Source organism: Centroberyx gerrardi, chromosome 3 (assembly GCF_048128805.1).
Source record: "Centroberyx gerrardi isolate f3 chromosome 3, fCenGer3.hap1.cur.20231027, whole genome shotgun sequence".
In the NCBI taxonomy this organism is placed as follows: domain Eukaryota; kingdom Metazoa; phylum Chordata; class Actinopteri; order Beryciformes; family Berycidae; genus Centroberyx; species Centroberyx gerrardi.
The window spans coordinates 13,596,328-13,853,221 of record NC_135999.1 but is presented as its reverse complement, the minus strand read 5'-3'; the positions used below and the strand labels follow the sequence as shown (position 1 = coordinate 13,853,221).

At 43.2% G+C, this 256,894-nt stretch overlaps 7 protein-coding genes across 11 annotated transcripts; 4 read left to right on the top strand and 3 right to left on the bottom strand.

Moving 5' to 3' along the window:
• Positions 1–9,817: 9,817 nt before the first annotated feature.
• Positions 9,818–18,684, bottom strand: LOC139922075 (ATP-binding cassette sub-family E member 1). The gene is made up of 18 exons (XM_071912528.2): positions 18,591–18,684; positions 17,800–17,968; positions 17,629–17,714; positions 17,080–17,177; positions 16,841–16,958; positions 15,854–15,991; positions 14,639–14,708; positions 14,123–14,219; positions 12,949–13,038; positions 12,704–12,825; positions 12,223–12,444; positions 12,047–12,106; positions 11,874–11,932; positions 11,684–11,794; positions 11,136–11,278; positions 10,923–11,045; positions 10,506–10,617; positions 9,818–10,354 (listed from the first exon to the last, which is right to left on the bottom strand). The coding sequence occupies exons 2-18, from the start codon at positions 17,900–17,902 to the stop codon at positions 10,307–10,309; spliced, it is 1,800 nt and encodes a 599-aa protein (XP_071768629.2). The 5' UTR covers positions 17,903–17,968; positions 18,591–18,684; the 3' UTR covers positions 9,818–10,306.
• Positions 18,685–44,895: 26,211 nt separating this feature from the next.
• Positions 44,896–79,670, bottom strand: hhip (hedgehog interacting protein). The gene is made up of 14 exons (XM_078281822.1): positions 78,927–79,670; positions 74,115–74,307; positions 68,887–69,035; positions 68,365–68,366; positions 67,566–67,767; positions 60,962–61,113; positions 59,133–59,306; positions 58,746–58,889; positions 58,324–58,442; positions 56,813–56,936; positions 55,167–55,312; positions 53,664–53,745; positions 46,019–46,167; positions 44,896–45,569 (listed from the first exon to the last, which is right to left on the bottom strand). The coding sequence occupies exons 1-14, from the start codon at positions 79,194–79,196 to the stop codon at positions 45,373–45,375; spliced, it is 2,103 nt and encodes a 700-aa protein (XP_078137948.1). The 5' UTR covers positions 79,197–79,670; the 3' UTR covers positions 44,896–45,372.
• A 31,894-nt stretch (positions 79,671–111,564) lies between these two features.
• On the top strand, positions 111,565–130,178 carry LOC139921824 (uncharacterized). Its single transcript, XM_071912196.2, has 10 exons — positions 111,565–111,706; positions 112,481–112,744; positions 112,934–113,023; positions 113,849–113,899; positions 114,088–114,167; positions 114,297–114,393; positions 114,540–114,626; positions 117,785–118,033; positions 119,070–119,166; positions 129,628–130,178. Exons 1-9 carry the CDS (start codon positions 111,673–111,675, stop codon positions 119,120–119,122), a joined length of 1,005 nt encoding a protein of 334 aa, XP_071768297.2. The 5' UTR covers positions 111,565–111,672; the 3' UTR covers positions 119,123–119,166; positions 129,628–130,178.
• A 6,329-nt stretch (positions 130,179–136,507) lies between these two features.
• Positions 136,508–167,727, top strand: frem3 (Fras1 related extracellular matrix 3). 2 transcript variants are annotated; one of them, XM_071911715.2, is made up of 24 exons: positions 136,508–141,536; positions 141,958–142,047; positions 154,026–154,172; positions 155,595–155,825; positions 155,958–156,083; positions 156,370–156,621; positions 159,799–159,948; positions 160,043–160,252; positions 160,479–160,676; positions 160,822–160,986; positions 161,211–161,393; positions 161,973–162,103; positions 162,585–162,743; positions 163,012–163,315; positions 163,420–163,551; positions 163,691–164,022; positions 164,121–164,313; positions 164,443–164,547; positions 164,896–165,023; positions 165,118–165,252; positions 165,522–165,648; positions 165,772–165,959; positions 166,043–166,189; positions 166,304–167,727. In XM_071911715.2, the coding sequence occupies exons 1-24, from the start codon at positions 136,508–136,510 to the stop codon at positions 166,874–166,876; spliced, it is 9,435 nt and encodes a 3,144-aa protein (XP_071767816.2). In that variant the 3' UTR covers positions 166,877–167,727. The 2 variants fall into 2 exon arrangements, with proteins under 2 accessions (XP_071767816.2, XP_078147177.1); XM_078291051.1 differs by having other exon boundaries at positions 164,443–164,568.
• Positions 167,728–168,066: 339 nt separating this feature from the next.
• smarca5 (SNF2 related chromatin remodeling ATPase 5) lies at positions 168,067–177,208 on the bottom strand. The gene is made up of 24 exons (XM_071911728.2): positions 176,938–177,208; positions 176,159–176,275; positions 175,868–176,034; positions 175,520–175,620; positions 175,305–175,405; positions 175,016–175,195; positions 174,083–174,238; positions 173,855–173,986; positions 173,622–173,690; positions 173,394–173,503; positions 173,005–173,231; positions 172,471–172,592; positions 172,170–172,322; positions 171,741–171,873; positions 171,232–171,380; positions 170,575–170,697; positions 170,372–170,479; positions 170,120–170,233; positions 169,878–170,000; positions 169,625–169,757; positions 169,385–169,503; positions 168,979–169,191; positions 168,752–168,862; positions 168,067–168,596 (listed from the first exon to the last, which is right to left on the bottom strand). Exons 1-24 carry the CDS (start codon positions 177,007–177,009, stop codon positions 168,531–168,533), a joined length of 3,099 nt encoding a protein of 1,032 aa, XP_071767829.1. The 5' UTR covers positions 177,010–177,208; the 3' UTR covers positions 168,067–168,530.
• Positions 177,209–178,427: 1,219 nt separating this feature from the next.
• On the top strand, positions 178,428–187,694 carry usp38 (ubiquitin specific peptidase 38). Its single transcript, XM_071912129.2, has 11 exons — positions 178,428–178,557; positions 179,114–179,804; positions 180,737–180,872; positions 181,642–181,771; positions 182,011–182,112; positions 182,493–182,651; positions 182,875–183,068; positions 183,226–183,319; positions 183,524–183,630; positions 184,105–185,452; positions 186,266–187,694. Exons 2-11 carry the CDS (start codon positions 179,123–179,125, stop codon positions 186,428–186,430), a joined length of 3,117 nt encoding a protein of 1,038 aa, XP_071768230.1. The 5' UTR covers positions 178,428–178,557; positions 179,114–179,122; the 3' UTR covers positions 186,431–187,694.
• Positions 187,695–190,908: 3,214 nt separating this feature from the next.
• On the top strand, positions 190,909–248,206 carry gab1 (GRB2-associated binding protein 1). Of its 4 annotated transcripts, XM_078282476.1 has the most exons (14): positions 190,909–190,954; positions 191,277–191,291; positions 191,417–191,566; positions 230,123–230,251; positions 230,515–230,680; positions 233,559–233,787; positions 234,985–235,670; positions 238,262–238,356; positions 238,534–238,837; positions 241,276–241,368; positions 242,700–242,793; positions 243,563–243,686; positions 246,011–246,139; positions 246,277–248,206. In XM_078282476.1, the coding sequence occupies exons 1-14, from the start codon at positions 190,952–190,954 to the stop codon at positions 246,433–246,435; spliced, it is 2,376 nt and encodes a 791-aa protein (XP_078138602.1). In that variant the 5' UTR covers positions 190,909–190,951; the 3' UTR covers positions 246,436–248,206. The 4 variants fall into 4 exon arrangements, with proteins under 4 accessions (XP_078138602.1, XP_078138608.1, XP_078138615.1 ...); XM_078282482.1 differs by lacking the exon at positions 241,276–241,368; XM_078282489.1 differs by lacking the exons at positions 190,909–190,954; positions 191,277–191,291 and adding an exon at positions 191,305–191,320.
• The last annotated feature ends 8,688 nt before the right edge of the window (positions 248,207–256,894 follow it).

Below are 256,894 nucleotides of genomic sequence, written 5' to 3'. Positions count from 1 at the left end.
TGTAAACATGTAAAATATCATGCAGCTATATACATAAAAAATATACCACAGAAAATCCTGTAGGCGGTTAACAAACACCATAAAGTAGCCTATAAACCCATTATAAACTCATTATTGAGCACGCTATAAATAAGGAAATATTACACGAATATTATAGTGATTTCTCATTAGGGTTTGCCAAGTAAGGAAGAACTGCAATTATTTAACATTGACAAAAACGCATGGAGAAAACCGTACAAATCTACTACAAGCCTCGTTTGATGTGAAACAGAACACATAAAAAATATTTTCAGTTGTTTAAGAGTTCATTAGTCAAGTTCAGCGCTGCGACGGCCAAGTTTGATAGAAGGGGTCGGCGGGGGACTAGATTATCCTGAAGACAGGCGGAGGAAAACCGTTCAGAGTGGAGGAGGCTCCTGGCGCAGGTGACGTCACGGCGCTGGCGACAGAATGTCTGAGTGAGGCGGGAGCGAGCTGCACGTGAATGTGAAATCTGGGAAAACAGTGCGATCAGAGGAGGGAGGGAAGGAGGGAGGGAGGCAGGGAGGGCGGCGATGATGATGATGATGATGATGATGATGATGATAATGAGTAGAAATAGAGGGAAGGGTCCCCAAACTTTTTACATTTGAACCCCTCCCCCACTTAAAAAAAAAAAAAAGGGAGAGAGAGATAGCTGCACATTAGAACATGCACATTTATATCCCTATAATATTCCCATAGGGACTTGCAGTGTTTGAATAGTGAGTTTATAGTGACCTTATCATACTTCATGGCACTTTTTTATCTCCTATGGTATCACTATAATAATAGTGTAGTAGTCCTGTAATATTCCAATAGAGACCTATAGTTTTACTGTGACATTTGTACAGCATCCCTCTATTACTACAGTTCTTTTTCAAAAGGAACATTTTGTCCAAAGGAACCCCATCTGAGAGGCTTTTTGCTGTTAGATATGCCTTCATACAGAACAGCATAGTAGTTGGGGAGTTAACAGTGAGGACAGTGAACTAAACAGTCATCCTTATACATTCTGTCATTGTGCAAACTTCTAGGGAGTGAAATAATACTGAAATTAAACTGTTACTCATTCTTTCAGGGACCCCGGAAATCCCCTCCTGGAAGCCTGACGGTCCCCAGACCCCGCTTTGGGAACCACTGGAACAGAGGGTGAGACAAGATCTTACAGATGCTCACATTAGACCAAAACCAAAGTAATCAAAACCAAACAAAGTAATCAAATTTTTGGCAAATTTGATTACTTGGCTGGTTCAGAGGGAGAGTGTCAGCCATCTTCTCTGTGCTGGTCTCACTGCACTTCCAGAGTGGATTCTGGCCTGAATTAGTCAGCAAAGGAAGCAGACACAATGCAAATATTTGCAATATTCATACGGAGAGGCCCGCTTCCTCGTTGTAGTAACATATGAGATTCAATGATTTAAAATAGCTCTGACACCTGATACTTTGTTAGCCGTATCCCACTTTGATTATTGACATTGAAAATTCAATATTGCTATATTGGTATAAGAGACAGAAATAGTGTGTTCAAACAGAGGTTGTTGTCATTCTCTGTGCTCAGACTGCCCATGCTTTGTAGTGGTAAGAGCTGAATGTGGATGCAGTTTAGATGACAATTCCCATTGTTAAGCCATCACACAGCGGGATAGCAGCCACTGATGGAGAAGAGAGGAGGCCAGCAGAGAGGTCAGCTCCTTCCCATCTCTCTGCTTTCCAGCACAGTCCCTTGTGCGGTTCATGTCACTTCATGAGTGACTGAAAGAGGATCCAATCCCAGGTCAGCCGGGGCTGAGAGACTTGGGGCAAGCAACCCATGAAGCTCAAGCTAGCAGAGCCATGGCTAGGCATGGGGAGCTATCATCATGTCTATGTGATTTCCAACTCCATTATATAAAATGCATCCAAGCACATTGCAAGACTGTAGCCAAGGTCAGCCTATCTTCAACATATCCAAACTGAAATGAGACAAAATGCCTCATTGGACCTAACATTTTTGACTCCTAATCCAATCCATATTGGGATAAACTCAACATATAGGCCAGTGTCAGCATCAGCCATGATTGGATTATAATAAGTATAACATATACAGTATATCACTAAGCTTTATAGCAATTGGTTTGTGTACCTTTCTACCCAACTGTTAGCCGCTCATCTCCCACCATTTGCCTTCTAATCATAAGCACAAAGCACAAAATGATCTCTTTTAGTGCACCATTCATGCACATTGCAATCACAGCAGCATGAGCTCATATCTCAACCCATTTATTTCTGATTCTGTAGCCTCAACATTTCTACCATGTGCTACTATCCAATGCAGAAGCCATACAGGAGAGATCAGGAGGGGCAGACTGCTTAATCAAAAAGAAGAGATCAGGCTCTTGAAATAGTCAGATATTTTTCTACTTCTACATACAAATGAACTCATCAACACTCAAAGCAGACCCAAAACAGGACAAGAAAGAGGCCAATAGGTTGACTAGCATGTGTGGGCAGGACATTAATGTTTGATTCACTTAGTAGTAGGTCCTATTAGGTCAGGGTTCACAAAGAGCGGGAGCCATTTACAAACCCTGGAGCCCTGCCTGTCTCTAGCCAGACTAAGGAAGAGTAGACCTCAAGGGTTAGGATTCATTACAGCATAGCTCCATAGACTTCCATGAATTAGCACGGGGTTGAAATGCTTAACGATGACTGACACACATGTGTTTAGATGACGCTCCCTCACACATGCAATTCATTTGGCCCCCGAGTGCCATCAGAGGTCTCTTGGCAGGCCCATCGAGTTTTTGCAGTAACGCGAGGCATGGTGGCAGCGCATCAGGCCGGCTCGCATTTCAAACGGGCGCCTCGCTTGACGCGGCTTTTCGCAAGTCCTTCTAGAAATAATGTCTGGGGTGGTAATATTTGAATGCCGTCTCCAAGGGCTCTCGGTTTACCCCTTCCGCCCTCTCTGCACACTGCATAGAGACAGGGAATGCACCAATAGGATAACACAGAGGGTGACACTACCTTAAGTACACAGCTACTCGCTGATTGCTTTGTCTATCAGTGGTTATTTTGAGGTCAAGATATGTCCCTTTACATGGGGTGGGGAGCGGTTCATTGAGTAGTTATCACAAACACATTCATGTAGATACAGACGCAGACTAATGATTAAGTCACACTTAGAGACACCTTGTCTGACACTCTCTCACTGTCTATCACTCTCACACACACACTCGCTTGATCATTCTCACAGCTCTTCACACACCCTTGAGAGATTTGATCACTGGCCCTCTCAGCAGACAATGAGCTATTTCTAATCTAAACCCACTGTGTAAAATGAGACTCCCTTGTGGACTGTGTCTAAACCCCCTGCCTTCCACACCCCCGATTCTCTTCACCCCCAGCAAAGAGATCCCCTGGGCTCGGTGTGGAGGGTGGTCTGCCCTGCTCCCCTCCCCAGGTTCTGTGTGGAGTAGCAGGGTTCGAGTCTTGGGAGGGATCTAACAGCAGCTGCCACAGTCACTTGTTAGATGGGACTGTCGACTGTAGATAGCACAGCTGTCAGTCAAAGCTGTTGCGGCGCATTTTGTACAAGGGGGTGGTGACACGTTGAACTTCAACCAACTGCTGAGGCTTGTTCATGGCTGGACACATGACAGTGCACCTGTATCTTGGCCAGCTGTCCCCCACTTTACAGGTGCATTCTCAGAAGCTCTGTGGTTTATCCAGTAAAGAAGTGCCTTTTCATCCTACTGCTGCATCTTGCAGTTAATGGTATTTGAATGGCATTCTCGCACCATGATCATTATTTGAAGAAGTATAAGGAAGAAGTATGAGGACCCTATCATAAACTTGATTTGAAATTGAAAATATTATATAGGATAATCTTCTTGAGTGTGGATTGGAGACTCTAAATTGTCTATTGATATGAATGTGAGTGATTGTCTAGTCTGCATTAGCCCTGTGATGGACTGGCAACCTGTCCAGGATGTTTCGCTGATTTCTGCCCAATGTATGCTGGGATTGGCTCCAGCCCTTCATCACCCTGAGAGGGAATAAGCGGGTAAAGAAAATTAATGAATGAGAATCTTCTTGAAATCCCTATTCACCTCTTAGGTGAATGGATTTTGTGCTTGACAAGTTGTGCTATTAAAGGTCCATCTGAGCTGAGCTGCTGAGTAGTGTAAAGGCATGTTGTCACCTGCTGAACTAGTTATTTCATTTTTACTTTGAGCAGTGTTGCCTTCATCAGACTGTAGACAATAGAGAGAGATAGTGGTTCTCACTCACAAACACTGTCCGTAGACTAAATTACCTCTAACATCTTTTATTCACGACACATAGACATAGAACCGAAACGTCTGTGTTCTTTTTTCCTCCCCTGCGCTCTCTTGAATAAAAGATGTTAGAGGTAATTTAGTCTACGGACAGTGTTTTTGAGTGCGAACCACTGCTGTAAGTCTCGAATGATCCTACTTGTTACATGCACCAAACAAAGTTAATTAAATATAAACAGTAGACCTGGTTGAGCGTGATGGTATTGCTTCTCTCTTAGTAGAGAGAGATAGGAAAGACTGGGAGAGAGAGGGGGGTGACATGTGACTAAGATCCCAGGCCAGACCCAAACCCAGGACATCACAGTCACATGGCACATACCCCAAGCAATTGAGCCACCAACATGCCCCGTTATTGCATTTTTCTCATATGGAGTTGAAAAGGAAAAGCAGATGAAGTCACCTTAAACATATCGATGGCAGAAAACCTGAAGCAAATTACATAACTAGATTACGCAGTCCTGCACATATCAAAATCAGAATCACAGAACCTGGATAGCATCTCACATATTCTGTGCACCCAGTTCAAGTCATACATAACGTTGTTAACTGTGCAGTACTAAGTTTTACAGGTGATACAGTGATCAGTATCAGTATCAGAATCACTTGACTTCAATAAAGAATCAACTGACTACAATACGTACAAACGTACAAGAAATTGGTCTTAGTGGCATTGGTGCAGATACATATCAACAAATGACATTGTAACACAGTACATACTGACAAGGTGTGACAGTAGTTGAGTGTCCAGTCAAGCATGAGCCCAGTTGTACTGAAAAGAGTGAATAGCATGATATCGGTTTGAGTGTTATAGAACATAATAATTCCCGAGGCTGTAAAGTGGCAAAGTGCGCAAAGCATAGTGATAGCATGATTGTAGAGAGAACAGTAACAGCATTTATAGTCAGCACTGTTGAGTGGTGAGGAAGAGTCTGGAGATTGTGGGGGTGTACTGGGGTGAGTCTCAGGAGGGCTGGTTAAGGAGGGTGATCGCTCTTGGAAAGCAGCTTTGTAGATGATGGGTTATCTTAGGCTCAATGCACTGGTACTGTCTCCCAGACGTTGCCTGGGTGGGCAGGGTTGATAACCGTCTTTCCTGCCCTTTTCTTCACCCTGTTTTCAAGCAATTCCTTGAAGGAGGGCAGCTGGCAGCCAATTATCACCTCAGTTGTGCTGACATTACACTGGAGATGGCACTTGGAACAAGAGGAGGTGGAGCAGAACCAGACGCTGACTGGACTGGAGGATGCTTTTGATTGTTGATCTGTAGAATTGGAGCAGGACTGGGTGAGATGTTGAGCTTGTTCCGGTCCCATTTTACGGGACATCTCTTGGTCATGGTGGCCCCTGGGAACTTGAAATATTGAGTTCACAATGGAGTGACTGAGCATATTATGCTCCAGGTTGTTGACAGCACACCATGGTGGGAAGACATTACATGTTCCAGAGCAATGCAAAATGCTAAGTGCATGGATGATTATTAGTCCAAGCAATAATGGTTCAGGTGTCTGGAAGTTTGTGAAAGACATAGTGAGGAAGAAAGTGACAGCGCCTGTGTATCAGGATATTTCATATTGGGCAGCAGAATATCCAAGGTATGGGTGGTAGGGGTGATGGGAGAGATACATACCACTCAGACCCAAATCTGTGAAAGAAGCTGCTTTGATGTGAGGTAAGCATTGTTTATAATGAACCTGTGGCATTTGTCAGAGGTGTGTCTGACAAACATGCAGTGTCCTGTAGAAATGAAGTTTCCTGAATACAAATGATGGTCTGGTGTACTGGGCAACTCCGGGTTTATGTCCAGGGAATACCAGACTTATCCAGTTCCAAATATTGAACAGACTTTATTGGACACCTTCTAAGCTCTCTAGAGCTCGGCTCAAGGATGATTCCATATGTTGGAGATGTCCCGCTCAAGGCACAATGGTCATGCTCTTTGGGGCTGCTCCAAGGTACTACACTTTTGGTCTAACATTCATGCGAGTGTTGGGAATATTATAGGGACCTTCCACCCCTGACTGTTTATTCTGGGCGACCTTTCTCTACTGCAAGATATTCCCTTGTTTAAAGTGGAATAAGTCCAGACTGCACAGACGACTACTACTCCAACAATGGAAATCAGTCCACGCTCTGTCTTTGACTGACTGGTATCTTCTGCTCAGCAAAATCACAGTTTATGAGAAACTGTCCTTCTGTCTCAATCAGATTTTCTTTGTGGAAATTGGAAGGGTACTTTAGGCATGTGGAAGGCCCCTGAAGATGATATATATATATTTTTTTACATTTTTGTCCTTATGTACTTGTTTTTAAACTTTTTATTGTTCTCTGGGGAGGCATTTGCTTCCAATTGTGATGTCATTGCAAAGACCTCAGATGTCAGTGTTATACTTTGTACCAGAAAATGTTTCATAAAATACACATCATTAAAAAAAAGAAGTGAGGTTCCTAAATGGAAAGCATGTTGCAGTTGATAACACCTTTGCGCAGTGGAAAGTTGTGGTAGATTACCCTTGGAGTGAGCAGAACAAACACAGGCCTTCGGGGCTCCAGAGCTCAAAGAGTGAGGATCTGACGGATGACAACCTTCCACACAAACCCACGCACACTCACACTAGACTCCTTGTCTCTGATCTATTCAAAGACACCATTCATAGCTAGATGAGGTCTGATCATAAATATGCTCCCCTAAATCACGCAAGTAAGCTTTCTGCAGTGTTACAGTGTCTTGCAACAGATCAAACCTGCATCCTGCTAGCTAGATCATCAAGCAGATGTTGCTCCAGTACACCCTGGGTGAGGTCATACCTCAGGAGAGAAGGGGGTTTGTACATCTGGAGCTGGCTGGAGCATTGTAAGTGATAGCCATCATGACATCACCTCTTCCTGGTCTGCCTCCAAAGACAGATCTGTAGGGCAAAAATAGACCGCTCCTCAAACAAAGCTGATGACTGATTTAGTTTGCTGCAAAAATAATTACACTGGTGAGCAGATCACAAGGACATTTAAGGTCAAATGTCATGGAGTAAGGAGAGTCGTTGTGGTACTGTGGCGGGCATTTATAGAAAGGAGATTAGTGAAATGTTTTAGGATACATATAAATATATAACAATAGGACATAGTGCTCAATGGGCAGTGAGCTTGCCTATGCTCTTCCCCAATATCATGACGCTATATAAAATGAATGTTGCCACAGCGTTACAAATAACTCCTGTACATGGAAATAATAATAATAATAATAAACTTTATTTGTATAGCACCTTTCATATAAGAAATGCAGCTCAAAGTGCTTTACAACAGAGAAATTACATGCACCAAGTGCTTCACATAAAACTTGATAATGATAGAAAATCACTTGCTGAATGATAGGAAATCACTTGCTGAAAGTGTAGTAAGGATTTCAAAATGTTTTCTGGGCCTAGGCTCACTGGTAATGTTCCAACTACAGCAGGTAGCATCCACAAATGAACTGTAGGATACGAGTGGCCAACCTGGGAATTCCTTCCTCATTTGCTCTCTGGGAAAGCTTGAAACTGGACCCGGACACTGTGATGATGTCACCAATCTTGAATTGATCCCTGCGGTCGCAGCTGCCCTGTGACCAGGACATGTGTGCATGTGTGTGTGAGTGTGTGTCATGGGGAGAAGGGGCAAGTTTGATAGGGATTTGGACAAGATCAGGCATTTACATTACAAGCTCACTTAACTGCCCAACCTAATTAGATAATCCTCTTTCAACTCCCATTCAGCTCGTTCCTGAGTAAACTTACTCGGGCTTGCTCGTGTGTAAGCATGGTGTCATATGTTGCTCTCAGCTAGCTAAGTGCACCACCCGTCTCCTCTTGCCCCCTCCTCCGCCCTCGTTTTAAAGACTTGGCCCTTGGGGGAGACCCATCGATCATGACCATTTACCACAGTCCTCCCTCTCAGGAAATCCCAGCAACAGTCCTGCTCAACCCCTGTTAGCTGCCCACTGATAAACTCTCCTTTGTCTCATTCTTTATGAGCCCACATGAGAGGGCTGAGGGTTAGTTTTGTTTTTGTTTTTTTACCTCTGGCTATAGTAGTAGTTTGTCATGGCTGTAGGACACCAGATCGCATCATTTTCACTACACAACAAAATTAGTATTGTTATGACATGCATCATAGTTTGTCCTAGGGGGTATCCAAAGAAAGCTTGTCTAGATAACACCATTCACACATGCGATTCAATTCCCAATACAAATAAAAGTAGATAATAAAAGACAATAAAAGATGCATCAGCATTGTGATTAGGGCTCCAAGCTACATTTAACCTCAAGTGAAATTGCACCTCATTAGGATAACAAATTGATTTCCCTACACCACCTATGTAGAACCCCATTTACATTTGGCATTAAAATTCCAAGGATTATGATAAAAAATGCACCTAGATTGTGTTAATATGGGGCACTAAGCCACATTTAAACAGTAAATACTCCAAAGCAAGATTGAAGACAGATTTTCCTGAATGTAAATAGTCTGGAAAAGTCAGGTTGTTATCCACATGTTATTCACACCTGATTAAATGTGGCTTGGAAGCCTAACTTGGATTTTTTGGGAAAATGAGACATGACAGCTGTTTCTGTAAAGTTATACAGCAGTCACACATAATCATTGTCTCTTCATGAACAAAAATGTGTCTATTTTATGTTTTGATACATAACAGCATAATTCTCAACCGGGGTTTCCACACCTTGTCACTGATGAAATTCCAAAACTTTTCCATTACTTCTTCATGACCCCTTTTCAAATTTCCATGACCAAATTTACACTAAGTTTAAGCAATAGGTTGTTTTTCACTTTAGAATCAATGATTATATAACATTTTTTTAAACTCTGTCAATAAAAAACAGTCAGCAACCAAAAATATTTTCCTTCAACAGGGAGGTCTAGACCGTTTCGGAGCCAGCCAAAGCGTTTTGAGACATTTGATAGTATTGTCAAATGTCCAAAACTTTTCTCCCTTCTATCATCTCTCCAGGCCAACATAAACATGGCTGATTAAGTTGTTGTTAGCATAGTTTTTTGATAATACTCATTTCTTGCCGTTTTCATTTACAAAATAAAGTGTCATGTGAACAGATAGAACTGTCCTCCAGTACAGAAGAGCAGTGAAGCTAGTGGTGCATACTGAGCCCATCTAGTGGTAAACTGTGGATGGTAAAAGACCCAGGCTACAAGCTCTTCAGTTCCATGATTGATGCACATTGAGAAGTTTTAGTGGCAGTCTGCTTGCATCATCATTATTTTGAAAATGCTGTGACATCATCTTGTCAAATATGCAATTTCTCAAATATCTCAGCTAAGTGAAATAGGACACTAAAACATTAATTCTAATGAGCATAATGAGACAATTTTGGTATGATGCATTTCTGTTTCTCAGTTATAGAGTGGCGAGCTCCCTCTTGTGGACAAAAGGGTCCATTCAATTCACATGTTGAAGAAAAAATAATACCATGCACAGGAAATAAGTTGATTTATTCATTAGATATTCTCTTTAAAATGACAGGTATTGGTTTTTGTGAATATGATGATAAAACACTCCTTTGAGTCCCAAAGGCGTGTATGTGCGTGTATACATATATATGGGTGCTGGTCAGCCCAGCAAACAGCAAGAGCAAGGGCTTTTAAAGCCAGTGTTCCCCAGCCCGTTCCTCCGTGACACCCCAGATTCATGATGTTGCTCTGTTTCAGCACTAGATCACCTGATTACAAGAGTTAGAATAATTCAACAGGATGGATTGGATTTGTGCCAGAGCCGCACTTCTTCCTATGTCCATTCAGTAAAGGACCTTGAGGAGCAGAGTGAGAAACCATGGACCCTAGGAAAGCGTGCTGCCGGGTCTCTCCTGTGTTTCTCCTCCACAGTAGATGAGGCGTTGAAGGACAGTGGAGGAGTTCTCTCTCTCTCTCTCTCTCTCTCACTCTCTTATGGAAGGAATGGGTTCTTAGTCATCCAGGAAGAAGTAGTTGCCACTCTTCTTCTGCTCCATATCCTGAGAGGATGATGATACAGAGATGTGGTGAGGTAAGAGAGAGAGGGGAAGGTGTCCAGTGCTGATTTGCAGTTTGAAGTAAACGCTCAAATGCAAAATCTGCCAAATGAAAAGACAGCTAAAACTTGAGTTTATAGACAGCATCCCATACCTTTATGGAGTTCATCTTGTTGATTCTTGGTCGGAGGTTTTTGGGGTCTCGCCTGAATGTGATCTCCAGCTGCGATAAGAACTTGTTCATCCCTGCAAGTAAGGTCTGCGGCCTGAAAAAGGGCAGGAGATTGAAGCCGTATGTTAAGCATCCTGCTTTACTCCGACTCATTTCTCATTTTCCTCTCATTTCTTAGGTTAATGTGATATCTGAGCAAGTATTTCAATAGCTTAAAGCGATATTTCACTTTAGAATGAAGATTTGCAGTTTTTGGCAAAAATATTTGTGCTTCTAGTGCACAGAAATTTCAATTAAAATTCCACATTGTACTGTATATGCGAAATGGCTCTATGGTGTGCTCTCACATGTTAGTGTTGATACAATCCACAACACATCAGCTACAGCACAGCGTCTTACATGTTAGCAGCGGTGCTCTTGGAGGGAATACCGTCGAACACGATGACACGGTCTGCCAGGTAGGTGGCCATGATGAAGTCGTGTTCCACTACAAAGGCCGTCTTCTTGGCGTGGAGGATGAATCTATGAAACAGCCGTAACGTACATCACACTTCTGTCATCATCAGGATCTGCTCAGAAGCGTTGCACTGTCTATGCGACAATGTGTTTTACCGTTTGATGATCCTGGCCGCCACGAGACGCTGCTCTGAATCCAGGTAGGCAGAGGGCTCGTCTATCAGGTAGACGTCAGCTGGTTTCCCCAGACACATGGTCAGGGCCACCCGCTGCAGTTCACCTCCTGAAAGGTTTTGGACCTAGAGCCACCACACACACACACACACACACACACACACACACACACACACACACACACACACACACACACACACACACACACAGTCTTACTTAACTCACTTTTGGGGTATTTACATAGACTTACATTCATTTCCTGGAGACTTAACCTAACCCTAACCTTAACCACTGACCCAAAAATCAGCTTTTTACCAATTGGGGACACGGCTTTTGTCCCCAATTACACAAGCCGTCCCCAGTCAACTGGTCTTAAGTCTGGTGTGTGTCCCTGAAAGTGACTTAAGTCATACCCACACACACACACACACACACACATAAACACCAACACAGAGTCAGGCTGAGATGAGCAATGAGCCACTGGTGGTTAGAATGAATTAAAAATCTTTCTCTTCCTGTGTGATACTCACGTCTTGATCAATGATGCTGTCGATCTTCATGGGCTTCATGACATCTGTGACAAACTGAGGGTGTGTGTAGGCATCACGGATCTTGTCGTGAAGCAGGGCCCGCACACTGCCCTACAGACAGATTAGCGGACTTTGTTAACTGTTAGGTCACACTGAGGAAAGTAGACCTTACGTTCAGGCTGAAACCTACTTTGAATTTAGGGCTGATTTTCTGTGGTTTGTAGCTGACGTTGAGGATAGGCACTTCACCTGAGGGAGAGAATGAAAATGAATAAAATTGAATTTATTTTCTTAAAAAAAAAAACAGTCAAACTGCCAAAGGCAACACCATGCACAAAGGGTTGAATTAATTAATCTCCTTACCTCCTTCATCTGGTTTCAGACGCCCAGCCAGCATTCTGATGAATGTCGTTTTACCTGTCCCTAAACAAGTAGAAAAATCCAATTAGTGTTTAGACATAAGATTATTTAAACTGCAACACACACGCACACACGCACACACACACACACACACACACATACACAGATACATCCATTACCGTTCTCTCCCAGCATGACCATGATTTCGGAGTCTGTGAACTCTCCCTCCAGAATCTCCAGGGAAAAGTCGCCAAAGGCCTTCTTCATGTTTGGGTACTGGTAGCGGCACAACTTCTTGACCTCCTCCTCATTGGCCGTCTCAGCTACCTTAAACACCAGCGAGGTCTCTCTAAAACGCAAATTCTCTGTGGGCACGTAGCCGTCCAGGAAGATGTTGATGCCTGAGGTGAAGAGACGGAAAAGAAGCAAGGGGTTCTTTTAGTGCTGTTAAAAGGGAAACAAGGGGCACCCCAGTGGCTCAACTGGTAGAGTGCCTATTATTACTGGTAGAGTGCCTATTTTATGTTTTGCATTGTATGTAAGGTCCTGTCCAAAGTGTAGCTTCCAAGTTATTTGTGTCAGTAGCCATATCACTTGTGTGGAGAAACACACACAAACTTCAAGAACACAAAGAGGCCAGTAGTGGGATAGTGTAGCTACCTTCCCTGACGCTGAATGGCATGGTGACCACTCCGTACGTACTGGGAACCCCATAGAAACAGCAGATGAAGTCAGACAGGTAGTCCAGGACACTCAGGTCGTGCTCCACCACGATGATATATCTGTGGGGGACAGAAGATCCATCCTTTCAGGCAGGTAGAACCCGGTTGAATACTTTTAAAAATCCATCCATCTCCTTCCTTGCAGTAAACATCCTAATATGGAGAGTTATTTGTGTCACTGACCTGTCTGGGCTGATGAGGGAGCGGATGGTGATGGAAGCTTTTAAACGCTGCTTGACATCCAGGTAACTGGACGGCTCGTCAAACATGTAGCTGAGGAATAAACAGGAAATGTGCAGTGAAATAGTACTGATCACCTCGTAACTGTACAAATCAATGATGAGACCAAGCTTTTTCAGTTGCCTGGTTAATTCAATCCATCAGTAGAAATTGATATGGTGTAATAAACACAATGGGTCTCATGCAAGAACTGTGCGTATGCACAGATTTGATCTTAAAATGTTCGTATGTACATCAATATATTGGAATTCATCAATATTCTATTTATTATATATAATTTCAATTTGTTCATAGGTAAGATCAAAATTTAAGAATTGCTGGGGACCGCTCTTATTTCAGTACGCACAAATCTTGCTGTGCTTTGTGCCAGGGTTCAGAAGGCAAATGGTTTTTTAAAAGCTTAGTATATACATTATGAAAACACTTAAGAATCTGCAATGTGGACGGCACACTGAAGCCAAAGACATTTGCAGAAGGAAATAAAGATTCTATTGATAAATTTCTTTTTGTTTCCTTCATCCATTACTTCATCAATAATTCTCGTCTCCTAAAAACATCAGGAAAATAATAAATTGATTTGAAAAGGGCATGTGAACTGCAGAACAAATAGGCTAGCCTAGATTCTGCACTAAGGATCTATAATTTGGATTGCTTCTTACCATCATTCTCAGCTCTTCATAATTGATCGAGCAGTATGTTGGGGCTCTCCGAGTTCAGTCAAGGGTGGTGCTGGGCAATAAAACAATATCGATAATTATCCTGGTTAAATTTTCCTCTATAACCTTCAATAATGACCATAGCAGAGTTTCTCTCAGGAACTGAAGGATAATTCTGATTTTCAACCTGGGCCTTATTTTCCCAATCAATCACAACAATTAATTGTGTTCAAAATTTGATCACTTACTTCACTGTAGGTGAAGCTTGAGGCACACACTGCGCAAGTTTCCTGAATCTGACTTTGGATTTTCTTACTTGTCTTTTACTGCATTTTGTAACAACAAATTTAAGAGAAAAATAAGAAAAAATTCATGCATGAGGCCCATTGAGCCAATCTATTAGTACAAGCCTTGATTAGATCTTGTTGGAGCGTCAACAGCAGACCGGTAATGAACCTTACATGTCGGCCTTCTGGATGCAGACAACAGCACAGGCAAAGCGCTGCAGCTCCCCTCCTGAGAGGTCCTCTACATTTCTGTCCCTGAGATGAGTCAGATCTAAGAGAGAGAGGGGATTATAATGAGAAACAGAGACGAAGAGAGAGAGAGAGAGGAATTCCAACCTCTACTACAATAAACAGCTGCTGACCGAGTGGTTCTCTGTAAATCATTCAAAAATAACAGATTCCATGAGCAATGAAATGCGAAAGGCTGTTCTGATCAATTTAAGATGCTATCCTAGATGAGTGAAACAGACTGGCTATTTAGGGCACCCGCAAACTATCAACTATGCCACTATTATACTCTTTCACCCATCACTGACTGGCCCAGTGAGCTCATGTGGCACAGGACGTCAGCAAACAGTGGGACAATAATGACATTATAGTCCCATTGCATTTTGGACACTAATTAACTGCTGATCCCATCACATGCTGCTATAACACACTTGCATACAAAAGCATTGAGTCTCAACGTACCAAGCTGCTCACAGACCACATCCTCACTTTTGGTGTCATCTTTCCTGCTCAGGATGGAACCCACGTTTCCCTGGTGACAGAGTGAACAGCTATCAGCCGCTGGACATTCTAACCATCGTATTTACAAACCGCTATCCGTTCACACAGAAATGCAATTTTGTCTCTCCAGAATCTTACCATCTGTGATCACTGCAAACAAAAAATCACTTGTGTGTTTTTTTGTTTTTTTCTTCTCTTCAAAATTGCAAGACAATTTTCAGTATTTTCTGTCAACATTTGTGGACCATGTTTTGATGCCAATTTTTGAGACAAAGTCTGTATTTGAAATGATGTGCTTATTGACAAGAAATGTAATTACTGTATAATGAGATAAAATATCCATGACTTGTAAATGTGGTGACTGATTTCAGAATGAGGGGGGTTTATATGGTTAGAGTGTGGTAATAGGACCACATTGCAAGTAGTTGCAATATTTGGAGAGAACTTTTGATTTTGAGGGGAAAAAATTAACAGAAATTAATAATGTGACTAGAAAAGATAGCAGGAAAAAAGTAATCTTGTAGCAACTGATGATGTATTATCTGTACTGCCTAGACTGTGAGGTGGACGTGTTCGCTTCTCGGGAAAACACACATTGTCCCCTGTGGTTCTCCCTCAGGACACAGGACGAATCGCCATTGGGTGTCGATGCATTCGCTCACCGGCCCTGGCCTCAAATGTAATGACTAGACTAGTAATAACTTGTCAAAATGTAACAAAATATTCCTCTAAATGGGTTGAAAATGTAATTAACGCCTGGTCATGTAATAAATTCCTGAATAATAAAATAACATTTTTACCATTAACCACTCTTTATTACTTCACAAAGGTGTGTAACATAATTTTAAGTGATGATGTAATAATAAAAAAATGTAATCATTTAGTGCATTCTTCTTATTCTATTGGATTATCACATTAGTCATTATTACATCATTATTACATCAGTTAAAAGTTGTACAACCCTTATGAATCACTGAATAATGTAATAAGTTATGTAAAGTTATTACATTATCCAGCAATTATTACATTATCAGTTGCTACTATCCCCTTGCAAAGTCCATGTCCAAAAACCATTAAATCCTGAAAAAAGTAGCGCGATAAATCACATCCCTGAATTCTGAAAAAGTTTATGCCCAACACTATCACAGTGTGTAGGAGCGGTGGAACTGAACTGACCGTGACAGTTTTGGGGATCTGGTCCACGTACTGAGGCTTCACAATAGCCTTGAGGTCGTCCTCTAGGATCTTGGTGAAGTAGTTCTGCAGCTCTGAACCACGGAAATACGCGAGGATCTCCTGCCAGTCCGGGGGAGCCTGGTAAGACACAGAGCACATTAGCTGATTAGATAGATTTTAATAATATTAATCAGTCATATAGACCCAGATGTGTGTCAGACTCACAGCTCATCACATGCCACTCTACCTGGCCCAAAAAAAAACTTTACTCATCTAAGTTGATCTTTCCTACTCTCCTGACGCAGCATGTAAATGTCATTCATCCAAACACATTTGAATCAAGGAAAAATTATCTGTGAAATAAAATGCTAAACTAGACACTATTTCTCATTGTTTCTCAATTAAGTGTTTCTTCAATTCCTTTACATAAAAATAGCTAAACTTTTGTCTCAGTCACTTTTTTCATAATTTCTTGTCTGGTGTGCAAACAGTGTTGATTATGGTGGAATGTCAATCCTTACATTTCACTGACAACAAATTTCAGTGAAGAATCAAGATTTTAATCAGTTGCAACTGAGTAAATATGGTAAACAAGAGGCAGTTGAGCTGCCCAATGTCCTGCCATGTAAATTTATGCAGCAAGGTGCTCCAAAATACTCTATAGAGGGAATCTGTGGTGTAAAGTAGGAAGTTTTTATCATGTATTGTTCTTGAATTAATGTGTTCACAAGTGTCACGCCAACACCCACAAGAAGAAATGGAAGTCTCTGCCAGGAACTAATTCCCAAAAACATGTTGTGCGGATTGGTTTTACAAATGTATATCACAGCCTGTAGACTATACTACCTGGATGCAAATTAACGTAGATCCGCCCACTAATATAACAATTCAATTTAGCTTTTTTATATCCTGCGTTAAATGTTCTAGTGTCAAAGAACAGCAGGAATGACAGAAAGGCAAATTTATGAACACTCCATCTTCACTCACAGCATACTCTCCCAGGTTGGGTTTCTGTTTTCCAGCCAGAATCTTCAGTGCTGTAGATTTCCCAATTCCGTTGATTCCCACCAGTCCCAGCACCTGTCCGGGCCTGGGGATTGGCAATCTGGAATTCCACAGGACAAAAGATACATTTAGTAAACAAAGCTAGTTAAACAGTAGAAGATTAGATTGTAAGGTAAACAAGCACGATTCACTGATTCGACATATCTTGAGCTTGAACCCACCTATGCAACTTGAAGGAGTTGGCACAATATCTGTGAGTGGTCTGATCCTCAAGGCTGCTTGGCAGGTTGATGATGGAAATGGCCCCGAATGGACATTTCTGTGAATGAAAACATCTGCTCAAGTTATTCAACTGCACATCAGAACCCAAGTTCTTTTTTTGCAGGTTTTTTTTTTTTTTTTTTAAATTGAGTTCCAAAAAGATACAAACATCAGGCAGTATGAAATGACGACAGAAAATCCACTACATCATACGAACGTGGTTCACAGAATAAGAAGCATAATTACACTGGCAAGTAAAAAAAACTAAAATAAATAAATAAATAAAAATATGATGACTTTGATACAAGATACAGAAATATGAAAACAAATTATAACAAAATAAATAAATAAAATAATAACATAGAAAGTCATAAGTGCAGGAGAGGTTATGCAGGGAAAAATTCAATAAAGTGTTTGAAAAAAGTTAGTAAAGTTAGTATAATCCTTGCTAAAGGATTATAACACCAAGTTCTTCAATTGACTGAAATGAGACTTTTTAGATCACTTACCTTAACACAAATTCCACATCCAATACAGAGAGACTCAGAAATCCAAGCAATTTTGCTCTGAGGTGTGACATCTATGCACAGTTTACCTGGAGGAGGTTTAAGATTAATAAACTGAAATGACCAAAAACACTGATAACTGAGCTCCATCTCCAGAGGCTTGAGGTCTCCTACCCATTCGCACCACCGGGCAGCTCTTCTTGCACTCCTGGCGGCATCTCTTTGGCTTGCACTTGTTATGGTCGACTACAGCAATTCTGGTGTTTGTCTCTGACATCCTGCCTGCCTGTTAGGCTGTCGGCAGAGCAGAGCAGAGCAGAGCCTCTCCGCCTCAGCTGCTGCACTGCAGACACACAGGAAAGGGATGGAGATGCTGCTCGGTCTTATGTATGCTACAACTACAACACTTCTCATAGGGTCAGAGTCTTGCCTGTTCAGCGTGAGATTCTACTGCTTGACAGGCATGAAAACAAATGTCACGAATATTAAAGTGATGAATAACGTTATCACAAAGAATTTCGTTGTAAGAATAACCTAAGGACATGACAGTGTGGTGGTGGCTGACTTATGAAAGTTACAGACATCACGCAGTTAAGCCAGCCAACAAGATGGCAAATCAACTGTTTGGTAAGCTGTAATGTTAACGTTACATCAGCTGTAATGTTTCAGTGCAATTTCTCCATCATCATGTATGTTAGCTATACAGGCTGAGTGATGGTTAGAAAACTACTGCTGACCACTGACACAGCAACGGTTGTTAACTACTTTCTAACGCGATAAGGCAGTTTATCGGGTTACCATTGACTAGCATGGTGTTAGCCAAGCACAACAGACAGAAATCACGAGTATTGGCTGCTGACGTACCAGCTAACTAGTATGTTAGTAACCCATGATGCTAACTAAGCAGGAGTCTACCTGTCAAACAATTCTGTAAAATGAATCATTCATCTGTTAATCAAACTCACCTGGTATCCCCAATTTAATGTCTGTGACCCTTTGCTACGATATATAAGGGGCAATTCTGACGTTTAATTTGATAATAGGCACGCAACGTGTTGTCTATGGGGAGCGAACGCCAGGAGGAGTCGCGCGCCCGTGCGTAAACCCTTGGTCACGCCCACAACCGTGAGTCACTGAAGTTGTATAAAACAGAGCGGGGGTATCTGAGGTAAAGACGAAGCGGGCCATCTGATTCTGAACTAGGAGTGTTGAAATACTTTGTCATAGAAGATAAAGCCTGGAAACTTGTGACACAATTCATGTGGCTTGAAAATGGCGTAATGTGCACAGGACTGAAGTTACATAGATGACATTATGTCCTTACGAAAAAATAACTATAATTATCCTATAACTCATTTCAGAAGGATAGTACTATGCCAATACCACACAAAACTGTAAGGCTGAATGGGCGCTATATACAAATATCAAAGTGATACCATAATGCATAAGAAATAGTATAAAGTATGATAAGGTCACTATAAACTCACTGTTCAGTACCACCAACACACTGTATTTGACACAGTAAATGAATATTATATATAAATATTATACTGATTTATTGTTAGGGAAACTAGTGCAAGATTGTCAAAATAACAGATGGGTGGTAAAACATTTCATGGTAATAAACAGTAACAGTACTGGGGTTACAGACAGTTTTGTAGAGTTGGTGAGGAGGAGAGTGTGCAGAGGTGAGTCTCAGGAGGGCTGGTTGAGCTGGGTGACAGCTCTTGGGAAGAAGTTGAGGTGAGGCCTAGTAGTCTACTTCATTTCCTGCTTTAAATTGTTCTTCCAATCCATTTCAACAAGTGTTCAACACATGGTCTAATGCAGTGACAAGATATATTTTAGGTTTCCTCTGAGTTGTTCATGTGCCAAATTTACTACTAGTAGCCCTACTACTAGTTCTACTACTTCTACTGCTGCTATTACTACTATTACCACCACCACTACTACTACTAGTACTACTACTACTACTACTACTACTACTACTACTACTAATCACAAATTACTAATTACAGAATTTCAGATAAGTGTAGGAGAGTAGTATTGTGATATTTTAACCTGATTTGCGAATTTCTTTAAAATTGATTTCTTTTGTATTCATGCAGCACAGAGAACAAGCTACTCAACAACCACAGGGTATTATGAACCCTGTGCACCCTACGTAGGTCCACATCTATTATTAAAATTGACAACACAACAGAAATTGTTTTAATGCCCTTATTTTTTAGCATATGTCAGTGTTTACTACTTTAATACTTTGGTACTCATACAGCCTTTTATAATGTTTATAGTTGTTGGTTGGTAGTTTGGGTTGTTGGTGGATGTATTGCAGCACAGGAAGCCAAAGGTCAGGCATAGTTTGAATAGTTGAATGTTAGACCTTCATTTAGAGTTTGTATGCACATCTCCTGTTTGTCCATAAGATGTCAGTGTTGTACTGCACAAAAATATGGTACCATGTCCCAAAACGTTATGTCAATGGAGCTTTTGAGTGTCTCTTGGCAGCACCTGACCTCCCAGCTAAACACTGGTACATTTGGACGGAAAATCAGACTCTCACTCAGGCTTCAAGAAACATTCCATGTCAAATTATTTAAACTTTCCCATCAAAATAGACCAAATTTTTTGAGAACCTTTTTTAAACTGAAACTGTGTGCCAGTAATTCATGGAACTAACATGCAGGCCAGTGTTGATTTCTATGGTGCCAAAATAGACAGAGTAAAGCCTAAAGTAAAACAATATCTAAACCAATGGTTCATAACATCTCAGCATTGGAATGAGCTGCCAGCAGTGGTGGCAGTGCGGTCAGGTTGAGGTGAGGTTTTGGGGTTGTCGGTTCCTCCTCAAGTTTAGGCTTAAGTGGAAATTGAGGTTCGGTTTGGCCTGGCTTGTGTGGGTTTAGAAATGGACTGTGGAAATGGGGAAGCTTCTTGGGCAACACACTGTTCCTCTGCAATCTCAGATGACAGACGGGCCGGCAATTAACAGCATATTCAAAATAGGTCTGTGTCATAAATAACGACACTAAACGACCATTCAAATAATCTTGGTTCTGTATTGTTAGAGCAATTAAGATGGACATGGAACCAAGTATTTGAACATGCTGTTTGAATATCTATGGTAATAAAACAGTCTCCACCAATTGAAGTCTTCACTGTTTTCATTTGTCGGTTCAGCACTGAAAATTTAGTGTGTGTCTGTATGGGTGGGGCTAGGGAGAGTGAATGGTAAGGTATTACACAGCATGACTACAGTCAGTCTCTGTGTCTGCGTCTCTGTTCCCCGACTGCTGCCCCCGTGAGATCACCGGCCACTGACAGGGAATTGGCTCCGGCCCGCTCTCACTGAGTGATTCCCCCGCGGGACAACCTGCCAAGCGGCGAGCTTGCCAACGACCCTCTCATACATTCCTCAACATAGTGGCCACTGCCAACTCGGCGAGTGTGGGTGTGTGCCACCCAGTGCTTCCTCAGCTGCCCCAGACACCTGAACTGGCACAGGAGTGGAGGAGAGAGAGAGAGAGAGAGAGAGGGGAAAAAGGGATAGATGGAAGGGGGCATGGTGGGAGGGAGAGTACTGTTAAATAGCCAGCAAGCAGCCATTGCAGCTGTCGAGGCCTTCTCCACAACGCTCCCACTGTTCCAGCTTCCAATACAGCACTAATTAAAACTGCGCCCATCCCTCTTCTTGCCAGACCTTTCCTTACACACACATACATGTACACACACATGCATGCAGACGCACACTCACACATACATGTGTGCACATACACACACACGCACACATACACACCTCCCCTGCACCATCCCAGCCCTCCAACCCCCGCCCACAACCCCGAAAAGCTGCCCTCTGCTCTGCAGCACGTTTGAATGAAGTTATTGACCACCCTTTTTGTGAACAAAATTTACTGCTTTTGCCCTTTTCCCCCGCTGATTTAATCCTCGTGTAATTGATTCTTTCTCGCTGGGCTCACTCTTTGCTCCTCCTTCACTTCTTTCTCCCTGAGCTATTGAAAGCTAAGCAGCAGCTTGGGAAATGAGGCACAGGGGGCAGTGGTGGATCCTGCCTGCCAGCAAGGCACGGTGTACCAAATGAGCAAAATAAGTAGGTGAACCTACACAAAACATGCATTTTAATAATAATCTCCTCGGTCAGGATGGAGCAAGAAAAAAGACAAACCAGCCCACCAACAGATACAAAAATATCAAGCGTTCATTAAACAGTCCTGATGTGTCTTGTTGCCAACCACCCAGGTTTCATGCTCTGGACCTTGATACCACATAATTGCACAATGCAAACGCTTCTTTCTATAATTTGGAGGAAATATGTGTTGTTTAAGAACAGAAATATATTCCTTTTCTCATCCGTTGGGCCCTAATTGCTGTACAAAAGAATAATGAAGTGTGTTGGCTTCCAAGAGAAACCTCTCGTCCCAACCACTTCCCTTCACCTTCTCCAGAGTGGGCATTCCTATATAGATTAGCTGGAAATCTTTCCTGCTCTATGGAGGATAATCCCCTGGACGAGGCTGCTTGGCGTACATATTAAGAATGATTTAGGCACGCTGAATTCCGGTCAGGTCAAGTCTGCGCTTTCATGGTATGATTTGGCTGTTGCGATTGTTTTACCTTGCAGAGGGAATGGGAGCAGACAGAAGAAAGGAGAGGAAAGGAGGGCAACTTATACTGTGCAAACAGAGTTCAAAGTCATCATGTGGATTTGAAAGATGAATTAGGGTCGTTGGTACAGTGCAGCTCAGGCCCTTAGAGAGATGTGTGTGTGTGTGTGTGTGTGTGTGTGTTTGGCCTGAACCAGGGGGTCTGGGAGTGAAGTTATTAAGAAGTTTGAGGTCTTATGGGTATTTCCACATCAGGTTTTCCTTTAGCCTCACACACTACCCACCACATAGCAGAACATTCATCAGGGTTGTATTAATATGAATGAGAATTACAACAAAGAGGGGAGGGGGAGCGGTGCAGCGGGAGAGTGTGTGCACATGGTCTTTTTCTCCCAGGGTCACTTAGAGAGTGGCTCACATGTATTTACCCCACATAATGTGATTTAAATGTGACTGAGAGGACAGTGCTTGGACAAGGAAGCCGCCTTTAAGACAAGATGAAACTTTAATGATCCCCGTGGTGAAATTGGGTAAATTGGGTTAGCTAAGCTGCTGTGATGTGATTCTATTTTCACTCTCATTTCTAAACGGAAACAAATGAGGCTAGTTCGTTTCTTTTTCACATTGTCCTTTTCGGCACAGATCCACGAATATGGGGAATGTAGAACAAGGATGTGGCAGCAGAACCAAGCTCAGCTCAATTTAGTTCAGCTCAATAGTGTTAACAGGGTATGAAAGACTTAAATCTATGAAGATTGCTGTAGGCAGCGGGCCGTCACACACGCTCTACTGCAGATCTGCCAGGCAGAGGCAAGCGGCTGAAATGAGGAGAAAATGTCTCTCTAACAAGATTTATAATTTTACGGCATGGGTTCAAGCTTTGGCTCATTCCCCTGAGCAGGATTGGTCAGCATTTATAATTTTAATTCATTCATGGAAACACTGCACTGTGTTCTTCACAGTGACTGTGTGTCAGAGGAGATGTGGGTCCAATAGGGGAATAATACCAGAATTAGCCGTGGAAAAGCCCAGGGAGGAAAGACTGGCTTATTTCAAGCTAAAGTGAAAAGGACAGTATGGGCAAGACAGGGGTTTTAGTGGTTTTACAGTTCAGTGGCGGTGTTTGAAAGCATGCTCTTTCAGCAACGTGGGTGGCACGGTTGTTACTAGCATCTCTGCTGTTGTATTGTCATTGGCTCTATGCACTTGTCAGCATCATTGCTCACTTTCTCAGAATAAATGTTGATTTTGTTTTATATAATGGAAGCCGAGGAGCGATGCTTTGATTCATGAAATAGCCGTGGCCTCGGTGTGAGAGCTTGTGTCATCGCAGATGTCCAAATTCCACTGACGTGTTTATTGTTTTTCTTTTATTTTGAGGAGGCCATTCTGCGTGGCCCTAGCACCACCGTTCCCGTAGCTACCCCTCCATGTGAAAACTTGTGTCATGTAAACAGACGACGAGAAAATAACAAGCACAAGAAAAGAGAAAATTTCCACCCCGGCGTCATCCTCCTTTTTCTCCCTCACCCCCTTCAGTCTACCCACCACTTGTTGTCCTTTATTTGTAGCCTAAGTGCTTTGGCATTAAATCTTATTATTTTTTGGTAAATAAACCAGTTTCTGGTAGGAATTACACACAACTTGGTGTGAGGTCCTTTTCAGAAAAGGGGCCTGGATCCTTTTATCTAAAATGTTTTCTATTTGTGCTTTTGTAAGACACTTTTGACTGCTTTGAAAGAGAGAAACCAGGTTTTTCTTGCGTTTCTGGGGGTGAGGTTGGGGATTTTTTCTCAGCATTGTGGTGAGATTTATTCGAAGAGGCTGCATTTTTTCCTGATTTCCCTCTTTGTTCTCTGTAAGTAGTTCCAGGTCCCGCCTCACACACTCATCTGTGTGCAAGTGTGTGTGTGTGTGTGTGTGTGTGTGTGTGTGTGTGTATGCGCGCATGAGCCTTCGCAAATTTGCACATGGATGCGTGTGTGTGCCGAGCACATGTGTGAATGTGTGTTTGCGTGTGCGCGAGGCCAAGGCGGGGACTTGATGTGACACCTGCTGTTGGGATGAATAGGGTCAGTGGCAGGGCCCTTCAGCAGGCAGCAGCTGCTTGTTCTCACTGCAAACCCAACTCTCTCAGTGCTTTCAGAGTCGCAGAGCAGAGCCTCCGGGACGAGAGCGGAGGCCCTGACAGGACACATAGTGCCCCCTGCCACCATCTGCTGCCATTACAGTTATTATCTTAAAAGTATTGCAATTCCCCTCCCAGGGTTGTGATCTTAATCGCTCGGAAGGAAACGTGAAATTGACCTGAGAGAAACATCTAAAAGGAACGTCAATTTCCATCATTGCGCTCTGAATGCAGGAAGAGGTTTCCAGACAGCTGCTGACAGACAGAGATTCTTGGTATTTGGCTGGCCTGACCTGTCTATGCTCTCTTGCTGTGTGGTAGTCTGCCCCGTGTGTGACTTCCCAGGTCTGAAAACATTCCCTTTGGCATAACAGAGGAAGAGGGCAGAAGACAGAGTAAATGGTGAGGGTACAAAAACACACCGGTCTGCATTTTAGCAATGTTTCAAAAACTGATAAACCGACCGCATTCAAACTTGCCCAATCATCCTTTTTGATAGATTTATAGTAGGACTCAAGGGGGGTAAATTCAGAAAAATAGCAACATAATGGAATTTTATTGACACATCATATTATTGACAAACAGACTGTTGTAATTCAGAGTCTAGTAAAAAGCATTTCACAGCCTTTTGTTTCATCAACATTCTTGACACAGGGAAATATCTTCCCCTATCCATCCACCAGAGGTCAGCCTTTTATTAACAAATGTTGATGCAGCCTTAATCACTCACAAAACCGCACTTTCCATGAAGAAAACCAAAGCTATTGTAAATCCTTGGGAATATTGAATAAATTACTTGTGATAGATTAGCAATGTCTCAGTATTTTTTGCAGATTTTTCTCAGGGAAACTAGGCCCCACATACAATAACAAGGGTAGTGTGTCGGACACTGCTGGTACAAGGAAAATTCCCTGTCATCACAGGACATTTGGGCTGAAGCACAAAGTACAGAGTGTGGTCCTGTTGCAGTGTATTTGTTAAATTAAGGGTTTCTTCAACTGACATCAAACAGTCAACCACTAATGGTGCTGGTATTCTAGGCTATGCCTTTGTTGACTAACTGACTGGGGAGAGAAATGATAGCCTTAAACACAAGATGGCCACAAGCTTTCCAGTTGTGTGGCAAATTCTTAACATTACTCCACTTGCAACATGTTCCGCTAGTGAGTGAAAACTCTCTCATCTCTGTTTACCAATTATTTTTTTTACCTGAAAATACCTCATAAATTATCCTTTAAAGCAGCATTAGTCGTGTGTTTTCCTGAGTTCATTGGCACATTGACGGAAATGGCAGGTTGCATGTCCTAAATTGTTTCAGCCTGGTATGCTGTGACAGGACGCTTTAAGACGAAGGTTGTATGGGCTTGGCTCTTTTAGAGAGTTTGTACTTGAAGTACATGACAGCCTTGGACTGTGGGGCTCTCCTGGGCCAGCAGGTGCGTCCGTCGCCAGAGTAGTCCTCCAAACACTGACAGGTGTAGGAACCATCTGTGTTGACACACTGAGCATGACGGCTGCACTGGTGGGACCCTGTTAAACACTCGTCCTTATCTGGGGAAGCAGAGAGAAGGAGAATTGAAATATTTGTACATGACAAATGCTTGTCAGATACTGTATCTCTTTATTTTGGAGCAAGTAAGTAAATTATACTTATTGGATTGGTTACTGGATGAGTGTAAGCCAAGGTTGCTTCATTTAACTAAGTCATGTCAGATCGGTAAGGAAAGAGCAAAGGCTGTTGAGAAATGACTGTCTGTTTCAAACCTGCATGAGAGATAATGTTGCAATGCTCATCAAATGGATGAAAACAAAAACAGCTAGTGGGCGAGCCCACATCTGAGTGGGTGAGCTAAGAGTCTTCGTCAAATAAACATGGTTTCTACATTCTCTGCTGCCAAAGCACATCTTCACATGATCCGTCTCTCTGCCAATTAAGGCAGATGAGGGGAACATGTGGGGTTGTGCTGTGATCCACTTAGTCATTTACGGGGCTGACATAGAGCAGAGCTGGATGTGGCTTTATGTAAAAAATCTCTCACACACCTGCACATTCACACACACACACACACACACACACACACACACACACAAACGCACATTCTCGCACATACCACCACCACAGCATTTTATGAGAAACATGTGACCATCTGCTGGTAGCACAGGGGGTGCAAGGATCTACTGGATATTAATGTCATGAGGCTGCACACACACAAACGTGAACATTTTCCAATCGAAAATACTGAAGAGTACATTTTCTTACCTCGGCATTGCACTGAGCCCCGGAGCGACCCCATCACAAAGCCATCTTGACACACACACACAAAGCTGCCGAAGGTGTTCTTGCAGGTCCGTTGTGGCGGACACACGTCAGCATCCCACCGGCACTCGTCTACATCTGCAGCAGAACACAAACAAATCTCAAATATCAACTCCACATCTTGGCAAAAACACACATTTCATCACACGAACACACTAAATGCTGGGTTACATGTCAAGGGTGGAAGTTGTACTCCCGTTACTGCAATTGATTAGCTTTTTGTGTACTTTTTTTTTAAAGTCAGTAATTTTCCTTTTACTTAAGTACATTTTTGCTGAAGTATTGTGCTTAGCTACATTTTAAATCACATTCATTACAGAGTACAAATTTTGTAGGCTCTCCATAAGCATCAGATACTGGACCATCGTAAATTGGCCAATTGTGGAGCCATTCGCAGTGAACTGCCAGTCAGTAAAGAAGAGAAGATTAATCTGGCCTTACTTTGTGCACTTCATCCCTTTTTTCTCACTCCTTCAGGTTGTGTGCTCAAATATGGATTTCTGCTTGCAAGCTGCAGTATTGCTTAAAAAGATGAAGTTCCCCTCTTGGGTATAACAGATAACCCAACATGTTGGGTCATTCACGCAATCCAACTGTGTTTAGTATACTGACCCAACACATTTTAGTGTGTACACACACCACCTGGACATGCAATCCAACCAAATGTATACCTTCCATACACCCCCACCCCACCCTCTCTGACAAAGCACCTGAACACACACACACACACACACACACACACACACACACACACACACACATATCTACATAACCTCAGGAAGACAAATTGCTGAAAAGTTTGTTTTCTGTGCTCAAAACAATCATTACCTTCAAAAAGACATGAAAGAGACAAATGAGTGCCTTGACCTTGCAACCGCCTCTTTGTACTGGAGCTTTGAAATGTACACTGCTGTTCAAAAACAAGGAACAGCCCAAACACACAAATGTGTCACTTCAAGCCTGGAGCTAAGCCCCTCAAGGCATCTTTTAACAAACATCCTTCCAAACTACATATCCTAAAAACTACACGGAAGTACACACGGAATATAGAGTATACACGGAAGTCAGCTGTGACTGTATCTTTACCTATAGAAGACTACAGAGAGACACCTGCATCTTTTAAGTTTTTTAACTATTGCCTTTATGTTAGGAACCTATGGTTAGCCAACACTGTACTGCTGCATGTTTTTGTAATGTTATGCTCCTCAAACACCACATTCAATTACAGTGGTACAGTGTTATGGTACAAGTTAATAGTGTGCTATGATTTTCCTCTGTCTTAGAGCCCCAATCTTTCCCACCACAGGTCTCCCACAGGGTGAGAAGCCTTGAGAAACACTGGGGAGGGCTAGTGTCATTACAGAACAGGAGGTGTCTGCTGCCAGCGCTTTACAAGAGCCGAGTTATCGAGGGGACTTCAGTCATAAAGAATAAGTAGCTGGACACTGAGGACAGAGGAGTGACTGCAGTCCAGGGTATGTTTTCCTTTACACTGAGGTAATTAAAGGCTTTACCATTGGGTGGACAGACCCGGTGGAGAGGTGCCATTGGTAAGTTAGCTGCAGGTAGTTAACATAATGTCCATGGGAACCTGCGTGTTCCACCTGCTCTCCAAATGAAGCCAAATAGAAAAGATCTGGCAGTGCATGATGATGGCAACCGTACACTATTTGAGAAAATGGCAAAGGAATGGTGAGTTCCCTTTTACATCCCTACTCTTCTGGCAAACACCTGTTTCCCATAGTTAGGAGAAAAACTAGGAAAAAGAGAATAACAGAATTGATAGAATAGAAGCGCCAGGAAAGACGCTAAATCAGATGGAACTAAATGGTGTGTTGCTATGGAGATTCACCACAGTGATGAGCTGGGGGTGTTTCTGATAAAGCCCACCTTCACAGGTCTTGTTGTCAGCGGCCAGGTGGAGGCCGGGGGGACACAGACAGCGCACCGCTCCCCCTCTCTCCATCTGGCAACCAAACTGGCAGCGCAGGGAGAAACACTCGGCCTCTCCTGGAAGACAGACGGGGAAACACTGGCTGAGGATCGGTCAGAGAAATGGGCCATTGGATCACCGCTGAGCGAGAAGAACACACACACATGCCACCACACACACAGCGCACTAGCACAGTCTTGTTCTCTGATACCCTGGGACCAGTGATGTAGAGGTAAATAAAAAGATGGGTAAACTATGACTTCCAGTAGGTGATCATTGTAAGGCAAACAAACACCAATATAAACAAAAATCAAGTATGCTTTCAGAAAATCATTGATTTATGTTTTTACTCTTGAAATACCCTATCTTCAGCAAGCTTACATCCATTTGATATCAGTTAGTATGATATATACTACAAAATTATGTCATTAACATTTATATCAGCCTAAAAAGGTGGGTAAGCTTTATTCTGCAATAAAAAGGTAGATAAACTGAGTACTAAATCCTTGATTGCGACTGCATATGCTTTGACCTTCCATTCAATAGTAGGAGGAAAGTTGATCTAACATCAGAAATAATCAGCTGTGGATATATTTTATATTAGCACAGATATACTGTATGTTCGCTATATCAGTCAATTTAAGGAATTTCTTCATTTGGGTTCACAGATCCTGTATTGTAGTTTTAAATGTGTCTTTTTAAAGAGACAATTACTCACTGCTGCAGGTGTATCCATCTGCACTGAGTGTATATCCGGGTTCACAGTAACAGCGATAGCTACCATGAGTATTCATACAGCGCTGGGAACATGGTCGCTCCAGGAAACCGCACTCATTCACATCTGGAGTCAATATGAAACATTATTCAAGTAGTAGATAGGAATCGTTGCAGCACATGAAGCAGAAGTACGCAGCAGGTATAACGGTTATGGAACAGGAAAGTAAGATTGGCGATGCCGTGGTCATGCAGCATACCTTCGTCACATCGCGGTCCTTCATACCCTCTGGAACACAAACATTTGTCTGGTCCCACACATTTGCCATGTACGCATGACTCCCTACACACCGCTGTGGAGGACGAGAGGCGACACATCACATAAACCGTTACAAACATACAACCACGGTGCATAAGGTAAACTACACTGACCTTTGACCTCTCTACAGTGGCATAATGTTAACATGTTAATATGTTAATACATAAGAAAAATGCAAAGAGCCGAGAATAAAACAATAGAATAGAATAGAATAGAATAGAATAGAATAGAATAGAACTCTATTGTCCACCCAAGGCAAATTTGGAAAATTGTCTTTAGTCTCACCAATTAAAACACAGCATCACATCCATGTACATCAATAAAACAAATCACATCACATCAATAAAACAAAAACATCAGTGTATGACAATCAATAGAACTTGCATACTTGAGTCACATAGAAGGGGTAGATTAGTGCTGTTTGTTAATTAAATTAATTAAGTTACCAGAGATGCATGAATCAGAACTTCCTCCCGGTTCCAGAAAAACCCAATCCCAAATTTGAGACACAAATTTTCTTGCTTTGCTGTATACTGAAAGATGCTGAACTGATAACCTGTGAACCTGTGAAAGAGTGACTTACGCTGACAGACGCCGTTAACATTCCTCCACCCCAGACAACAGGATGTGGACCGGCCGTAGCTGCAGAACCCCGGCCCTGAGCGACCCCCGGCTCGCTCCAGCACAACACCCTCCGCTGACCTGTGGAGGCTGGGACAAAAGGTTATCAGATCATTAAGCATCATCGAGCCTCCAGGGCCTCAGTTTCTATACAGGACTCACACTTTGTGACGGTTCAGTATTAGAAAATCACAGGATTTGATATGATCTGTTAATGTAAATGAGCCATAGCCAATACTGTTACAGGTCTCCTCTAAAGGGTCTCTGTGGTCAGTGATGCAGTGGTACATAAAAATGTGGGTAAATTATGACCTTTAGGTGATCCTCATAAGGCAAATAACTACCAATATAAACAAAAATCAATTATATTTTCAGAAAAGCATTCATTTATACCTTTCCCTCCTTAAAAGCCATACTTTTAGTCTAGTCTAGTCTGTTTTATATAGCCCTTTATCACAGTCAAGTCTCAAAGGGCTTTACATACCATCATATGTCATATACCATACTACATCATACATATACATACACATCCTACATTAGGTCATATACTGCACATATACTAACAGCAGTTTGATACCACTGAGTATGATGTATGCTATTAATTTATGCCATAAAGATTCTTGTAAGCCTTGACTTGTCAGCCTAAATTTCTGTCAGGTGGGTTTACCCTCCACTACATCCTTGATTACAAACAATATAACCAAATCCATAAAACAGTTTCATTATTATCGGACCTCTGGAGCCCATTTGGTGCAGCTGTATAACTACTTATGAAACACCTTCCTCATTCCCATGCGCTCACAAGAAATGATCCTGACGCACACACACACTGTAGTTTAAATGGCAATGATTACTCCCTCATTAAAATCTCGTGTAATAAACAAAAGTGCAGTAAATTGGACTACCATCGAACCAGCTTTCATTCATAGCTGGTGTTAAATCTTTTAACACCCACTAGTACGCCAGAGGTGATAATTATGAATCACCGCAATAAGAGACTATTATATGATCAGACACAGGCCAAATCGGCCCGGTTCACACAGAGGCATACAGGAAGAGGCCAACATCAGTCTATGTGTGAAGGGAGGCAGATCCATTCCTTCCTTGTTCAAGATGCTGACTAAATTGCACAGGCTTGTTTGCTGTTATTTTGTTTACAGAGGCAATCGATATCATAAATCAAGTGGGCCTGCTCTGCCCTTAGGAAAAAACAACTCCAGTGATCCTATGTAATTTTAAAAGGATACTCTATAAATATCATAGCAGAACGATAAATCCCTATAGGAATAGGCTATTACAGGAAAATTATAGCAACATAACTCACAGACACACTTGTAGTACATCTATGAAGAAAATAGGCCCAGTGATTAGGATTGGAGTAAAACTGCAAACGCAGTGCAACTAACACCATGTCTAAAATTTAGGCTGCATGCCATGAATTTGAATTTTCCCGACAACAAAAGTCAGATTCACGTCTACAATTTTTTTTTTTTTTTTACAGACTTTCTTACCATCTTTCATGGCCTCTTACCTGTGCTGGTGATGCGCCAGGGAGAGCGTAATGAAATGAACCGTGACCACAAAGACCCGTCGGCTCATTTCCATCATTTTCCTTCCACCACGGTTTTTTTTATTATAGCCCTTTAACTACATATTACCTCTATCCGCTTTATATTCTCTGTCAAAAGAGACACTCGTTTCGTGATGTGTGTGTTTAAGAGGCAATTGGTGAGGTGTCTCCCGTGCCAGAGACCATTCAAGTGTGTGGGGTCACATGACGTTGTAATTGTAGGGTGCGGGGAATAAAGGTGTGACAGGTCACCTGGGTGCAACAGAGAGAGAGAGAGAGAGAGAGAGAGAGAGAGAGAGAGAGAGAGAGTTGTTCAGTGTTTACACAGTTCTCACTGCAATGTCTACATTTTTCTATTTTTCTGTTTGTATTTTTAAGTTATTTTTACCTATTTTTATTTATATACTTGATTGCAATGTTGCAATGCTACACAGCTCTGTTTACACATTTGCTTATTCTGTATGTCTTTACTTATTGTACTTACTACTTACTACTTTTTTGTTTTTATTTCACACTTGCTTTGGCAATGTAAATGCATGCTTCCCATGCCAATAAAGCCCCTTTGAATTGAAATTGAATTGAATTGAGAGAGAGAGAGAGAGAGAGAGAGAGAGAGAGAGAGAGAGAGAGAGAGACATAAAGAGAGAGAGACATAAAGAGATAAAGAGACAGAGACAGAAAGACAGAAAGAGAGACAGAGAGACAGAAAGACATAGGCAGATAGAAAGACATAGAGAAAGAGACACAGAGAGGCCATTATTAGGGCTAAGTGTTTTATAAAGGCTGCGACTGCGATCTCAGGCTCGGAAATAACTACTGGCAGCCTCAGAGGTAGTTGCCTTTGAAGCTTTAACTATTACCAGCACTGATCAGAGTGCAATCAGTTGTATTAAGCTCAAAGGCGGAGTCCACGTCTAGTCGCCTGGTGGTCCACTCAGTAGGAAGACTTACACTCACACACACACACATGCACACACATCCTGCCTACAATCTGCCGCTGGATCTGCCTGTTGAGCATCAGCAGTTAAAAAAGCTTTTTCGTGTCAATGTCAAGTGTTAATTTCCCTACAGCTTCACATCTGCACCCGCCGAAGGCCCAAAATCAAACTGATTACCTATTCCCACCAAGGCCAACATTATTGTGCTTGTATAGCCAGTTTAGAGCAACCAAACTTCCCTGCTCTCAATCAACACCTCAATTTGTCTGACCCCAAAATGAGTAGACTTACTACAAATGGCACATATTTGGCAGGCTTTTCCAATCCCCTTGTGCTAATTAAGAGATTACTGTGGGTAGGCAGCCCCAGGGTGCCACCAGTGCAGAGGAGAGGAGAGCATAGATGCACTCCAACTGTAAACCACACAAGATTCAGATTCAACCAATCACAGTTATGGAATGATTTGATTGTGTGAGGTGTTAGAGGGCAGGGAAAGAGGTGCGGTTGAAGATGATTGGGAATTATTGGGATGGTATGTTAAAGAGTTCTGTCTCAGTTATGTGTCGGCTCTCTCTCTCTCTCTCTCTCTCTCTCTCTCACACACACACACACACACACACACACAGTACCCCGGCCCCCCTTGGATAGTTCTTGTCAAATTTGCCACCACACATCAGTAAGTGAGGTGCAAGGAGACCATAAAATGGTTCTGCATGATCTGCTTGAATTAGGGCCAAGCCTCAGTCCCTATCCACCATTTATGATACAATTAAATATAACGCAGCCTGCCAAAAAAGAAGGGAGTGAGGGAAAGAGAGAAAAAGAAAGTGGTCATCATCAGGGAGGGAAGAGAATGATAAACAATGTTGGTGCTAGCGCAGTGTGTGGCAAGTGCAGTCGATCAGAGGTACGTGGAGTCCGCCGCGCTCTCTTCCATCAAGCCGGCATGGACTTGGTGGGGGTGAATCATTTTAAGTCCGTGTCTGCTCTGAATCAGCCAACTCTCCTCCTCCTCTCTGACCACATGAGAGGTGTAATGCATTGGTGGTCTTCGATCCCTCATCTTGAAACGGGATGCCCCAGAGCCACAGAGGTACATCAGTTATGATCAAAGGAGATCAGATGACATTTAAAGCCCCCTCCCGACCCCCACCCACTCAAGAAAACATAAAATATATCGGTCATAAGTTACAAGGTAGGAGGGAATTCCCCTGATATAAAAATGCGGCTCCTAGAACAGTGATGGTGGTCAATCACACAGGCAATATGGGCAGCCGACTCGAGTGCTAACTGGCCTACGACACCGTAAAACACTCACTCACCCGCCCACCGACAAAAAAATCTGTCTGCTCTTATTAGTCTGTACTTTTGATATAATAACATTTGGCAGTAATAAATTACGATTCAGATGCACTTTTAGGATTGTCTTTTCATGATCTTGCCTACAGTGGCAAAAATGCCAAGACCACCACTGAACTGGAAAAAATCTTAAACATTTAGATTAAAACTACTGTAATAATAGCTGATCCTCATTTTGGAGTGAAAAACGACCACTAATGGCTCTGGACTTTATTGTCAAAACACTATAGTTGCCTCCATAGTTGCCATTGACCGGCTCACAAGAGCAGCTTGTTTTCTGCTCTTCTGTTTTTTGTTCAAACAATAGGCCAAAATGTTTCCACCTATTTTAAATGTTGGAGTCATTGGAATTTTCCCCCCTCAGTATGGGGTTACCTGCCAAAAAAACAGTGGCAGTACAAGTTTGTGGAAATGGTTCAGACATTCAGCTGTGAATATGGAATCGGGTCGACTGAAGTCTGGAAGCCAAAATCCAAAAAGGTGCCAATACAAATGAGTCAAATGAAAAACTTCAAAACTAGTTTGTAAAGACACCCATTTCTAAAGGCAATAGGCAAGTTTTTCACCCCATTATACACTGTTTGACCCTTGATATACAACTGGAAAATATGTTGGGAATATCTGCCTACATCTCACCATTGTGAGAATGAATCAGGAAACTTTAACAAGGATGATTGTTTTCTAAGAGTATAACAGAAGCCAGACAGACAACAGATTTCAAATGAGTGACAATAAAAAACAACCACATTTTTTTCTCTTGCTTTTCTGAAGAGGATAAACATGTTGGAGTGACTTTTCCATAGGCCTTCTTCCACCATCTGCCATTGTGAGAAACCTATTTTGTGCTATAGAGCAATCCATTAGATTTCCTGCAAAATCCGACCTGGTGGCTCACAATATAAAATGCAGCGTAGAGTCTGGTAGAGGCTGTGGTAGTCTTCTCAGCGATGGTCTCGTTTGTTTACAGTCATGATTTATTGATGTTAAAATGCTGCACGTAGCACCTTTAAGTATAAGCCTGCAGGTATTTTATTCAAACCTCCCACAGTCAGAGCACGCATAAGTGTCAATACATGCAACAGACATGAGGATTACGACAACAAACAATTCTGGCTCTCTATTGAGCAACAAATCAAGGAAATTACACTGGAATGTGCAGCATTGGATTTACGTCTGGCAATGATTACATGTACATGCTAGGGCGGTTATGACAATGACAACCATCAAATGAGTCGGTTTTGGAGATTACAATGGCTTAGGAAAAGTCATAGATTCGTTAGGCATCAAACTGATTTAAAGCTTAATCTACATATGCGGCACATACAGGAGTCAACACACAACTGTGAGTGGATGTCAGTGAATCACAGTGGATCTGATCTGCCTCCAGATGACTTGACGAACAGAGCAGTGAGAGAGGCGGGTCACTTTCTGCCTCCTACAGGGAGATGATGCCTGAAAAAACAGCCTCCATCCCTCCACCTCTCTCAGTTTTGAGGAAGCAACTATCCTCAATTCAATCCATCCATGGCAGGGATTAAATGAAATTGATCTCATCCAGCACTTGTCAACCTGCTTGTTGAGACCCCCAGGGATTTTGGGGGTCCATGATTATTCAAGTATTGTAGAAAAAATGAGAATCAACAGATATATAATTATATTTAAGATCTTTGGGATATACTTTTTTTCTCACATTATAACTCTATAACTAACTATGACTCTTTGCGGCTTTGAGGCTTTCTTCAAAGACAAATCCAAGAAGAACTGACTAAAATTGAAAACAAAAACCGACGTTGCGTGTCACACCTGCGGTCAGTGACACAAAGAGGCATTCTTTTGTTTTTGAGGAGGGGCACAAGTCAAAAAGATTGAGGATTCCGAGCCACTTATTATGTACCTTGTAGCACTTTCCAAAAATAAAAGCGTCCTTACTTTGCAACTCATTTTACTTCAGATTTTTGATATAGCATGTGTGATTGTGGTTTTGAGGGCATCCGTCAGATGTATCAGTGGCCATAAGGACGGCCTCAGTGCCACCGTGCTCCTATAGATTTCTAGGTAATGCTTTTAGCAGGTGACCCCTGGATGACGGACAGCCGGGGGTCAGAGTTCAGAGGGGCTCCGCGATGGGAGTCGCCCAGGTGTGAGGGGTTAAAGGGTGGAGGTCAGGGATGAGGTCACCAGACAGGACACCTGCGAGACCCTGATGAGGGCAGCAGGGACGGTCGTGGCGGCAGGACAGTGTAACAGATTCGAGGGGAACGAGGGGGAGGAAGTCTCACTCCATCCATCACCATGTGGCTGATCACTGTTTGTGCTCTGGCCCTACTTTCATGCACAAGAACACATGTGTACATTGACGCATACTCACATGCATGGACTCACTGAGTCACGTTTGCATGCATGGAAGCAGGCGCAGCCACACACACACACACACACACACATACACACACACACACACACACACATCCTCCTTCACATGCCTGCAGAGGGCACACAGAAATCTGGAATGTGCCACAACCTCACAAAGGGGAGCTTCTCTTTCTCTTCAGCTTCCTTCCTTCTGTTCTTCCTACCTTCCTCCCTTCCTTCCTCCCTTCCTTCCTTCCTTCCTTCCTTCCTTCCTTCCTTCCTTCCTACCTTCCTTCCTTCCAAATCTGTTTGTGTAGCGACCTGTTCCTGCCACCACTCTACCATGCCTGTTAGTCTATAGCTAAACTGGAAGTACACAGTGTACAGAGAGGCAGCAGGGTAAACACACTACTGCCATTAGACACAGAGCTTTGGAGAGATTAGGATGCACACAGTACACCACCACCACAGGCAGTCTCTGTACCAAAATGAGGATTAGGGCTTTGGCAATGACAAGGCAGCGCCACAGAAGAACACTTAACCATGCAAGACACTACAGCATTGCCTAGGAGAAGCCTTTACCATATGTGTCCCTATGTGACACCGATGAGAAGGGATCATCGGCAATATTTCATATCCAGTTCAATATTTCATTGGGGAGAAGGACGTTTTTTTTTTTCTTTCTGTAATCCTCCTTTCCTGGAATACTACTGATGTGTTTTATTTATGATTCATTTAGCAGAGTGTGCTATGATGCTGGAGTTGGGGTTGTGGGGGTGCATTTGTGCGATTGTGTGTGGGCTTCACTGTTGCAATTTGTTGTGATAGCCGAGCCATAAACATACATAACTGCTTCCATTTTTTTTTTTTACCAACCCTTGCCTTGTGTTTTTTTTATTGTTGTTCTTTAAATGTCGTTTCAGCAGACGCCCTCTCAGGAGGTTAATTTAATGTAAGCTTCAAGCCTGAGTAGATTGTGAGTCTTGGTTATTTGATATTTTATGTTGAGACAATTGACCAAGAGAGACGACTGACCAAGAGTAAATCTGCAGAATGACTCTAGCACCATACTGCAGATTCACTCATGGTAAAGACATGGTTACTGCGAAATCTGTTGCATCTGCATGCAGAGTGTACACGTGTCTCCATGTTTGCATTGCATGTCTGCTTGTGTGTTCATGCAAGTGTGCATGTAAATGTGCTGTTTTGTGTGTGTGTGTATGTCTGTGTGTGAGTGTGTGTGTGTGTGTGTGTGTGTGTGTGTGTGTGTGTGTGAGAGTGTGCTACCACTTGTTCAGCCTCTTGCTAGTGGTGTGATAAGCTGTTTGGCCCACACACTGAAGCAGGACGGGCCGTGCCTGTACAGATAACAAGGCGGCAGGCATCTGGCAGAGTTCACTGGCCTGGACACACAGACAAACGGACAGAGGGCTGATGCAAGCTATGGCCCCACTTCAGTCAAAGAAAACCACATCTTTGCAAGCAAGCACAGAAAACCAACTGTACTTTACTTTCTTTTTTCTTTCTCTGTTCCCATCGCTCTCGCCGGGCGGGAAAGTTCTGGAGGGAAGTCGGTGTTTGAAGAGCAAATATGTATGAGGACATGGGAAGAAGGTCCGTGGACATATAGAAAAACATCTCATGTCCCGCTTCTTTTTGGGAATGGGAGAGATACAGAAAGGGAGTAAATAGGGGAAGTTTGTTCTGCTGGGGTGGTCAGGCGCCTGGTTACAGCGATGGACACCTCTATTCAACTTGCTGACCTTTTTTGGCTTTGCTTGGTCTCACTGGTTGACACACAGAAACACACACACACACACATTGAGTATTTGACCCCAGAGGCTCTAGTGTTAGCGGTAAGGCTGAGGTGGATGTTCCTCTGTTGACTCTGGGTGATGTAAGCTTGAGATGAGCCCTGCAGATTAAGAGTGGAGGCAAACAAAGGGCCCTGCCAAGACGAGCCACAGTGTATACAGATTAATATAACAATACAGCCACACGAGCGCTGCCGTAAACCATTTGCATAACTCTTTTTAATGTGTTTCGGAAAATTTCCTTGCTTTGCTTTGAGTGAGATACCCCCACGTGGAAACTTGTACCTAGGTGGTCCATTCCAGCCGACATCAGTTGTTTACCTAGCCCGGCTGAGGATCACAGAGAGGGGAAGCAGACAAAGAGGGATGTGTTGTCTTTGACAGCCACACACATGCATATAGACCAGACACACATACATACACACACACACACACACACTGGCAAACACGCTGATACACGCACACGCAAACGCTCACACTTGTTCATGGATGGCTGTGTACGCAGGTAGGCTATGTACGAACATACATAGACTGATAGGAGCACATTCACACTCATGTACATACTGTAGTTTCAGGTAGACACAATTTGGGCACAATATACAGCCATGCAGAGATTCAGTCACTCACACACTCACTCACACACACAGTCACACACAAACACACACACCTGACCGTTTCTCTCAATTGTCTCCGTCACAATTTACTGCTTCTGCAGCAAAAGAGGAAACACATCCCACTCCTCCTCTCCCTCCCCCAGCTCATGCTCCCCCACCCCCCGCCAGTCTTACCTGTCTCCCAACACTCAGTCCTCCCCTCAGCCCTCTGTGGGGGTTTTGCATGTGTTAACATGACAGATTGAGCCCCAGTGGGAACCTTAATTGCATCATTTCATGGATGCGAGTCAGTGCTATGGTCCGGAGACGGTAAACAAGCTCCGAATCCAGGAGCAGGGAGAGAGGAGGAAGAAAGGGAGGGAGAGAATCGGAGAGGTGGGGATGGAGTGATGGAATGAAAAATGGAGGGAGAGACGGACGGAGATGAACACAAATGCAGATTAAGGATGAATAGTATAGCTGAAGAAAAGAAGCAAAGGAAACAGAGGGATGGGAAAATGGTGTAAATCATTGAGACGCTGAGATGAATGAGTAAGACAATGAACGGAAGAGTGAGTAAGACAATGAACGTGTGAAGCAAGCGGCTACAAACTAGAGACTGGACACAATTTGTTTGCTTTGATGACAAAACTAAACAGAAAATCTCTCTCTCAGGTAATGATAGAAGCTGACAGAAAGCAACAGCCTCACATAAATCCACCCGAACCTCCTCCAAGGTGGTCGGTGAGCGCGGTTTGTTTTGATATGTGATAAGCTGCGGGTTAGTGAGGCAGAAGGAAAAGGCAGCAGCAGCGGGCCGGTCGGAAAGTGTGTCTTCATTAGTCAGTGGTCAGAGCCAGGGAATATGAGAATTCAGCTGCCTCAGTCATGCATTATAGCAGCAGTAGTACTTACTGAGTCAGCCCAGAGTAAACACATGAGGTCATAGAATGCACTACGCAATTAGGGGTGTGACAAAACCAGATATACAGCGAAGGGATTGACATGCATGCAGAAACATACATACACACACACACGCACATGAACACACATGCACACACATTGAAACAACCGCCGTAAATGTTTACACAGGCCAAATCCAGCGTTCTCACATAAATCAATATGGTGGAAACTGGAGGGGCCATGTTTTAGTCAAAATCACTGGAGACCAACACAGACCAATGCGGACAAAATGTGGATGTTGGTACACTGGATTAATCAATTGTGCTCTGCAGCTATGATCCCTCTATGACAAGACATCATGACTTCATAAGTTAACACATGACATCAGAACTGACCCAAATGTGCAACGCACGTTTTACAGTGATTTCCACAGTTTTGTGGTATTGTGAAGTGGTAATGTACAGTTAGGTCACATTGGAAACAATTATTCACAGTGAAGGAACCACCAAGTGTTGCTTGGAGAAGTCAGACCAGGCTTGAAGGGACGTCACAACATAGTGAACATGGGGAGACATTCCCAAAAAAGTGTCATGGCTGGACAGAGGACCGGGGAGATCAACTGTTAGTTAACAGTTAGAATAATGGATTATAGGTTTGATAAAGGAGGTCAACCTGGACAAAAGGAAAAGGAGAAAAGACATGTAACATTTTGGAAGTTTGGAAAAAAAAACATTTAATGAATAACTAGAAACATGGTTGCATCAATTTAAAAATGCCACACAATGTCAATGAGCTTTCTCGGCCTCTCCAGGGTTCACCTCTCAGTTTAGTGCAAGCGCCTTTATGCAAGGAAATGAAACTGAAATGAAAATTATTCATATTATACTGTATTTATTAAAACCTTCAAAAGACCATTATGCTGTTAGGCCATTCTGACAGATATTTCATTTTCTCTTCCCCTAAAACTTCACAGAGTCTCCAGGCTTTCCTATTTTCCATGTACGACTGGGCAGAATTATATATGGTTTTTCCACTGCACAAGTATACCATGCTGTTTTGTGCACAGTTTGGTTTGTACAGATACACTTGAAGTATGCTGGCAAGGCACCTAAACCTATTTGGTACTGGCTCACTTTCAAAGGATGCTGGTAAGGTTACATTCCTCTCCTACACAAATAGGGCCACACCTGCACAGAACTGCCATGAAAAACAAAGGGTGCTGATGCTGGACTCATTATAGGCCCAGCAGGGACACAGCAAGGTACACACTGGGTATAGTGCAAATGGAAAACTGTAAGAGACAGGCATCACATAGTGGTCTTGCAAAAGGGTTGAAATCGATGGAACTGACCAATCATGAAGAGACTTTATAAAAAGCTGTTTAGCTCTCTGATGAAGTTAGTTAGCACACATTATAAGACATTCACACAATATTTGAAGCAAAAATACCCATACACCTAATGTTATTGAAAATTCTCTATCATTAAAAGTCTGCCCAGTAATTTGAGTTGAGATTCCCCCTCTCTCAGTCTAACTGAAGCATAATGAAATGAAAATAAAATCTAAATTCTATCTTGTAAGCCCCCATTATATTCGGGAGGTTTGGGCCTTATGTTTTGGCAGTTGACCTATGCTTAGAAGAGAGAGTCTGGCACAGCAGTTTCACCTGTTATCATTCTGAACCTCCTCCAAACCCAAACCCCCTTCGTCAGATTTCCCCCTTTCGTGTGTCAGTAAGTTATTTTACTGTCTGCTTTCTGTGACAGTAGACTATGCAATGACAGTTCCTAGACAGAGCAGCTCCTAGACATGCTAATAAAGCACTACAGGATAGAAGCAAGAGCAAATCCACTATGATGAATTGTTCGCTTGAGTGTGGGGGAAAACAAAAGAATGACATGTGTCTCTTTTCAGTCACAAAGGCTATTGTTTTTGCTGCTCTCTGTGTCTCCTCCCAATAAGTATTCTAGACTCCTTCGCTCATGTATACAATATTATAGCATGCACTTCCAGCCATCTCGGTCCTACAAATATTTGGTATACAGGCTCCTCATGTTTATTCAAAGTACTGGGTTACACTGTTTGGGAAAGATAGCCAGACAAGGGCCCTTTGGGAAGGAAAAAGAAAACTATTCCAAATGAAAAGTAATGATTCATGCCACAGATAGTGTATAAACTCAAATATACGGTGGACCTTGCAGCACTATTGGACAGTTCCACTTTATGCAATTTTGATTGGCTCTAAACAGTGCACAGACAACTTAGTATTGCATTACTCTAAATATGGTGGTGTGCGTTTCTGTGTCCGTGTGTGTGTGTGTGTGTGTGTGTGTGTGTGTGTGTGAGACCAGAGTGAGGTGGGTGGTCTCCATTCACTATCATTATACAACACAAAGCTTGATTGATATTTTCAGAAGGAAATTAATATTGCCATCAGCGATAGCTATTGCGTGTGTGCCTGTATGCACAAGTGTGTTTGTGTACTGCCATAGAATGAAGAGAATTTCCACTTCAAATTAAGAATTTAGGCCTGAACTTCAAGTGATGCCAGCATGATGAAAAACTTCCTAAACAGAAAAACTACAAATTGGACTGTACGTGTCTATAGGTGCTAACAGAAAGTGCCCATCACTCCACTCTCTTCCCCCTGTCGACTTTGCAAGCAAGCTTTTCCATTCAAGCGAGAGTTAAGGGAAAACCTTGGGCCTGTAGCCACATTGGCCCTAGTTTAGCCTAAACATTTTCTCAACATCCTCCTCTGTACTCCTTACCTGGGTGGAGGAAAAACCATCAGTGGAAATGTTGCAGCTGACTTACCAGAAATGAGACAATTCCCAGCATGGGGCCATGACCAAAGGACAGGATTACTGGTGGAAATGCATAATGTTGTTGCCTTTACATTTTAATTACCATCCCATGAGAGAAATTCTCTCTACAGTATAAACAAATTGTAGTTATTGTCCAAAACACCAAATATCCAAGCAGAGGAGACACCAGTATTTCAGACATGCTATAAACTTTAATAGACATATTGATATTTCTGAAAAGAAACAAAGATATCCCTAGTTTTATTTACAATACAGGAATAAAAAATCGTCACATACAGTACAATGGTAAAAACAACATAGAGAACTTAAATAATTATTTTATTTGTGTAACTACTTAAATAATGAAAATGGTTATTCTATTCACACCACGCCGTCTCAGCAGCTACAATGCAACTTTCACATTAAGTGCTAAAAAATTATAATTTCCACTTTACAGCATGAATTCCATTTTGACTCATTAAACCAGGTAGAGTTGATTTGTTTCAACAAACACGAGCGAGGCGGGAGATGAACAACAAATACACCTACTGTCGTTACGGACACTGAACTTCATTTAACCATGAAAGGAGTAAGAACTCACTCAGAACTAAGAGTCTGTAGGGGGGAAAAGCAAAAGATGCAAATGTTTGCCTTATCAAAGCTGTTAAACTGTCAAGACTCATTCTGTGGAATTCGAAATGGCAAAAGATCAAATGTAGAGTTCCTGATCAATAACTAGGTGAATTAAGGTGAATGTGGGCGTGTGTGTGTGTGTGTGTGTTGTGTCCGTATGAACTTCATTCAGGCATCTGAAAAGAAACAACACATTAACGTGGCTCCAGACAATCCCAGTCTGTGTTTAATTGTTTTGCGACTAAGCGAAGACATTTCATCTCTTCCCCTGTAGTCAAACACATCAGAGTGTAACATTCAATCTTGACGACCTTTCTGAATTCTTCTTCAAACTTATCTGCATTAGACAGATCGTCTTGTGGGTTAATCTTGAATCTGCTCTCCGTAGATAAGATCTGGCTCTGACTGTGAACTGCTTCCACAGTGACTTGGTGGCCTGACTGGATCTTTGATCATTTCACAACAGAGACACAGTTCTGACAGTGGTAATGAAACCACATGTCAGGGAGGGGAATTAGATGGACTCAGCCAACTGCTCCGAACTACGCTATGCAGGCATAGACATGCATTACTTTTAACGCTGAAAAAAAAAAAAAAAAAATTCTAAAAAATACATGTGTCCTCACGTGTCTTTCTTAACAGTGGAAAAAACTGCATATGTATAAGAAAAAGAACATGAAATGACATGAATTTACAAGCTTAGTGTAAAAACTGCTTTCTATAAACACCATTCTCTCCCATATATTATTACGCTTAAAAAAATAAACCCTCCTCTATGATAACAATAGTAATGCTATAGTATTTTGTGATGCTAAGTAGTACTTAGGTAAGCTCTATCGGAAATATACATCACCACGCTCTCTCTCTTCCCTTTATAGCAACTGAAGTTGGAGTTCGGGTTCAGGTTCAGTGTGTGAGACAATGAAAGGAGTTTGTTAACCTGTGCTAGTGTGTGTGCGTGTGAATATGAAATTGTTGTCATTGCATCCCAATAAATGTTAAAATTCATTTCAGTTGTTAAAAATGAATGAAAAAAATGAATACAGTGCATGGGAGCTGATAACTCCATTCGGATTGTATGAAACTGGCTTTGACAAAAGAAGCACAATGTACTCACTCAGTCGTTTCTATTTCTGAGTAGATAACAGTCTCGTGTTGCAGATCTGCTCTGTACACTGATAGCAAGTGAGTAAATCTATACCAATGTATACATATACCGTTATAGCTTTTTACGACAATGTGCCCACAAACTAAATACAACCTCAACCTCATAACTGTGAGACAACATGGTTCATCTCGCTTGTATTCGTGCCTTTAGAATAGTATAGCACAAAGGAACCAGCGCGCTCTATATGCCGCACGATTCTCATAAACTTCTCTGCTTTATTTTCAGTATTACCGTATAACCGCCGCCGAGAAGCAGAGTGTCCCTTCAAAGTCTGCGTACATAGACATTTGTTTTGCTTTGTTTTGAATGAAAAAAAAAAAAAGACCGTAAGCACAAATTGGGTCTTCAACTCAAACATCGCCACTCCTTACAATTATTAATCCTTAGAGAACTACTGGACAAGCTCTCTCCCCTGAAACTCCTTTTTGTTGAGGGGGGGGGGATGGGGGGGGGAGTCTTCTGTAAGGCAACACACACCCCCAGAAAAACGTCCAACGTCTTGAGTTAAGATGGCCGTTCCTGTGGAGACTCTGCGGTGTCTCCTCTGTGGCTCAGCAGGAGTGTAAGTCAGCCGCGTGCGGGCGTTTCTGAGTGAGAAATCGTAGTGTAACTTCCATAACTAGGCCATGCTTGTCAATCATCTCGCTGCTGTCTGCAGGTCTCTTGAAATGTGAACACGGCTTGGATGCCAGGCCTGGTGCTCAAGAGCAAGTAGCTTATAGGCGAAAGAGGAAGAGTTCAGTAATGGCGACGTGGATGAAAGAACAGTCCGATGGGGGATCCTGTGTGTGAATCTGTGTGTGTGTGTGTGTGTGTGTGTGTGCATGCCTGCGCGGGTGTGAGGGAGACTGAGAGGCCCAGTGACGGACGCCTCGTTAGAGTCTGCTGGTGGTGGTAGGTAGATTTGTGTCGACTTGTTGGGGGTGACGTCGGGGAGCAGACCCCCCCTCTGCGCGCCCCTATACGATGTAGCTGGTCAGGTCCAGCAGGTACGAGGTCATGTCGATTATGTGGTCCAGTATGCCGTCTTTCTCCTGGTCGTTGGGCATGCCCCGCTCACCCTTCTCGCACTGGGCTCCGGAGTAGCCGCTCTTGCACAGGCACTTGTTGGGCTCGTCACACGCGCCTCCGTTGCGGCAGCCTGGCTCACATTTGGCTGAGGTCACAGAGAGAGGAGAGAGAGAGAGAGAGAGAGAGAGGAGGGTTAGTTGAAGGTAAATTAAGAAAATACGGGTAGAAACACTGTGGCGGGGGTTCTGTCGAGATTCAGATTGTGGAATCGAAATGGCAAAAGATCTAGTGAGTTCCTAATCAATTATTAGTTGAATTGTGTGTGTGTGTGTGTGTGTGTGTGTGTGTGTGTGTGTGTGTGAGTGCAGGATGCAGACACGTTTGAATGTATGTGAGTGTGGGCATGTGTACTGTTCATTCACTTCATTTAGGCAACTGAAAAGAAACAACACTGTCTTCTATGTTTTAACTTGTAAAGCATTTTGTGGCACTCGTCTTGAAAGGTGCTCTACAAATAAAGTTGTTTTTTTTTAATGAGCGTCCAGTCAGCACCAGTCTGCATGTGGCAGAGAGGCACATCTTCGCTGCACTCACCCACTGTGCAGAAGGGTCCCTCCCAGCCGGGGCTGCAGCAGCACTTGCCAGTAGGAGTGCAGTGTCCGTTCTTACAGTGCCGGGAACAAGTTGTCATCAGCAGCTCCGGAGGCTCCACCTGACGCTGGCACTCCTTAGGGACCTGGGGCCTGCAACAGTTGTCAGAGGGAGGGGAAATCAGTATGCGGAGGATAAAAGCATCTCAGTTGGGGGGGCATCTTAAAACATCACAGAAAGTAGGGCTGGGCAATAACTCACAATTATCTGACTTAATGATAAAAGGCAAATACCATTTCAAATCGAAAACAAACTAGGGAACATTTTTATTTTTATCATGCGATGAACATCAGTTTGATTATTTAACATGTGATTTTGCATATGTTCCATATCAATATCGAAATAATTTATTATGATTTTCATGACATTAGTTTTGTCCATATCGCCCAGCCCCAATTGAAAGGATGCTCAAAAACATTAGAATAGGAGGGGCACTAATTGACGAAATTCAAAAGGACTGGCTAAAGGGGAAAATCATCATAAACATATTACAAAACACATCATGGTATAAAACCCTGAAAGTTTTTAAACATGTCCCTTAGATGATCCTAAAGAAAGCTTGTCCAAAAAATCCAAGAAAAAATATTATTACAAGAATGTAAAATCGTAAAACAGACAAAATCATCATAAAATTCAAATGTTTCAGTTTCTCCATATTAAAGACTGGAATAACAAGAGATGAAGTGAGGAAATATAATGCTTTGGCTCTGAGTGAAGATCCATTAAGGAAAAAGGTTGTGCTTAAACACTCCTACTGGATTGTATAGAATATAACTAGGGAGGTAAATGGGTGGTGTTGATTTGTGAAAGGCAAGCAAACTGAGGTGGAAAGATGCGTAGTTGTAGATGTAGTTTTGGATGACTGATTGTGAAAACAAAAAGATTTGGAAGGCTAATCCACTTTCACCCACTCCAGGGAAAGCACATTTGTAGAATATAAGAATCTCTCCTCCTCAGAAAGTAATGTAATACTGCGAGTTGTGGAAATGCTGTAGTTATCATCAAGGAAACGTGAACCTAAACAATACTGCCTTTCCATCGTAACTATGTTTAACCCTTTTTTGCCATTGCACCATTGTACCTGTAGCCACTATATGTCCAATGTAAGGTTATTCATGAATGGCATAACAAGCAGGCCAACACATGCGTAAACATCCAACATTGTGTACAATCACACACATCGTCCACTGTTGGACTGATGCTGTTCTGCCTGTTCCAAACCCAGGATGAACTGAAGTGTGTTACTGCAACTTCAGAAAACTCAGCAGATTGTTTCTATGATCTCAGATGATTTGCAGGGCGCCATATCAACTATTCTTGAGGTTCATCCCAGGCCAGACACCATAAATAGGATGGTTATCTAATCTGATGCATATTGGGGTATAGGCTTTCATAAGTTATAAATGTATCTCTAATCTGTACCATATTTTTTTTTTTACAACTATGGAATGTACATTCTTTTAAAGCCACTTAAAAAAAAAAAATCCAGGCGCATAATTAGATAATCATTTGATAATGGTTCTACAGTTATGAATGAGAAAGCTATAGGCATAGCAAATTGAGAGGAATATCAGCATTTTAATATCCAGGGTTTTGTTGATTTTTTTCATTCATCTGGTCCATTTTTTTAAGCAAACATCTAAGATGGAACTGTACAGCCACATCTGCCAAGTTTAGTGCTTTTATTGATTTGACTCATTTTTTCCTCAATTTCCTCCAAGAACAAAACAAGACACAAGGTTAACACAGTGTCCCACACATATACACCTGATCTGGATAACACACACACACACACACACACACACACTGAGACATCCCCACGCCACATGCGCACAGCAAAGAGACATATTGTGATCATTTCATATCAAGACAAACATCCAGACACGCACATCACCAAATGGGCTGAAACAGAATTATTTCATATCACGCTCTAAAAATCTGGAAATAATATAGCTTGTGCGTAATGAAGTTCAAATGTGAAGCGCCTATTGCCCACTTGAAAGCAGTGTGTGTGTGTGTGTGTGTGTGTGTGTGTGTGTGTGTGTGTGTGTGCATGCGTGTGTGAAAGAGAGAGAGAGAGAAATATGGATGCATAAACATCCCTGTTGTATGTAATGAGGCAAGACAATTTCCTGGACACAGAAGGAATGCACACACACACACACACACACACACACACACACACACACACACACACAGGCATGGTAACTGGACTCCGGTGGACTGGTGGTGGTATGAGAACTGAGAGGCACAAGTATGAGCAGTGAGGTCAGTGTGTGTGTGTGTGTGTGTGTGTGTGTGTGTGTGTACGTAGGGATTACGAGACCATAGCAGAACAGGCCCCATCAATCACTGCTGCAGAGAGCTAATGATCAATCTGCAGTAGAAAGCGGAACTGGATGGAGTTAGAGACTACAACTTGGGTGATCATTTCCTCTGCATACAGTCATGTTAAATAAGATTAGGGGCTTTGTCAGTACATGGATAAATAACAGTGGCTGAGATTTTGTGTGATGATAAGCATGCTTGCTTATTTGAGTATGTGTGTGTGTGTACTTCATAGTTTGGAAAGTGTTATTCTGACAGCCACATTGACTGATGGCAGTGTGTAGCGGCAAGACGGGGACTGGAAGGGTGTGTCTGTGTGCGTGTGTGTGTGTGCGCGCGTGCGTGTGAGTGCACGCGTGCGTGTGTGTGCTTTCAGGGAGGGGGCGATTCCCATGCTCCCATCAGCACCCAACTCCAGACTCTGTCTTCCCTTTCCCATCCGCGCTGGCTTTTGTTGTGGCAGGCTGCATGTAGTTAAAAAAAAGAGCGAAGGAGGGAAGGGAACAGAGCGAGAGGGAGAGAGAGAAAGAGCGAGAGTCCCCGGAGGATTGGGGGGTCTGTAGCTAACACTGTTAATAGCAGGCAGGGGTCAGCAGCGCTACTAAACAGGCTGTACGACTGCCAGGGTGGCTGTGAAAACAACACCTGCTGGTAGCGCCACTTGACAAAGGCAGCTGGGTCAACAGCCACTGTGGGAATTTATCAACTTTGGGAGGGGTGCGTGTGTGTGAGCGAGAGAGTGGGAGAGAGAGGGAGACAGGGTGAGAGGTAGATAGATGGAGAGAGAGATGATGATGACGATGAAAATATGGCCAGATGCTTGCGTAAAACACAGACTGTCTTAATTAAAACTAACAGGGAGGGGAGAGGAGGCTGGCCTTATTATTTTAGCAATGACAGTGTATGGATACAGAGGTGAGACTGAGAACTAGGAAGATTAGAGCAGGTTAAGACTGGTGTTACCAGCTAAAAACGGCCCTCTCTTCTGTCCTGGCATCAGGAGAAGCGAAACACTGACTTATCTTAAGACTGACATCCATTCAGGTCTGCTCCATCAGATGCTACATGCTTTAACTGCCTCAAATTCGTCCCTGATCTGTTTGATTGCAGTGTTTGTTAGTGTGCATGTGTATGTGTGTGTGTGTGTGTGTGTGTGTGTGTGTGTGTGTGTGTTTAGCTTGTTGGCTCGCAGGGCCTGTTTGATTGACACGAGGTATATGTGAGAAAACTGCTGTGGAGTGGTGTACATTGTGCACCCTAACAATGGCTTAATCAAACGGCCCAGTGTGGTCTCTTTTGCTGTTTTGTCATCCGACTCCATTGTTTGGGGGCCTCTTTTGTAGCTTCATTCCTTGTTTTAATTGTGTAAGAAATTTACTGTGTATTGTAGGAGCCAGGGCTATTCAGTGGGACTGGCAAGCAGCTTTGTCAAGGGGAGGACCACAGTAGAGAAGTAGGAAGATTTAGGAGGGATAGGAGAATAAAGAAAGGCTTTTTTTTTTTTTTTGCAGCATGCTGGGAGCTAGCGTCCCGCACGCTCACACAGGCTCACAGATGTGCACGTTCGCGTGTACCCACCACCCACACAGACTATATCTGTACGCACAAAACACACAAGCACGCAGAGAAGCGCACACACAGATAAATACATTCACCAACGAACACACGCAGCCTCCTTGCCCAGACCATCCAGTGATTTGTGACTTCCATAGCTAATGAAGTTCATAAAAGAGGTCCCAGGACCCTATTCGAAGTTCACTTTGCCTTTTCAAGGTCCCTGCTCACTGTAATTCAATCAGCCCCGTCTGCAGCTGACAAAACCCAAACGTGTGAAAACAGCTTCATGATACTACTTTCCCACTTGTCTGCAGATAGGGGCTGTAACAAATAGAAAGGCAAATTACGTTTAACAACAGGAATCAGCAGGAGATCTGACTTTTCATGTTACAATTAAGCTCTCGCCAAGGACCAACTGTGAGAGCACAGCGGATTCTGTCCCATTGCAGATGCAAGGCAATGTGTGCCTCTTTCATTATGATATCATAAACAACATGGCAGTGACATGTAACCTTACTATGTGGCCCCCATACCATATATACACAGAGAGCCTGAGAGCAATCCCTGTCCTGTATCATATTATCTTTGTTTGTTAGTGTGTTTCTTCTCTCAAAAGAGAGAGGGGTCTTTCTGGCTTTATTTGTTCCTGAGATAAATAAAAAGCTCTCTCTCTCTAAATAACTATGTTATTACATACAGGCTACAGTGGGACTGGCTGAAAAGTAGTCAGCCTGGCACTCAATTAGCTGGTTATATGTGCAAGTAAACCACAATCACACTGAAGTTTCAATTGAATTGGGGCGGCTGCATTGCTCTAGTAAGTTTAAGGTTCATACAGGAGGTTAGACCTCTTTAGAGCAGATTATCCCTCTGGATGCATTATGCAGATAGTGATGCAGACTCCAGACTGTGTGGTAGAGCAATTGAGATAAGAATTCTTCAATATGACATTTTGTCTCAGACATTACATGAATTACATCAGAGATGATATGATGATTGGAAACATTTCTGTCTCTTTCACTGCTGCCCCACAAACAATCTCTCTCTCTCTCTCTGTCTCCCTCTATCTCTCTCTCTCTCTCTCTCTCTCACACGCAGACACACACGCAATTCGGTGCATTTCAAAATGCATGGTGGCCTATTTATTATTGGAGGGGTACTCCAACTGACAAACAAATACCTAGAAATGAAGTCATCTGGCCAGGACATGTTTACACAAACACTGCTGAGGGATTTTATGGCTGATGTTTCCCTGTAAGCCTCCGCCGCTCGCTCTCCCCGACAGTTTCCTCTTTCCCCCCCTCTATGTTCCCAAACACACAATTGATCAAAACACAATGCTAGATGCTATATCGGACCTCAAAACCACCACAGTCTAAAACAAAAACCCCTTTCTGAGAAGGCTTTAGGGTCCAGATGTCCCCACAGTATGGAAGAGGAAGAGGGGAGGACCACCCGACTTGATAACGCGCTGAGGTCAGACACGTTAGCTACCCCCTTTACTCCCCCTGTCGCCCCCTCTCCACCCTCCCTGTAACAAGATCCTAATAACGAAGCCAGAGTGTGTTAAGAGTCAGGACTCCAACACCACAGGGTCCGCGCAGACTAAACAAGGCCAATCGATGGTGGAAAGAATTGTTCTTTGGGAGAAACGCGTCCAGCGGCCATGCCAGAGAACATAAATACGGAGCGAGCCACCAGGGCCCCTTTGAAACATCTGTGGTGTAATTAATTGTGCTAAGACTTGGGTGGCACTGTCATCACCTAGGAGTAATTAGCTGGGGATATGTTTCTATTGTGATTCTGAGGCATACAAACACGCTCTCTCTCTTTGCTTCTCTTACTTGATCTGTCTCTCTCTCTCTCTCTCTCTTGATTGGATCTGACAGCCTATAGAAACATAATTCGTTTGGGACTTTTCTTGTGCTCTAAGTAAGGCAAGTTTCACGCCTATATCGTTTGGTGCAGACTTTACAAACTTTTTGCTAAGTTCAGATCATTTAGGCAGGTGTGAACACACCATGCGGACTCAGGGTGCGGACCAAAAGATTGCGGCCTCGGTCTTCTTCCATTTGGACCGTGGTGTGGATCATTTGATCCACAGATTGATGCTGCAGTCTATGAAATATCAAATATCGCCATGGGATGTCTGGGGAAAATGCAAGTAGCGTGGGTATAGCATTATAATTTGAAAACGCCCTCTGAGTGCCATTGTAGTTCGATTTTTTGTACTCCCGCCAAAATATCTGTCCAATAAGTCCACTTGATATTAAGCAATGTGAAAGAATCCGTACCAATACAATGTAACAGCCTAGTGAACTCTGGTTCGGACTTAAAAGGACTGTTATAATATGAAAATTCCCTATGTTCCATGTGTATTTTGACAGGACCAGAGTAGATGGGACTAACTCTACAGGATCTCACTTTCTCAACACCTTCAAGTGTGTTGACAAGAGGATGGGCAGAAACACGGGAGGTTCACTTAGAAACAGACCTTTAATAAGCAACTGGTGGCTCCGCTTGTGTTCAATATGATTTCTTTACTGCCTGGATAATATATTAGGGACAAACGTTTACACATCCATCCTGTATTGTGAGGGGTGACTTCATGCAATATGCGCATATTTTCTCATGTGCAGTGACAAATGTTTTTCACATGTACTTGGCTTGGCACAAAAATTCATCATTTACAAGATGATTTTTAATACAGTGATGCATATGGTAAGGATTATGACACAAACACACACACACACGCGCGACCACACACACACACACACACACACACACACACATACATGCACACAGACACATTCCAATTGTTGAGTAGCAACTCATTTAGCATGAGGGAGCACAGCAATAGACCTGATTCCACCACTCAAACTGAAACTGAGGTGTAGTTTTGTTGAACTGCGTCCACATTAAGACTGAGAAAATATGCTGGACTTGTGCATGTGTTTCTACATGTGCTTAAAATAAACGTAAACTGGAGGTCTCTATGCTTGACAACAGGTGCCTTTGCGTTTTCTTTACTCTCAGCAGTATAAACTCTGCTGTCAAATGTTCCGAAAATAACCAGCAGGCCATAGTTATGTTACCAGGGTGAAAGTGGCCAGCTAGTCAGTGCTGCTGTTAGGAATACCTTACACTAACATTTTGAAATGCTATGCTTACTCTCCGGTTACTGCTCAGAGTTTGTGTTGGCCAAGAGAGATGGTCATGTGACGACTTGCTGAAGGGGGTAAAGGTTCTGGTCACAGCGATGTGTTAAATGTGTGTGAGGGGGGGAGACGTGTAAGTAGTGAGGGACTGAAAGGAGGAAAATGAGAATGTACAGTAAAGATGTCGCTGTGGTTCTGCTGTAAAATCGGATTTACCACACTTCCATGGTTGCGTGCAAGTCGATACGCTGCGCGCAAGATCTGAAGGAGCATCTCGTGTGATATATCTGTGATCTCCTCAGTCTGAACGTGGAATAAAGTCAGCATGTAATTGGTAATGGCTGACTAGTTTGGTGGCGTCTCATTAGATTGCACACATAACATTAAAGGGGTCGCTTACTTGCTGAACATTACCCAATTACAATTTGAAATCACCATAACCTACAAAAATATAAGGCAGGAAAAATAAAGCTTTCTCAAAACTCCCTTCCAACTGTGAAACAATGCACCCCAAGGAAAAAAGAACAGTAATGTCTTGATTGTACCTTTTGGGGTCCACCAACTTGTAGAGTTTCCCGCTGTGTGACTGTGCCATGCTTTTACTGCTTGCCAGTATGTAGACCTCACCTGAGAAAGAGCAACAGAGTTACTACATAGACATAGCTTTTAATACGCTGTATATGTCCCAATGATTAACCTTTATGCTCAAGTACACTTGTGGAGCCCTCGATGATGAATGAGTGTAATCAGTAGACTACACTCTCTAGTCCATGCATGCATCAACATCAAACTGAGGAGAGGAGAGGAGAGGAGGGGAGGGGAGGGGAGAGGAGAGGAGAGGAGAGGAGAAGAGGGGAGAGGAGAGGAGAGGAGAGGAGAGGAGAGGAGAGGAGAGGAGAGGAGAGGAGAGGAGAGGAGAGGAGAGGAGAGGAGAGGAGAGGAGAGGGATTCTAGCTAAAGGCTTCTGCAGTGCTGCACTTGCCATGGGACCTTAAGAAAGAGTTTAATGGGACAATTGGATACTCATGACTGGGAACCAGGCGGATAATTTAATGAGGAACAAGCCCGCAAGAAAGTTCCATAAGGGGACAAATTGTAAACATGTGTCTGTGGGGCCCATACTTTGGGACACGTGCCCACCCCTCCACAATTCTTGCACCACTTGCAAATCATGATCAAATGCAGAAATCTTCAAATACCTCTTCAAATAACAACTCCAAGACCTGGCAAGAACAGTGATTAACCATTTCTGACGGCTGCGTGAGCGACGCACATCGTGTATCATTTTAAATAGAAAAACGAAAGCTGACGGCGGATAATTTGTTGGCAGGGAACCTTTCAGTCCAACTGGTCAATATGTTCTGTATCATAATTCAGCTCACCTCGGCTCACCCCCACCTTATCTGAATGGTGCAGTCCCCCAGGTAAACAATAACACATCTCACTACTCTATGCAAAACACCGCCTTGTAGGTGGTCGAACACACGGCCCATAAATGGATCCTTTGAGGATCAGTGCTATCTTATGGAAATGACAGTTAATCCAGAGGGAAGCACACACTGTTTAATATCCTGTTGGGAATGTGCCATAGAGGTAGAGTCAAAGTATTAGTTTCCCTGTAGTTTTGAGTGTCTTGTTTTCCGATGGGAGACACCCTGTGTTGGTGTAAAACAGTACAATGATCTTGTTAAAGTGGAAAATTCCGCACGAGGGTGTTTTATGTAAATACATGAACAATTGTTACATATACAACACCCAATGACTCTAAACAATGTTTTTTCCAAAGTTTTGAGATCTGTCATTTTGAGTCAACAGGACTGTCAAGATGGCTCCATGTTGTGACACCCAACTCTGACTTCAGGAGATTTGTTGACACTTAAGCTGTCACTCATATGGATGTAGAGAGGGAGAACCAAAGAAAGGGAAAGGAAAGGAAAGACAGAGAGAGGGAGTGTGTAATGTACATAAACATAAAAGTGCATAAAAATGTTACCCCCTGTCTGTCTCAGTGGTTGTTCAGTTTGGTGTCTAACTGTTGCTCTACTAACCCAGTTCATCCTCTCCAAAGCCCAAGATGTGTCCCACGAGCGTAGAGCCGCAGGAGCTGGAGGAGCCCAGACACAGAGCTTTCTCCTGCCACTTTTCACCACTTGCTGATGTTGACAATGAAGACTTCTGCAGGATCCGCAGGTTGCTGAGACAAAACAAAGCACACAAGCCATTTATCAATTATTGCAACCAATGCTTTATCGGTATAGCTAATGTCAGCTGTTGGATGATACCATACAGTATGTACACTACGAGTCAAAAGTTTAGACACACCTGATTGAATGTACTGCGTTTTTCATTATCTTAAAGCCATTTTGATCTAAAGGCTTATGCTTAAATGCTTGAAATTTGTTTTTTAGACAAATATAAATAGTGAAGTTGATGCCTGTGTATGAATTTCTTTCCAAAGCCTTTGCCTTTCCATCAAGGCAAAGGGCGGCAAGCTAAAATCTAAATCTAAAATATAAGATAGTTTTGATTTGTTTAACACTTTTTTGGTTACTGCATTATTCCATTTGCGTTATTTCATAGTGTTAATGTCTTTGCTATTATTCTAAAATGTGAAAAATAGGAAAAATAAAGAAAAATGTGTGTGTCTAAACTTTTGACTGGTAGTGTACATGATATGCGTTTCTTATTCATAAATCATTGAAAATGTGAGAAATACAATGTAATTCATTGGCAGCAGTATTAGCCAAGTTCCAGTGGAGATCTGCAAACGAGGACACAACTTTTACTTATGATAACATGGTTCTTTGATCCATCTTCCGTTTCCACCCCACGGTCCACATGGCGTCATTTAAGACCCGGCCTTTTAGTTTCAAAACAAACGTCATGCCAGAGGCTTCACTCAGCCACAACAATATGCCGCAAAACTGTAATGAGGCACAGGATCCACGACCGCACAATTTTTCAAACACAATGCCAACTCCTGATAGTGCGTTTCCCCCCGACTATTTACTTCCTTTGTTTACACTAGCGTCAGTGTTTGACATCAGCAAAGTAGGATGAATTACAAACCAAAGAAAAGTGTGAACAGCACAGGGCAGGATGTCTAATCTCCATTTACACTGAATGAGCCGAGCCGTAGTGGTGACAGTAACGTAATACTGATGTTTTCCCCCACGTGGATGGAACGTCGGGTTTACTTTGGCACACGCCGACGCATGGGAGGGGTGATTAGGTCAATTTGAGATGAAAAAGAAGAGTCATGTTCATCTCAGTGAGGCTGAAGATGTTTCTGATAGCTCATAAATCAACTGCACTGGGGCGTCCTGGTGGCTCGGTGGTCTAAGGCGCGTACCATGTAACTGAATCGAATATGTACCATTCAAATACGGCCCAGGACCTTTTGTTGCATGTCATCCCCCTCTCTCGCTTCAAGTCTTTCCTGTCTCTTTCAGCTGTCTAATAAAGGCAAAAAATGCCCAAAAATCAACTGTACTTGATAGGATAGGATGAAAAACAAATCCACTACAATGTGTTTATAATATAGGAGGGCTCAGCTTTCCAGACATCAAGGCAAGAATGCAGGGAGTTTACCAAGATTTCACAAGGTGTAGCTGCTTCATTTTTCAATTACATTGTTTACCAGCACTTTCTCACCAACGGAGTGCGTCAGTCAACCCTTTTTATTATTACTTACCCATTTTTGTCTCCAAACACGTAACTGCCATAGAGTCTTCTAGACTGGCAGCCTCTGTAGATGAAGCCCCCTACAGGTGGAGCCCCTCCGCTGGACTGCAGGTCATAGATGGAAGGCTCGTTTTCTACAGAGGGACGAGGAGGCAAAGGTCTAATTTAAGTCCTTCATACACAGTGCACATAGTCAACCACAGTCTACCTGCCTCTATCGACAATAGACACAGGGTTGTTTCATCAGAGACATAAAACTATCTCCACTTCACTGAGGTTTAGCATATACATAAATGCTGAACATGAAACTCTTACTTTAATCTGCATCCTGCAATGGTTGTAATCGAATGATTTGCTTAAAACCATAACATAATTTATGCCTACAATAATGAGGGCTGTGTTGTTTGTGTTGGAATTAAAAAGAATATCCATGTTTACTGCAATCTGTCAATAGTCCATTAGAATATAGTGGTATATGGTTCCTATTAGTGAGACATTGATTTAATAAAAAAAAACAAAAATAAAAGTAATCTCTATTTGAATGGGACAACAAAATAGTTTAAGGCTGCTTCCATGGCTGCCAACTTCAACTGTTATATGTCTTTATTAAAACTGAAACGGAGTATATTAATCTTTTATTCACAAGCAGGATGTTGAGGCACTATGGCATATTTTTTGGATTACAGTTGTCTTGGCAAAGGCAAGTATGAATGGAGGTTCTTTGTCCCTAAAAATTTATGATCCAGGACTTGGTGGGGTCCGTTTCCCAACTGTGATCATTTTGGAGTTTGGGTAACTGGTTAAATCAGACATGAAAGGTGGCTGGGTAATGGTGTGAGGGATCGGGGTTGAGGGGTTATCTTGGGTGGCCAAAACAACGCTCAATGTGTGGCAGATATAAGCAGCCCAATGTAATTTGAAACAAATAGCAATAATTTGTTCTTTACGAAGAGAAGTAGGCTAAGCGTTGTCAAGACGCTGCTGGTATTGATTATTTTCTCGATGTGCTCCATAAAGAGAAGAACTGGGCCCCTCTCAGCTGTGTTTTCAACAGTGCGAACCCGTCATCTAGACAGTCATTGTTGTTGACAGCTATAAATCATATTCATGGACACAATCTCACATTCCCCTGGCAAAACTACACACTACGAGGGAGGAATCTTTCTAGATCACATCATTTTTGCATTCAAGCTTTGCTTGCTCCGCACTCAACCTGGTGTGTTTCTGAACATATTGGAGACAAGCCAAAATACCATGTTCTTACAAAATGAAAGACATTCGTGAAAACAGATGTCATTTTTCAGCAAATAAATATGAAAGGTGATCCAACAGGATAATGGATTTTCATGAGATTCCATAGCACTTTCTCAAGCTGTGAGGCCATCAAACAAAACTCAAGCAGGGGCCAGACTCAGTTATTTTCATCATGAGCAACATTAGTGCAAGAAATAATAAATTCCAGACACAAAAAGGTCAATTTTATCAACATTTTTGGAAAATGTCAGGGAAATTGGAACTCACCATAATCTTTCCCCTTAACAATCTCCAGTATTCTCCCCGCTGATGTGTTTTTGCCACTGGCATCTGTACACAGGATCAGGAGAGTCCCATTGTCCATTTGATGGCGATCCACTGCACACCTACAGTACGGATGGCCAGGATGAACACAGGGGAAACAAAAGTAACGTCATGACAACTGTGAGGTGGAAATAAGAAGAGGAGTGATGAGGGTCTCATTGCAAAATGCTGAGTTTACATGCATCTTCCAAAACAGCAGTACTGCTATCGAAACTACTTGCATTTTATGTAAAAATGTATACATTTTTGTCAGTCTATTAGACAATTTTCACACACTGCAATTCTCTTGTCAGGAATAAAAACCCTGCACAAAGTTTCTCAGTGTGATGGTGCTGTAGGAGTGTCCCATCAAGTGTTTCACTCACCTGCCTGGGTCATGCAGTCCATGGGCAAAGATTTCAGGTGGTTGGTTGGTGCTGTTGAAGTAGGGGTTGTTTCTGGGTATCGAGTACGGAGACGTACAGCAGTCCGTGTCCACATCTACCCTTAGCACGGATCCTGTGAAATCACTGCATTCAAAACGCACAAACAAAATATACTTTTACAGTGGTAGGAGCGAGGATGATAAGACAGAAACAAGACAGAGTAGGGGAGAAACAGGAGAGAAAGCTTTGGCAGGATTCAATCCTGGATCAGCAAGGCGCACATGCGGTCCCAGAGGTGGGGAACTTAAAACCACTTCACTGTCTCTGGGCACGCACAGGTTATTTCTGGAACACATGACCCCGTGACCCTTTGACCTGTGATCTCACCTGAGCCCATCCATCTCCTCCATGTCATCGAGGGTGATCATGCCGTCTCCCAGGACGATGTGCAGCAGGCCGTCAGGGCCGAACAGCAGCTGGCCTCCGAGGTGCTTCCTGTGCAGCTCCGCCACTTCCATCAGCACCCGCACCGTCCTGGTGTCCACCTGGTTCGGGTTTTTCCTAAAGGTGGGACACACAATGCGTCGTCATTGGTTTTCTGTCGGTGTGATGCACAAGTGATGGCTGCTACATGAAAAGATAAACAATACCTCTCAGCATTATCTGCTACTTTTCCTGATAGGCTTTCATAAATTCTGATCTGAATATCCACAAATATACACTGCAGTGTGGTCTGTGTAAGTGGATTTGGATGCCACTGGAACAATGGAACAATGGAACAGAGACTGTTTTATGAATTGTGCCGAAAGCTACTGAGGAAATGGCGTCTAATGTTTTGAAATACAATTGACTTGATAAACATGGAGGCATTCAGATTGTCGCTAATTCCTGGAAGACAATTATGTCGGCGGGTAAAATGATACCATTGCATGAATAAGAAACGCTGACACGACAAAGCCAAATCCAATGTTAAACGAGTTTAAATAGTTTGTTGTCTGGAGACATTTAGTTTAAATCTGACGCATCATAAAAGCTCCCATCATGGCTAAGACACTGGGTGGATCTCTCAAGCTGTAACCCAGGCTTCAAAATGTTGCACAACTCCTAGTAGAAAGTGAGGATTTGGCTTCATAGTATCAGCAACAAATATTTAATGATGTGTTATTTTGGGCAGGGTAAACTCCTGATGTTTTTAAAAGCAGCTTGCCAAAGAAAAAATTACTCTCTTAAACTACCATCAAATACTTAAACTGGTTGCCATCCCTATATTGGACCCTCAAATTAAAGGCTACACACTGCAGTCACCATGACAACATACATACAACGGCGATTATGAAAATTAAAATGTAACACTTTAACATGTTCGTGAGGAAAGATTGTTTTCTTAATCACAGGTCATTGTGAAAGGGGTGTGAAGTGTAAACAGCACAAGGCAGAACATCACACTCATCATAAGAGATGTGCTGTAAATAAACTGCTATTACATTTTCTTTGAATGCAAAGCTTTCCTTGTCAGCAAAAACATTGCACAAGGAACACTGGGTAGCAGTGGCTACATTCTAAACCCACAAGACAACAAAAATCCTTGTTTGTTATACTGTATTTGTGGGGGGAAAAAAGACACTCTGTTCCTCATGTGTGCCCTTCAAACTTTACTATTTACACTGTGGAGTACAAAAATGTGTCAAATCAATGTTGTTAGAATGAAAATGGTCAGTGATATTCTAATGAATCCCTCCTGGACTTTGTGATCACAACATTTTTCACAAAATCAAATATGCCCCACAAATACTGCAAATGCTCACAATTTTGCCCTATTGCTACACTTATGCCTCCCATGTCCATTCAGAAAATGACAAGGCTCACAATTTTCACAAATTGTTGCAATTAATCAGTGATAAATAAATTATTAAAAAGCAGATGATGGGAACTCTTATATGGCTTGCAATTTTCACTAATTTTCACACTTCTTAACACAGAAAACATTGTAAACTGTCTTGCAATTTCTTACGAAAGATGCCACAAAATCTAACCTCTTTGGTCACAATAAGTGAGGGTTCCTATGCGGGAAACAAATGGAATGTCCAGTCTATGATAGTCAGTATATCTAGTCAATATAATATTGTCGACCATTTGGCAGCTGCTGTTTTGGTGTTTCTTTCAGGCAGGCATCAGTTCATATTTTCGGTAGGTTTGGCACAGACTTCTCCTATTACCTCGAAATGGTGTATTCAACCACACGGAGAATGTGGTCGTGTGGTCCGATGGCCCAGCGTTCTTGGTTGGTGGTGTAGGAGACGTAGAGCTTGCCATTCTTCTTGTAATTGGGGTGGAATGCCAGGCTTAGCAGGCCCCTTTCATCTCCGCCCTGCAGTCAGATGAGAAACACAAAAGATCCAGGAGTTAATTATGTCCCTACTCAGCTTCTGCTTGGCTGTGTGGGGCTGGAATCAAAGCCAATCCATAACCCCCTCCCCCCAGTCATCTTCATCATCATCACCACGGCCACTACATGCACCCCCTACAGGCCGATCACCCCCCACCGCCTTTTATTCTCCAAACTCTCTAATCCGCTATTTTATTTATCCATTGCATTTTCTTTCACACCCCTGCTTTTCTCTCTCTCTCTCTCTCTCTCTTTCTTTCTTTTTCCAGCCTTGCCTGTTTCACTCCGCACCTCCACCAACCTCCTTGACTATACCATTACTAACCATTATAAAGCGTTTGACTCTGGGCAGAGCTGCACCCCCTCCACAACCCCCACCCTCCCCGCCCTTTGCCCAGTCTGTCTTCTCTCCTGCCTGGTTATGTGCGCTTGTCCTCAGGGTCGGGGGCCCCTGTGACGCCCAGGCCCTCCCGGTGGCCTCCATTGTGCGGTGATTTGTGTGTGTAATCTTTGGGGGATATCCGTGAATGCTACGCTGAGTGGCTGAAAGAATTTATTAGCTCACTCACAGTTCATAGAGAGCACAAAAGTGCAGAGTGCTTCAGTCCTTGCTTTTTCCTCCCCGTCCACTTCGCTCTTTCCTGGTTTACACAAAATCCATGCAAAATTCAAGGCTGGGTAGAAAGGGGGGGGGAGGGGGGGAGGAGAGAAGGAGAGTAAAAGAGGAAAAAAGAAAGAAAACCTAAACAAGGAAGGAGCTGCCAACTCCCACTGTCTTGGCAACATGTTTAGAAAACATCTAAATTGCTTGTGTAATATGTAAACCTTTGTCTCACCCCGGAGGCAGCTACATCAGTTGTCACTACCCTGGTGGTCCTCCCATCATAGTTAGCTGTAATAATCAGCTATAGCATTTCATTCCCTAGGCAAGGCAAGCCAGGTCGGCCCTTTTTTATGCCGTACTCTCCCTCACTATTGCTTCTTGACAAAAGAATGAACAGAATGCCAGGCTTAGGTGTTAAGAATGTTTTTAAAGTGGCCCCTAGATTTTTTGTGTGTGCATGTGTGTGTGTGTGTGTGTGTGTGTGTGTGTGTGTGTGTGTGTGTGTGTGATCGTATCGATACAAAACAGCTTGTTTCTTTTTTAACTTTCAATAAAGAAAAATAAAGAACAGGAAAGCCCCAAAAAGTGTATATCGTGCAGAGATGCTACCTTGCTCAGGGCAAACAAACAAGCATCTTGTCTGCAATTAACACGGCTGTGTCACTCTTCAGGTATTCCCTCTCAAAATATAACAAAAGGAATTCAGGAAAAAGGAGGTCTTGGTTTGGACTACAGTGGCAAGCGCTGGATAGGTGTAGTCTGTGTCAGAGGCCAAGGAACACACATCATAAATTGGTTCAAGTGTGCTGGATCTCCCAGTTCTGTTTGGACTGTGTTGGGCCCAGCCCAGTCAAACATAGCAGTGACACAGGCCACATGCGAATGCAAAAGAGATGACTCCATGCAAAGGAATGTACTTGAAGTACCAATGAACAACAATAGAGACCCACATAATAAGCCACTGGGGTTCTATCAATCTGAATGTAAAGTGAAAAGTTGTGAAAGTTGACAAATAAATCTCCACCCCAAAAGGCAAAGTTCCTCTCTGCAGAAATTTATGAGTACTACTAAATGTCAGATCACTGAAGTCAAATAAAAAGGAGTTATGTGGGAGGGGATGCAGCACACACTACAGCTGGATGTTAGTCGGAGCAGAGGTGATTGCTGTTTGCCAAAGAATGTCAAAAAAACCAACAGTTTCATTTTGGTAGGAGTCACTCTCAACCTCACTTTGAAACGCTTGATCCATATGTTGGATTTGGGGATGCAGTGAACCAGATCCCCAAAATAAACACACTGTAGGGAGCGGGTCAAAGACCAGAATTCCAAAGAGGCCTAGATCCGGAGCCAAAAGGGGGACCACCAAGATACACAGTGGTTAAATGGGCTGAAATATTAGCTCCCCTGCTAATGACTAGCTCCTTCAGCAGCAGGCGAACAGCAGGGCCATAAGAAACAAACACTCCATTAGAAAGCCCTTCCTCCGCAGAGCCAATCCAAGGAGATACCTTGATTAAAAGAACACAAAGTGCCAACCTGTGGCTCCTGTGCATTGATCACCGTAAAACTGCTGCCAAAGCTGCAGTAGGGAGGATATTGTTGGCACGGCTCACAAACTGACATACAAACAAGCTCATTGGGAAAGCTCTTGGTACAAAACGCAGGTTCCACATAATGTCAGCAGCAAAGTTGAGTTGCAGCGGTTTTAAGTTCTACTGTGTGAGGTTGCAGGCTGAGGTTAGATTCAGGAGCTTTGTTCTGCATCAGCTATCCATCTTCTCATCTACCATCAAGTGAGCACTTTTAAAAGCATGAACTTAATGTATATGCCATTTAATCAATTCAAGGTCTTTGCATTTACATACACGTGGATGAATATAGATCTGAGGCGAAGCGATGGTGAGCTGTGAGAGCGTCTTCTTCTTTGCAAGGCTTTAGATCTTACCTTGTAGCCCCTTGATGCTCATGTTGAAAGTGTCTTGAGTCAAAGCGCAATAGATGACGATGTCGTTATAATGCCAACCCCAACCTCTGTCAAACTACACAAATCACTCTGCGTCAACTTAAAACAAATTCCCTCTGTTTTTTTTTTTCCTCACACATCTTTGTCTTTTTTATGACTACCATCATTCTTCCACAGCCGGGCAGGGGGCTCTGATTGAATCTCTCAAGAGGTATTATCTCTTCATACTTCTCAAACACCTGCCTCCACATTCCTCTTTTCCCTCCAATTCTGCTCTCGAGGGCTCCGGTTTTGGCAATGTCAAGGTTTTGGCGCCACTCCACAGAGAGCTGGGAAAGCGAGGTGCTGGGATGAGGAGTGGTTGTTATCTCACATCTCACTGGTGCATTACATGGAATGCTGACCCTGTCCGAGTGGCGGACGCAGCGACACACAATGCTACCATTTCCAATTCCACAGGAGCAGCTGTCTTTCAGGCCAGTGACGCATGTGTCGGCTCGTGCATTGTTACCCTGAACCTTTTGATCCTTATTGGCTCGCGGGCAATCCTCCGCTAAAAGACATTCCACACGAGTTGATTGGAGCAAAACAATGTCTACGCCGTTACCTCAGAGGCTACCTGAAATGCTGACACTCACACATGCACACACACACACTGCCTGTGCTCTCCAGTACAATGACAGCTAAATCTCTGGTGCAACCCCTCCACCTGTTGACACACATTAATCCTATGACAAGTTCACAGCGATCCTATGAGACATTAATCCTATGACCAACCTGGAAAAAGACAAAAACACAGACTGAGATACTCATCTTTCAAACTAAATTCTATATTTGAGACATACAATTCATAGCACAATGATTTTTTGCGTATAACACTGGTACTACATTCATAAACATTTCAGCTTTCGTTTTCCACCATGTCAGGCATCCCAGTGTTGGTTATTAGAGGATAATAGTGAGATTAACATAACTTAGGCTCTGCTCCTAGCGTGAGTACATAGTAAAGATGAGTAGGGGCTAATTTGTCACTGGCAGGACACTTATTTTAGACAGTATGAGACCAGCGCTGAGCCTCTGATGGCGGCTGAGAAGGCCCAACAGCTGTCAGGAGAGCCGGGACAGAAAGAATAACATGCTGTGACCTATTTGTTTCACAGTGAAATATTTTATTGCAGGCCCCCTCGCCCCCGTTACGCAGGCTAATACACTTCAGTGGAGTGTTAACCTTGTGTTGCTGTTCGCAGATGTCTTCATTTATAAAACCCTACTGTCACCCTCACAGATGCTACTCCTGGGTGTCTTTTAGATTTTCACTACGCAAGATGTTGTCATTAATTGAGTAGAAGCTGCACTTTTTTGGCATCTACAATTACCACCAGACACAACAGATATATAGGGGTGATTTATATCAGAGAGTATCTATGTTGCATCTGGAAATGGTCGCCTTGAGAGCAAATCCAAACAACTTAACTGACTGGGCACTTCTTCTAGCACTGCGCTGGCTTTATAGTCCAGTGTGGCCATGAGATGTCAGTACTGCAGTAAACCTTACCAAGCTGCTCCAAAAAGAGTCAAGATCTGCTACAAGCACCGCATCTGAACCACATCCTGACGCAGCCCCCTGTCCAATCAAGAGGCCGGTCAGTCCACAATTAGCCAATCATCTGAGAGGTGTGCGAATGTGAACCAGTTGATGAGGAGACCACTGTGATGATGACATGGGGAGTGTGTGTGTGTGTGTGTGTGTGTGTGTGTGTGTGTGTGTGGAGGGGTGTGTGGGTGAGGCGGGGGGGGGGGGGGGGACTGGAGAGTGGAGATTGAGTTTCAGGAGAAGGAGAACACCCACAGTGCAGCTGGGAGCCTGCGCCACCACAGCACAGCATTGTTTCTGAGCAGGTCAGCTTAATTGGCACCGGGGGGATCCATGGAAGGGGGGGGGGGGGGGTAGAAGAGCGGGAGGAAACACAGAACATTACAATCAAAGCATGTGCATGGGGCCGATGATAAACCCGTTATCTCCCCCGTCCCTGGAGGGCCCGGGTTCCTCTCTCTGTATAAAGGCAGCTCCATCCTGTTGATGCAGCCAGTAAACACCTAAGCCCTCCCCTGGTCCTGTCCACCCCGTGTGGCTGGGGGCCCGTTCTGGCAGCCAGCACAGCAGAATAGGACTCCTGGGGCCTGCCGGGGTTTTGAGCCACTTCTAATTGTCATAATGATCATTTTATCCACGACCAGTTCAGGTTTAATGATGATAAGAGAGCAGAGCGGAGCAGGGAGAGCGTCCCGCAGGGGGCAGTTGCATATTCAATCTCTGTGCTCCGTTTGACTCCCTGTAAGCAGCGGGTCTTGTCAGCGGAGGAGTAGGAGGCATGCGTGATAGATAAACTTCCTGTCTGGGAGTGCGCCCCCCCCAAACATCCCAGCTACCCCATCTCTTCATGCGATCTCCATTATCTAAACAATTTACAAACAATTTTCAAATTCAAAATGCCCCGCTGCAGTAAGGATTACAGGTAAACAATAAATATCCAGAGCAAATATGACGTAACCATGAAGATTACAATGTCAGATCCTCGCAGGTGAAATATCCAGAGAGAATCCTAGACATTACATGGCCTATTACAAACAATTTCCAAGTCTTGCAAAGTTTCCAAACCCATAAAGATAATATTTCAAGTACTGGCACCACACCCCAAAACAAATGCCTATGTGGCACACAACTGGGTGAAAAAATGTCTACGCTACGCTACAATCTAAAACTCAGCATCAGCCTCAAAAGACATTCATAAAAAAAAGCAACTTCCTATTCAACTTTATTTCTTTGTTATTGTCTTGTATGGTTGTATTTTCCTCAGACAGGGTGCCAAGCCAAACAGCAGTAGAACATATGTTTCAGGCGGAGTTTGCGTGCCCCGGACACCCCAGTCTCTATCATGTCCCCATGTCTGGAAGGCAGACTTCCATGATAGTGGGAGGTCAGGCAGACAAAATAAATGCCACATAGGTGCTAATTCCCCTCAGAAGTAGAGACATGTCAGTGGCTTTGTGCCTAGCAGAAACCTCAAGGCATGGAGAGTATTTTCTTCTGCTCTGTCTACATATGTAACTAACCCCTCATTACTTCACATTGAGGGAGAGAGAAAGCAAAGTTGGTAGCCAGAGACATCGCATAAAAATGTTTTCTTTTGCGCAGTAGGGAGAGAGTGTGGACAGGGTTGGTTGAAGGAATGAGCTAAACCTGACAGACAGTTGGTGAAGTGCTGCTGTGTGTGGTGAGAGCTGTGTCGCATTACCATGTGTCATTCTAGTCACCATGTGGGATATTAGAGTCAGTCACCATGTGGGGCATAAGAACCTATATAGGGACAATGTGGGAGACATTAAGAAAGCCATTAACCCATCTTGTGAGAATTAGCAGAAAATTAGTAATGAGGACAATGTGTACGTACAGTTAATTAGCAGATAATAGCATAATAGTTAGCCGCGATCACAATTGATGAATGGCTGCTTGTTTGGTGTAATTATATAATTGAATGTTAATAGTGAGCAGGCACCACTTTTAGGGGATTTGCCTTGGCATGGGCGATGTTCCACACAGACACCAAAAATAGGCCGGTCGTTTACTTAGGTGTGAACAGCTCTGTTGTAAAGACTGCTGTTAAGGCAATTCTCTACCACATGATTACCTTACTCTCTAGAAATGTAGTGGTACAAAGGCTTCATACTCAAACAGAAAAGTGTCTTTCCTTCTCTCTTCCCTGTTTATATCGGTATCCAAATCACCTCTGCCAAACCTTGCAGGAACGCAGGAACCCATTATTAACCATGAAGGGGGTAACAGTGTGAAGGCGGTCTCAATCCTACCTTCAGGCCGCTCTGCACCAGCTTGTGGATGTCCAGGAAGGGCTCTTTGAGCAGCTCCAGCTCATGGGTGAGTATCCTGACAATTCCCTCCCTCTCCAGGACAAAGAGGCGCTGGGATCCGTCCCCACAATGCACCACGGCCACCGGCTGCCTGAGGCCACTCAACACCTCCTGGGCACAGTAGCAGTTGTGCTTGTGTTTCCTAAGTTACCAGAGAAGATACAAAAAGTCAGAGATCTTTGGTGGTGGTGAATAATCCAGTTATGAGCTAGAGGGGCATGGGAGAAGTCGAAGTGGTGCTGTAGTATGTGGAAGGGAACATAACCTGTGATAAAAATAAAGATAGATTACACAAAAATCACCCATTCAGCGGGGTGGTATAAATATAAATATATGATGCTACTTTAATTAGGATGTGCAGGAACAGCAAAAGCTATTATTCAACCAAACTAACACATGAGGGCAGAACTGGTCTTCTACATTTGTTTAAAGACATTCACAATCACAAGCAGGAAGTTTTCCATTGATAGCCGTCTGCAGAAAAACTGCCCAATTAAATCCCACTGTCACTTTACTTTCCTGTCTGGGGCTATGAAGTAATCGAGATGTGTCTCAGTTGACTAGCAGGTGTGCTCTTTCGCTCTCGTGCCTTGGTTTTGAAGTGGAAGTTCTGATGAAGACGTAATGTTAGCCAATAACAGTGACTCAAACTTGGCATTGTGTCGTAGTCTCTAACACAAGTGAGTCCTGCCACATTGTCATTAACCTGACTAGACCTCTCAGAAGATGACTCCTTAACTCCTCACTCTTTGATTTTTGGAGGTTATCTGACTGAATGTTGGTAACCGCCATTGAGGAGAACATGCTGTATGCTGCCCGGCTACTGAGCTTCCATCTTGCCTCAGGGGAAACAGAGATGAAAGGCATCCCCTCACAGACAAAAGGGCAAAGCCCTCTGTGATGTACAGACCTTTGCTGTGAGGGAGGCAGCCCAAATGACGCAGGATAAGCATTTTCATTATGTGGCCAAAGCTGAGCAAATGCGCTCTGAACAAACTTTGGGATCAGAGGAGAGATGGCGTAGCATTCTGTCTGAAAGTATGGGCCACAACGGACCAGTGAACTCACACCATATGACTGGGGCTACACCTGCTGCTACAAAAACAAAATCACAGTAGAACCTTATGAATCTGAACCCAAAAGTGTTGAATGCTGAAAAGGTCAGGTGACTGAAACACATTTTCAAAACCAAAAATAATAATATGCACGTATTCCAAAGTGTAACGTCAAATGGAATAAAACATTTGAAAAGTCAGGCTACAAACCTGCTGATATCTTCTATTTTCTCATCTCCCAAGTAGTTGGAATCTTGCCCTCGTGGTTGCTTTCGTTGAAAATCTGGAAAGCATGGACTGCCATCTCTCCTCCCATAGTATTGGCAGAACTCATCCACATCGGCTTGGAACAGTTCTAGCAAACACAACAGAGACAGACATAGACAGAGGGTCTCATACAGAGATACTGCATACCTAAGTGACTTCATACACTGGCTTCAAATGGTAATGCCATACAGCCCTCTAAACCAAGAAAATCCCATGAACATTGTCTTTAAGTTGTGTTTATGGTACTTTAGTTCTGTGCATGTATGGGTTGTGTGTGTGTGTGTGTGTGTGTGTGTGTGTGTGTGTGTGTGTGTGTGTGAGTGTGTGTGTGTGAGAGAGAGAGGGAGAGGGGGAGAGAGAGAGAGAGCGTGTGGATGTGCTCATGTGTTGGGGAGGGTTGGAGTTATGCTTGATGAGCCAAACCAAATCCTGGCTAGACTGCGCAGAAATGAACAAGTGAAGAGAAACTGGGCCAAACCAAATGGATCTCAGATTAGACAGGGCTCCGCAGTACACCATGCCTCCTCCAGAGAGCAAAAACACTTGCATTCTCACTTTTAGTTTACACACTATTGTTATTTTGATTTATGAACTGATGTTTGTCCACCGGCCCAACCGGATTCCTATTTTTCTATGGAGACACTCTGTGTCTGTTTGTCCTTGAAGTCTGTTTTAGAAATTTAGTAGTCACTGATGAGGTTGCATTTGTTCAAACTGGAGCACCCCTTCAAGAAATCATTGGTGAAGATTGTTAATATCACTCAATAGTGTCACTCCTCTCACTGACCAGTGTACACCAGCTGCCAGCGTTTGAAGTATTTACCTACCGATCAGTCAACAAGAAATCGAAAACCTCCTTTCTAGAGCAACACCTTGCAGGTTGCAAGAGAGTTCTAGTTTGCTTGGGTCATATGTGGGGTGGCAGGGTGTCCTATGGTTTAGCAAGTCCGTCCTGCAAGTGGAGGATCCCTGCTTAAGTGTCTTTGAGCAAGACACCGAATCCCTACCAGCTCTGTCTCTACCAGACCTAAGTGGAATGGAAAAGTGAATAGAAAACTGATGACACCACATGGATAACGTAAAGCTGTGTTGAAGACCAATATCATCCTATCATGCTACGCACATTCCAAGGAGACGTCGCCCTACATACATGTTTTGTATTTTGGGGATTGTAGTAGACTATGTGTAACAGGATAAAATTTGAATGAGAAATAGAATAAACTTCATTGTAGTTGTATCCACTGGTTGTGGATACGTCACAGTTCTTACCATCCTCTGGCAAAACCAGCAGACATCTAGGTCAATTCACTATACCCAAAGGATGGTGGATGAAAGCCTTCTTTGTGGAAAATTGTGTGTTAATTCTAGAAATTTGGAGCTATAAAAAGTTCAGCATTATTTTAATTCATGGCCATCCAAAAATGCACTTTGAAAACGGTCTCAAACAAAAAAGCCCTTCACCACTTGCTCTGCCCTTCCAACAGCTCTGAAAATGCCGTCGTTTCATGTGGGATGCTTGAAGAACTCCTGGATGTTTTGTATTATTGAGCCACACATGTGCGCAGCATGTGAAATGCGAGACACTATACGACAACAATCAACCTGTTCAATAGATGGCATGTGATTCCAAGCACACAACCACATTTTCAGGGTGAGGAATATTCTTTTCTCGCACGGCCAAATAAAGACGCGATGTTCCCCAAATGCAGACCGACTGTATCCCGGTTCTTTTGGTTTGGGAATTCCAAGCGAAAATGCCATCACACCATTCCTTCAACCCTTATTTCTCTTGGACCTGCTGGTTTACCTAAAATGGTCCAGTGCCAGAGCATAAAGTGATCTGCGTAAACATGGCAATCAGACACAGCTACCCCTCCCGCCTGCACAGTCACAACATTATTCCAAGGTTCTAGGAACGGTTCCTCTCCTCTCTTATTGTGCTTGTAGGCAAACCGCAGAGGGCAAAAAGCAACGTGTGCAGTGGATCTTAGAGGCCCTTTGCGACCTAAAAACAACCTTGCCAATATTGTTTCCCTTAGTCAAACCCTCAGAGGGCGGAGGAGAGCAAATACACCAGTGATAAAAACACAAACAGGACTCTCCCTGTCCCTCCTTTCATCTCCCCCCTCCCGCCACACACCGACCGCAAGGGCTGACCGCACCAAATACTGGAGGTGATAGGATATCCCCTCAAACATCTAAACACAACATGAAGATCAAACACACACACACACACAGACACAGATACACACACACACACACACACACACACACACACACAGCTCTCCCAGGCTATACCACCCACCTACTTGTGCCTGCAGTTATCTTAACCATGCTGGTCAGGGACCTTGGGTGCAGGGGGAAAAGAGTAAGTGAGGAAGGGAAGAAGATATGAGGAAAGAGGAGTATGGGGGAGGTGGGAGGCCTCTAAGCTGAAGTGAGAGTCAGGCCAGTAAATGTCTTTATGGAGAAATGGGGGCTAAGTACATGGCCTAATCAGGGGCCAGAGGGAAGTTTCATGGGAGCCGGAGGACAGTTAAGGATGCTGTAAAGGCTACTGTTTCACTTTAATACCTTTGGTCAGCACTTTGAATGGGCCTGTGTTCAAGAAGAATCATATTGTCCCTTAATGTTTGTGGTTGTAATCAGTGTAACTGCCTCACATGCTAAGATCCAGATCAACAATTAGCAAAATTCTCAATATTATGAGGGTAATTCAGACTTGATTGTCAATGAAATAAAAAAAAAACTGTAAACACAAGGCACCAAAAGAATGCAAAAGACGATATTATCCTAAAGGAGGAAACTAACTCTGTAACCAGAATTATCGTATTTAGAGGGATATCCAATTTGGACAGTTTATTGTCAAGAACATCCATAATAACATATAGCAAAGAGAGCAGCAAAGTGCAGCTTCAACAATTATGCCCCGGCTTTATTGTACTTTGCCCCCCAAAAAGAAAAAGAGGTAAAAAGAGACTAGTGAAGAAAGTGAAAGAGAAAGAAAGAGAGAATGCAAAAGAGAGAAAGACAGAGGAGAGAGACAGAAAAGGAGAGAGAGACAGAAAAGGAGAGAGAGAGAGAGAGAGAGAGAGAGAGAGAGAGAGAGAGAGAACTTTGTCCATATTCCCGGCTCCCCAGCGCTAAAGTTATACTTCCATCTGGTTATCTTCCAAGGCAACCTGGGTGGCCCACCCAAAGTACTTGACATCTTGATGCACTTCAGCAGTTTTACATACACACAACCTTTGTAGAAAAATAAATGTGTCATTCGTCACCACATATGCTGATCTGTGGAGGGTTGAGGGGGGGAGAGAGAGGGAGAGAGGGAGAGAGGGGGAGGAGGACGATGGCAAAAAGAGGGAGGGGGGGGGGATTCTTCTCTGGATTCTTCTCTTGAGCTTTTTGGTTTAACTCTCTGAGCCCATATGTCTGTCAGCTCATGAGGAAGTAATGTAACTCCAGACAGCCCTTCTTCTTCTCTCTTTCTTCCCTCCATACAGTCCGTCTCCCCAGCTTCCATCCTAGTTCAAGTGTTGTACATGATATGGCAGCAGTCAACCACACTGCACAACCATTAGACGCAGACTCGCGGGGGACAGGACGGACTCGGGTGGAATGTACGCGTTTGATATTCGACTTGATATGCAGCATACCATGTGGGTGGGTTGCAGACAAGTGCGTTTGAAACTGTTCTCTGTTTGCGAATCTCAGCAGATCTAATCAGTTTGCGGCGACAGAGATTGGAAGAAGACTTGGCTGGAGGAGAAAAGACAGTCGAAAGCGTTTGATCACGTTTGGAATGCACTCTGAAGGCACAGGTACCTGCGATCTAACAGCCCTTCAAAGGAAATACTTCTGAAGACCAAATGCTTCCAGGGGGCAGATGGACTCCTATCACTTAACAGTACCAGATCCACCAGGAAAGCTGTTGCATCAATGAGTTTCTTCTCCTATTCTGTGGGTGCTGCCTTCTCATAGAAGACCTCTCATAGCTGGGGGGGGGGGGGGGGGGGGGGTGACTGCAGCCAGTAAAGCAACGCTTTGATTATGTTTACATTCATCTGAATTTACCCCAAAGAAAACAAACTGGTGGCAAAGCTTGAGAAGCATTTTTTTTAAATGACACTTTGCGCCTGAGCAAGGCAAGGCAAGGTGTTAGGGCAGTCATGTCTAGACCACAGCTAGGGTGCTTACACTTCCCCAAATATAGTGCTGACCCCAGTGGTTGAGTCCGGTGGGCAGTATGAAGGAACAGGTCGTAAAATCATTCAGTTTGCTCCAGTTTTCTGGCACACTAGTCAAGCCAGCCCAGCTTTCTTTGGTGTATGTGCGAATTTTGCTTAATAGCAAGAGGGGTTTTCACACCTTTGCCACATGTGCCAGCGATTCTAATATTTTCAAATCCATGTGTGAGGAAATGCCTCAAATCCCTGCAATGTTACACTCAATGTCTTCGGAAAAGAAATCATATTGATTCATATCAACTTGCGAGACAAGAGCAAACAGAACAGAGAAAACAAGAGAACAAAACTTTCTACACCTGGTGCCATAAACACAGCGAGGTTTAACGCTATGTGTGAGGGGAGGGTGTCGTAAATAACACAACTGCTGCTCCGCTATTTTGCTAGACCTACAGTGCGCAGACTAATTAGCAAACTGATGTGGTGTCTGCGAGGGCCGCGTGTGGCGAGACGTTTCCCCAACGCGTTAAAGTGCGACAGCGAAGGAGCGAGTGAGCGAGGAAGGCTTGGCGAGGCATGCTCAGCAACGAATGGAGGTGAGGTCAGATGAGGTAAGAGCTGGATAAATAAATATTCACAGACCAGACTCCTGACGCACCACTTCTTGCATAAGTCCAAAAAGCTGCCTGTTCTACATGTGCAGGCCGATTCTCAATGAGAGATGAGGCCTGCTGTGAATTTCAATTCATCACAATCAGACATGTCAGTTTAAGTTCAGATGGCTGAGTGATGAAAATGAGCAAGAATAATATAGGCTTAAAATCTCAATCACCTTGTATTTCCTCTGTGTGGGTTTGTTGGCAAGCACATGTGTGCATGGGTGTGTGTTTGTGTGTGTGTGTGTGTGTATCACCAGGGAACCACACGTGGGCTACAAAACTGCTACAAGTCACCACCATAATCACTACTATCTGTGTAATTACCTGGTATGTGCCCCCTGCATGTGTAGTAGAACTCGCGGCAGAAGTCCTGGCAGAGCCGCGGCAGGTCCGGCTCCCTGTGTGGCGTCTTATCCATGTCCAAGGAGTGGAACAACACCTGGGCGTTGGGCGAGCAGCGAGCACACTTGATCTCCTCCAGGAGACGTCCGCATTCCGTGTTATTGGTGGAGAAAATCTGGAGACCACACGCAACAAGGACCGATGCCTGATTAGAATAGCGGTCTGTTAACTTTTACGTTTTACTACACATTACACAGGCAAGTCATCATGTAGTTTAGGATTAGCTGGAAGTTTTGGTAATATTAGCGTCATAAATATTACTTTTACACGCTGGAGAGGAGGGAACGTTTAGATCTTAGTGTATATTCTAAAACCTCCATTATTATAAATTTATGACAAATTAAGACAATATGTTTGAGAAACTATGCAGAGTGAGTCAATGTGTCCAAATGAGCCCAATGAGTCCAGATTACCTTTTAAAGGCAAATGTTAGTCTCACAAAGTTTTTTTCTCACTCTCTTTTCTCTAATACGTTAAAAACCCACCTAGATTGTTGTGGCTGTTGGATATGTAGATGCTCAGACTATGAGATGTGTAATTCAAAGTTACCTTCACTGACTTGAAATGCTATCAAATAACAATAATAATAATTTCCATAATCTATCACTATAAACTGAGTGGTTTCAATTTTATAGAAACATGTTGCTTGTTCCTCTCAGGTAATAACATAAACATAATATAAAAAGTGTCTGAGCCCTTTCCAACCCTCACCAGACCATCCCATTTGAGAGCCCATATTACCCAACACCGCCCCAGGAATCACACAGAAAAACAGTGACCTCTACCCAAATGTGCTCAAGATAAAAAAAAAAAAACACATTGAAACTGCAACGGTATGTTAACAACACCCTGCACCTATATGACACATGCACAGTGAGATCTGCTGTTTTACAGGCAATAACGTGTGAAGCAGCATTGCACGTCGTAACGCCAGATCTAACTGCCCATGACATTATTTCACATGCCATACTACACCAATGTCAGTATACTGAAAATGCCAGGATATTATGCTTTTCGTTTTACAGATTTGATTTAGCAGACATTGGAAGAATATTAACCCACAAATGGCACTTTGACAAACTTCCCAAGGTGCTGTGCGAGTGTTTGATTAACCGGCCACCAGCATCAACAACATGCTGTTAGACACGCATCTGTGTTTGGGCTTGAACGTCAAAATTATCATGCAGTCTGTTGATACTCTTCACAATCCACATGTTACATCAGACAGTTCGGTAAGTGTTGATAGTTTTTGTTAGGATCGGTCATGTACTGAACAGTTTGCAGACAGTTTCTTCTTTTCCTTGCATCATCTCTAGGAGGAAGAATGAGGAGGAGACAGTATCGTCACAGACAGACAGATTTAGGAGTATGACACATGCAGGCTGCGAGTCTGCAACATCTCACCCACAACAGACTGCACAACCGCACCGCCATTCACACTGCCCATGTGCCCCAAAGAGCGGTTATGATGCTATTGCTTCCTTCTTGAATCTTCCTTTTGGGTTTTTACAGCCTCATGTGGCCGAACATCAGTTCACCTTTCATACTATTTGAATTATAGGGAAGCTAACCTCAAATTAGGTGATGCAATGGAAAATAGGCTATGGGTAATGTAAACCAGAGGTACTAAAGCTGAAAAACACATTATACCCTTTCTATCCTATTCTATGCTATATCTCTTAATACCAATTTGTTAAATGTTAACGTTGGGAGACCCTGCCTGTTTGGAGAAAAGATTCACAGCTTGCTTACCCAAGTTCACAAACAGTTAAATTGAAATTACAGTTCCCGTGTCTGACAGATTTAGGGGAATTAAATGGATGAAGTCAACTAAGAGCTTCAAAACCTTATTTAGGGTCATTAAACAAAAGCACACAAGAGGTTAATCCTAACGAAATTAGCAAGATTATTTACATAACAAATTAGCTGTAATAAAACACATTGTAATCTGTCCTAGGTCAAGAGTGGTGCTGCTCGGGCAGCCAGACAAGCGGGCTGGTAGTGCTTTGCTCTGTGTGAGGTCCATGTGTAAACACCAATTTAGAGATAGACAGGCACATCATTCCCACTCTGGTATCAACAAATTAGCAGTCTGTCGAAGTCAATTAGACCAGCAGACCCAAGCCCAACATATGGACGCCTTACACTTCTCATCGCTGAACTGACTGCGGCAGAGGAAAAACAGATTCAGTTTCTCTGTCATATACTGAGCCTTGCTTTGCCCAACAGGTGGCAGAAAGTATGAAACTTTGAGGGTGAATCTGTAATGTCTATCCGAGTTATTCTGTCATCACAGTAGGCAGTATAAGGATGCAGTAGGGCATTAAAGAGGATGCATTAAAGCGGCAGGAGTTTCCATAGCTCAGTTTGGAGCTGAATCCCCTTTTTGTTCCCTATTTTCTTATCTAATTGTCGACATTTTCCTCAAAAAACAAGTGTGTTCCAGGTTGGCTGCAGCCCTGCCTCTCTGTTTTGAGTGGTGTGTGCCTCTGTCTTCTTGCCCCCTAAACCAATGCCATGTAGTGTTGTGGGCATGCCTGCCCTCCTGCTCTAAATTGCCCATTGATTCCGTGTGCCATGGGCTGGCACAAGGTCCATGGAGAGTAGCATTTGTGTGCTCTCAGCCATGCCCTGTGCCCATATGTTGCTGGGATGGGCTCCAATGTTGCCATCATCCAAACCAGAACAAGTGGACCTTTGTTTGTTGTGTTTTGCTGAATCTCAGCGAGTCGTTCCTCAAAAGCAGAGAGAAAATGGCACTGCGGCTCAACTGTTGCACCTTTGCTGAGGACACGCTGAATAATGGGAAGCAGGTCAGGAAACGTGCCAGAAATCAGAAACCTGGGCATGCCAATAAATTAGTCACTTTAGTGTATTTCCAGGCTGTTTCAGAAGATTAAAGTTTCCAGAGTTGCCAAGTGAATGTATAGCTTCACGTGGGAGAGCAGCTGTTACAGGATTGCTTATTTCTACGATAGCATCTGCATACTGGCTTTTGTCAGTGAAATTGCCGGAACAAACATATCAATACACAATGCCACACTTTGAAAAAAAAAAAAAATCACTTGTCATTCAATTGTAAACAATCTGTGAGGCTCTGCAAACCTCATATGGTCAGAGAGAGAGAGAGAGAGAGAGAGAGAGAGAACCAACACTAAGCTTTAACAAAACACTTGTCCTCTGGGAATAGGTGTAAGTTGGCTGGCAGGGGGATATAGGCTAGTGAAGGACACACACCCTCTCAAAGGCATTAACACTTGGACAGGGCCGATGACTGGGGGAGAGTGATGTTCTCCAGCTTCTCCCATTAGTGAAACTAACAAACACAATGGTGTTGTTGTTATTCTTTTGCTATAAGCAAAAAGGGCTCCGTGTGTGGGCAGTGTAGTGGGGAGGAGAAGTCGAGTTCGTCCCATTCAGTTTTCCCCTCTTATTTGCATGACTTGAGCAAATTAAATGATGCAATATGGCTTTTTGTCGCGGCACAAAGTGAGATACCACCCAGCCACTGAATGATTCGAGGAGTGGTTTACATGAGAATAGCCCGGTGAGGATCCAACGCATTCTGCTGCGAGTCGGCGCATAATGCAAGTTGAATGTCTCTAGCCTTTCCCTTCGCACGAACTGCGCAGTTAAGTTGCAAACCTACATAACATTCTGCACTTATTTTTATTATCGCAGTGGATGTATGCGGCTATAACGGGCGACGGTGCAGCGTAAAAACACGTGCATGGCAGATTTCGCCAAACTCCCCCCCCCCCCCCTGTGAATAAATCGACTCGGGCAAACCGATTGTAAAACTGACAGAGCAGACAAACGGCAGAGAAAGCAATTAACTAAAGAAACTGTACGAGGGGCGAGAAGAAACGGTATCAGGTCCATGCTGCTGTTAGAGAAAAGATCCACGTTTCATAAAAGATACAACTGTGTATCTTCCTGGTCAAAACGTACAGTCCCAGCGACAGAAGGTACAACGGTATACCTTTTTTCCTGACAGTGTGGCTGACTGTAGCGGGAGGTAGTAACGTAAAACGGAGACCGATTACCATGGTAACGCTGAAGCGCATTGGACACGCTGAATTAGAGTTGCACCAGATTGTATAAAGCAAAACACCTGGCAAGAAAATCCTACAAATGATTGCAAAACAGCATTTGAGCACCTCGAAAGCGTTTGTTTGTTGGCAATTAATTTCATTTTAGACCAGATGAGCTAATAAACAGACAGACCAACCCTTACAAAAAAAAGAAAGATACAAATATCACAGCAAAACAAGTGGCCATGGGAATATTATAGGAATATTATAGTGATACCATAGGAGATTAAAAATAGCATGAGGTAAAAAATTCACTATTAAGTACCACATACACATTTTAAGGCACGATAGGGAATATTATAGGGATATTATAAGAATAACATAGGATATATTGGGGAGAAAAAAAAAACATTAAGTGCGATAAGGTCACTATAAACTTACCATTGAGTATCACAGACACATTATAAGTCCCTATAGGAGTAATGTAGGAATATTATAGAGATTTTTGGTCCCGAGTCTCTCATTAGGTAAGTAGCCTGGGGCAATTTCCCCTAACCATCCCCAAATTCAGCTGTCGACAATAAGAGGCAGAATAACAATACAGAAAGGGTTATAAATGCGTCTCCCGAGGCGTTTGGCCGTAAAAACAGTCTCCTGTTTCTCACAATGAAAGAAACGCAACGTGGTGGACTTAACCTACCCGGGCATCCCTCCGGTGGAGGATCTGATAGGCGGCTCTCCTGGTGGGACAGCAGGACACACGGGGGTACAACCTGTGACAAACTTCTCCACTGCTGCTGCCGTCCAGTAACACTTTTCTCTCCCGTTTCTTCAGCCGTTTGGGCATGCTTCCGTCGTAACATCTCCTTCTCCTGGGGCTGATCTCTCCCCTTTCGCCGAATTTTGCGTCTCCACATTCCCACACGTTGACTGCGATAGCCAAAACGAGCACAAATTGCAAATGCTTCATAGTACAAAAAAAAAAAAAAGAAAGAAAAGAAAAAAAAGAAAATGAAGAAAAAAGTAAAAAAAAGTACAACTATCAGACCCAAGACCTGTCCCCCTTTTTCAAAACAGTGGGGTAAACCTGCAATGCAAAATGTCTTTCTTTATTGGGCTGTATTTCTCCACGTTGCAGCCAATTTTAATAAGAAAATTGCAAATAGGCTGTATTTTATATGGACTATGTAGCCTAATTAAAGCAGGCCTACTAATTTGAATCCTCTGCTGTGAAGAAAGCTCTTAAAATAAATTAGTGTAAGCTGTGGTTATATGGTACAACTCAGAAATGGAAAAAAACAATAACAATTTATCCTGATGAACACAAAAAAAAGTCAAAACCCAAACACCGTGAATTGCAAAGAGCTGTGACGTTCCTTTAGATATAAATTCCGTTTCAGCAGCGGTTTGTGCATGGGGTCAAAAACATATAAGAATAAAGTTCTCTCTCACTAAGTCCTCAGACCGCTCACATGTTTTCCCGTGCTCTTTCCTCCTTCTTTTTAACCAGCGCGCGAGAAGAGGAGCGAGCACGGTGACGTATGACTCCGCGGGGGCGCGCATGTGGCCGGTCGCGTCCACGTCGAGGTAAACGGTTACCTGGCAGAACAAGAGGACGAGGTGTCCTCGCTTGTGCTGGGCTCGTTACTCCTGAAAAAGTAAAGAATTACTCATTGTTTGATTCTTTTACGTATATAATGTATGGATAATTCAACTTCAATCTTACATTTAGAGGAGATGTAAACAAAATAACGACTTGTTTTTTGAATGGTAACTACAAAATTGTGACTGAAATTGACAATTGGCCAAGGACAAAATGTGTATGAGACAGTAGCCTTCTCTGAATTCACAGCCCAATACATGAAATAGTAATCAGAAATAGTTTCTATACGTTTTATTGTAGACAAATATTTGATATGATTGATGAGCTATAGAAATCTATTTTTTCCTTTTTTATTTCTTTGTGACAGCTGACACTGTCCTCCAGATGGGTCATGGGTCCAAGCCAAGGCATTGGGAATATTGTTAAATCTTAATATGTTTCCATCGAAGAATGATCTGTAAGTTTTTCTCAATTCTTAGGAAGTTGACTTGGAGGAGGCAAGAGAGATTTCTGCAAAGACACTGACAATATGAAACTTGTGGATACTCTGTTATATCACATATTGAGTCATGTAACTTTGTTTCCATAACTGATCTAAAATGTTTGTTCTGGTAGCTGTAGAGTGGCAGAACATTTGTATGGCAGTGGAAAATTTGCTACATGCATGAATTAATCAAAAACGTCAAAGCCGCTCACACCATGACCCGATGCCCAGCACTTTGCTGCCCTACACTTACGCACAAGGTATTCTAATTTGGCTGAGGTCTCCTGATAAGACCAAATGTGGGACAAATCCTCTTTCATTCCCCTCTTCAGAAAAGTCACACGATAGCAATCCGAAAGGGAATGTCCAACCGTGGCAATTAGGGGAGAAACAACAGCCCCCCTTTTGGATACACAGAGAATCTGAAATCAGTTACATTAGCTGCACCTGTTCTTACTTGGGGGTCTCCGGCACTCACCAGAGCCCCAGCTCGGCTTATCTACAGGAATCTGGAGCGGGTGGAATCCAGGAGGGGTTGGTTTGATTGTGAGCAATTATGGAAATGACTGTGTGTGCTATGAAGCCGCGGCAGACCCTGCCAGATCTGACCCCCCACCCTCCACATTCTTTACATTACCCCACTGGAGACATTTCAGGACCAAGTATAGCCAAAGTGCTACTGCAGTATTCAACGCAAAGGAGAGACCAAACAGGACCATATGCAGAGAGGAGGAATCCTCCACCACCAGCACCACCACCACCACCACCGGAGCTCGGAGCAGCAAAAGGAATATAACTGCGCCGTCGAACAGCGTGAAAACATGTGGGATGCAGCTGTGGAGCCGGAGAAGAGTACATCTGCTGGGAGAGATAGACCATTAGAGAGAATCACAGTTCGACAGACCGCAGTTCTGAGCCGACACAGATCCCAAAGAGGCACAGGCTCAGCTACATGCACGCCGGAGCACGCACACAAACTAATAAACAAACAAACAGGCATCTAAAATCCCCTCTCTTGCTATACTTCCACTCCGCATTCGACCGATTAAAACTAATTTAGTCTCTGTGTATTTTGTTTAATTAGTCCTCCTTTGGATGGATTCTCAGTTCTTGTTGTTGCTCCTATTGTCAACTTTCTCACCTTACGTAGACGTTAATTATTTCCCATTTCTTTTAGATTTAAAAGTGAGGCTGGTATCGCAGGTGTGGAGGTGAATTCTGTAGCTGCTCTTGGCTACTTAGGATCTTGCTCGTAACTCATAAAATTGAACTACTTTTTTTAATTGAATTTATTGTTGGTAATGCTTTAAATCAAAATGTTAACAAGCAGAGGACATTCCCTCAAAAGATACCACCTGCTTGGGCCTTTTATTCCTGCAAGGTCAGTGGGGGACTTCTCCTGCACTCAGCGTCTGACCCTCTGAAGGGATTGGATATCCCAGAGGGTTATGGTTAGGTTTGCGTGTGACCACACAAGGATCAACAACATGAGTCTGGAGCTCCCTGAGCTCTCGCTGCCGTCTCTCTGCTGTTTCGCAGATTTGAGGAAAAGCTGAAAGTTTGTTCTGTTCTTTCTGTCTATTTATTGTTTGCTTTATAACTTAGGATCCTAATCAGGAGCATGCACAACAGGACCGATGACAGCACTCCCATTTGTGCTTCCAATTTTTCCATTCCAGGCAGGCGCAAACCACTACCTCACACCTCACAGTTCATAAGTCCACCTAAAGCTGTGTCTGACTGCTGTTAGTGGTGGCCAACACTTAGCTGTGGGTCCAGCAGGGTTGAGATGCAAGTAAGTCAGTATTTGACTCAGAATTTGCCTAAAGTGTGATCTTTATAAGCACAGTGGAAAACACATACAAAACATGCACAGAATGTGTCATTTTCCAAATAGCTGTAAATATCAGTGTCAGCATGTTTTAATCTCTCATGATGCTGCTGCTTGTCTTAAATGAGTTTTAAATCAGAATTGCATTGGTGCCACACCTACGTTACATAACCTGTTTTAAGTAGAATTGGTTTAATTGGGACACTGGTTTGTTGTTTTCAAACGATCAAAGTTTTAAGTGGCAGTTTTAGCATCACATTTGTGGCTGGAACAGAATCAACCTTCAGTTGCATAATGCTGGACACAGAAGAGAATCACTAAGGTTATGCTATCTGAAATTAGCAATGGGGTATTTTCTGTACCGTAATATTGGAATACATATGAATGCATGCGACATGTATGCATGCAACATAAAATTGATACAACCCTCCCAATACTACCATGCTGAAATTGGAATTACAGTATACCATTTCCCTTGAGTCACTGCTCCACCTCTAACATGAAATCATTAACGTCAGCCCACTGCTCACAGCCATTCAACCATGTGAGGACTTTTCTTTTATGTCATCCATCCCTCACCTTGCAGCACACAGCAGCGTTGTGTTACTCTCACACCTTCCTTAATGGCCCGGCTTTGGCAATGGTGAGCCCCGAGGCATACAGAGCTCGGAAAGTGTTCACAATGTCATTAATAGTCCTGACAACAGCTTAATGAGCCTCTGCCATCTGTTTATGGAAGCTTCGGGGAAAGAGAGGCAGAAACAAGAAAATCAGATCCAGTAGCAATTTCCAGCTGTGTGTGCGCGCCTGATTTCCACTTGAACGGATCTAAACACATGAGGACATTTTAAGTGTAGTGACTTACGCAGCGTCATCTACAGTGAGTCAGTGGCTGAGCCTGGGCTGTCTGCCCGGTATCAACAGCCTCTAAATCACTGGCTTCACCATCGGACCACACTACCTCGCCTTCAGCTTCCTTGCCCCTCCTTCCTCTGTACCACCCTGGAGTGTCCTTAGGCCCTGTTTGGCTAAAGTATACACACTGCATGAGTAACTGAAGCCACCCAGGGCTCCCTTGCCTGGTGGCACGAGACACATACCGGGTTGCGCAAGTTGAGAAGACGAAGTGGTCCTGCAACTGTTTATGCGACACTCAATGCCTAATGCCTCTACACACACATACACAAACACATGCACATACACACACACAACACAACAACATAGCTCCAGGGAATGAAATGCAGCAGCATTGGCTTGCAGTGTTCCTTACAGGAAATGTAGGAAACTAATCAGAGGAGATGCCGCTCTCCGGATGTTTCTGGACAGCGACTCTTTAGACTACTTTCCGAGCCAGAGACCATAGAAGTGGCTCTTCTACTTCTCAAGGGCCTCAAATCTCTCACTTCACTTTGAATATGTCTTTTTTTCCCCTTATAATACAGAAAGAAGACAAGGATTGGAAATGGAAATGACCATAGCTATAGGCCCTGTTATTACTTGGTTAATTGCCTCGGTAGTCTGCTTTAAAAGGACTATCTGCTTCAGTTTCTTTGTCGAATCCCATTACAAAGAGTGACACATCCCCTAAGGCTAGTAAGAGGTTAATCTGCAGATGGATGGCTTTTTGCGGGCAGTTGTTTGTAAATGTTTCCAGTGGGGGTTAAACAGAGCCCAAAGTAGTACCACGTTAGGCACCATACATATGTGTGCAAATTGCAGATTCATTACAGTTTAGAAACACTGCACTGCAAATGAATTTGGTGGGATGGTGGTGGTGGTGGTGGGGGGGTGGTAAGTGTAGTCTGGTGTGGGCAGCATTGATGGTGGTCCCTGACTGTCGATGCTCTCCCTTCTTTCCCTCCCTTACTCCCTCATTCCCAGTTCCCCACCGTCCTCGGCCCATCTGTTCCTGCTTGGCCTCTCAGGCTCTCCATCAGGTAGGCCCAAGCTACTGAGCGCTCCTCTCATCTCATGGCATCTGAGTGAGCCAGGCAGAGGAGAAGTCTGTGCGTGTGTGTGTGTGTGTGTGCGCTCGCGTGTGTGTGATTTTATGTACTGTGCAAATGTATGATAAATGCGAACTCCACAGTGTCATATGTGGGTTAATTGGTTTTACCACTTTGTTTTTAAATTGTCCTGATCATCATGACTTTGGCAAGAGATGATACGAGTGATAATAAAAAGCGCTGAGCATAAAGAAGCACTGACAGCGTCCGCTGCACTCTCTGTGTACAATTCTTTCAAATAAAGAGACGTAAGCAGAAGAGGTGATATCAAATGGGATGCCATTTCAATCCAAATTCTGTTTCAGATTTGCTCACGAAAGAGATTCTGTTGACGCAGTTTCAAATCTAAGCAGTGTCACTCCCTCTCTAAGCAATTTGTGCCTTTATTAAGAACTGCGCCAGCAAGTTTATGCTCCAGATTCTTGTTGGCTTGGCAAATATGGAAGGCATCAATTCTCAGTTAATACTCTCTAAATGTGAACATTTCATCCGAGGGGACCTGCCTGAAGTGTTGCTTTACCGCCACGTATATTGAACTTTTATCATTCAAACAAAAAGGCCAGTAGACACACCAGCCAGATTAATCAATTCCACGCTTATTTAGATTAGACAAATGGAAAGTATTTTATTTCCCATTATTTGAGAAAGTTGCTCTCAAGGTGGTCCTCAGCATGAGTTTGGAGGGGCGATTGGTTTGATAGTGCAGCACAGTACAACTTCTCTCAAAAATGGACATTATTTGGCATTCCCAGGGCTTGTGGTCGATTGTGAAATCCCGGTTTACACAGACTCTTTGCACTGGGATCGTTTTACAACGGAAAAGGGAAGAGGGGAATGGAACGGGCGCTCCGGAGAAGGCAGTTAGGTGTGGTGGGGAGTCCGTTAGAAACATTTTCCTTTCATCCCCCCATACAAAGGTCACTGTTTGGGAACCCACTGTGTTTTATTGTCCCAGGGAATTGTTTTGAGGTCTCATTTCAGAGTAATATTTCCTTGTCTGGCCCTTGTTCTTTTATATCAAAAAGCCAAAGTGAAAACTTCCCTTTTGTCTGGGATCTGATTACCAAGAATGAGTCATTTTTATAATGTGCCAGCCTCTCATGTCAGGATGTTTTTGTTCTAATCCCTTTCAGTTAGTCCAAGGTAGGTCCGCTAGAAAACACTGCCCAGTTGTTACAGTATACATTTTCATATTGCCTCCCTAAATGTAATTTAAACTGTGGTCTCCTTTGTGTTTTTGGTTCATACTAACCATGGAAGGTATTTGGTGGTAGCTTTGATGCAACAGCTTGAAAACTGTAACGTGCCAGATTCACTACTGCTTTTGTTAGCCTCACTTGTGCTAAACTCAGTGTGACATCAACATGTTTCATTATTTATGTCCAGGTGCATTTCCACCTTGCCCCTACTCTTATTCTTCATGTATCACCTAACTCTTTAATGCTATAAAGTCTTCCAATTGGTCATGCACATCTGTGTGTTAGTCAGATGTGTTGTTTCTCTCCTCCTGGCCTTAAGGTTTTCATTAGCAGCAGGGTGAGCGTCGTGTCAGACTGTGGTCTCCATGTTAGCCCCGGCGACTGCAGGCTCGAGTCCGCTGTGATTGAGCAGAGGCGTCCCGGGCCTCTCTCAACAGGGTTCATCTCAGAAGAGTGGGGTCACTGCCCTGTCTGCCACTGTATGTCTCCCCCTCCCATTCCTCAAACCCTCTGTCACGGAGACAAGTGGACAGACAGGCTGTCTCGCAGAGCTGAAATCCACAGATGTCCTCCATACATGTGTGCAGACCCATCCACACACACAACCATGAACACAAAACACGCAAACAGTTGCAGGCCCATTACCACTAAACACTAATAAACATCCACACTCCTTCATTATCTTCATACTCCCCTCATAGCCATTTAAAGCAGACAACAAATTAAGTGAAGTCAATGACCATAAACAGAGGCTACATGTTTCTACTTTCTTGTGGGAAAGATCATTTTGTAAATAATTTAGGAAACAAAGGATAAATCAGGACGTACGAAACCCAAGTTTATCTTTAGCTAATTGCAAAGATACAGAACAGACTTTTTTGGTTGCGGTCCCCACTGTGCTACATTCCAGATGCTGATAGCACTGTTGGACCACCAAAGACTTTAAGTATACTTACTTGACTTGATGTACAAAGACTCTGATAAAAAGTTTCCCTCTGCAGCTCATTCATCTTCTCCTCGACAGACTGTCAACATTTTGTCTGCAAGACACTGTCTTTTCTCCCATTTGACCAGATGTTCAGTTCATAACCATAGCCTGAAAGACAGAAACCAAATTTTGAGAAAGGTTCTCTATTAAATTAGGGGCCATCTGCTCTGAAATCTATCACTGATACAAATAGGATGTTGTGAACTGAAATATTGTTGAAAGCATATTCACCTGCCTGAGCAGGTGTGTGACATCGATCCTCATAAATGTATGTGGTAATATGTTGTAAAATGTTTCTGTTCTGTCCTTGGCAGAGGAGTATAAAGGAGGAAGTGTGATCGCTTGCCAACATTAGGCCACGATTCTGTGTTAGAAACAAGGAATCAATATTCCTTTGACATAAGGGCTTTGATTATTGAAGTTGTTATGATTTTACAAGCCAAGACATAGAGGCCATATGGTGTGTTTTTTATTAAGAGACTAAATGAACTGAGCCTTTATATTCTTGTGGTGTACTCGGCCCACCAAAAGAGCTCTGTGAATTTCGATATCCGAGAGAAAGCTGACCTTACTTGACAATGCTTGTGAGATTCACCCGCAAACAAATGAGAGGAGAGCTTTATCGTAAATCATTTGTGCACCATAGTGCAACATTGACATGCATTTCAACACTTGTCCTTCCTTGGGAAAGTGGATTTTTTTCCTTCCAGTCTTTCACAACCTGTGGCTTGCACGCTGTTTCGAGGAGAAGTGGACTGCCAAATATCACTGCGTACATACTCCAAATATTTGTATGGTCAATTGGACAGTGCTGTTGCGGTTGGATCACATCAATAACATTCAAACACTCTTGAACTCGCTTCAGGTTTAGCACTGTGCTGTTGAAGTGTTATGCATTTATTTTGTTATTCAGTGCATAAATCCCACCAGTTATTCAGAAGAGAGAGTTTTTTCTGTAGTCCTGTTCTAATTGAACAGCGTGGAGATTCGCCATCATTTACACACTTCACACTTAAAGGGGCAATAAATAAAATTTTTACTGCACAAAATGGTGGGGTTGATAGGGTTGTTGATCAATACCACTGGCCCTGTGATTACTTCACCAGGTGCTCTCAGGCTTTCAGAACTCACTTTCCAGCCTGTAGTCTGTATTGGAACTAAAACTCTCTGCTCATTGGAATTTGAAGACACTCCTTATCCCCCGCACCCCCACCCCCCACCCCCCACCCCCCCACACACACACACCCGATACCACCCCACCCGCGAGTGAGTCTGTATTTTGCATCATGATATATTACCTGACATTTCATATTTCTGCTCTATTAGCTAGCTTATTCATCTCTAATATGAAAATGTGACTTTATAGATTCTGTCATTGCAGGCCAACGTAATTCAAAGGGACTGGAGGAGTGGGGGCCGTGCTGGAGACTCATGTAGGTGGAGAGAAGTTCTATTGATGTTGTTGCAATTCCTGTTGGTTGCCAATAGAGGTCGATGAAGGTCATAGATTACTTAATGCTCGTTTAAAGATTGCAAAAGCCTGAAACCTAAAGTGGAGAACAACCAGTGGGAAACCAATGGGAAGATCTTAATACTATGCCTGCAGTCTCATTAGCAACCAGCAGATGAGTGGAAGCCATATTTTAGCAACAGTTAGCATACCCAACTTCACCAGTGGCCAAACAGAGAAGTGTCGTGTGTTGGTATCCACCTGCCTTCTTTGAATGCTGCAATGGGTACTTTTGTAGATTATCACAACATTATTACCCATTATAACATACAACCTCTGGGGTCTCTTTGATTGCAGAACATTCCATATTTTAAATTGTGTTAGAATCTGTGTTTGACACTGCTTGGTGTATAATGCAGTATCACCACTGGACTGTCCGAGTGGGGTTTACTGTGCTGATGCAGCCGTCTCTTTCTCTCTGTCTCTGCCTTGGTTTTCCTTTCCTGAGGTTGGCAGTCTTGTGTGCATACAGCTTGTTCTCTATGTAGAACGATGAAATATTTCCTATTTGCAATACCTATCATTTGTGAGGGCGGAAACACATTCAACCTGGTCTCTGGAGTTTGAAATGTACACTTTCTTGATCTGTGGGCTCAGTGTCGTAGTCAGCACACGTCAGTGCAATTTCAAATGCGCAAAATATCACTCAGCGTTTTGAAAACCAAATACTATATTGACACATTATTTACGCTTTTATACATAAAGGAGGCAGTGCAGTATACAGATTATGCCAATGATAATTGTTTAGCTGGTTGTTTGGACTGGCTGTGTGTCACAATGTGGAGTCCTGGCTAAATATTTACTGGGTGGGGGGGGCTTAGAAGGCATACTTGGCTGAGCTTGTGTGTCTGGTCCAGGAAAGGGGGGGTGGGGGGGTTAGATGGTGAAGTCATCGACAACGGCCGATGTCGTTGGAGAGCCAGTGACGTTCACTCCTGACCCTTTTACCATTTAGGGGGCCCTGGACTGATATGAGTGTTATTGACCCAGAGGCCATGCGTGGCATGTTTGGGGTCTGCAGAATATATCCCAAGCTTTAACCTATACAACAGAGCCAATTATAGCTGCGAAAGGCCAAACAATACAATCCATCAGTCAGGTTCTTGGGTAAACAGGAATGGGCGGCCCATGTCGGGGTGTAAACTCCCAATCCCAGAGAAGCTAAGGGTCAGTGGAGCTGTTTGATTGTCTAATTGGGGGTTGGACTGTGCGTGTGTGTGTGTATCTGAGAAAAAGAGAGAGAGAGAAAGAGAGATAGAAAGAGAGAGTGAGAGAGACTGTGCATGTGTTTGTGTGTGTATGTGTGTGTGTGTGCATCACTGCTCAAACACTGCGGGGCTGGAGGCCCGAGACGCCTAATGAATGTGTGTTTGTTCTTCAGACCCCACACACCTCTGTTTATTTGAACATGGGATAGTGTTCCTGAGCTGTTTTATCCTCCCTGTGTTTGCCACCTTAACACGTGCGCCGCAGGGACGCTCCGCGGACCGCCGCGCACCACGTTGAAGATGAGGAAAATATCAGTTAGCCTGACAAGACTGTTAGCTAAACAAACTTTATCTCGCAGTCTTAAACATCCAGTAATGAGGATACAGTGTTCCTCTCCGTTTCTGTTTCCTGCTCGTTGTGAATCGGGGTCGCGGGCTGAACAGCTATAGTCTGCATGGCGCCAAAGGCAGCGGCCCAACGGAAGATTGGCGGTCAGTTTAGTGTCAATGATGTGGTGATGCGGGTCAGGGATAGCAGCAGCAGTGGTCGTTGCACAGTGGCTAAGAGCCCAGCCAGACCACCGGGGAGGAGGCCTTCACCTCCTTCCTCAGCCATCAATCACTCACATTCACATAAGCAAAGATAGATACAAGCAAACACAACCGTACACTCATCCTTGCACCTCGACATGCCGCATATACAGCGCTGACCGTCAGCCAGAGTTCCCACGGGTTCAATGTTATTATATTTCGACATTTTCCGTAAAATTATTAGGATAATCCAAAGTCAAAGTAATGGTGGTATCGTACTTTACTGTATGCTGTATATTAACTTTGTACTCAGCTGATTACTCCGTGCTTACAAGCCTGCATCACTGGCTGAGGTTCCAGTATGATGATGCTGCATTAAGTGGACTGCAAGAAGTAGATGTCGGTGTAAAGCTGCTGTGTATTTTAAATATTCTTTCAGTTTTGTTTAGGTTGATTGTCTCAGCGGCTCATTCTCTATCCACATGCCCACAGAGTGAATCCTAAATGCTCAAAGCCAAACAAATCCCTAATAATGACTGACCTCCAGCTTAACACCCACTGATAAGGAGGTTTATGCCTCATACATCAGGTCAGGCCCTCTTTGATGTTCAGAGCCACATCTAGCCTGCTTCCATAAAGTGGCAAACCAAAAACACCAGGATAGAAATCATGGACACACTGGGGACATATTCTAGATACATAAAAGCAGTTTTAAATTCTCATTTTTAGTGAGTTTAGAATGCATTCTCTGTTCAACGTATGTAACCTATAAAAATGTTTATTTTGCCAGTGCCTTACTATTGAACTATTTATTTAAAGATCATCATAAACTGATCCGAGCAAATTTTTAACTACATCAGAGTAAAACCTCTTTGTAGCTGACTGCAATTTTGCTGTATTTTGCTCTAAAAATCTCTATAGTACCCTAAAGACTGTCAAGATCCTTGGGAAAAATTTCCACTGCTTAAAACCTGTCCAGAAATATGTCAGTATTAGTGGATCGTCTCCATGACCTTTAAGATCTCGCTGTGTCGTCTTTGTAGGCCTGCTGGTTTCGTCTGGTGTTATCTGTTTCATGCTGGCATCATAACTGACAGTTATTAATGTTTATAGTTATCCGCATGAAATTCACCCTGAAAGTGGTGATGAGGGGGCCCTGCCTGGAGGTGCTGAAGACATTGTGAAAGTTATATCGACACGCTGGTGAAAGTTCAGTCGAGCATGAAGATTTCTGTTTCAATATATAGTCTCTCTTAGTCAAACCATTCTCCAAACTTTCGTTTTCGCTGTACCAGTGCAGAAGAATCGTCTGGCAGAACCCATTTTAGAACAAAAAAAACAGTTGTTGTTTGATTATCAAGCAACCAATCATTATCGCTGTGGGCGGTGAGCCCATGATGCGGTGATAGCGGCCTTCCAAAATAGCGTGGGGGGAAATGTTGTGGAACTAGCACAACATTCGTACTAGTTTTCCATAATAAACTTGCTAGCGTTCTGCTGCTAGCTTCGCCGTAGCTTCGTTGTTGTAGGGGGGATTTTAAAAGAGGGAACACAGCGCAGAACGGAAGGGGAGGGAGCCTAAAATTGGAGGGAGGATTATCCAAGCGCTCAACATCCGCCAAGCTAGACAAATGAGAGTATTTACAATAAAATGAACCTGCATTTTTGAATTTAGATTACCATCGCAGTGGCCTAAAGATGTAAATTTTTGCTTTTTTTCATGCATTTTTGTTCTTAATTAGGTGCACACACATGAATATGCATGCATAACCACACTTGCATGTGCGTACGCACATACACACATACACACACACACACACAGAGGCTGCCCTGATATAGCTCCTCTTTGGTTCACACCAGTCCTTGCTATTCTTCTCTGGTGGTGTGATAGTATTCGCTGAGAGTGGTTCCTCCTGAGTCTTTCAGTTGTCTGAAACACTCTACTTCAGCGCAAGGCCTTATTGCCCACCCAAAGAGGTTATAGGGATTCTCGACTGCCCTCTCTCTCCCTAAGTGGGTGGTCCTCTGGGGTATGGCTGAGGCACAGGTGGAGCATTGTAGGGGTGCTCACAAAAATACCCCCCCACCCCCCACCCCCTCTCACCAGCAACCCCTCTCCCCACCCCTTTTTGCCACGCCTGCTCTACGGAAAGGTGGACTAAATTTTCCAGAACTCTCCATCAGACCGTTAAGGCACTAAACACTGAAGGTGGAATGTTGACATAAACAAACCTGTGTGATAGCCATGCTGGGAAAAGCTGAACACGTTAAACACTTTGAAAAAATTACAAATTCCATTGTCTGCCTCCTCAGCAAATGAGCGCCCCTTTGATTCCAAACTATTCAATGGCTTTGAAAGTGCCACCCTAACAAGGTGCTTGTAAAATGTAATTTCTAATAAAAGTTTTTTTTACCACAAAGGCCTTGCGCAACAAAATTGTGTTATGTCAAAGAAAAAAAAAAGACCCCCCCCCCCCCCCCCCCCACTACTCCCCCTCCCCTACAAAAAATATTCCCATGCACTGGTTTTGTAAATAATTATAGTTCTGCTGAATGTGTTGTATAAAGTTTACATGGTAGGTTCACTGCACCCTATCTGTTGTTTGGAACCCTGGAAACCACCAGTAAGATGTTGACATATGGCGGCTCTGGTGTACTGCACAAGGCATGGATTACTTGGGACCATAATAAACAGGAGCATAAAGAGGGATCTGTGCAATGGGGTGCCCAGAGAGGGGTGACCCTCTTCGGACCTCCTTGTCTGAATATCAGCGGGTCTGTCTCCAGCTCTCTCAGATGGGTCACCCCCCTTTTCGGGTAGGCAGAGATGCTGGATGTAGTCACACACACTCGCATCCTGTACAATCAGACAGTGTGAGCTGGTTGGTTAGAGGCTGCCGGCCACCTGCTCATATGTGTTAACAGAGTGATTTATTGTTAAAGGTCTGGACCTGAGTGATGAAGATACTTTAGTACAAAGAGCGTGTGTCTTGATAACAGTATGATGGCACAAGCCTAGAAATGACGGGATATCAGAAACGTATAGGCAAAATAATGAAAAAAATGAGATCTTTTTCCGAGTCATTCAGTTGACACATAAACTCATAATAGAGACATATTTGTGATAGAATACAGCAGGTGTTCCCCGTAGTGAAATTGCAATGCTACTCTGCACAAAGACTTGGCTGTGTGCTCCATCCACCTGCACTTAGGTAAAGAGATGCCAGAATTTCTGATTCAATGAACCATTTATACAAGGTCGAGTAACATAGTGGTCTGCATGCTTGCCACCTGTATTGCAACATAGAGCACGTTGCACAAAAACATTAGGAGCATGTTAACTTTTCCTTGTTCCCTTTAATTCAATTTCTTTTTACACTTGCATAGGGGAACGTTTTACTGAGGGAAAGCACTGTTAAGTTTGAAGACCGTGGCAGCATCGCCGAGCGCACTGTGACAGGTACTTCAGACAATGATGGGAATGTCGAAGAATTGGCCGACTTCATGCGAGATGAAATATCCATTATCAGAGTTCTTATCCTCTGACGTTTCACATAACCTCCTGCTCAGATCTTTGTGAGGGCCAGATGGTTGCATTGGCCACTGGGGATACCAAGAAGCCCAGAGAGACAGTTTTACAATGTGCAATTACAGGAGAGATAAACTAAACGCTCAACAAAGCAAGGCATTTCCAGATCTCCGGCTTCTAGACTTTGATAAGGGGCAGGCTGCATTCCTTGGCCAATTTACTGTAGGAATCTGTCCTCAAAATTGAAATACCAGTGCTAATGAACGCTTTTAGCTGGAATGGGAGATTTTTGTCTCTTCAGTCTGATGAGGACATATGCTCAGACCGCTGCAGATATACTGAATCGCATGTTTCACCGATCCAACTGTGAACCATCGATGTGCGCTTTTAAAAGCTTTGCAAAGCCTTGAAACTGTCTAATTTGTTTGGGCTTGGTCACACGCCTATTGATGCTAGAGGTGATAGAGTTTCTCAACCAGTGTGCAGTGTCCTACATATTGCCACATTCAGAGTTCAACCAGTTTTGTTCCACATTAACATTTCACACAGAGATCAGGCGCCTGCCCTCTGTGCTACACCCCAGGGAGCAAGAATCCCCCACTATTGACACTGATACAATCTCCAGGTAATGGCTGCCTCCCAGCCAGAGGGTGTCTGAGGATATAATGTGTGTGTGTGTGTGTGTGTGTGTGTGTGTGTGTGTGTGTGTGTGTGCGTGCGTGTGTGCGTGCGTGTACGTCTGACTGACTAGAGGAGGTACCCAACACCACTGGTGTGGTCACGGGGTCAGAGTTCACTCTGAAATGTGTGGCCCGGGGCCGAGAGGTGCTTTGGCCTCCGTTAACGGTGAGGCTAGAGTTTCACCCTCCACCCTCTCCCTCTCCTCTTTCTCCAGGCTGCTCTGCCACTTACATTTCTCACCATGACACGCGTGTAGTGACGACCCCACCTTTAGTCAGGTGACAAGAGGCTTGATGGGAAGAAGGAGGGTGGGGTGGAGGTTAAGAAAGAGTGGACAAATAAGCAGCAAGTATGTTAAAAGGCAAAATCAGACGGCAGGGGTTTAGCCGAATACTGGTTCATATATCTGATAGGTTGAATGGTTGATGTATTTAACTTGACATGGCGAAAGTCAGTACAAAAGGCTGTTGGAAAAGGTTGGAAATGACTTGGATATATGTGGGCAGAGGTGTGTTGAGGGTGCTATGGTGGAAGTGCATGGTGCACATAATGACTAGTGTCTACATTTAGAGAGAAGAGAACCCACGCTGCTTTTCTGCCTTACAAGTTAACGAGGAAGCGTCTCTGTGGTGTCCGCTCACACAGGCTTCCCTCCCTCTCTAAAATCCCAGTGACTGTTTTAGTAGTGATCTGTTCTAGTAATTTATGGGATTAATTGGTGCACCTCGCCAATACAGACAGACAGAGACACACACACACAGCCTCCACTGCTGTCTCGCTTTCTCTCTCTCTCACCCAGTCTCTTTCCCTCACACACACACACACACACACACACACACACACACACACGTACGTTCACACACACATTCTCGGTCCCTCCGACCCTGTTTCACTGTTCCCCAGACAGTATGTGATTCTCAGACAGGACAGTGCTTCCTCCTCTGGTAGTCAGGTCTTGTCTGAAGGATCAGTCTGGCTAGCTCATCCAGACAGGGAGAGAGAGAGGGAGAGAGGGAGGGAGAGAGAGAGAGAGAGAGAGAGAGAGAGAGAGAGAGAGGGAGAGAAAGAGAGAGAGAGAGAGAGAGAGAGAGAGAGAGAGAGGAGAGCTCTCTGCTTTATGATGCTCTTGAGCCCGGCCAGAAAAATGTTGTCTTTTTTCAGCTCCTTCCGAATTGATGTTACTAGCAAATGTTGTTGACATCTTTTTCAGATTCTGTCTGTGTTTTTTGTGCTTCAGCCTTTCCTCTGCTGTAGTCTGTCTATTTCAATCTTTCCCTCTCTGTCTCCCTGTGTTTATTTCTGCCTAGCTGTATTTTCCCTCTTTCCTTTCTGTTTTTTGAAGAGGTAGTCTTTTTCCCATTCATTTTATATCTTTTATGATCTCTTTTGCATTATTTCCTCTGCAATCTTCTCTCTCTTGTTGTTTTTTTGTGTCTTTGCTATTTTGTCTCCTTGCCTCTCTCTCTGTCTCTGTCTCTGTCTCTCTGCTGGTGTTTTTTTCTGAAAAATAACAAGGTCTGGGGCTGTGCGTGTGCATGTGTTTTGCGCTGGCTGCATAGGCTGGCTGGGCTGGCTGCGCTGGGCTGGCTTCTTGTGTGGTCCCCCGGCAAACTTTATGATTTATTCAGCTAAAGGCAGAGGAGCACGACCCCCAGTGACCACAGAGAGAGAGCTGCACGTGGGTTTAATGATTTCACCACAAAAATGTCTGCTATGGCTGGGCCTGCATGGGACTCAGAGCCCCCCCACTGGCTGAATGGGGAGGGGGGGGGGTTGAAAAGAGAGCTCGGCTGACCGGCCTGAGTCAATACAAACGCTTACCACTACACATCTACTTGGAGGGATTACGAGAGAAAGAGAGGACAGACAGAGAACTACATCCGATTGGCATGTTACAAATGTTTTATAGTCTCTCTTTCAACAAATGCTCAGTGATTTTTTTTCATGTGTATTGCTATTCTTCATCACACATTCTGCTATTTTTCTTTCTCCGCCCCAGCCTCCCCCCCCACCCCCACCTCCTCCCCTTTCTCTTGTAGCCAGTGGGAGATTTCAGAGGCATTATTGAAATGTGGACACTGAGGATGATGTAACCAAGCTTTCAAGAACAGGGAGAGGGGCAGAAATAATAGGGGGGACAACACAGGGGGGGGATTTGGCACATTTTTCTCTGCTAGTGTCCAGGTCTGCTGGCTCAAGTAAGTGACTGCTGAGGGCTTGGATCTGGATGCTGCGCTCGGTGCTGCTTCTCTCTCTGTCTGTTTGGCTACAACACCCCAGTACAAGATGATGTCATTCACAGGGATTTGTGAACATTCTTGATAAGGAGACAATATCGAGGGGCTGAAAGGAACGCCTTTTATAAGTCTAATTACGTTGCCCAAGTGTGAATAGGTCAGAGCGCTATACCAGTACTCAGCCGTGGTCATATTTATTTATATATTTCAAAATGAAAGTGTACATGTATATTTTAACCCACCTGCATAAATATCAGGGATGTGTGAATTTGCGAATGAGAACATTTTATGGAAGCCGATGGTGGTAAGTGCTCCCTATTATGGACAGAAGCTCCTGAAGGGTCATGTTGCTTCGTCGCAGCAGTGTGTGTCTGCGTGTGTCTGCGTTTGCGCACGTGTGTGTGTGTGCCTCCAGTGTGTCTCCGCATGTGTGTCAGAGGGTGAAGCCCTATCAACCCAGTCATCATTACAAGCACATTCCACAACCCCAGGAGGGATTACACAACGGTCAGTGCGTAGTGGGCGCGACACAGGCTTCTTCGTCAACCCCGGGGCTCGAGGCTCGCAGTGAGTAATGAGTCCACCCAGCAGAACCTCAGCACACGCCCAGGGCCCAAGGAAATGTATGTGCTCACCATGTCTGGTATGACAACCCCCCTCCTCGACTAGCCAGGAACACAAACTCATATCTGCTGCTGTCTCTTTGATCCCCCCCAATCCCTCCCAACAAAACATATTATGTTTTTTTTTTATATGGCGAGCTATGTAAGGTTTAGTGGCTTATTTCCAGTAGTATCCTATAGGTCCACATTAAACACACAAATGCACACACACACACACACACACACACACACACACACACACACACACTCTCTTTCTCTCTGCCTCTGTCTGCCTGTCTCTCTTCTCTCTTTCTCTCTTGCACACACACACACGCAGACACTCACGCTACCGAGTCCAGACATAAATCAATATGACTCAAAATGCAAAGAAAACATTGACCCAAAACATACAGAGATGATGAAGGCATTTATTTGCTCAGCGGGGTCTGCGATGATATGTGAATCGACCATTTTGTTTGTGGAGAAAATGGAGGTGAATTAATTGATGTGCAGACAGCATAATTTAATGTCTGGGGGCTCGTTGAGCCCATTATGGTTGACTGGGGATTTCTCATAGCAGTGCATGTATTAGCTGCAGAGCAGACCTCCATCACCCAGAGCCATCGCCACAATCCTGAGACAAAATGCAGCAGAGAGTAAGGTAGGGAGAAAGTAGAGCGTTAGGAAGAAAGCGCCCGAGTTCCATTATTCAACCCTCTTCAGTTAAAATTGGAAAATCCAGCAAAAAACATACACATGGTATGACAGACACAGATGAGCATCCAGGCAATGAGGCAGTTCCTGTTTTTTCCTCTCTTATTTTTTTTCTGTCTCACCTCTTGTCGCTCTCTTCTCTTTCTTACTCTCTTCTCCCTCTTTCTCTCTTCGCTCTGGTCCCTCTCCTTGGAAGGATTTGGTAATACCAAGATGGCTTCCAAGTGTGACATATCTCCACGCGCCTGCTCTCTGACCCACCCCTTCACCCCCCCCGCCCCACCCCTGTCCCTCTTTAAGGAGCGTTTGTTTTGGGCCTCGTCACCACTGTGCACTGTGTGGTTCCAGCCACGATGGTGGCGGACCGTCTCCTGCTAATTACCACACTCCAGATGAGTCACGGAGGGAGAAAGAGAGAGAGAGAGGCGTTCTCCGCTATTTTTGGCCCCTGCCATCGGCCCCATAAGAGACTTTCCCCCTCCACGCACACCCCTCTCTGTCCCTCTGATCTCTGGACCTCCTCAACAGATGAAACGAGCACTTTGAGGAGGGCCCCAGTCGCTGGACCCACTTCTCCCTGTTTGCTGGCCTGGTGCGAACAGCTGCCTGTTTTGGTTTGTGTCATACACACAAACATTCATACACACAGTGTTTGCGTTTGTAGGCCTAGCGCGTCTCTCGGCAGGCCCTTTGTGTCCTATGAGTTATGACAAACGTTATTATGCTCCCTTTCAGATTATTTTAGCACATACTGCCAGAGTAGATCTGCGTGTTTTCCTAGAGCACGGGTCATTTAGCCACCCAGTGTTTGAACAGCTGTAATGAGCACTCAACATTAATAACTTCACTATGGAGAGAGACAGAGATTGGCTGTAGATGGCGTCTTTATTAATGGAAAAAGAATTGAGAGATGGTAACATTAGCTCAGTCGTTGCAGTGACTGGATATTTTTTGCAACTTATGTGATGTTTAACACCATATTTCATTCCTGGTTTTACTTACAGAGACGATATCTTTGAGGAGGATATATGGAATACGGGTATGATGTCTACATTTAGGTATTGTTTGTCTTGTAGGAATTCATTTGTTTTAAATGAAAATATCCGTAGCCACCCAGAGTCATCTGACTGGTGGGAGTTCTCCGTTTCTTCATGTTTATTGGTTGAACAATACAAAAACAACCGTAGGGAGAGAATGCTTGCCATTACAAATTTTCAGTTGTCCCCACTGACGGAAATAAACACATTTATTTCATTTTCACAAAGACACATCTGCTATAGCGAATAGTAAAGACTGTAGTCAGCCTGCTCGTAGGCCACCACAGCTTGACCCAAATTAGACTTTATATGCCACTTCGTAATGACTAGCTACGGCCTCAATTTTACCCTTGACATGATTTAAATACGGACCCAATTGCTCTGGTATCAGTGGTGTAGGTAGCAAAGCAGCAGGCCGCTGGCTGGACATGTGCTCTCAGCCAGAGCAATCTATCATTACCAGTGTAATAAGGGGAACTGACTTTTTTTCTGTCTTACAATTGAGAACAAAATGAATGCTTCCACACAAAGCGATAATCACAAGGGCTTGCCAAGGAGGGTTTGCCAGAAATCCACTACTGCTTTCTTTTTCTGTGTGTAGCCTGCAGGGTTAGGAGGGCTCATCGTTGGCTGATTGCTGTCTAATTTAGCGCTGACATCTGCAACTGCTGACTCTCCCAAGGTCAGATGGCTACTGCTATATTTGTAGATTTCTGTGATCATGTCAGGATTTAGTACGCTTGTTTTGTTTTCAGTTTTTGGCTCAGTTTTTGCCAAGCACTATTGTGAGAATGGTGTTGCTGTATCTCAAATAGGCAGTGTACTGTTATGAGCAGACTGACTGTATCTTTGATTGCATTGTGTATGTTTTTTCTGTTCACACTGACATAAAGGCTGTGGTGCAGGCAACATTTCAGAGATGCCATACAAACATATGTGCAGCTACTGTACACACCGTCTTGCCTGTTTGCCATTTCCCCAGAGATCCAGGAAATTTAAAGCTGAGCATCTTAATGGTATCTAAACAAGCTGAAGGCCAGGCTGCAACATACGATGATTGCAGTCTGCTATGCACTCCGGTTGGCTCCATGTCACCCATACACTCTTGTCTCTCTGTCTCTCTGTCTCTCTGTCTCTCTCTCTCTCTCTGTATCTCTCTCTCTCTCTCTCTCTCTCTCTCTCTCTCTCTCTACTTGCTGTCCCCTCCACTTTCCTCGTCTTTCACTGCCGCAACACAAGAGAACAAGCCTCCATAGTAAGTTGACCTGTTCAGATGTCCGAGGGCCACATAGCTTTCACCACCTCTACTCCGGGTTCCTGCTATCTGTTATTAAATCAGCTGCTCCTTATGTCTGAATGTGTTTCAGCATGGGCCATGTTGATAGCCTGTGGCCATTTTGAACCATTACTGCATCTCTCAGCCACCACTTGGCTCCCGCTGTCAAAGCCGAGTCCCCCTTTTTCTCTCACCTTGGTGTTTCGCTGCCAGAAAAAAAAAGAAGCCCGAATGTTTCTGACCCGCCATCTGAGAGAAAGAGTTGAGATATTGTGTTACATTATACTGCATTCAATATTGTTCCATTTATGACATTGTGAGACAGTGGTTATTCCAGTAGGTTTTCACTCAAAACTGGGTTTAGGTCAGCCGCTGTGTTGGAAATCACTCACTGTTGTGTGGTCTCTCTCCCATTTTCCATTGTGTGGTCAAGAGAATAGAGTGAGCCTAGTACTGCGCTCCATCCTGCCCAGTCAACAGAACAGGGGAGCCTCTCACAGCAACCAACAGTCATTTGAAGATGAGGTTTGTGGCTAGTTTCCACCCACAACGCCAAGCTGTCTCTGATTAGACCTGGGATCTAATTTGAGAAGGGGGCTAAGAGCGGGTTCGGGGTGTGGGGGTCTGTGTGGCGCAGCCATCCTCTCCCAAAGGGCCCTCAACTCAAGGGCTTGTGTGCTTGACTTTCTCTCAAGAAATATATCCTGATGGTACAAGAAAAAAAGCCCAAGAACAAAGTGCAAAAATGGAGATGAAGGGGAGAAGCCCAACGCCCCCTGCCTGCTTTCCTTTTCCTACATAAACTACAGAGAATCTCCTGTCTAGAGTCTCCCAGCCTTGATGTTGAGGACTGTGTTCCCCTCTGTACCCCCCACTCCACACACACACACACACACACACACACACACACACACACACACATACAGACTCCTGGTCCCAGTAATCATGATGCTGGTCGACCCTCTGACCCAAGTGATGTATTTCTGTGCTGTGCGTCAGCTCCCTAAGTGTGTGTTCTGGCTCTGGTCTGGGTCATGCATTGCCGGGAATGTTGATGAAAAATGACAGGCCATTATTACATGCCATGGCTGTCCCCTCCTCCTTCCCCCGGCCTTACCATTGATAGGGGGATACTTTTGAAAAATACTTGAGTCCTCATCAACCATAACCCCCACCCCTACTAAAAAACGATACCCTAAGCAAGGTCTAGCTGAGGACTATGAGGGCCCATGTATTAAGAATACTGAAGAACCCAACACAATTTGGCCTTTGCTTCCTTTTTCACTCAACAAGCCTTTGTTGCAGCCCGCCTCCCTCATCCTACTCCATTAGGTTTTTATGGACTCGAGTTTCTCTGTGGAGGTCGTTGTAGTGCTAATGTTCTGGAGGTTTGGGGAACAAAGCGCGGAGCATGTAAAAGAAGCCCGGGTTCCTGAGGGAGGAGAGCAGGCAGCTGCAGGCAGGGGGTGTGAAGGTTTAGGTTACCTGCTCGCTGCCTGAGCACATAGACTCCTCTCCTCACAGCTCAGGACCACCTGGGTAGTCGGCACTCCTCCTCAAGGAACCGGATAGTGTGCGGATACATGCAAGAATCGCAGACGGGACACATGAAGAGTTCGCTCTCGGAAACTCGCATGTACCAATATCAGTTATATCAGTGTGTACAGGCACGAGACGCAGGAACGAACGCACGCATGCATGCACCCATACACACACACACACTGAAGTGAATAACTCATGTATCTCCTGCCTCCGCTGACCCGTATCTGCTGAGCACAACTCCTGGGGTCTAGGGTGGATGTCAAGAGGTGTGGTGGTTGTCAGTGACGGTTGACCCTGCACTGCTTCTCTGATATCTCCTGTCACACATCACTGCCCAGGAAGCACTTTCCTCTCTCTGCTAGTCTCAACACACTTCATCATGCTGTCTGCCTGCACCAAGGCTCCAACCACAGTCCGCTGACCAATGTGTGTGTGTGTGTGCTCATATGTGTGTGTTTTGTTGGGGTTTTGGGCAGTACTTGCGTGGGACATGGGTTATGCGTAGGCTTTGATTTTCACCATAAATCCGCAAACTTTCACTTATTGTTTGAAGTTGTGCACTTAATTGGTACAGTAGATGAAGGAAGGCTGGTTGTGATGTGTGCAGTGTGTAATTATTTATTAGGCGGAGACGCCCTTATCCTTCTCAGCTCAATGATAATGTTTAAAGTGCTTCTGCACTGAGTAATGTTTAACGTAATGAGTAGCTCTGGCCACAGCTTAATAGTTGGTTGTAATTAAGAACAGAATAGAAAAATGAACGGAGTAGAACTGTTGAAGTACCACAGAGGTGGCGTCTGTCCATATTGTAGCCCATATATAGCACATACATATAAATTACTTTATTTCAGACATCATAATTTCCAGCCTCAAAAAGGAGCAAGCAGATTTAAAAAAAAAAAAAAAAAAAAAAAAAATCATAGTAAGCCGAGAATAGTTCTTGGCTTCATATCTGGAAGCATTTAGATGTTGTTGTTTTTGTTCAGCAAACACTTCAAAGGGAAAAGAGTGCTGTGGTTGACCACGCTGGAATAAATATGGTTTCTGATCAGCTAGCTAATTATCTTCCACAGAGTAAACATGGGCCCTGGCAAATAGGCAAAAAAACATGGTGACACTGTTGTAAATGCCAGCTGTTAGAGGCAGATTTGGTCTCCAAGCTCTTCAGAATCCCCAGCCGTACTTTGGTGGTCTACAGTAGTGTATGGGCACATTATGGGGGATACACTCCAGCCTCCGCAGTGCTCCCACAACTACACTTAACATATTCCAGCAATATCATCACTCCTCTGTCCTCCTCTGCTTGTTGGCCGCCGCTTCACTATGATCACACTGAAGGTAACAGAAGCCTTTTTTGGTGCTTAACAAAGCATTTCCACTCCAACCTTATACAGTATCACGACAGCTGCTGTATGCATAGTGATCTGTCATGGGCCCGGGCAACATTTGTCACTCCTACAAGGTTTTGAATCTTATGTTCCAGATGATTTCACATCTTGTTAGCTGTTATAGAGCATAGATAAACTTTACATATGCTTCATAAAGTGCAAATGCACCGTAATATAAAGGAGGTGGTTAGAGTGTGTGAGTGTGTTGTTTTGTGGTGGATAACAGACTCATGGTGCTAATATTTGTCCTGTCTCTCTCTCTCTCTCTCTCTCTCTCTCTCTCTACTTCTCTGCCTCTGTCTGTCAGCCCTCCACTGCCCACCGTAGTTCAATCACACTCTTTCAGTCTCCTGCCAAACCTCAAATAGTGTTGCTCTTGACCACGGTCCAGTTTGGAACATGTGGACTGTGGCTTGACATCCACTTGCACGTAGGTCAGGATCATGGGTCAGGATCATGATGTGCCTGTCTCCGTAATGTAATGTAAACCATTTCAAGTGTATTACACAGGCTTTGCTTCCTGCTCTGTGTGTGGCATGCTGCGTACGTCAGATGATGAGGCATAAAGTGAATCTGGTGGCCTAGTTATAAATACAGAGACTGTGGATGGAAGTGGCCAAATTATCAAGAGCTGTTTTGACTTAACTGTCAGAATGTGGCGTGGAAAATCTTGTAGAAATTGATTATGACATGTAGCTGACAAGGACATGAAAATCATTTTTGGATAGATCATTGTTTCTTTGAACACGCATGCCCGGATTAAACATGTATTGCAACATGTTTTCCCTGTGGACTGATAAATTCAACAAAGCACAAAAGTTTTGGCAGGAAAAAGTTGGTGTTTGTCAATAGAGATGCAAGATGAATTCAGGCCTAATTGGATCCCATCCTCGCTTGCTTCCTTTTTATAACTGAAGCTGTAGAGGATAAGCCCGCTCATAACGGTGAAGCTTGGCATGCTTCGGTGCGTGTAGCAGTCCATACCACAAGCAGCCCAGGAAACTTAATCAATAAGAAACATTACCTGCAGTGTGTTCCTGTGTCTCAGCCATTAAACTGTCAAACAATCAAGTCCCAATAGAAGATTATGTGTGGTTGCAGACACAGGATACTTTAATCACGTCTTATTAGAAAATGACCTAGCTCCCTTCCATATCTCCTTCTGGCTTCAAACCATAACATCATTTTTCATTGTAGATGACACTTTTACGATAGTTTGGTGTTAAGAATGAAAATAAAGTAACATGAGAAGTAAAGTTAATCAAAACCTTGCACTTTTCTATTCAATGATAGACGTCTGTTTAAATCAAACTTACTTCATCACTCAACGAAGAGGTGATTTCAGAATGTAGTATTTTAACTGGTAGTTTTTCTTTAACCAAAACCATTCCTACTCAAAATGGGGCTACAATCAATAGTATCTTTGGTTTGGGGTCAGCAAAGCCTAAAAACTCATTGAAGTGGATCTGTGGCAAGACAAAGGCGAGGCAGAGAGAGAAAGTGGCAGAGAGCAGCGTGCCATGACCTGGAGGTCATTGGCAGTAGATAATCTGGGATGAGAACAACTGATAGCCTGTCAGTAATGATGGGGCCTAATGTTGGAGAGGAAAAAGGAGGGAGTCGTGGAAGAAAGAAAGAAACCCACTGAGAACTCCCCTATGTTTTTTGTCATCTGTGTGCCAAATTAGGGTGATGGGGGAGAGGAGAAAAAAAAAAAGAGAGGAGAGAGAGAGAGAGTGCAGATGGACCACACCGACTGACTGGTTGGACTAATGCGGACGTTTTCTCTCCGGGGTCAGATATTTACTCCTAATTAGCCGGAGGAATGCGACGCATGAGAGCGGAACAGATACGTTACCGTTTTGGCCGGAATTTCCTCTCCTTCCGTGGCATGCGCTGCTTTAACCTGATTAGGTATGGCACTTATCAGAGGAGATGAAAGCGCTTGGGGGATCGGTGACGCATTGCTGGACACCCCTGCTCTGCCCCCACTTCACCCCCACTTCCAGCACCACCCGCCCCACGGTCATTACTGCTCGCGCTGTGTGTCGCAGCACGAGGAAGGCTGGTTCTCTGATTTACAGTAAGAGCGACACTGTGCCCTCGTCGTGGCCCTCGTTGCCGGAGTGGATCAAAAGAGAGTGTCGGGAATAAACAAGCAAAGGGTTTTCTACCAGGGAGACTTTCTATAAAAATGTATTTTTATTGAAGGAACTTATTATGAGATAAACAAGTTTTACGAGGTGGAGAGAGGGGCATGCTGTTGTCAGGAAGTGACTGTTTCCAGTGTTTTTTTCTTGTGTGTGTGTATTTGTGTGTGTTTTGGTAGGCAAGTTTCAAACCTGGTGGCAGCAAGTCAGAGCAGATTTCTTGGCTGTACACTAATGGAGAAAACCCAAGAAACTGGTGGCAGTGGCGAGCCTAACTTCCTGTTAATGATGGATTAGATGGCTTTCGATGGCTTTAGCTGATAGATGTGGCCTCTTGGTATTGGCAGGCCTGGTGAGCTATAGCTTTAATCTACTACATTTCTGGGCCTCTTGGGAAAAGGGGCAACGCCTGCTTTGGCACTGGACAGGGATATTTTATGATTATCTTTCTTCCTGTTTTTTTTTTTTTACATTTGGCTCGCTTGTAAGACATTTGGTTTGAGTCATACAGAGGTTTTTCTCCATGGAACACTGAATGACAAATGTGCACACAATTCAAACATGGCCTAATGTGCAAACATGAATACATTTACTGTTCTTGTGTGGAAATACTTGCCTATATGCATGTGTATTTGAACATACATACAGACACAAAACTCTGTGTGTGTGCATGTGTGTGTGTGTGGAGGACAGAAATGATTTAGGCATATCATTCTTGTTAAGGAAGGAGCTGGAGGTCTTTGTATTGATGTGGCACTGAAACACAGGCTTTCAGGCAAAACATATTATTTTTTAAGAAATCCCCAATGCAAACAAAATCAATCACTCGCTGTCACACAAACCACCAGTGAAGTGGAACTCACTGATTACATGCCTTTCTTATCAGTGTCCATACGTTGCCTTGTTAAAATAAAAAAAAAAAGATCATGAATATTCCTTCCTGACCAAATAGCATTGCAATCTGTCTCCCTTCTCTGGCCACATATTTCAGAATGGAAATGATGTCAGATTCCACTATTACTGCCATATGCAGAGAGCTATCACTTCTGAATGCAAGACCTACCTCTGCTTGTAGCCAGCGGCACATCTGTGCACCTTCTGTGGTGGGCTCTGCCTGTGGTGGGCTTTGCATGTGTGTGTGTGTGTGTGTATGTGTATGTGTGTGTGTGTGTGTGTGTGTGTGTGCTTGTGCGTGTGTGTGCGCATCTGCTTGCTTATATCCATGAGCACACACACACACACAACCACACGTGCACACACACACACAGTCACAGGTGGGCCCCAATGTGATACCAACAACAAAACTCTTTCCTCTTTAATGAATGAACTCTCTGTCAGGGCATATTCCCATCCACTGCTCACATATACCGCACATACTGTACGTGATGTCCATGCAGACCTCAGCAGCCACTCCTAAGAGCGCCTCAGAGCTGATGGCTGGGCTAATGACCGAGATGGATAATGTGTAATGTGTGTTACAGTAAACGACAGTGAGGTCATTCCCCCTAATTCTCATTTTGTACCCCACACAGAGCCAGTTCCCAGATACTACTCTTTTCTACTCTCTCTCTCTCTCTCTCTCTCTCTCTCTCTCAGGGTCTGTATTTGCTCAGGGATTACTGGAACAGACCACATGGAGGTCTGGAAGTAGAAGGACATCCAGCCTCAGCCTCCAGGTCTCACGGTTCCACTGATTGACCTGATGGAGACCAAAGGCTCCAATCACTGAGTTAATGTGTGTGTGTGTGTGTGTGTGTGTGTGTGTGTGTGTGTGTGGGCTTGGGGTGTGTGTGTGTGCGAACGTTCTTGTGCATCACCACCTGACCACACACACTGTTTGGTTGACGCATCATCAATAGCACACTGCACCTGAACACATGCAACAGTTTCTAGTTAGACTATTGTAAATACCCCAAATATCTGGGGCCAAGTCTCTCTTTAAGCTCACACACCCAACCAGGCCCAAACCAATGGTCCGCCAAATCTGTGTGTCCATGTGAAGACAGATAGACAGTTGGTATTGTCGGCTGCCGAGCTGGCACAGTACAGATGGTGGAATGCTGAATGTCAGTGTGTCTGAATTTAAAATACAGCAGCTTGGTACATGCACACTGACAGACAGAGTGCCTGTAGCTTCCTCCTTGCATCCAAATGTCCTGGACACACTCTTGCCAGAGAAGTACCTCATCAGCAGACGAACTGGCAGAGAGGACCGCATCTGTATCCTCTGGCTGACACCACTGCTTACCTTCTGCCCGTATCCCACAGCACACTGCTGACTAACTGAAAGCCTAGCCTATCTCTGCCGCCTATCTCTGCCACACACTAACATTTCCCTCTCGACTGTTTGGTGTTTTACAGTATTGTACCGGCACTTTTCTTGGTATTTTCATGATTAGATGCCTGCAGGCACCACCTTTCCTCTTCCCATGGCTAATACGTATTTATATGGGAGTTTCTGATGTTTCACTTCCCCATCCAAACAAGGTAACGATGCCAATACTGTAAGCCGCTTTCATTTATCAAGCACACCAGCATCAGCTGAGTGATAAATCCACTCGCTAGTGTGTGGGTGGTATGGACCGTATTCTCTGGGTGGTCATATTTGGGAAATGTGAAGTCCAATAAAGGTGTGTGTATAATTTGGAGTGCATTTTCATCCAGCCTATACCAGATGTAAACATTTGTCCTGAGGTAATACAGTGGGTACTACACTGTCTAACTTTATTTACAGGCACTTCATATTGTCTTCATATTGTTCCACTTGGCATGTAAGTCTTAAATTTAACGAATTCCCTCGTGAACTATTTGCAAATCAGGCATGGTGCTTTCTGAGAATTTCCATTTGGCAAGCGCTTCAGGAGGAAGTGCTGCAAATAGCAATATAATCACCCACTCCATTGCTAACATAACTGAATTACATTTTAAAAGGATGGCCCTTTAGAAGTTTGGCTTGTGCCGTGAATTTGGCTTACTTATGGGTAGGGAACATAGGGGGGAACACAACACGCTCGCTGGGTTTTTGGCACATTTCCACAGGCTATCAACATCGGTACAGCATGACTGGTGTCACTGTATGTAACCAGCTTATAGATTAGAGAGACCCATTGAGATAAGTGAGTGATGGAGGGCGGTAGGGAAGAAAGGAAGGAGGGTATGAGTGCTCTGGCTTCTTGACCTCTCAGCATAAGAAGTCTTCTAAGTTCAAACCCCAGTGATTACAAGCTGAGCTGGTATTTAAAGTGGCCCTGCTCCCCCCCTTCTCCCTCCCCCATTCACTGCAGGCTCGTGCGCCCTATGTGTGTCAGTGTCTGTGTTTTTGCATATAAGAGTACATACCGCATGAACCTAGTGTGTGTGTGGGTGTGTGTGTGTGTGTGTGTGTGTCTGGGGGTTTAGTGAGGTAGGTGGGCAGGGGCAGGGGTTGCTTGGTGGGGTTCTGGAGCCAGTGGGCCTTTCCCATTGTTCAAGCCTGAGGAGCCAAAGGGGGCTGGAGGGCCAACGAGTATTGATGCTGAAGGTATTGGCTGCTTACGGTAGGGGGTTAGCACAGCAGGCCGCGTAGAGTGTGTGTGTGTGTGTGTGTGTGTGTGTGTGTGTGGACCTTTGCTCCAGGAGGGAACCCACAAGGGGCGGGAAAGGGAAAGTAATTACAGATGATATAGGACCAAAGGGAGGAAATTGATTAAAGAAAATGGGTGACCAGGAAGTAGGCAGGGGTCTTTGTTTCCCCTTCAATTAAATTGAAACGTCTCGGTGGTCTCTCCCATTGAGCTGCACCGGGAAACCGTGTCAACATCATATGGACTGTTGGGGAGAGGGGAGTGGGCTGAGAGCGTGGGGTTCTTTCTGGGAAGGTGGTTTAGGGAGGTGATGGTGATGGATGGATGGACTCGCAGCACTCTGTGTGGAGGTTGACAGCCGTGATAGCCTCCATACGCTACTGTATTCAGAGGATCTGTTGAAAGCACATTGGCCATCTGAAGCCTGCGGGCTTCTACACTTGGAGGAATTAATGAAAGTTAATAGTTTTAAGTGCATGCAATAGGATTTTGGCCAAAAAAAATAAGCATTAAACTAAGTATGAAAAAAGTATCACGTACGCAGATTTTTCTCTGCGTGTCAAAATATATCTGAGTCTTGTTAAATGTTGACCTCACTCTTGCATTGCTAATTGAGGCTGCATTTAAACATTTTTGTATGCAGCAATGCAGTGTGGTCTCTGCAAATATTTTTTTTTCAAAGCAATGTCCACACAAAAACAAAGAAGTTATAAGCTATAAAGTTTAAAGTTCCTCATGTGTGGATTTATATGCATGTGGGAAAAATATGTAAAAATCCACTTGCCAGCACACTGTATCCTTCAACAAAACATTGAAACAAGTCATGTCTCTCTCTCTCTCTCTCTCTCTCTCTCTCTCTCTCTCGCTCTCTCTCTCTCTCTCTCTCTCTCTCTCTCTCTCTAGCTCTCTCTCTCTCGTTTACTGTTGCTTCTCTGTTACTTGCTTGGCAAATGTGAGTATACAGTATGAATAGTTTTACAAGGCCAAGGGAGAAAGAACAGAGAGGGAGGGGGGAAGTGGAAGGGGGGGGTGGGTGAAGAAAGAGAAAACAGGTTGTCAGTGTGGTTGAACAGCAAAATAGCATTTTCTCCCTCGGGCTCAGCCTCCACAGATGTTTCATTCAGGCCCCATGGCAGGGCCACTCTAAAAAGTGCTCCAGCCCCGACACAATTCAGCCCCATTGTGCGCTGAAGGAGAGAAGCTCAGCCCACTGTTTACTGCTAGTCCACCCCCCATCCCCCTTGTCTAACCCCCTCCTCATGTTAGCAGGCGGAACAATTGGGGAGGGCCTTGCCCAGAGCTGGGGCGGTGTGGCAGGTCAACAGAATGGGCTGTGAATCCTGTGCCTCTGAATCCTCCGGGTGGGTGGTCCAGCTCTCTCTCTCTCTCTCTCTCTCTCTCTCTCTCTCTCTCTCTCTCTCTCTCTCTCTCCTCTCTCGCTCTCCCTCACACATACACACACACACATACACACACTCTCTCTCTCACTGTGTCTCCTCTTTCCTCTCCTCTCCTCTCTCCTCTCCTCTCCTCTCCTCTCTTCTCTCCCTCTCCTCTCCTCTCCTCTCCTCTTCCCCTCCTCCTCTCCTCTCCTCTCCTCTCTTCTCTCCCTCTCCTCTCCTCTCCTCTCTCCTCTCCTCTCCTCTCCTCTCTTCTCTCCCTCTCCTCTCCTCTCCTCTCTCCTCCTCTCCTCTTCCCCTCCTCCTCTCCTCTCCTCTCCTCTCCTCTCTTCTCTACCTCTCTCTCCTCTCCTCTCCTCTCCTCTCCTCTCTTCTCTTCTCTCCCTCTCCTCTCCTCTCCTCTCCTCTCCTCTCTTCTCTTCTCTCCCTCCACATCTCGGAGGGGAGTGATTAGCTCATCCACTGGGCCAAGCCTGGCGCTGGTGCCTGGGCTCTGATGTGGTGATAGGTGGCCCTGGGGAAGCTGGACAGGGTCTTTCTTCAGGATTAGCGGACTCCCAGTCTTCGTCACTGTGAGCAGCGGCCCGGCCAGGTCTGCCGGCCGGGCCAGTCTGCAGGAGGGCCGTTGGTGGCCCACGTGGAGCCTGCCAGTGACTGGGTGGCAGTTAACACTAATCCCTCTGCTGATTACCATTGGCATGGGGATATAAACAGTAATAAATGAACCTACCAGGCTCAGCGCACACACCCTTACAACAACGCCACCCACGCAAGCACGATAACGCAGGCACACTTGCGCGAACAACACAGGAGCGTGCACACACATGATCAGTGGTAACATCACAGACTGGTAATTTTGCTTTCTCGGTATCATCATATGCTCTTCTATCACACTGTAATGCTCATTAGAACAGATTCAAACACAAAAATAGCATCCAGTCTCTGCCTTCATCCCTCTTCAACAATGTTCTTTTTTCATTCCCATCAACCCTCAACAATGGCAGATTGCAATACAACTTAAATTTGTTACTTGTTTTGAGGATTTACAGTCTAACACCTAGAGGTATTTTTTTGTTAAACCCACTCTTTATTGCTATTGCTGCAATAAATCAGACACAAAGTCAGTTAAAGTTAGTCCTCCCTTACAGCTAGACGACACAACACTGCTTTGCCCTCCTTTATGCCTGTCTGGCGTCTTTCCCTTTAGTCACGGCGACATCTAGTGAGCAGAAAATAGTACTGACAAGTATGAAAAAATTGCACTGACTTCAAGATCTTTTTTGAAACTGCAACATTACCAGTTTCTTAGGGGGGGAAAAGACAAAGTTACAATTGTTATTAGAATCTTTTATCATTTATTGCTAAATAGAGAAAAAAATGAATAAATGAACCCCTTAGCCAATAAGGAAAATATTTTTTTTTTTTTCAACCATCAAAAAGGACCTACTATTGTGTATGTAAATGTAATATATGCTGAATCATACAGGGTAGGAGCAGACATCTGTGTCTTGCAGATAAGGTGATGCAATCGATCCATCAAGATGAAGAAGGTGGCAGAGAAATGATGTTGTTCACCAAATGAATCGGCATTTCATTTAAAGTGGAACAGGTGCATAGAACAGTTATTCCTTGTTTTTGTCAAAACGAAAAGACATCTGCCACTCTTTGACAAAATTCAGGACAAAACCTGAAAAAGAAAAGAGAGTCTGAAGCAACGGATCAACAGTATGTTTCCTCTCGCACGCGTATTTGAGCAACACTGTTCTCTGATGCATCCTGCTGTGGTCAGAGGCGTAGATCCTCTTTTGTGGTTCCTTTAGCGGCATGCAACACTCAGTAAGACACATTCAGTGAGAAGAACGGTGTATTAAACCATCAGCACCGGGGCACAGAGCTTTGATAACATATACAGCATACACAGCAATTCACTTTTCCCACCTACTGCTGCCATCACACAGTGACTTAAAATGCAATCGATTGGTCCTACTGTCTTTATCTTGGGTAAGGCTCTTTATGTGTTTATGTTTATTAATTAAATTTACCTGGTTTGACTTAAATTGTGAAAGAAACAAAAGGGTGGAGTTGTGTTGTCAAAATTAATGTGGTTTGAAATTAATGTGGTCTGCTCTCTGGGGTCCCATCAGGGAGTCAACAGGGGGAGTAGCATTTAGATTATGAGTTCATAAATTGTAAATGGTAATAATACGAATAGTTAGAATCTCAGTATTTATGAGAATAAATTGTTAATTAAAAAAAGGAACTGAGAGAGGTGAAATTGCATTACTAATGAATAATCCTACTACTATCCTGCTACTATTCCAGTAGATTTATTGTTTTCTTTTTCTTTTCTTTAATTTAATCCAATGTCTTGGTGCGTTCTCTGGGAAGCCAGAGCATAACATACAGCACATGAAACACTGTACAAGGGAGACGTCACTGGGCAAAGAGGACCACTCCTCAACACACTCTATTTAGCTACTTCCCGTTAAGGACTGCAATTAACACAGTTAAGTTACAGTTTGAGGATGCAGTGCATGCTTGATCTTGTGTGTATTAAGCCTCAGCAATGCACATAAATCCTGTAAAACAAAACAGCTACTCATTGTCAGTATAGTAAAGCATTTAGTTTGATGCTATTTGTTGCTGTTTGAATTTGTTTGATGATGAGGTTTGGTTTCATAGGACAAGAAAGCCAAGTCTTTCTGCTCAAAACTTTGGTAATCTTTGTACTCCCCTAATGGATACTTTTGAAAATTGTCCTCGCCTTTCTCGCAGGTCTTATTATGGCTTCTGCCATAGCACAAAGCACAACATCGAGTGACATCACCACAAAGCCCATGATGAACCCCACAAAGCCCATGATGAACCCCACAAAGCCCATGATGAACCCCGCAATGACCAACATGAACACCACAAAGCCCAGGATGAACACCACAAGCAGCATGAACACCACCAAAATGACAATGAATGCCACCATTATCCTAAACACAACCAGCAACAGCCCAACCGCACCCTCAACAGGACAGGGTACAACGGCAGGTGAGAATAATTATCTGAACTATATACAGTTTGATGCTTGTACCTGTAGGTGCTGGAGTCCCAAAAATGATCACATCAACCTTCTTTGCTTTCATAGTTGTTATAGTTGTTGTTGTTGTTGTTGTTGTTTTAATCAATTATATTTAATAACAAGATATTAAGATATTAATAAAAGCCTAATTCCTGAAGGTGTCACGGCCATCACCACGATCTTTCCAGCCAAATCTGAACCCCCTCGTCCTCCTTCAACCACACCATCTAGAAAGAAAATCACAAAAAGTGAGTTGTGGAATTTGTGAATTTAGATACATTTCTCTCTTTCAGAAAATCAGTATAATGTTCTCAGCAAGTGTGAATAAACTGTATTTGACGATGTTGGATTCCCTGCATTGGCTTGGAGCATTTTCACATTATTATTAACACATTATGATGAATATATAGTTGGGATGTACAGTATGTACAGTTTAGATTCTGTCCAACAACCTACATACCCTATCGATACCCTTGAACAGCTATGAATAGCAACAGAATTGATATTTGTTATCTTGACAAACTACATTCATAGCTTTGTGTTATAATGTGAGTAAGCCAATGACAGACTGATTAAATAACAGAAACTAGTTGTTCCCACCACCTGCCGTACATTTTTGCTATTTTGAAATGTTCGCAATACTGTTGAATGATAATGTTGAATGATAGGGAAGTGTCTCTCCGTCCCAAATCCTAAACACTATTTTTCTGTCATAAAGAAAAATCAAAGTAGCTGAGTTTGAATTTTCCAGTGGTGGATGTTTCTGATTACAATTTTATGCATTTTAATCAGTAATCAGTAACAGATTGTATTCTGAAAGCAGTTTTCCCAACCCTAATGGCTTATGACTATGTTGTGAATGCCAGTTGATTATCATCAGCAGGCTTATACTGGATGTGCAGGCTCCCTTTTTTTATTTGTTTATTTATTTTATCTTTACTTATTTTGCTCCCTGCTACCCATATTCCAAAGGCCTGTGTTTTTGTTTGGTGTTTGCATGCCCGTCTGCTTTACTGATTCTCATTTAAAAAATATAATGAATAAAATAAAAAAAGTTTTTATGTTTTCATCAGCTACAACCGCCACCACTGAAAAGAACACTTCTGAGATGAGTGACAGCACTGGTGAGCTACTTTTAAATGCAACCTAGCATATCTCAAATCATATCCAACCACAGTGCATGTAGTTTCAAGGTAGAGCTATACTTGGGGCCGTATAAAATAAATTAAAGTATTTGCTCAGGGCCACATTGCACTGTCACACTGTCGACAGATGTTTTCTTCACACACATGAATTGTTTTACTACCCTAAGGCATCATCATCATAATTGTGATAGTCCTTGCTGCCCTTGTGCTTGGAGTAGCCTGCTACATCTCACGCAAGAGAGCAAGGGTGAGTGTTCTGTAAACACCCCCCCCCCCACCATCACCACTACTACCACACGCACACACACACACATTATTGTGGAGGTGCTGATGTGTGTGTATGTGTGTGTGTGTTGTGAACCTTCTGCTCCTGCAGCGGTACTCTGTTGACTTCCACTCCAGGCCGGACGATGCCCAGATCCCTCTCAGCACCGTGGAGCCTGATGCACATGTTGATTCTGTGTCTCAGAACGGTCAGTCAGTCAAACACACCCAGCATCAACAAACAAGGCCACAGTTGATTATACTGTTCTATTATCGCAGAAATGTGATCATTTCTGCGTTTTCTTGCTAATTATCTACTGAATGACCTGGATTTGACACCACGCTCATTTTCCAGGTATGCAGACCTTTACCAGTGCGGAACCTGATACAAAGGAGCCGCAAGAACCAGCGGCAAAACCCGAGGGACAGGAGGAGCAGAGAGGTGAGGACCGAGCCTTGGGCTGCGACTGACTTTCAGCCTTCATTGTGTGTTGTATATCAACACAGCCCAGTAGGGGACAAGAGAGAAGACATCTGGGTTTTTTTGTGTTTTGTGGACAAAGTGTGTGTGTCACTTTGCTTCCTCTTTTGCAACATCAGTTCAATTGAATAAAAGGAAGTACGTGACAGCTCGCTACAGTGTGGAGACACTCTGAGCGCTCAGATTCCTGCATGTAGAATATTTCCTTGTTATTAACAGGAAAAGGAAACGCAAAAATGTGAAGAGTCTGACTCATACACTACTCTACCGCAAAATGACGCATGTGTGAAACAAATTACTCAAATGAGATAAGACTTTCTCAACTCAACTCAGCTCAACTTCAACTTTATTGTCCCCGAGGAGAAATTTGTCAAGTGACAACAGGAAACCTAGAGTATGTTTAGCCATCGCTAAAACCATCATCAGCCCCCAGTAGTTAAATGGGAAACTAATCTTCAGCTGGGTCATCATGAGCATTTAACAGTTTGGTGGCCTACTTCCTTCCACGGAACAAAGTAGATTTTGAAATGTCTCTGACGGAAAGTGTAAACACAACTAACAAACAATTCCATGTCATTTTTTTAAAATATGAAAAGCTGAAAGGTGGTATGCAATACTGAAGTCCACCACTTGATGGAAATGGAAGCCAAGTGAAGAAATTACTAGCCTTGTCAGCTGGCCATAACTACAGCTTACACCTAATGTCCTTTAGAGTGGTTGTCAGGCATGTTGTCATTTTGCTATACAGTATGAAGTATGGCAGAGAGTATGGTAGAGTTTTCAAACCCTGATTATCCTGTGAGGTAAAATCCAGATTTTAGGTAACAGAACTAAAACACTTGTGAATGTTGGATGTTTGCCGATACGTTCTAAACAAGCTGGAAATTTAGTCATTATGATCAAACAATTAGACAATTAAATGCAGGATTGCTTATTCCTCTCTAATCGCTTTGATATTTCGTTTGGTCTGAGAATGGATGAAATGTTGCTATTTTCTCTAGAGGTCTTCCCAGGCTGAGTTGCAGAGGTTGAGTCGTGTCTGAACCCGCCTCTCTGCCCTGGGCCACACTTTGTCTAAATAGACAGTGTTGATGGCCACTTTTAAAAAGTAGCTACTTTTCAAATGGTTCTTTTCCTCTCATGGGAAAGAAATAACGCAACATTGTCTTCAGAAAGTTTCACAGCCATCAGAGCAGATGGACAGCCCAGGTTGCTCACTGTGCACCTGGGCTCCTCGCTGCTGTTTTGATTCACTTCAATGGCAAGGAGACACATAAAATTTGGCTGCTGGTGACTGCTTGTCCAGTACTCTCAAACTCACTCGTTTTCTCTTAAATGTATCCATTACTGAAGTGAACACTGAACACTGAAGTGAAGTGAAATGAAACAAACCAGACACTTGGCTCATGATGGATTCTGGAATAGCCAAAACTTTTGCAGCAACAAGAAATTTTAGTCTGCTGCAACTAATAGAACTTTCTGCAAGGAAAGAGAAGACCAAAAATAACCACAATCCTGTTTCACACCTTAATCACAATCTCACCCCGTCTCCCACCCTGCAACCCACACCCACACATGTGCACACACACAGGCACACACACTCTAAATATTTAAGTTGGCTTAAATGTGACAGTGGTGCAATGAGCGGCTCTTACTTGAATGGTCTTTTAAGCAGATTTGGGTGGACCTATACATATTTTGAGAAGTTCTTTTTGCATAAAGAGGAAACAACTTGAATGTCACTTGTGTCCCATCAGTGATGAGCGATCATCTTTAAACCACAGAATGACATCAGTGTGACGAGTAATGATGCTGGAGACAACAAACATCAATGCACATACTAATGACTAAACTTAAAGCTACACTAGGCAACGAGTGATAGGTAACTTGAACTTCAATACCCAGGAATCATGTAACGTGACATCAGTAAATTGCACACAGCATGCTCTTGTTTACCAACCTGGCCGGTCTGTGATGCTTTATACCAAAGGGACAAGAGAGGCAAAAGATCTAATGATGGTGAGTCCAGGGTTATTTGCTGCTGTTTAGGAGACAGATTGTATCTCACTCTTAAGTTTCAATTTGTCACTTTCTGTGGGTGGAGTACATACCTGACACCAGAATTTAATTTTGACAAATCTTGGGCAAATCTACAGGGTCTCTATTAGGGAGGATGGCTCTTCTCTATTGCAGCTCTTCTGTATTGATTTAGGCTGATGAGACAGGTGTATTTTTGTATAAAAATCTTGCCTAGTGCAGCTTTAATTTTCATCTTTGCCAACTTCCCCATTTTGTCAGATCTGCTTGGGGCACTTGCCCCATACAGCTACAATGACAATTTCCCTATTAAATATCACATTTGGACCAAGAATTCTCAACCTCATAAATACTGAGAGTCAGTCAGGAAGGGTGCTATCTCTGATGAGTACCCCAGTCGTCCTCCAGAGAGGGTGTTTTTTCTGCAGGTTGGACTCCTGCCTGAGGTAGCAGAGGCAGAGGAGCCATCTTAGTCATGGCACAGTTAATGTCTAGAACAACGGTCACCTTCCTCTCCCTCTCATCTCCCCTTTCCCTCCACATAACCCTGGGTCAGATAATGATGGGGCCACCATACTTTCCCACAGCCTCCAACAGCTGCGTGGCTGTGGCTCATTAGGACCTGGTCAGTAATCAGCCGCCTCATTACCGACATGGTGGCCCCCCTCAGATGCCTTAGCCCAGGAGAAATCCCCCTGACTGTCAGAGAGGGCAGAACCACTTCAGGCCATGCGGGTGGAAATGCTGTTATTATGTGGCAGCTAAATACAAGGCGCGGTGATGCAGACAACAAATCCGCTGTTGTTGAAGAAGTTTAGATTCTGGGGAAATGTGTTAACAGTAGCCTATTACACAATTGATTTATTGCAACAGTTTCCACTAAACTTGTGTCAAGTGAATGTGTTGTGTTTTTCCTACAATTTCTAATACGATTCAGCCTGTGTGTGCGGTTTAAATTTGTTTACTTATTGTTTTTACTTACCTTACACAAGCTGTAACTGCATTCAGAATGGATTACCAGCATTAATGTTCTTGATAACCACTTAAACAGCGATGTGATTTGTTTCTGTTGTCATCCACAGCTGAGGCTGATAAATCTGTTGTTGATCCCAGCACTGACCCTGCAGCCCTGGCTCTGTCCCCAGACGGCTCTGCGGACAAAGCGAAGGAGGACGCTGTTGAGCCGACCCCCGCTGCCCCTGTGGAGCAGAGCCTGGAAGAGAAAACTGATGATGAAGGCGCCGTCTCCAACAAGACCTCAGTGGAATCGCTGAAAGAGCCAAACAAGAACAACAGCAACAACGCTGCCAAGACTGGGGCAGCAGCAAGAGGTTGGTATGATGATTTAAAGTTAGTCTATGGCCATTTAAACAATCATGATAATTTGAGAAGGCCACTGATGTAGTAAAATAACTTTTTCTCATTGCTTTATCTAATCATATTAACTAAACAATAGTGTCTTTCCCCCCTCACACTCTTCCTAAAAAGAGATATGACTTGTTGGAAGATGGTTATCACTATTTCTCTTGTTATCTTTGATGTGAACGATTTGAGAAAGCTACCCTGCATAGTCACACACTGTGCACAGTATACGCTCATCCACTGATTAAATGTTTTCATCCGCTCAGGGTTGAGAGGTGACAGCAGTAGCCTGTGCTGCTACTGCACAGTGTCGCGTGTTGTACACACTGCAGCCCTGCATGGGGTTGATGTTGACAGAATAGTGAGACAGTGACAGCTCCTTAGCTATGTCCTTATCCTAATTCCAACATACTGCCAGATCACATTTCAACACATTTTCCTCTAATTAGGTGACAAAAAAGCGAACTAACAACTAGACATTCATTCACTGTGTTATTTTTCAAACCAAACTCAATATAGGCTTTGTCTGTTTTGAGAAAATATAGCCTGGATCTTTATTGTCCATAGGAGACACACCCAAGAGGTATATACCTTTTCACAACATACTCAGAAAGTCCCTTTGTCTTGTAGTGGGAAGCATTTGGAGTCCTACAACTTCCATGTACATTGTAGTGGAAGCTGACATTGCATTCATTATTCACAATAAAAAGGCTTTATAATGATCAGTATTCATGTTTGAAAAATATAACTGTATAGGTTAATGTTGCAGATCGTTCCACAGGATTCCGGACTTTCGTTACTTTTGCAGATTTCATATCAAAATGGAGAGGGCAAACCACTCATCATCCTGTGTCATATTTGTACCTGAACATGTCAAACTAATGCATGTGCACAGAGTCGACTTCAAGAATTGTCAGCGGATGCAAGTGGTTCTTGACTTGACATCATGATTCATATCTACTCATCACCCGTTGTCAACCCTTGTCTTGTCCGCCTTTTGATCAGATTGGCAGCCGAGCCACGTCTTCTCTGAAGTTCCCCTCGACAGCCCGGTGTGAGGCATGAAGGCCTCTCCGACCCCCTGCTGTGCCTCAGAACCATGGTAAGCCCACAGCGGACGCCCTGCTGCAGCTGCTGCACCGCTTAACCAGCTCAGGTGTTAGTAAAGAGAGAGCCCCCAACCCCACCCCACCCCCACCCCCTCGCAGGTCAGCAGGCCACAAACGACCGCTGGGAGTGCCGTGTTACAGTTCCCCATCCTGAATTAACATAGTATAAATAGAGGAGTCATAACCAATAAATCTAAAGTTATTAAAATGTGCTTGTCCCTGGTTCCCAAAATTGTAAATCACTTTGATAAGTCTGACATCCAATGCTTTATAAATACACACTATGGAAGCTGTAAACTTATTCCGTGATGTTTCGGATGCCAGTGCATCCAAAATTGAGTGTTACTGCTGGCTGCATGGGACAGCATCACAGCATACAGTATATCATTCCTTTTAATTGCTTGAGGGTTGAATAATCACAGATTGAATATATGAAGTTACTCTCTATGATTTTGAACAAAGCACCTCCTGGATGCTCATCTTTTAGTATGTTTTAAGCGATTCTACTGGACTGGTGGAAACAAATAAAACTCCTAACCATCTATTATCCATTAAAATTAGTAATACTCTTTGCATCACCTCTTCTGGTTTCTTCCTGTTTCTGTAGCAGTGCTATGTGTGAACAGTGGCCTCCTTCCTTCACCCTTTGCTCCCTCCTGCTCTATCTTCCATTGGCAGAAGAGATTCCTCCGACATGAGTAGTAGCTTGGACCCTCTCAGTCTAATCATCATGTGCTTCAGGATGTATAGCCCACTTCTGCACCTGTGCTCTCTTTCTGCTCAGAAGCTCGCCGCGCTGCACCCGGGGCCGGGGCCCGAGGCCGGAGGAATTCACGCTGCTCTTAACAGCTGATGATAAGCCCGGATCTGAGGCCCCAGCCGCTCAGATGCGGAGTGTTAGCGGTCACAGTTCACCTCCCCTTTCACAAAAAAAAGCCACCTTCAGAGAGGCATCTCCATCTCATCATAGGCTGTCAGTTCTCACTCTCTAAGACTAACCCTTTTACTAACTTTTCACTAACTCTACTCTTTTTTTGCACTGGACAGTTTCATGTCTTCAGTCTTTTATGATTCTTTGGTAGTAGAACTATATAAAATACTGTAGACAGATTCAGTATATTGATGATAAATCAGCAGTTCTAATTCTATTAATCATATGGAAAGATTTAGTTGGCCACCCAAAACACTTTGCAAATCCTCTATTTACATGGTTAGAGAGCCTTTTGTTCAATCTCCACCTGGATGTGTGGACAGAGCGACCACCACACAGGATGAAACAGTGAGGAAAACAGTTTTGCAAGGTTCAGACTATGGAATAATATCTAATCATCTAATCATGAATCATTTAATTATGTGACAGAGATGTCATTACACATGCATAATGTAAAAAGTATGTGACCTAGTGAGGCAAAGAGCCTCAGTGCCTCATTAAGTCCCTAGCATTGCCGTTCTCTTCATACTGCTCTTCCATTATTGCCTCTTCACATCAACCCATCACACTCACAGTAGTGAGTATTTCAGTTTCTGATTGCGTCTCCGCCAAGCAGGAGGCCACACAAACCAGTTCAGATAATCTAAATGAATTTGATCACATTGAAGGTAATGCATCGCGCTTTAGTAGGTTAACCACTCCCCATCCACATTCACTTACACCTTCTCCCCCAGCCAAGGTGAACCCTAAACAGTTGCCCCTTATTCAGAGCTCCTACCTACCACATAACACCGCCCTTAGGCCATGGATCAGGCTGGAGCTCCAACCTGGGATTGGTCAACAACCCCCTGGTGTCGGAGGAATAGTCAGACTTTCCGCTTCCCTCTCCAGGATTCAAGGTTGAAGCTTTGTGATTATTTGGAGGATCCAGAGCGCTATAATATCTTTGAAGACAGAGCTAATGAGCATGGTTTCTAACAGTGTGGTAGGCAGAAAAACACTGGAGAAAGTCCTGAGAGCTTCGACATGGTTCATTGGCAGTACTCACAACAACAATCATAAAAGTAATCCTCAAACCAGCATTATTTGTTTATTGTTTATTAAGGACCTCTGTATTCTTGGTCCAGGCCATTCCACAAGTAAAATTAGCACCTTTGAAAGGCCAAATAACAGTCCACATTCACCATGGATGCATTTCATGAGATTTATTCAACAGCTCGATGGCTTGCAATAGAGAAAATATATGGTGACAAAATAATTTTGACTTACTTGTTTATCTTGTTAATTTGTTTACCTTTGGCACAGTAATTTGCGGTCTCTCATACATGTCACCCTGTAACATTATAGTCAGTCAACCTGGCTGGAGAATATGGTATATAATTTCTCAAACATGCTGTACTATAATACTACAGTGTTTATGGTTGCGCAAGCCCTGATGGTAAGCTATCACACATGCTCGCTGATTGTTTTGAGTTCCCTGTAGTGTAATTTTAAATGACATTTATTGTTACTGCGTTATTTACAAAAACACTGGAACTGAGTATGCCACAGATGTGTTTTCTAAATCAGGGGGGCAAACCGTTTTATGCAAAGGACTAAATTTGCAAAATATTTATTCACATTTAGCCTCTATGTAAAGGAAATTCTTCTATTTAAAGACAGGTGAATCATATCCTCAGCAGATGGTGAGAAACGAGTCTGTGGCCTGCATTACTGTCAGCCTGTCTTCCACAAAACACAATTAACACACATTGTAAAACAGTGAATAATGCAATTTTAAAAAGAGTGGAAAACAGAAAAAGTGAACCGTTCGCTCATTCCCACCTGGTTTAGGCAGTGATGAGCAAGCTGGAAACTGAAGTTGAAAGGCCCCTCGCCATTCTACGGCGGTGGATAATGGATATGAGCCGACAGGTCGTAAACCAGCATAATTAGACCTGGGACTTCACTGTGTTATTTTCCAGTCAGCGCTCGGCTTTCATGTTTGATGGCCGATGTTGGAGGAAACCATCCCTACCGCCTGGGATGAATATTTCATTCAGCAGGCGAGGGAAAGAGAATGAAAGACAGACAGAGAGATTTAAATGTGAGACATAAACAAGGCCAGTACCGAGCCAGAAGCAGCTTGTTTTATTTGCCAAGGCTCTCATTGGAAAGGGTTGGTAGTGTTGGTTCAGAGACAGGTCATGGAAAGCAGGAGGGTCGAGCATCTGAGGCTGAGCAGGGTATTTTGTCTCCCATGAGCCTTTGTGTGTGAGCTTAGGAGCATATCCAGCCCTCATACTGTAACTCCATGCATACCTCAAGCCTTTAAAAACGAAATAATCACCAGCCAACAAATAAACGAACACTGAATAAATGAATAAACGAAGACTGGAGTTGGTGGAGAGTGTAAAATAAATTCTACACTCGTATTACTCTTTAGCTATTTGGCACTTTTGCCCACTGCCCAGTAATAACAAAGGTCTTCTTTTCCTGGGACCCCGCTGCAGGTGTAAAACATAGATTTACGGCAGGATGACAATGGTGGATGCATGTGGTGAATGCAGGATCCTTATCTCAGTAATAACAGTGAGCGGAAGCTTCCTGCTCGTGAGGTTTGATGTGGTTCAGACTGGCAGGTCGGCCATTACACCTGGGCAGCTTTACAGGAGGGAGGGACTGTCGGAAAATGCAGACTGATGACACTCCCTTCACACATCTAGAGAGGAAACAGCTGGTGGAGGTCGGTCCCAGCCGGGTCTGCCCCCCGCCTGCCCGGCTTTTCCTACCAGAAACCATCCAGTTTTGGTCAGCAAATTGAAACCTGAAACTTGCAATTTGTAACGCCGTTTGGATATGGATAGCAATTAGACTCTGATCATTAAAGGGCTTTGTCTGCAGTATATACATTTTGTGAAGTGTTTTGAGCATGACAGTACACTGCAGTCAAAAGTTTGGACACACCTGATTGAATGTACTATGTTTTTCTTAAAGTCATTTTTATCTAAAGGTTTATGCTTAAATGCTTGAAATTTGTTTCTTAGACAAATATAAATAGGGAAGTTGATGCCTATGTATGAATTTCTTTCCAAAGCCTTTGCCTTTCCGTCAAGGTAAAGGGCGGCTACTTTAAAGAATCTAAAATATAAGATAGTTTTGATGTCTTTACTATTATTCTAAAACGTGAAATAGCAAAAATATAGACAAATGCAAGTGTCCAAACTTTTGACTGGTAGTGTATTGTATATGTACGTGTGATCACTTAGCAATGGTTATATTGTAGCCTGAAGTGAAGAAGGGTTATATGGTTTACCATTGAGCATGAACTTGGCCAATACAATACGGATAATGGAACAATGGTCCAATAAACTATTTCAAGCCCGTGTTCATGAAATATGATGACAGCTGCATTAACTGAAATCAGTGAAGCATCAAGTTGTCAGCACTCAGTGGAAACACACTGATAACTTTATCAGCGTTTTCCTCTGCAGTTACAGTTGCATGCTGTATAGTGAGCGCCTCTTATGCCTTCACAGGGAAACGGACTGATGATTGTTTTTTTTAATTGCACGGTAACAGTGTTTTCTTAACGATCTGATGATAGGCCAGGTAGGTTGTATCATTTAAGTGTTGACAGCACCTGAACCTCTGGGGTGTTTAGGTAGCATGGTGTCCCGGGCTCGGCAAAGTAAGCCAGTGTTGCAGTGTCACTCAGCATTAAGAGAAATGCCTGAGATTGGTTACAGGATGGATGCTGTTTTGACAAGCATGTTCCCGTCGAAATATAGACTAATGACCAACTATGGAGCTTCAAAATCATCTCACATGGTTGAGAATCAATGCCAAATGAGCCCCGTGTGAGATTTTATATTCATATAATTATTAGTCTCAACTATCTAGAAAAAAAACACTTTACCACTCAGGAAGTCTTTTCTTTCTCCTCAGTGTTTTGGGAGATACAGTGAGCAGAGAAACTCTTTGAAGTTCAGATTAAATATATTTGGTCCACAGACACACCCTCGCTCTGGCAAACACACACCAATAGGCATGCATGCAAGCACACACATGCACACACACACATACACACATTTGATCGCTGGCTGTTTATTTCACCATAAAACTCCTCACACCCTATTTTTTGCCCCATTATCACTGCTAACCTACAAAGCAGTGTAACATGATACGCCAGGTTGGATGACTGGTATGTGTGCAGAGTATATTCACCTCCGGTTGGGAGGCAGAAAAACTCTTTTCTACAACCATCATACAGCTATCTTTGTCTGGCTTTTTATTAGGGGCCTTTCCTTAATGACCAAACACACTTTATTTGGAATGTCTAAATATGAATGGCCACAAGGGTGAATTTACACACAGGTCACTCAAGGGTGTGAGTTAATTAATTCATCCACTCTGGCGGATCATCCTCTAAAACAATAAATAGAGGCCTGGTCTTTTAGCCTTAATTATGTTTTAGCTATTCCCCTTTTATATAAAGGCCATAGTGACATGATTTCAAATGTATTTACCAACAAGGAAATATTTTATGTTTTTAGCCAAAGTCCTTCTACACATCTATCTTTTTTCAAAATGAACAGTAAATCATTGGTGAGGAATTCCTCCTGGGGAACACAGCTGTCGGTGTTACGGACTACAAGGTAACAAACTCGCGATGGAAACTGCGGCACTTCCTGTGGCGGAGGTCAAAGCAAACAAAGAGTCCAATTTCGCTTGTTAAAACGCCAATAAATAAGTTAAAAAGCATTTATGAGTTTAGCCGGTAATATAAGTGACAGTTGCAATTAGAAAGAGAGTGAATCTGCCTGTGGTGTTTTGACTTCTCCAGGATGCCATTTTTTTTAACACCCTGTCATCGTGTTAAAAATTGTGCGCCAAACAAAATGGGACAAAGCAGACGACTCGATTGCTCTCCAAACAATTTAGGCGAGGTTGTTTTGAACATGAGCCCCTATTATGAGGTCATGGTGTGCTTTTGTAAAAGACGCTGAGACAGTGACAAACGAGGTCAACACGAAAGAGAGCGTTGATCATTCCACGTCTGCAGCGGATAGAGGGATGTATTGATGAATTGTGCTGTGTGAGGAAAGTCTTTCACACTAAATCACTCCAAATGTTTCACCTAACTTGTACTGAAACCATCCTTTATGTCTGAATATTACATGCTCACCTCAAGTGTCGGCTTCCTGTGTCAGGCATCCCATCCCAAAACCACGGGGTGTGTCCTCGTCCTGCTTGGGCTCCATGACCTGTGGAGGCTCCCGGGTTGAAGCCCTTTCCCAAGGCCATAGGTCAGACAATCCTAATTAAAGGGTACACACGGACTGCTAAGAGAATGATGTGGCCCCACTGTCAGAGTCAACTCTCTCACATTCTTTACCTGTCACTGAGCAAGTCTCTGCAGAAGCGGAGGTGTAGCGGCGGCTGTGATGAGCGGGTTACATTTCAACGGGAAAGACCAAAAGCACACGAAATGCAGACAGAATCTGAAAAAGACGTCAGCAACACATTCAATACATTCATAAACTCTCTCTCTCTCTCTCTCTCTCTCTCTCTCTCTCTCTCTCTCTCCCTCTCTCTCTTATGTTCAATCATGTGGTAGTGAATCAATTTGCCGTTCCAGTTGAATCCAAATTAGTTTTCTGTCTGAGGAACACACATCTGAAAGATTTAGAAGATAGAAAGTCAAGTGTTTAAAAGCAGGATAAAGGAAGTGGTCACTTAAAAAGACTTCTCACTTCTACTTTCCCTAATGCCCCGACCTTCTTTGTTCTTTGAGAGATGTCTAAGCACGCTACCCTCTGACCTTAACTATTTACGCTGTAGACATTTCACAACAAGAGTGTCACATGTTCTTCGTTCTTCCCTTGTACTTCCATGCTTTGGCAGGTGCCTACCAAGTGCCCCAGAAGACATTTATAGGGCTAAATTTAAGTAGTGCATGCTTGTACTTCTTTACAGCATGTTTTTACGTCTTAACGAAAGAATCTGGGGTAGCAAAATGAAAAATAAAAATCTGTAGGTAATATGTAAAAAGGAAATGGCATTAGCACCCAGCGAGCATATCACCAGACACTGCCGTCAATCCCTAAAAACAAAGTCTCTTTCAACGCTGGCTTTGTGGAGTCTTAGTTGTCACATCTTATGCTCCAGTTTTAGCTGTGGTCGGTCACATCCCCTGACATTTTGTGATCTGCAGACTGACACCACACTGTGTTGCCTGCCCTACACCTAGTTACTAATGCTTTGCTCTATTTTCGCACCTCACTCTGTAAAGTGGAAATAACTGGGTATGGTTTGACACAGTCATTTCTGTGTGACAGATAAGCAGTACTTCAGATTGTCTACATTTATTGGACAATGCACCGTTCATGTAGAACAAATGTCAACTTACTGTAGCTTAGAAAGTAGTTTGTCATGAATCAACTTGTGGACAGAGCTCTTAAGCTTTGTTTATGTAGCAGATTCCCTAGGGACAGGATTAACAAGATAAATGCTTCGGATAGTCCTCAAAGGTTGGATTAGAGATCTAATAAAGCCTCCCATCTCCTGTCGAGGGTTCTCCCCAAAATGTGTGTGTAAGTGTGATAGGCAACAGGAACATTCATTCACAAATTCATTTGTAGAAGTGAGGCAGGTTGTTAAGTTCGGATGTACATTAATGAGATGTGAGAAATGTAAGAACTTTGTCCTTGAAGTTGGACAGTGATATTTGAGAGTTTCTAAACCAGCTGCACCATTGTGAAATAGTCAAAAGTTACTTCTGTGAGCACAACTATCTTTGAAAAGATTTCATATCACAAAGAAGTAACTGTTTTCATTCCCATGTGCCAAGATCCCATGGGTCTCACTGCTGCAATAACCTGCGACTCCAGCAGCATACAAAGCCCCATGAAGTAGACACTTGTACTCGTCCTGGGATATTTTCCTCTCCTGTCCTATCCAGGCTGGCTGTTTCAAACATTCCTGTCCTGGCTTTGTGCGGTTGGCAGGACTAGTGTGATCAGTAGGCCCGGTGACAGACGGACATTCACCTGCTGGTATCGCCTCCGGCATCAGCTCCGCATTCTTCAGCCAGCGTCAAACTGTCAGAGCCACACCGTAGTTTTATTACATCTCTGTCTCTCATCATTCACACACAGTTTAAAGTGAACTGCTCCCCAGGTGGAACTACAGCTGATGTTGCATGGAAGTCACTAGAATGTTAAAACTTTAGGGTTCCTTTGATGTGCGACGTCTATCTTCTAAGATATTTGATGTTGAAATATACCTGTGGAAACAACCAAGCATTTTCAAGAAAGCTGCAGTTCAAGCCTGCTCAGTATATTCCACAGTTGTACCATTAGGCATATATCAGGGGTGAGTATAGGGAACATTTAGGTAACACTTTATTTGGATTGTCCAATGTTGATACTCAACTATTAGGCGATAAAAAGTTCAACAAAGGGTCACTTTTCTGCATCTCTACAGACTATCTAACCTTCACCCTGACCTTAGCCTAACCCTAACCCATATTTGTTATCCTAACCCTAACCCTAACCTGACCCTATTTCTAACATTAACCTCAATCCTAAAATTAACCCTAACCCAGACACTGAATATTTATAGATTACTTTTAATTCCATTTGAATACCACTGAAACTCAGTGAACTTTTTAGTGACACATTATAGTCACTTGCTACTAAGCATATCAACATTGTGTGACCCAAATATGTAACCCACATTTATGTATGACTTCTGGGAAAGTCTGAGAAATCTGGGAATTTTCTTAAATGTTCTATATTGAAATATGCCTGTAGATTCTTCAGATTTATTCAGATTATTTACAGCTGAGCCATAAATCTGCATCTTGCTTTGTTGTAGAAGCCTCCCACTGCATTCTAGTGAAGGCTACTTAACCTTGGAGTAGTCAATCCATCAGGTCTGATGCGGTTTACTGTTCCAGTTGTTTCTCCTTCTGTTTTTGTACACGCCCCATGCCATGTCAATAGCCCCAATAAAGACATTTATCACTCCACCAAATACATACAAGTCCAGTTGTCACTGACATATTTTGTTGTTTCATAAGTTTTAATTCCAGTTTTCAATAATTAGCTGTTGCCTGCAACAGTGATATAGCCTATTATTGTATCAATGACAATACAAATTGAATTTCTAATGCCAGATTTGTCTTTTTGATCTGCTTAAAGGGCAAATGGCAGTGTGGTGACATTTCACGTTGGCTTTAGACACAAGAAGAAGTAGAATAAAGAAAGAGCACATGGGATTTAAAGAGTAAAACATAAACCTTAAAACTGGTTTTCACTGCACAAACAATGCAGTTCAATCTTCCCAGTGGAGAAAAAGCCAGTCAACAAAAGCTCTATTTTTTTTTTTTACCCCAATGGCATTTGTAGCTTTTCTATTTGCAGGCAAGACTGAGAAGGATGAACATCCCTGCATGGGATTCAGTTCAGCATTTTCTTCCAAGCCACTAAATCCCCCATGGAATGCCCAGTCTTTCAGCAGCTGGGTTTCACTATAGTAGCTAACTGGTCTCCGCAGATCCCTATCTATCCCTATGGCTCAACTCAGCATGGCCATAGACTAAGATGTATGTGAGGCCTTACCTGCAACTTGAGCCTATTCTCAGTAGTCACATTACCGGTCCCAAACCAAACTCCTTTATATTGGTTGCAGTTGAGATTAACGCAGGTCAAATTTATGATTGCAACAGATAGGCATGGGGGTTGTGAGAAGAAAACACTTCTTTGAAACATACGGTTGGCTTTGAATGATTGTCACAGTGCAATTCATCTATCGGCCCTAAAACCTGTTGAATACATCAGCAGCTCTCAAATCCTGGTAGTAAGGAGAGCCTCAACAAAATTCTATATATATATATGTATATATTTGGACAGCTGCACTTTGAAGAAGTTACACTGTAGTCTCCATATAAGATATAAACAAAGCCTGCTTATACATATATATAGCAGCATATTATTAATGTATTACATATACATATATATATTCATCACCTAACCAATGACTCTGAGATGAACCCTCCCAACCCCGCTGTCACACCACCCTAAGTGGCATACACTGGTTTGGAGGAGCTTAATGGTTAAGCGTAAATCACATCAATAGATGTGGTGTAGGATTATGTCAGGTATCCTTTCCCTCAAACAGATGTTTCTGCATAGAGGTCAATGGTCATGGCAAAGGCCACATAAACTTGACCAAAGCAGAAGTTACCATTTGAGAGTTAAAAGTGAGAATGCAAATGATTGCGGGACACGTGACTGTGGGACAGGATGCATTGTTTGCATTGTTTCCCGCAAACCAGCAGTGAGGAATGCTTATGGATGAGAAGACAATACAATTAATTTAATGACCACCAGTTAGGGCTTTACAATAACTAAGGTCAGCGCAGTGCTTATGAGCAATTATAGTTCACAGGTCAGCATAGTGAAGTTCAATCATATAATTTGGATTTCAAATGAATCTGATTCTAATTTTCCATTCTGTGCATTATTTTCTCTTTCAGATTGAAGAAAGACCTCACAGCCTCATGCGGACGCAGTGGAAAAACACAGCTCTCTGTACTATTTTAGAAAGTTAGGTGGTTTTTACTTCCTTGTTTGAAAATAATTTGTTTCAGTGATGCAGCACCTTTTTAAACTGTTAAAACAGCTCAGCTTTTTACTTATGAAAGAATTTGTTAGTTGTTGAGTATTGAAAAATGTTGATTCAATCATGATTTACTAGATTTTTAGACCACATGTTAAGTTTTTTTCTGTAGTGTCTACAACATCATATAGGTAAGAATTTGTAAAAAAAAAAAAAAAAAAAAAAAAAAATAAGGAACTAGACAAGATAGATTTGTCAGACTTGCTTTGCGGTTCTTGTATCCATTTAGGACACCACTTTAGCTTTGAGGATACAGTGTTTCACTTTTTCTTAGTTGTTCACATTCTGTTTCAGGACAAACATCAGCTATCCAACATTAATGTATTTAAATGTTTGTTATGTTGAGAAATTACTGTGATGATGAATGGATTTAATTAAAAGTTTCTGCCTGCATGTTTTTGGAGTCACCTACCATGACGAAAAAGAGCTTCTCTTGCCCTTCTCTCTGTTTGATTTTGAAAGTATGTTCCTTGTCCTCAGTACCAAACAAAGCCCCAAAATCTAGCCAGAGACCATCCACTGTACAGTCCTAAAAGGCCTGTGGTAGCTGCCTATTTATGCGACAGATATACATGATACACTGTACATCTCGCTGAATAAAAACAGGCCTGACATTTCTCCTCTGGATCATTGGGCCACGCTGACATGAGTGAGAGTAAGGAAGACACTTTATGGGTAATGCTAGGAAGCCTGCATGACCCAGGGTTGGTGATAAAAGTGACACCAAGAACTACGACAGTCAGGAATGAAACATGGCGGGAGTAGTAGGACAGGAGGCAAGAGAAGAGAGGAGAAGGTTATCCACACTGCTTCTTTACAGGATATTTTATCTGCTAACTTTCACACATTAACCAAAATGCACTTCCAAATATCCTAACCTAAATGACACCATATAAACTGCAACAAAGCACCTATAGCCTGATTACAGTAACAAACAGAGGTTGTTTTGAAATATATACAGTATACAGTGAATGAACAATGTGATACTACTGTGGTGTCACTTTCTCCTATGACCTGAGAAATGATTATTAGCGTAATTAGCATTTGTTAAGCCCCAACATATCTCTCCTGCTGATTTGGCCAACTGTTCCCTGGCCCGCCCCCCACTCGTTTTACCATAAGTGCAAACATGAGCTCCAGGTGCAAACACATTTGGTTCAAAGTGACAGTGTTAAAAGACAGGAATCCCCTGACACTGTGCCACACACATTCCCGGGTCAATAGCCAGCTTTCTCCTTTTGGCAGTGCCGTTGTCCAGTAGTAAGCTCATTAGTGGTGCTAATTAAGCCTCAAACATAGATCTGGAAGATGGGTAAATGATGTTTTCTTTATGAAGCCATACACCAATCCCCCTCTGTTCAACATACAGTAACGATGCAATAATGAGTTTTGAGCTTATCACTGAAGGAATATATATATATATATATATATAGATCTCAAATCCATTTTAATTTCATGAGGCATATAATATTTTTATATTTTGTTGCCCAGTGTTTGGGTCTGATCCAGCTGCTATATCCAGCCTGTTTCCATGGGCTTCCGCTCTCCTTCAGGACAAGTGATAGCACCGGCCCATATCCATCCACCAGTAGGATGCTTTAATCCACCATTAAGCAGATGAAATGCTGCGCTGGGCTTGCGGTGCGGCAGTGACGGCAAGAGCGGTTCTAAAATTTGTGCCCGCGCCCCTCGGACCTGACCACAGTCATGGGCACCCTGCGCCAAATCACCAAGTGCAGCAGAACACAAACCTCTTCCTGCTCGCACCCTCGGAACTGGATCCAAATGTCTTAGGTCTCAGTATCCTCTATTTATACGCTGTGTATATTTACAACAGGCCGGATGATTGGGATACTAGCGCTAAGTGTGAGAGCACAGAGAATGTATGGGGGAACTTTTTTTTTCTGGGCTATTCTAAGGGGACAAGGAGTTTATCAGGGGTGAGTAGGGTAAAAGTATGGCCTCTCTGGTGTCAAGGCCTTCTGTTTTCAAAGAATCTGCTTGACAAAGTTACTTTACTGAGGTGCTGTACACGAACATCAGTCATTTCCGCATTTCGCTCATTTATTTTGTAATAAAATGTGTTTGATCCTTCAGTGCAAAGCTCCTGAAGCGGATGTGTTATGGTGTTTACTTGATAATGTAGCAAGATAATGGAGTTGAACTCATTCTCATGTAACTATGGAAGCACAGCCATTGTGGGTGTGTTCATTCATTTACACTGAGCTTTACACGTATATAGTGCTAGAATCCATACATATACTGAAAGTACTGTGTGTCAAGGCAATTAAATTATTATATTTCTGGTCATGTGGTGAATATTTACCACTAACTTGTCAGCAGTTCAGTTAATATTGCATTGACATGGTAATTTGTGTCTGTTAGCAGGGTGGCTTTGATGCGGGACACATGTAGGTGACCTCACACACACACACACACACACACACACACACACACACTTTCTCCTCCCCACTGACAGTGAGTGATGCACATCCGCAAGTGTCCTGCACAGCTGGACTGCGCCGTTCATCAGCAGCGTATGAATAATGCAGCAGGGTTGAGACGGTCACGAGTGATAAGCCTTATGGACATGCTCAGAATGCAAAGAATGATCACCAGAACTGCGTCAAAGCATTCATAAAAGCTGCTGGCGTTGCCATTGCATTCTTGTGCAAGGTTCTGGTACGTTGTCATGATTTAAGACCATTAAATCATATTCTCTGACCAATTTTTTAGATGGTTAAATTGTCTATTGAATCAAACAGACATAGATTAAAGTCTTACATTTCATATCATATTTTCAAATTGAGGTTATATTTACTGTCTGTACCATATGATGATAAATATTGATGACTGTTACAGCCTGGCTCATTTAGGGCGTCACAAGCAATAATTAACAATTTATTTATTAGTTTGTACAGAATGTGTCCAATCCAGGAAAGACAGTTCTGTCCTCATTATTTTTGTTGTTTCAACTAAAGGAAAAAAACAGTATAACCACAATACTGATATACTAAAAACATTTTTTCAAAACACATCATTTGGATAGGGCATTCTGTATTATTTAAGGAAAACATGTTTCTTTAAATTATAGTATTTGTGCCATAAAAGAGCTTAAAAAGAGTGTAAAATGATGGAGAGTAGCATCAAAGCAGCATAAAATGCTATTTTGAGGTTGAACTAGATCTGAATGTGGCTTCACCTTGACAGAAAGAACAACTGCACCAGGAGGAAAGTAAGCAAATCCTGCTCTCTCTCCCTGGGTGGCGGTTCGGGATGGAGGGATAGGATCCTCTTGGGCTTTGTTCTCCATCCATCATGAGGTCATTAAGGCCTGCTGTCATCATGAGCTGCTCCCTGGATGAGGAGCTGATCCTGGGCAGCAAGACCTGGCCTCTACCCAACTTCTCTCTCTGTTTACCTCAGGCGCTCATTAAAAGCGAGTCTCAATAGAAGGGGAAGCTTTCATTAAGTTGGACAGAGGCTCAGTGAATACTGTGCTGCAGCTTGAGAAAAGAAGCATTTAGTAGTTGTTTTCCTTTCCTTATCAGCCACTAACTTATAGCTGGAGATGTAGTTAAGGCAGACTGTTTCATCAATATCAGCATTTTCTCGTTGACTCCTTGTTTAGGAGATCCACGCACCAAAAGATTTTCTGTTCAGGTAAGTTGCCTTTTTTCAGTCCATAGGTCATCACATTCTGCTTCTTTACCATGTGAACAAAGTGAATGAAATCCAGGAGTTACAGTTTATAAAAAGCTTGGTATGTTTGTTTCTATAGTTACACCCTGCAGTGTGTGCCCCCCCCTTTCATTCCTGGCTGGCCGAGTGAGGAGGGCAAGATTTATTTAGGGGATGCAATGAAAAGTGCGATACAGAATGCTTGGACGCTTATGGCATCCTCGCTATTCAGCCCACGCTAAGGGGCGTTAGTCACAGGAAGGTTGCTAAGTGCCACACAGTGTTGTCCTAAAGGCATCATCATCTCCAATAAACACAGAACCATTTATTTTCATTTGCGTTATTGAGGGTGTCAGATTTAATCACCTCACCTCTCTGCTGTTTAATGGCACCCTTATAAATATCTCCCTGTAGTACAAAAGATTTTCACATTGTGCATACTCTGCGTTGGAGGGATTCATAGATCATAGGCACATTTCATCAGTACTTGATTCAATGAATTAACAGGAGTATTCTTGGAAAAAAACATGATATCCCACACAGTTTATGTAGCCTACTGTGCTTTGTCCTATAATACAGTATTGTCCCATAACTGGCAATAAAACCTAAACATTTCATCAAACATTCAGAGTACTGCAATACTGAGAAATGATGTGTGAAAATGTTTGAGCAATGCGTACGGATCGCTTCATCGAGCCTCATGCCCAACTCAAACGATGTTCCATAAAAGGCTACTAGGTATTTTTATCTTAACATGACCTTGTGCACCATACTGAGCGCACATTCTCACATTCTCACCGCATCCAAAATATGACTGCTCAATTTCTCCATGTTATGCTTTGTCACTATGACTGCAGTAGGAGCCTCCCATATGTATTTCCTTCATACATCTATCTATACAGTTAAGATAGATCTCTTTGCATCTTTTGGACTGTATTTTGAACATTCGCTTGGCAGAAAATATCACGTGTGTTGGCATCAATGCCTACATCATGTCTTGTCATCAGTTAAACTAGACTCTGTCACAATAAGGGAGGGGATTTCCACACTTGGAGACTGCATGATTTTAAATCTGATACTTAGCCTCACTGCTATCAACATATATGGACTTTCTATGAACAATTTATAGGACAGATTATCAAATAATATCATATATGTTCAGTAAATCATTTTTAAGCACACCCTTAACAAAATTATCTCCTTGTAACAATAACATGCATTATACAGCATGCTAAGAAATTGCATTGTAGTCTTGTAAATGTATCATTTTGTAATGTAATTGTATTGTTTGAGCAGTATTTGAGTAATATTTTGACCTGCTGTGGTTTTTTTCTGTGTGTGAGACCAGACAGTGTCCATACACCTGTCCTGCCAGCTGATGCCAGGTGCTGGTCACTCTGTGTGGGACCAAAGGACACTGCGGTGCCGGGACGTCCCAGTGACACGACCTCAGTGGCCCTCTGCCTCATGAACAGAGCCTGACCCTGTCAGAGAGGCTGTGTATGTGTTAGTATTTTCATTGTTTAATTTTTACTGTGCTGGCTACAGTAAATGTTTGAGTTTTTTTAAATTTACAAGTAGTTGAAGTTACAATAAAGAATTAATATCCATGCTGATTCTCGCAAAAACTATTTAATCTAGATTCTTTCAAATATACAACATACAAGCAAAGTAATCCAATCTAATACAATGACATTTCTGCATTAGCTCATATAATTGAGAGATGTAAGAGGCTGAGGTGTAAAGCCACTCCATAATGTCCCATTAGGATTCCTCCACTGGATTATGGCAGAGGGGAGTATTGGGATGTCAGACTTGACCTTGACCGGGGAATTCTGATGGGACTATGATAAGAGATGGCATGGTTCATTAACATGGGTCCCAGCTCTCCTTGAAGACTCCTCTGTTCATGTGAAGCACTGTGTGAAATTACCACACAGATCAGTGATGATGTATCAGAACACATAGCTGACTTCAAACTGACTTCTAAACCATTAGGCAGAAATTTATTTGTCTGGATTAATTAATATTCAAACTCATCTTCAGCAAAGTGATTGCTATCCATGATAATTACTGTTGCTTTATTTATACAACTTGCACAATGCATGTGTTCTTCATTTGATATGAAACTAATAATGTTATTCATGCTGCAAAAACTGTTTTATTTATTAACACGCTTTTGACAGAAATATGGGTCAAAGACAGTCTTGTTTATCCAGTCACCCAATAGAGGGCACCACTGTCAGTGGTTCATAAAAGTTGCCATATGCTCCAAAAATATTCCAATGAAAAATTCATGTTGACTTTGAATGAGAAACTCAAAGTTCAGTGCACAATCAATTATTAAGTGCACAGTGAATTTAAATAGTAAAACTTGTAATGTTCAAGGAACTGCTGAAATCATCAGTTATCAAATTTAAGCAGGCTTACTCATAAATAAAGTGTAGCCTCATGACATGGCATCCATTTGTGATGTGTGGACAATAAGCAACACTACTAAAACATGTAGTTACTAAATCTGTGATATAATACAGCAACCATGAAGCAATTTATAAATATTGAATATTCAGAAATCAAAAAAAGAATATTCCAGTCAAAGATAATAACACTGTCTTTGTTTGACAGGAAAGATACTTTTACAATAGATTAAATTAGATTACTGCATTGGATGCTTCCCCCACATTTCATGTATCTGGCCTTTTTTTTTGTGAGAGAAGGGTGAGGGCGGGTTGGGGGAGCACTTTCACAGGCTGTCCAATGGTCTTTCTTAAATTAGCCATGGGGGCAGGAGGCTCCCTCCCTGCGCTGACAGAAGGAGGAGTCTGCGGCTGTCACTGTCTACTGTTTCATTATTACCTGCACAGCCCCACAGCACTCACTACACTTGTGTCTGTGTGGCCACATAGCAACAGAGAGAGAACACAGAAGATAGAATCCAAGGCCCCAACTATCACAGATTTTTTTTTTTTCTCTCTGTATTTTTTTTTGGGGGGGGAGAGGAATCTGCCTATTGCTGCTGACTTCTAAAAGAAATTGCAAGGCAACTAGCAGTGGATATGGCTGGTTGTCTGCAAAGTTCCAGACTTTGTAAAACACGGGCACTTTTGAGATGCCTCCTTGTTATGTTTGCTCTAGGCTTCTGCTTTGCCTCAGTAGATGCAGAGCCGTTTGACCCAGCTAACCTCTATCACCACAGATCTGGACCTAATGAAGACAGTATCATCATTGCTAACAATGGGATCAGAGTACCATTTGGGAGGTCTGTGTATTTGGACCCTATAAATGACCTGGTAACAGAAGTGCAGCCTGGTGACCGCTGTCACATCACAGTTCTGGACAATGACCCACTAGCCCAGAAACCTGGGGTGCTGACCCCTAAAAAGTTCCCCTGTGCATTTGGACCAGATGAGGTGAAATACACTCATTTGGGATCTCGGAGTCCCAGCAAGGATCGCGTGAAGCTGCAGCTCCGTTATGACTCCCAGACGGACACGGTTATCATCCCTTTCATGCTGGAGGTGGAGGTGGTTTTCCAACAGCTCGAGATCCTCACCAGGAATATGCCCCTTGCAGTAGAAAAGCTCAATGGCAACAGCAACCCTATTGACAAAAAGGGTCTGGAATTTTCCTATGAGGAAGGTGTGACACAGTGTAAGATCACCACTCTGGTCGGCGCCGGAGGTCTCCCCAGGTATGGCACACTTTTGAATAACTCTACCAATGGCCAAATGGTTGACTGTGATGAATTTGTTAAACAAGGCATTCGCTACAAGCACACCGCTAAAACCAACTCACCAAACAGAGACTATATTCCAATGATGGTAGAACTGCAGGATAATGAAGGCAACACCATAATGCAAGAGCATTTCCAGATGATGGTTAGAATCAAAGAGGGTGCAGAGAATACGGCTCCGAAGCCCAGCTTTGTAGCTATGATGATGATGGAGATTGATCAGTTTGTGATGACAGCTATTACAAGTGATATGCTGGCTGCTGAAGATGTTGAATCTGATCCAGACGATTTAATTTTCAACATTACTTCGCCCCTGGGCCCTCAGCAGGGATATATCATCAGCACAGATGATCAGAACCTGCCCATCACCTCCTTCTATCAGAGAGACATCAAAGATCTTAAAATAGCCTACAAGCCCCCCTCAGAGGACTCAGATGTAGAGAGGATTTTCCAGCTAGAGTTTGAAATTGTAGACACCGATGGTGCTGTGTCTGATACTTTTGCTTTTATGATTGTGGTGAAGCCTATGAATACCTTGGCTCCTGTAGCAACCAAAAATACAGGGCAGCTATTGTTTGAAGGGCAGTCCCGAGCCCTCTCCAGCTCACAGAATTTAGAGATCAGTGACGAGGATAACCTGGACGATGTGAGAATTACTGTTGTGGATGGCTTAAAACATGGTGAATTGACTATACTTGGAACTCGTAGGAAATTCTTTACAGCTGCTGATCTAGATGCCGGTATTGTGGTGTACCAGCATGATGGCAGTGACACCTACAGTGACAACATTATTTTCAGAATGACTGATGGCAGTAATGATGTAGAGTTTTTGTTCCCCATTACTATTGCCCCCACCGACGATGAGCCCCCTATTATCAATGCTAACACTGGCCTGGTGCTGTTCAAGAATGAAGTTATGCAGATCTCTCCTTTCATTCTGAGTGCCACAGATATTGATTCAGAAGACTCTACCATTAAGTTTATCCTGGAAGCCCCTTACTCTACTGTAGGGGAGCTACTTCTCAGGCAAGTGGAGCCTCCCTCTGACCCCTCTCTCTGGAAGTTCAGTGAGACAGATGAGATGTTTGAGCAGGTGGTGACTGAATGGTTTCAGCAAGATATTTTTGATGGAAAGCTGTTCTATCGTCATATTGGACCACATAGCATCACCACTGTAATTGACCAGTTTGTGTTCCGTGTCCAAGATGATAACGACCCTCCTAATCAATCAGGCGAACACATATTCACCATCAAAATCCATCCTATTGATGACCTTGCCCCAGAGCTTCATCCAGGCACCACCCTTCACATGACAGTCCAAGAGTATGAGCTGACGCATTTCAAGAAGAATTTTTTGTATTACGGTGATCTAGATTCAGATGACAGGGACCTGAAGTACACTATCACTAAGTCCCCAACTGACACGGATGAGAACAACCCAGCCCCCCTGGGTGAAATCGTTCTGACTGACAACCCTGACACTGCCATTACTGAGTTTACACAGGCCCAGGTCAATCACCACAAAGTGGCTTACAAGCCTCCTGACCAGGAACTGGGCATCACTCCAAAAGTTGTTCAGTTCACATTCGTTGTGGAAGACACTGCTGGTAACTCAGCAGATGGACTATTCACCATTTTCTTGCAGCCTGTTGACAACAAACCCCCACTCATCACCAACACAGGCTTCACTCTTATGGAAAGAAGTACATATATCATCACTAAGAAAGAACTGCACGCCACAGACACAGATACAGATGATGAAAATATCATATTCACTGTGACCCAGATTCCTCGCTATGGGCAGCTGCAGTATTTGGGGATTGACATGTCAAACGGCGAGACATTTGTGCTAGAAGACATAGCAAATGCTCGCCTAACTTACATCCATAGCGGTGAGGAATCCCTCAGCGATGTCATCAAGCTTGATGTGAGTGATGGTTTCCATGAGGTACCCATCATCATTAAGATCACCATTGAGCCAGTTGATGACGAGGCCCCCACTATTATGCTGCCAGCTGGTCTGCTTGGAGCCTCCATTGATGTACTGGAGAATGGAGCGACAGAGATTACAGGCAATGTCATTCAGGGCCGTGATGAAGACACAGATGATCTCAGGCTCACTTTCATCGTGGAAGAGCCTCCCAGGTTAGGTGAGATCCTGGTCAATGGTGCCCCTGCTGAGAGATTCACCCAGCAGGACATCATCAATGGGGGGGTGGTGTATGCTCACACATCTGGTGAAATTGGACCAGTCAAAGAACATGACTCCTTCAACCTTACCCTGTCCGATATGTCAGAAGAATGGGTCATCGGCGGCAACAAGGTCCAAGGTGTGAGAGTTCATGTCACTATTCTCCCTGTTGACAGTATTCCACCTATTGTCAGTGTTGGAGAGCAGTTTGTAGTAGTGGAAGGGGAGAAGAATGTCATTACTCTGGAGCACATCCAAGCTGAGGATATTGACACAGATAATGATGATATTCTGTGCACCATCATCGTCCAACCAACATCTGGCTATGTGGAAAATATCTCCCCAGCTGCAGGCTCTGAGAAATCTAGGGCAGGCACAGCTATCACTGCCTTTAGCATCAAAGATGTTGGCATTGGTCATATCCACTATGTCCAAAGCATCCACAAAGGGGTCGAACCTGTGGAAGACCGCTTCACCTTCCGCTGTTCAGATGGTATTAACTTCTCTGAACGGCACTTCTTCCCCGTAGTCATCATTCCAGCCAATGATGAGAAGCCTGAAATTTTTATCCGTGAGTTTGTGGTAATGGAGGGCATGAGTCTGGTCATTGACACACCAATCCTGAATGCAGCTGATGCTGATATCCCCGGGGACGAGCTGTACTTTGAGATCATCAAAAACCCCAAGCATGGTACAATCGTTCAGCAGCTCAGCACTGGCACCATCCCTGTGGACAAGTTCAACTTGGATCAGATCAAAGAGGCATCCAACATCGTCTATGAACATGACGACTCAGAGACCAAAGAGGACAGCTTTGAAATCAGGATCTCAGATGGAAAACACACAGTGGAAAAAAAAGTTATTATCATGGTTATTCCTGTTGATGACGAGACACCAAGAATGGCTATAAATGATGGTCTTGAAGTTGAGATCGGAGAGACCAAAGTCATCAGTAACAAGGTTTTGAAGGCCACCGACCTTGACTCTGAAGACAAAGAGCTAACATATGTTGTGCGTTATGGACCAAGCCAAGGCTATCTTCAGCGTATTACCAAGTTTGGTGACGTCATGGGCAATATCACCCTTGGCATGAACTTCACACAGAATGAAATTGACAAACAGCTCATCCAGTATGTGCACACAGGCCAAGAGGGCATTCGTGACCTGCTGAAGTTTGACGTCACAGATGGCATCAATCCCCTTATTGACCGTTACTTTTACATCAACATTGGAAGTATTGACATGGTCTTTCCGGATGTTATTAACAAAGGTGTAACTCTCAAAGAAGGAGGAAGAGTAACTCTTACCACTGACCTCCTCAGCACCACTGATATCAACAGTCCTGATGAATACCTCGGCTTTAGTATCACACGAGCCCCCAGCAGAGGTCATCTAGAGTGCACAGACCACCCAGGTGTTCCCATCTCCACCTTCACCCAACTGCAGCTTGCTGGCAACAAGATCTACTATATCCACACCTCCGATGATGAGATGAAGATGGACAGCTTTGAGTTTGAGGTGACAGATGGTTACAACCCTGTCTTCCGTACCTTCAGAGTGTCCATCACTGATGTAGATAATAAGAAACCTGTCTTGACCATACACAAACTGGTTTTGGGGGAGGGAGAAACCAAGCTCATCACACCATTTGAGTTGACGGTTGAGGATCGGGACACCCCAGACAACCTGCTGCGCTTCATAGTCACCCAGGTGCCAGTGCACGGACAGCTGCTTTTCAACAACACCCAACCAATCACTACCTTTACCAAGCAAGACCTGAATGAGAACCTTATCACCTATAAGCACGACAGCACCGAGACCAATGAAGACAGCTTCTCCTTCACTGTCACGGACGGCACACATAATGATTTTTACGTCTTTCCCGACACTGTGTATGAGACACGCAAGCCCCAGATGATGACCATTCACATCAACACAGTGGACAATGGTGTCCCCCAGATTGTGGTCAATAAGGCCGGAGCCTCACTCAGGGTCCTCCAGACAGGCCACCTGGGTTTCCTGATCACCAGTAAGGCCCTTAGATCTGAGGACCGCGACAGCGCCCGGAAGGTCCTGAAATACACCGTGTCCGAGGCTCCTCTGCATGGCTTCATTATGAACACCGCCTTGGGCAATGACAGCATCAAGACCTTCACACAAGGTAAGCGAATGTCACACCATTAAATCTGTTAAGTGAAAAAGGATTTAAAAATGAAACTTTACCATCCTCTAATACCTTATGTAAGATTTTAATGATATCTAATAAAGGAATGTTGTCATAAATGTGATACATAGCATCATAGATATTAAATGTATGTGGAGGAATAATGATTACTACTAATAATAATAATAGTTTAAACAAGGATGATTTTCAGATATTTCTATATTCTGATGGATGAATTGATGGTAAAATATCAGTACTGAACTTTTAAAAACTTCTTTTGTCTTTCACATCATTTAAATGGAAGCCTGAGGCCTGTAACTAAAGCTCTGTAAAAAGTGGGCTAATCCTCTCAATTACCTTGGCAAGTGTAGAGGATTTCACCTTACACTCTGTCTTCCTATGTTTCTCATACCATCAGCTGATATTGATGACATGAAGATCTGCTATGCGTTGTTGGATGGAAGCAACGCCACAAGTGATATCTTCTACTTCACTGTTGAAGACAAAGGTAGGAATCATTTAATATTTCATATTTCATACACATGAGCATTGACACCATAGAGGGCTCATTACTACTATTAGGCTTTTCTTAGACTTTATCTGTCTTTTAATGGTTCCTTAAAATTAAAACTTCCTGCTCTCTGTCAGTCTCCCAAGTGTTTGCATCACAAAGACTTAAAGCAGTTGGCCATGACTGACAGCCGGTATAGAGCCCCCGTCTCTTTTCACCCCTACTGGAAAGGGTAGCAGGTTTAAAGGACAGGGGTCAAAGGGGACTTGGGCCGAACACTGACTATGGCTGTGTAAAAAGTGAAAGAGGTGGGACTACCAGACGATGAATAAAGCTCTAAACTTTATTGTTAATGAACAATAGGGTCCTTTCCCTCAGGGTACTTTTCAGTGCTTTCAAAGGTCCCCTTTCCATGTGTTTGAGGTGACACCATGAAACCAAACGTGTAAAGGTATTCTTCATATAAACATATTCAGTTTCCGTTTTTTTTTTTTTTTTTTGTTTGCTTGTTTTCAAATCTCACCCGAACAGTGATAGCATGAGGTTTTGGTCTTGAATATCCAGAAAATGTTACATTTCATTGTTTGTCTGCAAGTGTGTAAATTGTGTGAAAGTAGTAGGCTGAGAATTTAAAGTCTTGGTTATTATTGGTTCCTGAAAAGGAAATGTATTTTGTGAGTGTTATGATTGTAAGAATACCAGGAATATCTACACAATCCATTCAGTGAGGAAGGGATTCAAACTAAATAGTTCTATTTTTCAGTCTCTATTTTCTGTTTTACACGTCATCAGCATCCGATAGGGTGAGGGTGCTCTGCATTTTGACTAAGATCCATTCCTTTCCTTCTCTAGGGGCGCTCTACCCACAGGCTTTGGATTTCAGTAGCTGTGTGTATTTATATTCCTTGGAAATTTACTTTTGGTCAGATGTCATATGAGCCTCACTTTTTAAATGTCATAAATATCCACAGGTTACATGTCTAACATGACAATCTTGTGGTCTTCTCAGCTTAAAGTATCTGTGTGCATGTACTTGTCCTGTAGTTTGTTAGTGAATCATGAAGCATGAATCAGATGTGTGGTACAGACACGACAGTGACTTATACAGTACTGTATAAATGCTGCAATTTAGATTTGTTTTGTGGCTTGTCATCTCTAACTCCACTTAGATAGACTTGGACCGCATTACAAATATAGCAAATGCAAAGCAATAAAATGAAACAGGTGGGACGCGCTTTGCTATTTTAACATCAGCTCTAAAATGCAAAACAAACTTAGGTTTGGAAATGCAATTGATGCAGCAGGGAAAGTTTAGTCTATAATTATGCAGGATTGAAGACCGTGTTAGTGGCAATACCATCATCAAGTCCATTGGGAAGGGAGGATTAGGAGGATGTGCCTTTTTGGCAAATTGCTGTCTTTTTTTCACCAAAGTGAAGCCCTCATATTAGCCTTGACTTGAGAAGGGACCTAGTAATTAACTCTCTCCCCAGACTGCAAGTGAAGCAGGTGATAATTTGGTTTGAATGAGGATTGGTTGTTCTGACAGTGACTGAAAAAGATAACACAATATATTCAAATATATCTGAGACTTATGCCACCTATTCATTTGACTGAAGCAAATAAATCTTTGTGGCCTTTCTGCCTGTAAATGGAGGTCTAACCACGGGAAGGGAACAGAAGGGCTTCAATTAGTTCACAAGTCCCTTCTGTTTGCTGTCGCACTTTGTTTAAGCTTCCAGCCAGCTCAGCTGAACCAGGTGCAGTGGTGCAGGCTGGGACATAAAGCATCACTCCAGCTGGAGGATGGCCTTGTTTCTGCCTGACCATGGTTCACATGTAGAGGGCACAGACTGGGCTCACACCACCACATACATATAATTAACAGCATACACATATATAAATACATGAGCGAGCATATGCACACTCGCACAGCCACACATACACACACATGCGTACGCATGCACACCTTTACACACACACACACACACACATACACACACACGCACACACATCCGGACAAAGATCAAATAACAGATAAAAGTAAGGTGAGCTGACCAGTGAATCACTAATGTGAAGTGTTGAGGCAGTGACAAAGAGGAGGGGAGGGTATTGTCCTGGACATGTAGGGGCAGGCTGAGAGCGCTCTGATGGTCAGCCAGTCTGCTAATGAATCTGAGTGTTTGAGCTGCTTGTGTGGGAAGCAAAGCCTTGGGTTATGAGGGATTTAGACCCAAGATTATCCACTGAAATTGGTCTACTTTGTTTACAGTATACTTTTTCACAATCTTAAACAGTGCATTAATTGAATTGAATCAATTCATTTTGTCAATTCACACTGAAATCAACAAAACAAATTTGCAACATAAATGTATAAGATTCATAGTTTTGAAATGTGGAAATGAGTCAACTGGAGGCTGCTCCCTGGCTATTTCCCTGTTGCTTAGGATCTTGTTGGCCATTGAATGTATTTTCCCTCACAATTAGGGGAATAGACTCAGCAAGTTAGACTGATAGAGACAGAGAGAGAGAGAAAAGGGATAGGACTGGGTCCAGACAGGAGTATCCCCCCTTGTTTAAAACGTATGTGATCACAATGGTCTCTCCTCATTCTGTATTTGAACACAGCATTGTTCATACTGTGGGATTCCCCTCACACAGTAATGATTTTTGTTCCCTAAATCCAGCTTAATCACTGTGTTGCCTAGACATACCATTCCAAAACAATTTAGCTAACTGAGTTCTTAAGCGTAGCGTGGCTTTAGTGTGACCTGGAGGTAGGAAATAGCCCTCAGATGCACTGATATGGGCAGCTGCTTAAGGGTCTTAGCAGTCTTTAAAAGGTACCTGCCACTACATGCAATGCATTGATCTTTCTTCACAAGTGGGTCAAGCGCACACACATACACTCACACACACCCTTGATCATAAACATATCCTTCAAATATCTGATATCAATATGTATGGGCATAGACCCTTCTCAACATGTGTGTCAGGGGGATCTGTGACTGCAGACAGGCAGCGATGCAGCAGTTACGGTCACGCTAAAACACTAAAGCACTGTATGTGTGTGTATGTGACTGCTGATACAGTAAGATCTCAATCAGAGACTTGCAGGGGTCAACAGTGAAAGTGGTATGTACACGACAGCATGTGTGTGGCGGGTTTGGCACAGCTGAAGTGTGGCTGTCGTGATTGTGTAACGAGTGCGTCCTAGTGACAGGTCAGGAGTGGACGCTCAGAGTGGACCTGGTGGTCAGCAGCAGCCCTCCAAGCCAGTGTGGCTCTATCTATTCAGGAGCCGGAGGGAGGGCCTGTGGAGTGCCTGTTTAACTTCTCACCCCTTCACAGACACGTAATGGCAGGAATGTGTCTCAGGTGCATAAATCAGTCACAGCTGAGCCATGAGCCTGGAAATACACAAAATAGAAACATCAGATAAATGAATATATAAATAAATAAATCAACCCACAGATAAATGAATAGATACGATAGTGTAGTGTAGCCATTTCACTTTAATTTGTCCCAGAATTACTAATATTGAGGTACAAAAAAAGGAGACAATTTTGAAAATGAAGAATATTCTTAGCCAACAGAAATAACTGTAGCAGCTCAGCTATGTATGTTATATTCACAATCCTTGAAATCCTTATAATCAGGACACTTTCCATGATTTTAGCAAAAAAAATCTATTTCATTTTAGGGAATTGCTAAGATCAACAATTCACATATTACAATGTCATTAAATATATCCTTATCATCCCAATACATTATCTCAGCATAGAAATCTTCCCAAAAAGTTGATCTGAGCACCTTTACCGCTGGTTATCTTAAATGAAACACCCAGCTAAGACATCTTAATCTTAAAAGAAGATTCATGCTTATGGCCCCTGATGATCTGATGACCCACAAAGACCCGTATCTCAGAGGTCTAACAGCTTCAGCGTGAGCGCTGCAGTGAGAGGTGATATGAGGAGCAGTGATGAATGAGCTGAACTGGGGAATTCTCTCAAATACTTCATCTTCAAATCTGTACTTTGACCTCCAGATACCCTATGAGGAGAGATGGGCCTCCTCTTGCACGTCTTGTACACCTTGGCCTGAATGTTGTGTGAATGATGTGTTTCTTTGGCAACTTTGACAAAAATACCAAAAAAAGTCTCCAAAAATATTTAATGAGACACTTCCACTTTGTTTCATGAGGTTTAGTAGTCTGCATTAGTCATTGTGACCAATTAATTCTCAGTAAATATTGTCGCTGTAGTTAGAAGAACAAACTTCACTGTCTAGACACGATATGCCAGTGACCTCAAATGCAAACGGTGGTTCAGCTTGGGTCATTCTCTCCGGCTGCTGGGAATTTCTATTGGAAAAGCAATAACCATGCAAGTGACCAGGTCAGAAACTCCCTACAGCCATTCAAAATGTGGAATACTGAGCCAATAAATACTTGTTTTTACAAGTGGATGCACAGCTCACATATATCCTCGTCCATCAGGCATAGGCCTAGTGCGCCACGGGCTACGAGAAGAAGCCCTTACTTAGTGTCAGACTTGTTCAGACGTTCTGTTCCTTTTTGTCTCGCTTGTCTCGCTTGCTTGAAATGCAGAAAGATAAGGGAGGAGGGTGATATGGGAAGTGTCCGTCAGATCCTCAGAGCTCGGAGCGTAGCGGTCTTCATGAAACGCCGCCTATCCTTGCCAATCTTAGGCGCAAGACAGTCTAAGATTTCACCAGAGTCGTAATCAAACTGCACTGATTAGCCGATTGAGAAGAGAGAAAGAACAGTGGCTCTATATTCAGATAAGTTGAATCGGTCTCTGTACTTTTCCAACAGCAACAATATACTTTTCCAGCTCTGGAGGGGGGGGGATCATAGACCGCGGTGGGTCGAGTGTTATGCGATCATTCAGAGCCGGGAGAGGAATGCACTTCCTTGGAGACTCCAGACTCCAGGGCCGTAGACAGAGCAGGCCCTGGAAGTGGAGTGGTATCCCGAGCAGACAGGTGTGTATGTGAGAGGGAAGGCTGCGGGGGGGGGGGATCCCCTTTCAAAGCCCTCCGTCACCCCCACTCCCAGCTCTGCAGAAATCCAACCCAATCTCAGATAGGCAGACGATAACCCAGAGACTTCCACTGAGGAGGTGCCTGCTCTGCAGCGTGGCTGGAAAGCAATGATACCGAGACAACAGAAACGAGGGCAAAGGAAGAAAGGGAAAATGAATGAAAAACAACTAGGGAATGTATGTGTGTGTGTGTGTATGTGTGTGTGCGCTATTGTTAAATGTACGTTTACTCATTTGAACGCTTTTGGTTCCACTGTATGGTGAAGACACGTGACGTGGTCCAGTCGATTTTCTCCAGTGACCCTCCTCCTGTAGGTCTGTGTGCTGACTCGAGTGCCTCGAGTCGTTCACAGCCATGTTACACCCCTGCTTCCTAACTGTGTTTTCGGATCGTACCCGTCACCCGTGTCAACAGTCACCGAGAGATTTACTGGCTTATGGTGCCACTGCTGGGGCCCCCTGTGACTAGAAGAAGCTGAGGCCTCTCAATCCCCCTCCACCCCCCCTCCTCTCCCCCTCTTCTCCCTCTCCCTCCCCTAAGCCCCTGTTAGGCTTTCACCATTCTTCTTCTTTGGCATGTTCATCTTTTTTTACCTCTTCTCCATCTCTTTCCTTTTCTTTCCTGTCAAGTTTTTTTCCCCATACCTTTCACTAATCCATTCTGTCACCTCATTCTGTCTCTCTCTTTCTCTTTTTGTCCTACTTCCCCTTCTTCAGGCTTGATTTATGGTGGTTGGAGGGGTGGTTGGGTGGGGAGTTATGATGTATGGCTGCAGCGGTTATTCTTATCTGCTCTCATATGGCAAAGCTGTTGCTGCCCCCAGCCAAGCTGTCACTGAGTTACTCTCTCACTGTTCCTTTCCTTGTCCATTTCTTTTCTTTCTTGTTTTCTATATAACTTAATCTTTCTGTCAGGCTACATGACATGACATCAGCGTGCGCTGCTTTGGCTTATGGTTAGACAATGGGCTTTGCAAATCCCTATCTGTGTCCTTTCTCTCTCTCTTTCTTGCACCCTCCCCCAATCGCGTTACACTGCATAGTTTGGTGACTGCCAAAGATTCCCAGTACCACATTTGCTATGTTATTAGATTTCCCCAAAGTGATGCAAGTGTCTGCGTCGCTGTGTCAAGTGGCAAGCAAGGGTCAAAGGGGATGTGGGTCTCAGACCCTGTCACATTATGATTTGCAACATCCTGCAGAGATCACTTCACTGTCCTGAAACTGGGATCTGGGCACTGTGATGTGTCGATTTACAGCACATGCTGCTGCTGTCCAGAAGACATGATTAGAGTTATTAATACATCCTCATCCAGCATTCTTGACATGAAATCTTTGGAACGCGCAGAGGAAGCTAAGTTAAGCCGTTGCCGTTTGAAAAATCCCATTCTATACCCATCTAAATGTAAATGTAAAATTAAAGAGTACTTCCAGAAAACCTAGGAATCTTAATTATAGCTTTACATCACCTTTTGGCATGTCAATTATCTGATGGGCAATATGTGAATGCTTAAACTCATACTCTGATATTCAAATAACAGGCATAGCTGAATGGAACATGGCCAGTATTTATATCAGTGGAATGATTAATGAGGAAATGTAATAATGGCGGTCCTCATGCTTGTCACTCGATGAGGATATTCTTAGTAGGTTGCTCTTCCTTGCATCATGCTGTTAGACGTCAAAGCTTCATATTGACCTCCCTTTCCAATGATATCTCCTCTGTGACCCACTATCCCAATGCATCTATGTATGGTGCGGCGCTGCTATGTAAATACGAGCTGAAAGGCTGCTGGCACAGGGGAAAGTTTTGAGACTACTGTATTGAGACTACTGAATACTGCACTGTATATGTTTTGAGGTTGGTTTGCTGACTTAGCTGGATACCTTTAAATTCTATAAGCAGCACTCACAGTCTATTCGCTGAGTCATTTTGCTCACATACTGTATCTACATTCAAAACATTTTCCTGTGCTGATTGTAGCATTCTGTTTCTTGACATTGATACCAATTGTAGGCAGATTTCCAATAATCTGATAACCGGCTGCACCACATCACACCCAATAGTCAAGGTGTTATCTGATTAACAATTTGAAAACCTGTTGCTAACTGTATGTACATCATCAAGCTCGGTCATCAGGTCAGGTAAGCTCAGTAGAGCTTACAGTTACAGGGTCAGCATGGAAATTCCTTCATGTAGAGCAGCTAAATATTACTGTCAACCTGAAGCTGCTGCTGTAGGTATATACTGGAGTCCAAATGGGCAACTAGCTAGCTAGGTGTGAGTTACTTAAGGAAGTCAGGCAGCAGCTTGTGAAGCTCTGGACGGCATCCAGTTGGTCTCACTCAGGTCCACAAACATGAAAACGTCAGTCGTGCTTCTGTGATATACATCCCTTGCCCATGCCAACGATTAGCATCAATCACACTATGGCTAATTTATTAAGGGGCTGAAAACAGGGACATTTAGAAATACGTGTAGCCTATAAAACTTTTCATCCCAGCAGAAATTATGACGATTGTCAGTTTGAAAAGCTAATGGAAATGTGAGCTGACCCGGGCAGCTACAGTATGCACCGAATTTGATAGCCAGGCTAAATGTTTGTAGTTAAAATTGCAATAAATTATACCATAAATCAGGTCTAATGCCAGACAGGCATCAGAACAGCCATTTTGACTTCTATTTTTGCTACTTTTTATATAGGCCTCACAGGTCTTTAATTTGTCATGGCTGATTTCAAGTGAAGATTTCTCACCAAGTAAAATGATCCCCCCCCCCCCCCCCCCTCCCCTATCTGAAGCATAGTGTAAGTTCAAGCAATGCCCTACAGGAACCACTTTTTGGGAAGTCTTGGCATCTTGATTCTTTCTTGATTCGGTGAGATTCATGCCAGCTCCAGGCACAATATTTGACAGCAGATACAATAGAAGGCAGAGAATGGCCAATTCCCTTCTCCCGCACTGGTGTGAACAATGTGGAGGCAGGCAGGGAGGCATGCCCTGGTGGTAGATCTGGCCCACCCAGACTGTGGCCTGCTGTCCCTCTCAGTTGTTCAATCCCTCAGCGAACAAAGCCGACACAGGGAAGAAGGGGAACTGCGGGGGAGGAGGTGGGTGGAGTACAGCTGTCACTCTGCTCCCCATAATCTGGAAGTCTGGCGGGAAGGAAGGCTTCCTGGGACAGAGAGAGAGAGAGAGGAGAGACCTCTGTGCTTTATGATGCTCCAGCCAGAAAACTGTTATGCTTGTTTTTCTCCTTCTGAATTTATGTTACTGGCAAATATTTGAAAAATAAAACAGAGAGACTGTGTTTTTTTGCGGTCAAATGTTAAGAAAGTGAGTATGTCTGGGTAAAACGAGGATGACATGCATGGAAATAAATTGGAAAGACTGAGGAAGGGCTGGGAAAAATTAAAAATATATAAGAGAGGGATTTAGAAATAGACCGACGGTACCTATACTTGTGGACAAAAAGCAGCCTCCTGTACTCCGGGAACAGCAAAAGAGCAGCACCTGTTGACCACACAGTGTTATAAAACCATTGAGTGGACAGGCCTTGGAAAATGGCAGATGTCACTTAGCTAAACGCATTTTCATCACAAAGGACATCTGAAGTAATGCTGACTTCCTCAGTCCTGGTGGCTGGAATGTGTCATAGACATTCATTCAATTATGAAGGGTTTGGTTATTCATGAAAAATGGCACTCTATGTGTTTTTGTATTCACCTACTAACATAATGTTTAATTGCAACACTGACAAGGATCTCAAGCAAATTCTGATTCGTTTCTGGATAAATTACTGACCATAATGCCATAGGATGACCATCTAGTCATGAGGTGCTGTCACCTTATGGCATATTACTGCTGTGCCTCCATTTCACATCCACATATCGAGTACCACTGTGGCAGACATGGAAAGAGAATACTTTTCATCAGCTCTTTTTCCAATCGGTCACTGCAATCCTGTTCTGTTTCGAACACGTTTCAAGTCAGGCAGTGAGCACTTAACTGTAGCAGAGGAGGATATCAGAGTCAATCTGATTAGTATTCATTTATTATCCTTGACTCCTTGACAGTATTCTAAAAAAAAAAAAAAAACCTTAAAATTAGGTATAGGATTACTAACTATATACCTAAAAAAATAAACTTTATTTCACCCTTTGAAATTTAGATAGAGGAGGGTTGCACTTTTCCATTCATCACTGTTGTTGAATCGATTACAATCCAACACATTTTTGTGCACCATAGATGTCTGTTAGTCAGTACAATATACTCCAGCAACCTTTACGATAGCAATGGTATTCCTGTGTTCTGCCCTCGTTCAGACAAAACAGTGTATTCTATGTCTTATCGCTTGCAGCAGTGCAGAAATCCATAGCTGCCAGATTGCCAGACGCCGAAACAGAGGGAGCTTTTTGTCTGTGCCGTGTTCATTTGATAATCCTTGATGACGGCCACTCACTAAGCCTCTCCTTATATCAGCTCCACAGAGGGCAGGCTGCCAGGGAACACTTTCCCCCGCAAAAACAATTTGACATTTGTGGTCTGTCTGAGACTTTGTTTTACTTTCCAGCAGGGTAAAATAAGGGCATTCTGAGTGGAGATTAAGATTCAATTCCCACTAGGTTCCACATGGAGCCCATTCATGAAGTGTGAAGCAATCCAGTATCATTTAGCAGACTTTGCGGACCTCATGTTACTGCAGAAGAAGGGAGCAAAGACACCCATCTTATATATTGATCATTTATCAACCCTGGAAGAATTTGGGACAGGCAGAAACAGAAATGATACATGTTTCCTGTATTTTTAGCCGTGACTGTCAGAAACCTGAGCATGGTCAAGGTTAGCGGTGCCCACTGGGCTCCGTGAAAACTGCAGCTCCATGTCTCCTGTCCTAACTGAGGGGTAGACTAAGCTAGGGGAATAGGTGCGTACGTGCGTGCGTGTCAAACACAAAGTCAGTGGTAGAAGGTGGATAAGTGATCATAAAGAACTGCACAATTGTAAAGACAGCAGTTTTTAGTCTATAGCATGAGGATGAATGGAAAGTGTACTCAGATACAGTCAGATACAGTGTCGTACTGAAAGAATATAGCACATGGCTCATCTTAACACCTCTCAGGTAATTAATGCAAGCAGAGAGAAATGACCCAACACTGTCAATGTCCCGTAAAATCCACTTGCTGCCATCAATTCAATCTGAACATGCTGTTGCGTCTTGGTGAGTGTGGTTTGGCCTTGTTGTGGCTCAGTCTGGTCGGGACTCGGTGTTGACATGTGGGTTTGAGGAAGCGGCCCCATCCCATCCTGAATACCCACACTCAACCCCCCAGTGTTTTCATTCTCCCCAGCCACATAGCAGAAAGACCGCAGCCCCTTTCTCCCTCACTGAGGCAAAACTGAGCTTAATGCTGGCTCATTGTGTGGACAAGCAGAAGCTCCTTGCTATTGTTCTCCTTGGACTGTACCGTTTGCTTTTTTAGTTCTCCTTTGGCTGGTACGATGTCCAGTATTTTTACTTTCTGAGTAATGTATCAAATATTCATCAAATATTTAATCCTGACAAAAACAAAAAAACAGAATCCAGTGACACCTGACACTGCCAAATCAAACTGCTGAATGTTTCTTCATAAAACTGACCGACTGAAGCTTCTTTACTCCACTAAGAATCTTTAGCAGGGTTAGGTCAACAAGGCCCCTCTCACTGTGACCAGCCGTGCAAAACCAAAGAGAAACAACCTTCTCTAACCTCCCTATAATCCAAAGAGTCCACTGAACTTTGCCCGTTCACACCAAAAGTCACAGGTCATTGGGCCTGCCAGACCGAAGGATAAGACATTTGGACGTTTGGCTGCAGTCATTTAAAAAAAAAATATTGGGATTATGCAGCAGAACTCCTTAACTTAAGCATCTCTGAAGCAGCCAATATCAAGGCAATGACCAAGAGAGAGTTGACAGGTTTCGTTTGAAGGATTACACGAGTCATGAGATAGTATGGATTAAGGGCAGGATTGGGCCTGTAGCCGCGGATCAGTGGCAGGTGACTGGGAGCTTTAGCTGATTAATGTCGAGCGCTCGGTTCAAATGTGTGTTTTATGAGCACAGCTTTTCTCTCAGGTGATACTGAGGTCTGTGCAACTTAATTACCTACACAGAGTCTTTCACAAAGTATTGCAGGTCCAAATTATAAGTGTGAGGTGTGTGTGTGTGTGTGTGTGTGTGTGTGTGTGTAGGTGTGTGTGTGACCCTGCGATCACCCTTTGAGGTCACTAATGGAGCATAAAGGAGCCTCACTTCTCACTCTGGCCCTGAAATTTTACCATATAACTCCCGGCTTACAATTAAGCTATATCTTCTTGGAGAGAAACAGAAAAAGAGAGAGGGAGACTGACAGGGTGTGGGGTGTGTTGGGGTGAGGAGTGGGGCAGATATTAGATGAAAGGCCAGCTCATTAAAAGAAATAAAACTAACATATGATAAAAAAGGTGTTTTCCATAAGTAGCCCACATTTATCTGTGTCTGTATTTGACCCATTCAGTCTGCTTTGCCTCTGTCCCGTTGAGAGGGGAGAGCCTGAGCTCAGGCTAAGAAGGCTGCAAAAAAGACAAAGAGTGAGAGGGGTTGAGAGAGACAGAGTGTGGATGAGAAAAGGAGGAAATGAGAAACAAAGCAACACTTGGGCCCAGTCAAGTGGGGTTTAGGGAAGCCCCGGTATTAAGTTATCATGTTACCCTTCCAAATTTAAAATGCCCCCTCTCTGATTCCTTTTATCCTTGAGCTCAAACGGATAGCAGCTGAGATGCCTCAGTGGCTCCTAACATGAGCAAAATAGATTGTTTCCCTATTGTACTGTGCAGTGGATGGGTCTCTTGCAGGAAGTGCTGGTGTATTAAGCTTTCTCTCTTTCAGGTGGAAACAAACTAAAGCCCCAGCCATTCCGGCTCAACTGGGCCTGGATCTCTCTGGAGAAGGAGTACTACTTAGTGGATGAGGATGCCAAGTTCCTGGAGGTGACGCTCAGACGCAGAGGCTACCTGGGGGAAACCTCCTTCATCAGTAAGTGTTGACAGTCCTTTGTTTAGCATCCGTCAGGACTTGCTCCTCATTGGATTTTGAATTGAATACAGTAACTTTAGGTAACACTTTACAATGGCTTCATTCCAGTGTATATACCTGTGTATCAATGGAATTATTATAATAGAATTCATATTAATGGAAAAGTGTAAATCTCCCTAATACATAATGTATTTACAACAGTGTAACAACACCATTTTAATGAAGATAATGGTTTGTTATACTGTTGTAAGTACATTATGTATCAGGGAGATTTTCATCAAGTACCTATACAGTAATACTGTGTACTTACAATACTTTTCCATAGGTTAACACACTGGAATAAGACCATTGTAAAGTGTTACCATAACTTGATTTTATTTCATAACTGTATAACTACTAACCTTAATTATGCATGAACTGTATTGACTTTAGCTTGTTATTTTTGTTTCTCAACTCTCTTAGTTTTTTGGACAAATGGAAGAGTTTTTGTTGCCCATTAGAGCAAGGATCTGGATTCCTCTAATAGCACTTTCACTACCTATCACTAATAGCTGTGATGGCAGTTATATGAAGGATGACAAGACTAGACAACATGCCCTTATTAAACTGTCATTTTGTCAAAGAATTATTACCCCTTTAACAGTTCCCTTAGACTGTATTTATCTGTTATTACCTTGCCATTTCAAAGGGCAGTGTCACTATAAAACATCAGCTAACCTTCTCACTGAAAATCTATGCTGATTCCTGCTAGGGCTGCAGCATTGTCCTCAGTTTACCCCCATGGTTGAACTTAAAACTTAACACCGCACTCACAGCCAAATAGTCATGTCCTGAACGGCGCCTATACTCTGTTGTCTTGTTTGACTGGGGCTCCATTTCCTGTCCTGTCTGTGAAAAGGGTGGTTTGATTGAGAGCACATATGACCTTTCCTGGTAAAGGTCACGAGGTAATGTCAACATGTCGGTCTGTTTGGCTACGTCCAACACTGGCATACAATGAGGCAATAATAATCTAATGCCCCTGTGTTTATTACTGTCTTAGAGGATAGTGGGGACAAAAAGTAACAAAGAAGGCCATATCAGTGAATTAACAATGGCATTGATACAGATTTTAAATTAGTATAAAGCACAGGAATCTCACAAAATCTGTTGTGTTATTCTATGGGTTCGGAGCATGCAGAAGCATGCTACTACTATAGTATCAGCTCACTTCAGCTTTATGTAAGTCTCTATATGATATGCATTGTCTAAATACTGGGATAATTACTCCATGCTTTGCAACATTAACATTGAAGTACAACACAATGTGTGCAATGTGCTAAGCTACAGTGTTTTCAGAACTCTCATTCCCACTAAATTAAACAATTATCTCTCATTTCAATTATCTCAAAACTTGTGTGTCTTGCCCTCCCTTCGCCTCAGGTATCGCCACCAAGGATGGCACAGCCGAGAAAGACAAAGACTTCCGTGGAAAGGCCCAGAAGCAGGTCCAGTTCAACCCTGGCCAGACCACGGCCACCTGGAAGGTGAAGATCTTCACAGACCAGGAGTTTGAGACCTCTGAGACCTTTGAGATACAGCTGTCAGACCCAGTCATGGCTGTGCTGGAGTTTCCCGACACCGCAACAGTGGAGATCGTGGACCCTGGAGATGGTAGGAATCTGATGTTTGAGTTATTTGAACATATAAACCCTGACCTCTTGTAGACCTCATAGAGTTAAATGAATGTATTATTGATAAATGCGTTTCTTATACAAAATAACTCATCTTCTTGGTTTCTTCCAGAGTCGACTGTGTTCATCCCCCAGGCAGAGTACAAGATCGAGGAGGATGTTGGAGAGCTGCTGGTGCCAGTCCGCCGCTCGGGAGATGCCAGCCAGGAGCTCATGGTTGTCTGCTACACTCAGCAAGGTAAGGCAAATCTGTCTTTAGTCACCATTCTCTCTAAAAGAATGGATAGCACCTTGGGTAGCCATTTACACAAAAACACATTCAAATGGCACATACAGAGACCACACATCAAAAACTTCAAATAGTTAAATATGAAGCTCTCATTTGATATTAGAATGATACTGACAAGATAATGTTTCTTGAAACGACAACTCTCATCTGAGTCAATTAGGTCAGTGCTGCTGCAATGACCTAATTTTCCCACAGAGATCAATAAAGTTTCATCTTATCTGATCTTTATCCTCAGCCACGGCCACCGGCACCATACCCAGCACTGTGCTGTCCTACTCCGATTACATCACACGACCTGAGGACCACACCAGCGTGCTGCGCTTTGACAAGGACGAGCGCGAGAAACTCTGCCGCATCATCATCATCGACGACTCGCTGTACGAGGAGGAGGAGAGCTTCAATGTCACCCTCAGCATGCCCATGGGGGGCCAGGTGGGCGCCAGCTTCCCCAGCGCCAAGGTCACCATCTTGGCAGACAGCGATGACGGTGAGTGGGGTGGCTGGTTATGGCAGTGTTGAAGCAGAGCGGGCACTTCACAGTTAACAGTCTGACCACTGAAGCTCAATAATCACCAGTCATCAACAAATCATCAGTACTGTTAACTGAACTCAGTCATTGAGACTGTTACATCATAGCAACAGTCAAGACCATGCTGACTGCTGTACACACTTACACATACTCACCCCAACAGACTTTGAGTTATGCCTTTTCATCAAATGGAAAAACAGAGATAGTATTCATAGTATTCCCATGATGTCACATGCATGTCCTACCAATATGGTGCCTTACAATATAAACAGTTCATTGGCTGTGGCTGTCGTTTGATTATAATCGCCTGTTAATTTATTACAATCACCTGTTATTTTCCTACCAAGATGGCCGTGTGATGATGTAAGAGAATACTATGAATAGGCACAATAGTTTTTTGTTTCATTCGTTCGATCGTTTCATTATTTAATCCAGTGCAAAATAAGTCCAGAATGTAAACATTTCTGTCTAGGCAACCATCATCAGTGCATGACAAAGGCCAAACAATGGAATTATTTACACATGACGGGATGTTTATACTTGCATTACATTATAAATATATTTGATCAAATGGTTGAACATTTGATAAATTAAGATTTTATAAGATTTTATAAGATTTCTGTGGCTGTAAAGGTTAGTGTGGCCATGCAAGTCTAATTTTGACTCATGAGTTACTTAATACAAAGTCAAGGGAAGGTGGCATCGTTTACTGTGCGGTGGCAGGTGTGGGTGATCCTGTTGTCCTTTGATGCACTACCCTGCTCTACTGTGCCACTTTGGTCTCTGCACATCATTAATCCGCCCAAAGTGCACTCATGGTGCCATAAGCAAAGCCCTCAAGACAAAGACCAAAGCCCTGTATGCTGTATTTGCATTATAATGTTTTCCATGTCCATATCCTTTCCCTTGAGTCCAACTGCTGCACTTCTGTTTACACACTTCATCATCCAATATACTCTGTCTTTCTGCCTGTGTGTCTGTCTGTCGTTTTGTCTGTTTGGCTGTCTGTCTGCCGGCCTGTTAAAGCCACTGACCGCTGGAAACAAGATAACAATAGGCAGGTGTTGAGAGAGAGAATGGCAACTTCAGTCGATGTTATGCTACACTATACCCTGTCTGACAGATAAAAGGACTTTAAACATGTTGTGCTCCAGAGTTGCCCCCTCCTCATTGGCATTCAGTGGAGCACAGGGGGAAACAGAGGGCATCCTTTTGTCTGCAGGGACCAAAAGGCAGGTGGTGGAGAGAGAGGGAGTATTGTGCAGGGATTTCACATGACAGGCATGTTTACACTCTGTCCCTCCGTTTGATGGTATTCAGTGCAGTGTTGAGCTTATTTGTGTTGCAGATATCTAAGACTCAAGATCCATTTTCAACTTGAGGAGGAACGTGTTCTTTTTAAACTATAAATCAAACTTTGTTATCGGAAATTGGTCACTGCCTGTTTTCATTTTCAGATAGAAATCCCTCAAAGAACATAACATGTCTCAACAAACTTGACAAATGGTAGCATAAAATTCGTAAATTCCTTGAGGCCTTTCTGGGCTTTTCTTTTACAGCCAGTCTGCCTGACTCATTTCACCCTGCTGTCCCTCTCCTCCATCTCTCCCACCATTCACCAAGGCTAATTTCCTGGACTTGCTTGTTGTAGTGACAGACACACTCACACAGCAAGCCTCCCTCCCGAGCAATTTGGAACTGGAGTACAATTGAACTTTATGTATAAATAATCAGTGTACATTCCCAGACATGTGAAGAGACAAGAGGAGACTCCTCAATGTAAACCTCCATTGTGGCTCCACTTCTTGGTGGGTCCTGAAGTAACACCCCCTCCATAAAGCTGGATGAATGTGTATGTGTTTGTGTGTGTGTTTGTGTGTGTAGGTGTGTGTGTGTGTGTGTGTGTGTGTGTGTGTGTGTGTGTGTGTGTGTGTGTGTGTGTTTGTGTGTGTGTGTGTAAAGCCATCTGCCTGGCTGAGTAAACCTGTGGTTTGGACTCTGGCCAGCATCAAGCCTCTATTGTTATTTGTCTGGCTCTTCCTCCCACTGATCTTTAAGGTTGCCATGTTGGCACTCGTTTCCCCATACATTTCCCGCTCATCCCCTTGGTACTAAGTAGTTAGCTTGGTGGCTGAGAGGCATTGAAAGTGTGCCAGCTATCCTTCCCTCGGCAGCGGTTGTCCATTGTGGCATCAGTCAACTTCTAAACCACCCTTAGACCAGATCTGACATTTCTGTTCAAGGATCAATAAGTTACACTATAAATTACTCTCTATCTCTTACTTTTCTGCCATTTGTCAGCTTTTTACCCTCAGTGCACCCTCAGTGCAACAGTGAATATAGGAGATTATCGTAAAAAAAAAAAGGGTAAAGACCTAAATCTGCAGCTCTATCAGTTGATCTGTAAGAGAGTGATGAACACAGGCTTTATAGGGGAGTGAGGAGAGATGAATTGACGATGTGTTCCAGTGGACTGAATTCTTGCCCTCTGCCTTTGCAGAGTGGAAGGTTGCCTCTCTGTCTATGCCGCCCCCCCTCCATAGCGCTTATCAGCTGCTCTATCATCAGACACTGGGAACATCCCTCCCCTGTGCGCAAAGTTCTGTGCATGCACACACACACACATGCACACACACTTTATTCTTCAGGTGTCTCCTCGACCCTTTGGCACTGAGTTCAGACAGCGCTGTCTGGCTTTAGATAAGTGGGGGAGGAAGGGTGAATGAGGACAGGATAAGAGGGATGACAGCTCTCTTCCTGTGCAGAGTCAAAAATGAGGGAGCTGACTCAGCCATCCATGCCACTGTCTGTCCTTGAGTTCAAAGCTGCAAAATATGTAGTCTAAATATACAGCAATTAGCCAAACATTTGAATGCCCAGACTCTTGAATGCTCTATCCTTCTAAAAAGGACTGTTGTTCAGACAAGCAACAAAACTGAACAGAAAAAATGCAATTCAAATGATCTCAAAATGACATGGTGATATAGTTATTTCATATCATTTCACAGTTTATGCTGTTTTGGTAACTCTTTTAGGATGATTTTTCCATGAAAAAAGTACACCAAGAGTAGTTTGAAACTGTCCCATCTGAAGCATTTATCCATTATACTTATCTATTCTTCCCAAACTCCACAGAGCCCTCCCTGTATTTTGGGGAGCCTGAGTACTTGGTGGATGAGAGTTCAGGCTATGTTGAGGTGAAAGTCTGGAGGACAGGCACTGACCTGTCCAAGACCGCTACTGTCACCGTCCGCTCCAGGAAAAGTGATCCTGTCTCTGCAGAAGGTAAGACCAGCACTTCTACAGCACCATGATGTTCAGTCATGATATTGCATTACAATGTCACTTGCTGACTGGGCTACCTCTCTCTCTCTGGCAGCTGGACTGGACTATGTTGGCATTAGTCGTAACCTGGACTTTGCCCCTGGAGTGACCATGCAGACATTCAGAGTGACCATCCTGGATGACCTGGGTCAGCCGGAGCTGGAGGGGCCTGAGACCTTTGACCTCGTGTTACGGATGCCAATGAATGCTGTGCTGGGAGAACCCAGCAAGACCATCATCACCATCAATGATTCAGTCAGCGACTGTGAGTCTCAAAGACACACACACACACACACAATCATTTATGTCCAAATACTGTCAATTTACAGATATAAATAATAAGAATGTTCTATATGACTTTTCAGTTGTATAATGTGCTCTTTACATACAATTCAAGAAAAATATGCAGCATGAATGCAAAATGTAGTCAGTAGCTTCACACAAAAGCAGCGAGTTTCTCTTGTAACATAGCCTGACTGTTGTCTTTGCAGTGCCTAAGGTGCAGTTTAAGGAAGGCAGCTATAAGGTGGATGAGGCTGATGGGGAGATAAAGGCCATCGTGTACCGCAGTGGAGACATTAGCCTCAGGTCCACGGTGCGCTGTTACACTCGCCAGGGCTCTGCTCAGGTTATGATGGACTACAACGAGAGGCCCAACACTGATGCATCAATCATCACTTTCCTACCAGGTGAGAGACCCCCACCTCCCCCTCCTCTCCTCTCTCTCTTGCTCTCTCTTTCTTTCTTGTTATACGACTGTATATCTATTCCTGTTTGCTACATCTAAAGTACCCTGCAGGAGCTTATCTGTGTATGTTAACCATTTTTCCCTAGGCGAGAGTGAGAAGCCATGTACAGTAAGCCTGGTGGATGACTCTGTCTATGAGGAGGACGAGGAGTTGCGCCTGGTCCTGGGAAGTCCCAAGAGCAAGTCGTCCTTCGGAGCTTCCATTGGGGAGCAGAAGGAAGCGCTGGTCACAATCACAGATGAGAAAGACAGTACGTGCTCTGCTGGCATCAAAGTATTCGTAACAAGCTAAATCAAACACCTTTAGTAAAATATCACCTATACTTCACCATATTTTCTTTTATTTATACCCAAAGACCATTCTGTTTGGAGGTTTGAGGTTCAAATACAGTAAATGAGTAAAAACATGCTGATTCACATAATGGAGATGGTATTTTGGCCTAATGTCTAAGCCCAATTTGCTTCCTCTTCTTAGAGTCCATCATCCGTTTCTCTGAGATCAAGTACAGCGTGCGGGAACCCCAGGTGAAAGGGGACTTGGCGATTGTGAAGATTCCTATCCTGCGTGTTGGAGACACCTCTAAGGTCTCAGTGGTCAGAGTGCACACCAAGGACGGCTCCGCAACCTCAGGAGAAGACTACAACCCACTGTCAGAGGGTGAGGGACTGGCTTAATGGGGTGTCTAATTAAGCAATAAGCCACAAGAGGAGGTGCTTTACAGTGATTTTAGATTACTAAGATTACTAAGCACAACATGAAATAGCCTCGAGCGGCTTATTGCTTTTATAAAATGGTGGTAACACACCATTGTGAGAAAAAAAACACCCTTTATAAACTAATCAGTAATAATCAGTAACAATAAAACAGTAATAAAATAACACCAAGCAATATAGTTCTTGAACAGTAGCTAAACAAAGTAGTTGCTAAGCAACACATTGTAATCTCTGCAATGCTGGTGCATTAATATTTAAACAGAGGTGTGAGTTTATCAGGTATTTTACAATGGCTTTGAACGTGACTGAGCCAATTAGGACTGTACACCAAAACTATATGAAATGTGCAATGACAAACAAGTGTAATGACTTGTAGTCAAACAAGTCAAACAACATTACAAAGCCATTCCTTTTAGAAATACACCCAGCAACCTGCACAGCGCTTCTTGATATGAATAATGTGTTTATGTTGGAGATGTTTATGCTTGTGGTCATAGCTCACTTCACTGTGTGTGTTTCTCAGATGTGGAGTTCAAGGAGGGTGAGAAGGAACACTTTGTGGAGATTGAGATCCTGTATGACGGGCAGAGAGAGATGAGAGAGGCCTTCACTGTACACATGAAGCCTGACGAGTACATGGTGGCTGAAATACAGGTGAGATGGAGGCCACATGGCATACACACACACACAAATATACACCATCAAAATATTCTCAACGGGGCTATGGGCACATGCATATACAGTGCTGCATACCTACACACGTGAGCATGCGCCCTGTCATGTCGGCCCGTGTTAAAATAGCCAGGCAGCAGCTGCCATGGCTGTCAGCACGCCCGAATCGCAGTGTCTTATAAAAAGCTTTTCCCTCTGGAATGGGATGCTGGGGGGAATGTCCCACCAGAGCCAAACAGTAGACGGACCTATAAACAGAACTGTGGCATTCTAACCATATACCCTACATTGGGCATGCACCACTCACGTTCTCTCAGTCAAAGTCATTGTTTTGCATTTTAACTATAGATTGAATGAATGAATGGATGGATTTACATGAAGAGTTAAACCCAGTTAAAATGTTGAAAGTCAGTGTTGGAAGTGAACTACTAACTAACTTCTACTCCTGTCCTCTCCTCACTAGATGAACAAGGCCATTGTGTACATTGAGGAGATGGACAGCGTGGCAGACGTCACCTTCCCTGCCGTGCCCCAGGTGGTTTCCCTGTTCATGTACGACGACACGGTGCGGGCCAAAGACAAGCCTCAACCTCTCACTGGCTATCCTGTTGTGTGTGTGACGGTGAGTGGACTGCTGCTTTTGAGATGCACACAGACTCCTCCACACTCTGCTTATACCAGTAATGACAGATAGTGAGCATTTTGTTCAGAAAGTGAAGGTCTGCAACCAAAAGTATCATTTCTCTGTTTCATTGCTGCATGTTATTTAGCAATCATTGGATTTTCAAATCTCAATCAGCTCTTACTGTGAATATTAGAAAAGGATATATTCAAATCTGTTATAACAACAGTTTTTTTCCTTCCATCTCCTACCTTTCCATGTCATGCAGGCCTGCAACCCTAAGTACCATGACTTTGACAAAACGGGCTCGATCTGCTCTGCGGAGAACATCAACGACACTCTGACCCAGTACCGCTGGCTGGTCAGCGCCCCCACCGGGTCGGATGGAGTGACCAGCCCCATGAGGGAGGTGGACACTAACACTTTCTTCACCAACACCAAGTCCATCACCTTGGATTCCATCTACTTCCAGGCCGGCTCCAGGATTCAGTGTGCAGCAAGGGCCTTCAATGCCAATGGAGACGCTGGCCTGGAGCTGTCCAGCCCCATTGTTGCGATCAGCAAGGAGGAAGGTGAGTGGAGGGCGGATGGGACTCAGGAGACGACTGTGGGACTGATTAAAATCTTCTGTCTTTCCTTTAGACTGTTTACACTACATGAGTTTCTTCCTTTGCAGGTATGTGTCAGCCTCGTGTTGCTGGTACTGTGGGAGCTGAACCTTTCTCTGCTAAGATCCGCTACACAGGCCCAGATGACCCGGACTTCCCCAACCTCATCAAACTGACTATCAACATGCCTCACATGGATGGTGAGTAGTAAACATTGTTGCAACCTTTGGGATATTTTCCTCATTAGACTAAGAGTCATTGGTTGTGTGGTCTCACAGTGGGACAGCGAAAAAAAATCCTTGTCTTTTTTGACAAGTAGAAGCTCTTCTCTCTCACCAGGCATGTTACCAGTAATCTCCACGAGACCTCTGTCCAACTTTGAGCTCACCCTGAGCCCTGACGGCACACGTGTGGGCAACCACCGCTGCTCCAACCTGCTGGACTTCAACGAGATCCAAACTGGCCACGGCTTCATCACGGATGCCACCAAGAACCCAGAGATCATCGGCGAGACTTCACCCTACCAATACAGCGTCGCCATGCGCTCTGCCAACTCTCTGCGCTTCTACAGGAACCTCAACCTGGAGGCCTGCCTCTGGGAGTTCACCAGCTACTACGACATGTCCGAGCTGTTGAATGACTGCGGAGGCTCCATAGGCACCGACGGACAGGTAGGAGATAGAAGACACACACTTGCATATACACACACATACAGAGATACTCTCTCCATCATCCTTGACATTGTCTGACTGTATTCCTGCCTATTTAGGTGCTGAACTTGGTCCAGTCCTACGTCACCTTGCGCGTGCCTCTGTTTGTGTCCTACGTCTTCCACTCCCCTGTGGCCGTGGGCGGCTGGCAGCACTTTGACCTGCAGTCAGAGCTCAAACTCACCTTTGTGTATGACACAGCTATTCTGTGGCAGGACGGCATTGGCAGCCCACCTGAGGCTGAGCTTCAAGGTACAGTCTCAAACCAATGCTGCTCCCTGCTGGGGCTTACGGAGCAACAAAATGACATTCATGTGTATAATATTCATTTGTCTGATAACGGTGAGTCTATGTTGTGAAAGTGTGATTTTGTTCTCGTAGGAGCCATGTACCCCACCAGTATGCGGATCAATGAAGAGGGCCGTCTGGTGGTCAACTTCAAGACAGAGGCTCGCTTCAGGGGACAGTTTGTTATGTCTCATCCAGGTATGGGAGTGGCACACACATGCACGCACATACACACACCCTAAACCCGTCCAGTGGGGTCATTCTATATAACCATCTCCTATTGGATTACCCTGTAGCCCACATCCTCTCTCCATCTATTTCTGGAGTTCCACACTGGGGGTCTTTCCTGTGTGAAAGCACCAGAGGTCATTTCAGCAAATGTCAAAATGACCCCACTGCTTTTACAGTTGGGAAACAAATAGCAGCAACACTCTATAAATACAAACACAGTCACCAGGGCCAGGAGTTTTAGTTTTGCCATAATGCACCTTTAAAGATGTATGACTGTGTGTGTGTGTGTGTGTGTGTGTGTGTGTTTGTTTTCAGGGACTAGCCTGGCATCTATGGTGATGTGTGCGGACCATCCTGGGCTGACATTCACTCTCTCCCTGGTCAGGACTGAGCCTACCTACAACCAGCCCATGCAGCAGTGGAGCTATGTCTCAGACTTTGCTGTGAGTTACTGTACCGTCAAGACTTGTCTGTCGTGGCAAGATGATCACAAACCCCCTTACTGAAATTGTACCTGTGTGTCGGTGTGACCTCTAGGTGCGTGACTACTCTGGGACCTACACAGTGAAGCTCATCCCCTGCAGTGCCTCTCCCAACGGGGAGTTCAGCATCCCTCCTGTCTGCCACCCAAGAGAGCCCCTCACTTTTGACATGGACATACGCTTCCAACAGGTTAGCCTCTCCTGACAAAAATCTACTGGCATGATTTAGAAAATCCACTAATCAGATTGGATTGTTTAACTTTTTTCCAGTGCAGTTTCACCTGTTTTTGAACATGTAAACATCTTGAAACAAGGCAGAATAAGGCAGACAACTATTAGTATCAAGATAATGCTACCTGATGTTTTTCCTTGTTTAAGAAAAATAAGACTTTAAGACTTAAGACTTTGTCAAATTCATGAACAGCCAACATCATGATCTGTTCTTGCTCTGTGTTCCAGGTGAGCGACCCGGTGGCAGCTGAGTTCAGCCTCAACACTCAGATGTTCCTGCTGTCCAAGAGGGAGTTGTGGTTGTCTGATGGCTCCATGGGCTTTGGCGAGGGGACTGATGCTGCCTTTTCAGAAGGTACTACACCAGCGCCCCCCAGGGGATTTGAATAATCATTACAGCTAAAAACCTCAATCAATCACCCTCAGTGAAGCCCTCTTTGCACTTCTTCCACTATAATACATCTCTCCTTCGATTCAGGCTCCTCCATCTATGGTCGTGTGATGGTGGACCCAGTCCAGAACCTGGGTGACTCCTTCTCTTGCAGCATTGAGAAAGTCTTCCTCTGCACCGGAGCAGACGGCTACGTCCCGAAGTATAACCCCACTAACAAAGAGTATGGCTGCCTGGCTGATGCTCCCTCTCTGCTCTACAGATTCAAGATCCTGGTAAGATACAAAAAGGTTTTATTGGAAACAAAATTAAGGAGTTATAGCAGATAATGTTATAGAATTGTGTGTGTGTTTTGCAGGACAAGGCCCAGCCAGAGACCCAGGCCACAGCATTTGGGGATGTTGCCTTTGAGGCCACTCTGGCCCAGGACACAGCTGGAGCTCTGCCTTTGGTCAAACAGCCAGGATCAGATGGCTTCTCACTTTCCTCATCGCCACTCTTCCAGGTCTTGACAAATGCTCACAAACACATGCATGCCTATACAACATACACACACACACACACACACACACACACACAGAGGGGGAATAGGCTCAAACATCCTTTGTTTCTGCTCCAGGTGGCTGCTGGTCGAGAATGGTTCATCCACACCATCTACACTGTCCGCTCCAGAGAAAACGCCAACCGCAATATTGGCAAGCGCAGCGTGGAGTACCTGCATCACAGCCTGTCCTCTGTTGAGCAGCCCGACACTTCCATCATGGCCCCCCGCCGCCGCCGTGCCGCCCCTGCTTTCTCAGGACCGGAGCTGGCCCAGGACATCGGTGTCGATAACAACCGTGGCACCAACATCCAGCACATCGCTCTGGACCGGGCGGACCGCATGGTGGTCAGCCAGCGCCAGCCCTGGGCTCCCGGCCGTGACCGCGAGCCCTTCCTGGAGCGCCCCCTGTTGGAAAGCTCTGGCAGAGAGCCGGCCGACACCTCCACCCTGCCCATGTTAGTGGGCCTGGCGGGTCTGATCCTCCTCGTCTGCCTCATCGCCACCATCGTCATACTGCTGCTGCGGCGCAAGAAGAGGGAAAAGGAGACCCAGTTCCCCCCTTACGCCACCTCTACTTCTTCCGCCTACAATGGCTACAGCCAAGGGCCAATGAGCATGTGGAGCAGCTCGGACAGCTCTGAGGTCTAAAGATATGACTGCCCCCCACCCCAAACCCTGTGCCCTCCCTGAAAAGACTATGACAGTCTCCTCCACCACAGTGCCTTCCAAGCCCAACTCTTCTAGCACTGAATAAGCCCAGTAAGACCTGTGGACGGCACAGTATGTCAGTGCTTCAGGCCTTTAGGCAGATTATGCACCAGAGTATTTTGAGGCTTACTGATGTCCAATGAAGCGTCTTCGTCATGGTTAGTGCTTGCTGTAATGTACCATGTACTGTAGGTTTCTGCCCCTTTTTTGCTGTCTATTCTGAATCATGGCTGAAAGTAGGAGCCCCCTAAAATGGTATTTACCTGCTTGATTGGTTGCCAAGTTGTAAAATCTCCCTCTTTATCCAAGGCTTGCAAATGCACGAAAATCCCAATTTAAGAAATGCAATTTATTCACACTAGTAAAAGGCAACCTTATTTCAATTTTATGAAAAAATTTGAATTTTCTATGTTCCTCCTTTAAAGATAACTAGTTTACCAAGGTGTTTTTTTATTATTGCAATTCATTGTGTTCATTATTTTGTTGTTTTGTGGAGTAGAGCAAAATGGATTGAATGTTAGTTGAAGCTGACCTTAATGAATGATAATGTGATAAATTCATGATTTTTTCTTTTTAGTATTGACTACTGACTGTTGTGCTTTAAAAGGCCTGCAGTACACTTGCCCACTGCTGAATACCAATATGGTGCTATTCAAAGGGATTGTAATTATTGTCATTTTAGTCTTTTGCGAATGCAGAACTATCATTCAGAATTTGTTTTTATACATTTTTTCAGGTCATTAACAATGTGGCTGAAATGACGTGCAAAACAGTCTGTGTACATATCAATACAGGACTATGAAAACAGAAAAGGTATTAATACACCCTGGTGAAACTTGAAAAATTATTAACTATACATCTTTGTGTTTTGTCTATCAAGTCCTAACAAAACAATTTAAATATGAAAATTATAATTATTCTTATACAGGTGACAGTATACATTAAAGTGCCAATTAGTAGTAGACATTTATCTGACCAATTCAGTTCAAATTGGTGCCTTATTAATTTTGTGATGATTTAAACACTGTTTGGATGTATACAAACTACAACTGCCAAATACAAATGTCCTTTTTTGAATCAGTGTCTTATTTAACGGAATGCACACATTTAAAAATTAGTCCTTTTTTTTTTTATTAAAAAAGGGGAAGTTTATTTGTGACGTTCAAAAAAGACATTTTCTACTTCACATAGGAAGGTAAGAGAACAACAGGTTTCTTAAAAATAAAAAAAGGGTACATATTGTTACAAGCAATGGAATGTGGTACAACCAACAGGCATAAATACATTTATCTTAATCAACTCAAGTACTAGTAAAAAAAAAAAAAAGGGCTAGCAAACAAAAAGCTAAACCAGCACAGCTGCAGTATTTGGGTAAGTCACTACGAGGCAGGCCTGCAAAAATGAGCACTTCCTAAAACCTTCTACAACCGGACGCTAATTAAGGTAGCGAAGTGAAGTTCAGTCCACTGGGAGGTTTTACACAGTACATCATCACAACCCGCAAAACAAACACAGACACTAGGACTAACTATACTGGAGCTGGCTGCCGCTCTCCTCTTCAGCCAATATACTGTATGCTGTACATGGGACAACTTTACAACTTGAGCTTTTTCCTGCGTCCGCGTCCATCTGGGGTCCCCTCAGACTTACGTTTCTGGGCCTGGAGAACAGGAGAAAATAATTAGGGATGGGAGGAAAACAAGCGGTGAAATCAAAGTCACTACTCACCAGACCCCTCTGTTTGGAGTTTGGACAATTCTGTTAGCATGAATAAGTGGCTTGATTCCTGCAAGCTGAGATGGATTTTTAACTTACCGATCCAGTCTTTGGGCCTCTTTTCTTTTTCTCAGCCTTCTCTCTCTCCTCCAGCTCCATGTTCTCTCTCTCTATCAGCGTGATCAGGGTGTTACATCGCCTCTGGAGCTCCTACACACAAATCAACAAGCACAACATTTTAAAATCTACACATTAAAAAAATAAATAAATAAAGATTTGGCCTCTGGAAAGAGAGTTTTACACTCTGAGCATCTTGGGCTACTCACCATAGCAGTCCTGGATTTGAGAAACCAGTCAAAGCGGAACTGGGGGGAGTTCCGGATGCACTGACGCAGCTCGTCGTACACACTCTCCTTGTCAAAGCCCAGCTTGTGAAGCATACAGATAAGGAAGCGGTCCTCCTCCTCCGTGTAGTTCTTGCCTTTGTTGGTGCCATAGGAGATACGTAGCTGGTGGAACGGAGCCTTGTAGCGACCAATCTGGGCAAGGAGAAGGCAAACATATTGAGGGATCATTAATTAATCAAGAAGAGGAAAGAATGTGGTGAAGAGGCAATTAAGGGATGAGTACAAGATTAAGAGTTTAAGCGCTAAGTACAACGCATATATCAGATAAAGTTAATTAATCATTTAAATCAGAAAATAATCTCCAAATGGCTGGCAGTCAGCTAACCTTAGAGTCCAGTGCTTTCTTAATGCTAATCCTTCTCTGGATCCTAGCCTCTCCTCTCTCTATCTGGGCCATGATCTTCTCAATGTCCTGCAGCTCATTGCAGCGCTCCCAGAATACAGCTGTAGGGACACACACAAACGTACGCAAACACAACGTCACAAAATATGCCAAAAAGTATAAAGTTGTAGTAGTATAAAGTTGGGCTTTACTTTGCGAATAGAGGACAAACTGAGTCATTACCAGAATATTCCATGACTTCTTCAGGAGTTTTGCCCTCAACCTCTCTGGCAATGTTCTCAATATCATCTCTTCCCCACTTCTCGTTGGCTTTGATGAACTGGTTGAAGTCACGTTTGTTCCAAATAGTGAAGCCCTGCAAAGAAGGTACAGTTGATGAAAATATGTACAATCAAGAACCAGACACAAAAGACTGTATTTTGTTGTAGCATATGAAAAAAGAAAATCAATTTTAATGAGGAAGCTGAATCAGTACCTGTGACAGGAGGTTCTCCTTCTCCTCCAGCTCCTCCTCTGTTAGAGCCTCAGCTTCATCAATCTTAGCCTGCTCCTCTTTCTGGTGCTGGGCCGAGTTGGGCATGTCTGGATTACGAGGAACCTAAAGAGACAAGGCACAGATTCACTTAGAAACGTATCGCAAATACATCCCACCTCCAACCAAATTAATTTGTACATTTAGCAAAGTCACTCTCAACTGAAAAGAGCACTTGTCTGTACCTTATAGCCAATGGTCTTCCTGTAGAACAGAATTTCCTTCTCCAGAAGCTCAAACAGACGAGGAGGGAAGAACTGGAAGTCCTGGACATTGGGCTGCTTGGGAGGACGAGGAGCCTGTGAAAGCGACAAAAGGACAGATGTTAGACCCTAGACATGATAATATACCATCCATCGTAAGAACACCACAGGTACAGATCCTTTTGCATTAACGCCTCAGATCCTGAGGCTGGCTCTAGAGCGATCTGGCCCTACCTTGGGTGCTTTGGGCTCACTGACTCGCAGCGCTTCTCTGAAGTAGGCATCCACAGCGTAATTGGCCTTCCTCTCTCTCTTGGGTGGCTCGATCCAGTTAGTGATGACCTGAATGAACAGAGAACAAAGTAAAGGCTCAAAAGTTCATGTTCTGGGATGTGGAAAACTAAAGACTGCACACTGATGTTGGCTGTTGTCTTTACCTTTTTCTTCTCTCTGTAGTCCTCTCCTTCAAATGTGTACACGCTGCTGTTCTCTGTGTCCATGGTGAAGTTTCTCAGAGAGCTCTCACCCAGGTTGGACATCTTCTCCTTCATCTCCATAGTCTAGTAGATGACATGATCACAATATTACCATCTCTTACGGCAAATTTTTTAAATATTGACGCACCTGTACATCGGTGGACAATCGAAACCGGTCAATTTGGGCTTTGGAAAGCTTGTTGTGCTTGTTTCACTGAGCCAATTACTTCCAAGACGGGGCAGTCTTTCATCTAGCCCAGTGGAGAGTGTGTTGAATTTGTGCAAAAGCCGAGAAAATGTGGTGTGTGATTTCTACAAACTGTCTGTGAAAGACAACAAAATTTTATTTCATTTAACTTCTCCTTTAATTTACATGTTTAAGTCCTTACTTGTTACAGAAACTTTTACCCCCAACACTCATGAACAGCTTAACCGGTTTTGTACATGTATTTGTATTAAATTCTTACAACAATTGCCGATACGGATGATATAAGTAGGGAAAATCGGATATCGGTATCAGCCTCAAAAATTCCTTTCAGTGCATCCCTAACTTAAAATGTTAACATATACAGAAATTTGTTAATTGGGAATAGAGTTTATCTGTGTCTAGACTCTCACCTTCCTCTCTCCCTTCTCCAGGATTACATCGATGTCGTCATCTGTAATCTCGCTCTCTTTGGAGGCAAACACATGAGTGGCGCCGTGGCGGATGATGGACAGCATCTCATCCTTGCCCAGCTTGTTTGCACTCGGGTCCACTAGTCTCCCTAAAATTGAGAAAAAAAAGCAGACTACTTAGTGACTCGCTCAAAACTCCAACCATCCCATTTCCCTTTCTGAAACATACAAATTTAAAACTTCACTGAGATCCAATCTGAACAACTGTCTGAATTACGGTTGCTAATGTGATTATCATATGGAATTTTCATTAACTTTTTTTTACGGTAGGTACAAACCACCCCCAACAAGTTAATTGTAGCTGAAGAAGACAGTGGCTGTACTAGGTAACTGTGTGGTGGGTGTGGATGTGTCTAACTATGAAAGTGTAGAAGGCCACTGATGAAAAACAAATGCAAGCCCAGCAAAGCTGATTTAAAAAAATAGACTAAGTAGACAAGAAGAAATACCTTGCTGGATGACAATGGAGTCCAGGCGCAGTTTCATCTCAGCCCTCTCCACAATCCTCTCCTCCACTGTGTTTTCAGTGATGAAACGAAACACGCGTACCTGCTTCTGCTGACCAATCCTGTGAGCTCGGTCCTGAAATGAACAGGTGAGAAGACGTTAGATTCTCCCAAATTGAATGGTTAAGTCCCCCACCGCAGAGCGCCCCAGGGGCCTAGCTTTCCCTCAAGTATCTCGCCTTATTCATCTCCCTCACTAGTTTCCCACCGTCTAAATAAGGAATACATCTACGAAAACGGTGAGTGGACCACCCACTCTCCTTTTTTGGGGGGAAAACAAAAACAAACTATGGCTACCAAATCACAAAAACCCTTTTCTAAGCCCTTACTGCTGAATAAGGAGTGGGGAGTTCACCAGTTCAGAGTACTGACCATGGCCTGAAGGTCAACTTGAGGGTTCCAGTCCGAGTCGTAGAGGATGACTACATCGGCCGTGGCGAGGTTGATACCCAGCCCTCCGGCTCTGGTGCTCAGCATGAAGATGAACTTGCTGCTGTTGGGCTCATTGTATGCATTGATAGAGATCTGAAACACACAAACATGACACAAAAATTAAGCTTCTTTTACTATATTCGCTCCATGGTTTCTTGAGGAAATGTGTTGATTGCTTAAATTCAGACTATTCTCTCGTAAATCATAACTGCTTATAAGAGCAGAGATGTAAACATCACACCTGTCTCTCCTCGTGTGGCGTCTGACCGTCCAGGCGACAATAACCATAGTTCCTCCACATGCAGTAGTCCTCCAAGATGTCCAGCATCCTGGTCATCTGACTGAAGATGAGCACACGAGAACCTGGACAGGAGGGAAGAAGTTAGCGGCTGTCAAAAAAAAATACAGAAAACCTACATGTATTCCCTGTATACTGAATCCTTAAGTTTCAATCGGATGCCAAGAAGATACCAGGTTGTAAAACCTCTTCATCTGACAATGTATTCTATCTTAATCCTTCATACAATACTTTCTTCATTATTTCTGCGTGATGTGATCTATTACATGTATCCACATGGGTATGTTTTCCCTCTATTTTGTGTTTTGAAGCTCTAAACTGGGTAAGGGGTTGGGCAGTCACTTATGCTTGGTTATATTGGGTGGTAGTAAGGGATAGTGTTTGGGGGAATGATAGGTGGGGAAGGGGGTTGGATATTGTTACACAGTATCTTTTAATATTCTGTATTGTAAACATTCTATGAGACCATCAACACACCTTGGTCCTTCATCTTGGGTAGCAGCTTGTCCAGCACCATCATCTTGCCACTGTTAACCGCCAGGTGGAGGTCAGTGGTGTACGGGGGGCCGGGCTCGGCTCCGTCAAACAGGTACGGGTGGTTGCAGCACTTCCGCAGCTGCATCAGCACGTTCAACAGACGCATCTTGTCCATCTTGCCTGCCGAGTTCAGGATGTCGATGTCCTTCATCAGAATCTTTGTGTACCTGACGGGTTGTGACACCAGTTCCTTATATTACACACTACTGCACAGCAATCTAATGGCCATGTTTGGTGTTGCCGTGTAAAGATGTGCGTTCTAAACTGTGTATAGCAAATAAGCTCGGTACTAACGCTAAGCTAGCAAAGCCTTAGCTGGGGATGCTTACCACTCTCGCTGCATCTTGCTCAGTCCCACGTACATCTTGATCTCTTTCTTTGGGAGCAGAGATTTCTCTACATCTGCTTTTATGCGACGTAGCAAGAAAGGACGCAGCACCTACACAACATGCAAAACATGGCAGGTCAAACAAGTGCTTAAACCCAAATAAGAGTAATAACACCTTCAAATGAACAGGGATGTATGAGTAATGTCATTAGGAACATTTAATACATACAGTGTGAAGACGTTCGACCAACTTCTGATCACCCAAGCAGTTGTTTGTGTCAAACCAGGAATCAAAGTCCTTTGAAAACAAAACATCAAATTAGTACCAGAATACAAAACACTCTGTCTAAATAAGACTAAAACCATATTAGCTAAAGATATGATTTTTCCTTTCACACCCAAGAGTGGATACACCCTATATTGAAATGCCCTGTTAAGTATGTGCAATTATGCGTTTCTCACCTCTGATGAGTTGAAGACGTCGGGCAGCAGGAAGTTGAGCAGAGCCCACAGCTCATGGAGATTGTTTTGTAGGGGAGTTCCGGTCAGCAGCAGACGATTGGTGGTCTTAAACTCTCGCACAATTTCTGATAACTATGGAAAATCAAAGACATTTATGCTTCAGATGGAAACTGGAAAATATTCTGTGACACATCACTTTAAGCGATCATATTTGGGTAGCCGCCTAACCTTTGACTTCTCATTCTTGATCCTGTGGGCCTCGTCAATGACCAGGTACCTCCAGTTGAACTTCTTGAACACTGCCTTTTCAATGATGAGCATCTCATAGGACGTGACACACACATCCCACTCTCCTGGCAGCAGCACATCTCTGATCAAGGCAGTCTGAAAATTGAAGCAGAAAAAACAAAAACATTTTTTTTCTTGGCCTGCATTACATAGCAAGATTTCGGGTTTAAGAGGAACACAGAGCAATTTTGCTTAGTCTCACCAAGTATAAGGTGTAGTTTGGATAGCCACTTGTCATAAGCATGGGTTTATTTTCCATTAGAAAATCAGCTGTAACCCTCAGTAGGTAACCCACTCTCCCATTTCTCTCCCCTGCCGATAAACATTTGTAATCCATAGCCTAGCTTAGCTCAGAACGTGTGGTTACTCACCTCCAGAAGTTAATGTAACCTACAAAAGGGACCAAAAATGTACATTTTACCAGACTTTAAGTCCATGTTAATATTGCTGGCAATTAAGTTGGTATAGTTTAAATAAACGTAATCCATTCAACCCAAAACTCTTAACACTTACTCGAATCATTTGTTATTATTGAGCCAAAACCAAAGGCCAGTTGCATCACTATCACTATGGGCCCAGGTCCACAGTGTACTACTGCAATCATCAGCAGGATTAATGGCCTACAAACTGCACTGCTGTAATTGAAAATGCTGATACTGCACTAATAACTTCATTGCCTTGCATTATGGAAAAGAGGCTTTGCAACTATAGTGCTACAGTTTACTCAGAAGAAACGTGGACAGAATTGTTGCATATTTTCACATTAGGAACAGCAATAGGAGGCCTTGCAGAATGGCATAGCATTATAGCATGGTGAAAAGTTCCAATTAGATTAATCTTTGCTGAGAATTATGAAATTCTGACACCGCCTACCCTCTCATCTCTGTCTCCAATAAGGCAGACAGCGCGCAGCGAAGGCACCCAGCGCTTGAACTCGTTCATCCAGTTGTAGAGGGTGGACTTTGGCACCAGCACCATGTGGGGACCGGGGATGTTTCTGTAGTGCTTCATGTAGCCCAGCAGGGAGATGGTCTGCAGGGTCTTCCCCAAACCCTGAGGAGAAACAAAGAATATACACAGGGTGTATGAGAGGGAGAGTGGTAGGTGGAAAACACAACGATATAATACAAAAAAATATTTCTCAGTATGAGAAAGCACAAACCATTTCATCAGCCAGGATGCCGTTGATTCCGTTCTCATACAGAGAGATGAGCCAGTTCAGACCACGGACCTGATAATCCCTCATTTTACCCGATTTGACATCTAGTTGGGAGATGCAGAAGAACATAATCAAAACTTCAGTTTGCTACTCTTGCCATGTAACTGTGCTCACTGTGCCTTCCTCTCAAGCCTAAATAAAAGTGTATAACTGCTTACAGGAGGGGGAGTCATCAAAGCGAGTGCAGACATTAGTAGTCCTGTTGCTCTCGCTCAGAAGCTCTTCATCCTCCTCTTGCTCTGTGCGGCGATGCCGGTTGCTGTCGGACACAGAAACAGATATGATGCTTCAATGTTGACACGGAGTTTATCCTCATCAGGATGAGGACAAACTGAATTCCCAGTCAAATTTCAAAATCACCTTCAATTAGGCTACGTCTATTCAAGTCATAAAAAAAAAAGTCAAAACATTGCTAGAAAACAATTCCAACAAGACACATTCTGTTACATAACTACTCATCTGTAAAGCTGAACAATTTTTATGTTGTTTATTGGTTATGGACTCACTCTCCAGCAGAGAGCAGGTTCTGCTTCTCATCCTTCTTGATGCGGGGACGTCCTGGCTTCATCTTCAGCGGAGAGGTGGGTGTCTTCTGTGCTGCTGGTTGGATGAAATGAGCAAACACCTCTGTTTGCTTCAACAGGTACTCAAATCTGTTGGTCCGGTCCGTTTGCTACACACATGAACAAAAAAACAGTTTACTCATTTTTCTAAGAACAGATTGATGTACCATGTACCACAAAAAACTATGGCAACTAAAGAAAGTAGGCTAAATAGTGGAAATAGAGTTTCCTTACCACTTTCTCTTCATAACCTGGTGTAGAATCCTTGGTCTGGGATGAGGATGCATCTTGTCCATCCTGCCCAGCTTCTGAAGATGACTCTTTTCCAGCATCTGAAGAGTCAGATTTCTCCTGAGCAGAAATAAGCGTACAGAAAGCAATCTTGTTTATTAACCAGCTTGTGAAATTTCGACAGCTTTGAATGGTGAACCGGCAAAATCCTCCCATTCTCCGATTTTAACTGAAACTGAACACAAAGTGCAGCGCAAGACAAGTGGCAGTGCTGAAGGATCCCTCAGTTAACAGCCATTGCCGCACTGTGCCGTGAAAACAAAGACATGGATGGGACAGCTGAGCGAGCTGTAGCGGATTTACTTTCATGGGGCTCCCAAAAAAGTGTTGGATCACAGTAACCGGCTATTCACCCAGCGAGTTTGATTTGGGAGTAAACAAAAGCACACTGAGACTTCTGTGTTATGATCAATTGAGAGCTAGCGGGGCTAACAAAGCTAGCAAGAGCGCTTATGAAACGGGCTGGCCTCGTTGTGCTGTGTTTGCGTGATAGCTACAGTCCCGGGTAGACTGGACGGAGCTGTTGTCGTCAGCTAATGCTAGCTCCGTGGCTAGCTAGCTCAAACAGCTCGCACTAGCGAAGGGAAAGTTTTACATACAATGAATTAGAGAACCGTGTAGGTGCGGGACAAGATTTTCAACCACACATCGACTTCTCTCATAGGTCTCTAAGAGATGTGCGAGGTTGTATAAGAGGTAATACCCGTTTTAAATCGTCTCACCTCCACTCCTCCGGTTTCTTCAAGTTCAGCCTGTTCTTCCCGCTGTTCCACGCCGTTTGCACTTTCGGACATTGTTACCGAATTTCCTCTTCGATTCAAATATATAGTCCGTTATTTGATGATTGAGTATTTCCGTATGAAAGCCGTTGAAGATTTTCTGAACTTCCACACGGCAAATGGGAACTATCCTTTTGTTTATAATGAAAGACACCGGATGGTCACAAGCAGCACATTCGCGCTAGCAAGATCTTTCTCCGCGACCCGCGTTCACACGGCGCTAACGTTACCCGGTGTGTGCGCTCTGTCGCGAGACTTCAGTGGAGGTAGGTTCCGATGCTACCTTCATGTACTGTCGGGAATATTGTAGTTACGAATACAGGGTACATAAACGATCTGAACAAGTGGTAAGTACGACTGGGAAAGTTGGACATGACAGGTGGCCTGTACTTAAATTTTACTTCACTGAATTATATTCAAGATTAACTGATTAACTGCTGAAAAATCACGATGAACTGACCACAATGGAAATAAGCTATTGAGCTTTATTGTGTTATTCTTGATGTGTTTTTGTTTTTTTAAACTGTACTGTGTGAAGATATTTTTGTGGCTGAATCTTATGCTGCCTTCAAATGGGGTCGTGTTTACCGTGTTCATGAGAAGAGTCCATATGAACGCCCCCCTCCTGTGGTATTCACGACTTCAGAAGTGGAAATTTTCTGAAAGCTCCGAGTTTACGAATCGTGTACACGACTTCCCATGTGGTAACCACGAGCTCACGAGTTCCATTTGAAGGCGGCATTACTCATGTACTTGTTTTTGATTATCGAATGAATTCAATCAATCAATCAATCAACTGGATCAAACATATTTTGGAAATTTATCCCAAAATTGAAAGCCCAAAAAGGCCTAAAATTTGTGTGATACATGTGAGGTTTATGGGGCAAAGAAAAGAGAGCATGGAAGTTGTGTCAACAACTGGTGGTATAACTTACATTTTATTATTGCATGTTATTGTTTGGCATCCTATGTAAATAATCAGAATTTTGTTTCTGTTTTCACTCTGTTTGACTTTAATTGTCACGCATTTATGTTTTTGTTGAACTAATTAAAACATCAATTAATGGCCTGATGCTACCACTGTGCCACTTGATTTTTGAAATAAAATAATAGCCACCAAAATATTACAGGGTCCATTTAATATTATTTACGACCAAAAGCTCTAACGACTTTCGAGCTCCAAAGTACGAGTGCACGAGGTGTAAATGAAGGCAGCACATTGAAATGTACAGAAACTGCACAAAATGTGCGCGCCTCCTTTCTTTCACAATTTGACTATTAATGCAAGATACTCAACCATTTCGTCCACGGATCTTAATTTTAGCTGTCAAGTGTCTCAAAATACTATAACAAACAGGCAATGACAAGGCGAAAATTGCTTCGCGCAGGGGTCCTACCAATATCCCTGTCCATTGGACTGACGTCGGTGGAAGGTTAATCAGCTGATTCAAGCAATCATAAAAAGTAACCAAAATAACCCTGTTTTTACCTGTCAAAAGACGTTTAACGTCCATTGACAATTAAGGATTTTCTGGTTGGATAGTGTTGTCATGCTTTATTTGGGTAAGCACAACGTATAAAGTTTCTGTATCGTGTTTATACACGGCAGCATTTATGCTAAGTCAGTGGCACCTAACGTTATACTCGGCTAGGCCTGTTTTGCTGCTTTGTTCATTTTTAGCTAGAAGCAATGAGAATTATAGCTGTCGCTATGTAGCAAGAGAACTGGCTCCATCAGTCGCTTGCTAATTGAGAGAACTGGAAGTTGTATTTAGCTTTCGAGCCATGTTTCAACTGCCAGACGTGGAGATATTCGTAAAAGTTACATCTAGCTTTTAACATGCTAGCTCGTCATTACCAATACAGTGAGAAGCAGTTAGCGCTAGCTCGCTGTCACGGTGATGTTTGATCGGGTAGGAACAAAGCAGATGTCAATCCGCATTAAAATGTGTAAATGCTGTGTTTACGTTTGCGTAGCTTTATTGTTGTTCAGCCAGATATCAAACTGTCATATGGAAAAATCTGGCCCGCACCTCCATGTAGTGTTAAACAAAACATGATTGTAGTTAACTGACCAATTTCAAAGTGTCATCAGTTGTTTCTCATCTACTTTCTCTAGACTGTCATCATGGACAAGATTTTGGAGGGCCTCATCAGCTCCAATCACTCTGTTCCAGTGAAGAAGGCCATTGTGAAGAAGGTAGTGGAAGCAGCAGAGAAAGAGGCGACAGAGGAGCAGTGTCAGGCGCTGTACACTCTCACAGCCCGCCTCATCTTACTGGGTGAAGACGCCTTTCAGAAGCAGGTGGGCTTCCAAGTCCTGGAAGCCTATGCTCGCTACCACCGGCCTGAGTTTGAGCGTTTCTTCAGTAAAGACTTTGTCCTCGGTCTGCTGCAGCAGGGCTACGGCCAGCTGGACCGCAAAGACCCGGCCATAGTGGACTACATTCACTGTTGCCTGCGGCTGCTCATCAGCTGCCCCTCGGTGCTGGAGATCTTCAGCATCATCCAGGTGGAGGTTTTAAGGATGGTGTGTGAGCGCCCTGAGCCCGCCCTGTGTGCCCGCCTGAGCACCATGCTGTCGGACTTTGTGCAGTGCATCCCGAGGGACAAGTCGGCCATTTTGTTCTGCCAGCAGCTGGTGAGGACCATCAGTTACTTCCACTGCTTTGCCAGCCAAGAGCGGGAGCTGAGGGAGTATGTGGGTCAGGTGACTAAGGTCAGCGCGCTGCTGCAAAACATCTGGAAGGCTGACCCAGCCACACTGCTGCCCTCGCTGCAGGAGGTCTTCGCCATCATCTCCTCCACAGGTGAGACTCCTGCCTATGGACAAATTGCTATAATACACATGGTTCCAGTTAAGTATAATAGTACACCATTTTGTTTCGCTGAGAGAATATCGAGAAAACTGACTTCATTTTTCTGTAGGGTAAGTTGGGGTACCTAGAGTAGATCTATATGTTTTATAGAAGCTTAATAATGGCAAGAATATTTGAAACAAGAAGGTATACAGATTTCATTCATAGATTCAAATCCTTAACCTAGCATAAACCATAAATAATTTTAGTATTCCTTGTATGTACACAATTGGATTCAGCAAGTTATGCTTTTTTATTGTAGATAATTTGATTTATTTATGACTTTAGTGTGCATGCCAGTAATGAAAAAGATTTGCATAAGGCAGCATGAACGCCATGACCCATTCCCCTCTATCCCCCTCTATGAAGAGCGGCAATCATGCCAGGTTTGTTGGCACATGATTAGCTGACTTTGATCCCATAGCTTAGTTATCTATTTATATAGGTTGGATGTTTGACAGGATAAGAGATAAGGTTTTCATTGCTTGCTAAAATTTGTAATCTTCCATATTATTGGCACATTGTTTCGTTTTGGAGGTGGTGGCCTCAGCATACACATGGTGCATTCAATTTACTTTCAAATCCTTCATTGAACAAGTGGATTTTCTTCAAGAACGTATGTTGAAAAACTTGCCACAAGAATGTAGTTAAATTCAGCCTATTAAGACTGAGAATGAATGCATCATTAACAAAAGAATTGCATTTTCCATTATGATTTTCAACTGATTGAATTGACCCCAGCCCTGACACCTACATATAAGTTGATGTCACACTCTAGGTCTAATTTAAAATGTATCATTTTACATCACTTATTGCCCATTGCAACAAAAAGCACAATAGGGTTGTGTAATTCTGTTTTCATTTTTATTGTGTGTTCTTTGCAGACCCTTCCTTTGACCCCTCCATTGCCCTGGCCTGCCTGGTCCAGCACATCCCCCTCCAGATGATCACAGTGCTCATCAAGAGCCTCACCACAGACCAGAATGTCAAAGATGCTAGCATGACTAAGGCACTCTGCAGGTTCGTTCACAATGCTAGTAATGTGAGATGAATGGGTGTTGCAGTACTTTGAATTCTTTGAGAATTATACAAATTATGATGCACATGCCCAAATCTGCACATTCTGTACATGTTGCCTACATCTGTAAATATGTATATATTGGATATATGTGTGTAGTTTTTTACAACACATGCCTACATGCCTAGACATTTTCTGTGTACATGTATAGCCCTCCTGTTAATGTGAATGAGCTACATTTTGGCACATCATGTATAGATGCTGTATTGTCATGTTTTTTCTTCATATTCTCATATTCCTTTTATTGGTCATATTGTATTTCTAGATTTTTAAAAATGTTCACTCATTTCATACAGAAGATATTTCACATTCTTTTTAAAAAAAATGTTGTCCCCGTAATTTCTCCTGCTACTACTGGTGTTATTTTGCACACTCCCTTATTGTTGCAATCCATACTTTTTCATAGTCTCATTTTCGCACACATTTCTCCTTCATGTGTGCTCATGTGGAAATCCTCAATTGAGTTTGTTTACATAACCCTGATTTGCTCTGCTCTTGTTTATCTTTGTATTTATATTTGATTTTTTTGGGGGGGGTTGTGCCCTGTTACTGTTTGTTGCCGTAACAACCGAATTTCCCCACGGGGACCATTAAACTTTAATTTTATCATGACCAGTATAGGCAGATCTTATGTTTTTCAGTTAATCTGTTTTATCCATCCATATTATTGTCAATTATTTACACTCTCGTGCTCTTCTTCTGTCCATCTAGGATGATAGACTGGCTCTCCTGGCCTCTGGCCCAACACGTTGACATCTGGGTCATTGCTCTGCTGAAAGGACTGGCTGCAGTTCAGAAGTTCACCATCCTCATAGACGTCACTCTGCTCAAGATTGAGCTGGTGTGTAGTGAGAGTTCCTCTTTTTGATTCATCATTGACCTCAGGAAGGAGTTAGACAGAAATTGTATGCATCATTTTATACCTTCATGGTTGTTGGAGAGTAATAACCAAAGCAGATCACACAGAAATGTATGGCTATGATAATTTATTTAGAGCTGGTAATGGGACTTATTTACTTATTTACTTAGAGGCTACTCCTCAGTTCTTATAAATGTAATCATTTTTATCTATACCCATAGGTGTTCAGTCGTCTGTGGTACCCCATTGTGCGGCAGGGGGCACTGGCTGTGCTCTCGCATATGCTGCTAAGTTTCCAGCACTCTCCTGAGGCCTTCCATTTGGTAAGGGATCTCCTCTGTCCTCACAGCCCATTTCCCTCTCATATGGCCCCTTTATTGCTTTTCTCATTTTCTTCTCTTCTGGCTTAAATTACTTCAAGGCCCCATAGACTTCTTTTCCCTCAACCCCAGGCCCGGCACAGCTCTCCCACTAATGATGTGTGAAGCACTTAAATGCTGAGCAATGGTCCTTCAGTTGGCCAATTTCATTAGTATCTAAAAACATCCTACTCTAGAAAATACTTACCTAATGAGAATGAACCCTCCATAGGATTCCTCATGTATAGCTACTGTGTGACTGACCACCTAGCAGATGTTTATGATGATATTAACAGTACCAACCAATACATAATATGAATTCTCTTCCTCCCTCGCTGTCCCAGGTCGTGCCACATGTGGTGCATCTAGTCCAATCCTTGAGGACAGATGGCCTCCCCACCAGTAAGGCTTTCTTACTGCAGTTCACTGAGCTCATACACTGCATGATGTACCAGTACTCCGGCTTCCCCGACCTCTACGACCACATACTAGAGGCCATCAAGGTAAAAGAACACAGGACACCTCATACTATAAATATTCTCATGTATGAAAGTATTGAAGAAAATGTTGAATCCACCAGGTACAAAAGAAGGTCATTTTTAACGTTGCGTAAATAATGAAAGCATTAGACTTGCTGTTCGTTATAGTTATTGCATATCTTACCTGCGACCTTTTTTGCCAAAGTGTGTTCTGCATCTAATTCATTATTTTGTTTTGTTTTGTTAGGATCTCCCAAAGCCTGGAGAGGAGAAGATCAAGCTGGTTTTGAATCAAAGTGCCTGGACGTCCCAGTCCAACTCATTTGCCTCTGGTCTGCTGAGGCAAGCTGGGAAGTCTGAGACGGGTAAGACGGGCCTGGTCAACCTGGGGAACACCTGCTACATGAACAGCATCATCCAGACCCTCTTCATGGCCACTGAGTGAGTCCTGTACACACACACATTTCATAAGAGCACATATAAATCACAGATGTGTATGAAGTTTTTAGTGCTCGTTTCATTCTAGTCTATTTGCTGTGATACATAAGGATTTGAGTGGGACGGTCTATGAGTGTAGTTAACTTCCTTTTTATCCCAGTTTCAGGAGGCATGTTTTATCATTACATCTAAATGGTACCAACACTTTGATGAAAAGGCTTCAGCTGCTCTTTGCTTTCCTTGCACACACTCAGGTTAGTGTTAATCAGTGTACTGGATAATACTGAATATTAGTGTTGGTGGACAACAACATGGGATGACACGGAGGTGTGTGTGTGTGTGTGTGTGTGTGTGTGTGTGTGTGTGTGTGTGTGTGTGTGTGTGTGTGTGTGTGTGTGTGTGTGTGTGTGTGTGTGTGTGTGTGTGTGTGTGTGTGTGTGTTTGTCTGTGTCCTACAGAGGGCAGCATATGCTCCCAGGAACTTCTTTGAGGCATCTCGTCCTCCCTGGTTCAACGCAGGCTCTCAACAGGACTGTTCTGAGTACCTCCGCTTTCTTCTAGACAGGTAGCACAACAAGCACATTCAGTGAATCAAAAGCAATAGGATTATGTCAGCTAATCACTTTGTCAGTTTAAAAGACTGATTATTAAAATTGCTTTTTGAACAATGTCGCCCCTCTTCAAATGAGTGAAATCAGGCAAAATGACTGCCATAGATCTAATGTTACACATTTGTGAATACTGTTATAATGCCAGAGATGTTCATGTAAGTTTCCACAAAATTGGCCTTACCACATACAAAACAACGTTAATAATTAATTGAATACAAATGCCTTTGCTCTATAAGACCCTAATGAACTAAAGGGGTTGCCCAGTTGGAGTTTACTGATGTAAGCTATACTTTTTAAAAAGTAAACCATGTGACTAAGGGCATGTTGTGAAGATAGAATGGATGTAGTAGAATAGCATAGGAATGGCATTAATGATCATCAATGCACAGTTGTATATGTTGAGAGTATACCTGTCTCCTGGTGTCAAGGTTGCATGAAGAGGAGAAAACCCTTCAGGTCCTGGAATCAGCCAACCCAAAGGCCGCCTCCCCTGGCGTCACAGCCAGCAAAGACCCAGGGGCTCAGACTTCTACCGAGGGAGGTGAAGAGTCGCCTTTGACTCCAGTAGAAACCAAACCTGGGAACGATACGAGGACTCTGATAGAAAGGATGTTTGGTGGGAGACTAAGCACAGGTATTCGCTGTATGCAGTGCAACAGCATCTCTAAGAAAGAGGAGCCCTTTACAGACCTCTCTTTGGCCTTCTGTCCCTCTGCCACCTCCCAGGGCGGCCCTCAAATCGAGGGGCCCTCAGAGGAGCCCAAGGGTCTTTGCCAAGGATCTGTCAACGGTGGCAGTGAAGTTCCTGAACAAGGCCTGGTCAAACCCCCGGCTAGCAGTGTCCATTTTGTGCCAGCGACAAATGAACCACCTCTCTCTGTGCCTGACCTGGTGAACTATTTCCTGGCTCCAGAGATCCTGGATGAAGAGAATGCCTATTTTTGCGAGAAGTGTGGCTCGCTGCAGCGGGCAGAGAGGACCATGAAAGTGGTGGCAGCACCTGAGTACCTGATCCTCACCCTGCTGCGATTCTCTTACGATGCCAAATGCCATGTCCGCAGGAAGATTCTGGACAACGTCACCATCCCGCCACTCATGAGACTTCCTGTGCATGCCCCTTCATCGCCTAGAAAATCTTCCTCTTCCGCCTCCTCTCCTCTGCAGGTGGATTCTCCCGAGAGCAGCGAGAACCTGGCCAAGAAGCTCAAACCATCGCAACAGGATGAGGAGGAAGAGGAGAAGGACAGAATAGATGGAGCAGAGGAGATAAATAGAGGAGGAGGAATGCAAGTCCAGTCAGTGCCCTATGTCCTTAGCTCAGTGGTGATGCACTCTGGGATATCGTCAGAGAGTGGCCACTACTACTCCTACGGTCGTAACATTAACGGGGCAGATGGAACACAACACCCAGCCAATTACTTTGCCCTGGAGGAGGATTTGGGGAACGGCCAGGCAGAGCCTAGCCTCTCCACTTGCTCTGCTCTCTCAACCCCGCCCGAACAAAGAGAGGCACTACTTAATGGTGGCCAGGAGGCAAGGGATTGGCTGCTGTTTAACGATAGCAGAGTGACATTCACATCCTTCCAATCGGTGCAAAACATTACAAACCGTTTCCCCAAGGACACGGCTTATGTGCTCATCTACAGGAAACAGGAGCTAACAGGACAGAACATTAATGGAGGACTGACGGCAAATGGGATGAGACTGAGTGCTGAGCCTCCCCTGCAGAAAGAACTCCTGGATGCTATTACCAAGGATAACAAGCTGTACTTACAGGTGAGGTGAGGGTGCCAAAAGATTGGGGGGGGGGGGGGAATCTTCCCACATAAAAGCCTACTCTTTTCCACTTAAGCCAGTTAGTTTCAGGACAAAAGTTTCCAGCTCTAGCCTGTCAAGCCAGAGTGCCAGAATCTGTACATTTTGCCATTAAATGCAGACCAAGTGAGAAGTGATTGACATTAGCACAAGTATTTAATCTGCTGCTGACTATGGGAGTCATTGGACATTCAGACTGAATCACTGTGCTTCTTTTTTCCACTGGGTATGCATTTGACTGATAACACCATTACCACTAACTCTCTAATGGTGAGGTTATTATAGAATGTGAAACAGTTGAGATGTGTGTGTGTGTGTGTGTGTGTGTGTGCGTGTGCGTGCGTGCATGTACAAGTTTCTCTTGGATGGAAAGTGGCTCAGGAAAAATAACTTACTTTTACAGATAACTGAGAGCCCATAGACTAGAGGAAAGTTTCTTTGACTACACTGAACCTCCTGTTATAAGACGGGAGGTGTAATTTCACGAGTCATTGATCTGTGCTGCGCTGTCATTCCTCCACATTTGTATAAGTGACTGAGGTGAATCGCCCCTAGAGGGTGCTGTAACAGTATTAAGTGACGGTACTGATGCACCGACTCTCAATCGCATGGTATCACACCATTGCAAACTGTGACCTTTACTGGTTGAGACAAAGTTATGGAGTTAAATCTTTGGCGTAGCTTAGGTATGTGTTTTACTTCTGTCTACAGGTTAAAAATGATCTCACCTGGAAACATTTGAATAACTGTCTCTTTCCTCTCTGCCCTCAACAGGAACAGGAGCTTAACGCTCGGACCCAGGCTCTCCAGGCTCCCTCGTCCTCCTGCTCATTCAGGCCCAACGGGTCAGATGACAATGACCCACCAGGGAGCTGCGGCCCCTCTGGTGGGGGAGGAGGAGGAGGGGGCTTCAATACCATCAGCAGACTGGTCTTCTGAAAGAGAGAGGCTAGAGGAGACCCAGAGGAGACCGGCACTAAGAGAGTCCCGGTCCGCTACTGGACCCTCATACCATAGATGTGCACATAACCTCATAAAAAGAGCACTGAAGATGTCTAAGAAAACACACATACACGCACACACACACACACACACACACACCAGTGTTAATTTTGGCCCTAGACTAGATTTTGATTGTCTTTTGACTAAAATTTTGTATTTATTCCATTGTTTTAATCAGAATTAATCCTGTTTTTTTTATTTAGATTTAGGATTTTTGAAATCTCAACATTTTAGTCTACCATTGTCACACCTTTGAGGTGGACAATACACATTAATGCAAATTTATTCTCTCCCTAAAGGGGAAAACATGGCCAAATATAATTTGATGTTAAAAAAAAAAAAGCAAATTGAATGACCATTGAATACTGAATACATTTTAGGCCTTACATACTTGATAAAAATGCAAAATCGTTTTAGCCTATAGTCGTAGTTCATATTATCTGGTTTCCATCAAAGAATAGTTCTGCAACATATGATTGTTAATAGTCTTTGCCATAATTTTTTGAAAATTAACACTGACACACACACACTCACACGTGCATGAGCAGTGCACACTACAGACTTGAGAAAGCACTCAAATATAAGAGAGACGGACAGAGACTCTTGATTTGTCATGGTTCTGTAACCATAACTCGACTCTCTTCCTCAAGTGGAACCTTCATTTACTTTTCTCATTTGCATGCAACTTTTCTTCATGAGCTATGGAGTTTGACTTTTTTTCAAAGATATTTGGATCTTTGTAATATTACGTGTGCTTTGCCATTTTAGATGTTTCATATCACATGCAATAAATGTACATATGACTTCAAAATTCATTCTAAATGATCATGGGACATGAACTCTCTCCATGAATACTACATAGTATACTTAAGTTACAGGAGCAAGGTATTTTCAATATGAACATATTTAAAGCTGTTTTCACACTGTTTGCTGGTGTGATTTACAAAGAACAAAATTGCATACTAATTAAGTAAAAATCTTTGACTGCAGTTACAATTTGACAACATTATTTTAATGGATTACTCTGATTTGTTCATTCAGGGAGACATTTTGTTTATGCTGGTTTTATGTGCCTTTTGATATTTAATGCAGATTTTGGAAGACGAATTTGTCGGGATATACACCTCAGTCTTGCTGTACAGTGATGATATCCAATGTAAATGCTTTACCATTCCCTACAGTAAATATAAATTGGTCTTTTTTTGTTTGTTTTACTTGACCAGACAGGCCATTTAAGAAAGTTATTAACAATGGCATGTTGACAAAGGGAATAAGGTGGGCAGGGGTTGGAGATTATAATATAAATGGAATACTGAACATACAACACAGCAAACAGAAACATAGTACAGAAATGGGGAACATATAAAGCAATTAATGAATCAACACTATTGAGCAACAGCAAGACGGAGCAACAGGTGATTTGTGGAAATTTCTGTGGAGAAAACAGCAAAGTTATGTGTGTGTTATTAGTGCTCATGCATACCAGTGTTTGTCAGCTTCACTTGCTTGACAAATTCCCATAATGCTGCATTTCCACTGCAGAGAATACATTAACCAAATGGAGTAGCCATCTGTGGTATTTCTCAGATGACTCTTGAAGCATGTTTGCCTTCCTTTTGGGGTTCAAATAGATCACCTGCATCATTTCCTTTGTTTCTTACACTACTGACAGTCCTACTCATCCCCATTGCCAGTTTTCCTTCCATGGGCATAAATCTAACAGAGGCACGATAGATTTGAAGGTGCAGACTAGAGCCTTTTTATTCATCAGTGCCCCAAAATGTGAAGAATTACATGTCAAATCCTGCAAGAGTGTCATTGCTACTGCTAGTCTCTGTGATTACATAGACATTATTCAAATAACTTGCTTAGTGGAGGACAGTGATATGATGATTGGAGGTGATATTGTTGACAGCAAAGGCAGAACTGTCACAAGTTACACAAAGCATCAAAATAAATGCATCGTCCCATGAAACAGCTTCCATGCTACAGTCAAAGTTTGTGTACTGCAACACAGTACACAACACTGGAAAGATCTAAACTGACTGTAATACAAAATGGAAAAAATATATACTCATTGTACGTAGCTTTTCTAAACCTAAAAATATGTTTGCCATTGTTATGCTGATAGGCTGTGAAACAATAAAGACATATTTTTTCCAGTTTTGCTCAAATGGAATTGAGATGCCACTACAGACAAAGCACAATCTGAAAAGGGAAGTGGGAAATGGCATGCAATCACTTAGTATTCCCACTGGTGTACAATGACAGTAGTAATGGAGCAATAGCAAATTATTTGAAAATGTGCCATTTTTACTATTGTGCAACTGACATTACAAAAACACTGCAGTAGCACTAAAGCTGTCAAAAGGGCATTTGGTAAAATCAATGACTCTCAATTATTAATCAACTAAACCATTACAGTTTCCTTCTCACTCGATTTTGTCAAAATTTTCATTCTCGGGAATGGTGTGATATTAGATATTCTTTTGCAATATAATGATATATTAGGCTATATTAGGCTTTTATAGGTGGCATGCATATTTATAGAAATAGACTTCTATTACGAATGCAAATTCTGTGTACAGATAAGTCATTCAGGCTATACATGCTGCTCAGTAAGGTCTGGTTGGAAGACTGCTGAACTCAATGCTCTGCAACTCAAACAATCAATTTAACACACTGTTTTCAGTGGAGCTCACATAAACTAGAGTTGTACTTTCTGAAAACAGCAGCAGAGCTGGAATGAAGCCAATTAAGGCACAGGCACACAGACACAAACACACACAGTCTCACCATGCTTAGACACTTACTAATATCGTAATGGATTTTGATGGATCAAGAACATGGACTATTTGAAATGATTACACTTTGATTTGCAGTGCTAATGATATGGTGTCCTGCAAAATAATTCATTAACTGGAAGTGTTGTGCAGCCTGTAATTGCTCCCTATTTCTTAATCAATATTGTGACTGCTGAAAGAGATAAATTCCCTGTACAATGGCAAAGTCATTAATCACAGAACAGACTAAAAGGCAACATCCATTGGGGGAAGCGTTTACCATTACAATAGCATTCCAATAAGATTCCTCAGATACCATTCTGAGTCCAGAGGAAACACATCTTTACCACTGGATTAGCCCAGTTAGAGAGATGCTCTGTGTCCAGGACATTGATCAAATTTAAGAAAACACATCGATAGTAGGTCTACAACTATAGCTCTTTATAATCAGTGTAGCAAAAAAGTTACTGATGTTTGCTGGCTCTTTATTGCATTTAGAATATCATAGCCTATATAAATCTCAGAACTGGACAGGTTTGCAGATTCGAGCTCATGTTAAGCATTACTAAAAGGAACTACAGTATATCTCTGATAAATGTTAGAATAGCATACTATACACCTATATAAATATCACTCCCTATAAAAATATTATAGCAATTTTATAGTGATGCCAAATGAGGTAGAAATGCCACAAAGTACGATAAGGTCACTATAAACTCAGTAGCCTATTGAGTATCACAAACACACTGTATGTCCCTATAGGAATATTGTAGGAATATTATGGCGATATTTCGTAAGGGAATACGCACGCATTGTGGATAGTGTAGTTTAGACGTACAAGGATTTGGTGGGACCTTTCGTCAACACAGAGGCGGATCCTTTCTTTGTCTTTTCTTTATCTTTCTGAAGCCATTCTTTTTGGCATTCAGTCAGAGATGCATAACTCTATTACATCATATGGCCGATGTTTTATTTTCCAAACAGCCATACAGTCTTTTGTTGTTTTTTGGGACGAAACATAAACCATTTTGGAACTACATGTCCCATGGTTAAAGCACTATAGTTTTCCCTGCACGCCGCCGCCTCTCCATTCCGTCTTCCAAACTAGTGTCAAGCGAGACAGAATGAAAAATAAGACTTCCTGTCATAACTTTCAAAATAAAATCATTAATGACGAACTTGACGTTACAATATTTTTTGGTAGGTAATGGCACGTTAGTTAAAATAAAGGACACCTTGATGGATGACTCTGTACGAATGCGATTGTTGTTGTTGTCTTTGAATGTCCTTTTCACAATATATTTGCACAGCCATATATAGGACAATGCAAGATGTATAGGGCTGCTAAAAAATCATAAACAAAAGCTCAAACAGACACAACAACTTACACTAGACAACTTGGATGGCTACTAACTTGAAAAGTCAATTTTAAACCATAACATTGGTCCTAACGGCTATACAATGGAACGTCCAGGACCAAGTGACAAGACAAGTCTTTTATTTTGAAGGCAAAATTGCTAAATTTCCGGTGCCGTTCCGTCTATCTCTGGTTAGCTTGACGCAGCCGTGTTCCAGAGGAGGGTGAGTTGAGGGAAAGACGGAGCCACCCTGTCAATCACAATTAAGGAACCATGGGAGTAAACTGGTAGGGAAGATCGGCGAAACCACTGTGTTTATGGTGAAAAAATATTTGAATTGGCGGACAGACGACAACTATGCACCGGTACACTGAGGGACATAGACATCTAATCTCGCCAAATGGGAATCGCTTCACTTTGACGGGAATTAGCGTAAAGCGTTTCACATAATAACAAACTTGGCGACTTTCACTTGCTTGCGCCTGTTTTTGCCACACAACGTTTCAGTTGGGATAAAATACACAAGTCATCGTTGATATCTGTTGAAAAGGCGGCGTCACGGAGGTTTATATTCACTCCAACCTTAGGATATACCCGTTTATTTGATTTTAACTCGTGGAAAATCTGGTCTGTGCATTTCAGAGGACTGCGTTGTCGGTGAGTCGACTTTCGAGGAAGGAGTGACGGTATTTATCGCTCCCTAAAAACACCAAATCCTAGCTCATACAACGTTGTAACTTTTTTTGACTTCACTGTTTGAGCCGTCTGTCAACGTTTTCCAGGTGCAGGACCCCTCCTCAAAACAAACAAACAAAAACAATCACCGCTCAAACTCCAGGGAGAGGAAGAAAGGAGCAGATATGAGTGGGGGAGATGTGGTGTGCTCGGGGTGGCTGAGAAAGTCTCCTCCTGAAAAAAAGTTGAGACGTTACGTAAGTGCACTTTATATCATATTTGTCACGTTACAATAAAGTAACCTATCACACATAAAACAAACCACTTCCCTTGTACAGATTTATTTGCAATGGTTGGGCGCTGAGTGTGCAGTGACAGACACGTCTAGGCCTCATGTTGTGTGCATTTCATGTGTTTTGCTGGTTTTCTTGAACCTGAAACGATGGTGTTAGCAGTGCACGCCTCGGCTTCTCAGAGGTACATTTACGTTTCAGTCGTTTTCTCACAGTTCAGCGAGCAGGTAGGGGTGTCATTGTGGTGCTCAAGGGCACTTCAGCAGGGCACATGGCTGTTGTTGGGGTCAAACCCGAGACTTTCTAGTTACAGGACTGGCTCTCTAACCGCTAGTCTACACTGCCGCCCATCCAGCTAATAGACACTTTGATAAAACGTCACAGCATTGCCTCTGCTGATCTGATGCGTTCTCTTCCTGAAGACAGATGTGCAACGGACCCATAGTACTACATTCATTAACAGGGAAAGTAATAACCTTGCTTGTCTAGTCACAGTCATTGCTCACTGTGTCAAAAGCGATAGTTGGTCACACAAAGGGTTAAATGATTTCCAAAACAAGTTTTTAATTACATGAAAGAATGATTGGATTCCCCCAAATTCCAAAATTAGTTGCAGAAAGTTGTCAGAGGAAATTTGCATAATGATAGGGTATTAGTAGCTGTGTGTCACTCACCAGCTATCATTGTTTACTCACACACACACACACACACACACTTCACACATTGTTACGCAGTAAAGCAGTACATAATTATTGAGGGCAATACATGACTTTTACTCAGTCTTTATGTGTCACGCTGGCAATTTAAGTGTCGCTGTTGTGTGAGCCGTGCTCCATGCTACACCAGCTGAACTGTTTTGTCATGCCCCCCCATAATATATTGTGTTTTCCACAAAATCATATCCCATTTATTTGTTGTGAACTTGTAAAAACTGTGCGGAGCTGACAAGAGAACTGATATAAAAGCAAATAACTTCAGTAGTACATGTGAGCTGTCAAGAGTAACCGCTTTCCTTGTGGATTATTGGATATTTCCGTTATTGATATTTGAATTAGGAAGCAGACAGCTTGAAAGGAGGGATGTTTTCACAGGAACCACAGCTCCCCTGAATTGTTTTTCTCTGAAAGCAATAAAGCTCAAATCTAGCCACCAAAACCAGGCTTTGCCCAGGGACTTCTCACACTGACAATGGCCTACTCTCTAATGTGATATGGAGGTGGTCAAAATCTCAGTTTACTGTGTAATTGCAAGGTGAACATTTCCCCTGTGTTTACCTATGGCTTCATGAGTTGTAATCACTCACAGCCTCATAACACTAACCAGAGAAGACACCTTAATGTTTACCATTTGTGGGAAGAATGACCCAAGGTTAGTGTCAAAAGTCACAGTACTGGGGGTGGATATGGGAAGTGGAACAGTAACCATTCCCTTCTCAGGACACTCCCACCTCCTGATCACTAACCGAGTATGAGATGTAATGACCCAAAATCCCTCTTTCTCAATACAGTAAACAGCAGGCAGGAGGGCGACTTGATTATACCTGAGGTGATGGAGCAAGTAGTTTAGTTTTATAACTGTTTTCTTGACACAGTAGCGCAGCACAGCCAGAGGGCCACATCACAGTATGTCATGAGGATTCTGGGAACTTTTCTGATGCTTGTGTTATTAAAAAGAATTCAAGTGGTTCATGCCTGATCCGCAGACTGCAGGCCATTTGCCATTGCATGGCTTTTTCTTGTTATAATTAGATTATGCAAGCCACCAGGATCAGTTGTTCCTGCAGCCGCTGATTGTTGGTACAGCTTGCATTGTGAATTCATGAGCAGCCATTACAAGCCAACAGGTTCAGACATTCCTTTAGCTCTTAAAGGAAATATCCTCCCTAAAACACTTTAATACTGTTAAAAAAACAGCTATTGCAGACGTACAGTACCCTGCAGTCCTCTGTCTGTTTTGTTGTTTGGTGGTGTATTTTTCTTGGATAATTGGCCAAATATAGATGGCGTCACATCATGTTGAGATATAGCAGTTTCAATGGAGTTTAATAGGAGAAAAAAATGTCAAACATCAACAGTAAACGTCAGGTTTTGGTGTCAGTCCCTCAGAATCAAAGGGCAAGGGCTTCTTTCTAGTCTCTACATTTTGTACCGATGTTCAGCAATCATACAGGAAGAAATCCATTGTTGAAAAGGCAGAGATACCAATTTCTCCACCGACAGTAGCTTCAATAGTCCATAATGCAATGCTGTCACAAGATGTGTTTTGTGAAGGGGTTCCTGAAATGCTGGAATTTGCTGTCTCATGAAAGAGTTTTGGTCCTAATTCAGTGAAATATCTACGATGGGAGATGCCCACTTGATAACTCCAACAAACCTTCACTCAACCTTTCCTCTACCAGGAAACGGGGTTGTTGGATAGGCATTCACCTAATGTTATGATGATCACATCAGACCCTGTATATCAGTAATTGGGGCAAGATGGTTCTCCCGCTGCAACGTCATGATGCTCAGTCACATGAGGTTGCGAAAGCCCTGGAAGTGCTGACTAACTGTTTTTTTGACTGATCAAATTACATTATTACGTTACATCACATTATATTGTTCAAATGTTACTTATCTGATAACTCACTGCCAGTTACAGTTGATGCCCAGAATGAACTGAGAAGTTAATTCTATATCTAAAATGGAAACCACACAGTTGGCAATGATGATTGTGGCTTCAGGTGGACAGGAGGAGGAGTGAGCACATTAACTACTTTATCTTGGGTCTTCTTCCTTAAAGGACTACACAACTTTTTGGGAAATTGGCCTGTTGGTAAATTTAGCCTTTATGTTATGAGAGGATTAGCAGAGAAAAACCAACACCAACTCTGGATTACTGAAAGGTCTTTCCTCTTACGTTAGACAATGCTAGTTGTCTACGGAGACTTAACATACTGTATGCTAACATGTTAGCATTTGCACAGGACAGAGATATCTACCAGAGACACAGGATGGTTTTGGTGGTACTCCTATTGTAAAATGTAGAAGGTAAGTTCACCAACGAGCCAATTTCCCAAAAAGTAGGTGTAGTCCTTTAGCATTGTATATTTGAGTGATTTTCCTTAATTCAGAACTATAAATACTTATGAGGATACTTTAGGATACTTTTATGAGGATCTAGGCTACTGTTATTTTAAATGTTGGTGTAGTGCTACTGTGGAAGGCCATTCTGTTTCACTCTACTGTATTGTGTGACGATTTGAACTATTCACAGACTTTGTTTTGAAGCTCGCAGTCTAAATTTTTTTGAATTGTCTTGTGGATTTCGGTGGTATTTTCAGACATCTTCACCGAGGGAAACGTCTTCTTTGCCTCTCTGCTGCATGTTGGTCAGCTAGACATTTCAAGCAGTGCTGTCACCCAGCACTTCCCTTGCACATTGCATCATTGACCATTGATAAGACGGTGTATCTTTTATGCAAGCAGCCTGAAAATGTAAAATTTATGTGACGCGTTGATAAGAATCCATGTTGACAAATTTGAATAAATGCCAATTATTTTGACTAATCGTTGCAGCCCTAGATATTTTATGGGATTTCAAAGATGATGTGAGTACTGCATATCATGAAACACTTTGTATATTCAGCTTGGTTAGTTTTAAGTAACTGAGTAATGATAGATGAGCAAATAAAACCAACACAATAGCTTTTTTTCAATAGCCTGCATAGCAACCCGCTGTGAAAGAGGTTCTTTCCATCTGCTCCTGGCATTTTTCTAAGGTTAGCTTGTCAGTCTGCCTGTTTCTCTCTCTCTCTCTCTCACACACACACACACCTTGTTTGTGTGTTTCCTCCTGTTAGTAAAAGTGTGAGCTATACAATGTCAGTGGCTTTGTTCTCAAATGGATCAGTATGTGTTAGCTGTCTGGCCGAACACAGGGTGTCAGAGAAAGGTCAACCTGATCATTACCTGAATGTCTTTTTGTTTGTGGGAGATGCATAATCCTCTGCTCTGGTCAGCAGTTACCTCCAAAGAGTGTGTGTGCATTTGCGTTTGTTTATGCGTGACACATAAAGGTCTGAGCTTGTATGCATATGCGATAGGGTTTAAATGCCTGTCTGGTCTGGTGGCGATCATATGATTGGGTCTGTGGGTGGAGGTGAGCTCAGTGGGTCTGGCTCAGGATGGCATGTGACTGCAGCTGTGAATAACAGCCATAGAGAAGACTTGCGGTCCTGTTGGGTGATGCTGTCTTCAAGTCAAAACTACATAGTCAGTGGTTCTCAATCCTGGTCCTCAGGAGCCAGAGACCTGCTGGTTTTCTATTTTACCTGGTAGTTGATTACATTCACCTGGTGTCCCAGTCTCCGTCTGAACCTGATTACACCAAGTGAATGTAATTAACTAGCAGGCAGAGTAGAAAACCAAAACCAGCAGGGCTGTGGCTCCTGAGGACCAGGATTGAGAGCCACTGGTCAAGAGGGTCAATTCAACACAGCTTAAAAAGTTAAATATAAGTTGACCTTATGAGTAGTTGTAAATGGCAGTTTGTTGTGTTGAGTGTGACTGAGGTGCGGGCTGTTAGGCCAAGCAGGTCAACAAGAGGATGTTGAAAGTATGGCAGCCCAGACAGACAGGTATAGCCGTAGCTGGTTTTGTGAGACAGTGATTTTGCCACCCATAATCTTAATTAGGCAACAGCAAGTAGCTAAAGGAAATCTCAGTGACAATTGCACCAGTAGGCTTGATCAGAAAAGAAGCACAACCCTCGCTTGGTATGTTCAAGCCCAATTCTTGTGAAGGTAAACAAACATCCTGGGGCAAAGTGCTTTCGGAGTCTCATTTACCCCGCGTGGAAAACTCTTTCTCTCTGAGGCACAGAGGTGGCAGGAATGGCAAGGTACTGTTTGGCAAGGACACAGAGTCTTTTGAAACCGTTTCTGTTCCTCTGCCACGATTGCAGTGGGTTTTGATTGGGTGGGATGCATGGCTTATCACATGTCTTGTTTTGCTTTGCATCCATAGTGCAGCAGTAAAATGGGTGTTGATATATCGCTGTGTTGCTTTTGAGGTGGGGCTCTCCATCATTCATGTCAGCTCCCAGGGTCTTATCGGTGACTGCTTTGCTTCAATGACAATGTCATACAACTCAGTCAGTTTCTACCCAACTGACCGTGCCACAGACACAATCAATCAAAATGATATTATTAATTATTGTAAAAAGGGACTATTAACCATTTTATTTTAGGCAGGACTTTGTTTTTTATTTGACTTAAGTTAATACATAATTTTAGTAATTATCCATTCTTAAAGAAAATAAAAAATCAGGATGTCAAGTTGATAGTGTCTATTTTGGGTAATTGAATATTCAACTGCATTCAGTAGGAGAATATGGGATATTATCAGGCATGTAAACTTTTGATCAGATTGTTTATTTCAGATACACAACTTTATTCCAATTATTCATTTACTGTATCTGTGTAATTCAGTGAGTGAAACCTAAAAAAGTTCCACATATCTCTTCAAAATGCATGCACAAATACATTTTGGGGTGTGAGTTTCCAGCAGTTTTCTTACTCAATTAAACAGATAATACAATTCAACCTTGTGACTGTTCTGTTGTGATAGGTAGGTAGATGATTCAATCACAGCATGTATGTCAACGTAGTCTACCTTGAGTGTCGGATAAGGTTTGAGGATTGTTAGGTTGTCTTCTCTTAGAAATGTGTGTAGTACTGTTCTAGGTGCGTCCTCAGATTTTTGGAGTTTATCACTATAGCTGCTGACGAAATAATTGTTTTTTTGCCGACGTTTGTGAGCTTGCTACATATTCCAGGCATTAAGAATGAGCTCAACTCTTATCATCATAAATTGAATTCTAGGTAAGTTTTTATTGTTGACTGTTCAGTTTGAATTTTCAGTTTTGTAAAAATGGATTAGATAGTTTTTCATCACAACAGTCGAGCTGTTTGTAAATAGGTTGAAAAGTCACAAATCAGATGTCCAATTTGAAAGTTGAGTGTAAAGTTCCTAAAGTTAATGATCAGTTATTTGGGCACATGTTTAGGGGCTTCAATCTACTTCTCACAGCAGTCTTATGCAGCTGCTCCGTCTCTGCAATCATAATCCTAAAGGCGTGCTCACACTATTCCACTATTTGTGCTGATAATATGAAAAAGTGGGTCACGTATTGTGCACCTTGTTTCCATAACGTCAGATGCTGTTTTCATCTGATGATGACGTGCAACATTTTGTTTACATCGTAAAATAGATCTAGGTTACATGAACAGATGAGCTCATGAACATGAGCAGTTGCATGCACCACTGGTCTGTGTTTTTGTGTTTTTTATTTGACCATGACAAAGTCTCCTTGCAAAGCTGTGGGGGTGGCGGCAGAGGAGCCAGTCAAACTATCAGCTGCAAATGTTGGCAGTTGGTTGGCTCACAAAACATGCAGTCAATGTCATGTGTGCTCTTCTTAAAAGTCAAACTTTTCTCAGTTTTAGAAAATACGACAGCACATTGCATTAATCTTGAAAAAAGGGGTCAGAAGGGATGTCTCCTCTCCAAGGAAATAGAGTTGGGCCAGGCCCATGCAGATTTCATGCTGTTCTGGTCAGCTGGTAACCTTCTTATTCGCTCATCAGCACTTTGTCAAAGTTATGTCATATTGTTCTGCTCACAGTTGGAAGTTTGTGGCATCATATCCAGAGTGAAATGATTTTGGGCGACCCTAGTTGTGTGATAAGATTACTACCTATGGCATAGTTTTATACATAATTTAACTGAATGATGTTGAAATATGTTATTCTACATAGCTAAAGTGAAAAATGTGTGTATTGGTTTGTTGTACAGGGTTAGCAGTGGATTTAGGTTTCCCATTAAATTTCCCTAAACATTCAAAAAAGAAGCCGTGAATCGGAAACCATCAGCCTCATGATTTTTTTTCTTGTAACAAGGAAGATCTCATAAGACGATCTTCAAGATCCTTTTCTTATAATGAGGAATGATCTCTTCATTATGAGAAAAGAACATGTTATTATGAGAAAACCTGGTGAATTAAAAAAAAAAAAGATTGCAGATGACTGCAAGACACTTGAGTAAGAAAGCACTCTGCTCTGCCAAAATGTGGCAAGGCACAGCGCTCCAAAAAAAGATGGTAGCAGTTTGAAAGAAATGAAATTAAAAACAAAACAAAAAGGAGTAGTGTGAACACGCCTCCTAGTTTCAGCCCCACCTCCCGGCCCAGCAGCAGTAGACTCACAAGGCAGCGGACCTCCTCACCTGATTAACCACTCAGGGCAAAGTTTGCCCCAGAGGCTCTGCTACTGATTGGTGGAGCTCAAAGGTGAAAGCAGTTTAGCAGTCCTGCGTCTGAGCTGCCCCGACCACCAGATTGCGTCAAATGCCAGCTCAGGGCTTTTCTATTCTCTAGAAGCTTTCCCTACACACACACACACACACACACACACACACACACACACACACACACACACACACACACACACACACGGCTAAGAAAGAGCATCAACATTTCATGCTCTCATATTGTTTTAATTTTTCTGTTTTGTTTTTCTGACGGTTGTTTTGAAAGATGTAGTTTGTTATTTTTGTCTGTCAACAACTCAACATTTCAATATATATTTATTTTAATTTGTTGTGAAGCCCTAGCAGTGGATTCAGTCATGCAAGCAGAAGTTTCAGAACAAGAGAGTTGAAATTTCCTGGGCATTAATGTATCATTTAAGGCCGGTGTGAAGGTATCTAACCACAACTGCTTTTGTCAGATTTTTCCCAGCCAGAGTTTGTCAAGAACATAACCTCTATGGGTTTCCATTTCATTGACATTGCATTTTCCATCTGGTTCGGCTTCTTCCTCTTTCATTTCTCTCGCCTTTCAATCTGTGAATTTCTGGAGAAGTCCACTTGTAAAACACTCTTCAAAGGAACAGCTTAAAGACTCATGACATCTGCAGTGTGTTATCTCAGGGACGTAAGGAAATGGAGGGATAAAGTTGCAAGTTCAATTTCAGCACCACTTTGTTAATAGATAGGACGTATGTAACAATATATTGTCACATGATATCATGATATAAAAAAAGCTGGTATGACTACTATGGATAACAAAATTTACACATCAATATCAGATTTTCATGCCCCAATCACACATCCTTGGCACTTCTAAGAGTATAGTTTGGCCTGTTCTCTCTTACAGTTTTTTTTCCTCCTACGATGGGCCATTCTATTTCTGTAGTCCATTGCCTTGTACCCATTAGAAACTGATTAGAGTTTTGATCTACACTTTGTCCAGCCCTTAAGAGGGCCTCAGTGCTGTAGCGCTAGCCTGCAGGGTAGTCCGGAAGAAGGAAAATACTGAACCCTGAAGGTCCAGCTCTGATGGCTGTGAAGGGAGACTGAGGACATACTGCATGCTGGTCTTGAGTCCTCTCAGCTGTGAGAAAATGCATTTACAGTACACACCACAGTGGCCCTAAGCCATTACCTGCGCCTGGGCCTGATTGGGGAAAAAATACTCTTGATTTGCAACCTACTGAAGGGAAATATGCAAGCAACAAATGCGACAGCACGGTCAAACGAAAACAAAGGCATAGCTCTTTGATTAAGTAGAGGATTCATTAAATCTGCTTAGCAAGTGGAACAGAGAACAAACGATCACTTTCTGTTAAAGCCCCTCCCCACATGCTTCAAGAAACAAACAAACAAGCAAACTGAACAGAATGCAACAGAGGAGTACTTGTGTAGCATTAGCCTCTTAGGCTAACAAAGAAAAATGATTGGACCGTGTCCTGACTGCCACAGCGACAGAACAGTCCATTTGGATCAAGCAGACTGTGTGTGATCTGCCACGGCTTGAAAATGGATTGCACGAGCCATTAATTATTTAATGTCCATTACAAACAAATAGCCATTAAATATTCATATCTGTCCTACTACAATAGTTATCCTTACCGGGTCCTCGTTTGTTTTGAATTTGATAGTGCACATAAACTCCCAGACACACACCATCACCATTGTGTTCTACCATAGGCGCACCCATTTCTTCGTAACCACTATGTTTCACAAAGTTAGGCTGTAAGGACACAACAAAGGTAGAGTAAAAATAACAGCAGACTCCACTATTTGTGCCATAATCTGATCCTCAGAATGATCAACATAGACTGAGTTGGTTGACATCCGTTACTGAGTATTTTGTTCTGCAGAATCAACAAATGTTTTAAGTTGATGTGATCAATGGGATACACACCTACCTACTCTGCTGTGACCTGAGCTGGTGTTTTGTATGTTGCAAAACACCAGAGATGGTGGTTATGGTTGGTCTCTATTTTCTTCTGATTATTTACATAGTGGCGGTAGCTTTAAACCTTATCATTGCATCACAAACAAAGGTGCAACCACAACAACAAAACAGCCAATTAGAGCGAAGCCCTCTGAATGTTGGCAGCACAGGGCATTTTGTTGTGGCACTGGGATATCTCACCAGGAAGTGAGCTTTTACATTATTGTCTTCATTATATGTGTATAATCTATCAAAGCTTCACGGGACAGCAGTTAGGATTTTAAGAGGGAGTGTGAGGTGTTTTTACATATTATACAGTATATCACTCGTATCACCCAAAGGGGCCATCCAGTAAAAATGAGTCAACCATCCATTTTAGATATCTCATTGTCTTTCTGTGGTCACAAGAGCATTGTTGTGGAAGCCCACAAATCTAGATTTGGTCTCCTTGTCACTCCCCTGCTGTCACTGTTGCCATGTGGTTTCCAGTTCTCTGTTGTGCAGTTATTCCTGTCACCAGCCATGGTCATGTGGCTACCATGCCATCTCCCAAACTCTGTCACAACTCTCTCCAGTGACGAACACTGCTAATAATAATAGCTACTACACTATGCCTGGTTCATTTTTTGAATATATCAACTTGTGTATCAGTTACTCTGGATATGGCAGACCTGGGTCACATGGTAGTTGCAAATCATTCCTAGCGTTTGTTAAAACCTGCAGGGAATGTCAGTTGGGATGGGGTTTACTGCATCAGAACAATTCAGATAGTATCATGCACGTGTTGTCAGTCACGTGCATGATACTATATTAAATTTGCTCCAGTCAATCAATTCCAGTCATTGTCGAAACTTTCTGCCCCTTGTATTCTCCCATGTAGAACATCTCATGTATTAAAGCTAGAGCAATCCAGAAAAAGCTTTGGCAAATACTGTTTGCCCTTGATCTGGTACACACACAGATTGAGTAATAGGACCGGTCATGGAACATGATCTTTTCAAAGCCTTCATACACCAATGTTTACAACAACACAAAACTGTTTTTTCAGCCTCAAAATGCGTTTAAAAATCATGTTTATTTGCCATGTTGTCGGTCCTCGTATCAAGAGCTCAGCCAACATGTTGAAGAGTGAAAAAATGTTTTTGTTGGAAAATTGGCTAACAAGGTGAAAAAGTCATTTTTCATTTGATTGTGACTTTAAGTGTGCAGTGGGCCAATGTTCGCCTGACAGGTGGCGCTATATTCAGATTCTGCATTTGGCCCGTAATTCCTAAAAAAACTATTTTAATAAAGATATTCTAACCTTTCTGAATTTGATTTCTTGCCCCAGTGAAACACTGACACTGTTGAATTTAATTGTTAGGTCAAGGCTGGTATGGAGCAGTTGTAAACAGATGTGTCTCTTTATTGCCTGGGGCTTCTGTGTGTGCTGACTCCACCAACAACCCATGGAATGATTGTGCAGAGCTGGTTCTCACACACAGTTGGCCTTGGTGCTTGCAACTTCAGAACTGAGTTGTGTGTTCTGTTGAAATATGATTCTGTCGAACGTCATTATGCTACTTAATGTTGTGCCAAATCGAACAATGTCAGGTTCAGCCATTATCAAATGCAGATGACAGAAACCTCTCAACTATTTGGCGAGGCTAATTGTACACATCATCATATTGTTCAAGCACTTTTAGTAGCAGTCTGTGTTTAAATCTCTGTGGTTGAACAAGACCATTTTCTCTTCTTTACATTGTTTCTCATGTTTCAACTGTTCAGCTAATGACGTGTATCTGGAAAAATGGACACTAGACAGTAAAAATAGCCTGTGTCACAAGGCTGCTTTCTATTTCCAGAGTGTAGTTGTAGTCTGTTCTGGACATACAACAGGGCTCCTGGGAGAACACAGATGGCCAAAGATGGTCTCCACTGGCTTGCTTGAAGAATCAAGCCAGATAAAGGACGAGGGCTCCCTATTCCCATCAGACTTGTGAATGTGCCGTAGGAGTAAAATGTCAAACCGAAGTTGGGCCAAATATATGATATTGTGCATGCCATAAATTATCTTGCAAGGCAGGGAAAGTATCTGAAAGACTGATGGTGTAGGCCTATAAGTGTGTCTGCAGTTAAGTGCACGTCGGGGTGTACCACAATGGCAATCAATAGCTTTCTCATCATAGTTGAGGAGGATGAAGAGAATGAAAGAGGGAGGAGAGAGATCAGAGTGCTCCGAGTGAGCAACACCATTAGCCAGCCTCCAATGAGAGGAACTCTCTGTTCTCTCCCTCTCTCTTTCCGTTCCCAGTGCTTCTTGGCAGGCACAGACAGTAGGAATGTGAGGCTGCTCTGTGCTCCTCTTTGCTGGTCTGTTGTGGTGTGAGGGCCTGGGCCCTGGCCGGCTAGGCTAGGCTAGGATGGGCTGGACTGCACTGCACTGCACTGGCTGATTGTTGTTTCTGCAGCACAGGGAGGGAAGAGGCGCCGCTCCCTGGCGCCCCAGCAAGGCATGGCCGCCCCTTCCTGTGTGAGGCGCTGATGGCTACCAGATGGCGGGTGAAGAGAAAGGAGGAGGGGTCCCATACTCTCTCCCTCTGTCTTTCTCTCTTTATGCTTTTTGCCTTTATGTGGCTATTTTTATGTCTGTATCCTCTGCTTTTCCTCTTGCACAATCTCTCTTTCTCTTCACCTCTTCTTCATGTTTCTCTGCCTCTCAAGGTTACTCCAACAGCACAAGTGCTGCTCAAATAGTGCTACTATTCAACCCATGACCTATGGAGGGCAATGTAGGGAGACTAAGGGTGAAAGGGAGAGTGATGGAGAACCTGAGTATTCCCTCAGGTTCTCCATCAGATTGCCCCAATAGGAGGCCCTTTTAAAACTCGCATGTATATAATAGCATGTAAAAACCACTAGAACCTTTTTCTCTTTGTCTCCGGCATACATGGCCGCACTTGACTTAACACATCTGCTTGGCAAAGTTTAGCTCTGTTCTTAGCTGTGGCTGGAGGCTGACCTATCTGTAATCTAATGCAACCTCTCCCATAACTAGTCTTATGCTAACGCTAGATCACATATTTTGGCCAGAAAATTGGCATGCTACATTTAATAACTGCTCCTGACAGAGTTAAATCCAATATAGTGTGTTGAGAATTTAGACTCAGTGGTGACACTGCTCACATCTTCACTTGTGTATGATCAGTGTAGCCTTAACTTCAGGCTACAAATCAATAGTGATTTCTGGAGATGTCATAAAAATGTAATGGGCTGGAAAAATATAGGCCTGTGTGATTTTTGAGATCAAGTTGGCCTGACAAAGAAAAGCTATTGCTGCCACAAGTCTTGTGACCGAGGCCTTTCAAACAACTTCCTCTTTGTAGGCTAGTCTACTTTTGAGATGGGCGAATTTTGCAGATGTGAAAGATATCAGTAACAAATTGCCCTTAGCATCAATATTATACGTTGTGCCCACGGGTGTGAAATAGGCAGCATGCACAGCACCGAATAATGCCCAAAAGGTGGCACAAATAATTGCATGTGCTGTCTATCAGCTAATTCTGCTAATAGATAGATGAGTATTAATGCTCATGTGAGACTTTTTTTCCAGGAAGCTGTTGTCGTATTCCTCTGCTTAATTCGAGTGCGTATTTTGTGCGTAAAATTGTTTGATGATGGGAGTGCTCAGTTTTGAAGGCAGCATTTGAGGGTAGCAAATGTGTGCGACTTTGTCTGTGCACATTTAACTCCTATAGTTCACCTGTCACTTCACACACACACACAGACGCAGCTGGCACTAGCTATGTGTTGCTGTGTGATCTGACCCCAGCCGGTGTGTCTGCAGGCCCTTAATATAGCCCACTGCTGTCATGGTAGTTCTTCCCCCTCTTCCTCAGCTCTGTGCTGTGTGTGTGTGTGTGTGTGTGCATGTGTGTGTGTATATTTGTCCCAGCCTGAAGACGGTTAGAGCGAGGGAGGGGGTGATGGGGACGGTTGGGGTGTCAGCCTGGAGACTAGCTGCGAAATACTGCCACTGGCCTGTGTAATTTCCCAGGTTACTGAGAGTCAGTCAGGCTCATAATAAAATGGACGCTACCTGGTATCTAATCTAACCTCATTCTCTCTTTTCATTTGGCCTTCAAAAATCTCTTTCAGTCTAATTTTTTTTTAATCTGTTTCTTTCTGTGTCTGAAAGTAGGGATCATCAGAGTGTCTAGACCAAAGGACCAGGAGTGGACAGAGAAAGATAGATGACTCTTTCTTGTTTCTTGCTGTTCACCAGTGATCCTCCTGTGGCCACTGTCCCTGATTGCATTAGAGAGTTACTGCGGCACTGCTCGATATCTTTGGCCTGGCCTGAAGCCAGAGGACGGGGTTGAACACACACACACACTGAGACACACACACTGAGAGACACACAGACATTCGGTGAAGACCCCTGCTCTCGGAGAGTACTCTGCTACAGCCTGATTGGAAGCTTAGAGTCTGAGACCTACTCCCCTTGTCCACCTACTTCTTTGGCTTTTCTGTGAACTTGCCCTGGCACCCCTCTTTTCTGTTCACACATATTGCCAGTGTGTCTTGGAAACTTGTGGAATACCTTGATCTGACAATATTATGTAGGGTCAGCTCTTCCTCTCAGCTATAAACCCATGGCATTTGGATAGGTGACTGCTTGAAATCCGAGCAGAAGTCAAGGTTAGTAATTTGTTTTGGTTGTCACTATTTTTTTAAATATAATTTGGGTCAGATTACAAGATGTTAAAGTTAACTGTGTGTGCTTTCTGGCTTTGGATATAGCCAATAATAGTGTTGATAAATGTCACAGGCCAAAATGTAAATGGTACACCTTTTTTAAATCTGAGAAGTAAATGTAAACAGTATCCTTCTGTCCCGATGCCCCGGTGCAGTTCTGCTTTAAATAGTGTGAAGATGCAAGGGGAATTTCCAACATAAGCCTTTTATGATCTGCAGGTTGACTTACAGGTGTTCAATGTAACAGACAAATTTACAGTTTAGCTGGGATTAGAGTGGCAGTGTTGTTACTGTGTATATAAATAATAGGTTTCTCAACATCTTATGTACTGCATATACTAACAATAAATGGATAGTACTGCAAGTTGCATTACCTTTTGTCAGTGGTGTTGAAATGGGAAAATTTCCTGTCATCAAGTCTTTGCATAAACATTTTAAATTACTAATTAATAACAACAGTTCACTGATTACACCCATTATTACGTTCCACAGTTCTTAAAACTTGGCATTATCTCTATGTGCTTTGGCATGTGTTTTTAACTTGATATGCATCACAGTTTAGTGTATGTTCCAGTGTATCAGTGTGCGTTGTTTTCTCTTTACCCTGATCTACATTTGGCTGGGCTGTTCTGTCCTACTCTATACAGACCAATAAGAGTTGAGAGGAGAATTGTTCAGGCCCCTATCTTCAGCAGCCAAGGAACAGCGTGATCATGTGAACCGAGCCTGCCATGCCAATGGAATGTGTTGAATTCTAACGATGCAGCTTCGACAAGTGCATGTGACTCTGTGCAAAACCTCGGATTGGTGAGGGCAGGAGAAGGAAAAGCAGATAGGATGAAAACAGGAGAGGAGAGACAGCAACAGGCAATCAGGAGAGAGAATGCGATAGAGTGGTGTTCAGGGTTATGGAGGGGCAAAGCGTGCAGCGTTTTAACCTCCTCCTTATCTGAAATGAACCATTTTAAACAAACTTGGAAGACCAGACAATAAGGAGACACTGTGGGAATGTGATAAACTTAAGTTTTAAGAGTGTTACATGTCCTCAAGTCAGATGAGCCAGTCTTTATCTCTAGTACACCATCAGTTCTCATGGCTGGCAGTGGGCCATTACACTCACAAACCATCCTCAGTAGTATGCAGATTGAATAGGGTACTGTTTAAGCAAGGGTAATTAAGTACATTGAGTCTGGGAATCATTTTCAGCAATGTTTCCCATTGGTTAAATAAAGGAGCCATAGTAATTGTGGTGTACATGTACTAGCCAGGGAGAAACACTGAGTTGCTGTTTGTACAAGTTTATTTGTTGGGAGAGAGCAATAAAATGTAAATCAATTAGTCACTCGTTCCTTCCGCCATTACAATCAGTGCAGTCATTTAACCAACAGATCAATAGATCATTATAGGTTATCCTATGATTTTCATGCAGCAGGATGACATAAGAATTCACTTTGACCTTCCCGCGGACGGGGCAAGCAAAGAGATGAATTTCAAAAGTGTTCTTAAATAGCTGAAAATGAAAAATAAATGCAATGTTATTTACTTTAATTAATATGATTACATTATTTTCAAAAATTGGATCCGGGGGTGTAAGTATAATGCACATGACGGATATACAAATTCCATTTCTCCATGTAGTCCTTAGCTTAATGGTTCCTCCTCAGTAGGGTAATAGCTATTGATTGATGACCTGGTTGCTACCCTTGCCACCACAAGAAAATGTGAGTGCATCCTCACCAGCCAATCATGCCAGAAGAAGCATAACCACGACTGGCAAGAAAAAGACAAAGATAGACCCTCTTAACGTTAACACAACAAAGATTTACTGGCAATAATGTGATCTTGCACATGCACTTACTACTTTTTCACTCCTGTCAAGAAGACAACCAATTTAACCCTGATATGTTACATAAGGCATTGCTGCACAATAACAATCCCTAGTCCATCATTGCTGCACATGGAGCAGTGCATTTTAATTCACATTCCAGTGGCTGGAGGGAAGCTGTGACGCTATAGGCTGTTACTTTGTCTTGATTTTCTATGGGAAAGGATGGAAGTAACAGTTGGCTTTTAAACATCCAGGCTTTTGGTGATTAGCTTTTGGATTATTTCATCACTCGGTTGACCAAACCTTCAGTGATCTAGACGAAAGTAGCCGCCAAGGAACTTGAGCGAGTGTACGTCGTCGGTGATCTCACCGTGATGACGAGTGATGGTTGTGCTGAGGAAGGAATAGAATCATTTCCAGTTGGTTTGGAGTTTTTTGAAGTAGAAATAGGGTGATGCTGTGGTCAGGGCTTTTTGGGAGGATGGGGGCAGGGTGGCTGGTTAAAGGGGTCAGGACAGTTTATTTGAATGTAGATTGATGCTTAAAATCTCCTGCGCAGTCAGTGAATAATTGTGTTGTTAACTGTGTCAGTAAACCTTTTGTTTGGCCTGACTGCAGGTAACAGTGCCTGAATTAGATGGCTACAAAACTTAGTTTGCACAAATCTAGTCCTTTATTCAATGGGCAGAAGAGACATGGTTGAATAACACAAGGTTTGGAAGTAATGTGTGTGTGTGTGTGTGTGTGTGAGAGAGAGAGAAAGGGTGCAGGTGAGTTGAGTACGAATGAGTGCGAGCTATTGAGCAAATCTACAAGCATGTAAGCACACACCCACAGAAGCCAACCCACAGCTGAAGAGAGGGAAAAAAATGCTGATTGTTTTGGGGCTGTTTGCGTAATAGTTTACTTGGAAAATATTTTGCATTGTTACCTTTGCTGCCTCTGTTGCTGGCGGCCTGGAATGCATGTGTATGTGGGATTCCAGCACATTCCTCGCCAAAGGTGAATCACTATGCGGGTTTCACATAAACACACATGCAGCACACACGCTCCGAGGTATGCGTGTGTACCACACACATTCCCTTTCAACTGAAAGTGAAGCAGTATCATGAATGTGACAGTCGAGAGTGGAGGTGTGTACCAGTTTCAAGGGACTGGTTGAAAATGGAGGTGTGTCTCAAAAGTTGGCAGAGCAACAGGCCCAGACATGCTCAACACCTCACCTCGTAGAACAGGACACCAAACATACACATGCAAGTATTAAGAATCAGCATGTTGGATTTCTAATCTGTGAAAGGTAGCTTTCAAAGTAGCCAAAGAATCATTTGCAGTGGCACTTGAGAATATAATGGGATTCTGTGGCTGCTGGTTACTAGCTCTTCTTCCTTTGTGTTACTTATTCAGTGGCTCATTTCACATTTTCATTGACTTTTCTCAGATTGTTAAATTAATGACTGGACTAATCGGAAGTCTAACGGATACTTAGTTATTGAAATCAGTTTTGCCAAATAACCGACCACCACTCTCGTGAGTGCAACACGGCTGACAAAACAGAACTGTCTGAGTCTGAGTCCATTTCCTTATCTTAAGATATGGCATTTCAAGCCATTTCCTGGTGGACGGACTCTTCCCCTTTTGCCATAGAGAGGCTAATTAGATCAGGTCTAAGTCAACCTCTCACTGGCTAGTAAATGTGATTTGGCATAATTTTCATTGGACTCTGATTGGATTAGACTGCTGCTGCTCACTATGGGCGAGGGTTAGGGCTGAGACACACACACACACAAAGTGGACTGAGTATTAACACAATACCTGTTGTTATTATACTGATTTTGATGGCAATTTTAAGCAATCAAAAGTCAATAAAAGGCATCAAATAGCCTCAAAATAGAGAAACAGAGTTTTCTAGTGCTTCAAGGGTGTATGTATGAAGAAATATTTTGAGCATGGCCTAATTTAACAAATCAGCCAAATACACCAACACACACACACACTCACCCACAGATGCTTCCTGGGCCTGACTATGGAGAAGTCACCCATCTCGCCATACAGCGGTCCCCTGTAGGAAGCAGTGGGACAGTCATGAGTCTGCCACTCAACCCACAACCTGCTGTAGTGTGAAACCCTCTGCTTCACTGAGTGCTGCATGGCTGTGCTAATGCAGACTCCCATTCAAACATTAAACCTAAAAAGTTCCAGAAGTTCCATGATATTCATAATGTTCTGGACAGACCTGACTGTTTTGACTTAAGCTGGCATCTGTGCATGTGCCGGAGTGGATCAAAAGGCATGCTGGGAATGCAAAGGGGGGAAGGTGCGCTCTGGCATGTGGGCACAGCCTGCTAAGGGGTGATATTTTTGGTTCTGCCCACCTCTCTTGGGCTGGCTTGTTGTAGGTGCGCCGTAGTGTAGAAGCGGGGGGTGGTGGTGGGCAGTTGTTGCCAGGGGAGGTGGTGTGTTATTTTCAGTCCATTGTGTCTACTTCCTGCGGGTCAGGGGTTATTGGAGCAGGGTGTTGCAGACTTGACGGAGAGGAGAGGAGGGGAGGGAAGTCAGCCGGATAGGCAGGAAAGTGGCCAGACTCATTCGACAACAGTCGCTGGTCAGCAGCTTGCTTGCTTAGCTTGCTTCTCCCTCAACGTTCTTATCTGCACTGAGCTTGGACTCTTCAGAACCAGGTAAAGAACCATAACCTGCATTTGAATAACCAGCATGTGCTCTCAGTCTCTCAAGCTTGTTGTTCTGCATCTCCTTTTTTCTTTTCTTTTGATTGTGCGAATGCTGTTCTTTGGCGATCCTCATTTGACGAATATCCTAAGCTTTGTAGCTCTCAGCCTGAGGTCAGAGAAAGAGTTAACCACCAGAAGGTTGTGTTATTCTTGTGTGTCATCAGTGTGGAGATGTTTATTTGGCGCGACAGCCCACCACAAACATGGAAGACAGGAAGTGGGTGGAAGTTTGATGACTCTTATGTAACATGAACACCACCTTGATAGTGGTTGTTTTGGGCATGGGTTTGTCAAGAGCATTAGTTACCGCACTTTAAATCAATTATAGAGCCCATTCACATATACAGACCAGAGGAACTGCAAGAATTCTATGGGATTCATTTATCTTTACAATGAATCCGTTGAACCTTTTCCACTTTATTCAATTTGAGTGGTTGGAATTCTTCGTGTAGTATTTTGCTGAGATAGTTTATTAGCAGATAGTCTATTAAGCAGTATTAAAATGTTACATGATATAGTTGTAAAGGGAGTATTACTGATTTGCATCATAAAAATCTTTTTTTTACACTTAAGGGATAACACAATCTGAAAACCAGATTCACATAATGGCTGTAAATGCATGGCATAATCAAAATCAAACATTGCCCATGTGATGTTGATCTAATTTGGAAAGAAAACCGTATTACTTAATTTCTATGTTAGTAAATCATAAGTTGTCCAGAACATAAGAGCACAGTCATAAAGTTCAGGGCTACAAAGGAGTGAAAGAGTGAGGTGTCCATCACAAAAACCAGTAAATGCTTCAGATGAAGAGCCTGCAGTCTGTAGGCTAATTATAGGTAGGACCACAAGTGTTCTATATGGTGGCATTTCCATGACAAATAAGTGAGAAATAAGTGATAAGTGGACTGCCCACGCAATGAAATGGCACCATGGTGCGTGTGAGCACTTCAGCGAGCGCAGCGGCAGCTTTCGCACAATAGGGAACTTTTGTCTTTGTGAGCAATGTTGCAGTTTGCGAGCAGAAATCCAATCTTGAGAACGCACACAACCTGAAAGAGCGAGAAGAGTTCATTGCCCATGCGCAATTAGTCTGTGTGCTCTCCAAGCCTTTTTTCTGTGCTCAAGTTTCATTTAGTTTTGACAGTCGGGGGCAGGCTCAGTGTTCGGCCATTGTGTCTATACTGTAAATTTCATTGGTTACTGTAAAGTCACTGCCCTTAAGAACATGAGTTTTTTATTTATTTTTGAAATATTTTTATGTTTTTTAAACGCCACCCGAAGCCCCTTATTGACTGGTCTACAACTCACAACTTAGACAGCCATTTGAGCACTACATAGTTAATTCCATTATGTTAAAACTGATTTTATTTTAAATTACTTTATAATTATTTTTAAATGTAAACGGCCAAATCACAAAAATGGACGTTGATCCCTGTTAACGAATATTTGAATGTTCAGTTTTTTGACCCACAGCTTGGACCTAGTCCATGCCAGAATACCTGATGCCCTTGTTCCAGGCTTTGGTCCAGCAAGGTCAAGAATTGACTTTGTTTATATACTACATATTTGCTTCGGAACAATTCAGGAGACCAAATACAATCAAGAATCTCTGGCTCGAGAAGTAAAATCAGATGGGGATTTCTAACTGCTACCTCAACTCAGGTTAAACTTTATGCAAAAAAAACTGGCTGCAATGAAAAAGATTAGCAAATCATCAACCTTGGTTATTGAGTTTTCACAGTGCAGAAATAATTCCCTCAGCTCTGTCCATTTGAAAGATCTGTGACCACAGAAGCATAGTATCAGTATTTCAGGATAGCATGTTCAGGATTCCCTCTGGTGAGTCCTGGAAAAGGAAGGACATCCCAACAATGATTTCCCATCCAGGGGTCTGAATCCAACTCGGGCCTTGCCCCCAGCTTTTTGAGCACCTTGTGAGACTATGACAGTGTAAGATAAGGGTTCAGCAGAAGGGGTTCTAAAGTTAGACCCTGACGGACCCCCAAACACTACTACAGTGACAAAAGGAGGCAAAACAGGAAATCTTTTAGCCCAGAGTGTGTTTTGGGAACAGATGACCAGGAAGATAAAAAGCGCTAACAAAGTGGAAACTTCCACCAAGGGATGTTTTTTTGCCTTGTGTGTGTTTTTTTTCTGTCCGTTTTCTCTTTTTCACAAAGCCCCCGTTTCCTGGAAAACACAGTAAGAGGTAGTTGGTTTCGTTTTGATGAAAGGGCTAATACTGAGTGCTTTTGTACAGCATAGGTAACTACTGACGCTTCTGTGCTCCCTCACTTGTAGATGATGTGAAGCTATGTTAATTTTTAAGCCTGCTCACTCTTGGTTAATGCTTTACCTTGAGAGTGCGGGTTAAGTCTGAACCTAACCGACTGTCTGAAAGAGCGATAGGGAGAGCAATGGATAGTGGTTTTTGGCATACTGGGGTTTCATTGTTGTTGGAAGTGGCAGATTTCAAATCTGGTTGGTAGAGAAATGATTGAACCATTCCTGATTTCTAGAACTAAACTAGGCCAATCGCACTGGACCACAGTTCAGAACTATTGATCAGTTCTTCACTTGCTCATGCTCTCTCTCGTTTGCTCCCTCTTTCCCACCTTCTCCCCTTCTCTCTCTCTCTCTGTTTTGGTCTCTCCCTCCCTCTCTCTCTGGACACTAATGAATGATATGCAATGACCACTTGACTGAGTTCTTGTCCCCGCCCTACGAGAAACTGAGTGCAGCAACGGCAGCAATAACAGTTGCACAGTTTCCTAGCCTAGCCATTGGAGGAGCAGAGTACGCTGGGTTGTGTGGAATGATACTAGGGCCAGCACTCTTCGTTGATGAGAAAACCTCTCCAAAATCCCTCAGAGAATATAACACCTGCTCTTAAGAACTTGGGTAAGAACCGCTACTTTGATGTAGGAATTTAATGTGTCCAAGTTTTATGGAAAAGATAAAAGTTGATGACAATCCTCCAAAGTATGTTTGCATGTTGCAGAGCCAGTAACGGTGCGAGTGTGGTTTCTGTTCTCAGATAAAATATTTTAATGAAGAATCATGTCATTGTCATTGTTAGGCTTCCTGTGAAAGAACATAGATTAAGAACACCTGCAGACGGTGTTTCATGTGAATGTTGGTCTTGGTGTGCGCTGCTTGCAAAGATAGCAGTATGACTACCAGCGTTTGTGTTCTTTGGACGGTTAGCGTAGATTGTTGGGGCTGGGGGTCAGATGGCGCCTGGCTGGGTGTGAATTTCACAGCTGCACATGAAAGCAAAGGGACTGTGTGATGGTAAATGGAGGGAGTGAGCAAGGGATCGTGTAGATGATGGAGGGAGGGAGTTGGCATGTTTTGATCCTAGGTGCTCCTCATGGCCAGTGATCACATTGATGAGGCATACAAATAGGCTCCAAACGCACACAATTGGTGTTTGTACTTCTTGAGTTTTAAGCATGTATCTGTTGCTGTTAGCAGCACAAAGCATAAACTGGAGTGTTTTTATTGCACACACACAAATGGAGACACACACACACACCTTCTTGACAGTACACAGCAGATGCCAGTTTGCCAGGTTATTTCCAGTGATGTAGGAATGCACAAATGTTGCAGACATGGTATATGCCCAGCTGCATAACACGACTGCTCTCCATTTGGTATGGAGCCAGCGTGTATGGCTTTGGTGTGTGAATGCAATGCTAGACATTTGCAGTCCATTAAAAATGAACTTCTGGTTTCCAAGGAGTTCTGGTTTCTGAGCTTTGGTTCTCTTGGAAGAATCAGTTGAGATTCTGATTGTTGTTTTTGTGACCTGTGTGGGAAGATGGGGCCCTTGCACAGAAAGCAAAGATGTGATATTTCAGTTTAACAAAGATTTGTTCTTGTTTTCTCTCGGAGAAGAGAGAAATGGAGAGGTTGACTCTCACGTGGGAGCAGCGCTAGGCCGTGGAGATGGATGAGATAGTGGATGAGTTAAGAACCAGTTGGGAATTGTAATTTTTGTTGTGGGTGTTTCTCAGATGGACAAGGAAGGGTTCAATAGGACACACACACACTCGCACACACATGCTGATGTTGCTGTTGCTTCAGTGTGTTTGCCTGTGTGGTCCTGTTCTATTCTCACTCCATGTCTCTAATTTTCTCTGCTGACTCTGGCCTCAGCCCTATTTCAGGTGCTAGAGAAAGGGACGTTTTTATTTCTCACTGAATGGTTCTATTGGGACCGCCGACCTCAGCGAAATGGTTTCCCTGAATTAAGTATAACCTTACAGCACACACAACATATTCACAATGGCTTTTCATTTTTCCAGTTGGCTTTTGCCCTGGGTGTGGTAAAGCAGACTTACTGGAGAATTAAATTTGAAGGTTACCTTTGTTGGACAAGATAATCAAACCTATTGGCTGATTTGCTTGGTTGATATTCCAAAATAACTCTGCTCATCCGTGACTTCCATCTGTGATCCTGTTGTTTCGAGCTGATGTCTTAAGACGGAAGTGGCGGGGGTTGGAAAAGAGTTAAACGTACCTCTGTCAATATGCAGAAAGGTGCAGTCTGCAAAGCTCTCATGCGTGACTTAGCTTGCTCAGGGCTGCCTGGCAACGTCACTGCTCTCTGTGCTCATGAGTGGGCATTTCTCATTATAACACAACATGATGAAAAATACAGCCACACACACACACCTCCCGCCAACATGCAGTTTATAAGCCACTGAAATGTTAGGATGATGAAAGCAAGCCTGCATGCTAAACAAGTAGAGTGCAAAGCAGAGGACAGGATTGCAATATTGGTTAAAATCTGGGCAAAAGAGCTATCTTATTCTTTTTTTATGCACTCCATAACCACTGGTCCACTCTGGACTTGAGAGGGTCTCCTGTTACTGACTAGCGTATCTTTGTGGCATTAGTAGAAGTGTTTGGAGTCAGTGCTCTGCCAAGGGAGAGTGCTTGGGAAGCAGGCAAGTGGAGGAAACTGTCCCTGCTGTGGCATCTCTTTTATTTAGAGTGTAGATGGGAAGCAGAATCATAAAGTCTCCACAGGAAGGAGAGGAAGGTTCAGACCCAGGGAAGGAGGAGGATGGAGCCTTTAGATGCAACCCAAGAAAGGAAAAAATACAAGGAATGTGCATTTCTTTATGGTTATGAGTTATGTGAGGATCTTCAATAGGCCATGTAACTTGTTTCTCTTCTCTTCGTTGTGTGTTTGTGTGCGTGTGTGCGTGTGTCTTGCTAAATGAAACACCCATGAATCACTCCACCTTCATCTGTTGAAATATGTATGTGGGGGTGCACTCCCACTTCATTTTTTTCAACTTAAACACACACGTACACACGCCTGTCCCTCCCCCTCTGATTTAGCAGTGGCAGTTAAGGAGGGTCTGGGACGACCTGATTACATATAACAGGAAGTCAGAGTAGGGAGAGGTCACAAACTGCAGACCCTCACACATACTGCAGCACACGATAAAGGCAGAAGGAGCAAACAACAACAACACGCACTCACTCACTTACAATAACAAAAATTCCACGAGACACTAAAGGAAAATAGTTCCTTTTGGATATCCAGCTCACAAGGTAGGCTCACTGTTTTTAACTCAAATTCTTTTATTATGGATAATGTAAGCATCGGAGGTAATATTGAATAGCCTGTGCAGCTTTGTGGTGTGCTCACATGCGCTGACGGTATGTTTGTGATAGAGAGAAAGGAGCCAAGAGAAGGTGGGCCACACAAGACAACTGGAAAACTTTCACCCGGGGCGAGAAAGCACACGTGTGCACGTGTGTGTGTGTGTGTGTGTGTGTGTGTGTGTGTATGTATGTATGCAATGTTTCCCCTACAAAGAGGCAGCAGTGGCACAGCGTCATTGTGTTTGTTTGAAACCTGCTTTGCTACCAATCCACATTCATTTACAGGTCCAATTAAACAGTTCCTCTACCCTAGAATCAGCACTGTTCTTTTGAAAGCCACTGTTCATATCAGGACGAGACTGAATGACAACTGTGTTTGCGCTGCCTGGGTTTCAGTTACTTTTGCTTTGAGTGTCAACTCCTGCTGCGTTTACGAAGACATCAAACAACAGAATTATTGTGATGTGTCCAGCCAAATATAGTGCACTGTGCTTTGTGTGTTAAATTGACTCAGGGATAATCTGACAGCAGAGACGCTGAAAACCACAGTGATGTTCATTGCCTATAAGCTTGTACCTTACACTGCAACTGCTGTGTGATGATGATGAATTCACATCAATCTCTATACTTAATATAAATTTCATAAAGATGTAACAAACATTGCTGGATACAGATTTTGGATGAATTGAATAGATGTTTCAGGGGTCATTGTAAGAATTTCTTGCTATATTGTTTGTTACTCCCATCTAATTTTATCTCAGCTGCATGTTTGATGCCCTACTTTGATCGAACTTGTTCAGTTGGTGTGAACGGGGGGGAGTAGCTCGCCCGAAACAGACGGCTAGAGAAGGGGAGAGATTATCAACGAATGAAAGAGATAACTATGCTCTCTCATCATCTGTATAAGTTATTGGCACTGATAAAAGGGACACATTTATTCTTTCTATTCTATTCTATTCATTGGTTTTATAGGAAGTGATCTGTTTATCTATTTATTTATTGTGTCAGGACAAGAATACACGCTGGTAACACTAATATACATTTTGTTGCCAGTTCTTTACATTTTGGATCTTAGTCATGGTCTTAGTACAGAAGTGTGTGTCTGTGTGCGTGTGCGTATAGCATCCAGTCACAGGTAAACCTGAGAACACCTGTGAAACACATGTGCACACAGACATTAACACAAACACATTATCACATTATCTTTGTCTGTGAGCCTGTATGTACATGGCTTAATTCCCCCATTGGCCTGAAATGGGATTTTGTTTGGGATGTTTTGGGGCGTGTACCATTTGCTGTCAGCATGTGTCATATTGCTGCGGCCCACGGTGAGCTGGGTTGTGGTTATCAAGGTGAAGCAACAACAATGGCGGAAAGCAGCAAGAAGAGAAAGTACAGCGAAGCTAAATGTGCGGCAGACAAGACCTGTGCAAAAACATGGGTGGGTGAAAATCAGCATTGCTCATTTTTTATTTCGGCTTGGCTTCGTTCACCGTCTGCTTCTTCAAAGCCTGTGATGGGCTTTGTGGATGCCGGTTGCCTCAGCCTCAGGTTAGATGTCGTTTCAAGGTAGACGGCTAATCAAGATGAGTGACAAGTTTTAGGGCGTGAACTTGCCCAACTGAGGGGGAGGAGGGTGGGACTAACGGTACACTTGGCTGCCTCTAGGCAAAAAGTTGCATATTATAACTATAAGTGGTCTCTCAATGTCTCATTTCAGTTGATACAGTGTGTGTGTGTGTGTGTGTGTGTGTGTGTGTGTGTGTGTGTGTGTGTGTGTGTGTGTGTGTGTGTGTGTGTGAGAATTATGCCAGTTGAAATGAGAAATGGATCCAGATTGCCGTCTGTGCTGTGTTAGGTTGTCTGTATTTTAAGGTGTTTGAGGTAACCTACTTTCTGTCTCACTCACTCTTTCTCTTTGCCTTCTCTCTGTTTTTTCTTTTTTTTTTTTAAATTTGTGTACTGAATCGACTGGCCCACCTCCCACACTTCTTTCCTCTCATCTCGTCTATCTGGCTGGCTACTCAACACGACTAGAGGAAAACGCAGTTGGCATGTAAACAAACAACCTTGATACACACTGGGACAGTCTTTAGACATTAATAGTCAAATCTCCAGGTTTTGGCCAGTTTTTCAGGCTGTTGGACTATAGTGTGGCAGATGGTGGGTAAAGCAATGAACTTTTGAAACACTAGAATATCCGTTTTAGTACAGGTGGGTGGATGTATAAACACTGCATAGTGCATGATCATGATCTCAACAGAATAGATGACAAGCGTTTACCATATGAAACTTAAATGCCATGAGTGGGTCTTCGTAGTGGTTCCGGTAATACTGATCTCAGATGTTAAGGTCAGAGACTAGTGGTACAAGTGGACTATTAACCGCTGACCAGGATGCTGGACCTCAGTCATACGCGTCTCTCATGGAAGTCCCCTTTCCCTCCAGCAGGCGGAGGGCGGATGACGTTGGATGAACAGCTTCACTTAGCCAAAGGCCACGCTCTCTTACTTGCACGTTAACTGCCCTCTCTGGAGCTCAAGGATGTAAAAATAGCTGTTTAGCAAGAATCCCAGACATGTCCCGGTAACAAAGACTGATTTATACAACTCGCTTCACTAAGCATAGAGGAGCTTTTGTGCGTCCCCTCCTTCTCCTTCTGCAGACCTCGTCACCAAGGCCAAGAGCGCCAAAACCTCTGACGCTCTTTACGCTCTTTCTTAGAACAGGCTTTGTTCAGGGCGGTCCCAGGGTCCTGATAGCGAAGCTCGCAGAAGCATAATGCTTTACAGGATTGCGTATTTGTTAATGCCTTTTATATTGGATTGCAGTGTCATTTAGATATTGTGTGGTTTCGGGACATTTCTGCGTCAGTAAATGTAATTATGCAACCTTTTAAATGATATTCCGGTATTGGCCCAAATACTTGAAAATGTCACATGCATTTTGCACACTTCATTCTGACAATTTTGTTCCCAAACCCTCTGTATTCCCAAACTAGTTATTTTCCAAAGTAATTGGTAAAATTAATAATGAACAGGATGGTATTAATGACATCTTTCCCCAGTATATCCCACTAAAGAGTATTTTCACAGTCTTTATCAAAACTAGCTTAAAATTTGCTGACACTTGCTAAATCATCATTTAATTTTCTTTTAAAATTTTGACATATTTGTACATTGTACTGATTATGTAGTAGCTTCAGCTTTTCTATTTATATTATCTTCACATCTGAACTTGTTTGTATAGTACATTGAACATTGTACACTCATCATGTTTTTTTTTTCTTTAACAAGTGCAGATTCTTCAGAAGTAATGTCTCCCATCATGCGTCTAAAATCATTTGCATATGAGAAGAGGTTTATGCTGGGCTGAGTTGAACCCCGGGCTAATGTTCTCTGTGGGCTCTGTACATGACACAGATGCACTTACAGCATAATCGAAACAGCATAAACTCACCAAATCCAACCAGCTAGGCTTTATTCCATCAGACTGGCTTAGCAACATATTCAGCCTACAACATTTATAAGCTCACATACATCCAACGACAACTACGGGAAAGGCAACAATGTAGGCATCAGCTGACAGCAGTTGGCGCTCATCAACCTGAATCAGGCAACAACAGTGAAGTAGAGCATCAACAGTAGAACATCAGACAGTACGCAGGTGGTTCTGAATCCTGGTTCTTGGTACCCAGAGCCCTGCTAGTTTTCATTCTAGTCACCTAATCAGGGACTGATTTATATCTGGCATGCAAGGGCTTGAGGACCAGGATTGAGAACCACTGCAGTAGGCTATAGTAAACCTCGACATGACAGCCTTAAACAAAAGCATTTTTTAGGCAGTATTTGTTATGACATAAGCCACATACATTCACATTCAAAGCCTGGAGTATGTCCACAATGATATCAGAAGTTTATTTTCCTAATTTTCATGGAGGCAGAATCCTGTTAAGGTCACACCTGCTCCATCAGGCTGACATCTGTTAAATTAACCTGTCAGCCTCCCTAGCTTGCTTTTGTTTTGTTTTTCTGCTATACACTCATATTTTTTCATCCAGCTTTGTGCGTCATCTTTCCACATTTCTACCAAAACAGGTTGTAAAAAATCTGTTGCGATGGCTTATAACAAGTACCATTAGTTGTTATACTATTGCAAGGGTATTGCATTCTACAGATAATTATCAAGAATGAAAGATCACAGGCAAGACATACAGTATGCAACAATCAATAAAAGTCCCACTGGACATTATGTTCTTGGGGTTCCCTAGTAGCCGGGGCCGTGGCTGCAGCCCATGTGGCCCTTTTGGTTAAACGCAGCCCAGGGTGTATAGGAGTTGTGAAAATCTGTCACAGCTAAGATGTGAAGATTTTTTTAAGTTAAGTTAAATTATCACAACAATACAACTTTTATTAATTAGATACTGCTCAATAAAGGTGAGACGTGACTTGTGCAAAATTATTTGTACCACCCTGTGATGATATTTGATAGCACCCAGGTGTAGACGACTGAATGGCTCTTGAGGTCCATGACGCTATGGCAACTGCGCTGTGGTAAAAAGTCAGTAATCATTGCAGTCATGATCATGGACATTGGCGGTAATGTTATTGCTGTTACTGTGTTAACTGCGGTGTAGCATAAAACCTTTTTACCGGCCCATCCTAAAACATGATACATTTTCCAGCTCCACTATCCATATTGGGACTTGGACAACTATAGGTATAGGGCATGCTTGAATGTTTAGGACCAAAAAAAAAGATACTTAATGCCATTCTGGACTATAGCTAGCCTATTTGAAGGAATCAAATGGTATTAAAATGTGCTGTGACTTAGAACTTGTAATGAATTGAAGCATCAAAAAATTCCCATTTTAATCCCCATGAGCAGTGAATAAGATTATAGCACCTAATGCCTTACATTTCTCTCACCTCCATTTAGTCGTTCTTTACTCCCTCCAGTGAGACTGCAGTCAGAGTACACAGACCAATGCTGAGACACTGGTTACTGTCATATGTTTAATTTCCTGCCTGGGTAAGGGACACTGTGTGAGTATGAAGCTAATGCAAGAAGGATTTTGTCCCATGTCATATCAACTGACCATAAAAGGTAGTCTGTTTTCTATGTAGCCATAAGATGTTGTCTGGCAGTGATTTCTGGCAGATTAAAGGATAGCAGCATGTACTAATTTGTTCCATTATCACCAATATCTTGACCTTCCCTCCCTCCTCCTCACTCTATGCTCATCCTGTCCCTCCCTTACTCTCTCTCTCTCTCCCTCCCTCCCTCGATCCCTCTCTCTCTCTATCCCTGGCTGTGTTTTTCTGAGGAACAAACAGAGAAGCTGTCCTAGCCGGGATGAGTCAGTGCAGCTGGGGTGCAGGTCATTTACCCACAGCCCACTCACACAGGACAGATGGCCTAGCCTTCTCCATGCTGCTAAGTGCTAACTATGCATCCAGAGTCAATGAGCTAAGCTAATGCTAAGGCCCACTGAGTGAACTGGTCAGAGCACAGCTAATGCTAACAAAACACTGAGCTATGTTGATGTGAATCATGTACCTGGACTAACTGAGACAGACAGGCCAATTAAATTCATAGAGTCACAGACAGACAATGGGTTACATGGGCTTTTGCTGCAATTTTGAAACATTGTTGTGAAAGCGTTACTGTGACTGCATTTGTGAACAAGTTGATTTAAAATTAAGTTAAAGCCAGCACAGAAGGTAGCCTTAACACACCCAGCATTTCACAGAGCCTTCCTCTTTGTGTGCTGGGTTTGAGTGTCTGGCTACTACGTCCAAGTGGGAATGCCCCACGACCGGATACTTGCTAATTAGCTTTTTTTTTTCCTTGACTGTGAGGACTTACACTATTTACCATTACACAGGATTTGATGTTGCAGTCCTTTGTGCCTTAATCCAGAGTGAGCATCAATACAGAAGCCCAATTCAGATGTCAACAAGAATGATGTACTAACCCATAAATGGTGACCACAGAGAAGAAGATCAGGCTATGGCATAAATCTACAGGACCATCAGACAGGCAGCACCATTCTTATCTTAAAACACTAAACACCATGCTCAAACTGGAAGAAATGCATACATACAGTAGTTTACAGCAGACTGAATCATGCAACTGTTTTTTAATTAAACCCAAGCTTCTCAAAAACTCAGTTTTAGCAGCATATTTGAATTGCCCATGGTTTAAAACTGAAGAACTAAAGAAACAGCTGCATTCAACCATTCAAAATAAATAAACATCAGATAAATTGAAATCTTGTGCAGATCTTCAAATGAGGGGATTTAATTCCAGCAACTGAGTTCAGTATTAAAAGACACTTGCAATTTAGAACACAACTCAAACAAATATACGTTAAGGTTTCATTTTCCATTTAATGGAAGATGCAACTCAAACAAATATCCCCCAGCTCAAACAAATATCCTTTCCATTTCCATTTCACCTTTGTGGCTATAGCGGTAACCTACTGACACACAACACTTGCTTTTCTGGAGTCGTCCTCCAATGTGCCACTTCAGTTCTGATTACTTATTTAACAGAGGCAGATTCTTCAGACAGATGAGCATGTCAGCCCTGTCAGTGGTCAGCCTGTTCCCCTGCTCATCAATAATGTTCAAGGTCCCCACGGGTCCTTGAAATCCTTGAAAGTTTGTGAATTTGAGAAAAAAAAATCAAAGCCTTGAAAGTTTTTAAAAATAGACATAAATAGACATGGGTCATTGAAAGTGCTTGAATTTAGAGAGGTTGTTGAGAAGTGTTCACACATTCAAGCCTCTCTCTTTTTAATTGTTGTCTGTGAGCTTCTGTAAAGCCTGCTAGTTCTCATTATAAAAGTTCTCAGTGTTGTAACAGTAATTAATCTTGATCCGTGTCTCAAACTATGCCGTGTTGGGTCCTTGAATTTGAGGGAATTGGGCCTGGAAAGTCCTTGAAAAGTCCTTGAATTTGATGTTTAAGAAGGTGTGGGAACCCTGATGTTGCAGGCTGTACTGAATAGTCTTTAACTTGTGCAGGGGGCACTGAGACATTTAGAGGCAGTAGCAGCCAGGGGGGGGGGGACTAGGCTGGTTGATTCTCTAGTATTGTAAAGCGCACTGACTGTGGAATAGTTTGCTCGCTGAGGTGGGTTTGCACTTGACCAAGGGCACCTGTGCTGATTGGCCCAGGACCAGGTTCTGCTGTTTCACAATCCTCCAGGATTTCATCAAAAAGACTGCCAAAACTGCCAAGGCTGCCCTTGCGTGTGCTTCCAACGTAGACTACCTACCTACCTGTCTTTGTATCTCAGATCTCACAAAGTGGAGTGGTTCATATTCCACATTGCTGAATCGTCTGTTCACTGCTTCTCGAAGGGAGCTTTTCATTGTCTTAATCCCTCGGTTGGCCTCGTTTTCTCGGTTGAGAAGGCATTTATGGACAGTCACAGTTGGGATCATATCAGGTGCAGAGGTAGACGAGGAGCTTAACACCCTGGTCAGCTCCTCAAAAGAGGCTAGAATGTAATGTCTTCAATAGCCCCCACTGGTTAGCAGTCAGTGGCTGGCAGGTCTTGATCAGTTGCATAAGCACTCAGGGCCCGTTTATGTGTAAGGAGGCTCTCGAGCATGTAGTTTGTGCTGTTCCACCTTGTTTTTACATCCTGCTGCAGTGTGTGTGCGAAGCATCCTAAATTGGCAACCCCAGTACTATCATTGCCTTCTTCATGTTGTTTGCATTGGCTATCAAACTGATGTGAACTTGGGTCTTCTCATTTTTCCCCTGGCCCAGGATCTCTTCCGTTGAAGTTGCAGTCGTGTCCCCTATGTGTGTCCTACAAAATTGCTTGGTATGCAGCACGGCTCTTTGCAATGTGAAACTTGCATCCTCTCATTGCGTTAGGCATAGCAATGACATCGGACACACAACTGAGCTCCACATATTGGTAGCGAAAGTCACTGCGGTTACATCTTTTGAGCAATCCAAAATAAATCTACACACTTGTTTGTACAGCTGGGGGATAGCTGTTTTGGACAGATAATGTCGGCATGGCAAACTGTAGCGAGGTTCCAGGAATTCCATTACGACAGAAAGCGGCAGGTCATCCAATGCAATAAATTTTCTTTTTTCTTCTTCAATTAAGTTTCTCCGTTATCATCTTTTCTTTGTTTCTATCTCGGGGTTACCATGCTTTTCAAATGGTTCCCATAGTGTTTATTGCCAAGGCGTACTCAGTTTCTTCTTAGCACTTGCCTGTGTGAACTATTCTTTAGCGTGATGCTGCCACCCCTCAAAACACAGACTTTGCATAAGTTGCATGGACAATGGATCGGATAAGAAAATAACATTCACTATCGGCCCAATACCGATGCTGAGTATCTAATCGGTGCAACCATAGTATCAGCACAGCGCCCCCACTCAGTGTGACTCCTTTTTTGCCAGATCCACTGACTGGCTCCTATTGCTGCTTCAAACATATCTTGCACTCCCTGCTTTAAGCTCCGTCCATGAATGCCTAATTCACCTAATAGTCTTAAAGTGGACTTGGCTACAAACTGTCATCACCCAACCTCCATGGGGCGTAGACTAGCATGGGGTTCACGAATGCTCTTCCTGAAACAAAAATGCATAGACTGTGAAAAAAGATGGACATAGTGAATGTGACATCATCCATTGACTTCTGAGGGCCGTTTTGAAGCTTGGACTATAGCAGTATGGTATTCTCCAAAATGTATTTACTCGCAGCTGAAAGGAAAAGGTGTCCTCAGTGACTTCTGATTGCCAGAAAACATTAGCTTGTGTGCACATTGCTAAACAGGAAGGGAGATTAATAAAATAATATAAAAAAGTGGTCATAGCAATATTGATATATGCTCGTTTGTGTGTGCATGTTGTCTGTGTGCATGACTTGATTGTGTACATGCGTGGCACTTATTATATTGTAGAATTTGTTGCAGATATTGAAGTGATGGGTTACCTAGGGCTCAATGTAAACCTGCTTGTCCAGTGAATTTGAAACATTAAACTAGTCCGGTTTCACAATTGGGAGTACGGCTGAAAGAACAATGCTTTAGATACAGTGTTGGCTATCTGTTTAGTGTCTCGTTATTACTCTACTGCTCTTCTTCGGCCCATTGCATTTAATGTGCCAGGCGGGCACATGCTGTGCGTACATTAACACTGGTAGCACATGAGCCAGGAACAATTCACACACAAATGACTCCGGGTCACTTTTCACACATTGTCCAGCACCAGTGTCATAGAAACAGCACACATCTCCATGTTTTGAAGAGATTGTCTTGTCTGATGTCCCAAATGCTTTTGCTGCAGGAATACAGAAACCCACAGGCCTGCCTCATTCATTAACCATTAGAGATATGGAGGATGAGTTTAAGTATGCAGTTTAACAGCCCATGATGACAGTCCATTCGCATTAGCAATTAGTGCACTTAAAGGCTTTTTAGGCTGCATTAAGCTATCTATGGCATGAAGCACGATTGGCCTTTTAAGTGCAGTAAAACTAGAGTTGTTGGAGCCCGAGTGATGTTGCAGGGATGGTTCAGTAACCAGCTTCACATATTTAGAGTAACAAATTGGTGTAAACTCCTTTTGTAGGAGAGCCTGAATTGAACACAATCTCACTTTTAACAACTACAGGCTATAGGTAACATGTGGATCCAATTGAGTCATGTCATGTCCTTAATCAACACACAATGGTGCCATACTGTCTTATTCATTCTTCTGCTTCCTTCCAGCATAGTCTTTGATTCGGATCAGTATGGAGTTTTGTGATGGAACCAACTAGTGCTGGTGGTCCCACAGGACTTTTTTGCAGTCTGATAAGGAAACACTCTATGGCTGATTTCATGCTTTACAACTTCATGTTACTGGGAAAGAAATGAGGAACTCCACATGTTGCACAAACAAAAGCTGATGAGTTATTATTATGGATGAGATTTGTCAATATCTAAAATCGACAGCTGATTTACTTCAGGGTGATGTTTGTATTGGTGCCAGTCGATGTTGAAATTTGAAAACAGTTTGTAGGTTTGTTTATTTGCTGGACTTGGTCTGTGTAGCTGGCGCAGGCGGTGGGGCCCGAGTACCAGATGCTGTAGAGGAGCTCTGTGATAACACTCCTAACAAAGGCCAGTGTCCTCTGGGGGCCGAGGCTGGGGCGCTGCAGGCCTTTAACTGTGGAATGGAGAAGGGCCCATGCCTCACAAGGATAAGCTCTCTCCATATTTATTTTGTCTGTCTACCTATGTCATGCAAGTACGCCTATCTAGATGTACACACACAGGTGCAGAGGTTGGTGCTCCAGGGTGCAGCTAACCTGCCTTCTCTATCTTTCTCTCTCTCCGTTCTTCCTTCTCTCTGCAACCATATCAGACTGCCTCTCTTGCCTGTTATTTCCTCTTTACCCTCTCTCCCTCCTCCTCTCCCCCACCTCATTCTGTAGTGCTGTTGGGTCAGGAGCCCTCTGACGGCAGCGTGACTCCACTCAGATGGCATCTCCTCCCAAGCTCCCCCCACCCTTTCTCTCTCGTCCTCTTAGTCAGACCCTCAATGCCCTCTCTGTCTGGCCCCCAGGCTGTAGGACCTGGGTGGGGGGATAGAGGGTGTCTTCCTGTTTCTCACCCTATCAGAAGACACCAGGACGCTTGGAGAAACGGGGGGAGGAGGGGGATAGAGAGGGGCTGGCGGGGACAGCTGCCATGCCAGGGGAGCCCTCCCCGTTCCAGTCCAATATCGTCCCATCCCGTCCCATTCCCAACCCTGGGGCAGGGAAGAGCGCATACAAACACTAGGCTCCAACAAGTTGAAGTGGGCTGTGTGATTGTTGGGTTAGTTGACTGGTTCAGAATCTGTTTGGCTTCAGTTTATTTGGGTGTAGTAAAGAAGTTGGAACGGCAGTGTATATGTGCTGCTGTCAATAAGTGCGACATTCTCATCGACTTGGACTAACTGGGATTTGATTGTATCAGTAACAGCCCTTAATTCAATACAACACTACCTACGATGGAGTATACAAAACTAAAAGTCATAGCGCAGGACTAGAGGCCTCATCCTCTTCTCCAAGGAGCCTTGGCAGGAGGTAGGTAATGGTGAACAGATACTCTCAGCTCTTCTGCGTAAGACTCTGACTGCTGTTGTCCAACGTGGTACTATTCAGATGTGTGTTGACATTGGGGCCACTGTAATCTGCTGTGGCCTGAGTGCTATGTTATGCTGACCGTATGTGTATGTGTGTAAATGATATGCCACTTGGCTCAGGTGAAAATGCCTCTCTGTTTATGTGTGCAGGTAATGTTTGATGGGGATGGAATCTGGCTGTCAGGGATTTAGAGACTTGTGTTTTGCTGTTTCTTTCCCTGGGTTGTATTTCGCGTTTGTGTCTCTGTGCGTGTGGATACGTATGTGTCTGGTGCTGAATTTGAAGTTGCGGTACGTATCAGTGATAGGAATCAGTGTAAGTGTGTACGCTCAGTGCATGAGGAATGCTGTGTGAAAGCACACAGATGGAAGAGAGATGCTCACACTCACACAGCTTGTCAGCCTAGAAACACTGCTGTAACCAAGCTAATGTGGAAACGCAGAAGCAGGGGGTGCAGAATTGCTTCGGAACTGCTCCTCTCTGAATTGCAACCCATTGCTTTTAAGTGGTGTCGACCTGCTCCCCATTAATGTTAAAATTACTACACTCTCTCTTCTGTGCTGTTTGTCCCTCCCAGGCGGGGTAGTTCTGTTTAGCAGCAGGTCTCGCTTGCCTCTGTCTTGTGCATCTACTGTAAAACTCCGGGCGTCAACCTTCTCACCCTGGGTGGGGCTAGCCCTGCTGTAACCTAAGCTGTTGGTCCCCCCGCTCTCCACGGGGTAACCTGACCCTAGAGTGCTTTGTCATGTACCAGAGAGAGAGGTTCCCTCTCCACACCCACCTTCTTTGTGTGACCACATCACAACACAGACACATCAGGGCTTGTTCTGAAGTCTTTTCACTTTAGTCCATATGCGTAAAGTTGGTAATTGGTATGTAAAGGGGCCTGCCTCTAAACGCCAGTCACATCTAAAATGATAACTATAAAGATACGTATATCTATAAAAAGATTTAAATCATTGTAAGTAAACAGAATGTCTGTGTTCCCACTACAACGACAACCAAAACGAGAACTATAACTACAGTTTTTGTTCGATCTCAGAACAATTTTTTTTGATGCAGAGACGATAAGACATTTTCAACCAATCAAATTAAAGTTGTAGAAAGTTCCTCATTTGCTGAGGAACTGTTCACAAATATTGTTGTAGTGTGAATGCTTAAGCATCAATGTATCTTTATAGTTTAAAGTTATCTTTATAGTTAAAATCCTAGATGTGAATGGGCCTTAAGAGTATGTAGGTTTAAGCCTTGTTCACACTACGTGGGTGTGTTTGTGATGATGTAATGTAGGCTTTTTGTACTGCACTGTATTAAATGCAAGTGGTGGACTGCACTTGTCAGTGTGTGTGTGTGTGTGCGCATTTGTGTGAGTGTGGAATACCATGCAGAGTGTGTGGATGTTTCTGACAGGCTGTGATGATCCCACACAATTTCTCTATGGGAAGTGAAGTGTGTGTTTCAATTCTTGATGTATATGGTAGTGTGTGTTAATTAGCGTTTTTGTGTGTGTGTGTGTGTGTGTGTGTCCGTGTGTGATTCCTGTGCATGTGTGCAGTTAAATAGCCAGGGGTTCTGTATAGGGCTGCTTATTTCTTCAGCCTAGCCTGGCCTGTTTGTGGAGGGAAAGGTTTGATGCTGTCCATGCTGTCTCAGTCTGGGGCTTGGCCCACTAACAAAGGGCACCCTGTGGATGGAAAAACAGCTGAGGGATGAAAAAAAGCCCACAGCATTGTTAATCCGGTCAAAATCTTACCCCAAAAAAACAACAACAAAGCTTTAGTTTGCATTCCTTGCACTCTGTTGGCATGCTTCCTGAACTGTCTGATCTCAGCAGTGGTTGTTTTTCTACTGGTCTCTTCCTTCATTTCAAACTCAAGAGCACTGGTTAGAGAAAAGCTCTTCTGATACGGTATTCATCTATTCATCTGATATGATGTTCATTGTTTTCTGTAGTGCACCATTAGATGGAAGACTCTTCTATAAAGCGCCCATAGACACTTCCCCTTAGCTGTATCAATAAAAGGAAATAATGGGTTTTTGGATAAATCGCTTGCCTTAGGACAAAATCCAGTGAGCGCTTGGATAAGGCTCCCTGGTGTTTTGCCCAGAGCTCATTTTTGATCCCAAAAACAAAATGTCTAGCCTAACTGCTATGACTAGGCAAAATCAAAAGTTCATGACCTCATTGGGTCTGTATGCAGTGAATGGCTGCTGGTTAACTTCTCTAAACACTTGATATACACTTGAAGACTGCAAATGCGGTGTGGAAACTGTAAAAATCTGGGAACAGGAGTATACCATCAGTGTAGTGCCACAGTCACCCTGCTGCTGGCTTTGTTCACATTTCATTTTATAGAAGAAATCTTTCATCGATTTGATTTCTTAATACAAGGACTCATGGTGTAACAGCTGAGCATCTGTTTTAAACAGATTTTGAAGCTGTGTGGTTTGCAATTGTTTGCCAACTTTAGAGTAAAATAGATCTATATTTTGGATTACAATGGGAGCTGATATTTGTGATGTTTGATATTTGTTATTTGATATTTGCGATTTTTCATAAACTTGGCCTCAAGAATCCATAACTGATATATTAAAAACTCCTGGATTAGAAGAGAAACACCTGGTCTCTTGTTGACTATCACATTACTAAGTATGTCAGAGTGTACTTAGGGATCAGGCTTTTGGCACTAAACTGCCCCCTAGCTATGTATAATGAATGAAAGTCACAGAGCATATTTCCCTGTCTCATATTTTTACTTTCTCAACTATGTGGTATGCCCTGAATTTAAACTCCTCTGTCTGCTATGTGGTCCCTCTTTCTTACAGACAACAAATCCCATTTAGAAAGAAGACCTAATTGCCTGTTTCTCTTTATAGATTGGGTTATTCACCCCAATCAGGGTGCTAGACCAAACTATGTGGCTTTTGTTCTGGTTGTCCCAGACACATATTTCTGGTTGCGGACCTCTTCCCTCTGAGTCCCAGTGTGCCTCAGTGAGGGCTGTGCAGCTGGTGGAGAATGCACACAGCGACACAGGCTAAGCTGGGACACACAGGCTAACCTGGAAAAATAAAGCATTTGGCCGGCCTGCGGTCAGTTCGGAATGGAGCAGTCAGTGTGAGAACACACAAATAACCTTTGGCCCCGTTTCTCTGCCCTCCCGCAGGCATGGAAGAAGCGGTGGTTTGTTCTCCGCAGTGGCCGTCTGACAGGCGACCCAGACGTGTTGGAGTACTACAAGAATGACCACGCCAAGAAGCCCATCCGCGTGATTGACCTCAACTTGTGTGAGCAGGTAGGTTTTCTCACTCCCACCAGCCAGTGACTAGCACAGCCCAGTGGCACGTTGCTGCTAATATATATGATTATTTCTTGCAAAATTACAATTGTGATATGCCTAGTGGCATTTATAGGTGCACATAAACATTGGTACATAAACATATGCATTCAGGTAGCGTACTTTCTCTTTGACTGGCTATAAATCATATTCACAGTCAAAGAAACTCCTGTTCTTGACTGATGCCGTGTAAAGCTAAGCCCAGTTGGTTGCTCCTTCAGGTGGACGCTGGGCTGACGTTCAACAAGAAGGACTTGGAGCACAGCTTCATATTTGACATCAAGACCATTGACCGTGTATTCTACCTGGTGGCCGACACTGAAGACGAGATGAACAAGTGGGTGCGCTGCATCTGCGACATCTGCGGCTTTAACCCCACTGATGACGGTAAGGAGGAGGACATCAGGTGTTAAGCTAGCCACACATCAGCGCTACCTCAACCAATTAGGGCACAGTTCAGACCTTCACTTAAAGGTGCTACGTGTAGCATTTTAACATCAATACATTTTTGCTGAGCAGATTGGCAGCATCTGTCATCCTCTACATTGCATTTTACATTGTGTACCACCTGGGCCGGATTTCTCTGGAAAATTATTGTATTGCTTTACAGCAAATGGAGCCAAAGCTTAAAAACTACTGTTTATTAATTATTTATGAAACTATTATTGGCAATTATTATTGTTATCAACTCTTATCCTTCTTCTTGCTCTTCAAAACAAATGCATTCGCCACAAAGCCAGGGAGGGGGAGCAACATCTCATTCTCAAGCCAAAAAACGGAAATAACAAAGCAGTATTATTATTGCAGTATTTTGCATCATACATTACCCCTTCACTAGATTGTTGGATGTCTGCTCTAGTTAGTTAGTTAGCTGGCCTACTCGTCTCTGTTGTGGAAATGTGACTCCATTGTTTGTGTCAATCACAAACCACTACAATACAAGGTGGTGACGGGGGTGGTGTTGGTCCATATGAATGTCCCATATGAATGATGCTTAAAGTAATATTTCGTGACATTTTCATAGAAATCCATGTCTGTTTTGCTCCTCTAATTCAACTGAGGTAAACCTACTGAGTGGAGGCTTTCCACAGGGTATTTCAGTTCAAATGCTGCAGACTGGTCTGATTACAAGGATTTCAGTAATTTAGTCAGATTGAAATTGAGGAAAATTTGAATTCCCATAAGATGGGACCTTTAAATCAGGGTGTACCTCATCTCATTAGCAATAAGTAAAGAAATAAACTGTACAAGTTGAAGAAGTATAGCTCACAGGCCAGTTACTGTATGTTTGACTGGTTTCCCTTCTGATTTAGCGCTTTGCTACTCAGATATCTGCCTCTTTTTCTAATGGAGTTAGATGAACCAGTTGTGTGCACCAGAAGGCCTCTGTTCAATACAGTTCTCAGCCAAGGCCTAATGATCCATGTGTTGAGATAGGCTCACGTTACCCTTGTTCCCAGTACTGGATAATCAGAGCATTGTATGCCTGTCAGTCCCACTGCCACTCTTTCTTTCCTTTCCTTTATCTGGTTCTCATTCTCTCGTTTGCATGCTGTTCTCTCTCTCTCTCTCTCTCTCTCTGTCTCTCTCTCTCTCTCTCTCTCTCTTTTTCTTTCTTTCTTTCTTTCTTTGAGCCTAATAGCCCCCCAAACCAGAATGGTGGGTTAGACTGTGCTATTTGCTTCTCAGTCTTGCTCTTCTACGATTTCTTCCTCTCCTCAAATGAATTTGTGGACACTGTTGGTTTGATCTGATGAAAATTGACTAATGCACTAATCTGCCATCTCGTGCCACTAAAAATCGTTAGGAGAGGCATGTATTTTTCTTCTATTCAGACCTGGCAACAGAGGCACTACTTATCTTGCTCCAAGGTCAGCATCTCCTCAGTATTGTGACTGTCTCAACCTCTGCTAGCTAGTGTTGCAGGGCAACCCTGATAACAACATTCATGGCACCTTCTACAACAGAGTTATTGGACCTGGCTGTTAAATCCCCTATGTACACACAAACAGTAACACCATTCAAGGAGAAACTGGGTCCAAAGACAAACATCCTTGCACATAGGCCTCCTCACAGTTCTCATTACAAAAGAATGGCCTTGGCTCTCCCTTTTGCACTCTCTTGCACTCTATCTCTCCGCATCTGAGACCCACCCCCTACTCTCCTGTGGCCAGGCTAGAGTGCTTCATGGCTGGGCAGATATTGGAGCAGGGAGCAGTAGGGGGGCTAGAGAACCAAGGCTATGAGCTACAATGTAGGAGGTGGAAGATGAGTATGAGCAGAGGGGATTTTCCCTTTGCCTGGTTGAATCAGCACTTAGAGCTTCAACAAACAAATGGGGAGGAGGAGGGGAGCTGGAGGAGGAAGAGAGGGGAGCAAGTGATGCACAGTAAAGAGAGAAACTGAGTTTGAAAATAAGAGAGAGAGGGGGCCCTGCATGAGATAAAAGCATGGCTGTTATGGAAGAGAGTGGGAGGGGAATTGTGAAATAGGGAGATCAGGAGAAAAAGGTAGAAAGATGTAGAAAGAAAAAGCAGATATATTCCAGCTAGCATCCCTATCAGCCATCTCAGTCTTCACTGCAGCACAATAATCAGCTCGAGTAGAAGGGTTTGAAAAGGATCCTAACATTTGAAGGCTCGCACTGTGTGTGACAAAGAAGAGACCTTGAGGAAATGCTGTCTGAAAAAGAGGAGTGTGTGGGATTCTAAAAGCAAACACTGGTTAAAGATGTGGAACATGACTCAGAGACTACTGTATGAGTTTGCCTCCCTAGCTTAAAGAATTTATGTAAAAAACAAAACTGTGTTTATAGATATACGTGTTTTCATGTGTATATGTGTTTTATATTTCTTAGAGCAGTGACCAGAATACCTACTTATGACGCTAAATCAATGCAGTTTTACTGCAGTGACCGCCAAGCACTTGAGATGTGTTTAACCTTGATATCAGCTGTACTTGCCAGCGTTATTTAGGCAATCATGTCTTGAGTGTACAATATGTGTGTGGGAGGCTGAGCTCTGTGTGTATTCACACTTGCTCCTGTGCCCACAGTTACGCTTATGCACAGGTTTTCTGAACATCCACTTTGGACTAGTATATAATGTCCCTCCCCTCAAGTTATACCGTGTATTTGAAAATATTTCATTTTTATTGGACCTTTCAGTGTTTTGAGATATACAGTTAGATACACTAAAGGATAATAACAGGATAAACAGCATTAACATGAAGTAACCCTTAGACCTCTCTTGTGTCCCTCCTCCAGAGGCAGCAAAAGCTGCTCACCAGTCGGCCATAGGAGGCTTGGTGGTGGACACCCCCCCTCACCCAGCACTGGGCAGTATTGTTGGTCCAGCAGCAGCGGTGCTGGCCAGCGTGCCCCCTCCATACCAACCGGTCAGTGTGCGCCACCTGGACTCTCAGTCCAGCTTGGAGGAGCCCCAGGACTACCTGTGGCTGGTCAACTGTGAGAGCAAGAAGCCCGAGCCCAACAGGTCAGTGTGTGTGTGTGTGTGTGTGTGTGTGTGTGTGTGTGTGTGTCCATGAGTGCTTACACTATCAGTCCAAAGTTTGGACACAACTGATTGAATGTACTATGTTTTTCATTATCTTAAAGCCATTTTGATCTAAAGGCTTATGCTTAGATGCTTGAAATTTGTTTCTTAGACAAATATAAATAATGAAGGTGATGCCTATGCGTGTATTTCTTTCCAAAGCTTTTGCCTTTCCATCAAGGCAAAGGGAGGCTACTTTAAAGAATCTAAAATATAAGATAGTTTTGATTTGTTTAACACTTTTTTGGTCACTGCATAATTCCATTTGTGTTATTTCATAGTTTTGATGTCTTTGCTATTATTCTGAAATGTGAAAAATAGTAAAAATAAAGAAAAATGTGTGTCCAAACTTTTGACTGGTAGTGCATATGTGCGAGTCTCTTCTCAGTGTGCTATGCTGTTATACCATGACATAAGTTTCTCTCTGTACATTTTTCCCAGTCCAATTATTCTTTCCTACATTTCATTTTTGCTGCTGCTCTCCTCCCTGTCTCTGTCTCTGTCTCTGTTGTGTGGTGTGTAGCTCAGTGCAGCCTCCCTCTCCAGTGGAGGGAGACCAGGAGTATTTGCTCCTGGAGGAGTGTGAGAGCAAGACTCTTCCTCCACAGGCTAGTCTGTGAGTGGCCAGCCATCCAGCTGGAACTGCCTGCTTGTGTGGAGTGTTACACGTGTATAAACAGACAGACCAGGCATACACACACATGCACACACAAACACACACACACTGTAGCTAGGTACACTCTGCTGTAGATGTACATGGCATCTCTAAACGATTGTCAATGCTGGATTTGATGTGTTTGAATGTGTTTTATCAACATGGCCTCCGTATACAGTAGACCAGACTGAATTGTTCTTTCCCTCACGCTATATTGTTTTTGTCATTGCCTGCATGTTAAGCAATTACCCAGCAAGTGAGTGACTCAATCCTCCAATTTCAGACCTCAAAAGTGCTATTTCATCATCCTAATATGGCAAGGGAATGCCAAAGATGAGTGATAAGACATGTCTTTGCTTTAAATTACTAACTGTGGCTTGCAATGGTGTGCCATGTTTGTGTGGTTTGTTTGACGTCTCTAAAACAACATGTTGTGTTTTGGATATTTAGTTCTCTGGTGTGTATGTGTGTTTTCTTCTTAGAGCCCATGCTGAGTGTTCCAAGTCTACCTCTTCAGAGACAGACCTGAATGACAACCTCCCCTCCCACCGCACACCCACATCCTCCACCTCCTCAGCCAAGCACGCCTCACACAACGGCTTCTTCCCCCAGCACCCGGCCCCAGCCTCCGCCTCCTCCATCTACGACTCGCCACCGTCACGCGGCGCCTCCCTCTCAGCCGACACCGGCCTCTACCACCTCCCGCGCAGCTACTCCCAGGACACTGTACTGCTCCCCAAGTCGGCCTCCTCCCCTGCGGCCCATCCCGACGGCGGGGAGGGCTCCGACCTGTACGTCTTCAACACGCCGTCGCGGAAGCCCTCGATGGAGACGCAGATGCGCAACCTATCGGTCAGTTACGACATCCCGCCTACACCTGGTGCCAACTGTACCTACCAGGTGCCCCGCACGTTGCCGTCCTCGGCAGGGGGAGGAGGCTCGGAGGGCGGGGGAGATGTAGTCCCCCCTCCCAGACCACCCAAGCCTTCGCTCAGCTCCACCTCAGGACCCCCACCGCCCCCTGCTGAGCGCTCGCCTACGGACACCTATTGTGTGCCTCGCTCAGCCTCGGAGACGGACGGAAACTACTGTGTGCCCACCAGTGCTGGGAGTAAGGCGCTACGCAGCAACACTATTGGCACTGTCGACTCTTCACGCCTCCGGAAAGGTTTGTGTCAGGGCGAGGGCTTTGTTTACTGCTGCTGAACATAAAGTTGGAGTTGATACTTACCCTGCATTAGCAGACTGTAAAAATGCCATTGTGTGGTGTTTAATCACATTTACTAACCACTATTTCTTATTTTCTTGTTCTGCAAAGTGCTCCTCAGAAAGTCTTTATACCATGTCACACTTCACGATGCGAAAATGCTGAAATCAAACGATTATAATATTAAGACCAATGGCGTAGTGTTTGGGCATGTACCCGTCACCAGCATCCACCATCATATTATAATGTGAGATGGTCACAATGTCCCACTCAGTCACTGAGCTGTCTCATTTCCCTCTCACTTGAAATAACAAATAATTTCTTACCCTTGTGTGCAGTAATATGTGCCACCACTCAGACACTTTTTAAATGCACTTTTCAACGCCTTTGAACATCTATTATGTACGTATTTGATATTCTTTTGAGCTTAATCTTATTTTAGATGGATGATGAGAGGCGTCACCGGAGCTCTTGGCATGTTCCTCCTCCAGCTGCACTGCCTATTTTCGTCTTTACTCATCTATTTTCGCCCAAAACATTGAAACTATGAAATACTTAGCGGACCTGAACACTTCAGATCAGGCAATGCCCTGGAGATGTGTTAGGGGGCTTTGAAATTTAAGTGCTTTGATGATGATTTCCACATGCTGCAATCCCAAATCATGTATAACTAGACTCACAGTAATCTGATGGGCACTATCTGAGGTTTTGATGGTGTCAAGTGTCAAGTTACGCATGAATTTATGGCTTGGTCGACTACAATTATCCTTACTTTTTTTTACTATTCAATTTTAAGTGAGATTACACATTTACACATCATTTCAGTACATTTACCCAGTCCTTTCTTTCATGAACGGTATACTTTGACTGTCACAGAAATTTACAGTATGTACTCTCCCAGATATTCCTTCCATCTTACACCATGACTTGTCTTCATATGTCTTCATTCATGCACAACAAGTACACACCCTCTGACCCATCCTTGAAACTACACATGTTTTTAACTACAATTATCAGCCAAGGTGCTTTCAGACTTCTGCCAGGATCACATATGACAGCACAGACACATACGCATGATGGTGCTAGGCAGATGCTGTTCATCGTGATATTTGAATACTGTGTTAAAATTGCATAAGTGTAAGGCATCATTCCAAAGCAGTGATGTGGGTATAACATAACAGCAATTGCTATGAGCCCATCATCAGTTTCATTTTGCATCTAAGCAGCAGATGCTTTTACCTGACAGATAAGATCTGAGCCCAAGACGATCTATTGTATAGAAGTGTCTGTGTAAGAATAACTAACTATAATTAGAATTATAATATATATAATTTATCCCACAGTTTCTTCCCGAAACAGCGACCTAACATCTAACAACAATAATAATAACAATGCCTTAACCTTTACCACTTACCTAAAATTATAGGACTTTATAAAGTCCTGTGCAGAAAGGAAAAAAAATAAAAAGGAGATATAGAAAAAAAATAGGCAAACATCCTAGTCAACAGTCCCTGGCAAGACCCGAGCAACCAATTTGTTGACTAATGGAGTAAGGGGGGCAGCCCTATTAACTCTGAGGAAGGAAACTGACAATTCTTCTCCTCGCTACTCCCTCTTGTGGTGACAAGCGTCATTACAGGAGTGTTACTGGCAGGATAATCATTTACAAAAACCAAAGAGAATCTGAGGTCATAGATGAAACATTATCTCTGTTGTCAGTCATAGCCTGTACTAAGGACTTGTGGAAGCTTTCAAACTAGCAATCATTACACATAACAACATTAGGTAAGTGTCCCGGCTTCAACTCGTAGAGCCGATGTAGGTATAATTCGAATTTAATATACTTGAAACTTCCGTGAATATTCCTCTCAACATGAGATGTAGCTGAGAAATGTATCTCCACCTTGATGACTGATGTTCAGTGGGTCCAGAGGTCTAAAGGAACTGGAATGGAAAGACACTGTAAAGAACCATCGTATAGTAATAACAATCCAGCTCAAGTGATTTAAACTGTCCTGTGAAAAAGGTGGGGTTTCACTGGACCCCTTTGAAACGTTCTCTCTATTCTTGTGCAGTTCCGACATTGCACAGGAGTGACATTTCTCATCTTAATTATTCCCTGTCATCGTCTCCCCCCCGTAGTCTTTAGCCCATAGCTTTATCATGACAATCTCATTTGCCTTTCAAGTTTCGAGCTTTTCCTAGCACCACTGTGGTCCCTGTGGCTGTAAGTGAAATGCATTAGCATCAGTGCCTAATGACCATGCAGAGAACAACAACAATGCACTATACAGCCTTTGTATAGAGCTACTAAACACACCACAGCCCCAATGCATAATTGAATGTTTGCCTAGTCATGACAAGAACTTAGATTGTTGAGATGTAAACATTCAGGCCACTATATGATATAGATGAGCTTGAAATTAAGACATTTAGTTGGAAAGTGTAGGCTTATATGTTCTACATTTACAGATAACATTATTATATTGAGTTTGTTTGTATATATTTCAAATATGTGTACATTTGGTAATACTTTTACTTGTGTTTTGCAGATTTTGGATCCCAGGACAGCTATGACATTCCCAGGTCATTTCCCTCCGACAAAAGCTGTTCATTTGACTTCAACCAAAGCTTCAACAGCTACTTTGTAAGTGTTGTTAATAGGTTATTTTCTAGTTCACTGGATAGTAAGCTCATAAATACATAGAAGCCAAGTATGCATCTTATCTTAGTGCCTGAAGGCTTAAACTAAATTGAGTGGCAGCCTCATACCGTGTGTGTGTGTGTTTTATGTGTGTGCCTGTTCCCCCCCCCCCCTCCCCAGAAAAACAAAGGCATGATGCCAGTGGGTAGCCAGTCCACTGAAGAGGTAGACCAGAACTACGTCCCCATGAGCGCCAACTCCCCGTCACACCATCACTCAGGCAGCTTGTCGGAGCCCATGCAGGAACCCAACTACGTGCCCATGACGCCGGGCACCGTGGAGTTCTCCTCCCTGGGCAAGCAGGTCCCCCCGCCCGCCCACATGGGCTTCCGTTCCAGTCCCAAGACCCCTCCTCGCAGGCCCATGCTCATCAGTGACTGCCAGCCCCCACCTGTGGACCGCAATCTCAAACCTGACCGCAAAGGTGAGAGGAGAACAGGTGTAAGTGTGTGTGCGTGTGTGCATGTGCAGATGTAGTTGTGCGTGGGTGTGTAAATGAAGGTTTATCCAATTTTGCTGCAGGGTTGGTGTGTGCTGAAGTTTATTTGTTTGCTAACCTTGCTTGTGTATGCTCAGTAGTCACTAATACTAACCAGCTGTTCGTGCTTTGTCTGACATTCAGCTGTAATTCTCACTGTGCTGGCTCATGGTCATGAAACCTTCCTTAGATCGGTTCATCAGTTCCAGTCATTTTCAAAACAGTGTCATTTATCATTATATCTTGTTTACCATTATGTCTCTCCCAGTTTATCTCCCTCGGTCTGTACTAAATACCACCACATTCCTCTCGGCCTGTCCTACACACAGCCTATTTCTCCTTGTGCTAAATTAGTTCAGTGCCTGCTACAACCTCTCCCATCCAGCACAGTTAGCCCCTTGTCAAAGGCACTTTTGTCCCAGCCTCCAGAGGCCCTGTGGACCATTTTGGAGGGGGCCGGTCCCTGTGCCACGGAGTGACCGAAGCCCGGACTGGTCACCTCCATCGCCTTTGTTCCCTCTGTCTGAATGGAGCCCTTTGATGAGAGACCTAATAGCAAGGGGAATTATAATCTGGGCAGATTGGAAGGCAGAGCAAGAGGCACGGAGAGAGAGAGAGGGGGAGAATGACAGGGAGGCAGGGAGACATCACTAGGGCTGGGTATCGTTTAAAAAATTATGATACCAGTACCAATACCAGTACCCTTAAAGTGATACCGATACCAATAGAGTACTTCATTCGATACCTTTTTTTTAACGTTTTGGTGGCATCTCGGCACGCTGAACTGCCGACTCCGTCACATACACCGCGCTTGACTTCACCACAGACTGTATGGTTTGTAGCTGCTGCGGTAGCGGGCCAATCACACGTCGCATTAAATCGAAGAACGCTTGCGGTGATTGGCTGCGAGCAAAACCATACCAATAGTCATTTTTTTCTAGATCTGTGTACAAAAAGTATCGAATGCAGGTATCGTTTGACTGGAGAAGTTTCGATACTACTTGGTACTGGGTTATTTCGGTCGATACCTTAAAGGTATCGAGTATCGATACCCAGCCCTAGACATCACACAGGCAAACCCAAAGGCCAGGGTCATTATTGTCACTGTGAAGAAAATAGGACATGTTATAGCTATAAAGTATTTCATCTCCCAACAGGTATTAGAAAACTTCAGCTCCCATGGTCAGATTTCTAGTAAATCTTAAAGTGACATTTCACTTTGGTGCAATGTTTTCATTTTCATTACACTTACCTGGCGTGCCTGCTGGCAATCAACCTCTAACATTACCTCGGAGTGGCGGATATATGCTCCCCATGGAGCATGTAGCCGCCACTTGCAGTCAGTTTTTTCCTTGATTCACTTTTATTAGAAGTTGCACATAAGCCAGGGTGAAGCACAGTCAAGTCAGATTATAAAAAACAACATTTTGGTTGATCTACTTTGATCAATAAGTATGATATTCAGCCTGAAACTGAAGGGAAGTAGATGCAAGTGAGTGACATCACTATTGGCAGATATTACTATGAGGATATAAGTACAGAAAACAAATTTGATAAGAAAGTGAAATATGACCTTTATAGGTGCATTTCATTCAAAATCATTTCATAACAAATATAGTGGGTTTGCTTCAGAGATTCTTCGGGAATGATCCTTTGTTTTCTCCCTGGATTTTTATTTTTATTGATGTATTTGTTACCATGAGCCATGCCAAATTTCCTCTGCACTCTCTCTACACTTAGCCAACCCACTACCTGATGAGTCCATCTTTCTGTGCACCTCTCTGTCTGATTTGGTTCTGTCGATTATGTTGTGAAGGCCGTGGCATCTGTGGTCAAGGCTGGCAAAAGACTTTCACTCTTTCATTGCTTTGACATGGGATTCCACTGCAATTAATGATCTTAGTTTGAGCTTGTGATACATTGTGCTTTTAGCTCCTGTCAGCACTACAGAAAAATGTTGTTCTATTCAGTATGATAATGTAAAAGGAGCTATGTGCCTAGCTAGTTACACTTAGTCTATTCTGCAGATCTGGGTGTGCTGTTCTCAATATGACATGCTTTCTCAGTGTGTTCTCAATGCTTATACACAGCTCATCATGCATGCACAGCTGTGATGTCAGTCTTTGCGTGGGAAGCCGTGGTGCATGGAGTGAGGTGCATGTTGGGTATTTTGGGTCTGCTGTTGTCATGACAATAGTCCTCTTTATAACTGTGCCGCACAACGAGGTGGTTGGGGTTGGGTGTGCGTGAGATAGGTGTAGTTTTTGTTGTTCAGCAAAGTCTTGTCTTTCGCTTTGCATGGCGGGGTTCGGTGTTGGAACAGGGTTAAATTGTTGTGATCATCAAAAATTTTATAATGAGCCAAGTCTTCTTTCACCAATCAGGTCAGAGTCCTAAAATAATAAGAGCAAAAGGTGTCGGTTTAGAGCGAACCGACTCTCAAACCGTAGGTGAATTCCCGAGGGGACGACGCAAGGGTAGGTACTCAAAAACTAAACTGCCATTGTGTATTTGAAAAACACCTTTCATTCTTTGACTTGTACCAACTCCATTTCATCTTGACTGTACGCATGCTGGAAGTGGTGCACTATGGGATAGCCCTGGTTTCTCAGGCCTGTTGGCTCATGTTTTTTCTGTGATGAACTGTACAAAAACACAGGTCAATTTAACCTTACTTTAATATTTGTTGTTCTCTTTGAGGTGCATATCCATCCAGCGGCACCCAAATGGGTTTAAAAACATAAGCTGGGTGTCAGAGCTGGTGCATTAACCCGGTCTTATTATTTTAAATCCCAGCAGGGGGTGGATGAGTGTGTACCTCAGGGATAGCCAATTGGAATAGTCACAGTTTTGGCACTCATGAGCTGTCACAACATGCCTTTAGAAACATACTGTTACTACCATTCTACTTAAATGTCTCCTCCCTCTGATGTGACGTCTGTTATCCAATCAACTACATGCCAGGAAATTACTAACATTTCTCCTAGATATTTTTTGACCTGTTTTTGTTCTACATTTCAAAGTTTTTGCCACAACAGGATTATTGTTTAAAAAAAAACAAAAAAAACTATAATATTCTAACATGGCTGGAAGGCAACAGATAGCTTCTTCAGGAGGAAATTGAACAATGATATCATCTAATGAAAGAGAGAGAGACACACACACACACACACACACACAGAGTATGGCTTATCTTCCCTACTCTCCAGCTTTTGTCCATATCTACTGGCATGCCCCAGTTTGATTCCCTCTATATTAAGTGTAGAGTCTTACATTTTACAGTGTTGTTTTCTCAAACTCATCGCATTGCTGATGGTGACGTCCATGGACATATTCCATTAGTAGGTGTGAGTTGTTAATAGCGAAAGGTCTCTTCTGCCCTCTGCAGTGCTCAGATAGACCGAAGCCATGGTGTCTATAGTGGGTTGCCCTATTGTATTGCAGTTATAGTGTATTACAGCACTGTTGTTAAGTAGCATTGCATTTTGTGTGCATTAATTATACTGTAATTTGTCCCAGTGTTGGCCTTACAGTCTGCAATAGAATTAATATGATAATGTACAACACAAGATCATAGACACCCCAGTTGATTAACTGCATGTGGAAAATAATATTGTAACTTTTCTGCTGTGAACCTTTGTCCTCCTTACTTTGATGTAGCCTGTATGTCCTGAGCAGTGATTGACGTGTGTGTGTGTGTGTGTGTGTGTGTGTGTGTGTGTGTGTGTGTGTGTGTGTGTGTGTGTGTGTGTGTGTGTGTGTGTGTGTGTGTGTGTGTGTGTGTGTGTGTGTGTGTACCTTCCTCCAGGAAAACCCGCCCCCCTGGAGATCAAACCACTGCCAGAATGGGAGGAGCCCTGCGCGCCTGTCCGCTCGCCGGTCACACGCTCATTCGCTCGGGAGTAAGTGTTAAAAAACCTAATATGGCATTTAAAATTCTACGTAGTCCTGGTGGCTTTGGGTGTGTTCACACTTTCCTGCTGTTTCCTACATGCCTTTTTTTTTAGTTTAAAATCAATGGGGAGTAGTAGTAGTAGATTTGGAAAAGGAGCTGTACCTCGCTTCTTTTTAGGCGGAGCAAAGTGCTTTCAAAAGCTGAGAAAAGTTCAGTGTTTTAGAGGAGCACACACGACGTGGACCGATGTAAACAAATTGCTGAAATTGCCAGCTGAATAGAGTTGCTAATGTTGTTATGGAAACCGCGTGCGCTGTGCTTCCCGCTTTTTCATATTATCAGCACAAAATGCAGTTGAGGCAGTGTTATTTGCTAGAGAAAACAAAGTGGGATAGTGTGAACACTCCCTTTTACAGTAGATACAATTAACTAAAGGAGTAGACACTAACAACCCATGCATTACTGTAGTGACTTCATGACCAAAGTAGCACTGCTCATACAAATAAGTCTGGGATCTGCCCCAGAGCAACAGTACACTGAATGCAATTTGTTGGCTTCTCTAGGATGAGGTTTGTTTCTGTACTTCTTAAAGCTGCAGGGACTCTTCTGGCTGCAGTGGTTTATAGCAGTGGCTGTTGTGTCTTATGTCTTATTGTGTGCTTGCCAGAGACTGTATTTGTTTGTGTGCGTGTCTGTGCATGCACACACACACACACACACACACACACACACAAGTGCCTGGAAGTCGGTGTGTAAACATTGTGAATGCTGCTCAGTCCCTCTAGGTTTGCCATGCCACCGAGACCCCCGTCAGTGCATAGCACGGCCTCCAGCACTGACTCCGAGGACTGTGATGAGAATTATGTAGACATGCTCTCTAATATGTCCACAGACGAACCAGTATGTAACACACAACTATCTTCTCATCTAAGAAGTTGCATGATTACTATTTTCCTTTTTACTATTCAAATCACAAGAAACTTAAAGCTACAGCACAAATGTGATAATCAGATATGTCGTTTGTGATTTTTACTGATATGTGATTTTTTTTTTTTTTTTTTTGTGGGAGTATTTCACCTCATTAATCAAATAAAAACTACAAAAAAAAGTTTCTACTACAGAGTACCGTAGATAGATGGTTTGGTTTCAGGCAGATAGACTCTCCAGTGTGGAACACCATGCAGCCTTGAAATGTTTTTAATTCATATATATACATATATATAGGAGTATACATCTATATGTATGAGCCCAAGAATCAGTTTTAAGGTTCTCACAGTAACCTGTATTTCTTGTGCAGAAAGTATTAGAAGTCCCATTGCCATTTGCAGTCCTTGCTCCACTCCCAAAGCCCTACCTTAATATGGACAAATCAGTGGTTGCCGCAGAGGGACTCCTCGCCACTTCAACTCTTTCTTTACAGTCTCCTCTTCTCCTGCTGCTCCGCTTTCTTTTCTTCTTCTCCTTTTTTTCCCCTGTTCCTTTGACTTTCAGGTATTCTGTTCTGTGGAAAATGCTTCTTTTTGCTAAATCAATACCCTCACTGCAGTTATTAAGATCCCTTGTTGTTCTTTGGGGCGCGGGTTAGAGATGGAATCAAGTTATGTGATGTGTTTTGAGTCGTTCAGTGATGTCTGTCTGAAACAGACATTCATTTTCAATTAAGAATAGAGTGGGTACATCTATCATACACTGATGGGGGTAACACAGTGCATCTGCATCAAGAGGGATACTTCCTCTTACAGTCTGGGTATTAGATGTAACATTTTCCCATTTTGGTTGCTATAACAATTATTTTCCTTTTTCCAACATTTGCCTTGATATTGTCTGTTGACTTCCTGTTCCTTTATCACTCATAACGTTAATTTCTTTCTTCCCAGTCCCCCTTTTCTCTGGCTTTGCCCGTTCATCCATTCTTTCTCCTCTGTTTTGTTCTTGACCATCTGCTTTTCTCTTCTTTCCTCTCCTACTATTTCCTTCTCACTGTGTGTGTAGAGAGGAGTCCTTCTACTGCACTGTCCCCATCACCCCTGTAAAGAGGGAGGTGGAGGAACTTGACACCATAGAGGAGGTGAGCAGGGTTGCCAGGTTAGACATGCATGGGCTGCCATGTCAGAGCACCAAAGGTTATCAGTTTCAGATGTTATCATAAGATCAGGCCAGGGACGTTCAGCAAGAATATACACAGGCTGACTGTATGGTGCAGGCTGTGCTGTAATCAATCCCAAACAACACCTACAAGCTGCGGCTTGGATACACGAGTCGCAGTGATTTTTAGTTGTAAATTAAACCATCCCTGTCCTGAGAATTAATATCTGTCCTAGTTCTGTCACCATCCTAGTTCTAATACTCCCACCCACTTGTAGTTTAGAATTAACACCACCTCTAGCTCCAGTGTGTATGTTAGTGTTGTCACAATACCAGAATTTTGACTTTGCTACCAATACTGAGTGTAATATCTAAAATAATTGATATTACGATACCACGGCAAAAAAGTAAAACATCAATCAGTGTCACAGAACAACTGTGCTTTATTTTAATCAAAACTGTCATGGAAAGCACCATAAATTCAATATGATTATAAATAACTTAAATAACTTTATAAATTTTCGACTCTGCAATGGGAGCAAATGATAAAATGAACAGAAAATGAATTGAAAATGAACTGTGCAATGATGTAAAAATCACTGAGATGCTTTGCTAAATTACTTGTGTTACTTTGTGTTGGCTCTATGAGTTAAATGGTTCCATATTTTGCTCCTGGCTCCAGTTTTGTCGACCAGTTTACGTGGACTGTGATTCAGCTCAAGACATGGTGGACTATCTTACGCTGTCGACATGTTTTCAGCTGTTTGGTTTGCTTGAATCTTGCGCCGACTGCTGCAGTCCATTATCAGGAGCCAGACTGCGTATCTGTGTATTCCAATCCACCTTCTTCTTCATCTTTTAACTGTCCCAATCCACGAGCCATCCGCACTATGTCTACGCCCTCTGAAGGCGACGTTGAAATGGAATTTGAGCTTACAGAACACATTTGGTGAAAGTGTCAAATGTTTATAAAATTAAATGTACATTCAGTCTCTTGCAGTGGTATCGAAGTAGTATCGAAATTCTGGTTATTGTGACAATGCTAGAGTGTGGTAATATGTGCCAGTGGGCCCTTTCACTGTGACCCTGCCTGAATGTTCCTCTTCCATAAATGAAGTCCTCTGTTCCTGGGTTTCTAGAACATGAAGCTCGGTCCGCCCATGACTGCGGATGGGGGGAGCAGCCCCATGGTGAAGCCGAAGGGAGACAAACAGGTGGAGTACCTGGATTTGGATCTGGACCCCGGCAAATCTACCCCACCTAGGAAGGTAGGACTCTCCTTTACCTGCCCCCTCACACCCTGAGGCACACACAGGCAGCTCCCCAAACAGGGACTAGAAGAACATGGAAAATCGATTTGACGACATTTAAAGACTGATCTCTCTGTGTGTTTTCCCTCCTGCAGAAGAAAAGCAACGGAACTGGCATGGCAGCGTCGGACGAGCGTGTGGACTATGTGGTTGTGGACCAGCAACGGACACAGGCCCTAAAGAGCACCCGGGAGGCCTGGAACGATGGCCGCCAGTCCACAGAGACAGACACCCCCACCAAGGGACCCAAGTGACCCTGCTCACCCCCCCCAACCCACACACACACACACACACACACACACACACACAGAGCCCGCTGGGCCCTCGACACTAGCGCGGGCTGCGGCTCGTGCTCTGGGACAGTCCAGCTGTCACCTTCCACCTCACTGAGATCCTTAGTCTGTAGGGCCCAGTGGAAACTCCAATAGCCACTGAACTGTCTTTAGTTTACACTGCTGTCAGGCCAAGGACAGCACAGCGCCTCCAGTTGTAGGAAGGGGTGTGGGCCAGGAATAAGCTGTATGCAGTATGAAAGCAGGTGGAAGGACGGACCTGTCTTCGGAGTTGGAGTTCAGCAGACTCATGAACTTTGAACACTCACTGCCTCTTATGTTGGATTACAGTCAGAACTTTTTGTTCTGGTTTTCACCTTTGAAAGGACTATGGGCTGATGCAGAGATAACATTTCCTTTAAATTATAATGCTGTTGGATATTGTGTTGGAGTGTGAGTGAAATCACTTGGTAACATGATCAGAATACTTTGTCAATACAGCATTTACTGGTCAGTGTAGCTGGTTAACAGTTGATTTCTCAGTGTCTCCTGTTTAAGCGGGCTGACGTTTTCTGTGGACACTGATCAGAGGTCAGTTTTACAAGTTCTTCACTAATGGTAAAAGTTACGAAGGATGGCTGAAACTGACCCCCATTCTGTGCCTAAGGAAAACTTCAAACTGGATCCCTAAGGTAACCTAATACAACCCAAGTTTCATAGAGGAATATTAGATGTTTTTCTTTCAATGCAAAGCCAATTGAACTCGCTCATTTTTACGAAATGCAACCAAGTGCTCAGTCAAAGCTTTGGATTCACTCAAAGCTTCGTTTAATCCACTGAAAATGATTTTTATTTCCAGTTACTTTGTGAGTGGGAATGCTTCAATCTGTTTTAGAGGAAGTGCAAAGACTGTACAAAAGTGTTATGTATATAAACAGGAAAAGTGTCCTTTATTTGTATGGAATATCCAGTGAGTTTGACTCGAAGGCATGTGGATTCTGCAGGGTAGAATCCTGTGCCTGTCTTAGGTGGTATCAGGACTTGTGAGAAATGAATGAATTACTGTGAGTTTTTAAAAGAAAGTGAGAGGCTTTCTATAAGTTATGCAAAGGTATCAAACTTAGGCTAGAGAGAGAGAGAAAATCAGGTACTCTTAAGAAAATGCATACTAATACAACTATCCATTTCTAATTTATTTTTCAAGTTATTTCATCAGGTGGATTTTCCTGTCCACAACTAGCTCAGTATTCTTCATTCATATGGACAAAGATTTGCTAAAGTCTATAGAAAATGCTTAATTTGACAAGCGCCGGTCAATTAGTTTCAGAAGTTCATTGATATTCCTCATTCCTCTCTCCTCTTAGGTTTAATTTATTTCAAAAGGAGCTGGCATACACTTTTGGGAAATTATTTGACTGCCTTATCTAGTCGACTTGATGCATCTGTGCTAGGTAGTGATAAAAAGGTTTTTTTTCCGCATAGATCTTTGCTTTACTAACCTTTGAACTCTCACTCAGAAGTCCCAAGCATGTGCTACCATAAAAGATAAAATCATTGCTGTACATATTTTGCCATCAACTAGTCAAACATGTATCATTTGAACTGAAAACTGTGCCTACTATGTCATCTTCATACTACTTCACTCTTTCTTTATTGCAGTTTATTTGTGATATGGACTGCAAAGCTGATGATGCTTTATCTTTTTTAATGAATCTAGAGAGAAAATGTCGATTTTAAAGTGGACTAAATAAAATGCAACCTTTTATGCACGTGTTGGCTTTTTCACATGATTCTACTACGATTTGGAAATAATAATGGAAAGGAGAAGAGCTGTGAAACATTAGCTTTCTGCTGCCTCCACAGTACCAACAGTCAAAACCCTCTCTCTCTCGTATATAATGCAGTTAAGGGTGCGTTGGGAAGGAGATAAGGAAGGGGGGGCAGCATGACTTCACTGCAAAAAATACCCATCTCAATTAGTCCTTTTAGTATTGAAATAGTATATTTCTTCAAACAAAAAAAAACTCCCAATGGGGTGAGATAAGCCTGAATGAGAGTAAATGACTGATCATTTTTTGCAGTGTTAATGTATGAGATTCTACCCATGGTGAGTCTTCTTTCATTTTAACACACACACACACACACACACACACACACACACACACACACACACACACACACACACACACACACACTCTGTCCACTTCCTAGCTCCCTGTCATCTGGATACTTGTAGGACGAAGCAGCCCCTTCCCGTTATCAGCTTGGCTTCAGGGCACGGTATGTGTACATGTTTTAAATAATTGATTTTGCACAACCACCCTAAACACAACCTTTCACTTCTGCCATCACCATACAGCCTGATAGTGTCTGTTATCAAACTGATTACCTTTTTGGGGTATAGTTGACACCTCATCCTAGACACAGTTTTCCTGAAATCAAACTTCGATGGGTCGGGGAAGCCTCGAGGTTCGGGGTCGGTGTGGTTTTCTAGCTGAATCACTGATGTAGTGGTAAATCGAAACTTGGGTGCAGACCGGAGGGTGCTCCTCTGGTCGATGAGCATCATTGCAAACAACCACCAGTTTAATTAGATTTTCAGGAAAGCACTAATTTGTTTTGTCCCCACCACAGAACACCCTTTTTTTTCTTTGTGTAACTTGCATCGGTTAGATATTACCAAGGTGTATATTCTGAATTTACATCATAAAGATTTTTATCAGCCTGAAAAGGTCAGTAAACTTTATTCCTACGAGAACAAGTTGGGTAAATTGAGTTTAGGTGGCTTTACCCTCCACTACATCACCGATTAGACCCATTATTAATGTATTTGTGGATGTCTCATTTAGAAACTGCTACCTTTAGTATGTGATGTTCACAAATAACACTTACATGATGGATATATGGGGAGCAAGAGTCACCTTGCATGAGAAGCCCAAACGTTTGTCAGTCACCTCCTTCTTTTAGCTCCAGCTAATTGGACACTAGGTGGAGCTGTTGCTTGAGGAACTATACAGCTTTCATTTGCCTACCTTTTCCCTCCGCCCACACCCCTCCAGTGCAGTCACTCTCCCTCCTGATATCCTCTTGTCCAAGGCACTGCAGTGCTGTGGCAGCCTAAACCCCATGTGGATTCTCCAACATGAACCCGACTGTCCAAGGCGCTGCCAAAGTCTAAAGCATTCCTGCATCGCCAAGGGCCCCAGAAGCCTTTAGATCAATTTGCAATTAAAATTCAAATGTGTGGCTATATCTTCAATAGCTGTACACTGAATTTTAGAAGTGTTTGCCTAACCTCGCTGATGGGGTGGTCCCTTCACTGTCTGGATGCGAGGGTTGAATGCGATGTGCAGGAGGCTCATAAAACCTGCCTGTCTTCATCTGGGCATCGACCAAGGAGCCTATGGGAAGGTTACTATCAAACATAAGAAACTGAGCTTACGCAGTTTTGGATTTAAAGGATGATTTGAGAGTAATGCTTTTATTACCTCTTCATCATCCACCCAATAAGCAGAACTCAAGGTTCCCATAAACGTGCTTCCCAGTATAGAATCACTGCACTTTCAACACACCTTTACATGAATCTCTGTGTGTTATACCTCGCTGTAGGCTTACAAATATGTTTGAGATAGCCTCAGGAAATTCTCAGTTCGGAGTGAGGGAGGCATCCTTTACATCAGCGGCTTTCAAAGTGGGGTCCGGGGACGCCCAGGGGTCCTTGAGGTGATTCCAGGGCGTCCCCCAGCAAAAATGAGGAATAGTTTCAGTATAATATTTCCATTTAGAGAATGTATAAGAATGCCTATTTAAATCATAGCTGTCCCACTCACCACTATTTTCTCCCTACCTACAGAATAATAGACAGTTCAATACTGAATCCACCCATGCACCCTGCTGCATGGGTGAGTGACTAAGAGAGCTGGCGGTGTTATCTGTGCAAAGTCAAGTTTAGGGACTTGTAATGTATTCCTGTACCAACCTGTGTGTGTTTTATTGGTGCTTGATAACAAGATGCACAGCAGCACCTATGGATAATTCCCTCAGTGAGCTAGTTACAGATTTATTCATTCAATACAGGTCTCTAATTTTGCTCAAATGCAGCGTACGGTGTGACTCACAGGTCTGGCTTCACGGCCATATCTAATCCCATAAATCTCTACTACTCCACATCACAAGATTTACTCCAACCTACAGATGACTGTCTCTCGCTGCACTGACTGTACGCCGCCTTTAATCACTGTGCAAATAACCTAATTGAAGAAAATCTCATTGACATATTGGGATAGGATTAGGATTGATAGTGTGACACGGAGCAGCAGCAGCAGATTGTAAATTGATGCCTTATTGTGGCTCCACATGTTAATCGTTTAGATAGAACGCTTGACATTTCCAAGTCACTATGTCAAATGTGGCTTACAGGTCGATGGGTTAACACGGGATGAAGGGCGCGTTTTGACCCATTTTCTTTGACTTGTTTTCTGCTGTTCAGACTTAATGTGTGTAGACTTAATATATGAGTAGTAGATTTCTGGCAATGTCATCATCCAGGGCTCATGCCAGTGCCAGGGGTTCTTATTAACTTTTCATCCTAAGCAAGAGGCTGGGGACCTGGAGAGCGTTTTGCCCCCGTCCGATCAGATGTACACACATATCTTTTGACACTACCGGTCAAAAGATATGTTTTTCATTATCCTAAAACTGTTTTGATCTAAAGGCTTATGCTTGGATGCTTGAAATTTGTTTCTTAGGCAAATATAAATAGTGAAGTTGATGCCTGTGTATGAATTTCTTTCCAAAGCCTTTGCCTTTCCATCAAGGCAAGGGGCGGCTACTTTAAAGGATCCAAAATATAAGATAGTTTCGATTTGTTTAACACTTTTTTTGGTCACTGCATAATTCCATTTGTGTTATTTCATAGTTTTGATGTCTTTACTATTATTCTAAAATGTGGAAAATAGTAAAAATAAAGAAAAATGTGGTGTGTCCAAACCTTTGACTGGTAGTGTATGTAAGATTTCTATATACCAAAAATATGTAGAGCAAAATCAAATAACTGTCTGTACTAGCCTGCATATGAAACTACACTGTCTCTTAGAATTATTTCAAGTATCATTTACCACTGCCTCCGCTTCCTTTTCTTCTCCTTCTGTAGTGTCAGAGCAACCGACTCAACAGCAACACAGGAATGGAAAGTGAGACGCGCTCAAACCCAAAACCACAGACCCACAGTGAGGTTATTCCACTGGCTAGTGGGCGGCGATGGCCATATTACCAAGAGACAGATCCTACGCCGCACAGATCAGGTAGCTGTTTTAGCTTTTGTACCCCGACCTTGTTGAACATATCCAAATGTGCTTGATCAGAGAATGAATCGAATAATCTGCTCTACATTCAGATAAAAGCATCAAGCTGATCTGTGTTCTCTCTCTGACTCGACCTGCTGGAGAAAAGCATTTTAATCACGGGGCGTGTGTGTTATAACGAGGAAATGTTTGACATTAAAATACAGCTTGAACCTGCTTTGTGTTTGTTTATGTGTGTGCTCCTACCTACCCCGCCGTAGCCGTGTGCTGGTGCAGCCCGGGGAGTCTCTATGCAGCATCTTTGGCAGTGTGTGAGTAATGGAGCAGCAAGAGAGTCCCTGGCTTCTAAACAGGGCCAACAGAATAATTATGAGGCAGGCTGAGAGGCAGTTCCTGGGTTAGCAGGGAGCTTGTGAGCCTTAGTGGGCCTAGCCTGTCCTCTTGGACCTCTGCCTGGACTAATGGGAGCAGTCAATAAGCGGGCCTGGGACTCGCCTGGGACCCTGTGCCCGCCTGCCAGCCCTCTGTCTGTCTGTCTGTCTGTCTGTCTGTCTGTCTGATGGCCTTCCAGGTCTTATCCCAGGAATGCCGTTTGCCAGGTTTCTGCCTATAACTTTTGTTTGCGCGTGCTGTGTGTCTACGTGCGCGTGTCTTATTTGCTTTATTTGTATGCTACTCGGTTGGCTAATATGCATTCTGTTTACTTCCCTGTATGCCTTTCTATCTGTAGGTTGAACTCCACCCCAACCTACCTGTCTGTCTGAATGAACATCCTGCATCTTGAAAGCGCATCTGATCAAATGTATCTCATTACAATACTTCCTGGCAACCCCTGTATTGACCTGTAGCTCTGTTTACCGCATCTGCCTCACTCCCTCATCTCCCAATCTTGGCAGCAGGTCCGTCATTCTCTTAACCCGCAGCCCACCTCGTCAACCTCTCATCTTGCCTGCATGCCATCTATCTGTCCACTTGTTTGTCTGCTGCTGCCTGTCCAGCCTCTCCTTTTTTTTCCTCTCTCCATTTCAAACCTCTAATTACATTAAGGCCCGGCCAGTGCTGGGCTGAATCTAAAATATCTCACAACACACCAGGCGCTCAGTGAGTCCAGACACCCGACTCTTCCTTGTTCTTGCTATTGTCCAGACAAAATCAATTTCTCCTCTCCTTGTCCAACTCCAAAGTCAGCCATCCAGCAACATCCTCTTGACACTTACCTTCCCCAAGCACCTCTGCCGAGTCAATAGAAGTGGATAGGCACAATAAAAAAGATAGCTGTAGTTGCCAAACTCGAGTAGAGAGACAGTTTTTTTTTTTTTGTTTTTTTTTTGTGATTCCATGAATGATTCTATGTGAAATTTAAAAGTGAAGAGGTCAAATAGAGATTTTTTGTTTTGACAGGATAACTGGGTATGTCTTTGCTTCAGTATTCAATGTTCAGTACTTCAACATTGTCACTGCAGATAAGGAATGTGCAGCACATGAATAGAGAAGGCCACTTTCCTTTGATACCAGCCCTATATTCCTAGATTAGAGCGACCGTCCTCTCTCCCGTGTTCAGTGCCTATCGTTCAGCCACAATTTACCCTCACCTGTCTGCCTGTGCCCTGTGTTTCACATCACACTGTAGATCCCACTTGCTGGCAATGGGCCAGAAGAGGGAAAGTGAGTGATTTTGAATCCCCCTCTCTCTCTCTCTATCTCTCTCTTTTCCCCCTCCTCGCTCTCACCAAGGCTGGCTCTAATCAGATTTAGGGAAAGCTTAAGGATTGAGTTTTTGTGTGTGACTGCAATGTCATCAGCGGAGATTTGGAGCAGTAAACCCATTACTGTATTGGAAAGAGTGGTAATTGTATTTAGAAAGTGGGATTCAAATGGGGATTCATAATTCAGCTTATGATTTGCGTCATTTTCCACTCTACAGTTTCACTGCATTTATTGCACATTCTCATAGGTCCATTAAGTAAGGTGATGATTATTATATTACCAAGGGCATAACTTCTCTCCTGCACAATTCTCTTGCTCAAGATACTTACTTTATATTGCATAATGAGGTTGCATTAATTCTTTAATAGTTATAGGAATTTGCCTGAACATAATATTATTCAGTTTATCCCTCTTGAAGATGTCGGGGAATCCTCTTGACGTGACTCCCAGGCAAAATAGGACTAAATTTTGTCCAACAGTTTAATGATTAACCAAAGAACAAGATTTTGCTAATAGCCGAGAAATAATGTGTAACTAAAACGAGAGGTGACCACAGCTTATCTCATGTTTGATGGAACAATATTGTCATTAACACATTTGTTAATTCAGCGACTGATGCACAGCACCCAGTGATAAATCGGCCTCAAAGACCCTGAAAAATCTGCACTGTGGATCATCTGCTATTCAGTGATTTTAAAAAAAAAAACAACCTAAAAAACAGAGATCGTCTCCCTTGATGAGAAGTTAATGATAGTGTTACTGCAGTGTTAATTGTGGTGGAGGAGGGCACCTAAGAGATTAATCTTTGTTTGCTCAGCTGCATGGCGGTGTGGTTATTCTCCGCCTCCGGAGAGCGTCCCTGGACTCAGACATAGATATGCTTCTCGAGTCTGCTCTCAGAGGAGGATGTGGTCTGGAGGTATCTGGATATGTTTCTGCCTCTCTCTTCACTTTGTGTTTTGTGGCGTGTCAGCTGTTCGTCTGCGGAGCCGGTCGTCTTACACAGCATCTTGGAGCTTGCCAGTCTGACAGAACGTCAGCAGGGCGAGTGTCACATTATTGTCAGGAAATGTCTCAGTCAGGGAATAGAAGTTAGTCAAGAGCCATGGCTTGATGTTTGACTCTTCGTTGCTGCAGATAATCACTAAAGTAGTGAGAAGAAAGTGGAAAACGCTCTTGTTCAGGCCTTGATGCAACCTAATTCTCCTAATTCTCCCCTACAATCTTGACTGAACTTCATTATATACTCATCTAGACGCTGTCTCTGTGTATTAAAATATCAATTAAAGCCTACCTATGAATAAATTGTGAGGATGTCCTATAATCCCAACTCAATGCAGCTCTACTCCCTCAAGTAAGATGTAGTCTATAATGTGTTGGCAGCCATATTGCACTGCAACATCTCACCACTATAGTACTGCATTATTGATCATTAGTGCTGTAATGAGGGAGCAGCACTTTGCGGCATGGCAACTTGTGTCAGAAAAAGCGGACACCTCATCAGATATGAGTTGACTGGAGTGTTTTTTAGCAGGGGCTTGCTGCTGTAGTAGCAAATGGTGAGAGACACTCGACAGGGAACGCAACTCAGCGTGGCTGGCCTGCGTTTTCCCAGTGAAAACAGCTATCCGTCTGTGTAATAGGCCTTGTCAAAAGTTTAAAGTGAATCAGCAATTCACTTTGAGACAGGGGCGCGTTTGCCATCGAAAAGGACTCTGATAAGCTGTAAGAGCCCATTGAGGCGGTGAGCAGGTTTTGATGCATAGCGATTTCTTGACACTCGCTGTCCCATTCCCATTCTGTCACTAGTGTCAGACTCAGGCTTTTCCACGTGTGATCCCTGCGCACGCTCTTCCTCCTCAGTGCCTCGTTTGTTATTTATGAATGAGTAATAATTGAATTATTACTTTCTTCTACCTGGAATCTAATGTTAATAGGTGATAATGGTACATCAATGTGCAGATTTGGGAAGAATTTTGGTAATTTTACATTTTGAACTTTATTATATACCACTTATCTTGGTCTTACATGGTTTTACTTAGTAGGGCTCTGCTGCCTCCTTTCAATAACTTTATATAATGGATGGTTTCTAGTAATCATTTTTCCAGCCGTAGGAGTTTTACATCACTATCCTCCTTCTGAGTTAGGTTATTGATCTTGTTCACAGCTGAGTTGCTGCCATATTCAGATAGAGGAGAATTGCAGCTTTCCAATAAATTGTAGTCACTCCTGAAAACTAAGTGATACCTAAGAGAACATTGTGTACTACAAATAGGATTCTTGGCGTTCCTTGCTGCTGCATGAAATTGTGATATAGATGTGTTTTGTTAACCAGCTCTACTTAGTCATATCAGATTATGGCTATAATTGATCACAATGTATCTTTAGCTCTATGGATTTCTTTGTATTGTTATATTCCTAGCTGTCACAGTCCACAGACCAAAGCTGTCGTAGATTAACAAAATTAGGAGGAGCTTGGGATCTGATTTTTTTTTCCACCTCTATATCCTAATGGTTTGAATGTAAAATATACACACTACATCTACCCACAAAAACACCATAAGGTTAACAGAGGCTCATGTTACACCCTGAAAGTACTAATGTACCCAAAGTATTACTGGAACTTTACTGTACTTTAAAAGCACTAGAATTAGTATATGTTCATTCTGAAACATTGGGTTATTTATGGAAACACTATAATGGAAATTGTATTTGTTTTATAGCAAAAATCAATCGTATTCATACAAAATTGTTGCCTTTAATAGAGCGCTGCCCCTTTTAAGAGCACGAGCTGTGTCACGCAGAAAGCAAGGGGGAAAGACAAGGGCTACATTTCATTCCAGAGGGCTAGTCCCTACGCCCTACACCCTGTGAAGTCACTTCCCTTCGTAGTGAAAACTCTGAAGGGCCGCAGGGAGTAGGGTTTCCAAGTAACAGCCGTTTGGAATGCCCTTCGACATTATTTTTCAGGGCCGTCGCATATGTGTCAACAAGGCAGACACTCATCAGTGTTGTGAGACTGTCCACTGTCCACGGGATAAACTGCTTTCACCGGCCATTTATCGGTTTCGCAGTAAGTTACTACTGCATAACTCCCATAAGGTAACAAATTATTGTAATGATTACACTTGTACGTGAACTGTTCGCTGCCGGTCGCCGCCATTGTTGTTGTCGTTTTCTTGATTAGGCTCGTGACGTTGCAAAGAATTGTGGGAGCAAAGTGACCAGTGCCTGCTCACTTCGAAAACGACCGTTACATAGGGCCTTTTGAGGGGGCGAGTTTTACACACTTTGGATTGGAATGCCCTTCAATATGGCGGCGGTGGGCGTGGCCCTCATTATGTTCACTTTAAAGTGAAGAGCCCTACATTTTGAAATGCAGCCAAGATTTGCAAATTCTACAATTGAGCCCACAATACAACATAGTGAGG

Excerpts from the sequence above, each read along its gene's own strand:
- LOC139922075 (XM_071912528.2), bottom strand. The coding sequence starts at position 17,902 with ATGTCAGAGACAAACACCAGAATTGCTGTAGTCGACCATAACAAGTGC. Across the intron at positions 17,715-17,799 it reads CTGCCCGGTGGTGCGAATGG|GTAAACTGTGCATAGATGTC; the intron begins GTAGGAGACCTC and ends AACCTCCTCCAG. Across the intron at positions 11,046-11,135 it reads GCGGCCAGGATCATCAAACG|ATTCATCCTCCACGCCAAGA; the intron begins GTAAAACACATT and ends GCTGTTTCATAG.
- hhip (XM_078281822.1), bottom strand. The coding sequence starts at position 79,196 with ATGAAGCATTTGCAATTTGTGCTCGTTTTGGCTATCGCAGTCAACGTG. Across the intron at positions 46,168-53,663 it reads AAGTTGGTGGACCCCAAAAG|GCCCCAGGTCCCTAAGGAGT; the intron begins GTACAATCAAGA and ends CAACTGTTGCAG. Across the intron at positions 45,570-46,018 it reads GGGACCCTTCTGCACAGTGG|CCAAATGTGAGCCAGGCTGC; the intron begins GTGAGTGCAGCG and ends CTGTGACCTCAG.
- LOC139921824 (XM_071912196.2), top strand. The coding sequence starts at position 111,673 with ATGCAATCGATTGGTCCTACTGTCTTTATCTTGG. Across the intron at positions 113,024-113,848 it reads TAGAAAGAAAATCACAAAAA|CTACAACCGCCACCACTGAA; the intron begins GTGAGTTGTGGA and ends TGTTTTCATCAG. Across the intron at positions 113,900-114,087 it reads TGAGATGAGTGACAGCACTG|GCATCATCATCATAATTGTG; the intron begins GTGAGCTACTTT and ends TACTACCCTAAG.
- frem3 (XM_078291051.1), top strand. The coding sequence starts at position 136,508 with ATGGCTGGTTGTCTGCAAAGTTCCAGACTTTGTAAAACACGGGCACTT. Across the intron at positions 164,569-164,895 it reads TATGGGAGTGGCACACACAT|GGACTAGCCTGGCATCTATG; the intron begins GCACGCACATAC and ends GTTTGTTTTCAG. Across the intron at positions 165,024-165,117 it reads GCTATGTCTCAGACTTTGCT|GTGCGTGACTACTCTGGGAC; the intron begins GTGAGTTACTGT and ends TGTGACCTCTAG.
- smarca5 (XM_071911728.2), bottom strand. The coding sequence starts at position 177,009 with ATGTCCGAAAGTGCAAACGGCGTGGAACAGCGGGAAGAACAGGCTGAA. Across the intron at positions 176,035-176,158 it reads CAGGTTATGAAGAGAAAGTG|CAAACGGACCGGACCAACAG; the intron begins GTAAGGAAACTC and ends TCATGTGTGTAG. Across the intron at positions 173,691-173,854 it reads ACGTCTTCAACTCATCAGAG|GACTTTGATTCCTGGTTTGA; the intron begins GTGAGAAACGCA and ends TTGTTTTCAAAG.
- usp38 (XM_071912129.2), top strand. The coding sequence starts at position 179,123 with ATGGACAAGATTTTGGAGGGCCTCATCAGCTCCAATCACTCTGTTCCA. Across the intron at positions 183,631-184,104 it reads CTCCGCTTTCTTCTAGACAG|GTTGCATGAAGAGGAGAAAA; the intron begins GTAGCACAACAA and ends CCTGGTGTCAAG. Across the intron at positions 185,453-186,265 it reads ATAACAAGCTGTACTTACAG|GAACAGGAGCTTAACGCTCG; the intron begins GTGAGGTGAGGG and ends TGCCCTCAACAG.
- gab1 (XM_078282476.1), top strand. Across the intron at positions 233,788-234,984 it reads AAGAAGCCCGAGCCCAACAG|AGCCCATGCTGAGTGTTCCA; the intron begins GTCAGTGTGTGT and ends TTTTCTTCTTAG. Across the intron at positions 241,369-242,699 it reads CCCGAGGGGACGACGCAAGG|GAAAACCCGCCCCCCTGGAG; the intron begins GTAGGTACTCAA and ends ACCTTCCTCCAG.